Raw genomic sequence first — 248,421 nt, forward strand, 5'->3', positions numbered from 1 at the left:
CGCTTGGTGTTTAACCCTTTATTTGTTGATTGCCTACACCTGTGTTTGTGTTCCTTCTGCTTGTTACCACTCACATCCATCTCTTGTTGAACCTCATGTTTGGGGCTTTCACACCACACAACAGGAACTGGGACCTTTATGCCAAATAAGTATGGGAGATGCAAAATGCTCATAGGTTAAACTTCTCACATTATTTAATATGAAACTACACCACCATGCCAAAGCAATGGGGAATAAATAAGACATTTTGTTAGTTATTTGTTAGTTATTTGGGTCGTGATCAAAATGGGACACAGCCTTTATGTAGATTTTACTTATACAGCCCACAACATGTTCATAATTTATTATTAAACATTCACCAGCAGATCAATCTATCATTTTTCATGGAATAAAAAAAATGGAACATTATTGTCACATTCTGCATTCCTGCCCTCTCGTTCTTTCCCCACCTATTACTAATTTGTCTTACTTCTCATTTCAGCCCTCGTGTGACTCACTCCAGCTGCCTCTCATCTGCTCCCTCATCAGTGGTGTATAAAGTATCTCCCAGGCTTGTGCTCCCCAGTCTAGTCATTGATGTTGCTCCGTGCGTCCGTCCGTCGGTCGGTCGGTCGGTCGCTCGGTCGCTCGCTCGCTGTCTTAGCTTGCGTGCTCTTTGTTTAATTGCTGGTACTGGTGATATTAGACAAAAGTATATTAGTTAGTGGTTGAATTTCCCAATGCAGAAATATGGAGATGCAAGCAAAAAAAATGTTAATTGGTGCATTAAATGTAAATGGGATAATAACCCCACCTGCTCAATTTTTGCTCCACTACATCTCTTTCTGCACTTTTGTGTAACTTCCAAGTTAGCACCCGGGCTTGTGGTCATCCAATCAGCAAAGCTGTCACTGTAAGGTAGTTTGTGTCTGAATGAAAAGTACCTAGGGTGAATCTCAATAACAAGAACATGAACATCGTACTTGTGGTCTTGGCAAGATCGGTCTTGCTAACTTGCCTTCCAAGAACAAACTTGGGGTGCAATGAGTCATGGGATTGGTCTTGTTCGGCGAGGATGCAATCGATATCTTTGGGGCAGAGCAAGAACAACATCTAGGGATTTTTACTGTCCTCTGTACATGGGTGCTTAGTATTGGAACTGATTCTTCGGCGATGGAAGATGACATAAAATGGGTACACGAGAACACAAGTGCTGCATATTGCGATTCACCCCTAGTCTAAAACAAGATTCTGTAATTGCTTCTGAGGAACTACAGTTGGGCCAAGTTTCTGCTGTGTGAACACGACAAAAGTCTCTGTTCTGGAAAAAGTTTTGGTTACCTTATGTATGTATTTAAGTGCCTGCCAGTCCATCGCAGGGCACACTGACACACCATTCACTCACACATCCACGCTTACAGGCAATTTAGTAACTCCAATTAGCCTCAGCATGTTTTTTTGGACTGTGGGGGGAAACCAGAGTGCTTGGAGAAAGCCCAATGATGACACAGGGAGAACATGCAAACTCAACACACACGGAGCCATGGCAGAAACTCGAACCCTGATCCCAGAGACCACTGCGCCACCATGCCACCCCATTATTTCTTGTTTTGTTTTACTTAAATAGATACCTTTGTTTGTGAATCACAACATGGATTGTCTTTCCCTGCATCATGCCCCGCCATAACATCCATTCAAATCATGCAAAATAAGTGACTAGAAAAGAAGTTCCATGAACTCTCTTTATTTTTCAGGAAGATTTTAAATGTGTATTTAAGTGTTTCAAAATCGAAGACCATAAGTTCCCTATTTTCTGTAGTATTGCCAATAACTTCCTTTTTTAAACAGTGAGGCTTATTCTTTCAAATAAATTTGTAGAGCACCTTATTCAAATCCTTAATCACATATGCATGGCTAATGCTATTGAATCCTACTATTTTAAAGTGTAATTAAATACATGTTAATTTCGAATTGGTGTCTATTGAATATATTAATTTACTGAAGCTTTAAACAAATCAGTGTGTATGTGAGGGTGGGAGAGCAGGGGGAGGGTGACAATATTACAGATGAAATCACTGGGTAGTTAAACGGGCAGATCGAATACAAATAAAAGACTCATATCATTCATATTTCACACATAGTACTCATAATATCCATTAGGACAGTTGTGTTCCTGCTTTGTTAACTTGTTTGATTATGACCGCAATCAGCCGCTTGGTGGCAGTATTGTTCCAAATTTGCCGCGGTAAGTAAGGAAGTGATGGAAGAGCGAGAAGTTTTAGCGTCGGATCGTTGTCAATAAACTGAATCTGGATATTTCAGGATGAGAGGAGGTACGTAAATCCCGTTTCGCAGCAAGTGAATTTCAAGATAACGACTGGTAGATACTGAGAGGTGCCGGTACTCTGTAAAAACAAAGAGCTGCGGTACTGTAACTGTGTCCCGGTGAGCCCCGGCCCACTTCAAAGCACTGGTGCAGAATGTTGTTCCAAACTGCATCATAATCGCATAGCTATCTTTCAGAACACCCGTGAAATATTCTCGTTGATAAAATGCCTAAAGTATGCAAGCAAATGTTCACAAATCGATTACAAGTTATAGTGCTTTAGTACGACGTCCGTGCTTTGCGGCGAGGTACGTACAGTGAGTTGTTTACTCTGATGTTTGCGTGTTATATAGTCACGGCCATGTCATAGTTACTATCTAATGCAATGTAGTTGTCTCGTAGTGACAGTAGATTATATTTTATTTAACGCAAACGTTTCAGTGCTTTTCCTTAATCAGAAACGCTGTCAAACCGGTTGAAATGCCCACACCCAGATCCACTATGCTTTTTATAGTTTGCTTTGGTCGCGGAAAGAGTTTTGTAAGGGCTTTGTGGTAATTGTAGTTTTGATAATAGCACCGCTGTCTGACCTGCAGAAACCTTCCAGAAGCAGCTGCTGAGGGACTCCTGGTTTCTCAGAGTAGATCGCAGAATGGACTCCAGGCTCTTGGATAAACTCATCCAGGAGCTCAACCAGAGCTCCCCTCAGATACTCACATACGCAGAAGCGCATAAAGTAAGTCCACTCCTATCCTTCCGAAATACACTTAAACCTTATATTTTTCCCACTGCCTGTGGACCTCATACTAACTAAGTTTAAATTATTTCATTTCTCATATTTGGCAAGCAAGCTGGACAGATTGTTGTAAGAGCCTCCATTTGTATGCCTGTGTGTGTGTGCTCCAGTCATGTTAGTTGTCTGCGGAGGTGTGTAAGCCCCACCTCCCCAGGCCAGTCCTCTGTCACTCTGCTTACTCCAGTTACAGAACCTGGATGTGCCCACCTGTTTGCGAATGGCTGAGCTCCTGACACACCTGCAAGGGAAGGGGGAGGAGGCCTGTCACCAGCTGTACCGGCTGCTCCATCTGCACGCGGAGGACATGTATTTCAGCCTGCCCACACGGACCGCTCACCCTGGTCAGAACAACACTCAAAGCTTGAGCTATTCTAAGTTGTTTTTAATTGTTTTTTGAGAAAATACTCCTAAAATTTAATGATGATATGACTCATTCTGTTCCCACTGTAGGAAACACAGAGCAAGCTAATAAATCCCCCCAGGAGCGATTTGTACTTAACAACAGGGGTAAGTGAAACCTTCCGACGGCTGATAAATTGGGATTTCCTAAAGGAATTTTATCCCATACATTCCTACCCATACTCAGACTTGCCTACACAGTCATACAAATCTATGGTGACTAACCCCCTTCTGTCACCCCACAGGTCCTTTGTTTTTCTTCAGCTGCTTTGGCCTTGCAGTAGGGGGCGCTCTACTGTATTACTACAGTGGTAAGTTTTATCAGTGCAGGATTCATCAATCACCAGTATGTGTCTGAAATGGGCTTTTTAGGTGAATTACACTTATTGCTCATGTAATTAATCAGCTGACACTTTTTACCCTGAAGGACAGGCATCTCTCTGTCTTTTCAGATGGTGCCCTGTGGGATGGTGCCAGGGCGGTGTTGGCATATACAGCTCTGGGCTTGAGCAGACCAACTACCTCGCTGTTGCTGTTATATGCAGAAAAATTGGGCAAAAATCGTTAGGTTAAGCAAGGGGTCCATCCGTCCATCTTCTGGCTGCTTCTTCGAGTCAGGGAGGCCTGGAGCCTATCCCAGGCAGTACAAGGCTGGGGAAGACGCTGGCTGGATGGATGGATGGATGGATGCCTGCCCTCACAAGTGAGGCAGTGGTGGGAAATATTTCTTATAAATGTATTTAAATATTCAGTTATGTTTCAGTTTATTGTTACATTTATTCATATGCCAAAGAGCTTTAAATTATACTGTATTAAGCTTGTTTTTGTTTGCTCGTGTATAAAGTCAGAATTCATTGTAACAGCCTTTAAGAATGAACGGTGCTGATTTCTGCTTTTAATGACAGGGGACATGGATGTATTATATAAATATGTATATATACATTTTTAATCGGCCATTTTTTATCTTTCTGGAATATTGGTTATTATACATCTGGGATTTATTACCTGTGTTTTTAACAGCTGAAGTCATGTTCCACTGTAATAAAGGTAGGTGGTTATGAGAAAGATCTCGGTGTGTATGTTGATGCTTCCATGTCCCACTCTCGCCAGTGTGGGGAAGCAATAAAAAAGGCCAATAGGATGTTGGGTTACATCTCTAGGTGTGTGGAGTTTAAGTCAAGGGAGGTGATGCTAAGATTATATAATTCCTTGGTAAGACCCCACCTAGAATATTGTGTGCAGGTTTGGTCACCATACCTTAAGAAGGACATTGCTGTTTCCTGGTCTTAGAGGAATGTCTTATGAGGAGAGGTTAACTGAGCTGAATCTGTTTAGCCTTGAGCAAAGGAGACTAAGGGGGGACATGATCCAGGTATATAAGATTCTAACAGGTCTGGATGCTGTTCAGCCAAATGGCTACTTCAAAATTAGTTTAAATACTAGAACTCGTGGCCATAAGTGGAAATTAGTGGGAGAACATTTTAAAATGAATTTAAGAAAACACTTCTTTACACAGCGTGTAGTTGTATGGAATAGTTGTCCCGTTATTGTAGCACAAGCTAAAACCCTGGGTTCCTTTAAATCAGAGCTAGATAAGATTTTAACAACTCTGAGCTATTAGTTAAGTTCTCCCCAAACGAGCTTGATGAGCCGAATGGCCTCCTCTCGTTTGTAAATTTATTGTGTTCTTATGTTTTAGAGAATTACTCATTTTAGAGAATGCCTGAGAGAGTGCCTGACAGGGACACTATGTGAATTGCATTCCAATAACTCAAGGAATTAATTACTTCAGTAATATACGGTGCAGGCTTCAAGGGTGAGGATTAGGCACCTAAAAATACACCCATGTGCTGCTATACCAGTCCTCAGACCTGATTCTGGAAGAACTGTTTTCATTAGCATGTACCTTTTTGAGCATAATTATAATTTATTTATTTGGAAGATGCTGTTGTCCAAACCAGCATACAAGTGAGGCAAATGGGTCTGCTATTTATTTTTGATTCGTTTTCGTATCAGAGATCTCTCTGACAAGCGCTTCTACGCCATTATTGTAAAAACGTTTTGTTAAAGGTTTAACCTTGTGTTCTTAATCCTTTAATTCGCCAAGATTCATTTTATCATGTGCCACTCCTCACACTACCACAATCATAACAGCTCATTATATCTGAAAAACTAACTGTCAAAAACATTTGCTTTAAATTCAGAACAAACAGTTTAAATATATATGTGGCCTTCAAGGATTCAGCCATGCATCTTGGTTCAGCACTTTAAGAATAATACAGTCATATAGAAAATATACACTGAAAAGTTCTTAGTCTCCATTATAAATGAATAAATGTAGGTGTAGACAGATTATATATTTTAATGGACTTAAACTTTGATATTAAGCTCCCTTCTCGCTGTGTAGTTCTGGGCCAGCTCACAGGGAGCCCTTTGGTCAGTAAATGCCTGAGTTGGCCAAGCAGTTAACAGACCAATAACAGATTTCATCATATCTTTACATAATACTTTCAACGAGGAAGTGGGTAGTTCTTTCATGTCCACTCTGCAAGAACATGCAAGTAAAGCTTCAACCAATGTTCATTTTTCCTTTCTAAGTACCTAGTAATTATCATTGCTGCAAGTTCAAATATTTATTGTCCCTCCTTCGACCAATCACTTACCCTGAGAAAGGTCACATGGCCTTCTGGGGCCTTTTCCAGACATCACAGCAAAACACAGGGGTACACTCTGGATAGGATGCCAGTCCATCATATGGCATGTACAATGTATGCACAACCATACACTATGTGTCATTGCATCATGAGAGGAAACCCAGGAGTAACCAGAAGAAACAAATGTAAATGTACACTCTACATACAGGGGCAAAGGGAGGATTTGAACCCTGGATCACTGCCCACTGAGCTACCATGCCACCAAATGCAGTTATCAGTGTCTGTGACTTTCATATACATACATAGTTTGCTTTTTATGCTAATACTAATATGTAGACCTGTTATATTCATTCTGGGTTTATATCTAAATATGGAGTCTAAATGGCATGACACAAATCTTGTATAAACTTTATAAGATAGAGTACATTATATGCCATTTGAATAGGATGGTAAAGATAACACAAAACCTTTTAAATATTGTAAACATGTAGGCCTAAATAGTTTGACTCAATTTTACAAATAAATCATGTAAATAGCATGTAATTCTCATGTAATGCATTTCAAAATGCAAATTATATCGATGTATTGATGCAAAGTGATATACATAGTGATTTAGCGACTGAACATACATTAGTTAGTTTCCATTAAAAGGAATTATTCTCATACAAAGCTTCAACAAGAGGTAATAACAAATGGTTTTCAAGTATTTCATGGTGTCCCCATCCATCCATCCATCCATCCATCCATCCATTTTCTATACACTTGTCCTATGCAGGGTTACTGTGATTCTGGGCCTACTAGGTATCTAATGTTTATGATTCCTACTGTAGAAGAACCTGAGTAGACATTGCTTCACAGACATTATATAAAATATTTGAAACTATCAAAGTAACTGTGATGTCTTGATATGCAAATCTGATCTTGCAAACAATGAAAAATACCACTGACAATTTTTTCCCAAGAGTAGAAAAAGCAAGAAAAACAATCAGTGTGGCAGTCTATAAAATGTGTGACATTGTTGTTTATGATGAGTCATTCCATCCTCTGCTGAAATCAGATTCTGTTCTCCATTAGTTCTTGGAAAAGGGCAGAACAAGAAGGACCTGAAGAGAGAGAGAGAGAGAGAGAGAGAGAGAGAGATCAGTGCTATTGCTGAGAATCTCATATATAGACCTAAGTCATACAACTAACCATGCATTAAATTGTAAAAGAAGAAAGTATATTTGCATGGTAATGATGAGGGATCAAGGGTTTCCTTATTTGGTTTGATTTAGTTCTTCTGTATAAAACCATGAGATTTTCCTCACTAACTATGTCTCACTGCAGAAAATTCATGGGCCACAACGATAAGGGAAACCCACCTTGCTGAATTAGGGAGTCATGGAAGCACACATCTGCTAAATGGTCAGACAGCTCAACCCACGTCTGACCGTCCTGTGGGCTTCTGGACACCGAATGCGGTGATGAAGATGTTCACCACCACAATGAGGAAGATCAGCGCTGTGGTGAGGTTCTCCAGAACATTCAGTTTGTGGTGCTTATGCTCGTCATTAAGGTCCCACTTCACTGCAGAGGGTGTAGAAATCAGTTTAGGTTTTGAGAACCCTGCCACAGGGCTGGACAGGGATTTAAAATCGGCCCCATGGTAAATTTTGCCGGGTGGGGGGGTCTCTACAAAAGAATTTGCCAAGGAGGGAGGTCAATCTCTTATGATGAATTTTGCCTAATATGCCAGGTGGCCAGTGCAGCCCTAGACTGCCATCTAATCCTATGTGACAAAATGGGTCGAGTCCCTGTGAGCCATTCAGATTCTGAGTTAAGTGCTGATTTATAGGATATTACATGTGTGGGTGATGTAGGAAAAATAATGGATGTGGTATATGTTTATACCCACATTCTGTGTGACATTTTGAAGCTTTATCCAATGCATGTATCATATTCAGGCTGCTGAGATTCTTCCAGCAATGGATAATGACTCAACAGATCTGCAGGCTGTCACAGTCTTGACATTATCCATATGCGGGCAGTGTTTGTGGTAACACAGATTGAAAAAAAAGTTTAATCATCAGCTGCACTCAAAAATGCCTCTAGCATCTGCATTTAAAACAAGCTGTAATTTGGCAGGCTGGGAGGACACCATGAGTCAGATTTACAAAATGACATTGATTTGACAGAACAAGTCCCTGAATTGCTTAAATACATTAATAGGTTTTCACAACTTTCTTCAATGTGGCTCGGCTGTAGAGGAACCCTGGTATCCCATCTTTTACCACAGTGGCATGGTGGTGACAAGCAGTGGTTAACCGTTAGTTGACCATATTGAGGTGAATGTGGAGTTGAGTAATAGAGGCTGTGATATGTTCGTGTACTACACTGTACTGTCAAGAGCATTTTAGCAAACAAATACTGCTCACCAATGAAGATGAGGAGGATGCCCACCAGGATCTGAAGGGCGAGGGAGATGCTGATAAGCCCGATTAGTGCATAGTAAAAGGTAAAATCAGACCCCTCCTCCATGACAGTCTTCAGCTGTGATGCATTGGCCATCAGCAAGGCTACATCCAGCATGCTCTCTGCCGCGCTCTTCTTGTTAGCGTAGTGGTTCATGTTGAGGGGGCCGGCCTGCTGCTGTGGACGTCTGTGAGCCTCGTCACGAAGAGTCTAAAAGTCAAAGTCCTTTATTTGTCATGTACATGATGAACTGATTATGCCATACACTGAAATACTTATTTCTTGGCTTGTGTAAATATCACTTGAATATAGACACACAAACAATTTAAATTTAAATTAGAAAAACCCCAATAGGCAATGAATGTATAGCAGGACATGTGGACACCTGGTGGACAGTGGGAATCAGAGACATAATAATTTGAAAGTTTAAGAAGCAAACAGCTAGGGTATCTAATGCCATAGCACAGGGGTGTCAAATTCATTTCAGTCAGCAGACAATGGTGGACCCAGTACAACCTTATCATTTATGTAAGGAGTAGGATAGCAAGTTACACTCAAAATCTACAATCTTGTTGATCACGTTACCTACAAAAGATGATGGGATTTTGATGAATGTCCTGAGCTTTTCAGTTTTTCTGTCTGAGTCACAAAACCTTTATGATACAGCATGGTTTATGGACAAACGTTATAAGTGGCTTTGATCTATTAACTGTGTGGGGTGTTGTGTGGTTCTACAGATTCCAGTGGTATTTTCATCGTTGGGCCCTTGAACAAGGCCCTTACTAACCCTGACTGTTTCAGGGACTTGCTGACCCTCATCCCCCAATTGTACATCACTTTGGATAGAAGCACCTACTACATAAATATAAGACAAATAGTTTAATCTTAAGCAGAGCCTTCATTCCAGTCAGTCTTCACGGTCTGTGTGGTGAATTTCCCATGGGGCCATGGGTAACTAGAGTGTAATCTACACTTTCATTGAAATTCTCAGATACTGTATGAACCCCTTGCTTCCTCAAATGGGCTCATTTTTCTTTACTCAGCAACTCTCCCATACCCTGTGTAAGTGTCATGTCCTGTTTTCAAGCCTGAAACATCCAGGGTGGTGCAGAAGATTCATTTTCAATTAGTATACTGTAACAGTTAAGCAACTCAGGATTTCTTCCAGAATTGCATTGCTCAGGTTTCACCAAAATACCCATTATGTCTTGGATTTCAAAATTGCTGGCCAGTACAAAGACAAAAATGCAGGCTCCTTGTGTAATCTAGGAAACACTCAACAGCCACCCAAATCGGCCATGAATCCCCCTGTGTCTCTGTTTGAAAATAAGAAAAATAAGAGAGTCTTACACACACACGGCAGTAACAGGTGAATCGTGTGAATTCCCCTTCCAGCCACTACTAGCAAAACCAAAATACAAAATTCAGCATGGCTTCCACAATCAAAGCCTGAGTGCATGGCCAAAAGAGTGATATCCTGAAAGTGCAAACTTCAGTCTCGCGACAATGTACTTTTTTAAGACAGTTTAAGACAGTTTAGTTTCCCGCAACGCAGGTTCGTACCATGTTGGAAGGGGCTGCCACCTTTTCTCTGAGATTAATAATTGCAGGGTTATACCACTTGGGGAGGAGGAGTCTTTTCATTGATTTACTGCATGCATGTGCACTGTCAGAACAAAGGGTACAGCCCTGGTACAGTTTTGTTCTCCAAGGAACAAACAACATTAATGTACCTCTAATGGCACAAAAAGTCCATTTTAGTACCTTAAATTAGACTAAAAGGTACATTTACCTAAAGTTAGGCTACAACCCTTGAGGGTACAGCCCCAGTGACAAGTATTGTACCCTCAAAAGTACAAATTGGTACTTTTCTCTGAAAGTGTGCATTTCTTTATGAAAATTTGAAAGGGTCTTGAGGGGTGCCACGGTGGTACAGTAGTTAGCACTGCTGCCTCATATCTCTAGGATCAGGGCTTGCATGTTCTCTGTATGATGTTGAGGGATTTCCTCCAGTTTACCCCTATGGTCAGAAAACATGCTGCGGTGAATATGGTTTGGTTTGAATGGTGTGTGAGTGTGCCCTGCGATGGGTTGGTGCCCCTTCTTGGGTTGTTTCCTGCCTTGCACCCGTGGCTTCCGGGAAAGGCTCCGGACCCCCACGACTATCACTATGCATCAAACATATTGCAAACATTCTGTTTATATGAGAAACAAGAGCATGAGCATAATACAACGATCATGTAATAGAATAAACCAAGAGGGATATCTCAGAAATAACAACACGAACATTTTTAAACGGCACAATTGCACAAACAATTGAGACCTGTTTGAAGGACAAACAAAAAATCCAGCGGCAGAAACACGGCATACACAACTGAGACCGGTGGCCTGTACTACGAAGCGGGGTTACTGGCTTATCGGGGTAACTTGTTGGATTTAAGGTAGTCTGGGCAAAATGTAAGTGAGCGAATATGAAGTCCATTTAAACTGTGGTACCTTAAATCCGACAAGTTACCCCGATAAGCCAGTAACCCCGCTTCGTAGTACAGGCCACTGTTTAATTAAAATCTTTAAACTTGCGTGCCAACTTCACGGAAATGCTTCTCAGCCAATCAGAGTGCGATAAATGACCAGCAAGTGCTTCTTAGCCAATCACAGCGCGATGACCTACCTTTCATTTCCATTATACGTTCTCTCACGCATACATGTTTCTGTCTTACATAGATATTTTTTCTTCACGCGTACATATATTTTCTTCTTAGATACGTATATTATTTATAATTATAAATATTTATAATATGCCTCGTTGCGCTCTGATGCACTTCTGGTTATTGAATAGTTTGAAGGTTCTTGCTTTGTTAGAACATGCTGTGTAGTTCTTACCCTAGTACTGCTTACATGCACTTGGACCTGGGCATTCATTTCTGTACTTACGTATAGTTGAGACATTGACTGGACCTTTGTTTGTAATGTGCTGTTTGCCTAATTTGTACGCCGCTTTGGACAAAAAGCATCTAAATATGACAAATATGTAAAAGTGGAAGTATAATGGAATCAGGCAATGAAAATAAGTGAAACTTCTTGTTCGTTAGCCACATACATGTCCTTGAAAGGCTATAATCACTGATGCTTTTCGAATAGAGCTTCTGGAAACTAAAGACTTAAATCTATATTGTCACACGTACGTACTGCCCTAAAAGTCAAATGCCCACAGTTGTTGTTAATTGTTGTAAACAGACGTCTATTTTGATGGTAGTATTTCAAAATAAAAATAATATTGGCTTAAAAACAAAGATGTCCCTGTTAGCTTTTGCACAGAAGCGATACGGTACAATATGTTGGGGTTGTATTAAAATCTATAGCCCACAATAATATATTTTTTCCGATTTCTTACCTCTAGTTCTCCATTCATTTCCATAACCTCCATGGTGATGTATATCAGACAAAGTGAAAATTCACTATAATTTCACACCTAATGTACCTGCTATAAGCAGTGTAGTTTTAACATAGCGCAAGAAATAGTAAATGAATAACCACTTCAACAATTTAACGCTTTCAAGGTTAGCAAAGTCCGGAAATCCCCACCCCCGACCTCCACCCCTAAGTCGAGGGAGAAGTATGTTTCCGCACATACTGTATCTGTGCGGTAATTTAACTGTCCCGATGTACTGTCAAGCCGCTATTTTCACCACAATATCATCTCCAGATTAAATTTGTTGTTGTTTAATCACTCGCAATAAAGATAAGTCCATTGCTACAATATAAACTCTAAACCTTAGAATGGGTTATAGGCTACTGTAAGTCCGGTGTTTAACTGGTACTTACCGTCAAGACAAAAATAATTTTTAAAATGTTACTACTGCTGCTACTGTTGCTACTAAAAATACAAAATTGGAAGGTGGCAAGTGAAGTCAACCGAGTACCTGAAGCTATTGATTGATCAGGTTATCGAATCAATAGATTTTTTTCTTTCTTAATGGCGTGGGCATATTTCAGGACCATAATGCCAAGATTCATTGGGTAATTATCATTGTCGAAGAACACATGAATTGGCCACCACAGAGTCTTGACCTTAACTCCATTGGAAGTCTTTGAGATGTGCTGAAGACTTTACAGCAGGGGTCACCAACATTTTTGAAATTGAGAGCTACTTCACGGGTACTGAGCCATAGGAAGGGCTACCAGTTTAAGTTTAGGTCCTAAACTTATCTAAACTTCATGTATAATAAATATGTTTTAAATGCTTTTTTTAGATATTGTCATTTTCAAATCTATATAAATGCAAAAGTGATTAAAGAAGAATAGCAACAGGATAAAATTAAATTTTAGACGCTGCTCATTGATATTGCATAAGCACATGGTAATAATACATTGACGAATGTGCACTAAAATCAAAGCTAAAGGCTGTCCAAACAAATATTAAAGTATGTGACTTTTTTTTGGCTTGGCAGTGCATGGATTTCACATAAAATTGTGATCTTATTTATTTTTACTTTAACCCGCAATAATATTCTCAGCTTTACTTTTTACATCAGGCTACTTTAGCTCCTGTTTCATGTTCGTATAATTTCTGCTTTAAATTAGAATTTATTTTAGTAATGGAAGATACTCTGAAATAGTATCAATAGTTAAAGCATCTTTTATAATCAGCTTCAGATGTATGACGCTTGGGTGGCATTATTATACTGTACTACACTATACTATATACTTTCTTCTTATTTTTTATTTATTTAGGGCACAGGGATACTTGAATGGGATACCAGTCCATTGCAGAGTACACACTTACATTTCAAGTTTTTGGGTTGTGCAATCAAATACACGGAGAACATGTAAACATTATTTATTTATGTATGTATGTATGTATGTCAGGGTTAAGCGCCCGTCCTCCCCTGGCCTTCATGTCTCTTCCCTGTTTTTTTTTTAATTTTTTTTAAATGTGTCCTGTCCAGCAGCTTTCGCAAGCAGAATAATGGTCTGAATGCACTGCTGTGTCAGGCATATTTGCTTTACCATGAGGGGCTCTATAAACTCTGTATAGGCCCTTCATGTTGGTAAATTTCTTTTTATTCGTATATTTGTTGTATTTTATTTAATACATGTAAAATATTCCAGTTGCCGTGCTGCTGGGAAGGGAGTGATAGATTAGGAAAATGAGTGAAGAAAAGGGGTAGGGAGAGACATTAAAGAGAAGGAAGGAAAGAGAGAGAGAGAGAGAGAGAGAGAGAGAAAAACACGAACAAAGGCAGAGACAACAGTGGGACAGAGAGGCTAAGAAAGACAGGAGTAACGTAAAAAGCACATAAGGCAAGAAAAGGAAAAAAAAAACGCATTTGAAATACAACCAAAAAAGCATAAATACAAAGACACAACCAGAAATAAAGAAAATAAGACATATAGATTACAGACATACAAAATTGTTGCATGTGCTTGGAAGGGAGCTTGGAGGTGTATTTGCATGTGTGTTCATCTGTTTGGGGGAGGTGTTTGAACATGTACAGTATGCGTGTGTTGGGTGCGTGTGAATTTCTCCATGGAATGCACTTGATAGCGAAGGTGGGGGGCCGCAACCACACCCCACAAGAACCAGAGGCCGGCGGAGACCCAAGGCGTCCGCAGCCCCCCAAGAGCACGGAAGAGCCAAGGCCCCACGTCCCAACAACAGCCGGGTCCCCACCCCAGCAGGAGGAGGAGGGAGGACCCAGGCGCAGCCCCCGCAGCCAAAAGGGCACGAGCCCCAGAGAATCAGAGGCAACAGGAAGCCGACCCCGCGAGGGTGACGGCTGCTCCCGCACGGGCCAGGGGCAGGGCCCACGGACCCCAGGCGGCCGGGAGACGACCGGCCCCCGGTAGAGAGCCCCACCCGCGCCGGAGAGGCCCGAGCCACCCCCAGGCCACCACCCGGGGAGGAGGGACAGCAACCATGCCAAGGAGGCAGCCGCGCCCAGGAAGGAGCAGCTAGCCCCGGACCCAGGCCCACACTGCCCACACAGACACCTCGCAGACACACCTCTCAGCCATACACATAGACCATACTCCCACTCACACAACATACACAGAGACAAAAAGACATAAGCCCATCCACTCCGGACCGCCCTCCGCCATGCGGGGGAACGGACGCCACCCCCCAGCGCCAGCCGCAACCCGAGGGCGCTGCCAGCCGGACAACTACCCGAGTGCCCCCCCACCATCGCGGACAGGGAGCAGGGGTGTAGGAAGACCCGCCCACTCTCCTCCCCCACGCACCTGTGTGAGAGGTGAAGTGTTGGATGCAAGTGTTAGTGATTGTGAGTGTATGTGGTGTAAGGCATGAGTATGACTGTTGAGAAACTTAAGATGGATTTTTTTTCCCTGTTTGACCAGCAGGTGTTGCTGGCCAACCCATCTTTTCACTACCTGTCTGATAACCCTTGTGTGTTACACCTGCTTCCTGGACTACAGCATAGCTTGATGAGTTAAGCATGTGGACCCTTTGTTCATGGGTTTGAGGCTCGCTAGACATCGACCACACCTGTATTCATTGTTTTTTGGTTTTCCGTTTCCTTTTCATTTATCATTTTCCTGTTGTAGGTTTTTCCCCCTTCTGCTGTGTCTAATTATGATTGCATATTGTTATAGTCTAAATTGTCCCAGTATTGTAAACCTTTAGTATTTTCCTACTGTTTATGCTTGCTATGTTTCCTAGTTTCTTTGCTTATTAGTCGTTGTGACTTTCACCTGTTGTTCGTTATCCTGTGCTTTCATTGATTGGTTAATTTGGGTATTGTTCCTAGCTGCCTATCTTGTTACCCTTGTGTGTATTTAAGTGCCTGCTCCTGTTCTGTTCTCCATTCAGCTATTGTTGAACTTCTTTTGTGTTGTTGCTCTATTTGGTGCTTCTAGTTCTGCTCTCTCTCCTCTCTCTGTTGCTCTTTTCCCTAGTTATTACTTTTTGATATTTTGTATTAGTTCCTGTTCCTCTCATTTGCTTTTCACCCCACAAGGTCATTATATTTTGTGGTTTACCCTTTGGTGTATTTTGTGTTTTGTTTCATATACCTCTTTGCCTTGGACCCTCATTTCCCACCTGCACCATGCCCCGCGTCTGTGACTATTATTATTATTACTGATGTTGTCTGGAATATTGTCTTATCTATATAAAAATTCTGCTCATCAGATGCTCAGCATTAACCTGTTTTTTTAATTTATTAATGTAGGGCTGAATATTTCCATATTTAGAGTTTTTCCTCAATTGCTTTGGCACATTTCATGAAACATATTTAACATTCTCAAGACTATAAGACCATTTCTCAAAACGGTTTATGCATATACTGTAGCACAACACTATGGTTTAGCTGCCAAAGTGTGTAAATGACCCAAAACAATTAACTGATGTTTCAAAATCAAACAGTTCCATCAATTAATTAGTCAGTGCCTCCAAACAAAAAGGTCACACAGCACTGTGTAACACAAAAACAGCAAAGTGGCAGTACAAGAACAACAAATTCATATACTGTGGGAACCAGAAACACAACGATGCTTTATCATTGCAATTTGTTGAATATATTTTAGAATAATTTTGAAAATAATTTTGGTTAACTGCTAACACAAATATCACATACATATGTAGTTTTGGGTGTAAAATTATTACAGTGGGAAACTACATAATCTATTTTGACCAACAAGACTAAAGCAACTGGAAATAGTGCCAGATGATGAGACTTGTACAAAATCATTTGTATATATGTATTGAAACGTTTGTGTGAAGCAATAAGAAGTGTTCTGCCATGCAGAAGTCACATTATGGTGTGGGAATTACACTTGTTGTTTTGCAAATGTTAATTGTCATTTGAGAATCGAGAAAAACTTTACGAAACCAACTCTTTGGCTGTGTATTGGGTTGTGTGACCCACACACACCGGTGAACGAACTGAATGGTGTCGCCCAGATAGACCCCTGTGCTGAAAGCGGTATGGTCAGAAAACGTGCAGTTTTATTGGATGAGAGTGGTTGCTAGGGGCGTGGGTCCTATGTAGAAAAAAAGATGTGCTGTACCAGTGCATTACTGTCTTTATGACAATGTGAAAGATCCCGGTGCAGATGGAGTCTGTAACTTGCAAAAGGGTATTGTTTTGTAATATCCATATTGTACTTCACGTTTGTGAACCTTAAAAATGTTGTTTTATATAAAAAAGAGCGTTGCAAATTGTTCAGTTCAGCTCCGGGACAGAAAGAAAGGATTGTGCATATGCGCAGGTTCATTTCGCTGCATGAATATTTATTTTAATCCGGACAGTTACTGTAAAATCGAGTACAATGATTTATGAAACTGCTGAATCACGACAGTTTCGGGCTTTTGTTAATTCGCCACGCTGGCATTGTGCTAGAACTATGGCTTTCTACCCTTCAATGTGCTAATAATATTATTTCGTGGTTAGGTGCATTATGAAGATCAAATAATATTAATTAAAAAAATTAATGAGGCTACTGTATTTTTTTTACAGCTTTATGCAATATTTAGAAAATCACATTAAAAATAGACGCATCGTCATTGTGTTTACGGTGTGCTAATGGTTTTGTAGCGATGATGGCAGACTGCGTCAGCACACGCCAGCACTGCAGCTACCCATTCGGCCTCTGGAAGAAGATCGTGCTGGCAAGAGTACATCAGCAATAAAAACGTTCTCAACTGGCACCAGATATGGAGTCAGGGGGCGTAACCAGTATAGATCCCAAGCTGGAATATACATCTTCATCTGTTTCCAGTTCACACCTGGACGTGAACACTAATGATGTCTTAAACGGGAGCATCAGTGATAGCAACGTCAACTACATCAGCAATGCAGCAACACCAAAAGGAGGAAGCGACCCCAGCGTGTACCTTTCTTCAAATTATCAAGGACTCCTCCGTCAAAGGTTTGTCAGGAAGAACCTGTGGCTGTCCGACTCTGACGACCAAACGTCTGAAGCCGCTGAATGTGACAATATCAACAAGCCCGTGAATGGGAACATTGACAGGACACGTGGGACGCGCCGGGAGACGTCGAGCACCGAGAGCCAAGGCGCTCACAAGCACAGTGCCACGGAGAGTGTGAGCGCTGACGAAGACAAGGAACGCAATGACACTGATCACAAAGTCCACGTTGCCGCCTCCGACCATGAGAGCAGCACTGGCAAAGCGGTCAGCGATGAGAACGAGGAGGAGGCGGAGATGAAAGCCGTCTCCACCTCACCAAGTGGCAGGTTTCTCAAGTTTGACATTGAGCTTGGGAGAGGATCCTTCAAGACCGTCTACAAGGGTCTGGACACGGACACCTGGGTTGAAGTTGCCTGGTGTGAACTGCAGGTATTCAGTGTTTATTCAGTGTGCATGACAACTATCAAACCAAATATAGGAAACTGAAGTTTTAAAGTGAAATGTACACAATGGAATTGAGTGTTCATTTAACATTGTCCTTGTTCAGCATTTGAGTCTGATTTTTAGGGAAAATGGAATTTATTCCTTGTTAGCAGATCTAGAGTGACAGTTGTGTTGTTGGTTTTAGTCTCATTTGACCCTCATAGGTTTAGGCAGAAAAATGATAATTATTTGTGTTTTTCTTATGGGCTGTAACTTTTCTTTTTATTTTTTTTTATTACACAGTTACATGGCTCAGCTAAGGCTTGTTGAAAACTTGACAAGTGGCATGTCACCATTTTACTACACAAAGGATAAATCCTCTGAAAATCTCCTAAAACATTTTACGCACTTTACAATTTAGGTAGGCGTACAATTCAGGTACACTTTCTGTTTTTTCTGTGAAAGAAGTGAATTAAAACAGACTGAGATTAGTGCGTAGTTTCAGTGATTTTCCTCTTTCAAGTTTAGAGCCTTGTGACTCCTACACTCCTGTGAATAACAACACATTTGTTCTTCATTTGGGAGCAGGTAAAGAGTACCTTCTTTCCAAATAAGTGGAAAATGTTTTACCCATGCCACACATGCCTTTTTTGAGGCTCAAAATGTTTTTAAAAACCTGTTCAATTTTGGGGTGCTTATCTCATGAAGGTCAGAGTTTTATATACATGCAATGACTTGTTACTCCAAGCCCTTCACTGGTTTTTAATAACCAAAATAAAATGCAGTTCCTAGAGAAAGGAAACTTAGATTTACTGTATGCAAAAGTTGAATTTTGAAAATGTGCTCTTTCTGAGAGCTGAGCCATGTACTTGTAATAGTAAAAATGTTAGAGACAGTAAGAAAACACTGAATTATGTTTTTTGTGCTACCCTGGTGAAGAAAATGTGCAAATGTGCTTACACTGTCCTGCTCTCCTATGGATGCATAAGATATATAGATACATTTTTGTGAAACAACTGAACAACGTAATTCTCCTTCAGGGGTATCACATTACTTCAGTGCCAGTTGTCTCTCTCTCTCTCTGGCTTATTAAAGTAATGATTTTCTCCTCTAAACCGAGGATTTAGCCTATAGTTTCATCCGTAGATTGTGTAACTGTGCAGTTGAGAATATCCAGGTCAGTGTGTTCAGGATGTGCAGATGGATTATCAGAGAATACCCCATGATATGGGCTGAGAATGAAAAAAAAGTCATTAATTGAGGATTATCTTTATTGGATAGGGAAACTAAACTTTAACTAGTGAGGTGAAGCAGTAATTGAATGAATAAATATCTGTTTCACTGAGATAAATAAATAAAGGCAGTATCATAAAGGCAGGGTTTATCACTGTGGTTCATTTGTATTCTCCTTGCTCTGTAACTCTGAGGCTGATCTAGGTCTGAAGCAGTGACGTCAAGGACTTAAGGACATCAGTACTAGTACCTCATACTGTGGATATTGTGAAAGTGGGAGACCTTTAACACAGCTGGCTATGAGAGATGATCTTGCCCTGTTTGTTTCCTGCTAGGAATACACAGCAACAAAGTAACCCACTGTGCTTCATCAGATTATATCATTATCTCTGTTTTCTAGACCTCTTGTGGGCTGAGATCTGTTCACAGTTGCTGTGTATGTAGGCATGTTTTATCTCAGTATTCTCCGTAAATACATCATTGCTAAGAATGGTAGAGTGGTTATTCCCATGGACACAAGTCTGTGGAAACCCCAGCTTTAACATTGTAAAATTGGGTCATTTTAGATAAGGCAATGTTCGATAACATCAAAGGAAAAATGTCGTGTTATCATGTGGATTTACACAATGCAGGTGTGATGTTCCATGTATTGAAACTTGACTGCAGCTGAGTAATTCTGATGGTAGCTTTCTCATGCTTGATGTCCTGCTCGCTCGCACTTATAGAAATATTGCTGACAAAGAAGTAATAGTGCTATGTCCCACCCTTGTGAAACTAAGGGGCTGCAGCTCTTTTGCAAGTGACACTTCTAATTTGAGGTCCTGCCTCAGTCTTTTTACCACAGAGAGGGAAGTGTCCCAGTAGCAAGCTTTCATTCCTATTGCAGTTGAATATCTTTTATATATAGCTAAAGACACAACAACTGAAATAATGGAGATGGCATTGTACGATTAAGCATTTTCTGTAGTGGCAAACAAGGGATTTCGTTGGCACAGCTACCACTTGTGAAACGTTTCAAAGTATTGGCCTGTGAATGTTTGTAATTCATTATATCTGGCCCACTGTTCTTTCATTTTCTACACAATCAAAAATAATGTAATGTAATCTGTGTTGAATGAGATCACATAATGATATAATTCGAGATTCAAAAACGATTAATCGTGTAGCTATAAAGGCAAAGTACTTTGGTTCCTGAAATCTGTTTCAGTTACTAAACCTAAATCTTTAGTTTCAGTGCTGCTGAATTACTGCACCTGATTCCTTAATTACCAAAGATCCGAATTTATCTATGGGAGACCAAAGCAGAAATACAATTCTGAAAAATACAAAAGATTGAGAATGAGTCCATGAAATTGCAATCGAAATATGAAGAATCTGACATGTCCACCCTGTCCCAGGATCGCAAGCTGTCCCGGGCAGAGCGGCAGCGTTTCAAGGAGGAAGCTGAGATGCTGAAGGGCCTCCAGCACCCCAACATTGTGCGCTTCTATGACTTCTGGGAGTCTGCAGTCAAGGGCAAGGGGTGCATTGTGCTGGTGACTGAGCTGATGACATCTGGAACGCTGAAAACGTGAGCCGTTCTCTTCATCTTTTGTAGTGTAATGTCTCTGCAGCAGGGGCGTTGCTAGAGATTTTGGGCCCCATGAAAGCATATCATATTAGGCCCCCCAGTCCAAACCAATCCAGTTATTTTCCTAATTTTTTAGGGCCCCTGTCACTCAGGGGCCCTTGGAATCGTCCTAGCTTTCCTCCCCCTTACGGCGCCCCTGCTCTGCAGATCCAGGAAAGGTCTGCACACTGACAAGAGCACACACTGGACTGAAAGTTCTAATTACCATCAAGGCTGCCAAGTCATGGCATCTTTGATTTCTAGTTTGGTCACTTATTTTGAGGCAGCTGCATTTGTTTTGTAAAACAATCCTGTTACAGACTCTACAAGGATAATACTATGGTTCTGGTGTTGTCCTTAAGTGACCTTGTGTCCATATTGGTAATTACATCTCTGCTTCTATGACCTCAAAGGTACCTGCGCAGGTTTAAGCTCATGAAACCCAAGGTGTTACGCAGCTGGTGCAGACAGATTCTGAAGGGCCTGCATTTCCTACACACCCGGACCCCGCCCATCATCCACCGTGACCTCAAGTGTGATAACATCTTCATCACGGGCCCCACGGGCTCCGTCAAGATCGGAGACTTGGGTCTGGCGACACTCAAGAGAGCCTCATTTGCGACGAGTGTCATAGGCAAGCTGTTGGAATTATAATTTTATTTTCAATCCTGTTCTTTTTATGGCATTTATCACAGATCAAATTTTCTGGCAATATCAGGCCATATGTACTGTGGCTTGGACAATGGTTTGGAACTTTCTAGAAATCAATAAGCTGTAAAAATTGTCTATGAGATTCATTTAGAGATACTGAAAGTAATATCATATTTGAAATGACAGAAAGCACATTAATCATTTTAATTTCCAAGAGTTAAACCACTGTGTTGGTGGCATGTGGCTCTGGGTTGTGCGTCTGAATCAGAAGATTGCCAATTCAAATCCCCTGACTGGCAGAGTGATGTCACTGTTGGGCCCTTGAGCAGGGCCTTTATACTCAGTTGGTCTAGGGACTTGCTGCTCTCTCATCCTTACTTATAAATTGCTTTGGACAAAAGTATTGACTTATTATTTATGAATAATTGTTGGAAGCAGTTTCTTGAAGGGGGGGCCCTGCTTTTATCATGCACTTCCCAGGAACCCCGGAGTTCATGGCCCCAGAAATGTATGAAGAGCACTATGACGAGGCTGTAGATGTCTACGCCTTCGGCATGTGCATGCTGGAGATGGCCACCTCGGAGTACCCTTATGCTGAGTGCCAGAATGCAGCGCAGATATACCGCAAGGTCACCAGTGTGAGTAGAGCTGTGCTTGTGCCTTACAAGAACTAGGCATCAGTGTGTGATTTATCTACATTAGCCTGCATGCCCCTAGTCGCATCTGCGTTTCACTTGCATCTGTAGGTCAGCGTGGATCTCTGATTACATGAAAGTATTTTCAGTTTTTTAGGGACATTGGTTTTTTCATCAAACAGCCTGCTCCTACAGACTGAATCCATACAGCCAAGAGACAGGGTCAGGCGGTTCACCTGCTGTGTGACTAAGCAGTAGAACAGCTAAAACACCTGATCTAAGCAGTTTCAAATGCAATGTAATGTTTAGTCCCAGATGTGGTGGTTTCAGAATCTCAGAAACAGCCACCCTTTTGAGATTTTCACGCAGCACACTGTTTAGAGCTCATAGAGAATTGTACAATGAACAAAAAGCATCAAGTCAGAGTAAGTTCTTTGGAGAAAAACACCTTGTTAGAGAGGTCAGGGGAGAATAACCAGGCTTGTTGAAGTTAATACCAAGGCTTTGAAATGCAAGAATAACAACTTAGTTCAACAGTAGTGTGCATAAAGGCCTCTCCTAACACATAAATTATTAACACCTGAATTGGTTTGGGAGACAAAAAGGGGACTTTTACTATTACGCAGGTGGCCACTGAGTGTATACAGCATATATGTGATTGTTATATTGATTAGTTCACTGAATAAGACATTTGTTTAAGGACAGAAGGATAGTTTTTGGTCTCATTTTGTCTGACTTACAGTGGTGTTTTCTAATATATTAATGGATTATTAATTTAGGTCTGTTTCCTTTCTTAGACTTAGAATAGTAATTGCAATGAAGTTGCTGCCAGTCCTGACCTGATATCGAAGATCAGAATCTGGGCCAATCGAGGAATTTTTTAACTTCTTGGTATTGGCTACCTCAGCTCAATTTGAAGGCTGATCCCTTTGATTTTTTGCGTATGCCTAATTTATGTCAGTCGCACAGATTGTAAGGTTCTGTCACATGCTGCAGGAAGCACATGGCCTGATATGACTAACTATCGAGATGACTGTCATGTACAAATTCTATAAATTGGAAACTCCGATTGGCCCAAAAGCTACCTGCAGTGTTTGGAATGCTAACCCTTTGAGAGGAGGTAGCAACAGAGTGTCATTTAAAACAACAAATCTAATTAAGCACTTCCCGAAACATCATAAGGAATAATACTTATAAGGTTTTCTTATGAATGCTCTGATGCCTACTGCACATGCATGTATATTTAAATATTTATTAAATGATCGGATCAGGTTTCAGAATCGGAAGATATATTTGAATGCATCGGATTGGATCTAGCTACCAAAAAAGTGGATAAAGACATCCGTGGTTGCTACTCTGATTCTGTTTTTCGAAGCCACTGTCATCTCACTTCATACTAATGAGCAGTTGAAGACATTCTAAAGCCTGTGTTTTATTATTATTATTATTATTATTATTATTATTCCATTATTATTACACATTCGTACCACATATAAGGTGGCTGGACACCCCACCAATTGCTTTCCTATCATTTTTGTGATGTTTGTGCATTTGTGATGTTCCTCCAGGGGGTCAAGCCTGCCAGTTATGACAAGGTCACTGACCCTGAGATCAAGGAGATAATCGGGGAATGTATCTGCCATCACAAGGACAAGAGGTCAGGAGTTATTATAAAGTTTATTTCCATATGAAGCCCTTTTTAAAAAACATCTTAATGAAACTGCTGGTTTTTCTTTTAATGCAGGTCTTTGTTGTAATGATTAAATCTTTAATGGCCACTGTAGGTTCTCCATCAAGGACCTTCTGAGCCATGCCTTCTTTGCGGAAGACACAGGGCTGAGGGTAGAGCTGGCCGAGGAGGACGACGGCAAGAAGTCGTCCATTGCTTTGAAGCTTTGGATTGAGGATCCGAGAAAGCTGAAGGGCAAGTATAGGGAGAGTGGAGCCATTGAGTTCACGTTCGACCTGGAGAAGGAAGTCCCAGAGGGTGTAGCCCAAGAGATGGTGAGTTTGTTACAGCAGCATTGATGCTCTGTGTCTTTCATCTTCAAAAACATTCCACTGGTCTTATGATAATGGGGCATGGGTTTAAGAGGTCTACAAAGTATCACAAAAAAAAGTATTCATTAAGTCATAAATAAAAACAATGGTAATAATAACTAGAAATGGAAAAATTATATCTAGAACTAATCACATGCATCTAGATATACCGGTCACTAATCAAAGGAAGTCTTTCTCCAGCAAAGGGTTCTCAAAGGGCTCTCATTATAATGAAATATGTTTCTCATTACAACGATACATAAATTACCTCATTATAACAAGATATGAGATGTGAAATTATCTGGTTAAAATGAGAAAGGCTTGCATTGCAATGTAATGCTGATTTATCTGATTAAAATGAGAATCAGATGACCTAATGGGTATGTTATGTCATGTTGATTCATCATGTTGATTCGTTTACATGATTTGATCAAGCTTTACTCTATGCAGAGGATGAGACTGCGGTCAAGCCATCCGCACAGTTTGCCTGTAGGGCTGCAACAACTAATCGATTAAAATCGACTATTAAAGTAGTTGCCAACTAATTTAATAATCGATTAGTTGGGTCTATGTTATTATACACATAAAGTACAGTGGCTACCCCCTAATTTGGGAGCAGTAAGCTAACCAAAGCCGCGGTGGCAGTATGGCTGACCACCATAAAAGAAAAAGGAGACGGGACCCAATGGCGTGCCTTGAGTAGCTTACTGTACGTGAAGAATTCTGGAAGAACTCGAAAAAAACGTTTGAAAAATGGCGGGGGTGGGCACAGCAGAGTCTTGTTTTAATTCTGCCAGAAACGGTAGTATTTGACGGTAATTAGCTGACATTAGGTCAGAGAGACACTGATATATTATGTGATGTTGTGGAATTTTTGGATTATTTTATGCAATTATTCAGATTATATAATTAACGCAATCCTTCGTTCAGTGGTATATTGGAGGGTAAATGCACATAAACGCCGTTTACGCACCTTTTAAATTTACAAAACAGCGTTTACTCACCTTCTGCTTCATTTCTTCATGATAGAAATTTATATTAATATCAAATGTTGTTATACTCAGGACCAGTTTTTGAAGGTCTCGATCTTGTCTTTGAATCAGCCGTATTTGTACTGGTTCTTGTCATGGATTCGGGATTTTATTTCGAGACCAGCCGAGACCACAACTTTGAGAATATTCCTATTAATGAGCCGTTTACTGTCGGATTGCATAACTACTCACTTCAAGTGCAACCAATGACGTTACTACCGACCGCGTTACCCGCCCCGCCCCTTCACACACGCACATACACTCACCTAAAGGATCATTAGGAACACCTGTTCAATTTCTCATTAATGCAATTATCTAATCAACAAATCACATGGCAGTTGCTTCAATGCATTTAGGGGTGTGGTCCTGGTCAAGACAATCTCCTGAACTCCAAACTGAATGTCAGAATGGGAAAGAAAGGTGATTTAAGCAATTTTGAGCGTGGCATGGTTGTTGGTGCCAGACGGGCCGGTCTGAGTATTTCACAATCTGCTCAGTTACTGGGATTTTCACGCACAACCATTTCTAGGGTTTACAAAGAATGGTGTGCAAAGGGAAAAACATCCAGTATGCGGCAGTCCTGTGGGCGAAAATGCCTTGTTGATGCTAGAGGTCAGAGGAGAATGGGCCGACTGATTCAAGCTGATAGAAGAGCAACTTTGACTGAAATAACCACTCGTTACAACCGAGGTACAGTATGCAGCAAAGCATTTGTGAAGCCACAACACGCACACCCTTGAGGCGGATGGGCTACAACAGCAGAAGACCCCACCGGGTACCACTCATCTCCACTACAAATAGGAAAAAGAGGCTACAATTTGCACGAGCTCATCAAAATTGGACAGTTGAAGACTGGAAAAATGTTGCCTGGTCTGATGAGTCTCGATTTCTGTTGAGACATTCAAATGGTAGAGTCAGAATTTGGCGTAAACAGAATGAGAACATGGATCCATCATGCCTTGTTACCACTGTGCAGGCTGGTGGTGGTGGTGTAATGGTGTGGGGGATGTTTTCTTGGCACACTTTAGGCCCCTTAGTGCCAATTGGGCATCGTTTAAATGCCACGGCCTACCTGAGCATTGTTTCTGACCATGTCCATCCCTTTATGACCACCATGTACCCATCCTCTGATGACTACTTCCAGCAGGATAATGCACCATGTCACAAAGCTTGAATCATTTCAAATTAGTTTCTTGAACATGACAATGAGTTCATTGTACTAAAATGGCCCCCACAGTCACCAGATCTCAACCCAATAGAGCATCTTTGGGATGTGGTGGAACGGGAGCTTCGTGCCCTGGATGTGCATCCCACAAATCTCCATCAACTGCAAGATGCTATCCTATCAATATGGGCCAACATTTCTAAAGAATGCTTTCAGCACCTTGTTGAATCAATGCCACGTAGAATTAAGGCAGTTCTGAAGGCAAAAGGGGGTCAAACACCGTATTAGTATGGTGTTCCTAATAATCCTTTAGGTGAGTGTATGTGCACATGAACACATGTGAAGTCGTGGTTGTCTGGGAAAGATGTCAACACAATCGGCTATTATCAAATGTGGCTACATATACTACAAAGTGTTTACTCCAATCGTCTTATTTGCGCCGTTCAGTCACTAAAGTCTATGGGGTTTCATGAGAGCGCAAGGCGGCGCATTTTTAGCGTAAAATGCAGAAAAGGCTTTTTCTCCGCAATAAATGTTTACTTTGTTTGTCTGTAATAAATGCAGACACACTCGCTCGCGTGCTTTCTCTCCGTTACATACGTGTTATGTGTATCAACATTAAATAACATTAGAGAATTATGTAATAATATTTTATAAAAAAAAGATTGTGTTTTTCATGACATTGATTCAGCTGCTACAAAATTATTTTTTTATACTCATAATGTAGCATACATTTATTGATTTATGTGAGTTGCTGGAAACAACCTTTGTACAAAGACAAAGTCTGGATTATTAAAACCCCCACCCATTAATAATCGATTAATTGGAAAAATAATCGACAGATTAATCTATTATCAAAATAATCGTTAGTCGCAGCCATGTTTGCCTGTGTGCAAATACTTTTACAGTAGTAAATTTATTTGCTCAGATCTTTATAATAAGGAATAATGTGTCTCCCATTCAAACCTGAGTATAATCTTCTATGTCCAAGAAGTAGCCACACAAAATTTCACCCAGTTGTAACCTGAAGTTTAGGGGTTAGGCTAAGGAACAGCTTCTTCTGTTCATTTGTTTGCACCAACTATTCATTTTGCACATTGTGTATTTCCAGTTTGCATTTACGATATGGCATCTTATCATACTGCTTAATGTGTATTTTACAGATAATTTAGTATGATTTATTTTATTTCTGTATGTATGTTTAATTTGACCTCGTTAGATGTTAACTGCGTTTCACTGGCTCTACACCTGTACTCAGCACACTGACAATAAATTATGTAATCTAATCTAATCTAATCATGGTCATTCTAATCTATGTACCACTGAGCCTCCATGAAGCGTTTTTCTCATTATAATGAGACGCTTATCTCATTATCTCATTACATCATAATGAGATGCTTATCTCATTATAACAAGAAACTGGGCAATTTTTATTTTTTATATTGTGTGGAAAAGTATGCTGTTGGTCTCTGTTGTTCAGAGCGTACCCTGTTTGTTCTGTAAAATGATGTGTCTTGATCCAGCCAGCCTGCAGTTGTCCAGTCATAATCTGTTCTTGGTTTAATAGCAGTGTATGTTCGTCTGCTTCTGTCTGTGTTTTTGCGGCAATTTGTCAGAGTACTAAATGAGAACAGAAAGATCAAAGTGTCCTTTAATGCAAACCACCAGATTTCCTACATATTCATCCAGTTTCTTCTCAACCACTGTTTGGGCCTGATGTAAGTTTTTTCATTTTGTTGTACTTTCCGCTGCATTGCTTAGCAAAGGTGTTTTCTTGGCAGGTGGAGTCTGGCCTCTTCCAAGAGAGTGACGTCAAGGCTGTGGGTAAGTCGATCCGCGACCGGGTGTCTCTAATCCGGTGGAGGCGGGAGCGTGCAATGTCTGCAGAAGAGGGGGATAAGCAGAAGGATGGAGGCAGTATGCCCTGCCGCAAGGTCCCTTGGGAGACAAGCCCCCCTACTGTGCCTGACCCCCAAGAACCAACGGCTGATCAACCAGCTGGCATACCCTACATTACTTGTGAGTACAACGTTACCATACACACATACATATTTATATATGGTTTTTATTTGGGATGTCTTTTATTAAATGTCTCTTGTTGAGGTGGGACAGGTGTGTCTGTCTAACTGTTTTGTATGTTGCACATTACATCTCACTTCCTCTCTTCCTGTTTCCCCAGCCCCCTCAGACAGTGCCATGGACGAATGCCTTGGCTTTACTGTGCAGACAGACGTGAATGCCGGACAGCACAGCTTCAACGTGATACAGCCAGACCCCAATACCTGTCAACACGTTTTCAACACAGTGCAGCCAGATGCCAGCGTTGTGCTACAGAGCATCAACACAATACAACCAGATGCCAGTGCTGGTCAGCACAGCTTCAGTACAGTACAGCCAGATGCCAACGCTAGTCAACATGTCTACAACACAATACAACCAGGTGCCAAACCTGTTCAACATGTCTTCGACACAATACAACCAGATGCAAGCGCTAGTCAAAATGGCTTCAACAACATGCAGCCAGATGCCATCGCCAGTCAACATGGCATCAGCATGATTCAGCCAGATACCAACACTGGTCAACACAGTTTTAACATGATGCAACCAGATGCCAACTCTGGTCAGTACAGTTTCACTTTCATGCAGCCGGATGCCCGTTCTGCTCAGAACGTACCCTGTCTGTCCCAACAGGAGACTCTTTTTCCTTCTGTCTCATCAGTCTGTATCCCTTTAGCCTCTGAGCTCCGGCAGCAGCTCCCAACCCGGATGCAACAAAATCTCTATCAGCCGCTGTCAACCCAGCTTTTCCAGGAATCCTACCACACACTCCCAGCTCAGATACCCCAGGGGACCTTCCAGACACTGCAGACAGCCCAGCTACATCACGTTCAATATCAGGCTACATACCAGACACTCCAGGGGTCCCAGCAATCTCCCTCAACTCAGCTTTGCCAGGGTCCATATCAGCACCCTCCCAGTATAGTGAACCAAGGGCCCTACCAGTCACCTTCGTCCCAGTTGGGGCCCTATCAGCAGAATCCTGTTGTGAGTTGTGATACTTTCTACTTTCTGTATTATGCCACTCTTTGTCTCGTATTTTTTGACCATTTGACAGATAGTTAGGCAGTAGAACCCTCAAAAACCCCCAGTAAGTTTAGAAACTCTTTAGAAAGTGCATTTATTGAGAATTTACCTGTAGACTACAAGTGTAAGCAGTGAACCGACTGAAAACCTAGAAACCCCTAAATTGCTACTGCACTTCTTTAGTCTCTTATTGTTTTGGCATTTCTTGGGGGGTAAGGGATCTGTGGCCATGTCATGGTTAGCAGAGTGTTCAACTGTTGGGCCCTAATTGCTATGGAGAATAACAGTAATGTAAAAATGCTTTTTATTTTTAAGAAATCACCCCTTTTGCATTCCAGCCCGGCACAATGTTGACTCCAGAACTGGCTACATCAGTGCTCTCCACAGAGGATCCCAGCCAGGTCTATCAACAGACCCGAGTGTCTGTCCCACCTGCAGCACCCACGGTGCACCATGCCCTGCCACCAAACCTGCAGGTGAGGTGTAGCTGCAGTGTTGCGCCTAGGTTTACAGCTTTGGGGGGGGGGAGGGGGGAGAAGAACATTTCTAGAGCCTCTTGAAATGGGAAGTCAGAAACGTCTGGCCCATTTATTGAGATCTGAATGCAGGCTGCAAGATGGTGCATGTCCGCTGGGGGGAGTGTGCTCACCCGTGTGTGCGCGCACGTATCTGTGGGGCGGAACTCCGCCGTGCGCGATACAGAGAGCAGAGGAGAATTGTAAACGTGCGACCGTGTAGACACAAACATGCTGTTTTGTAAATAAGATAAGTAACATAAGGCTATTTAGTTTGTTTAATAATTCAGTTCAATTCAATAAAATTTTATTTATATAGCGCTTTTAACAACAGTCATTGTCACAAAGCACTTTACATTTAACTGTCTAGAACCACACCAAGCAAGCCTGAGGTGACAGTGGCAAGGAAAAACTTCCTCTAGCAGGAAGAAACCTTGAGAGGAACCTAGACTCGGAAGGGGACCCCATCCTCCTCTGGGCGACTGGGGAGCATGAAACTGCATTTACATTAACATTAATTTCAGTCCATATCATTTTAAAAGTCCCAGTTGGTTTCATGTAATTATCTCCAAGGAGTCCAGGTGAGGGTTCAAGCGGTGTAGTGTTGGCTCGGGATCAGCTCGGAAAAGAGAAGATGGAGAAGAGTTATTGCCCTACACCTAACCTAACCTCCGGCAGTACTAAAGTAACTATAGCAGCCTGGCTAAAACAGAAGATGGAGAAGAGTTATTGCCCTACACCTAACCTAACCTCCAGCAGCTCTAAAGTAACTATGGCAGCCTGGCTAAAAGAGAAGATGGAGAAGAGTTATTGCCCTACACCTAACCTAACCTCCGGCAGTACTAAAGTAACTATGGCAGCCTGGCTAAAAGAGAGACCTGGAAGGAAGCACAGACATGAGGGTTTCCAGGGATTTTGGCGTCAAGCCAAACTACCATCAACAGCTTAAGTCAGCGGCGAGAGTGGTGGGGTGACAGCACCCTTTAATCTCAAATGACCATGCACCTCCAGATTTCCCATTCACCTTAGAAAAAGGGCTTTTACTATCCAAAAGACTGACTAAAGAGGTACGTCTTAAGCCTTGACTTAAAAGCGGAGATTGTGTCTGAGTTCCGAACACAAGTAGGAAGTTTATTCCATAACTGTGGTGCTTTATGAGCAAATGCTCTTCCCCCGAAAGTAACGTTCTTTATTCTCAATATGAATAGAAGACCTGCATCTTGCGATTGAAGCGTACGATTCGGAATGTAGTTGAAATGAGGACGATAAAAGGACCTGTTCTATAGGAAATGTAACCTTAAATGACTTCTGTAGTGATCTGGCGCTATATCGAAAATAAAATTAAATAAAATTAACTTGAGAAATGTTGATATAAAGGAAGTAAAAGCCTAATATTTCTTCTTCTTTGGCTGGATGGATGTATGGCATTTCTCCACAGTCATTTAGAGAAGCATTCAGGTTCTAAAATATAGCAGATAAAATTATTGCAGAAATTCAGGTATGTTTCGAAATCGAAAATGTTCAGTAACACAAGCCATCATTCTGATGTTAGTGGCTTGGATGCAATCAAACCATAGGAAGTGTATATGGATTTTGTTTTGTCACTCTTTTATTACTTGTAATTAAATTATTTGTGATTGGCTCAAGTGGATAATTATGAACTACAATACTACCCCCACTTTTAAACTTTGAACTCTCTTTAGTCCATGATATCATCATTCCTCAGTCTGTCTGTCTGATTTTGGTTGGTCAAGACCTTGATACCCCAGTGTCCGAAGGACAGCCTCTTCACTTCACAGGTTCCACTTGCGATTTCTGACCTTGCTAAGTGTATCACATTCATAATGTCACATCTAAGCAATTTTAGTTACTGGTCAAGCAGTGTGGAAGCCTGTTTCACTGAGTATTGGAAGTGGATCTGGATGGGGTGTAATCCGTTGCAGGTTGCACAAACACACAAGGTCATAGTTGATTTGAATAAAGTGCATTTGTGTTGTTGGAGGAAACCAGAACATATAACCCTGCACATTTGTCTCACACTGAACTGGGGCTGGATGCAAATCCCTATGGGTGTAAGGTGACAAGCCTATCTGCTGAGTCACCGTGCTCACTTCTGATTGTCCATCCATCTTCCAACCACTGATCCAGACAGGGTCACTGCAGGGCTTGGAGCTTATCCCAGGCAGCACAGGGACATGATGCCACTTAGCCTCTCTGTGGACCGTGCGTGGAAACTGGAGTAACCAGAGGAACTGTACATGACATGGGGGAAAGTACACACACACACACACACACCTGTACTCATATCTTTGTGGGAACTCTGCATTCACTTCTATGGTAAAAGTCCTAATCCCATCAATGACAACCTTAACCCCTACCCAGCCCTAAACTTGACCATAAGTACCGAAACGAAATACAAGACTTTTGGCATTTTTAGTTTTTTATATTGCTGTCACAGATGTTAATAAAAAGGAGTTTCACCTTGTGGGGACATAAAAAAATGTTCCCCCATGGTCAAAATGACATTATCACATGGCTACACAATGAAATTTATACATGATGCACAATCCCTCCCCCCCCATGCACAGTGTGGATTCAGACCCCCAGTGTTTGAGATGTAAAGCTGTACTGCTACCTGCTGTGCCACCATCAATCTCTGAGGTTGTTGATGAAGAAGATGCATGATGAACAAGATGACTTAGGAAGATTGGCATATGGCTTCTGAAGAACTGGTCCCATAGGCCTGTGCGTGTCTTATTCCAGAGTAAAGTGGGCTGCTGTTAAGACTCAGCTGGACAGTATCTGGAGTCTGAGGAGATTCTTCAGACCAATGTGTGTGGCTTACTTGTAATTTTCCCATTCTTGAATTTCCAGATTCCTCCATCATGCCTTGTTCCAGCAGAGGGCATTCTTGCTGGAGGTGAACAGTTCCCTGGTCCTCCTACTTCTCTGCATCACAGTGTCCCCAGCAGTATGGCCCCACCCGCCCCCATAGTCTCTAAGGACTTCCACATGGTGGAATCGGTCATGCAGCTTTCAGCATCCATACCTGTCCAGTCAACCCCACCCTTCATGCCCACACAGCAGCTATCTGCTGCTCCACAGCAGATCCCAAACACAGCAGGTCTCACCATGGGCTCCACCAGTATGCCAGCCTGTCCTCAGATACTTAACACAACAGCCCCCACTCAGCCTGAGCATGTCGTTTTTATTCCAGAGCCTTCTGAGCAGGTGAGCTCTTCCCCGCTGTCTCTAACAACATTAAGATGATGAGTGATGAATTGGCGAGGAATAGTTGAATGAAATATTAATTATGAAAGGCAGAGATAAACTGACAAATGGATAATGGACACATAATGATGAATGGAAGACCACTAATGATATTCAATGTTCACAATGAACAGTGATGCAAATGTAGCCCTTATAATCGGGTTTGCATTTTCAGATCTTAGCTGGATCACAACCTCCCGATCCAGACCCCAGCTTGTGGCCTGAAGTTCTATCTCCAGCTGGACCAAAGCTGAACCTGAACCTAGCCAGTGCAATACAGTGCAGCACCACTGCAATGAATGCCAACCAGGCACTGGATTTGCAGAATAACAACAGTCTGCCAGCAGCTCCCCCAGCTGAGGTAGCATCACAGCCCAGTGTGGAGGTAATATTCACGTGTTCAACAATACTGTGCAAAGTCAAGGTCAGAGTAAATGCTTTAAACCATTTACCTGACTAGTAACTGTATCAGGGTTTCTGCAGGTTTTCTAAGAGTAAATTTAAGACTTTTTTTAAGACCTTTTTAAGACCAAATAAAGAAAATTTAAGGAAAAAAAAAATATCGTAGGGAAATTCATACGAATATATTATAATCATAAGAATTATATTATATTATAATCATAAGAATCATAAGAATATACGTATTCTTCGGCCTTCCAATCGCACTACATGTCTAAATAGCGCGCTTTAGAAGAAAGGGTTCATCTGCGCATGCTTGTCAAGTTCTTCTTCGGGTTACTGACAGATGAAGCAGCATATAACGCCATCTACCGTTCAATGAATATTGAGCGATCTAAGCCATGTAGCACAGAAATTACGCTTTCGCTTCTCTTTAAAATCAAAACACATGAGGAAACAATCCCTCACAAAAATTTATGCCATGATCATATGAATTTAAGACTTGCTGGTCTGATTTAAGACCTTTTCAAGGCCTTAATTCACGGAAAAGTGATTTAAGACTTTTTAAGACTTTTTTAAGACCCGCGGAAACCCTGTGTATATTTGCTCAGAAAAAAACAAACTTTAACAGAATATATTCATATGAATATAATACAATAAAGAAGAACAATAATTTATTCTGTTCTTCCAAAAGTTACCAATATCTTGTTGGATGGATAGAAAAACACTGCTTCAGTTCCCAAGCCTCTTCTCAGGGCCACCACAGCCATTCCATGAACTAGATAAATTTTACTACATTTTACGTCATTTAAATATGCTTGTTTGTCTGCACAGTACTGTATGTGTAGACACCAGCGGTCACCCTTTACACACCTTGACCCTCACATAATCCCACTCCCACCCTCTCACAACCCTAACTAAGCCCACCGTCATCCTCTCACAATCCTTATATAAGCCCACCCCCAACCTCTCACTCGCAGCCTTACATAAGCCAACCTGTAGTGTTTTAGGGAAAGACACTAGACCTGCTAGAAACCAAAGTCACATTTTCTTTTCAAAACTCCCTCTACGTTATCAGGCACTCAGGCACTGTCTCTTTAAGGCACGAAAGCATGACGCGTTATCATCAGGGTCAGTGACCTTGTCATAGCTGGCATGTACATAATATTTACTCCCCCTCTCCAACTAAACAAAATCAAACATGACAAATCCAACAAACTGGAGTCGCCCAGTGGTTTGAGATGCCCTACACTGTATCAACTAATCAACTAATATTAACACAATTTTAATATGGGTGAGCACAATAATAATGATCATGCCCAGAGCATTAAAGGAACTACACAGGGTACTTAGTGCAAAGTCAGCATATCAGAAACCAGTCACAAAATCCCTCAGATAACCTTCAATGAGTCTTCATTGTGGACTCAACTGAATGTGTGGCTGGGTTTTGAGGGGGCTAATTTTGGGTTAAAATCATTGTGCGTCTGGTTCCATTGGCTCCATAGGGAAGTCCCAATCATCTGCTGATGAAGGGGAACCAGCGTGAACATGTATGCTAGGCAATGTTGGCATTCCCACCTTACGGAGGTGGCTAACATGCCATCAAGTTCCATCAGAAAGCCAGAGAAGTCCCCATCAAGCAAAGAGCATGTCTAAAAATGCCGTGACACACCCTGTGGAGACCACCTCAGGCCACTTGGGGTGGAGATCAAACACAACAAGGAGGACCTGCTGGTAGTGTGGGATTCGATGTAGTTCCCCACAGTTGTCTAGTTGGAGTTGCTCCCAGGATTAGGCCAATCCAGAGGCTGCAGAGGGGGTGCTGCATGTGGACCCATTTTCCTACTCACAAGGCAGCCCACTAGATTGCACAATCCCTCATTAGATTTTTGTCCCTGTCAATCCCAGGCCCCCAGACTAGGTCCTTACAATGCTGATCTGACCTTCATGCACCAAGCTGAGAACACATGCCTGAAGGCTTCTTAGCACTGGTGTGACAGCTCCACGCAATGGTAACTTCAACATAGGAGTTCATTCCTGACCCTGTGGTAAAGGGTCAACTCTGCAGAGACTTTAACAAGCCACCCTGCGTGGATGTATATGTGAAGCTGGGAAAAGGGCTGAGTCCTGTTCTGAGGTTAGCCAGAATTTATCAATGGAGACAGCTGCCTTCAGTGGTTTGTGCAACATCTGGATGAGGTCTGGCTGCTGAGAGACAGAATGAGGCTCTGCAGGATACTGGGTGGAGCAGAGCAGTAGATCTGACACGATGTTATCATCACCCAGGGTGAAACAAAAGGTGAAATGCTGAGCTGCTTGCACCCTGTACCAGTTGTTGCAAGCAAAGCCGTCAGTGCATTGTGGTCATTGTGCAGCATGAATGCTCTCCCATAGAGTTACATGTACCATTGCTCACAGGCCCAGACGTAAGCCAGAGCTTCCTGCTTACCCACAGAATATTTTTGTTTGGTGGGATTCAGAGCACAGGAGTCAAAGGCAATGGGTCATTCCACTCCATCCTGCAGCTGTGACAGTGCAGCCCCAGCTGCCATAGCTGAGGCATCACGAGTGACAGAGGTGGGGCATGAGAGGGAGAAATGTGCCAGGGTAGGAGGCAATGTGAGTTGGGAGTCTAAGAGCAGGCGGACGTCCAAGTCCAACGTGCATATTTCTGCAGTAGTTGATGCAGCAGAACTGTGGTAGTGGAGTGGTGAGGCAAAAATGCAGGTAGCAGGCTGTCATGCCAAGGAAAGAGGCAAACTGGGCTGCGTTTGTGGGTTCAGGAATACGCTGAACGGCGTCAGTAATAGGCAGAGGTGGGGTGAAGCCCTTAGCCTTGACGTGGAATCCCTCAAACTCAATGGCCGACAGTTAAAATGGCAGATCCAGTAATATCCAGTAGGGAGAATCCATAGGTGGTGAAATGATCGAGGCCTAGTATGTTGGCACCATGGTGTGAGTTGTGTGTGGAAGTTGGGTGCCCATAAGTGGGGTCCATTTATGCACTTCTGCTGATCTCCTTTTGCACAAACAACTTCCTCAACCTTCATGGTCTCATGCCACACATAATTTGTCTTTAAAATATCCCACTTCAAATCACACAATGTTGCCAAATTAACTGCTTATTTATTCATATAAATGTCTTCATTACATAAATGCCTTTCCATTACATTACTTGAACACATTCCACACAGCTGATGCAGCTGGATTACATCTTTAAAACACTCATTGCATCCTTAATACTATTTTACAGCATTAAAATATCTCTTTTTCAGTTCCTTCTTTCTACAGGCTGCTTTCCTGCTTTCCTATTGTCACATTAGGTCATCCTGACCCAAATGGCAGGATATTAGATGTATATTTACATTTTCTACACCACTTGTCACGATCATGTTTTCTTTACATTACAACATAAAACACTGGCTAAAATTCATTCCTCTTCCAGACAGGCCATCAGGGCAAGATCTCAACCTCTTTTCTTTTTGATTGCTGACACCGAAAGTCGACACCGAAAGTGGAACTAGTTTAGATTGACAGCCAGATGGAGCCTACCATATCAGTTTTGGAACTGCCAAAGCCACATGAAGCAGGAGTGGCCTTAGAAAGTGGCACGAAGGGAAGAAACTGCTGTATGGTAGCTAGATCCAACAGGGACACTGCAGCCCTAGTATCCACGAGGAGGGAAAGCATATATTGTCCCACACAACAGTGCAGCGTGGCATCACCCTCTCACAATCCTCACATAAGCCCACTCTCACCCTCTCACAATCCTCACATAAGCTCACTCTCACCCTCTCACAATCCTCACATAAGCCCACTCTCACCCTCTCACAATCCTCACATAAGCCCACTCTCACCCTCTCACAATCCTCACATAAGCCCACTCTCACCCTCTCACAATCCTCACATAAGCCCACTCTCACCCTCTCACAATCCTCACATAAGCTCACTCTCACCCTCTCACAATCCTCACATAAGCTCACTCTCACCCTCTCACAATCCTCACATAAGCCCACTCTCACCCTCTCGCCTCCTCACATAAGCCCACTCTCACCCTCTCGCCTCCTCACATAAGCCCACTCTCACCCTCTCACAATCCTCACATAAGCTCACTCTCACCCTCTCACAATCCTCACATAAGCCCACTCTCACCCTCTCGCGTCCTCACATAAGCCCACTCTCACCCTCTCGCGTCCTCACAGAGGCCCACTCTCACCCTCTCGCGTCCTCACAGAGGCCCACTCTCACCCTCTCACAATCCTCACTTAAGCCCACTCTCACCCTCTCGCGTCCTCACATAAGCCCACTCTCTCCCTCTCACAATCCTCACATAAGCCCACTCTCACCCTCTCACAATCCTCACATAAGCCCACTCTCACCCTCTCACAATCCTCACATAAGCCCACTCTCACCCTCTCGCGTCCTCACATAAGCCCACTCTCTCCCTCTCACAATCCTCACATAAGCCCACTCTCACCCTCTCACAATCCTCACATAAGCCCACTCTCACCCTCTCGCGTCCTCACATAAGCCCACTCTCTCCCTCTCACAATCCTCACATAAGCCCACTCTCACCCTCTCGCCTCCTCACATAAGCCCACTCTCACCCTCTCGCCTCCTCACATAAGCTCACTCTCACCCTCTCACAATCCTCAAATAAGCCCACTCTCACCCTCTCGCGTCCTCACATAAGCCCACTCTCTCCCTCTCACAATCCTCACATAAGCCCACTCTCACCCTCTCGCGTCCTCACATAAGCCCACTCTCTCCCTCTCACAATCCTCACATAAGCCCACTCTCACCCTCTCACAATCCTCACATAAGCCCACTCTCACCCTCTCGCGTCCTCACATAAGCCCACTCTCTCCCTCTCACAATCCTCACATAAGCCCACTCTCACCCTCTCGCCTCCTCACATAAGCCCACTCTCACCCTCTCGCCTCCTCACATAAGCCCACTCTCTCCCTCTCACAATCCTCACATAAGCCCACTCTCACCCTCTCACAATCCTCAAATAAGCCCACTCTCCTTCTCACCAAAAGGAAAGATAAAGCATTGCCACATGTGAGCAGGGCCATTAGAGGATATATACAGTATGATACCAAGGCTCATTCTTTTACTGTACATAAATAATGTGTATTGATTTAAGCTTCTTGTTTCTCTATGCTTTCAGGAGGCTTTACCAGAAAAAATGATGCCATTTCATCATTACGGCTATGACAGGTGTGTAATGTTTATTGTGGAGGTATGTTGAATCAAATTAGTTATTAATGTAAAAGTGGGGTAGCATGACTAGCATTGCATACTGGCTTTATTTTGCTAAATGTCTGTAAGAAATGGGTGACATTTTCCCTTCTTTAGTTGTAATTAATTATGACCGTCCTTGTAGGCAAGTCCATTTTGTTCCCCCTGCCTGTTTAATTTCTATGGATCTCTGTTTTCTCTCACATTAATTTGCATCACAGTTGTAAACCTGAATCCATGAGGAACCCTTGTGTTCAGGCCAGGGTCCTTCAATAAATTTAAAGTCAGAACGTAAAGATAATTTATGATGCTGTTGTAAAATGGCTCTGTAATGAAAGCCAGCCAGGGTTGTTTAAGCCGCTCCCTCACCCCAAACAGCCTGAATTCGGATGCTGCCTCAGGGAAGGAGCTGAGTGACAGCTGTGAGGGCTCCATGGGCAGCGGCAAGGCGGAGGGGAAGTCCAGGAAGCACCACCGGCGGTCAACGCGAGCACGATCGCGACAGGAACGCACCAGCAAGCCCAAACTAAGCATGCTCAATGTGGGTGCTAATCTGGCGTTCCACAGCACCCTTCCTGCAAATCACAGACAACTGCCAGCCATGAATGTCATCCAGTTATATTATTTAACTATAGCTATGTTACCTGCTTGACTGAGCAGGGAATACATGTCAGGTACTGCTGTATGCACAGTGATTGGTTTAAAAAAAATGAAGCTATTTAGAAGCTATTTTAAGAGCTCAGTCTATTTTTGTTGTTTTTGAGATGAGACTGCCAGTAACCTAAAGTCAGGCTTTCTCGTCATATGTGTACTACATTATTGGGAACCCAAACTCACTTAGTCCTCATGTAATCCAACAAAAAAAATAAAAATCCAAAACCCACTAAGTCCACAGGAATGTTCTCAAAACCATATTCTGTGGACTGAGTGAGCTTTGGAAACTTGCTCCTCATTTACTTAATTGGATTCCCTTCAGCAGTTCACAGTGAGTTTCAGTGGATTCATGTTTCTGAAGAGTCCTTAGTGTGTGTATGTCTGTGTGTATGAGAATGTGTGTGCATGACAATGATTGCCCTGTGATGGACTGGCATCTGTCCAGCGTGTTTTTGGAAAAAACAAAACGTATGGGAATTAATGTAACATCATCAAAATATTAAATGAATACTTACAACTTTTTGAGTACTAACCCTACAGATGCTCCATTACTTTTAACTTACTTCTCAAAGAGAGCATTTAACCTCCCATAGAGTTTTCATTGAGAAGGAGGTCATCAAACTGTCCTGTTTTATTGATAACTCATTGTTTGTGTGAGTACTCTGCTTACTAGCTCCTGTTGTTGCCACTGCAAGAGATACTCCATAAATAATATATTAGTCCAATTTTAGTTTTTTCCATAAATAATTTATTAGCACAAATAAAGAAGTTGCATATCATATATCAGATTTCTTTTTTTTAAAACACTTTGCCATATAGGCCACCCAACAGCGATATCCTGGACACACTCCTGTGGTCAACATACATGAGTGTGTCTTAGAACTGAAATTCTTTGATTTCTCTGATGATCTCCGCCCTGAACAAATTATGTTTACTCTCCAGGTCTGTAATACTGGGGATAAGATGGTGGAGTGTCGTCTAGAGACTCACAATCATAAGATGGTCACCTTCAAGTTTGACCTCGATGGAGATGCACCTGAGGAGATCACCACCTACATGGTAGGTTGTGATCAGCAATCGAACGCTAAGCCCATGTACTCCTGAGTACTGCGCTGTATCACTGCTTTGTGAATAGTATTGGTCTTTAGTTTTTACAATTTATCGGGGCTACAAAGTTTAAATATATACTATATTGCCAAAAGTATTGGGACATTTGCCTTTACACACATGAACTTTAATGACATTCCATTCTTAACAAATACTGTAGGCTTTAATATTGAGTTGGCCCACCCTTTGCAGCTACTGTATAACAGCTTCAGCTCTTCTGGGAAGGCTGTCCACAAGGTTTAGGAGTGTTTATGGGAATTTTTGACCATTCTTCCAGGAGAGCATTTGTGAGGTCAGGCACTGATGTTGGACGAGAATGCCTGGCTCACAGTCTGCACTCTAATTCATCCCAAAGGTGTTCTATCAGGTTGAGGTTAGCGCTCCGTGCAGGCCAGTCAAGTTCCTCCACACCAGACTCGCTCATCCATGTCGTTATGGGCCTTTCTTTGTGAACTGGTGCGCAGTCATGCTAGAACAGGAAGGGGCCATCTCCCAATATGAAATTGTCCAAAATGGCTTTGAATGCTGCAGCATTAAGAGTTCCCTTCACTGGAACTAAGGGACCAAGCCCAACCCCTGAAAAACAACCCCACACCATAATCTCCCCTCCACCAAACTTTACACATGGCACAATTTAGTCAGGCAAGTACCGCCAAACCCAGACTCGTCCACTGGATTGCCAGACATACAAGCATGATTTGTCACTCCAGAGAACACATCTCCACTGCTCTAGAGTCCAGTGGCAGCATTACACATACATTACATATACAAGCTAATATATTATATTTAAAAATGGTCTTTTGTCCTAGGTGGAGCACGACTTCATCCTGCAGCTGGAGAAGGAGATTTTCATTGAGCAACTAAAAGATATTGTGGATAAGGCAGAGGACCTCCTGAGTGAGGACACTGAGGGAGAGAGAAGCTCAGGACCAGGCAGCAGCCCCCAACCAGACCGTACACTTGTTCTCCCCGGAGAAGAGGTGCTTGCAGCAGATGCCACCATGTGGCATTCATTCTCCTGAAGATACACCCATTCACACAGGATGTGCTCATGTGTTCTCCCAGGTCATCCAAGCAGTTCTTTCTGTTTGGATGCAAACTATTTGCTCTTAAGACAAACCCACACTGCCTGAGAACATCCATCTGTATTTAACTGCTTCAAAGCTTTCATCTTCATCCTGTAGTTCAGACACTTACATCTCTGATTCTACGTTTCAGACTGCGATAATGACCCCCTCTGACAGCAAGCAGCCCGTCTATCAGCAGAACGGTAAAGTTGTGAGCCTCGCTCCTTGCTTAAGCGAAAGCCTTCAAAGGGACAAGAGGTTCTCCAGGTTGTAAGAGAAGTTCACCGGACTGGGAATGTATCTACACCTTGTAGTGCTCCACACGGGTAAGAGGTGGTTCATCATCTGCCCTGTGGATGAAAGCCCTACACCCAACAAGGAAGAGTTGGCTTCACCTGCTGCTTCAACTCCCCCTCCTGCTGCTATGAAAGGTAACCAGCATGGTATGGGTAAGCTCTCTTTCATATAACACACACGGGTAGATTTACTTTTCAACAAATTTATAAATACCGTTCTATAATCAGTTATGAACTGATGTGCATGGACATTAACCTGCACTTTTTAAAGAACATTACTGGTACACTCAGATGAATTTATGTACATTTGTATTTTCACACATGCACTCACACCATATTTAGTGTTACATGTGGAGTTTGTCTAGATTCCACTTGTTACATCTAGATTCCACACGTTATGTCTAGAGTCCAGTTTGTTTGTTTGCCTGTGTACTTGCCATTACCTCCAGAGGCAGTAAACAAAGACACATCTGAGCCACTGGCCAGTGCTGCCTCCCCACCTTTTGTGGCTGAGGAGATTACCCCAGCAGAGCGAGCTGGACCTAGCGTCACCGTGGAAGTGCAAGGAGGCACAGGAGAACATCGCGGCCTGCTCAGTCCCCAGTTACTAGACGAGCCCTCGGGTGTCCTCGTCAGAAGCATGTCTCCCATCCACACAGCCCAGCAGGCAGTGGAAATCGTTCGTGCTGCCACCGTTACAGACGGGGTCCCCTGTTGCCCCCTAGTTGCATCCCTGTCCCTGGAGGCAAACTCTATTCAGGGGGTGCCGCTGCAGGCACTGTCCGCTGTGGATGCAGTGACCACTGTGGAGCCTCCGCCTAGTGGACAGGGAGGCTCCGTGCAACAGCCCGTGGTGCTTCAACAGCCCAGTGCCACATCTCTGCCGCTCTCCCTGCCCCAGAGCCCTGCCCCGTCTCAGGCGGCTTGTCTCGGTGAATCTGATGGGGAGGGACCCCCCAGGGTGGGCTTTGTTGACAACACTATAAAAACCCTGGATGAGAAGCTGCGCAACCTGCTGTACCAGGAGTACACACCACTGCTGCCTGACACGCCTGAGTCCGCCAGTGAATCTGTCACCTCGACGCCCGGCCGCGAGAGGACAGGTGGCCTGCCCCGAAGAGGAGAACAGCTGGTGGGTACCATGTTCTCCATGAAGAGTTTTATAGCAGTGTCCCGTTGTCTCATTGGCACGTGCCTCCATACCCTGTGATCTGGCTGCTTTGGTGCTCTGCTTTTTCTACAGCTCTCTCATTTTGCTTTTTCTCATCTCAGCCTCAGATTCCTGAGCGGATGGACAGCCTCACAACTCTCAGTGACTCAGCTGTAACCGGTATGGAGAACCTTTCAATTTCTCATGACCCACCTGTGAAAAACTGTGAAAAATGGCTCTTATTCTGGTACATCTCAGTAGACACAGCATACATATGGTTTTTGCACCAGTCCACTTCTGCTGCTAGACACAATCTTGTTAGCATGATAACTCAAAAAATATTTGATGGATCATTTATAAACTTGCACATGCATTGTATGGGTGAAGAACTGGAATTAGTCAACTTTTGAGACAGATCTCAGTACTGCATAGTGATTGGAAAGAAAAATGCAGTTTTGCTCTTTACTGAGATAACTCAAAACAGTATTTGAAGGATCTTTTTCAAATTTTGTAGATACATTATATGGGTAAAGATCTGCAAGTTATCAAATTTCGATGCTGCAGGGTTGAACTTTGGTTAACACAAGGTTGGTTGAAAATCTGGAACTGATCAAATTTTTAGAGAAATTGTACAAAGAAAAGGGCAGCCTCAGACACATCCCATTAGCATGATACTTTCAAAAGTATTTGATCTTTTTCAAATGTAGCAGACACATTAAACAACACCTCAGAAGACATTTCACCTTTTGAACAGTGATAACTCTTTTGGTCTAGAATTTTATTTTATTACCACTTCACAAAAAATATATGGATGAGATCTATACCTATTTTCAATTTGAGATGGATTCCCCAAAATTGAAACAGCACAGCAAATTGAACACAGTAACTCTAAAAGTATTCCATGGATTTTTTTTAAATTTCCAAATATGCCTGTCACTATTATTACATAATCGTCTGATCGCAATTATTTGAATTGATCCCTATTATATTTTGCATAATCTTTAGAATCGTCTCCATTTATCTGTGTAAACATAGCTGGATGTGACAGAACCGTCAGATGTCTATCACTATTTCCAAATCTTTTTCTACCATGTAATGTTTGGCTGGTGCTTGTTTAATGACATCATCTCATTGCGTTTCTGACCCGATTCATACAACCTGCCCTATTTGTACCTTGCATGTCTGTGCATGCACAGCATTACACTTCGAGGTAAATTTTACGCCGGTGCCTGATTTGTACCACTTACTGTAGTTTCTAAACATTTTCATGACCCAGCCTGATCCCATTGGCGTTTGTGTTCTCTGTCTGTTTAATAAAAGTTCTGTATAGCGCCTGCGTGTGTGTCTTAGTCTTAGTGCGTGTTTATGGGTCTCGTTATGGTGGGATGATTTCCCTGTAAATTGGAGGATCTCTTTGTAGGAGTGGATGTAGATTAACATCATAGCCAGGATGAAGCAATTGCAGGTTAAGTATGGAGTAGGATCACTCCTGGCATTCACAGGATTCAATCCAGTGACCTTCCGATTGCTGGCACAGATCCCTAGCCTCAGAGCCACCACTCCACCCTGGTAATTGATGATAGTGTTGACCAAAAAACTGGAAATAGACAACTGGACTGAACACTTAAAATTAGGGATGGGCCGATCCACATTTTTTCAGTTCCGATCCGATTCCGATACACAACTGCCGATTCCGATACAGATTCCAATACAAGTGCATTTTTTACTTTGTTATACTTTATATATTATTTTTTTAAGCTAGTAAATACAGATGGAAAAATGTATGACAAAAAATATTTAGTAGTCATTTGTACTTCTTGTTTTAAACGTTTTTGAGGCATTTGCAGTTCAGTATGAATATCTTCAAAGCAAGTATACACAAGTGGCAAATGGTTAAAATTTTAACACAATTTTTCACCCATTGGTGTCAGCTCAGTTACACTTTGTTGCGATGGCAGCCCCTTGAAGGGTTAATCATGTAAGAATACAACTGATAATTTTATAACTGCATGGCCTCTAACCCAATGAAGAGAATAGACAGGGGAACTGAGACTGGGATGAGGTGATCTTGCCCGTAAATGGGAGAAAGCAGGAACTTACAGCAAGAGAACAGGTCAAGATGACCCTGTTCTAGACAGCAAGAGAACAGGAACCCATCATATTGCTGACACTCATATTTTACCCTTGTTTGGGAACATGCACACATACTAACTAGAGCAAAGTTAAAGTATGATGTAGTCACGTAGATGGAAAAGTACAGACGAGGGGGGCCACACCCCAAAAGGCCTATAAAGACCTAGAGCCGACCCCTAGAGTTCGAGCATCTTCTTGTACATGCTGAATGTATGTCGGATGTTTGCTCCCAGCTTGCATGCAAACTGTTAGAAATAAACTGGTGACTTGCAACCACTCCTCGACTGTGCAGTGAATCTCTTCTCATCAACGGACCCGGCGGAGTTCTGACTCCAACACCCTCTTGTACGGTGGCCGAGAGAGCTCAACACGCTGCAACTTCAAGAAAACACATGCAAACATAAAAAAACACAACAAATTAAGAAAACGTCTCCATCAGTTTGACAACACAGGCGCTGCAAATACGGAAACGCGCTGCAAACACACGAACGCGCAGCAAACACAAAAAACGCGCTGCAAACACAAAAAACGCGGTGCAAACACAAAAAAACGTGCTGCAAGCACAAAAAAAGCGCTGCAAATAGCAGGCACCACAACGGAAATGTTTCAGGGGGACCTCAAAAAGTGACGAACCCATCTGGGAGCTGATTATTTGTTCAGTGGCTTTTGGTCAGAGCAGAGGTGTTGTGCGTGAACTAAAAGGTGTTTTTTTTTAACAACCTGGGGGGTATTCCAGAAAGCAGGTTATGTGACATACCCGGGTAAGTTTAAGGGTAAGTTAGTGATAACCTCAACTTTCGGTTCCAAAAACGGAGGTTAACTTTCTGGGTATGTACGTAACCATAGCAGCTTACTCTCTGAAGATAACCTGCTACTGAGCAGGTTATGTTCCAGGGTCAGTTTGTTGCAGAAGGTCACTGAGCATGGCGTGCCCTTTTGATGACGGTCCTGTGGACGTGGAGGCATAAATTATACGAGGTTTTTTTCGCCGGGAGAGAGTTATAAGACCACGTATTGATATCTTTTCATTTCCTAATGATTATTTGAAAAAGCGTTATCAGTTTTCAAAAGAATCGTTCATTTACTTAACATCTCTTGAAACCGCACATTGCAAATGTCACAAACCCAAACCGCGGGTCTGCGCTTAGCACAGAAAACATTCTGTACACAGCGCTTCGGTTTTTTGCGTCAGGGCATTTTTTGTGCAATATGGGCGACGCAGAGCATGTAGGAAAGGCAACTGTGTGTAGAGCCGTTCGCACAGTATGTCTGGTACTTAACGCTTCTTACACACGTTTGTACAGTTCCCTGTCCATAAAGCTCTGCGTGTTATTAAAGAGGAATTCCACAGAGTGGTAGGTTTGTCCTTTGTAGTAAAATCTATGATGCATATTTAATATGTAGTCATACTATTTATATCTATAGCCTACATGTATTCATCCTGCACACACACACACTTGATACTTCCATATATGACTTTCTATTTCAGGGTTTCCAAATGTAATTTGTAATACATGTATAGTGACAATAAAAGGCATTCATTCATTCATTCATTCATAATTGGGTGCATTGATGGCACCTACATTCCTATTAAAGGTCCTTCAATAAATGAGGGAGACTATGTTGATAGATAGATAGATAGATAGATAGATAGATAGATAGATAGATAGATAGATAGATGCCTTTATTGTCACGATACAAGTACAGCGAGATAGCGTAGGAAATCTATTCATAGTATCAATGTGCAGGTAACTTGATTTTGTATCCTTAATTTTTTGCCTTGTTAAAATCATCAAACTCATTACTTTTTTCCACTAACTATAGGTAATCATTACAGGACAGTACAATGCTGGTTACCACTGGTTGCCCTCAGATGGGGTGAGGGGAGGTGGTGGTGGGCCCCCGCCAGTTAGACGGGCTTCAGCCTTTTTTCCATTAGCTACATGACAGAAGGAATATACTAAATCGTGTTTAATAAATAGTTAAGTGATCGTGTAATCAATTACCTTTTTGCAGAATGTTTTTGTGTTTCATTTTGACTTGGCTCAAAGTTCTTCTGGCTCCAGAAGGAATACACCTTATTAAATAAGAAACCATATATTCCTAGTCGATACACATTGTTATTTTAACCTAAAGAAATGAATGGCAGGAAAAGTAAATGCTTTCATAGTGATTTAACAGTCAAAAGGATACGGAAGGGTTACGTGTTTAATTATTTTTCATTATAATAAAGGGGGAGGCGATGTCAAATTTGCAATTTAATACACACGCATTTACTCTGTCCGTTATTTTTTGCCAAGCCAACTCTTTCTTTAGCCGATGCAGCCGTATTGCTTTTTTTCATTATTATTGGCTTAAATTCGTCATATGCGTGCATTAAAACTTCCAACTCCGCCTCTGTGAAGTATGCCGCTCTCTTTTTTTCACTTTGATTTTCCATTCTGACTCGTGAAATCGGCGATCAATTGAAAACGTCTTTATTTATGCACGGTGCACGCGCCTTAACTTTGGGTAACCAATAGGAGGTTGATTGAACTTACTCTTCTCAGGTGTTTTGGAACCGACATACTCATGGTATGCGGGTTTGGCGTATATCAACCCAGAGGTTAAGATTTACCAAATGGTAAGTTAACCAAGCTTTCTGGAATACCCCCCTGATCATACGATTCATTGGTCTTTTGGATATTATTAGACTAATCTGACGAATCACACACTTAACTGTGGAACGTTATTAATTTAATTGCCAATAAATATCTAAATAAATATATGCAAATAAATGACAAAATTCTGCAGTGCTTCATTAATGGTTAAAATCAGGTCAAAATTCATTATAGATTGATGGAAAAAAATGTATTTTACAATTTATTCAGACCCCTTAATAATAATGAACAACGGAATACAAATAAAGCATGCTAAAATCGGTAACATTGTTGTTTTATTTTTTTCCAGATCAAAATGTATTGTCCGTTCTGTGGCTTTCAGCGGCCAACTTTGCACAAATTTTGTAGCTCATGTGGGCGAAATGTTAGTTTTGTCGTGGAGAATGCCCCTAAACCTGCAGGTGAGGACCAGGGGGGTATTCCAGAAAGCAGGTTATGTGACATACCCGGGTAAGTTTAAGGGTAAGTTAGTGAATAACCTCAACTTTCGGTTCCAAAAACGGAGGTTAACTTTCTGGGTATGTACGTAACCATAGCAGCTTACTCCCTGAAGATAACCTGCTACTGAGCAGGTTATGTTCCAGGGTAAGTTTGTTGCAGAAGGTTACTGAGCATGGCGTGCCCTTTTGATGACGATCCTGTGAACGTGGAGGCATAAATTATACAAGGTTTTTTTCGCCGGGAGACAGTTATAAGACCGCGTATTGATGTCTTGTCATTTCCTAATGATTATTTGAAAAAGCGTTATCAGTTTTCAAAAGAATCGTTCATTTACTTAACATCTCTTGAAACCGTATATTGCAAATGTCACAAACCCAAACCGCGGGTCTGCGCTTAGCACAGAAAACATCCTGTGCATAGCACTTCGGTTTTTGGCGTCAGGGCATTTTTTGTACAATATGGGCGACGCAGAGCATATAGGAAAGGCAACTGTGCGTAGAGCCGTTCGCACAGTATGTCTGGTACTTAACGCTTCTTACACACGTTTGTACAGTTCCCTGTCCATAGAGCTCTGCGTGTTATTAAAGAGGAATTCCACAGAGTGGTAGGTTTGTCCTTTGTAGTAAAATCTATGATGCATATTTAATATATAGTCATACTATTTATATCTATAGCCTACATGTATTCATCCTGCACACACACACACTTGATACTTCCATATATGACTTTCTATTTCAGGGTTTCCAAATGTAATTTGGAATACATGTAATACATGTATAGTGACAATAAAAGGCATATTCATTCATTCATTCATTCATAATTGGGTGCATTGATGGCACCTACATTCCTATTAAAGCTCCTTCAATAAATGAGGGAGACTATGTTGATAGATAGATAGATAGATAGATAGATGTCTTTATTGTCACTATACAAGTACAGCGAGATAGCGGAGGAAATCTATTCATAGTATCAATGTGCAGGTAACTTGATTTTGTATCCTTAATTTTTTGCCTTGTTAAGTGTTTAATTATTTTGCATTATAATAAAAGGGGAGGCGATGTCAAATTTGCAATTTAATACACACGCATTTACTCTGTCCGTTATTTTTTGCCAAGCCAACTCTTTCTTTAGCCGATGCAGCCGTATTGCTTTTTTTCATTATTATTGGCTTGAATTCCTCATATGCGTGCATTAAAACTTCCAACTCCGCCTCTGTGAAGTATGCCGCTCTCTTTTTTTCACTTTGATTTTCCATTCTGACTCGTGAAATCGGCGATCAATTGAAAACGTCTTTATGTATGCACGGTGCACGCGCATTAACTCTGGGTAAGCAATAGGAGGTTGATTGAACTTACTCTTCTCAGGTGTTTTGGAACCGACATACTCATGGTATGCGGGTTTGGGGTATATCAACCCAGAGGTTAAGATTTACCAAATGGTAAGTTAACCAAGCTTTCTGGAATACCCCCCAGGTGTCATGCCAGGCTGTGGTAATATGAACAAATAATCAGCTCCCAGATGGGTTCGTCACTTTTTGAGGTCCCCCTGAAACATTTCCGTTGTGGTGCCTGCTATTTGCAGCGCTTTTTTGTGCTTGCAGCACGTTTTTTGTATTTGCACCGCGTTTTTTGTGTTTGCAGCACGTTTTTTGTGTTTGCTGCGCGTTCGTGTGTTTACAGCACGTTTTTTGTGTTTGCTGCGCGTTCGTGTGTTTACAGCGCGTTTCCGTATTTGCAGCGCCTGTGTTGTCAAACTGATGGAGACGTTTTCTTAATTTGTTGTGTTTTTTTATGTTTGCATGTGTTTTCTTGAAGTTGCAGCGCGTTGAGCTCTCTCGGCCACCGTACTCTTGTATCACAAGCTGCAGCGAGTTCGCGAAACAGTCCAATTTACTTTTTTAAGTTGCTTTTTTTGTCTCGCAAAGTTGCGTGCGCTTTGTTAAGTGGGATTGTCCATTAAACGCTATTCCCACCTCTTAAAACTTTATTTTACAAAGATTGCAGTGCTGTGCTACTGGTTTCTGTTAAAAGCGTAAAATACTCCCAGATCGTAACGTATTATCTTACGCTCCTCGTACTGCGAAGGGTATGCGCGTGACATCACAGCAGGCGGAAGTCACTGTACTCAAACCCACTGAGTAGCAAAAAAGACTGAGGGGCAGCGTTAGTGATTGATTTGAATGCCGCAAAAAAACACATGTTAAATGGGAAAGAGTTGTCGTGCGATTGATTGTACAAACAGATTTAACACGAAATTTTTAGAGATTGCCAAAAACTAAATGAGTAAGTATAGGACATGGATTGGTCACGCATGGCCGATACCCGATCTGTCAAATAAGTCTGGCAGGGGTCTGATCATGCTTCACAAAGCTGGATTTCTTGCTTAGCTGGATAACTTGTCAGATGTAAGGTACCCTATAGTTTAAATGAATTTTATCTTCGTTCACTTATATTTATGCAAGACTACCTTAATTCCAATAAATTATTTGGCTTAGTTTGCTGTAAATATAGACAATATGATTACCCGTAAAATGGCAGGATGAGCAGATAGGGCAGTGCAGATGTGTGAAGTAAAATCTGGCAGGTGGTATGGATCAGGGAGAGACAACATTAATTGTTAATCTTGAGGCATTCAACTTATTTGTTAATGTCATATCAGGCCTCTACAATTTTTGTTTACAAAGCTTAAAAGGCAAATGCATTTTTTATTTATATGTTCCAAATATTCAATATTTAGTTCTTTATAAGGTGTAAATGTCATATTCAACTATGATTAGGCTAACTCTATAGGCTGGTAGTGTTATAAAATGAAAAGAAAAAAAATAATGAAATCGTTAATCGTAATTATTTGTCTGATAATTAACTAAAATGTCATGATTGTGACAGTCCAGCCAAATAATTGGGAGTCGCAAGAAGATTTTCTGAATATGCTTTAAAGAGTTGATAATTTTTCAGACCCCCCCCACATTCCTGAATAGGACAAGCGGTTTCAGAAGATGGATGGATGGATGGATGGAGTTGATCTTTTTTTTCCTCCAGTCCATCAAAATTTATTGGTATCAGTCCATTAGCCTATGGGTGAAATTTATCACTCCCCCCTGCTTGCCAGACCTTGTCAGTAGTAGTCTGTTAGTCAGTTGGCAAAGTTTATCTGCCCCCCTAACTCGGAACGTCTTATCAGTAATAGTCGGCAAAATTTATGGTGTAAATTTAGGCTAACCAGGGTGTAGGGTAGGCTTGGGAGTTATTGTCGTAATATTTTAGATAAATACTGCAGTATTTTTGTTTAGTAATTTTATTGTTGGGACGCTCCATGCCAAGATTTCAAAATACTGGAATACTGCTGCGTTTGAAAATACTGTACACCACAGTATAACGTATGGACCATATGACGATATGAAAAATTAGATACCACCCAAGCCTAGTGTATGGAGCTAGAGATAGAGGTTGGGGGTGGTGTGGGGTGAGTACAGAATAGATGGGGAGGGGGGCTATGGGGCCATCTGGGGAATACATTGTTGTGGTTCTGACAGAATCTAGTTATTATTACTACTCTCAGCTGGCCATTTTGTTGTGATTGGCACCAATGATACTCTGGAACTGACGGGAAGTGTTCTGTTTTCAGCTCCTGAGTGGGGCCAGGCAAAGCGTTACATAGTCCCGCACTCTGCATCCTGTTCAGGGTCAAAAAGTCGCTTCAAGGTATGCTCTTCGAAAACAGGGAAGCTTGCCACAATACAAGGACAATTGCAGTAAACTACTTACCTCCTCCTGCTGTCACGCATGCTTATCAACACTCTCACATACTCAGGGTGGGAGTCTCTTTTTCAGGAAAAATGCTGGCCTTGTGCCTGGAGGTAGCCACCGCCCTCACTGTTAACTATGGGATTAAAGTTTCTCTACGACATTGGGATTGGGAACTGTTTGTAAACTTTTGATTTTTCTGTTCACCACTTAGGAGAGTGTTACTAAAGGGCATAAAGATTAGCGAAATAATACTCTGCCTGTGTTTCCCCCAAAGCTGTTTCCTGCTACGCCAGAAATCAGACAGCATCTGGAGCAGAATCCCAGGAGTTGGAGCCCCTATTCTGCCACAGCACCTCCTGTTGTTCAGGGCAGGGAAGAGAGCTCTGAAGCGAATCCAGAAAAGGGGGTAGTGCCTGTCACGAGCATCGGCAGATTCTCCGTGGTCAGCACTCAAGATGAGGTCACCCTGAGGGTACGCTGCAACAGGTATTCTGCCCCACCAGACTTCTACCTGGACCCGCCCCCACCTCCAAGACGGAGCCCCTCCCCTGTGGCCGCAGTGAGACCAAATTCTCACCAACGTTCTTCTGATTCTGGGGAAGACAGCAGCCCCATCAAACATCTGCCCGCCCCGCAGTTCCAGCGTCCCCCCAGTGAGCGCAGGGGCAGTGACCTGGTGAAGAAAGCTGTGGCGTTTCTGAAGAGGTCAGGGCGTAGCAGCAGTGTCCACAGCTCCGATTCACCTGCCCACGGCAGCACTGGCCACGCCCACATCGTCCACGCTGCTACTTTCCATTCCTGCTCCTATGTCAGCAGTGACAATGACTCGGAGTTTGAAGACCTTGACATCAGGAAAGAGCTACAGAGACTTAGGGAGAAGTAAGATAATTGTGTGTGTGTGAGACTGTCTCATCACTCACTGTAAAGTACTGTTAAATTTATTGCTAAATAATAGTAGAATCATACTTTTATTGTGACATAAGAGATTTATATCATAAGAAAAAGGTTATTCAGTTAAGGTTATGGAATAATGAGTTCAGATTTCATAATTCTAATAAGATCCAGCTTTTTTCTTAGCCTTTAAATATGAATGGCAAATATTGTTTAATGAAATTCAATGGGCAATTTTTAAGGCATTTTTATTCATAAGCTTATTTGATCATAAAATACCAGAAATGGTTTTTGTCAGCTGTTATGAACCTACTTAGTGGTTTCTTGGCACCATTTACCAACATTTCCCAAAATAATTCCAGATTTAAGGTGTCGCCTGCTGCATGGCGGCACTTGGGTCCCAATCTGAGGCGACCCATCCGGGGTAGGCACATAGAACAGCTTGTCTCTCCGGCAAGATGACCATCTTCCTCTGCTGTCAGGGGAGCTTCGTAAACTCCACATTCCGGTGGCGTCACTCTTTGAGGTCGCTCTGATGAACGCCATACTCAGGGAGTAGCTGTTGCAGCTCCTCCCAATGGTGTCTGATGTCACTCCTTTCAACGAGCATATTATGAGACTCAGGCTAAGGCACTCCTTGGATGTCTTGTCTGTTGTATCAGTGTATGCTCCGACCGCGATGAGTGATGTCTTGTTGAGCGAGATACTTTACTTGCAGCTTCACTTGGTGGTTGATGAGTGCCCACAAGGTGACACTCCTCTGGTCATGAGTGACTTCAATGTGACCACAGGCACTGACTATGGCTATGAGGATTGTGTCGGTCCCCATGAGTCTGAAGAACGGGGTGAGAGTGGCTCCATGTTCCTCGACTTTGCAAAAGGTCAGGGGCTGCGGGTTGCTGGATCCTGGCTCTGATGCCCTGATCCGCATTGTTGGACTTGATACTCTAATACTGGTAGTGTGGCGAAGGAGATCGATCAGATCCTTGTAGCCAGATGCTGGAGGCTCCTGCAGAACTGCAGGGTCTACAGAAGTGCCCGGTTTCTGAATTCTGACCACAGACTTGTTGTTGCTACTCTGAAGATTCAGCTTAGATCCAGTAGGAGTCTAGGAGAATGAGGCTGGACTTGGCCAGAATCCAAGATCAAGCTGTTTCTGATGAGTTTGCATGCAGTTTGTGTGAGGAACTTGCAGACTTAGGTGCGACTGCCGACTCTAATGTGATGTGGGAGTCCTTCCGTGATAAGACCCTGAAGGTTGCCAAGGGTTGTGTTAGTGTTGCTGGTGTTTCTAGAAGGAGGTGTTTCATCTCACAGGGCACTCTGGATATTATCAAGAGGAGTTGCAATGCATGACTTGGTGGCAACTCCAATCTTTCCCGGAAATTGAGGAGGACAGCTGAGAGGGCTCTGAGGGCAGGTAGGGAGGTGTTTGTTAGATGAATCTGTGAGCAGGTGACAAATCATCTGTGGTCTAGTGACCCATGTCCTGCTTACAGAGGAATTGAAGCATTATGTACATCTGAATCTGTTCCTCAGAGATTTGCAATCAGGGCTGATGATGAAACGGTCCTTACGGTTGACGCTGCAGTTGTGACCCGCTGGGCCAGCTTCTTTGAGCAGTTGTTTAAAGCTGATCCTCCGTCTAGGACTTTGGACATCTCTGGGTCCATGGTTCTCAAGGCTTATCCTCCAGTCAGCTGTGAACCACTCAATCTCACTGAGATTGCAAGGGTGGTGAATCAGCTGGGGGTGGGGAAGGCCACAGGGATCTGTGGTATCCGGGGTGAACTTCTCCAGGTTGGTGGTAAGGCTGTCCTCCTGGCATCACAGACAATCTTTGCTTCCATTTGGGAGTCAGGCGTCATCCCAGTTGACTGGAAGACGGGACATGTAGTACCTATCTGGAAAGGGAAGGGTTATCGCCTGGATTGTGGCAACTAGAGGGGGATAACACTGCTCTCAGTGCCAGATAACGTCCTTGCTAGGGTCATCCTTAACAGGATCCGTGATGACTTGCTCACCTATCAGTGGCTAGAGCAGTCTGGTTTTACACCTAAGAAGTCTACCACTGACCGCATCCTTGCACTGAGGGTTCTCATTGAACGCAAGTGGGAATATTGACAGAGGTTCTTTGCAGCCTTTGTTGATATTCGTAAAGCGTTTGACTCAGTTGATCGAGTTGCCCTGTGGGACATCCTGAGACTTTGCGGGATCTCCCCGAAGGTTCTGGACATCATGGGCAGCCTGTATACTGGTACAGTGAGTGCTTTGCAACAGGGTTGGGGCCATTCTGGAATGCATTCGTCAATTCCAATCCAAATCAGAAAATGGAACTGGAGTTGGAATTTAAATCTCCCTGAAATTCGAATTCAATTCCAATTCTGTTCTAAATAGTTTTTTTTTCCAATCCCAACTCCAGTTCCATTTCCTGATTTGGACTGGAATTGATGAATGCATTCTGGAATGGCCCCAACCCTGCTGTGCAAAATGGAAGGAGAACCTCCGTGTTCTTCCCAGTTCTGATTCCGGGATTTGCCAGGGGTGTGTTCTTACTCCTACTCTGTTCAATGCTTGCATGGACTGAGTGTTGGGCAGGGTTGTGGGGTCCAGCGGTTATGGGGCATTTTTTGGTGAGGAAAGTTTTACTGATCTTGACTTTGCCGACCATACTGTGATCGTCGTGGAGTCAATGGAGGCTCTGATCGGGGCTCTTGAGGGATTGAGCGAGGAGTCTGAGTGTCTGGGATTGCGAGTGTCTTGGATAAAAACCAAGATCCAGGTTAATGACTTCTTAGCCACAGCCATCAGTAGTGTGTCTGTCTGTGGGGAAGGTGTCGAACTCATTGAGAGATTCACTTATCTTGGCAGCAGCATTCATGTCTCTTGTGACTCTTCTTATGAAGTCAACAGACGGATTGGGGGAGAATGGGGGGTCATGAGTTCACTAGAAAGGGATGTGTGGCAATCCCGATATCTTTGCAAGAAGATGAAGGTCCAAGTCTTGAGTCCTGGTGCTCCCTGTCTTGCTGTATGGCTGTGAGACATAGACGCTATTCACTGAGCTGAGACGAAGACTGGACTCCTTCGGTACTGTGTCTCTTTGGAGAATCCTTGGGTACCGCGGGTTTGACTTTGTGTCGAATGAGCAGCTGCTACAGAGGTCCCGAATGAGCCACATTACCTTCATTGTGAGGGAGTGTCAGTTACGGCACTACAACCCTACAACCATGTGGCACGTTTCCTTGAGGGCGACCCGGCTCACAGTTTCCTCATTGCTGAGGACCCGAGGTGCTGGACCAAGCCGAGGGGACGACCATGTAACACCTGCCTGCGGCAGATGGATGGTCATTTCCAGAGGGTGGGACTGGACCGTGTGTCTGCCTGGTGGGTCGCCATCCAGGATCCTGAGGAGTTTCGCTATTAGTGGGTGCGGCAATGCGCTGCATCAGCGCATGCTCTTCAACCTGACCTGACCTGATTTATGTCGAAAGATGTGTTTGTGACAGGAAGTATCATTGTCACACATTGTCGAAAGACAGAGCTGTTTACTTGTCTTTTCTGATGAAATTATTATTACATTGTTCCTCTTTTTCAGACACATGAAAGAAATTACAGAGCTCCAGGCCCATCAGAGACAGGAAATTGAGACGTTGTACAAGAAGCTGGGTAAATCCGTGCCTCCCAGCTTGGGATTCTTACCAACAGCACCACCTGCTGGCCGCAGGCGGCGAGCCAGCAAACACAGGCTCAGAGCTGGGAAACTCCTCAATCCACTGGTTCAGCAGCTGAAAGGCGTGACCAGTAAAACCAGTGAGTCAGAGCATATTACCAGGAGGGGACAGCACAGCGTGTTGCTGATTGTAGACAAAAAAACACAATCTGTCAAATAACTAGTAGATGAAAAAAAACAATGATCCTTATACAGTCATTGACTTATGTGCTATCGAGTAGTGTCCCACCATAAACATCTCCCTTAACAGCTTTCATTTATTGAGAGTTGTCTGAAGCAGACTCAGTGAACGTTAGCTGACATATTTTACCAAGTGTGCCCCATGCAGCAAGAACTAAAACCGAAGTTGCTGGATTTATTTTTTTGTCTTCCAGAGGATTTAGGGAGCTGGAATTGTTCTACGTCTTATACCTATCTTGAAAGTCCATTTCATTTTCCCATATTTAAAATTTTTCATTTCTTTTTGCCATGTAGGATTTAAAAATAACTAAAGTTACTTTTCCTTGTAACTGAAACACTTCAATTTTTAGGCTTCCTTCTGTTGCTGTTTATACTTTTTAAAAGCTCTGATCATCACAGTCATGGCTACTCCAATGTCCCCTGTACCTGAAAGGTGAGCCCGCCACGACCTCGCTGACGGCTTCTGGATCCGCCGATGGCGCGTTCCGATCCAATGCTGGCCTGCTGCCCACCTCAACCTCAGTGCCAGTCCAGACTCAGCAGCCCTGCTCTCTCAGGGCCTCGCTCTCCACAGATAACATCTACTGTTCAGGCTTGCAGAAAGCAGGGAGGATGGCACACGGTCAGGCAGCCCATGGTAACCAGCTCTCCGACACATGCAACAGCACACAAATGCTTATTGGTACTGTAGCATATATATATATATATGCTACAGTATATGATTTTCCCCTTTTATTAGTTTGCTTGCATCCATCCATCTTCCAACATGCCAGTGTTTCATAAAATGCTATCAAGTTGATCACACATTAGGGTACCCCTAGTTCTGGTCTGTTCTCATTTGGGGTCCCTGCTTTAGGAATGGCCAGAAACTCCTAATGTAATAAAAGGTTTCTGTAGTTGATGATTGCTATGACCCTACACCTTATCCCAGGGACCACATGAGATATAAGGTGAAAGTCACATCTATATGAAGACATTTGGGGACTCCTTTAACTGCTTCTTTGTCTTCCTCCACAGGCTGGACCACGCAGCCTCACACACCAGAGAGATCCAGCTCCAAGTCCGGCAGCAAACCGCGAGCTCGATTCCTCAGTGGGCCCGTGTCCTTGTCCATCTGTTTGTATCCCTCTGCATGTTCCTCCACATCAGCACGTCCTCTGCCTCTCACCCTCCCTTTGGCCGACCGACCACCCCGAGCAGCTCTGTAGGGCTTCCCTCCGGTGCTGCGGCGGCCTTGGTGGATCTTGAGATGCGCTCTAGCTGCCACGGGCTCAAATGAGGCATGTGCAAGGAAGCCCAGATCTCCTGGTTCTCCACACGCTAAAAAACGGAGAGTGGTCGGGAAGTCAGACTTTTCCCTAACGAGCGGTGCCTTGTACACGTCTTCCCGTGTGCGACACGTATGTTCCATCATAGAGCTAGGTGGCGTGGTGTGGCGGTCTACTTAATTTACCTTCTTGGCACCCTGTGGTAGCAGCAGTCTCAAACATAACTGTAGATGCAACCAGAGACACTGAAGCAGATGACAGTGGAGTCACAAATCCTATAGCCTCCTGAGACCCGAGGAAAAAAGTGTCCTTCAGTTTTAGGTTATTTGTCTTTGGAGGAAATAAGACATCTTACAATTTAGATTTTTTCAAATTTATTTTTAATTTCACAGCATGTCCTATTTAGTGTACAACAGGAATAAATACTGTATGTTTCCTTACATGAGTGAAAAGATGCAAAAACAAAATGTCCACTACAATGGACATAAATGAATGGGTGGGGTCTCACACCTAGTCATAGCAATAGGTTTAGTTGTGGGCACAGTAGCAGATAGTGTCCGGGACCCACGGTGCCATAAAGCCATAGTAAGTAATGGTGCCATTTTAGCTGCAAGCCTCATTGCAGCTGCAGGGTCAGTTGTACATGCACACATAGTTGGATGTGCTCTTACGCCCTTGCATGTACCATCTTGGTCAGTGTGGTTTCTGTTTCATGCCTATAATCATGTTATCCTGTCAGCTTCTGAACAGCCTACCTGTAAATATTTAACTGCTGCACCTACTAATCAAAGCCTCAAATTTACACCTGTACCCCTAGCTCTAAGATGCCTGCTCTGCTTACCACGTCAGTGTTGGTTACCAACATGTGTCATTTAAAAAGGCATAATTAAGCTTTTGTTTTTTGTAGATCACCTGCCTGCTGTGCATGGTTCCCCGAGTACAGTGTAGTGTTGAGAGCATCTTTTAATCTCTGTTGGTATTTTTTTAAAAGCATTGTTCCAGCAGCCACTGGTGACCTGACTTAACCTTGTTTGTCTTCTAGGGTCCACCTTGAAAAGACTGTGTGTAGGCAAAGACCGCAGTAATAGTAACTATCTCTTTTAACTGTTACTAGTCTGTGCTTTGTTCTCATGAACTGACTGTTCTTGTTTCCTGAGTTGATTTGCTTCAGATTTTGGTAGGAAATCTTCATTTTTCCTAATAATAGGCATGACATGTTATTGACACAATTTGGCTGTTTTCCAGTTAGATTTTTCAATAAGTATGTAAATGATGTTGTTAGGTAATTAATCACAGAATGAAGTTGTTTATAGGAAAAAAAATGTTCACTGTTGAGGTAGCTTCCGTCAGAATTTGTGCTATGATTACATCTCTTTTGATCCCTCGGGAGCAGTGTAGTAATGCAGTGTAGTAATGCAGTGTAGTAATAAAGGAAAAAAAAAAAAAAAGTAATGCAGTGCAATTTCCGGAAAGGGGAGTGACCTCAGGACCTTCTGTTTGCCAGAGTCATCACAGAGTGGCGGGGTGGCCCCAGCGATGGTAAAGCAACCCCCAGATTCAACCCCCCCTCCATGCCAGCCAGGGCTGCCTCTGGCCCAAGCTAACAACAGCAACAACAAGAAAGGCACCTTTACAGAGGAGCTGCACAGGCTGGTGGATGATTGGGTGCGGGAGACTCTGGCAGCGAAGGAGGCCAAACCCCTTCTTGGTCTAACTAGTCCGCAGAGCCAGAGGCACAAGGGGGAGAGCAGAGCACCACCCTCTGACACCAGTGAGGTGAGCTTCTGGCTGGGGGCTAAAATGAAGATCTGAATGAATGGTAGTTTGAGTGGGCTCACAAACACGTTACCCAGTCGAGTGTAGAGACAACGGCAATATGAGTGCTTACACTTACCATCCTTTTGACTTCTGCTATTAGAAATCATTCGGCTTTTTTAAAGAGATTCCTTTAAAAATGCGGCCTTTCTAATGAAATCACTTTTAGTATTTTTGAGTTATTTATAAGCATGATAAGTTGGTCATTGTAGGCGCCATAGTTTTTAAGGACAATGAGCAGACCGCTCAGGGGGACGCAATGCAATACGACACGGCAGCGTGCGTCAGTGAATGGGTGACGCTCGGGAGGGTAACAGCTGGCTGTTTGGTCAATGAGAAGGAAATGAGAAAGAAGCTCCAGCAGAAGGGGAAACTGGGGATAAGGCACACAGGGGAACATAATTGGAGTACAACCAAACACTGGAAATTGTATTATCTTCAAAACTTTCTTGTTTGCGATACTGTGACCACAAGTAGAGTGTGCAAATGAGAATAAAGCAGTTTAATTCTTACTTTTTGTTCACTCTCTAGGAGGACTTTGGCAGTGTTCCCGGTGTAGGGAATGTTCAGCCACTCTTCTCCCACACTGTGCCCCCTACACTGGCATCCATGGGGTCCGGTTATGCCATACGTCCAACCGGTCCATTCGGAGAAGAAACAGCATGGCCTGGGATAGTTCCGGTTAAAATGCCAGGAGCTACTAGTGCCCTGGCCTTTCCTTCCATGACGAGTTCCAAGTCCCAGGCCTTTCCGCTGCCTTTGCACAACCGAGTAGAGACATTCAGCACCAGTGCAAACACCAGCTAGTCCTACTCTTTCTTTAAAGTGTTGCTATAATTAACTAGCCCTACTATTCTGAGCCACTGCACTATCCATCTTGTTTTATAAGTGATAGCTAATTATTATTATTATAATTATACATTAAATTATATTATATATAATTATTATTGAGTCTGCTATTTCTCCTCTATCGCCAAGTGTGGCTAATGCTAAGACTTGTTAGTTACACTCTTCCTTCGCCAAATGTAGCTAATGCTTATGTCAGCTGATTCAATTCCTCTTTGGCCAAGTTTTCACAACACTAGTCATAGGTGTATGCACTTTTCTCTGTTCCAGTATGGCTGAGAGACAATACTATCTTTTCTTAGCCCTGGTTCACTCTGTTACTAGCGATAGCTATCATCTTTTTTCACCTTCTCTCATGGCTAATGCAAGGACCAGCTGGTTTCCCAAGTCCTGTATGTTGTATTCTAGGTTCATCTTTTCATTATTTGTGGTGTTGGAGTGCAGCAAATGCTAGGACTACCTGTCCTCACTTTTGTCTTGTCCATTGCGGCTGATCGTTTGACCATAGGACTACCTCATTCACATATTTCCTTGAAAGTGCTGGGGAAAGATGGCTTGTGTGTGTTTAGAGTTGGGGATGAATAGTCCATGTTGTCAATGGCCAAAGGTTTTAAGTATATTTTCCTTTATTGAGTCAGTTATAGAAGGTATGAAGTGGCACTGCATCAGAAAAATTGCTTCAAATAAATATAATCGGAGATGGAAAGTGAATTTTCGCATCCTCTGTCTGAGTGTGGTAGGAGGCAGCCAGTAGTTAAAGCAGAAGGTTTGCATTAGATGAGGTTTTTCCACATGGCCATTAAGCTGCTGGTCCCTTTACTCAATGTAAACTTCAAACAGTCACTGTGATTTTTTCTTTTTTCATAGATATTTACTATTATCATTCATTTAGGAGACTGTGAGCTATTGATAGCTCTTACAGAAGTAGTATTCATCAAAAAAACTTAAACTTGTACTTGAGGTGACAAAGAGTATAAGTGCCTTCAACGATGCTTTTCAAATAATTCAGCAAAGGAGCATGTTGTTTGTAAGGTTTAACTCTTCCTGTGTACGTATACTTCTCATCAGTATAAATCTGCTTTGTGTCACAACACAACCAAATTGGAACAATATAAAGAGAAGCTACCTGTGGAGGATTTTTGGCTTATTTCTAGTGACACACATGCTGTTTAATAACTATTTGAAGACACCGTCTCTTGGGATGACATTGACGCAGATTACACTCAGTGGCAGTTTCTAGAATGGGCCCCATTCTGTAAATTCTATCATACGTGCATTTACCAGACCACTCTGTTTTGTCCAGTAAGTCATATTGTAATAAGTTATGCAATAATTTTATGAGTGATATATAATAATTACTGTAATTTTTTGGGGAGAGCATGAGGGTTCAGCAGGTAGCATTGTGATAGTCCCAGAATTGTAGATTTGATTCTCCACTCGTCTCTTGGTGTGTGGGGATTGCATGGTGCATATGCCGGTTTCTTCCAGATACTATGGTTTTTATCTACTGTGCAATGACCTGCCGTTCAGCTGAGCTGGTGTCTAAAGAATTCCTTGTTGTGCAATTGCCCTGCAGTGGATTGGTGCTGAATTTAATGTGCTTCATGAGACCCTGTTTGGATAAGCAGCTGTTGAGAAGGATATGTAAAATGTCAAGTAACCGAGTGCCACTGTCATTTATGTGATGGCTCAGGCATATTTTAGGTATTTATGTGGACTGTATGAGAGAGTAGGTATCACTCACAGCTGCTGATCTTGCAATATAGCCAAAGGTTGTGGACGAGAGTAACCCAATTGCCACAACAAAATAGATATACACAAGTACAGTGCTGTAATGGAAGAACCGCTCATACAATGAAGCATTGTAGATTTAAGGCAAGTGTAATGTATGAATATTATAGGCGTAAAGCATGTGTAGTGTGTGTGTAGCATACTTTAGGGTTAGAGCAGGTATGGTGTCTGCCATATCAGTCTTGAGCTATTATAGTATCCCCTATTCACTCTGTGACAGGATATATGATCACTTTATCCTCCTAACTGCACAGTTTATTTACCGAGTTTTTGTACCTTGATTTTGGCAAATTTCAGAAAAAAAATCTTGATACAGTGGAGAACCCAGCATGTTTTCTTCTAGTTTCTTCTACATGAATAAACGGAAAAAAGAACAAAAAAACCCATGGAAAACTCTGCACTAAATTTATATATTACTACTTTTTTTTAATAATAATTTTATTTTTTTGCAAGTTAAGGCAAAATTGTACAATACGAAAAACATTTGAAAATAACTTATTTTACTTTGTTATGGATATAATTTGCACATATTTTAGGAACCCTACTCAACTAAGTCTGTTTTTTTCAGAACCTCTATAAACATAGCAGTGTCATCGATAAATGTTTTTTTTTATTATTCATTCACCAAATGTCTATGTCATGCCTTTGAGTAGAATTAAACTTTTATAAAAATATTGCGCAGATTCTGCTCTCTACTGAAGTATTACTCCTGTTTCTCTTGCATATTTCTGCGCTGTGACCAAATACAAGAACCGTCACAGAGGCTTGCACTTTGTAGGATTGCTTCTACCTGCTGTATAATCCTTGCTTTTGGTCACAAACATGGAACCTGTTTAATGAGTTAAATAAACCTATTCAATTTCTGAATGTTTTTGCTGCCTTTATTGGGGTGGGACTAAATGTGTTTATTTTACTGACATAGTCTTCTTAAATGCATGGTTGCTTGATGGGTAGGACTTTTGCCTCATGACTAGTGGGGTTGGGGGTTCAAATTCCACCCAAACCCCCCAGGGAACCCCCTGTGCCAGGACTCCATCAAATCAGGCAAACCCCCTCAGCCCATGTCTCAGGATCCCTGGTGATTCCTGTTATCGGGCACATACCTCCCAGCGGTTGTGTAATTACCAGTGATGATGCTGTCTATTTTAGTTCCTCTGGCTCACCACTCGGACGCAAGATCTTCATAAGACTAATTCATACTTAACTTGCACTTTATTAGTTTATTAGCAAAGAGTGAGCCGACATAAATTTTAAATCATTAGGGAAAGCAGTGACACTAAAGGCACGGATCCAACTGGTGTACAAAACACACAGAACTTGTGTAACGTGGAATTTAAGAAAACAGAACTCCAGGGCTCAGAAGTCAAAAACATTCAAAGAGGCCAGCGTCAAACTCACGTCACATGAGGATGAATGGTTTACAGCCACATGTTCAGCCCATTTAGCCATGCAGCAGCCCAGGGAAGGAGGGAAACTATGAGCATAATAACTGGGGGCAAATCAAGGAAAATACAGGGAACTGAACGCGATGACCTGCAACACCTGCTGGCCAAACAGGGAAATGATGGACAGAATGAGACAAGACCAGGACCGATCCTGACACATACAGCGTAGCTAATTCGTGTTTCTAAATTTCCTATAGTGTGTGTCCTGCAATGGATTAACATCCTTGTCTAACATATTTACCAATGTGGTACTAGTCAGTTTTCTCCATTTTCCATCCTGATTGTGGCTTCTTCTGTAGTACAGATATTATTCAGAAGGACAATTAGGGTCCTTAAGATGTTCTAGCACACCAATTTTCCAGAGAATATTCCAATTTTCCAAGAAAATAAAAGGCTTTCCTGGAATCAGTACAACAGATGTTGAAGCTCATTTGTTATTTCTTGCTTTTTTCATTTGACCATCATGAATCAGCAATGATGTATTTTGTTTCCTTGCCTTTCCTGAATCTGCATGTAATTAGTTAATTCCTTTCCAATGTAGGGGTTTAGTTTTTATTGAATGATCTTTAGCATAATGTTATTGATATGTGATATCAAAGACATTTTATTATAATTTTTACTTTGTGTGGTACTGTCAGATACCCCTTTTTGGTTTTAGAATATGCAATGATCTCTAATCTGTAGTAGTTTTTTTTCTGTAAAATCTTGCCAAAACTTTGATCTTTTTTTTCTGTTGCATGTAATTTTTCTTACTTCTATGGAATTCTACAGAAATATTTTCTTCTTGTTCAGTTTAACACAGCAGCTGGAATTGCTTGCCAAATCAGTTCTGGATAGGAAGCATTTGCCTTCACAGGTTCTAATCATTTGGGATAACGTGAATTGAGAGCCACCATTGCAGTGGCCAAGCCACATATCAGCAAAATGAATAAAAAGGCTTGACTAGCCCCTTGCTGTGGAACATGTTTTGTGAACAAGGGAGAGCTGGCCCAAAGTTAAATTTAGTTGGTTCAGATGGGAAACCTTATTTCTGGTGTTGAATTGGGGAGAGATGTGTAATGAAGTCCGGAGGGGTACTGTATGTGTTATGGTGTGGGGTATGTTCTCTGCAGCAGGCGTCTGGCCTCTCGTACGGCTACATGGCAAGGTGAATGCTAATGTGTCTCAGAACCTCCTTTAACATGTGGCTCCTTCCCAGCAAACATGACCCAATAAGTCAGCCATTTTTATGCAAGACAATGCCCCTTACCACACTGCAAAACGGGTGAAGTAATTCATCAAAGCTGAGAACATCAAGCTGAAGAAATAGCAAGCCCAGAGTCCTGATCAGAACCCTATCAAAAATCTCTACAAGGTAACTGGGAACAAAGTTATGATAAACAAACCCAAATACAATTACTGAATTGTGGAATAATAAGTGGAACAAAATCAATTCAGAGTAGAAATTGGTTTTATCTTGCAGCCACTGATGTGCCAAAGTCATTGAAAGCTCTTCCTATTACAGTTTTTTCTGATGGCTTAAACCCTAACTGTGATTCTTATAGCACAATTTCTAAAACTATTAATACTTACTGTATAGCAAAACCACTCACTGAGTTTGCAAAACTAAAAGCACAAACACTGCTTTGCACTCAGTTTGCAATTTTGTAACACACACTTTGCAAAACTGTAGGCACAATTCACTGCACAACACTCTTTTTGCAGAACTTTAAACACAACTCACTACTTACACTCAATTACCAAATTTCCAACACACTCCTAGCAAAATTATACACATGTATGGCTATCATTAACACTATTTTGCCAACTGTCTGGCACACTTTCACATGTGAAAACTGTTTTAGATAATTAGTTCACTTTGCAATCAGCCTAAGCACTATAAATAAGCCACAGGTAAGCTGTCTATGTGGAGTACAATGGAAGGAGCAGTAAGAGTGAGAAGAGTGAGAATCAGAGGAGGCCGAGGCGGCCGAGGGAGAGGATGTGGAGGTGAAGAAGCGAGAGGGTTAGAGGAAGTTAGAGGAAGAGGACAAGGAGGAGCAAGAAGAGGACGAGGAGGGGAAAGAGGAAGGGTAAGAAGAGTAAGAAATAGAATAACTGATGACATCAGAGCTACAATAGTGGACCATGTCATCAACCATGGGATGACCTTGAGGGAAGCTGGCCAACGGGTTCAGCCTAATTTGAGCCGCTACACTGTGGCAAGCATCATTAGGACATTTCGAAATGAGAATCGGTAAGTACTTTGTAGTACTGCCATACTCTAATGAGCAACACAACAGTACCATACATGCAAAAATACTGAAAATGTTACTTTACAGAATTGCTAGACGTCCAGATGTTGGGGGCAGAGGAAGAATGTTCACTCCCGAGCAAGAGACCCATATAGTGAACATGGTGATTGCCAATAATGCAATAAGACTGCGCAAAATACAGCAGCGCATTATTGATAATGACACCATCTTTCAAAATATACAGTCGTGTACTTGCGCGCCACAGAATAAGAATGAAGGAAATTTACAGAGTTCCTTTCGAGAGAAACACAGAACGTGTAAAGCAACTGCGATATGACTATGTGCAGGGAAGCTATAGTGTCATTAGTTCTGAATTTGGAAGTGCATACTGTAGTGCTGTGCATGGGCCTGATGTGTTGCATTTGTTTTGTCTTGTCCAGAGAGTGATGGAACTAGAAGCAGATGCCATGGGACATGAGCTACTTTTTGTAGATGAGGCCGGTTTTAACCTCAGTAAAACCAAGAGACATGGCAGGAACATTATTGGACACCGTGCCATCATCAATGTCTCAGGACAACGTGGTGGTAACATAACCATGTGTGCAGCTATAAGCCAAAATGGTGTTGTTCACCATCATGCAACCATAGGCCCATACAACACTGCACACCTTATTGCATTCCTGGACACCTTACATGACATGCTCACTGTTCAGAGACCAGAGCATACCCGATATGTCATCATATGGGACAATGTTAGTTTCCATAGGGCTGCTTTGGTCCGCAACTGGTTTACAGACCACCCATCCTTCATGGCACTCAACCTCCCTCCATACTCTCCATTCTTAAATCCCATCGAGGAGTTCTTCTCTGCCTGGCGCTGGAAAGTGTACGACCGTCATCCTCATCAACAGGTAGCCCTTTTACAGGCAATGGAGGAGGCATGTGGAGATATCATGTCAGGCCTGGATACAGCATTCAAGGAGATATTATCCCCGGTGCCTTGGACTGGAGGATATCGCATGCGATGTGGACGAAATTTTGTGGCCGGACCCAGAAAGACGACATGATGTAGGCTGATTGTCTTTTTTTTTCCTTTTTTTTTGTGAAATTGCTATTTTGTGTTCTGACTTTGTCTTGGTTTTGATGAGTGTGAATAAACACCAATACTTGAAGTTTGGATCCTTGTATGTTTACATGACACTATGACAAAAGTATGACCTCAAATTGACATCTGTACACAGAGAAAGCAAAAGCCAGATGTGTTTTGTATTCATACCATCAGTGTGCAGTTGGCGCATTGTGTGCTTAGTAGATGATGGCTTGTGTGTACTGTTTGATACGAAAACACCATTTTTACGAAGGTGTGAAGAGTTAATCTAGCTGTGTTCGCTTTTGCAAGAGAACTACAATGTTTTGATAATTGGGTGAAAGGTTTTCTTATTTGTGTGTAGAGTTTTGCAAAAATAGCCAATAGTTACAGAAAATGTGCTTAAGCAATCAGAAAAAACTGCAATTTCTGAAAGTGTCAGGATCTGTCCCTGCTATGTATGTTTCCCTGTTTGGCCAGCTGGTGTTGCTGACCATCCCATTCTGGGGTTCCCCTAGTCTTGCATGCTTCACAGGTCCTAGTGTATTCCCACCTGGCTGCCATGGATGTGGCTGTGTGGGCTGAGCCAATGGCTGAGAAACAAGCACCCCTACTGGCATAGGTTTGAGAGTTTTATGTTACTTTGGTTAATTGTTCTTGTATTTCAGTTCCATCTTTGTTTTGTCTTTGGTTCTAGTTTACCCTGCCTGTGTCTAGTTGTTATTTTCTCTTTTCCTATGATCCCATTATCTCTCAGTGTATGGCTCAGTGGTGTTGTTAATTGCCCCCACCTGTTTTTTGTTTCTCTAGTCTTCAGTGTTCAGTTTGAGGGTAATCAGGCTAATTTTGTTTAGTGTGGATTTTGTCCCAAATACAATTAATTCCATCTTATCACTGTTAAGTTTTAGAAAAGTTTGAGTCATCCATAGTTTGATCTCAGAAAGACAAGATTTGATATGTGCTAGTGGCAGGTTGCTTATAGATCTGGGTGTCATCGGCATAGAGGTGGAAATTTAGGTTAAACTGGCGAATGATCTGGCCTAGAGGGTGAATCGAGAAGAGCAGTGGTCCCGGGACAGCGCCCTGGGGGGTACAATGTGTGATAGCTGTTGTGTCTGATTTATGACCTGATGGAGTAATGAAATGTTTTCTGTCAGTGAGATACAAAGTAAAGCAGTTGAGCACTGCACCACAAACTCTTAGGATGTGGATTCAAAATAGAGTGTGTATGAGAAATGCCTTAATGGTACAGATTCAACAAGATGCTTGAAACATTCTTCAGAGACTTTGGTGTGTGTTTGGCATGATCGTATTATTCAGTTGATGCAGATTTGTCGGCAACACATTCATGATGTGAATCTCTTATTCCACCACATCCCATAGGTGTTCATTTGCATTAAAATCTGGTGACTGTGAAGATCATTTGAGTACAATGAACTTATTGTCATAACATAGTGTTATCCTGCTGAAAGTAACCTTTAGAAACTGGGTACTGTGGTCATAAAGGGATAGACACAGTCAGCAACAATTCTCTGGTAGTACTAAGAAAATATGCCACACCCATTACACCACCAGCCTAAATTGTTGATACAAGGCAGGATGGATCCATGCTTTCATGTTGGTAATGTGAAATTCTGATGTCTACCATCTGAATGTTTTAGCAGAAATCTAGATTCGTCTGACCAGCCAAAAGTTTTCAAATCTTCCATTGTCCAATTTTGGTAAGCCTATGTTCACTGTAACCTCAGTTTCCTTTTCTTAGCTGACAGAAGTGGCACCTGATGGTTTTCTGCTGCTTTAGCCCATCTGCTTCAAGGTTCAACAGGTTGTTCATTCAGAGATGTTATTCTGCATACCTTGGTTTTAATGAGTGTTTGAGTTACTGTTGAACCAAGCTTGAACCAGTCTGGTCATTCTTCTTTGACCTCTGCCATCAACAAGGCATTTTCACTCAATTAACTATCATTCACTGGATGTTATTTCTTTTTCAGCCCATTCTCTGTAAACTCCTGGACAACTAGAGATGTTTGTGTGAGAGGATCGCATAAGATCAGCCATTTCTGTTTCTGAAATACTCATACTATGCCATGTTCAGTCACTTAAATCACCTTTCTTCCCCTTTATGGAGTTTGATGTGAACATCAGCTGAAGCTCCTGACGTGTATCCGAATGATTTTGGACATTGTGCTGCTGACATATGATTGGCTGATTAATTTGCTTCAACAAGCATTTGAACAGGTGTACCTAAAAAAGTGGGCAATGAGTGTACAGTACCAGTCAAAGTTTTGTACAGGCCAAGTTGCCTACAAAGGAGAGCGATAGATGGCTGCATTACAGGACTTGGCCACCTGACCTAACCAGAGTAGAAATGGTTTTGGTGGAGTCTGACCAGAGTGAAAGAAAAGCGACCAATGAGAGCTCAGTATATGTGGGAACCCCTTGAGAACAACAGGAAAAGCATCCCAGGAAGCCAACTCATGAAACTGGCGTAGAGGAGAAAATAAGGCCAACCAGTTCCGGGAACAATTAGGGTTAAGGGCCTTGCTCAAGGGCCCAATGGCATGATCACTCTATTGACTGAGGGATTTGAACCAGCAACCATTTGAGTTCCAACACCCCCCTCCAACAAATTGATGATTAATACTTTTTGGCCAGTGCATAATTCCATGTTATTCTGTAGTTTTATGTCTTTATAATTATGTTACAACGTAGTGTAATTGCAAATAACTAGTTCAAAAAATGTATCGGTGGATGTGTCCAAACTTTTGAATGTTACTGTATACAGTATATTAGTCATATGGTCAGGACTGGTCCCTGTGCTGCCCCCTCATTATGTCTGTTCCACTGTCAGTTCCCCTGTTCCACTATCTACCATGTGGATTAATGGGCTAAGTGGGTTGCTTTTGTCGAAGCTGCCCTTTTCTCATGGGTTCGAGGCCAGCCTCACCATTTTAGGTCCTTTTTTTAGTTATTTTTTTCCTATCATTTTTGGTTCTTGCTTTATTCCTGTTATGTATTGGTGTATTTTTGCATGGCTACTTGCTTTGTACCTTTATTCCTGCTTGTGCCCCAGTTTTGTAAATCTTGTTATTCAGGTTTCTCCTAGTGTTTGAAGCCTTAAGTATTTAATAGGCCTCACCTGAATCTTGTTCCTAACCTTAGTGTTTGGTTAATTGTTTTGGTCTGCACCTGTCCCTCATGTAGCCCTAGTTATCTATGTATTTAAGTGCTTGCCCTCATTCTGTTCCTTAGTCATTAGTTTCCCCCCTTGTGTTGCTCCTTTTGTTCCTCTGTTGCTCCTTTTGTTCCTCTGTTGCTCCTTTTGTTCCTCTGTTGCTCCTTTTGTTCCTCTGTTGCTCCTTTTGTTCCTCTGTTGCTCTGTTTTAGTTCAGTGTTTTAGACCTCTCGTCACTTTTCTTGTCTGGTCTTCTAATTAAATCCCTTCTGCCTGACCTGGCAGTGTTTGAATGAGAGCCCTGGCCCTTGGATTCGGTTCTGGCCCGAGACCTAGAGTTCTGCAGGCCTAGATATAGTGGTATGGGTTCCCAGAACCCCTGGTATGGTTCCTGATGCACATTTAACTGCTCTATGTATTCAGAAGATGACATTCCCTTGGTCCGCAAAAGGGAAAGCTGCAGTTTCTGGCCCACTAGAGAAGCCTTTCTGTCAATGTCTGATGTTCCAGGTGACTGGTGGAGCGCTGGTATCTTTTTTTTTTTTTTTTGGCCAGCACATTTCACTGGCAATTCTTGTGTTCTTAGCTCCAAGTGTGTTTCCCTGTTCCTCTGGCGGCTGCATGGCGTAATTAGCTAAGACTCTCCTCTTGTCATGGGTTTGAGGGCAGCCTTACCATGTTTGTGGTTCTTGACTTATTCCTGTTATGTTTCAGTGCCTACCTCCCTGCTTTAGTTCATGACTTCTACTTGCTTACCTGCCTTTGTTTTAGATCTCTTATGTTGTTTGGTTTTCTAATGTATAACTGCTTCTGCCTTAGAGCCACTTCGTGAATCATGTCTTCGTCTTTCACCATGCTGGTCTATAAAACATATTAAATTGATATCAATCAGTCATTCTGAATCATTTGAAGATGTACTGTTTGGTTGGTTGCTTGGCTGATTTGGATTATGTAAATATGAATATCTGGTCATTCAACTTCCAGTAAGAGAACTGGTCAACTGGGAAAAGGGAATGTGAGGACTTTGATACGTTCAATAAAAGTACAATGATTAACTGGCTCCTGTGTGTTTTTGAGTGTCACAATGCCAATGGGTTGCTGCTCTCCTGGCTTTAAAAAGGGGCCATCTCCATCTGCTCTCCAGTTCTTCTTGGAAATGGTGCCACTGGTTGTTCTCAGCTTTTTATTGGCCTCTGTTTCTTCTGCTGTTATCAAGAGGGACATTCAGAAGGTAAGATCCTCACCAGGATACAGAGTTTTTATTGAATAGATAAAAACACCAAATAAACAAAAGTAGTTAATTGGCAGTTTATCTGTCTCAAACTTTAAATTATATCCTTAACAAATGAACAAACAAATGTCAGAGTATCTCTTCAAAGTTTTGTGGACTTTACAGCACAGGATTCATTGAGCTTGCTTTTTTGAGTCAGAAGTCTTCTCTCTTAAACACTTGGATTAAAAACCATCTCTACAGCTGATTCAAAGACTGAGTTTTCTGGTGGTCCTTTAAAACATGTTTTTGAGCTAGAAAAAGTTTTGCAGCAGCATGTGATATTGTAATTAAACATACAAACAGAAGTCTTGGGGTCAATTCTGCTTAATGTCCAACAGACTATTTGCTTCACATTTCTGTAGCAATACAGCAGGGATCGATGGTAACCTAGTGCTCCAGTGTGTTGCACAACTGGGAGTCAAAGTCCTTTACTAAGGCCTCCAATATTTTGATCTGGTGGTCAGCCTCTCAAAACCTGTGAACATAAAAACCACGCATGCGTGTATGCTTGAGAGCAGAAAACTCATCCTCTCTATGCCCTTGTGTCTGCGCAACACTTGCTTGCTCAGCAATAAATTAGTCTCAAAACCCGAACTGTGTATGTACAGATTTAGCCACTTGAATTTTCCCCTGTTTCCATGATGGGGCCTTGGCTGGTCCTTCACAGGCCCCTGCTGAGTCCTGGGTGGGACCTTGACTGTAATGAGATCCCCCACGATGATCTAATGAACAAGGAGGCTGGCATGATCCACCCCTTAACTCTCTGTGTGTAAAGTACTTGCAATGATTTATCCATCCACCAGAGAGAGCAGTGATTATGAAAGCTGAAGTGACTTACCTGAAATCAGGTATTTTAACACCACTGCAAAAAATGAAAATCTAAGCAAGTATCATTTTCTTGTAGACAAAATTCTAATTTCATTAATAAACTGAGTACACTGCAATAAATGGCCTGTGAAATTTAAGAAATTGTTTCTGTTGAGGCAAAGATGGCTTAAAAATGTTTTTAGTCAGTTTATTGACGAAATTAGAATTTTATTTTACTTCCCCCTTTGCAGATGAGGTGGATAATAAGACTGATATTATCGAGCAATGAGGGGCAGTGTGGTATATGAAAATTAAACAGATTTGAAGCCCATTGAGCTTGTTTGGCACATGATGAAAGACTTCATCCGCAAGGAGGCCAAGCCAGGTACAAAGCAGCAGCGTGTCCAAGCAATAGTTATTTTGGGAGAGGAGAGTGATCCAAGATGTGTGTAACAGACTAATTACAGGCCTAAACAAAGTAATAAGGTTGATTGTGGAGAATAAAGGTGGACAGAATGGAAAATGAAAAAAAAACATATGGTTATGTACTGTGCTTTACAGTTTCTGAATAGCTAAAACACATTTCCTAAAATCTCATCTCTGTCTCAAAACACTAAACACAAACTCTAAAATTCAAGCTACACTCACAAAACCTTCGACTTGTCTTGCAAAACCAAACATTTGACCCAAAACTATTTTAACTTTACTCAAAATCAAGCACTACTGTCAAAAACCACACAAAACCAGCCAATGTGCAAACACAACTTAACGATTACACACTACAGTACATGAATAAATACAACACTGTGGGATAGCGGGAGAATATTTATTTATTCATTTATCCTTGTACTCACATTTAAACAAAAAAGGACTGCAGCAAAAAAAGTTTTACAAAAAAAAAAATAAAAATTATATATTTTTACCGCATATTCAGAAAAATTATTCTGCCTCAGCATCACGCCTCTGTGCTGGGTCAGGCCACAGGACTTCATCCACGTCACATGCTATGTTCTCCCTTGCAAGGCAACGGGGAAAGAATCCTTTAGCATGCCTAATCCAGCCCTGGCAAGATTCCACTCCAATGTCACCACATGCTCCATTCATTGCTTGAAGCAGATTTTCCTGTGTGTAAGGGTTTCGGTCATATACTTTCCATCTCCATGCCGAAAAAAACTCCTCAATAGGGTTTACAGTTTTTTTCAATTGCTTAAGCACAATTTTGAAAACGGGGCCCGGTTTTTCATAACATTTCACACAATTATTAAAACACTTCACACAATTAGCACAACACCTCAGGCCTAACCATTGAGTCAAGCTCAAAGATTCTCTGTACACAGTGAAAACAAACTACATTTAGTTCTGTAAATGACACAGTATGATGTATACATGTGCTGCTTCCCAGACAATACAGGATACATTCTAGTACTGAGTTTACTGTAAAAGTTCACTTACTTGCACATATTGACATCGTTGCTCTTTCACTCTCACAGTTTCTGTCACGCCCCACTCCGTCCGATCCTAACGTGTGCCACGCCCCCTCGTTAACCTCATGTGGAATCGCAGTGGTTTACAGCTGTTTCTGATTGTTGTCATTAGTTCATTGTATTTAGTCCACGTCTGTGTTAGTATCCCCAGTCCGGTCATTCTGTTACGATCGCGTAAGCGCCCGGAGCGTAGACAAACAGGCAGGAATCCAGGGATCAGGAACACGGGTTTTAATTAACGACAGCAGAAAGCACGCAACGATACAACATCAATGACCCGATAAACTTGTTTCATCCTTATCCTGTTGCGTTGCAGGACACGGTCAATTGTTGACAGACTCACACTAATTATTCCCTCAAAATGTATGTTGTCTTCTATAATCCGTTGCTGTATTTCACGCAGTCGAATTGCATTATTTTGACGGACCATATCCACAATAAGTGTCTCCTGGTGTTGTGAGAACATGCGTGTTCTTCCACCCTCATGTGGCTGTCTTCCAATTCTAAAAAAAAAAAAACATTTAGTTAGAAGCGCGCACACACACACACACACACATACATTTTATTCAGTAAATGTTTTCAAACACAGTAACAGAGGAAAATATTTTTCCATGCCACTGAGAACCTGCTTAGGTTTGGTTGTACACGTTGCCCTGCCTCCCTCAAAGTCATGCCATGCACCAGAACATGATCTATGACAGTTGTTCAAATGTCATTTGAAATTACAGATCTTCTTCTTGGTCTTCGTCCTTGCCCACCATCTCTGATACGGACTTGGACTCCTCTTCCTCTTCTATTGTGTTGCTCCATTGTTGGATCCACTCATGCCTTTTGCATTTGACTAGGCTTATATACTGTTTACTAATTGAGTTCACTGATTGGACACATGTGTTTTCAATTTTGAGTGGTATTGTGTAAATGATGAAAACAGTGTGTTAGTTGTGTTCAGGGGCGCCGCTAGAGATTTTGGGCCCCATGAAAGCATATCATATTAGGCCCCCCAGTCCAAACCAATCCAGTTATTTTCCTAATTTTTTAGGGCCCCTGTCACTCAGGGGCCCTTGGAATCGTCCTAGCTTTCCTCCCCCTTACGGCGCCCCTGGTTGTGTTTAACTTCTGTAGTCTGTGTGCACCATTCTGGGTACAAGTGCACCACACTGCTAAATGTGTTTTGTGTTTGAGAATGTGTTTAGAGTTTTTGTAAATGGGAGGTTCAGATTTGCAAATTGTGTCCTAACCAGGTGAATAGTGTATAAGATTTTGACAACTGTGGGATTGATTTGATGAAAGAGTTTTGGTAGTTGACAGTTTAGTTTTTACAATGGGATTTAGTGTTTTAGCAATTCAGAAAAACTGTAATACACCTGATTAAAATATCAGTTTACAGCCTCCTCGGGTCACATGGTTCAGTGTGAATTTGCTACCAAATTTATGGCAAAATTGCTTAAATTATTCAGTGGTAATTTATTTGGCTAAAAATACCACGTTGTAGTAGTGTCTGTATTTTTAAGCGCTGCATTTGTAAACGGTGCTCGAACAAAAGTGCTTTTTCGCATAATTTTGTCTCCATCATGTTGAATTGAAATAAAATAACTAATGTCTGTCCGTAATTAGCTATATTTTTTACCCTTAATTCCCTCACCCCAACTCTTTGTCCCTAAAATTCAAGGTGTGAATTGGACATTACATATAGCGGTAGCTTTTGCAATGTTTGGCTAATTTGCCCAATTTAGTGTCACAAACTCTGGGTTTCTGTTATGAACTCGGAGCAGGAAAGGAAAGTGGCAATCCACTTGCGGCTCCACAAAAAAACGGGGTTTATTACAGGAACTGAATACAATAAAATCCCGTTATAACGGACTAAGAGAGACCTGGCAAAACAGTCCGTTATATCCAGAGTTGCTGTATGGCCAGAACACAACTACAGGACACCATTTACTCATGCTACACCCCAGCAGACACACTTGTGGTATAGATTATTATATTGTACATGTAGTAATCCAACTTTACCTGACCAGATGCGTGACTATTAATAATCCCGACTACGTACGTATCTGCGCTGGATATCACCAGCACGCCATGCGCTTTGTAGGCGGAGCTGAATGTCCGTTATAACCAAACAAAACTACAGCTAAAAGCGGCCCTGGGGACCAAATTGTTTGTCCGTTATAAGCGAAATTCCGTACGCTATAGCCGATGCTTTTCCTGCATGTTCATAAAGGCGCACGGCCGGGAACAGCGGACCTCGTCCGTTACAGACGATATTCCGTTATAAGCGACTCCACTATAACGTAATTTTACTGTACCCTGAAAACACTGCAAAAAATGACCACAAGTGGTCAAAACTGAATAGGAGAAGGATGTAACTAACAGAACAAAAAAAAAATGATCTACTGAGATAAAATTAATAACAGCCAAAAGGCAGGGAAGCATGCATAGCGAAACAGAATAACCAACATCACAGTTAATGACTCCACAGGAAACAGAGCAGGATCAGGTACTTTAATACAGAGGGCTAACAAGTAGTGTTGTAGTCAAGACCACCTAAACCGAAACCAAGACATTGCCGAGACTGGAGGGTATCAAGACCAAGACACTGCCGAGACTTGAGGGTACCAAGACCAAGACACACTAAGGCAAGACCAAGACCAAGACTGGTCGAGACCAAGACTAAGACCGAAAACAGACTAGGGCTAGAATCGACATCACATTACTCAGATCAACTGTAGAGAAAAAAGGCATTGCTGTAAAGTGTCATTACTCGTTAAATCAAATTCATGTTATCTCTTCAATTATATTGTCCATATGATTGGAACGGACACAGGTAATGATTCCAAGAGTATGAGAAGATGCAGGTGTGGATGGCAGAAGGTGACCACTTTCAGAGGCTTAAGGATTCACCAGGGAAAAAAGAGGTGTGAAAGGAGTGACTGGCAGCAACGTTGCACTGCAAAAGCAGATCAGACAAGGGGAGCCCAAAGCCAGGGTGCTAACCACAGTGCTGAGAGTTCCCATGTTGCTGAAGAAAGGCAAGTAGAGGATACAGGAGGTTCCCTGGAGGAGATTGCTCCCTCTGAGTGTGGTATAGGTAGAGATAACCACAGGATATCCACCATCTCCAGAATGGCAAGCCCCAACAACTAGGAGTCAGTTCAAAGAAAGAAGAGAAAGCCTGGACGGAGGCAACTGATCAAGTGGCCAAAAGCGAATGAGGCAGCAGTACAGCTAGATAAGGATCTCAGCTGCATTCTACATCATTCACTACATGGCTGTGTTGAGACCAAGCTGAATCGGATTGGAGACATTCTGTACGAGGAGTGCAGGGGCAGGTTTGAAGTAATGGAAGGAAAGCAGAAGGTGCCAGCTGCCAGAAAGCAGGAGTGCCTGGCTTTCCAGGCTGTGTGGAACACTCTGCAGTTATTTGGGAGCAGATCCAAAGAGCAAAACGGGAGAAAGGCGACCTGCATGTTGTGTGGTTAGACCTTGCTAACGCATATGGTTCTGTCCCCCACCAGCTTATCAAGTACGCGTTGGATTTCTTCCACATTCCAGACCATACCAAAATGCTGGTATGGAAGTATTTTCAAGATTTTAAGATGTGTTGTTCCCATCAGGACTTCATCACAGACTGGCAACAGCTGGAGGTGGGTATTGTGATGGGATGCTCGATCTCTCCCATCTTGTTTGTTGCAGCCTTCGAGGTTATCCTGATTGGGGCAGGGAAGGTGGTTGGGGGAGTGAAGCTGACCTCAGGCCAGAGGCTATCACCAGTGAGAGGCTATATGGATGACATCACAACCACTCTCCAGACAGCAGCGTGTACAACCAGACTACTTGAAAGGATCGACGAGCTTTTGGGGTGGGCAAGGATGAAGGTCAAACCAGCCAAATCGCGCAGTCTGTCCATCAGGAAAGGGGTCAGAAGTGATAAGATCATCTTTGTCACGGGTGGTGGCAAATTATCCTGTTCGGAGTCTGGGCCGTACTTATACAGCTGATCTCTCTGACAGGAGGATGGGGGAAACAGTGAGAAAGCAGCTTAGGGATGGCCTAGCTAGGATCAACCAGAGTCAGCTCCCCGGGAAGTACAAAGTATGGAGCTATCAAGCTGTGTTGTACCCAAGGGTCATGTGGCCGCTGAAGTTGAGCGAAGTCCCCTTGTCAGTGGTAGACAAGATGGACAAACTAGCAAACTCATTCATCAGGAAATGGTTGGGACTGCCAAGATGCTTGTCGGAGGTAGGCCTCTTTGGCAGGAACATACTGCAACTGCCACTGAAATCCATCTGTCTTGGATACAAACAGGAAAAGGCTCGGATGGTGTTGGAGTTGAGGGAGTCTACTGACCAGCAGGTGAGAGCAGCTGACTCCCAAGTATGAACAGGGAGGAAGTGGAAAGCCCAAGAAGAGGTTGATACAACAATCAGCAGACTGAAGCATCAAGAGGTGGTGGGAAGAGTTCAGGAGGGCCAAGCAGGCCTTGGAAGGAGCGACCCCCCTCTATTTTGGTCAAAGGCCTCCAAAGAAGAACGGAAAGCCATGGTGGTAGCAGAAGTGACAAGGACCGAGCTGGAGCGTGTTAAAATTAAAGCGTTGTCTCAGATACGGCAGGGAGGCTGGACAAGATGGGAGGGCGTCACAGACAGATCCTTGTCATGGTCTGATCTGTGGAAGATCCCCCAAGCTAGACTGAGCTTCTTGGTCAGAGCCACCTATGACACCCTACCTTGTCCCAGAAACTGCACCAGTGGTTTGGTGCTGAGGAGATCTGCCCACTTTGCAGTGCCAGCAATGTGAGCCTCCAACACATCCTATCAGACTTCCTGCTCCTCAGAGAGATAAGATTCTGTTCAGAAGGGCTGGAGAAGCGATCAACCCCCCTCGCCAGAAAGTAACATCAAGTATTCTCTCTCCTAGCAGTGCGTGGACCATGAGGGTAGACCTGGGGAGGCAGCTCCAATTCCCCAGGGAGATTGTAGAGATGTCGCTCCGGCCAGACCTAGTCATGTGGTCAGAACCACGTAAGACCATTCTGTTAGTGAAGCTTACAGTCCCATGGGAGGAGGGTATAGAGGCTGCTAATGAACGGAAGCATTCCAAGTACATGGACCTGGTGGAGAGTTGTAAGGAGGCTGGCTGGAAAGCTATCCTGTGCCCCGTCGAAGTGGGATGTAGGGGCTTCGTTGGATCCTCAACAATGCGCCTCCTCAGAGACATGGGATGCACAGGAGTGGGGTGTCAGAGAGCCATCAAAGAGTTGGCAGAAGAAGCAGAGAAGGGCAGTTTTTGGCTGTGGTTGAGGAGAAAGGATACGGATTGGGGGTCAAATAATACCTAGGTCATCAGTAGGGGGTGGCTGGGGAAATCCCAGTCATCGCTCCGCCACCATGAGATGTACTGGGGTTAAAGGAACGAAACATCAATGACTGGTGGTCCCCAGCTGATGACCCGTCTATGCCCAGAGAGGTGGATAGAGGATAGAGGAGGACATATGGAAAGGCACTGGTGGAGGTGCGACAAGCAGCAATGCTCTGCAGGTAAACCACCATCCTGTAACTGCATTATGTCCATATGTCTGTCATTTAAAATCTACCAGATTTGTCATAGTTACGTGGCCTGATGGAAAATAATATTCTCAGCAATCCTCTCCTATAACCATTTTATCAGACCTCATCAAGGGAAAGAGATGGGATGTACCAGAAAGATGTTCATATTAAGTCTCTTACAGTATACCAGGGAGAGAGGCCTCGGGTAAGCTATGAATACGGCTACAGTATATAATGATCCTCTGCTTTGAATTGAAGAAGCCTCCAGATTGACTTGCATCTCCAAGACTGTGCTTTCTAATGAATGTAAAATACCTAATTTAATTGAATTATAACTATGCTATTAGTGCTGGGCGATAAAACGATCTCGATTTTTTATCGATAAAAAATAAGGACGATCACGATGATACACACAGACTATAAAACTCGATCAACCAAATTTGCTCCGTTTTAGTGAATGCGCTGAGACAGACAACTCGATGGCCTATCGAGCAGAGGTTTACTGAACACCAGCACAACAGCCAATCACCGACGACATTGTAATTTTGCCCATCCTCCCTAAAAGAAGCAATGGGTGCGTTCGACTGCAGCTGACGGAACGTGGAGCGCGATCTGCCGGCGGCTGCAGGGGTGGAGTATAAACTGACTGTAGCCAAGTCGGACAATTTCTACTCCTCGTAGTCTGTGAGACCTGACTGCAATGGCAGCACTGCCAGAAGGGTGTAGATAAATCTATACAAATATCACCTGCATGTCTTCTTCACAGATTGGACGATCTGTATGTCTTTCTGATAGGTATGTCTTTCTGATTGTTATGTCTTTCTGATAGGTATGTTTTTCTGATGGGTATGTCTGTCTGATAGGTATGTTTTTCTGATGGGTATGTCTGATGGATATGTCTGATCGGTATGTCTTTCTGATGGGCATGTCTCATGGGTATGTCTTTCTGATGGGTATGTCTTTCTGATCAGTATGTCTGATGGGTATGTCTTTCTGATACATATGTCTTTCTGATTGGTATGTCTTTCTGATGGGCATGTCTCATGGGTATGTCTTTCTGATGGGTATGTCTTTCTGATCAGTATGTCTGATGGGTATGTCTTTCTGATGGATATGTCTTTCTGATCGGTATGTCTTTCTGATTGGTATGGCTTTCTGATGGGCATGTCTCATGGGTATGTCTTTCTGATAGGTATGTCTTTCTGATGTGTATGTCTGTCTGATGGGTATGACTGATCGGTATGTCTTTCTGATGTGTATGTCTGTCTGATGGGTATGTCTGATGGTATATCTGATGGGCATGTCTCATGGGTATGTCTTTCTGATGGGTATGTCTTTCTGATCAGTATGTCTGATGGGTATGTCTGTCTGTCTCATTGTTATGTCTTCATTGGTATATCTTTCTGATGGGTATGTCTTTCTGATACATATGTCTTTCTGATACATATGTCTTTCTGATAAGTATGTCTGATTGATTGGTATGTCTGATCGGTATGTCTTTCTGATCGGTATGTCTCATGGGTATGTCTTTCTGATCAGCATGTCTCATGGGTATGTCTTTCTGATAGTTATGTCTGATGGGTATGTCTTTCTGATGGGTATGTCTTTCTGATCGGCGTGTCTCATGGGTATGTCTTTCTGATAGTTATGTCTCATGGGTATGTCTTTCTGATCAGCATGTCTCATGGGTATGTCTTTCTGATAGTTATGTCTCATGGGTATGTCTTTCTGATGGGTATGTCTTTCTGATCGGCGTATCTCATGGGTATGTCTTTCTGATAGTTATGTCTGACGGGTATGTCATGGGTCTTTCTGATCGGCGTGTCTCATGGGTATGTCTTTCTGATAGTTATGTCTCATGGGTATGTCTTTCTGATCAGCATGTCTCATGGGTATGTCTTTCTGATAGTTATGTCTCATGGGTATGTCTTTCTGATCAGCATGTCTCATGGGTATGTCTTTCTGATAGTTATGTCTCATGGGTATGTCTTTCTGATCAGCATGTCTCATGGGTATGTCTTTCTGATAGTTATGTCTCATGGGTATGTCTTTCTGATGGGTATGTCTTTCTGATCGGCGTATCTCATGGGTATGTCTTTCTGATAGTTATGTCTGACGGGTATGTCTTTCTGATGGGTATGTCTTTCTGATGGGTATGTCTTTCTGATAGGTATGTCTTTCTGATTGGTCTGTCTGATGGGTATGTCTGTCTGATGGATATGTCTGATCAGTATGTCTTTCTGATTGGTATGTCTTTCTGATGTGTATGTCTGTCTGATGGGTATGTCTGATTGATATGTCTGATCGGTATGTCTCATTGGTATGTCTTTCTGATGGGTATGTCTGATCGGTATGTCTTTCTGATTGGTATGGCTGATTGGTATGTCTTTCTGATGGGCATGTCTCATGGGTATGTCTTTCTGATGGGTATGTCTGTCTGATGGGTATGTCTTTCTGATCGGCATGTCTCATTGGTATGTCTTTCTGATGGGTATGTCTGATGGGTATGTCTTTCTGATTGTTATGTCTGATAGGTATGTCTTTCTGATGGTTATGTCTTTCTGATTGGTATGTCTGATTGATATGTCTGATCGGTATGTCTTTCTGATGGGCATGTCTCATGGGTATGTCTTTCTGATTGGCATGTCTCATTGGTGTGTCTTTCTGATGGGTATGTCTGATAGGTATGTCTTTCTGATGGGTATGTCTGACGATTAAACAAATAAAGCAGCACAACATTACAGTAACTAACAATAAATAAACCACTAACTTACGTGTACTGTTAGAGCATTTATGTAATTTATTTAAACTTTATTTTACTAGTAAATGAACTGAAACCAGTTCTCACTGCTTTATGTGCTTTTCGGGGGAAATAGCAGATAACGCATTGGAACTTCCTGGGATACAAATGTCATGCGTGTGACTAAAATCTTCAGCTAATAAGGGCAAAGTTGTGGCGTCACGGAGGCGGTTCCAGTTTGTGCTGCACGGTCTGTCTCAAGTCGTCTTGCTTTCGCAAGGATTTTGTACCATGTGACATGGTGACGCGTGGTGACGTTTTGGAATATTTCTTTGCCGACTTCGCTATCATGCGATGTGTATGAAGTGTGTGGACTGTGAAGCACTGTGTCTATTGAGAAAATGTATACAATGTAACGTTTTTAAAGTAGATGCATCTGACTGGTTGCATTTGAATTGAGGCGCGTAATGAATAATGATACTGTTCTGTGAGGATGTGCTGTTTTCTCTTTTTTTCCCCATCCCATCGAGACTGCTATGTCCGAGACTAAGACAAGACTGACACCACAAAAAATTGGTCTCAAGACCGGTCTCGAGACCAAGACCGGTCTCGAGAAATACAGCACTACTAACAAGATAACGCAGGACAGATGAGAACAATCAACAAGGACCGACACAAGAAAATAGGCAACTGGTGAAACTAATAATTAAATCAAGGAACTCAGAATCTAGGAAACAGAATCCAACACTAGGGAAATAATAAAGACAGGTAAAACAGAACCAATGGCATGAAGCGAAAAACCAAAACAGAATGCAAACCACAAAACTCAGGAATTAGAAAAACTAATACAAAGTAAACACTAGGGAACAAAATCTATACTAAATACAAAAAAAAAGAAACAGCTAGTCTTGAACACAGGACTGACAGGTTACTATAGTCACACACTCAGCCCTTAGCACCATACAGCAATCCTGAAAGCTGGGGAAACACACTAAGGACTTTGGCTCAGGGAGAACAGGATGGCCAGCGATACCTGCTGACCAAAAGGGGAAGAGACACGAAAGGTTGGGGCAGACAAGTGACATTTAGCTTGTTTTATGGATAAAGAATGACAGTGGATTTTGATCACTGGACACTTTTGAGATGTGGGTGCCCTCTATACAAGTAAATAAATCAGAAGGCATATTTTGTCTGGCAGCCTTTATGAAACATTATACAACATTATTATTTGTACATTATTTCAATTGGAAAATGGTTCAGATTTTTTTGAAAGTTTAACATTTCTATGTTAATTTCACAAGTGAGTTTTTCTCCCTTACGAACTAAGGAATTAAGTTTTAGCTTCCGGCTTATAAAAAAGATAAAACGTTAAATTTGTTTAGAAACTGTTCTAGTGTTTGGGGAAGATGTATTCTATAAATGTCTGCACTGTGACGGTTATTTGTGGCTTAACTTTTACATATAGCCTATATATGCTGAGTCACTAAAAATCAAAGGTACGTAACGGTGTTTTCTGAAAGTCCCATTTGCACAAGCATTAAGCAAGTGTTTTATTTACAAGAAAACAAAATACAAATATATACATAAATGCACTACAAGGGTTTAGTTCTTTTAACAGGTATTGTATATAGCTTAACCATTGAAAACATTCCATAGCGTTGAATACAAATTAACAACAAGTAGGTAACATGTTGTTGACGTATTCTGCACGTATTCTATGCATTAAAATTCACGTGTTTTTGACCTGTTTCACTTTCCATATGCTTTTAGCATGTCAAGAGTGACATGCATAAAAAGATGTGTCAATTCAGGTGCTTAAGACATTAAGTGCGTAAGTTGAGGCATTTACAGTATGACCCTCTTGGTATTCCATATTTTTGCATTCCATAGATTTCTGCTTGTAAACGGATATGTGTGCGTGGTTTTTTATGTTCAGGTTTTGAGATGCCATAGCCCATGCTCACATGGAATCAAGGGCAGAAGAAATGATAATTCAGGGGTAGCTGTGACCATGATAAGCCATTAGGTGTCCTCAGTGTCACCTTCTAGGATGTTCTGCAAATCAACTGAAATATTCTGTACTGATTTAAACAGAAGCAGAATATCAACATCAGTAGAAGTTGTTTTGTTTTCTGCAACAGATAAGAGAATGCGTTGTTGGGAATATGCCTGTTTGTATTCAGAAAACACTAGGACCAGTTGCAGGGAATTGATTTTTTCGGCCTAACAGTGCTGACTTAACATGTTTTTTCTCTTCTATTGCAGGATAATGGCGTTGACATCTACAGCTTCCACATTAAGTCTATGGTCCAAAGCCGCTATGCCATGACTGTCATCACCAGCAGAGTGGCTAACCTGGCCAATGAGTCTCAAGAGCTGAACTTCCATGTGGAAATACCCAAAAATGCCTTCATCAGCAAGTTTAGCATGTGAGTCTTTTGAATGTATGGAATGGAAGTTTAGAAGGCATAGCACTTGCGTGTGAATTGAAAATATCTTAAGATAAGGCTAAAGCAGATTGCAGATCCGACCTTTTAATCCTCATATTTTATTATTTACAAGTATCTTTTGCTATTTAAAAAAAACTCCTTATTCCATTTTTCAAATTAATCTTTCCGTTGCTTCACAGAACTTTTATTCCTGCTGGGTGGGGATGTGGCATGTGTAGACAGGCTATGTTTCTAACTCTTATAATTGTGTGTGGTTCAGGACCATTGATGGGAAAATCTACGATGGGGTTGTGAAAGAGAAGGCAGAGGCTCAGCAGCAATATGACCAGGCTGTCCAGCGTGGCCAAAGTGCTGGACTTGTCAGGTTAGGAGGACATCTGCTTCAGGTCACATGCTCACATTCAGTGTAAAAGATATCACATTACACAATGAACTGGCATGGCTTATTGTATTGCCTAGATGAGGAGTACGTACAGTTTTGGAACTGGTCTGCTGTGGTTGTACTCAAAAAGTATTTGACAGAATTTTTCAAACTTTACAGAGAAATTGTATGAATGACTAGTTGGAACGTTTTAAATTTTGAGACAGATCTCAGATACTAGATCGATACTTGAAAAGTATTCAGCAGATCTCTTTTCGCATGAAACAACAGGTGCAGATCTGGCAAATATGATTACATTAAGACAAATAAATGTGCCAGGGTGCTGGATAAATAGCCTGACCCTGAATTCAGGCCCCAGCTTCACCCTGAACTGTGCATATAAGTGTGCTTTGTATTTCTGAAAAGGAGAGCGATTAACCAGGTTGAACAATTCAGAACAAGAGTTCAGCCAACAGGGAAGATTCACTTGTTCACTAGTATTCCTTGTTGGTTTGTGGACAAGAAATTGGTATACTACAAATGAAAGAGCTAAGACTTAAAAATACTTGAATTTGTTACTCAGGAGGAGCCACAGATTTTTATTAACATTATTATTTTATGTACTTGTTGTACTAAATTTAGTTTGCCAAACTGAACCGGCAGCAGCCCTGTACTGGCTTCTACAGGGCTTACTTTGACATGCTGTTCAGTGCTGTTTTGTTTTCAGGTTTCTACTATTATGCCATTGATTAACTTCCTACAAAAATATAAATATTATTCATACAACCGCGATAACACACATCATGACTTGTACTAAACAGTTATACCTCGATGAGACCCAACAATCCAGCAACAGATGGAAACGCTGGGTGCAAGATGGAGTAACAAACACCCATCCAGAAGCAGCCAGGGGCAAACAATCCAGGGGCAACCTTATTACGTTATGGTCCCATGGCAATCAGATAACGACATCAGGTCCCAAGTGACAAAAAAGAATCAATCCGCCAGACAAGCTATCAGTAAAAACAGCCACCCAATGCGTAACAATAGATCAGAAATACAAAAAGCAAAAGCAAAGCACAAAGAGCACAAAGAAAAAGGAATGTCTTTGGAGGAGCAGAGACAGGTTATTTGGGGCTTGAGCATTTAGATCTATGTAAGTAAGAACACATACTTTAAAAAGAATCCTGTAAGCTACATACCGGAAGCCCGTGCAATGTAGATAAAATGTTATGTGTGTACGTTTGCTACATCGAGTTACTGTACTATCCTGGCTGCTGTATTCTATATTGCTTGTAGGCGCATAAGGGATGATTCATTTAGGCCTGTAAACAAGGCATTACAGTAATCTAAATGTGAGGAAATGAAAGCATGGATAATCATTTCTAATTCAGCTTTTGAGACAAGGGAGATTTGGTACATGGTAGATGCAGAAATGGGACAATGATTTAACATGCAAACCAAGACTGAGGGATTGATAAAAAATGATCCCTAGATTATGAATACTGGACTGAGCTTTTATAGAAATAGAACCAATAAAAGAAATGATTGAATGCTGTGCGTGAGGAGGGGCAATTATCAAAACCCCAGTCTTGTCCAAATTTAAATATAGGTACAGTAATTGTTGGAAAGCCAGTTATTAATCTGAGTGAGGCAATCAACCAAGATAGCAAACTTGTATATTTGTTGAGGTTTGAAAGACATGTAAAGTTGAATGTCATCTGCATAAAAATGAAAGAAGATACAGTCAAACAAAGAAATAATTTAAGCCAGGGGACGAATATAAAACAAAAACAGTACTGGACTGAGAACTAAGCCTTGAAGAACACCATGTTAATTTGGATGAAGTAAATTTCTTCATTCTAACAGAAAAACTCCTGTTCTTTAGATAGGATATGAACCACCCAAAGGCCATGTCTGAGATACCCTCAGTAAACCTTAGTCTGTTGTGCAAGATGATGATCAACCGTGTCAACAGCAGCGCTAAATCAATCGGCACCAATACAGAACATTCCCAGTTGACAAATGCATTTAAAAGATCATTCTGGTCTTTTAAAAGAACTATTTCAGTTGAATGCATCTTCTGGAAGCCTGGTTGACAGAGATCTAAAAGCTCTAATTTGTGCAAGTGATTGCATAACTGCTGTTCAGCAACATTTTCTAGTACTTTGCTGATGAATGGTAATCTGAATATTACATATAACATTGGTGCATATGTTACAGTTCTTACTATTATGTCATGGAAAATGTTGGTCATAGTGCAATGGCAAATAAATAAAATATACATTTTTAGGCATATAAAGAATATAAATGACAATTTAAGACATGTACAATATGACATACACAAAGAAATACAATTAACCACCTACTTGATGTGGAAAGAGTCCTCAGGTTGGCCTGTGTAATAAATAAACAGGTGTAATTTCAGAGTTATGTGTTACGACTAAGACTCAGAGTATCTGAGTAAAAGTGTATTTATTGGCTTTCACATTGTCACTTGATCCATCCAATAATTCAGTAAATTGGATGGGAGGTGTGAGAGGAGCAATGATTAGATGGGTGGAGGGGGCGATGGGGCTGCCCAGTGAAATATACTTCAGGCCAAGCACAATGATGTGCAAGATGAGCAGGTATGAAATTCGATGGATGGATGTATTGCTCAATGGCAAAACTGTAGCTCTCCTTATGTTTCATGAAATCCTGGTCAAACATAATTGCACCAACTGCTAGTTTGTTGAGAGAAGGCCATTCTGTGTGTGAGGCTATTTCTGTGTTATAGGATTTCATAGTAAAATATTAACACTTTTTTCTGTGTTTATTTTAGTGCGGTTGGACGTACACTTGAGGAGTTCAAAACCTCAGTGACGGTAGCAGCACACAGTAAGGTGACCTTTGAACTCACCTACGAGGAGCTCCTGAAACGTCGTCTGGGGCAATACGAGCTCCTGATCAAAGCTAAGCCCACACAGGCGGTCAAGGATTTCAAGGTACATAGAAGGAATGATGATATTCTGCCTATACCTCTATGGTATAGTGTTATCATGAACCTCTTGGTCTGCGACACAGTAACTATGGTTTTGACCCATATCCCCTGTGTGGCAGATTGAAGTGCAGATACGTGAGCGGCAAGGGATTCGTTTCCTGGACACCCGTGGAAAACTTGTCTCCAATGAGCTAGCCAAGGTCACTAGGATCTCACAGTCAGACGACGAGGTAATGTTCAAATAGCTCATAGGAAGGCTTGCAACATTTCTAAATATTCTGCACTTTCAGTGGCCAATAACATGTCTTATGCCTTCACCATTTTTTTCCAGAAAACTAGTAAGCAACTACACCCCCCATACAACACCTACTATAAGTACTAGGACTAAGAACTATAAAGAAGAGGTAGCCAGGTGTAAGACCTCAGTCAGATTTCATTGATTGAAATGTATGAAATTACTGCATCCAAGGTAGGAAAATAGATTTAAAGGCAATTAGTTACATTCACAAATAGCTGAGCCTACCTCAGTGCCTTTACAGTACAGCAAAAATACACTCCCCCTGCTACTGAAATCCATCATATAGACCATAAGCAGGAAATGGCCAAATTGGTGTCGGAACTTTGGGAGTTGACAATTCAATCAGTGTAGAACACTAACGGACAGGTTCATATGGATTGTAAGTGAAAATCAGAGGAAGTTGTCACCCAGGCCATTTCTAAACCTCAGCATGTTTTTTGGACTGTGGGGGTTAAAAGAAGAACCCATTGGAATCCCCATGACAACATAGGGAGAGCATGCAAATGCATGCAAATTCCACACACATTGAAGCCTGTGGCCTGTACTACGAAGCAGGGTTACTGGCTTATCGGGGTAACTTCTCGGATTTAAGGTAGTCTGGGCAAAATGTAAGTGAACGAATACAAAGTCCATTTAAACTGTGGTACCTTAAATCCAACAAGTTACCCCAATATGCCAGTAACCCCACTTCGAGGTACAGGCCACTGGTCACAGAAGTGTGAGGCAACAGTGCTAACCACAGCACCACCGTGCCACCCCAAAGCAGCAATATATAATAGAAAATTTATTTAAAAATATTTTTTTTTAATGAAAACCAGTAATGATAACAATAAAAAATGCAGTTCCACTCTGGGTCCTGCATGAGAGCAGCAGCAGTATATATGAAATGTATATTATTGCACAGCAGTGACCAAAAATTATTTAAACAGTCTTAAATGGCTTATTTGTGCTCGGTGTAATGATGGCCATTGGAAAGAGACTGTTCCTCAGTCTGTTAGTTAGATGTTTGTAGCTCTGGGGAGGTAGAGGGAGCGGGCAATATCTTCCAGTGAGGGCTGAAAGTCCCTCACTGGAAAGCAGCCTGTGATTTTTTTGAGCTGTGTTTATTACTCTCTGACCAGCCTTCCTGTCTCCTGCTGTGCATCCCGCATACCACACTGTGATGCACTGTGCCAGAATGTACTCGTTGATAAAAAGCCACCTGTTGTTTTTGCTCCAAGTTTTTCCTGAGCACACTCAGATAATGCAACCTCTGCCGTGCTTTTCTGACTGTTGCTGTGGTGTTCTCAGACCAAAAGAGGTTATCTGAGATGTAGGTTTCCAGGAATTTGATCTTTGACAACATCTTGAAATAGGTAATAGATTTTTTTTCACAAAGACTGAGAGGAAGATCATTCTAATTTTTAGCGGCTACTACACTAAATGCTCTGCCACCCATAGTTGATAACCTGCGCTTAGGTACTGTATAGTGAGTAGGGTAGCATCAGATGATCTTAGCATGCAGGCTGGAGTGTAAGGAAGGTGTAGACCCTTTCCATGTGGTCTCCATTAATGTAGAGTGGAAGTGGTTCTGGTTCTGAAGTCCAGAATGAGTTCCTTGGTTTTTCTGGTGTTAATTGTTAGGCTGTTCACTGCAGACCACTTTGTCAGTATCTGGACCTCATTTCTGTAAGCTGAATCATCTCCTTCTGATATGAGCCCTATTACAGCAATTTGTGCACAATTTGTGAGAAAGTCTTTGTGAACCCTAGACCTGTCAGCTTGATTACAAGTATGTCTGGGATTATTGTATTAAATGCTGCACTGTAGTCTATGAAGAGCATCCTTTCATAGTTGCCTCTTTGGTCTGTGTGGTTATAGCGGTATGTAGAGTGGTGATAATAGCATCTTCTTTGGACTAGTTTGATTTATATGCAAACTGATGTGGGTCAAAGTTGGATGGGAGACTGGATTTAATGTGCTGTGAGACCATCCATTCATCCATCCTCTACTGCTTTTCCGGGTCGGGTCGCGGGGGCAGCAGTCTAAGCAGGGAAACGCAGACTTCCCTCTCCCCGGCCACTTCGTCCAGCTCCTCTGGGGGAATCCCGAGGATTTCCCAGGCCAGGTGAGAGACACAGTATCTCCAGCATGTCCTGCGTCTTCCCTGCGGCCTCCTCCCAGTGGGACATGCCTGAAACACCTCACCAAGGAGGCATCCAGGAGGCATCCTGACCAGATGCCCGAGCCACCTTATCTGGCTCCTCTCAATGCGGAGAAGCAGCGGCTCTACTCAAGTCCCTCCCGAATGACCGAGCTTTTCACCTTATCTCTAAGGGAGAGCCCAGCCACCCTGCAGAGGAAACCCATTTTAGCCGCTTGTATCCACGACCTCGTTTTTTCGGTCACTACTTATAGCTCGTGACCATAGGTGCAGGTAGGAACGTAGATCGACTGGTAAATCGAGAGCTTTGCCTTTTGGCTCAGCTCCTTCTTCACCATGACAGACCAATGCAGCGCCTGCATCACTCCTAATGCCGCACCAATCCACCTGTTGATCTCCCGTTCCATCCTTCCCTCACTCATGAACAAGACCCCGAGATACTTAAACTTCTCCACTTGGGGAACGACTCCCTCCCCGACCCGGAGAGAGCACTTCACCCTTTTCTGGCTGAGGACCATGGTCTCGGATTTGGAGGGGCTGACTTTCATCCCAGCCGCTTCACACTCAGCTGCGAACTGCTCCAGTGAGAGCTGAAGGTCATGGTCCGATGAAGCCAACAGAAGCACACCATCTGGAAAAAGCAGAGACCCAATCCTGAGGTCACCAGACTGGATACCCTCAATACCCTGGCTGCGCCTAGAAATTCTGTCCATAAAAGTTATGAACAGAATCGGTGACAAAAGGCAGTCCAACCCTCACTGGAAACAAGTAAACGAATTACTGCCGACAATACGATCCAAGCTCTGACACCGGTTGTACAGGGACTGAACAGCCCTTAAAAGGAAGCCCGGCACCCTATACTCTCGGAGCACTCCCCACAGGACTCACTGAGGGACACAGTCAAATGTCTTCTCCAAGTCCACAAAACACATGTAGACTGGTTGGGCAAACTCCCACGCACCCTCCAGGACCCTGCCGAGAGTATAGAGCTGGCCCACTGTTCCATGGCCAGGGCGAAAACCACACTGCTCCTCTTGTATCCGAGGTTCAACAATCCGATGGATGCTCCTCCCCAGGACCCCTGAATAGACCTTACCAGGGAGGCTGAGGAGTGTGATCCCCCTATAGTTGGAACACACCCTCCAGTCCGCCTTCTTGAAGAGGGGGACCACCACCCCGGTCAGCCAATCCAGAGGCACTGCCCCTGATATCCATGTGATGCTGCAGATGCGTGTCAAATAAGGACAGCCCTGCAACATCCAGAGCCTTGAGGAACTCCGGGTTGATCTCATCCACCCTCAGGGCCTGGCCACTGAGGAGCTTTTTATCCCTCTGAGGTTGAGTGCATCGTCAACGATGCAGTGTATTTTTTGTGTCTATTTCTGTTTATATCTCGCTGAAATATTTATGTAGAATCATGAAAAAAACGCTGACTAAATCCGTAATCTGTCTTCTTTTCAAAACATCCATTGTCGGAAGTATTAAAGTCTCCCCGAGGAGACTGGTTCCAGAGCCCAAGCCATGTTCGGAGTTGAGCCCGACTATATCTAGTCGGAACCTCACAACTTTGCGCACCAGCTCAGGCTCCTTCCCTGCCAGAGAGGTGACATTCCATGTCCCTAGAGCTAGCTTCTGCAGCCGAGGATCGGACCGCCAAGGTCCCTGCCTTTGGCTACTGTCCAACTGACACTGCACCCGACCCCTATGGCCCCTCCTACAGGTGGTGAGCCCATTGGAGGGGGGACCCACGTGCCTTCTTAGGGCTGTGCCCGGCCAGGCCCCATGGGTGCAGGCCTGTGACCTGTGTTCGGGTGAGGGAAAACGTGAATCCATGTTGTTTCTAATCATAAGGGGTCTAATGAGCCGCACTTTGTATGGTTCCTCACCCAGTACCTTGGGTGACCCCGGGCAACTTAGCTCCTGGATCACTGGAACATGCAAACCCCTCCACCATGATAACATGTCAGCACCAGGAGAGGTGCTGTGAGACCAATCTCTCAAAGCACTTCATTACCACTGTTGTGAGTCATACAGGTCTGTAGTCATTTAGGTTCTTGGTGGCTGTGTTTTTAGGGTCAGGGATAAAGGTTGATGATTTCTGATGGGGTGGAATGGTGGCTGATGTGAGAGAGAGATTAAAAATCTTCATGAAGATGCCAGCAAGCTGGTGAGCACATGTTTTGAGTGTTTTCCCAGATACTTCATCCAGGCCAGAGGCCTTCCTTGGCTTCACCGGTTTAAGCACACATTTTACCTCATGCTCCTGCAGAGTGAGTGTGTGGGTGCTGAGAGCTGGCAGGGTCAGTGTGGTCATGTTAGGCCTCCTTACCTTAAACTTGGGAAAGAAATAATTCAGTTCCTCTGCCAGCGTGACGTTGGAGCTGACAGTGCTTTGTGGTTTGTGATCTGCCGTGGTCTTCTATTTTCCTCCTGTTGGCTTCTTTTGCTTCTTTGATTCCTCTCCTCAGTTTGGCTCTGGCAGCGGTGTATAGTCACCTGACCTGAAAGTAGTGTTGCGGTTTTTTGAGGAATGTACTTCTTTTGCCTTCCAGGGTTTCTGATTTGGAAACTCCCAGATCCTGTTTATGGTAGCGACATTATCAGCACAGTTCTTGATGCAGAATTCAAATGGAGGCACACATCAAACATTTTATCATCTCTCTTAGTACATAGCTTAAGAGCACCCTAAAATGGATGGATGGATAACAGTAGGGCATTTCATTTTTTTATATCACCCAGTAATCAGTTAACAAAACCACAGTGGATAATTGGCATTTACAATAATTTATAATGGCCTAAGATTATTCAGATACCTGTTACAATGCATGACATTTCACATTTTTGTTGTCAATTTCATTTTTACATCTGGATTCCACAGTTCTGTCTACATTTTCCACACTGTGAAAATCATAGGGTTCTACATGTCTATATTATACGATTAAAACTGGTACAAGAAACATTGCAACCTGAATGCATATGCACATACAATAAATACTGCAACAATGCAAATAGTTATGAAATTTCCATGCAGTGAGAAACAGCATTTTTTGCAGTGGCTGCCATATTGTAAGAGGAGAATGTTGTCTTGAGCGATGTGTCTTGTGTGTATGCTGTCCACCGAAAATCATTCTTAGTTTTAAAATTTAGTGTAAGTGTAATCCTGGTAACAATCCCCATTAAATATATCAATTATCTGATTTTTCCTGTAACTGTAACAAAATGCAGTTTTTTTTTTGTATTCTGAATACACAACTTAGTTCCATGTATTCCGTTACTTCCCAAGCATGTGGATATCGTGTAGCCCCATTAAGATAAGACTTTTTTCAGTAAGCTACCTTTGCTGAGAATTTATGCTAGCTTGATACCGTGTATTGTTGTAGCTCAGTTCGATTAATGAAGTTAGTGGAGGGATGTAAGATTAAAATCTGAAAATATGGATTTATTATAAAGGTGTGAATGCTGTAGGTGTGACAAGAAGCAGTGCTCCGCAGGTTATATGTCTAGCTGTATACCTAACCTGTACTGTACATGCCTTCTGCCCTTCCCAGGCCACAGTGCAGTTTGCTCCCACAAAGCAGCAGCAAGAACAGTGCCCAGGCTGTGAAACAAATGGACTTGATGGTGACCTGCTCATTGTCTATGATGTCAATAGACCCAAATCAAAGGGTGATTTTCAGGTAGGGGGGATTGACTGTATATATAGGGTAAGGTTGCTAAGTAGGGCAATGAGTGGGAATAACTACTGCTGACCTTTTGTCTCAAGGGTTATAATAAATTTATAAGCTTAATAGACCACTTATGGAGATGACTAATGAGGGTACATGACTGTTTAGCTACAAGCATAGCTAGCATACCTTGTTAATTTAGGCTCAATAAAATGAAACACCAAAAAGTCTTTGATATGTACACGCAAGAAATGTTTGATTATTGGGAGCAACTTTTATCACCCTGTTCATGAAAGCACTGAGGACCGTAGATCTCTGTGATATGAGAATATTCAATGCACAGCTCAAATGTTGATCCCTCAGCTGGAATCTAAGATGTAATTTGTTGATGTTGGTGAAGCTGAATGTTTGGCAATATAATGGATTTTCCAAATAATACATGGATCTTTCTGGGAAGACTGGTAGTTGCAAAAGTGTTTGGAAACCATTACTGTACTGTTTTTTGTCTGAAAATGTGCACACTGAATGCAGCCAGGCAACTTGTCTGTGTCTCTTAAATCAAGAGACTCTAAGTATCCAGCGATGATATTGGTATAGGGCAAACTCCCAGTGGATATTATGGGATTTTTAGGGAAGACTTATATGTGTGGTGAAAGAACAGCATTTTATAGTGGGATGAGTCATTAGGCAGCACAGGAATAAATAGAGGCGGTTATTCAGTTTTAGGGTGCGTTACACATACAGTAAGAGTGAAGAAGAGACAATCTAACTAAAGTAAACACATAAATAGTGATACAGAATGATAAACAAAAAATACATATGTTTCTCTCTTAAAGTGTTCTTTTGTGTACTCCCCTACCCCACCCCTACTGGTTGATATCATCTTAGGTGCTCAAGGGATATTTTGTGCATTACTTTGCCCCAACGGATCTCCCCCGCATCCCTAAAAATGTGGTGTTTATCATCGACCAGAGTGGCTCTATGCATGGCATCAAAATTAAACAGGTACAGGTACCTTTTAATTGGTTTCCTTTTTGGTATATTGCTTGGACTAGAATTCTCTTGATTTGTCATATAATCTGCTCCTTCAGACTCGTGAGGCTCTGCTGAAGATCCTAGGAGATATCTCAGAGGAAGACCACTTTGGCCTTATCAGCTTTGATGATGCCATCTATAAATGGAAACCCAACCTGGTCCCAGCCACACCTGGAAACCTGGAGGCTGCACGGGCATTTGTGAGAAAGATAGTTGATCGGGGAGGTAAGAATTGTAGATCTAGTCAAAGGTCCACATATCCTACCACTAAAATAGTTTATGGAGTATTTGACCTTATAGTTTGTATTAGATACATTTTACGTATATACCTCTTTTCAGAATTGCAAAGACTCTTACATAGAATAAAGTAAACAACAAAGTGTTATGATGCGCTGAGAACATGACAGGAAGGGACACACTGTCCAGAAGTTAGGGTAAAACTCAGGATGTAATAGAGGTAGAAGACAATCAGGAGCAGGAACAGACATCAACGATCCAAAAACGTTAATGACCGGACTGGGGAAAACATACCTAACGCAGACTTAAAAACATTGGACTAATCAACAACAAAGAGAAACAGCTGGTAAACACGGGATTCTACACGGGGATTCTACACGAGGTTAACGAGGGGGCGTGGCACATCTTTCTCATTTGGTTGCATCAGCATAGGATTTTATCACACCCTTTTTTGGTGTGGTGGGGTATTAATTGATTAACTTGCATGCTGATGAATAGCTGTTCTAATCTGCATACCCTAGTTTTTCTGTTGATGAAAGATTGACTTGATACAGTTACTGTATTTCCAAAATATTTTAAATTGATCATTAACTTTCATAACCTAACTCTCATCATCACTGGTATCTATCTAGGGAACATTCTTTGGTTCTCCCTCTCCACCAGCCTGCTCATCTTTCTTCTCATTTTTTTTTAAATAATCAGCTCTAGACCACTTCCTTCTTGAACATGTTAACACAATAGCTAAACACATTTTATCATCAGTGCATGTTTACCTATGTACTCCCATGTCCAGGTAGGGAGAAATCAAAAAGAAAAAGACAAATTGAGCCAGGGAAGATTTTTTTTTTTCATAATTTGTTAAAGCAGTACTTGTGCCAGAACAAAACATCCTAATGATTATCATACATTGTCATAGATGTGACCGCATGAAATTTTAACTGCACACAGTCTCAATAAATGCAACCATTTTGGTACTTATTACTTATTAAAACCTATTACTTTTATGTCACTGAAAATGTTGGTCATAGTGCAAAAGAAAAATGAAGAGAATATACATATTTAAACATATAAAAATCTAAATAAAATAAATAATGTTTTTAAGTACTGGAGGGGTCATGGGAGTTTGCCCAACCAGTCTATATGTGTTTTGTGGACTTGGAAAAGTCATACAGCCATGACCCTCAGGGGGGTCCTGTGGGGGGTACTTCAGGAGTACAAGGTATGAGGTCTGTTGTTGAGGGCCATCATGTCTCCATATAAATGGGTACTTGTGACCTGCAGCATGCACTGGGGCGGTTTGTGGCTGAGTGTGAAGTGGCCGTATGAGGAGCAGCACCTCCAGTTCTGCAGGTGTTGCAAGTTGAAGATCCCCTGGACAGGGGCCCCTGCCAGATGCTCCCAGCTCACCCTCACTATGTGTTTGGGTCTACCAGGTCTAGCCAGCATTATCCCCCGACATCTAATCAAACTCACCACTAGGTGGTGGTCAGTTAACAGGACAGCTCCTCTCTTCACCTGAGTGTCTCAAACATGTGGCTGCAAATCTTACGATTACAAAATATAATTAAAAAATCAATCATTGAACTGCGGCCAAGGTGCTCTGGTGCCAGGTGAACTTATGAACACCCTTATGTTCAAGCATGGTGTTCATTATGGACAAACTGTGGTTAGCATAAAAGTCCAATAAGAGCACACCGCTTTGGTTCAGACTGAGCAGGCTGTTCCTCCCAAATACACTGTTCCTGGTTTCACTGTTATTACCCACGTGAGCATTAAAATACAACAATGGAGTCCCTGGAGGGGGTACCTTCCAGCACCCCAAACAAGGTCACCAAGAAGACCAAATACTTTGAACTAGTGTTCGGTGCATAAGCACAGACAACACTGAGAGCCCGTTCCCCAACGCAAAGTCAAAGGGAGGCGAAGGTGATTTCTTAATTTAACTAATCATTATCTCTCTGTCTGGCTGGATCAGGCCATAAGATTTCATCCACATCACAGGCTTTGTTTTCATTTGCAAGGCACCGTTGGAAGAATCGTTGCACAGCAGCTGCTTCGATAATATCACAGGCCTGCTCCATGGCCTGAATGAGGGACATATGGTCGTAGGGTCGAAGGTCGTATCCCTTCCACCGACATGCAGAAAAAAAACTCCTCTATTGGATTAAGAAAGTGGGAGTATGGTGGAAGGTATAGGACTGCAAATTGAGGGTATATATATTCATGTTGAATTTCTTCAGCATCCATTTGCAAGACTCTCTGAAACACAGTGAAAGACAATAGGACGCTGTTCAATTTAGGTCTATTGCACAGTAATTTTACATGTAAAAAGTTATGTGTGCAGTGCACAATGCCACACCATAGTAAGGTGAACAATACATACCTCCACATACTCATTACGCAGATGTTTTATGGCGTTAAATTAGTGCCAAAACTCGCGCGCATAAAAACCACGCGCGCGTATGTGCTCACGAGCAGAAAACCCATCCTCTATACGCGCTCGCGTTTGCACAGCACTCGCTCGCTCGCTCGATCGGCGTTACATTAGTGCCAAAAGTCGAACCACGCGCGCGTGTGCGCTTGCGAGCTGAAGACCCATCCTCTCTACGCGCTCGCGTTCGCTGGACCCTATCTATGCGCTCGCGTCTGCACAGCACTCGCTCGCTCGACAGGATGAATTTTGACACTTTGGAGGCGGGGACAGTGGCTAATATCATTAATATCATCAAGCGAGCGAGTGCTGTGCAGACGCGAGCGCGTAGATAGGGTCCAGCGAACGCGAGCGCGTAAAGAGAATGGATCTTCAGCTCGCAAGCGCACACGCGCGCGTGGTTCGACTTTTGGCACTAATGTAACGCCGATCGAGCGAGCAAGCGAGTGCTGTGCAAACGCGAGCGCGTAGAGAGGATGGTTTTCTGCTCGCGAGCGCATACGCGCGCGTGGTTTTTATGCGCGCGAGTTTTGGCACTAATTTAACGCCATAATGTTTCACTCTCTCTGAATTTCTGTCAAATGGTACTTGATACAGTTGCTTCATGTGTACCTGATTTTTTTTGAGGATTCGACCTAATGTTGCCAGAGAGACGCGATGGATGTTATTGAAAATATTATGATCATTGATGACATTGTCTTGGATTTCTCTTAGTCTGATACAGTTGTTGGCCAAAACCATGTTTACAATTGCTGCATCTTGCGGCTAAGTAAATATGGGGCACCTTCTGCCATGGTGTCCTCGACCCTCAGTCCTATGTAGACAAAAAATACATGCAGCCTACTGTCAAATGTCACAGGAAAAGATACTAAAAGTGATGACAAGTACAGTAAGCTGCAGTTTCATTGTACTGTGTGGTTAGTTTACCTGTTTTCTCGACGAAATGTTCGAATTACTGTCGCTACTGTATTTCTGCTAAGATTTGGCTGAACTCTTAGTCCAGCTTCCCTCATTGTGAGGCCATGGTTGATAACGTGGTCAATAAGTGTTGCACGGATTTTTTGAGTTAAAGTTTGTCCTCTTCTTCTTTGTTCAGGTGCTATCTCTTCTTCAGGTCCCTCTCTACCTCTTCCTCTACATAGGTCTCTACCTCCTTCTTCTCCTCTTTGAGCTCCTCCTCTCATTCTCACTCTTCTTCTTCTCCTTCCATTTTTGTTGAAGACAGGTGAACTCACCTGCTGCCTTTTATAGTGCACCTGAGTGCTGTGTTTTCAATTAAGCACATGTGTGTTTCCACACCTGGTTAATGTGATTATCCAATACATTCATGAGTGTGATCATTGGCAAGCCAGGGCTTTTTTTGACAAGGAAATAACCTCACAATCCTTATCTGTGTCTAAGGTGTGAAAATGCGTGTAGAGTTTTGCAAATTACAGAATCAGAATCAGCTTTATTCGCCAAGTGTGCTGGGGCTGCTTGAGACTCCCCAGTACACAGGCAATAAATGACACTATACAAACAATAAGTTACAATATACAAGAAATAAATTTTGAAAAAAACATGGGTAACCTACTTTACAAAGTATAAGGTGCAGGTGTGATGGATCTGCAATGATTTTCTCTGCCTGTTTCCTAGTCCTTGAGTAGTACAAAATGTGTTTGCTCCAAACCACACTGTGAGTGATGAGCAAAGGACAGACTCAACAACTGCAGTGTAGAAGTGGCTCAACAGCTCCCATGGCAGACCGTACTTCCTTAGTTGCCACAGGAAGTACATCCTTTGCTGGGCCTTTTTGAGCACGGAGTTGATGTTGGGCTCCCACTTCAAGTCTTGGGAAATGGTTGTTCCCAGAAACTTGAAGGTCTCCACCGTTGCCACAGGGCTGTTGGATATAGTGAGAGGAAGAAGTGCCTGATGGTGCCTCCTGAAGTCCACTGTCATCTCCACAGTCTTGAGCGTGTTAAGCTCCAGGTTGTTCTGACTGCACCAGAACACCAGCCAGTCAACCTCCCGCAGATACGCAGACTCGTCATCATCTTGGATAAGTCCGGTGACTGTAGTGTCATCTGCAAACTTCAGGAATTTGACCGCTGGGTCATTGGAGGTGCAGTCATTTGTGTAGAGAGAGAAGAGCAGTGATGAGAGAACACAGCCCTGGGGAGCACCAATACTGACTCTCTGTGTACCAGAAGACACGTCCCCCAGCCTCACATGCTGCTTCTTGTCTGTTAGGAAGCTGGTGATCCACTTGCAGATGGCAGGGGAAACGTGGAGTTGTGAAACTTGGGAGGAAAGGATTTCGGAAATGATTGTATTAAAAGCCGAGCTGAAGTCCACAAACAGGATCCGTGAATAAGCCCCTGGGTAGTCCAGGTGTTTCAGGATCAAGTGCAGGCCCATGTTGATTGAGTCATCCACTGACCTGTTTGTCCGGTAGGCGAACTGCAGGGGATCGAGCAGGTGGTCAGTGGTGTTCTTCAGGTGGGCTAGCACCAGTTGTTCAAACGACTTCATGACTACAGACATCAGGGCGACAGGCCTGTAGTCATTCAGTCCTGTGATGGAGGGTTTCTTGGGGACTGGGATGATGGTGGAGCTTTTGAAGCAGGAGCGGACCTCACACAGCTCTAGGGATCTGTTGAACAATTGCGTACAGACTGTAGCCAGTTGATCAGCACAGACTTTGAGACAGGAGGGGGAGACACTGTCTGGGGCCGATGTTTTCCTGGTTTTCTGTTTCCAGAAGACCAGAATCACATCCTTTTTGCATATCTTGAGTGTAGCCTGTGTATCCGAGGGGGGAGGGGGGACTGCCAGAGGTGTGATGGAGGCTCTTGTTGCTGGGCTGGAGTGTGGTGTGAGTTTGTTTCTCTCAAACCTAGAAGTCGTTCAGGTCATCAGCCAGGTCTTCCTTTGCCTCAGCAGGGGGGGATGGTCTCCTGTAGTCTCAGCAGGCCTCGCCATACTGCTGCAGGGTCATTGGCTGAAAATCTGTTCTTCAGCTTTTCTGTATAGCTTCTTTTAGCCACTTTGACCTCCTTAGTAAGTAGGTTTCTGGTCTGCTTTATCACTGTGTGTAATGTTTTGCAAAAAGTGTAAAGCAAATCTGCAGAGGTGTTTTGCTCCTTGGGTGGGGATTGTTGCTAATTGTGTGATAATTTTTATTTTAGTGTGTAAACAATCATAAATAACTGTAAACATTACCACCAATATTTGTGTGGCAAGTGGGAATGGGATACTGCCGGAATGCTACCAAACAATGGTACTAATGGCCACAATTCAGCTCGACTACGGCAAGATGTGGCGAGTGGGAATGGGATACTGCCGGATGGTACCAAACAACGGTACTAATGGCCACAATTCAGTTCGACTACGCCACCCCAGGAATTACACCCAGAGAAAGTTCGGTCGCCCTACCCCGGGGCCAAGGCACACTGGTCTGTTTACCATAAGAGCGGAGAGACGTTGTTCCAAACACAAATTTTATTAAATCTAAAACCATAAAAAGATTAGTCAATCAGAACACCATAGGCCTAAAGCACAACCCAGATACCAGCAGCCACTTCTTGCCGGTCTAAGACTGGGCTCTGGAACCTAAGACAGCACAGAGGAACCCAAAGGATTCATGCAGTCACATGGGTGAAAAATAACTACAAACCACAAATGTAATCAACACACAAAACCCAAAAAAGGAAAAACTGCAAATAAACAACTAAAATACATGGCAACATGACCTACAACAAAACAATTCACATTAATGGACACAGTAAAAATGCATATTGCCCATCCAAAACATAAAACAAAATATACCCCACAAAAGTAAGACAGAGGGTCTGGTGGTTGAGTCATGGCAACTGGACTTCTCTCTGAAAGGTAGAAACGTTTCACTGTCCTGAACCAACGTTTCACTGCTCATCCAAGCAGCTTCATCAGTCGAACTGAAGAAGCTGCTGGGATGAGCAGTGAAAAGTTTCTACCTTTCAGAGAGCAGTCCAGTTGCCATGACTCAACCACCAGACAGTTTCTCCTGGATGTCTGAGAATCTTCACAGACACAAGACAGAGGGGTTCACAGGAAACCACATGCTCATCGAGTTGAGCCATGTGGCTGACAGGGAGCAGGGGAAAACACAAAGACTGACAACACAATACATCACAGGCAATGTTCTCTCTTGCTTGGCAACAGGGGAAGAATTCTTTGTTGTGGCCCATCCAAACCCTGACACTGAAATTTGACTCATTTATGACACTCTCTCATCCAGCCTGTGTTCTATGTTCTAGTCATTCATGGACTTCTTCCATGTTTAGAAACACGTGAACAGTTTTCAGTCATTGTATTTAAATGATTACTGCTGTGTGCCAGTTGTATTTAATTTTTGTGGCTTGTACTTTTATTTTGCATCAAAGTTCACCATGATGAAAATGTGTTTTGATGAATGAGAATGTTTTTGAGTTTTGCAAAAAGGGTGACAGATCTACAAATTATTTCTAGCTCTGTGGAAATTTTGAAATTTGAAATTTCATTTTGACAATTTTGTCAAATGAGTGATTGATTCAATAAATGAATTTTGGTAACTGACAGTCTCGTTTAAAGATTGTCTGGTGTCTTAGCAATTCAGAAAAACTATATTTAAAATCTTAATTTCCTCCTCAGCCACAGATATAAACAATGCAGTGCTGGAAGGAGTGAGGATGCTGAACAACCTGGCTGAGAGCCAAAATACCAAAGACAGCATCTCCATTCTCATTCTTCTCACAGACGGAGACCCCACTTCAGGTACATCAAATTATTTCATGTAGACCATTTTTTTGCATATGCATGCAGTTTTCTTAGGAAATTAAAGGTGGCTTCTAGGAGACTGACATTCATAATAATTTGTCATCTCTTCACTGACATACACGAGTACTGACTCACTGCTATGCAATTAGAGTGTGAAGGTTCCCTGTGTTACTGCACTGTCTCACAGCATATAGCAGTAGTCAGAAGGAACTCACAGTCGGGAGGCTGTCAGGGGAATATCTATCTTCTAATATTCATCTTTTGACCACTAATCCTTGTCAGGGTCACTAGGGGGATCTAGAGACTATCTTAGGCAGTACAAGACACAAGGCTGGCATACAGCCTGAAAGGTATGCCAGGAATTGTGTATTATTTTGATTATACAATTAGGCTAAATGCAACACCATAACCATTTAGTTGAGGCAAAGTTCATGTGTAGCTCGAACGCTGTAAGGGAAGATATATTTATGATTACATGTAAAGTCTTGTGAAATTCAGAGGTATGAAGCCAAAAACAAGTTTCTCTTCCCCATAGGTGTAACTAATCTAGACAGTATTCAGGCCAATGTTAAGGAAGCCATAGGGAAGAGGTACTCCCTTTACTGTCTGGGATTTGGCTTTGATGTAAATTATGAGTTTCTGGAGAAGATGGCACTGCAGAACCTTGGTGTGGCCCGAAGAATCTATCCCGACTCAGATGCCGATCTACAGTTGCAGGTATTATCTTTGGGAATACCTGACTACGTGGAGGAGTCCATGAGCACAGATGTCTGAGTATTGTCTTTCTTTGATTCTTAAGGGCTTTTATGAGGAAGTAGCTACACCTCTACTGTTGGATGTCCAACTGAGCTACACAGGTGTGTCCAACCTTACACAGTCCAACTTCAGTCAGTACTACAATGGCACAGAGATTGTAGTTGCTGGACAAATCTCCGACAACGACTTGGAAACCCTCACAGGAACAATCACGGCTCGTTCGGTGAGAACACTCCTATTTATACAATATTTATTCATCCTGAATATAATCTTCTAGAAATGTAGCAAAATGTCAACTTTTTCATACAATCTTCAATACAACATTTCCTCTACCAATCACAAATTTGTTTGATGCTAAGTATGTATACAAACTAATTAACATGATACAAAAATAATTAGCCCTACTTCAATGCAATAAAGTACATTTAGTGCTCATTGTAGATGTTTTTAGTGCAGTTGTAACCTGCAGGTTGTGCTTACAGAAAAACAATGAAGTAACATACCAAGACATGTCAGTTAAGGAGGACAACCTCTTGGACATCTACATCTTTGAGATGTATATCCAGAGGCTCTGGGCATATCTTACAGTAAAGCAACTACTAGAGAAGGAGTATGTATACTGTGTTTGAGTGCTTCTTCCTTCTTTTGTGTGATGTGTAGGTATGCTGTGTTTCAGTCCTTGTCCCTTTCTTTGTGTGATGTATAAATATACTGTGTTTGAGTACTTGTTCCTTTGTGTGATGTGTAAGTATGCTGTTTGAGTGCCAGTCCCTTTCTTTGTATGGTGTGTAAGTATGCTGTGCTTGAGTGCTTGTCCCTTTCTTTGTGTGATATTTATGTGCATGCACATTTCTCATTTCTCCTGTGCTTATGTGTCTGTTCCACAGGGTTTTGTTGGGACAGAGTGAGAAGCAGGCACTCAGAAAGCAGGCCCTCGATCTCTCTGTTAAGTATAGCTTTGTGACCCCACTGACCTCAATGGTAGTTACTAAGCCAGAGGGTGAAGACTCCCAGGTGCTCCACAAACCCAAGGAGGGAAAGCCTGAGCACAGAGGTAAGTTTGGCGCTGCAACACTATCCACTTAACCAGTCATTCCTCTTACAAGAAGGAAGTTTAATAAATAAATACATCCAGAGCATGAAAAGATAAGAATGATTATTGGTATACAGTATAATGCAAACTTTGGATTCTATAAAGGAAGTGACACCTGGACAAGAGTAGGGCTATCTGCAAGATTGTCTGTGGTAAAATATCGTTGTAATACCACTAATGTTCATGCACATCTTTCCTGACATCCTGACCACAAACCCGGAGCTCCGTATTCAAGGCAACAATCCTTGATACTATAAACAATAGCTTTTTACCGGAGGTGTAACAGTACACAAAATTAACTGTTTTGGGGTCACAGTCCCTTGTAATCTCAATACAGCAAGGAAATAGAATTATTAAAACTGAATAACAAACCTCTCCTGGAGCCGACACCTTATCGTGGTGGAGGGGTTTGGGTGTTCCAATGATCCCAGGAGCTAAGTTGCCCGGGGCTTTATGCCCCTGGTAGGGTCACCCAAGGCAAACAGGTCCTGGGTGAGGAACCAGACAAAGTGCGGCTCGTCAGACCCTTATGATGAATACAAACAGGGATTCACGATTTCCCTTGCCCGGACGCGGGTCACCGGGGCCCCCCCCTGGAGCCAGGCCTGGGGGTGGGGCTCGATGGCGAGCGCCTGGTGGCCAGGCCTACACCCATGGAGCCTGGTCGGGCACAGCCCGAACAAGGCATGTGGGTCCCCCCTCCAATGGGTTCACCACCTGTAGGAGGGGCCATAGGGGTCGGGTGCAGTGCAAGTTGGGCAGTGGCCGAAGGTGGGGACCTTGGCGGTCTGATCCTTCCCTGCAGAAGCTAGCTCTAGGGACATGGAATGTCACCTCTCTGGTGGTGAAGGAGCCTGAGCTGGTGCACGAGGCTGTGAGGTTCCGACTAGATGTAGTTGGGCTCACCTTGATGCACGGCTTGGGCTCTGGAACCAGTCTCCTTGAAGGGGGTTGGACCCTCTTCCACTTTGGAGTTGCTCACGGGGAGAGGCACCGAGCTGGGGTGGGCCTACTTATTGCCCCCTGGCTGGGTGCCTGTGCGTTGGGGTTTACCGCGGTGGATGAGAGGGTGGCCTCCCTTCGCCTTCGACTGGGGGGACGGGTTCTGACTGTTGTTTGTGCTTATGCACCAAATAGCAGTTCAGAATACCCACCCTTTTTGGAGTCCTTGGAAGGGGTGTTGGAGAGCACTCCTCCTTGGGACTCTCTTGTTCTGCTGGGGGACTTCAGTGCTCACGTGGGCAATGACAGTGAGACCTGGAGGGGCATGATTGGGAGGAACGACCCCCCCGATCTGAACCCGAGTGGTGTTTTGTTATTGGATTTCTGTGCTCATCACGGATTGTCCATAATGAACACCATGTTCAAGCATAAGGGTGTCCATATGTGCACATGGCACCAGGACACCCTAGGCCGCAGTTCGATGATCGACTTTGTGTCATCGGACTTGCGGCCGCATGTATTGGACACTCGGGTAAGGAGAGGGGCGGAGCTGTCAACCGATCACCACCTGGTGGTGGGTTGGCTCCGCTGGTGGGGGAGGAAGCCGGTCAGACCTGGCAGACCCAAGCGTATAGTGCGGGTCTGCTGGGAACATCTGGCAGAATCCCGTCAGAGGGAGTTTCAACTCCTACCTCTGGCAGAACTTCGACCATGTCCCGGGGGAGGCGGGGGACTATTGAGAATGACTTCCGGACGGCTTCCAGGAGATTCTCATCCACCATCCGGCGTCTCAGGGCGGGAAAGCGGTGCAGCATCAACACTGTTTATGGTGGGGATGGTGCGCTGCTGACCTCAACTCGGGACGTTGTGGGTCGGTGGAAGGAGTACTTCGAAGACCTCCTCAATCCCACCGACACGCCTTCCAATGAGGAAGCAGAGTCTGGGGACTTGGGGGTGGACTCACCTATCTCTGAGGCAGAGGTCGCTGAGGTGGTTAAAAAGCTCCTAGGTGGCCGGGCCCCCGGGGGTGGATGAGATCCGCCCGGAGTTCCTCAAGGCTCTGGATGTTGCAGGGCTGTCTTGGTTGACACGCATCTGCGACATCGCGTGGACATCGAAGGCGGTGCCCCTGGATTGACAGATTGGGGTGGTGGTCCCCATCTTCAAGAAGGGGGACCGGAGGGTGTGTTCCAACTATAGGGGGATCACACTCCTCAGCCTCCCTGGTAAGGTCTATTCAGGGGTGCTGGAGAGGAGGGTCCGTCGGATAGTCGAACCTCGGATTCAGGAAGAGCAGTGTGGTTTTTGCCCTGGCTGTGGAACAGTGGGCCAGCTCTATACTCTCGGCAGGGTCCTGGAGGGTGCGTGGGAGTTTGCCCAACCAGTCTACATGTGTTTTGTGGACTTGGAGAAGGCATTTGACCGCGTCCCTCGGGGAGTCCTGTGGGGAGTGCTCCGGGAGTATGGGGTGCCGGACTGCCTTATACGGGCTGTTCGGTCCCTGTACGACTGGTGTCAGAGCTTGGTCCGCATTGCCGGCAGTAAGTCGGACTTGTTCCCGGTGAGAGTTGGACTCCGCCAGGGCTGCCCTTTATCACCGATTCTGTTCATAACCTTTATGGACAGAATTTCTAGGCGCAGCCAGGGTGTTGAGGGTGTCTGGTTTGGTGACCTCAGGATTGGGTCTCTGCTTTTTGCAGATGATGTGGTTCTGTTGGCCTCATCAGACCGTGACCTTCGGTTCACACTGGAACAGTTCGCAGCCGAGCGTGAAGCGGCTGGAATGAAAATCAGCACCTCCAAATCCGAGACCATGGTCCTCAGCCGGAAAAGGGTGGAGTGCTCTCTCCGGGTCGGGGAGGAGGTCCTTCCCCAAGTGGAGGAGTTTAAGTATCTTGGGGTCTTGTTCACGAGTGAGGGAAGGATGGAGCGGGAGATCGACAGGCGGATTGGTGCGGCGTCAGCAGTGATGCGGGTGCTGCATCGGTGTGTCGTGGTGAAGAAAGAGCTGAGCCAAAAGGCAAAGCTCTCGATTTACCGATCGGTCTACGTTCCTATACCCTCACCTATGGTCACGAGTTGTGGGTAGTGACCGAAAGAATGAGATTGCGAGTACAAGCGGCCGAAATGAGTTTTCTCCGCAGGGTGGCTGGGGCTCTCCCTTAGAGATAGGGTGAGGAGCTCGGTCATTCGGGAGGGACTCAGAGTAGAGCCGCTGCTCCTCCGCATTGAGAGGAGCCAGATGAGGTGGCTCGGGCATCTGCTTAGGATGCCTCCTGGACGCCTCCCTGGTGAGGTGTTCCGGGCATGTCCCACTGGGAGGAGGCCCCGGGGAAGACCCAGGACACGCTGGAGGGACTATGTCTCTCGGCTGGCCTGGGAACGCCTCGGGATTCCCCCAGAGGAGCTGGAGGAAGTGGCTGGGGAGAGGGAAGTCTGGGTTTCCCTGCTGAGACTGCTGCCCCCGCGACACAACCTCGGTTAAGTGGAAGTACTGTAAATGGATGGATGGATGGATGAATAACAAAACCTAAGAAAGGATAATTTTTCACCCTAAAAAGAAATCATTTTAAAAATGTAAAGTTCAAAAAGAAGACTGCATCACAACAATTATAATGAACTAAATCCAGTGTTCTCTACTACTGTGCACGATTACATATTTGTAGCATTAATAAACACCACTAGAGACCAGTGTTAATTTTGACAGCAAATTTTTATTTAGTTTTAGTCATAGTCTTTTGACTAAAATGTAATTTAGTTTCAGTCATAATTTAGTCATCTTAATTATTTTAGTTGTAGTCTAGTTTTAGTTGACTAAATATCATAAGATTACAATCAACTAAAACTACAGTTGATTTATCGACTAAAATTAGAAGTGTAAAGTGTAATTTTTAAAGTTTCCTTTTGATGTCAGGAAGTCATTATGTTCACCAAGATGAAATGAAACCAATGTTAAGGGATGGTATTAAGGTTTGACTGTGCAGTACACAAAGACACGGATTTCACTCTTATTTGAAACACAAACTTATGCTTATTTACCCAGAAACTGAGTACTGTAAAATGAGTAGTGTTATTAGTGCAAAAGTAAAATCACTTCAAAGTGCATAGGCTATAATGCCACCAGGCCTGCTCTCTCTGAATATTAAAATAGAAATATTAAAATAAATACTTGTAGACATAGTTTATTGGTGATTTCATGTTTGTTGAAGATTCCGCTTTTTAACAACTGTATAAAGTAATGTTATTTGTTATATAAATCAACTCAGGTGAAACAAAAAATGTACGTTTTCAGGGTTGCCAAATCTCAAGAATCTGGCATGATACTGTACTCACGCTTTCAGACTCACGCAGGAAATCTTATGGCAAATCTATATTATACCATTATAAACCTAAAATTATCTACGTCCAAAGTGTATTTACACGGTTAAATACAGAAGCAGACTATTTACAAGGTAAGAACTGTTACATGTACTGTATGCAGACATCTCGAATTGAAAATCTCACTCCAGCCAACTGGCCGAAGTTGGCAACACCGCGTTTTATTTGAAATGAAAAGTAAAATGCACTGTTTTCGCCTGAAACGGCTCGTCATTCCTTTGCGTTAATTGTTACTCCGAAATATAAAACGAATATGGAAAAAACACGTCACGTTTTATATCTTTTCGAAATAATAAGACTGTCCATATCCTACTCTAACAGCGATTAAAGTGATAAGTTCGTATGTATTTATATTAAAACGATACTTTAATTTTATTACCGGTGTGGGATTATAGAAAACCAATTCTTAAATCCATGAACACTAAAATATATGACATAGACACGACTGTATTAGGGTTTTACGACTTAAGCACTTTATTTAAACATGCACAATTTTCACATTTTATTTATTTTCTCTTATTTTGAAAAGCAGCCCTACCTTTATTTAGTAGATGTTGATGCAACTAATAGGCTACTTAAATATAGGCCTATATCACACTAAATAGTTAGACATTATGATCTTCCAGACCTTTGCTTCAAGAAATTTTCTCTAACTGATCCCTGCCTTACGCGAACTTCATTAGTTCTGACTGGATCTCGTCTCTGGCAAACATTTTCATCTCGTTTTTATTCGTTTACGAAATTGTCAATACACTTTCGTCATAGTCTTAGGCGTCGCGAAATATTTTTTATTTAGTTATCGTCTTGTTTTTGTCTGAAAATAAAGGTCGTTGACCATGACTATGACGAAAATTTTTCGTCAACAAAATTAACGCTGATCTACTCCTGATTTTATTCTGAGACAAACTACCACAAAAATGAAACAGCAGTGCTGTGGGGCAGTAAAGCAAGGAAAGGGAGTCTGCAGAAGACACTTGGTCTTGTGTACCAAGTAAATCTAACAGTATTTGACAGATCTGTTTCAAACTTCACATACATGTTGTATGGGTGAAGGTCTGGATTTCATAAAATTTTGAGACAAATTTCACCAAAATCAAAACAGTATCGTGTATTGATAGCAAGGATTAGGGTTGTGTAGCAAGACCTGGTACCAATAGGGCACTGGTTCCTATACGATAGGTATGTACCAGATCATACTGCATCACTGATTTTGGTGCCTCAATTCGGTGCCACTCAAATGCCTGACCCTTCGATTGAAATATTTGCCCTCTGGTGCTTAGGCAAGAAAATTATCACTGCACCTCATGTGTCATCAATAGTTAAAATCAGGACCACACCAGCTGCGTGGTGTGTTTTTTTGGCCAGGCAGTGTATTAGACTGTATTTAGTGACCGTGATATATTATTTCTTGGGCCATGGACCTTGTATGACTTTGGAAAGATTCCTTGTCATGAGCATAAGCTGCCTGTACATACTTTGTGTGAACATAGCTTGATCATTGTATTTGTCATGATTGCTATGTAAGTTGGAGGAGTATTTGCGTGATCACGGTCAGGAGTGTTTGTAAATATATGCACATTTCTACTCACAGAGATAAATTGATGAATATCATTCTATATGTAAAAATGTGTCTACGTCCCATGATAAATTTCACCAAGCTAGGGGTGGGAGTTTGGCCACTATAAATCTCTCCGAAAAAAAAAAGGTGCAGAAAAGGAGTTTTTCTCTGTGAATTCCTGTTGTGTTAGCTATTTTGTTCTCGCCACAATCCAATTTTGTTCAGTTACATTAATTTTTTCCATAATAATTATATATCCATTGTCCACTTTGTATTTAATTATGACTCATTTCTCATGTGTAACTTAGCAAATCTCTCTCTCTCTCATTTGCAATGATTCACCTGCCCTCCCTCATGATTAAGGAACTCAAGGTGAGTCAGTTTATACATATATAACATAAACAGGTAGGAATACAGGAAGGATATATACATATTGTATACTTATATAATGTGAAAAATGAGGCATCTACTTGCTTTTGGCTCAAGTTTATCCTGTTATTGTTATAGTGCATTCATTCTTATGTGAAATTGTTTCAGTGAAAAATGTTTCTTGAATCGTGTTGGTCTGAATTGTGTTGATTAATTATTTATAACTACAGAGTAATGCCAGCCAAGTGAATCACAGCAGTAAATCAATGTGCTATTATGATCCATATTTCAAATTAAGTAATTTTGAAATACATGACTGATTCACCTGTCCTCCCACATGATTAAGGATCTCAAGGTGAGTCAGTATTTACTCAGAACATTCTATTCTCCCTTGAAGTTAAGTGAACAAAGTGCATAGCTGGGCGCTTTTTTCACTTAAGTGTATTCTTCCATCAGCTTAAGTCTGGGGTTTAAGTGCACTTAGGCGATTCACGCGCTTTGGGCAGAAAAACACCAAAATAGCATGTCGTAAGTAAATGACCCTCATGTGAATTCTGCCACTGACATAAATGAACTTTTCAGTATTTGCTGTGGAGACCTGTATAAAATCATGTGTAAAACAAACAACGCAATATTGCAAATGAAACTTTTTAACATGTATCATACATGTAGAAACCAATGTTGCTATTGAAAACACATGTGAATAATTAATATAATTAAGTATATAGAAATAATATATAGTGATATTTAAGCATAAACAACTACAGTATATTACCATTATTTATATATATATATATATATATATATATATATATATATATATATATATATATATATACACACACACACACACCAATACTATACTTGTACAGCACTTTGGTCAACGGAAGTTGTTTTAAAATTTATTGATTGATTGATTGATTAGGCAGGATTCAATTGACATCTGCCTTGTCAACAGGCCCAGTAAGTGAATCAATTAGGCTAAATGACTGGTTGATTTAAAAAATAATTCTTTCAGTTAAATTTACATCGCAGCCTACACTGTAGCATATAAGGTTGTTTGGACTATGCAGTTCACTGCATTATTATTTAATCAGCAATGCATTCTAAACTTTCAGTCCATGCTACTACTAATACTTACATTTAAACTGTATCTGTTGGTAAGGCATGTACTTACAAGCCTATTTGCTTGTTTACAGAATTGTTCAGAATGTAGAAGGAGAAAAATCAGAAGTATTTGGATTTGTTCTTAAACACAATATGGGTCATTCGCAAAAACTCATCGTAACATGAGTTTTCTCTATTTTTTAAAATTAGTTTGACAATGGACTCACATTATACAGTGGTACCTCACTTCTCGAACTCATTAGAACACGAATTTCTTAAAAGTCGAACCAATCAGTTCGAAAAAAAATTACCTAGAGCTCGATCTGAATCTCAGAAGTCAAACCGTGAACGCCGACCTAAGATAACTTGTACGCGCGGGGAACTGAGTCACATGGCACTTTACACATTGTTTGGATACATTTATTTTCTTACTTTACAAATTACTGTTTTGATAAATGTGCTTAGATGTGTTTAGTACAGTATATGCTCTTCTTGTTTTATCCGGTTCATTTTGTGTTTAAATGCTAAAAAAAAGAAAAAAAACATATTTAGGTGTAAGTTTTTGGGGCCAAGAACCAATTAATTGGTTTTCCATTATTTCTTATGGGGAAAATTCGATCAGATCTTAAACTTTTTAGGATTCGATCCGGAGTTCTGAATGGATTAAGTTCGAGTTTTGAGGTACCACTGTATTATTGTCCGAAATGTTGATTTTGTCTTTGGGGTAGTTAATCAGTTGCAGAGTAAAGTGATTGAAGAAATTAACGTACATCTAATTGTACTCATTGATTGTTTGCTGTGGGTTACTTACAGTAAAGTTGTAAGATTTAACCTTTTATCTAATTGTGTGTTATTTTGACTTACAACTACAAACGTTTTGCCTGTTTCGGGAAAATTACTATGAGGGATCACTAAATCAAAACTATAAATTACATAATTGTAATATATCCAGTTAGTTAAGGTAATTTCTGCACAAAATTCAAACACTGTTGTTCTTACATTTTACATTTTGTTTTTGTAGAATGATTCTCAGGTTTGAGAAAATTTCCAAATATAATCATAGTAAGCCACTGCCAGGCTTTAATTTTCAAAACTAAAGGGCTTATATAGTCTATCTTCCACATTTTGTTTGTTGCCAAAATCACTGAGGGTTTAACCGCCTTTTCTTGTTTGATTAATTAATTATGCCTCTTGCATGTCCGCACCTAATTTTTCAGGTTCAATAGAACAGCAGTCAACCAAGAAACAGTAGAAGAATAGTTGTTGTAGTAGTATTTATGGTGAACAACTGCATGAGGAGATGCTGAGGTACTCGCGGGCAAATATAGTGTGAACACAAGATTCCTCGCACATGGCCATGTGTGGCCTGAAAGCGCTTGAGGAAAAGTGAAGTACGAATTAGGCTTTAGCCTCCTGATGGGAGAAGAGACCCCAGAGCAAGTATCTAGCCTAAATGTGCGAAAACCCTATGCTAAATCAATGAGAGAATATGCTCAAGTGAAAAAAGTGCTTGGGAGAATTAACAGTGACTGTTTAACTTTTATTTAATGTTGAATTGACCCAAATTTCTTATGTTGTTGCCATGGCTCACCTGTTCATCACCTGTTCATCTTTATGAAGCCTTTCCTGCACTGATTGGTGAGTGAGTCCATAAAGGAATCAGTGTATCAACTTAGAAGATGTATTTTAATTTCATTCACTTCACTTGACAAACTTTCTGAGAAAATATTTTACATTTTATTTACTAAATCATGAGAACAATCACATTAGGTTTTATTATGCTTTCAAAAAATATAGCTTTTAAATGACTGATGTGACAAAGAGTGCTTTTCATAAAATAATGGCTGTTGGTGTATAATACTCCTTTACATATCACTCCTTTTCCTGTATAATCAGGACTGGAAATTAAGCTTGCTCATTAGCCAGTGGGCAAGTAATGTAGATGGAGGGTGAATACAAAACACTGCACACCACCCTGCTGGGTATTAAGAAATACATATAGGGCTATCAAAGTTAACGTGTTAGCATTGAAGTCATAATGCATTATAATTTTTCTTGTTGCATCAATGCATTTAATATTTTGAGACTCAAATAGGAAAATAATATGAGCAAAGATTTTTTAGAAAAGTTCTATAGTTGTAAATAACAAATGAAAATTCTCTCACCGTCTCATGGGGAAACTGATATAACTGTCATTTATTTATTTTTTTATTTTGGAACTTCTGTGTGAAATAAATAAATTCATTTCTGGACCAAATATTCACACTATAAAATCTTTTTTGATGGTGTTACATATGCAATTAATCACAATTTTTTAAAAATATGAATCGTTCAACAGCCCTGATTTTTAATTTTTCAGAGCAAATAATTAATAGAGACATGCTAGATCAAGACACTGAAAAATTCAATTTGATTTAATGCATCACCAAAATGTCCTAATGTTAAAAAAAACACAAGGATGTGAAAATCGGAGCATTTTTGGACAGCTGAATGACTGGTAGGGCTTGGCTACGTACTGAATGTGTTACAATGTGGTGCTCTGAATGAGTAATTTGTTTATGTAAATGAGTAAATGATATACTGAAAATAACTTTTTTTACAAGATAATTTATTAATGAAAGATGTGATGTCTTTTGGTTGTTCTTTATTGTGGGCTAGTAAAAATGTATCTCAGCTAGTATGTTCTTACTGAACTAGCCCAGTTGGTCTGTATCAGTAAAAATGAAACTCCACTCCTTTTTATAACATTTGTGATTTTCACTTTTAAATTTAATTGTTCCCTTTGTGTCACTAAGTTCTCATATTTAACTTAGCATGTCTTTCTGTTCTTTGCAATCATTCATCTCTACGTCATGATTAAGGAGCTGCAGGTATGTGGTCATTTAATAAATATAGGTTATTTATTTATAAATATAAATAATAATTTATTTATTATTTATTTCATTATTTATTTATAAATATAAGATCGGTTCCCTTTTTCCCATTACTACAGCATGTTCAAAAGAAGGGCGATTTATTTTATTTTAATCTTAATGAAAACATTGTGTATGCTTAACTTTATTGTGAATCCATTTTTGGCTGTGAGTGTTTCTCCATGAATTCTTGTTCTGTGTTAACTGTTCTGTTTTCACCATGGCCCATTTTTTGTTTATGTAACAGTCCATCATTATAACTGAGTGCTCAAGTGTCCATTTTGTTGACTCAGTTCTGAAGTTTCACTTAATTCTCTCTCTCTCTTGCTGCAATGAATCACCTACCCTACCTCATGATTAAGGACTACCAGGTGAGTGTGTTTATATGTTTTATACAGTATACAGTGGTACCTCAGAACTCGAATTTAATCCGTTCAGAACTTCGGATCGAATCCTAAAAAGTTCGAGCTGTGATCGAATTTTCCCCATAAGAAATAATGGAAAAAGGGCAGAATAATGTTAATCAGACAGATTTCTCATAAAGACTATACTGTATACTGCTGGAGATGAAGCAGGATCCATCCTCTCTTTAATATGTATATAATATTCCAAGAAAAGGGAAATAGACCCTTATCAGAGAACTTGTGGCTTTTTGGCTATGATTTGTTGTGATTTTTTCTATGAAATTCTTTCTGCATTTTCTGTAATGTTTAATTCAAGGGTGATTCCTCAGTTGTTCTGGATTAACTAGTATATTGAAAAATTTACTCATTATTTTAATGCAAAAACACTTCAGTTGAGTATATATTGATTCTTGTATGGTCTTGTGTAATGACATTGAATTATTTCTATGAATTATGTATTACAGTGTTGAGGATGTGGCCGATGTGCACAGTTTTGCTGGATGACACTGATGATGTGTAGCATGGAAGCAGAATTACCCAGTTTGGTAGGGAGTGTAGCAGCAGACTTCAAACTGTACCAGTGGGGCATCCCAACAGACAGACTCTGTAGACCAGCGATTCTCAACCTGTGGGATGCGACCCAAATTTGAAAAGGGTCACGAGGCAGAGTTGGAAATGTATGCATTTTAAAATCAGCAAGCTCCAATGCTGATCCACGATCAGATTTCCCAGCCCCAATACATGAATTAACCTACAGCCGTGGATAAAATAAAGAGACCACTCTATATTTTAAAACAAATCTGCATTCTTAATTCTGGTTTAATTGTGGTTTTGCTGGCAGAAGGCTATGCTGAGCAGCAGGTTGTTTCCAGGTTAAAAATTTCTAAGACAGCAGTACACAAGAATACAGTGAAGCAGGAGACACTGGGTACAACCAGAAACCAGCCAGATAAAGGGCAGAAGCAACTTTCTAATGGCAGAGATGACTGTTTACTTATCTGACCATTTCTCATGAATTGTAGGATGACATCAAGTGACCTTCAAAAGGAATGGGAAACATTAAGTACAGGTGTGAAGTGCACTGCTAGGACAGTGTGTATCAGGCTCCTAGAAGCAAGACTGAAGTCTCATAAAGCAAGGAAGAAGCCCGTCATTAATGAAAAACAGGAAAGAGCCAGGCTGCAGTTTAGAAAAAAAAATACATATTACTCACAGACATACACTCATAAATTGAGAAATGAGTACAACAAAAAATTGTTCTCTTAATTTTTTCCACAGCTATATATTAACGGGACATGGCTCTGCAACTTCTTAGTGTGCATTGCACTGTATGCTCGATCATAGCATTAATTTAGATCTATACTTGATATAGGGTCGCAACTGAGATGGCATGGTAAAAGTTGGGTCACTGCAAAAAGGTTGAGAACCACTGCTCTAGACAATCTGATTCTAAAATCACAAAATCGAGAGACTTTCCTTAGAAACATTCTGCCACCTTTTTATTCCATTGTTGTTCTCACTTAACTCTTTAGTGAAATTATTTCCATCATAAATGTTTTTGGCTTATATCCCCACAATGTTAAATTGTCCCAAAATCCTTGTTTTTCCATGGCTCACCTGTTCATCTTTATGAAGGACATCCTCTACATAATGGTGAGTTCTGACAAATATTGACAACAGTTATGATTAAAGATGATGTTCAGATCTCAGTTATTTTTTGAATGACAATCATTATGGTATGCGGAGGAATACATTATAGAATATTTTTAATTTAGAAAAAAATCCTGTTACTATTTTTTCTATAAACGCTTTGAAATGTTTAATTCAGCAAAATGCTATTCCGAGATTTAGAAAAATAACTTCAAGATCATAACTTTTCTGTTGTTTGTCATTTTCCCTGTAACTTCATTTAATTTCTCTCACCATCTTCATTTCCTTATGAATAATAATGTTCATCATGTACCTTTTTGTTACATTATAAAATTGACTTTCCTACACTGGTTTACTGATTTTTCCTGGTTTCTCTATTCCTTTAATTATGAATTCATGATTATTTTTTATTTTAATTATGTTATGATTGAAGACCAGCAAGTGAGTAATTCTTTTACGTGTATACAGTGTAGAGATCATGGCCTGCTATGTCTCATGCCTACACATGTTCTATAGTAGGGTGATTTGTCATTTTATTAATCCTAATTAAAACATTTTATCCCATTTTTGTTGTAACTTAGTAGTTCCTCTGTGCAAATATTTCTGTGAAAAATGTTTTTGGTTTTAATGCACAGTGACTTTAACTTCTTTAACATTGAATTGACCTAAACCCTTGGGTTGTTGCCATTGCTTGCCTGTTCATCTTTATGAAACCTTTCCTGCACTGATTGGGGAGTGAGTCTGTAAATGAATCAGTGTTTCAGCTTACAAGACGTACCATACTTTTTGGACTATAAGTCGCTACTTTTTTTCCGAAATTTTGGCCCTGCGACTTATAGAACGGTGTGACGTATATGTGGATGTTTCCGATTTTTTTGTACGCCGGCTACGTCATTTTAAGCAGTATACATTAGGCGTAACTCACCTAAAAGGGATAAAGGCAATCTTTACATAACTCTAGACATAATATTATTAAGACAAATAATTCCATAACTCACATACCTAACACGGAGTCCCTCTACGCGATGGCAAGCGTTCGCTAATTAAATGTAACTGGGATCGTATTAAATGTATTCTAATCCTTTATTTGAATAAAAAACTGCTATGATAACTATTATTATGGCCAGATTTAACTAACAATCAAATGTCGCATAAATTTTGCTGAATATTATAGGGCATTTACTAACTGAAATCTAAGCACCATATTTACCATAGATCTGAAACATAGATGTTCGATAATTGCTATTAACTCTTGTAGTGCCATACTACAGGTTTAAATCCTGTAATATGTAACGGCCGAAGTCTTGTGACCGCACTCTCCCATGACAAGTCCTGTGACTGAAAATAGTCGCATGATCTGTTTTAAATCATAACGTTCCCCTAGGCCTGCTATAAATAAAAGACGCTAACTGTTGATCACATAAAACACAAGAAATATCAGAAGGACAGTACAATTTACTTCATATAACTTGATCATCGATAAGAACAGATGTACATTCGTGCTTGTTGACGATTAATAAAGGTAAGACAATTATTGTTTAACTTTATACAGTGCTTTACATTAACAAAAAAGAACCGAAATTGAAATTGTGAAATTGATCACAAAAAGGCCTACGATGTGATCTACTTAGATTTCCAGAAGGCCTTTGATGTTGTCCCCCACAAACAGCTCTTGCTAAAGCTCAAAGCTGCAGGGATTTTAGGAACTGTGACAGCTTGGATCGAAAACTGGTTAACTGACAGGAAGCAGCGAGTGGTTATTAGAGGCACAATGTCACAGTGGGCCTGCGTTCATAGTGGGGTACCGCAGGGTTCAATTTTAGGACCACTATTGTTCCTATTTTACATTAATGATATTGACACCAAAACATACAGTAAACTGGTTCAATTTGCAGATGACACCAAGGTGGGTGGTGTAGCAGATACTGATCTAGCAGCAGAGAGGCTACAACGGGATCTGGATTTAATTAGCAACTGGGCTGATACTTGGCAGATGAAATTTAAGACAGATAAATGTAAGGTAATCCATGCAGGGAGCAGAAATATAAAGTACAGATATTTTATGGGTTCCACTGAAATAAAAGTAGCTGATTACGAGAAAGATCTCGGTGTGTATGTTGATGCTTCCATGTCCCACTCTCGCCAGTGTGGGGAAGCAATAAAAAAGGCCAATAGAATGTTGGGTTATATCTCTAGGTGTGTGGAATTGAAGTCAAGGGAGGTGATGTTACATTTATATAATTCCTTGGTAAGACCCCACCTAAAATATTGTGTGCAGGTTTGGTCACCATACTGTACCTTAAGAAGGACATTGCTGCCTTAGAAAAGGTGCAAAGGAGGGCTAGGAGAATGATTCCTGGTCTTAGAGGAATGTCTTATGAGCAGAGGTTAGCTGAGCTGAATCTGTTTAGCCTTGAGCAAAGGAGACTAAGGGGGGACATGATCCAGGTCTATAAGATTCGAACAGGTCTGGATGCTGTTCAGTCAAACGGCTATTTCAATATTAGTTTAAATACTAGAACTCGTGGCCATACAGTAAGTGGAAATTAGCAGGAGAACATTTTAAAACAAATGTGAGGAAGCACTTCTTTACACAGCGTGTTGTTAGAGTATGAAATAGTCTTCCTGCTGGTGTAGTGGAAGATAAAACCCTGGGTTCCTTTAAATCAGAGCTAGATAAGATTTTAACAACTCTGAGTTATTAGTTAAGTTCACCCCAAATGAGCTTGATGGGCCGAATGGCCCCCTCTCGTTTGTAAATTTCATATGTTCTTATGTTCTAATTTTACTTTTAAATGAACCAATAAGATCGATAGTTTTAAATTAATGAAAAAGAATCTATGACTTGCATCCACGTAATCATTTGAACAGTATATTTAATTATTTTGTGTATAATTATAAATTATAAAAAGTTTAGGTTAATTAAAGAAGGGCTTTCATTATTTATTTAGAGTGATGGCTCCCACTACAAGCCGTAAGAATTAACCCGCTCATTATATTTAAAAGGAAAACAATGCCAAATGAATCGTTTCCTTCAAGTGTCGTCATCCACAGTAACAAGAAAGGTTGGATGGGTGAGACAATGATGGAATTCTGGCTGCAATGATGTTTCTTGAAACGTCCTGACAGCTTTTTTAAATCTAAGAGGGCTATACTCATCATGGACAGCGTGAGATCGCACCTTACCGACAAGAAAAAGAAAGCCATAAAAGCCATGAACTGCAACCCCGCCATAATACCTGGAGGCCTGACGAGGAATTTGCAACCTTTGGATATTTCAGTCAATCGGAGCTTCAAAGCTGTACTCAAACGTCAGTGGGAGACCTGGATGACCGACGGGGAACATAGCTTCATGGATACTGGACGTATGCAACGTGCAACCTTTGCACAAGTGGCTGAGTGGATCAGCTTAGCATGGGATACCATAAGCATTAAAACAATAACATCTGGCTTCAGAAAGGCAAAAATAGCTGGTGCAGAAGGACAGGAAGAAGAAGAAGAAGAAGAAGACATTCAATACCAGGATATTCCGGCAGCAATATCTCAGCTATTTGAGAGTGATACTGAGAATGAGGACTTCGACGGCTTTACTGACACAGACAATTAAGACATTTAACATTGAAAATTCGAATTAGTAGATTTTTGATTTATTTAAACTGCCAAAGCCATTTTTATCAATAGTACTTTTCTGGATGAAAACCTATTAAAATATCGAACTTTTAGTTGTATATGTGTTCCTTTCTAGGCGCAACTTACACAAAGGAGCGACTTATATATGTTTTTTCCAAAATTTTTGGGGTTTTAGGTAGTTGCGACTTATAGCCCAAAAATACGGTATATTAATTTCATTCACTTCACTTGACAAACTTTCTGAGAACTAGAAAATATTTGTCAACATTTAATTTACTAAATCGTGAAATCAATCACATTAGGTTTTATTATGCTTTCAAAAAATGTAGCTTTTAAATGACTGATGTAACAAAGAGTCATTTTCGTAAAACCATGACTGTTGGTGTATAATATATTCTCCTTTACATACCCATGACATTTCCCAATCACTCCTTTTTCTGTATAATCACGACTGGAAATTCAAAAATGTGCAGGGCTCTAGCCCTCCAGGACTCGAGTTTGACACCCCTGCTGTCACATCTCCAGTTTACGGAGTGGGGAAGCAGGCAGAGGAGTCCAGGGAGTTGGGTGAACGTAGGGTTTATTCAGGGTAAACCCTCCATTCAGGAGCATGGAACAACAGGCACAAACGACATCAATGACCGGACTGGGCAATCACTCACAGAAACTCACTTAAATACACGACAGCAATTAACATATCTACAAACAGCTGATAACATGGGGATTCCACATGAGGTAAATGAGGGGGCATAGCACACAGGAGGATCGGAACAATCGGGGCATGACTCCTGCTCTAAGATTACACTGAAAGCACGGCTTCCCCCATAAAATTGTCAAAAGAAATATTAGTCAGTTTATCTTTGTAAATTGATTTGCAATTAAGTGTTCACGGGGGTTGCTTTCAAAAATATATGCGTTAACTTTTCCTTTGAAACCAGTGGCCTGTACTACGAAGCGGGTTTACTGGCTTATCGGGGTAACTTAGCGAGTAACTTGATGACGTGTGGTGTAACTTCGTGATTAATCCATACTAGGAAAGGTGGGTAGATTTTACTCGAGTCATGCTGCTATGGCAATTTACGCTAAGTATATCCCATTGCACATTATACGGATACATTCGAGCATTCAAAAATTAATTAAAATTCATATGTAAAGCAATCTGGGAAACAAAGGGGTGTGCAACAGTCGCCATGAGCCCAAAATGACCCACCATGTCATTATAGCAGAAAGGACCTATTGTATTAGCTATTAACACGATTTGGCACAAATCACAAAATGGTTTAAAGTGAAAAAATAAAACTGGCCAACAAATTTTAGGAAATTTTTTGTTTATTCCATAATTTTGGATGAAACCAATAGATTTTAACGTGCTGAACACAAATATGTATTTGAAATTTTTGAATCAGGTAGGGTTTTAATGAAAACTGCAATTATGCATTTAACATTATAACGTCTTCAGTGGCATTGGCCTATGCTACTATATTGCAATGTAAGCAACACAAGAGAAGATTAGAAATGTTTTGATGCAGATTTTCCTTTGTAGTCACTGTCCGGGGCTTCACATACTGTATCAGTGTCCAACAATAGTCCCCCAGCATAGACGGACTCCACTTTCCCAGGTAACGTTTCTCCATGTTTGCAATTTCTTGGTGAAACCTTTCTCCATGTTCGTCACTGACTGCACCGAGGTCGGCTGGGAAGAAATCCAAGTTGCAGTTCATTGATTTGTATGCCTGTAGCAGACTTTAAACCTGTTTGATGTAGTTTGGTGCCTTGTAGTTACCCAGAAAGTTAGAAATGACATTCTTGAAGGCGATCCATGCGACACGTCCAACACCCTGCAGCAGGCCATCAAAATGACTGTCCCTCATCACTTCACGGATCTGTGGACCAATAAAGACGCCTTCTTTCATCTTGGCATCACTGATACATGGAAACATCTGTCGCAAGTGCGCAAAAGCTTTGCCTTGCTTATTCATTGCCTTAACAAAGTTTTTCATTAGCCCAAGTTTGATGTGCAAAGGTGGAAGAAATATTTTCTTCAGATCAACCAGTGGCTCATGCGCAACGTTCTTCAGCCCGGGAACCAATGTCTTTAAGACATGCTTGGGTGGGCCTGAACGTGCCCAAGTACATATGATGAGACAGATTTCCATGAAGAATTTGATCTAAATGAGTCTCTAGTATAAATTACATCAGTTATTTTTTAAAAAATACAATAGTTCTGACCTACTACTACCAGGCATGTAAACTGGAATACCCATTACTATGCAAATCACTCCGATTCTAACATTTCTTCCCTACTACTAGAAAATTAGCTGTTTCTCAAAAACCTTGCCCACTGGGAAGATTTCAGTTATTTCTGTGATCAGCATCACAAAATCTATCTGGCGCACAAAAAATTTTGAAGGAAAGAAAAACCATGTCGACCAGTGTAATCGGTGTGCATCGTTGTCTGTGTACTGGACATCACAATTCTGTCATTAAAAATGCCCCACCTTCCATTAAAAGTTGCAACCAACCTGCCAATTTAGTACACTGGTGCTGGCTAAGTTATGTATCCATTGGTACAGTGTGTGTCATGTACCGTTCAGTACATAATTTTTAGTTCTGTGTGCACAATGAAGTGAATAAATACATTTTTTGACACAGGCGAAACCTAAAGGCACATGTAGATGGTCAACCCATTACATCATGCTAATTGTGGCTGTGAGTTGGTTATGGCTAATGTTGGTTACAGTCAGTCATACTCAGCAGTTTCGGAACAAAAGAGTAGTTGATAAGATGAAAGCTGTGGTCGACCAGTCTATTTTGCTTAGGAAGGTTCCAAACTGAGTGAGCTAACAAATAAGTGCCTAAGTTGCATGATTGAATTCTCTAGAACAGTTTTCTTCACTGAATTGTAGATGAGTGCCATGCTTAAGGTGTAGAGGGGGTTGGGGGCCACAATTTACTTTTGATAGGCTGGCTAGCCAGAAGTAATCTTAATGCTGCTCCACTTGATTGTTAGTGAACTATGTAGCTGTACATTATTGGGGAAGTTGTATTATATGGAAGCAAATCTGTGTCATCAGAATTTGAATTTTATATGCCACTGAAATTCTAACATTGAATATTTATGCATTGGAAATATGCGTTGGAAATTCGATGGTCCGAATTCACATGCAAAAATATGAGGTTAAAAATACAAAGACAACATTTCAAAGTTGCTCCAATTCGATGGTCCAAATTCACATGCAAAAATACGAAATTAAAAAATACAAAGACAACATTTCAATGTTGCTCCAATTCGAACGGTCCGAATTCACGTGCAAAAATACAAGGTTAAAAATACAAAGACAACATTTCAATGCTGCTCAAATTCGACGGTCCGAATTCACATGCAAAAATACGAAATTAAAAAATACAAAGACAACATTTCAATGTTGCTCCAATTCGAACGGTCCGGATTCACGTGCAAAAATACAAGGTTAAAAATACAAAGACAACATTTCAATGCTGCTCAAATTCGACGGTCCGAATTCACATGCAAAAATACGAGGTTAAAAATACGAGTTATACATCTGGGATTCATTAATTTGTTTATTTTTTTAAGTTCAGTGATTTTTAGTACACTAATTTGGTAGTTAGCTTGTAACTGAGTTGTGTGGGTGTGTTCAGCCTGCCTTATTTTGTCAGTGCAATTATTTCTTTAATAAATGTCAGTCTCTACACTTACAGTAACTTTAATTTAATGTTGAATTTGCCAAATTCCACATGTTCATGATGTAGCTTTACGCTGTAACACTATACATTTCACTTTTGTTCAGTGATTTTAACTTGGCATGTTTTTCTCTTGTTTGCAATGATTCAACTCTCCTCCATCATGAATCAGTACAAGCAGGTAAGAGACTTTTTTACATACATACTGTATATACAGATCATGTACATATATAGCTAACGGTGCAGTACAAAACATGTACATTTAAAATACTCAAATTACTACTTATGTTTACTCTTTACAGTATGTGCTATCGGTTTATTCAGTGAAATGTTAATGTTATTTTTACTAAAGTGCTTGACCCCTAAGTTGGTTGCAACTGGTATCAAGGTTCTTTGCCAAGTGACTTTTAGTAGAATAGTTTGATAGGTAGCTTGCTAACTAAGCCGTGTGTGTACATTTAATCTTACTTAATTCTTTAGTGCAATTATTTCTTTGGTACTTCTACACTCACGGTAACTCTTTAAATTTAATTTAATGTTGTATTTTCCCAAAATCCTTGTGTGTTTCCATGGGTCACCTGTTTATCTTCATGAAGGGCATCCTGGATATCATGGTGAGTCCTGATGTATATCAGTAGTTGTGATAAATGAATGTGATCAGATCTCAATCACTTTTATTGACAGTTATTCAGAAAGGGAAAAAGTACATTTTTTAAATATAATGAATTTTCCCAAAATCCAAATGTTCATGATGTAGCTTTACACTGTAACACTATAAATTTCACTTTTGTTCAGTGATTTTTAACTTGACATGTTTTTCTCTTGTTTGCAATGATTCAACTCTCCTCCATCATGAATTAGGACCGGCAGGTAAGAGATTCTTTTACTGTACATACATATATACAGATCATGTACATATATAGCTAATGCTGCAGCACAAGACATGTCGATAGGCCTTTGCAAATAATTAAGACTCTACTGACCAGCCTGACTGTGTCACAATATTTTCAAACATGTACATTTAAAATACTCAAGTTACTATTTACAGTATGTTTACTCTTTATATTCTTTTGATTTATTCAGAGAAATGTTAATGCTATTTTTACTAAAGTGCTTGACCCCTAAGCTGGTTGCAACTGGTATCAAGGTTCTTTGCCAAGTGATTTTTAGTAATTTGATAAGTAGCTTGCTAACTTAGCCGTGTGTGTATGTTCTATCTGACTTAATCCTTCAGTGCAATTATTTCTTTGTTAAATATTGTTGACTTCTAAACTCACAGTGACTGTAAAAAAAAATTTTATGTTGCATTTTCCCAAAATCCTTATGTGTTTATCTTCATGAAGGGCATCCTGGATTTACTGGTGAGTCCTGATGTTTATCAGTAGCCACTAAATGGAAGCACATGCACGGTATGGTAAAGACATTACATTACAGCACTTACTGCAAACCAGTACAATAATTACTATGTACAATATAAATACATGAAAACACATATTAGTTTACTGGTTACTTCACAGCTAAGGGTGCAGCACAAGGCATGTCGGTAGGCCTATGCAAATAACTAAGACTATACTGACTAGCCTGACTATTTAGACAGTAAAAATACATTTAGACAATGATAGTAACAGTAATTATTATTATATAATGAAATACATTTAAAAATAGATTTCTTATTAATTATTTTAATATCATGAATAATAAACCATTAATACATTTAATCATAATAAGATTGTCGTGCCGAGCGGGGACGGAATGGAGACAAAGGCGCAGACGTCAGGGTATCGGGGAATACGGGGTTTAATTACAGGTAAGGGAGGCAAAATGCAGACGGACAATACAATGACCGGTGTTCTGACGAGTTATGCTACCTACCGAGATATACTATCGAGCCATTTTGCGCATGTGCATTTCCACCTTTTTGGGGTTAGGGTTAGGTTTTAGGGGTTTGGGTTAGGGTTAGGATAAGGGTTTTAGGGGTTTATGGGGGGTTAGGGTAAGGGTTAGGGCTAGGGATATCGATTAGCACTACGATAGTCTACCTCGACAGAGTAGCTCAACTCGACAGAACAACGGACTGGGGAAACAAACTGAAACGCGGACTAAATACCTAGAACTAATGACAACCAGAAACAGCTGATCACATGGGGATTCCACACGAGGTTAATGAGGGGGCGTGGCACACAGAAGGAGTGGACGATCGGGGAAGGACACATGGTTTTTTTTTAACTTTACACATTGTTTGGATACATTTATTTTTTTTACTTTACTGGTTTGATAATGTGCTTAGATGTGTTTAGTATATGCTCTTCTTGTTTTATGCTGTTCATTTTGTGTTTAAATGCTTTAAAAAAAAAAAACATATATAGGTGTCATTTTTTGGGGCCGGGAACCAATTAATTGGTTTTCCATTATTTCTTATGGGGAAAATTCGATCGAAACACAAACTTTTTAGGATTAGAACCCGAGTTCTGAACGGATTAAGTTTGAGTTCTGAGGTACCACTGTACATTTAAAATGCTCAAGTTACTAATTATGTGTTTCTGGTTTATTCAATGAAATATTAATGCTATTTTGACGTAAGTGCTTGACTCCTAAGTTGGTTGCAACTGGTATCTGGATTCTTTGCCAAGTGATTTTTAGTAGAGTAGTTTGGTAGTTAGCTTGCTACCTGAGTTGTATGCGTGTGTTTATGCTGAGTTAGAAGCTTTGAAACACCACAGTTACTGCAGCTAATGTTGTTGACTTCATTTTAAATAAGTGTTCTGATGAAGGAGAGCAGAATTTATATATAAGGACCAAACCTACTAAAATAATGAAAATATTTTACAGCATTTTACTTACAAAACACAGAAACAATCACATTAGGTTTTATTATACTTTCAGAAAATGTAGCTTTTAAATGAATGGTGTGGCCAAGTACTCCTTTTAGTAAGACCTTTATAGTCCTTTTTCATTCTGCTTCTGATCACAGACACAGGGGCTTTGCCCACTGAAACATACACTGCCCCACTTCATTCAGAAAGTGCTGTGCTTTCTGTTGGTTGCAACTGACCATTGCGTATTGGGTTTCATCATTATTTTAAATGTACTGTAGCTGTTAAATGAATGATGTGGCAAATTTCTCTTTTTGGTAAAATCAGGCTTATTTGTGTAATGTACATAACCATGATTTTTCCAGTCACACCTTTCTTTAATAACATTAGAGATTTTCGTTCTGACCCTGATTGTTCTTTTTAATGTCATTAAGTTCTGATTTTTAACTTGCATGTGTTTCTCTTAATTTTTCCCTCTCCCATGATTAAGGAAGAAAAGGTGAGTGACTGGTTTACCTGGATATACAGATCACATCCCACTGTGTCTCATTGCTACAGCGAGTTGAATAAAAGGCCCTCAACATTTTTTCACTGTGACTCCATATTAATGGAATTAAATCACTTTATTATGCAAGAAGTCTTCCAATGAAGGAGAGCAGAATTTATATATAAGGAGCAAACCTACCAAAATAATGAAATAAAAAGACATTTATAGGTCATACTGCCAACTGTCCACACTGTGATCCCACCTTTTTAAAAATCACCATCCACCACTGACGACTCTGTAAAGATATCAGCGAATCGGCTTACAAGATATATTTTAATCTCAGTCACTTGGTGATTGAGTCTTTTTGAGAACAGGAAAAGTACATTGGAACATATTTTCCAATTTTTTCTTCACTAAAACAAAAACAATCACATTAGGTTTTATTATACTTTCAGAAAATGTATCTCTTAAATGAATGATGTGGCAAATTTCTCCTTTTGGTAAAATCAGGGTTGTTTCTGTAATGTACATAACCATGATTTTTCCAGTCACACCGTTTCTTTAATAACATTAGAGATTTTCGTTCTGACCCTCTTTGTTCTTCTTACTGTCACTAAGTTCTGATTTTTAACTTGCTATGTGTTTCTCTTCTTTTTCCCTCTGCCATGATTAAGTAGTAGTAGGTGAGTAACTGGTTTACCTGGATATACAGATCACATCCCACTGTGTCTCATTGCTACAGCGAGTTGAGTAAAAGGCATTCAAAAATTTTTCACTTTGACTCCAGCTTAATGGAATTAAATCACATAATATTACTTTACACATTTTTTTTTTTGCTTTCCTGAACTCTCATTTTGTATGTTTACCAATATTCTCCTTTCTCTTGCCTCCAGTATAACTCTGGACTCTCTTACATGCATATACTGTATACAGATCATGTTCTGCTGCATCTTTTCGCTGCATCTTATTAAAGTTAATCATATGCTTAACTTTTAGACAATTGAAATAATATTTTACTGTGATTCCTTAATTTATTTAAATGGATTAATTATGCCCCTCTCAATATTCCTCATATTTCTTTACCGTCCTTTTCCATTCTGCTTCTGATCACAGACACAGGGGCTTAGCCCACTGAACCATGCACTGCCCCACTTTATTCAGAAAAGTGCTGTGCTTTCTGTTGGTTGCATTTGACCACTGAGCATTGGATTTGATCATTTGTTTATTTTCTAAGTTTAGTAATTTTTAATAGACTAGTTTCATAGGTATCTTGCTAGCTAAGCTGTATGTGTATGTTCAGTCTGACTTAATTTTTCGTTGCAGTTATTTCGTTGATAAATGTTGTTAATTTCTACACTCACAATCCTTTTCTGTTTCTATGGATCATCTGTTAATCTCCATGAAGGGTATTCTGCATTTATTGGTGAGTCCTGATATATATCAGATGCCACTAAATGGAAGCACATGCACGGCATGGTAAAGACATTACATTATAGCACTTACTGCAAACCATTATAATAATTACTATTTACAATGTAAATACATGAAAACACATATTAGTTTACTGGTTACTTCACAATTAACAGTGCAGCACAAGGCATGTCGGTAGGCCTATGCAAATAACTAAGACTCTACTGACCGGCCTGAATGTGTCACCAATGTTTTCAAATATGTACATTTAAAATGCTCAAGTTACTATTTATGTGCATCTGGCTTATTCAATGAAATGTTAATGCTGTTTTGACTTAAGTGCTTGACTCCTAAGTTGGTTGCAACTGGTATCTGGATTCTTTGCTAAGTGATTTTTAGTAGAATAGTTTGGTAGTTAGTGTGTGTGTGTTTAAGCTGAGTTAGAAGCTTTGAAACACCACAGTTACTGCAGCTAATGATGTTGACTTCATTCTAAAGAAGTCTTCTAATGAAGGAGAGCAGAATTTATATATAAGGAGCAAACCTACTAAAGTAATGAAATAAAAAGACATTTATAGGTCATACTGCCAACTGTCCACACTGTGCTCCCACCTTTTTAAAAATCACCATCCACCACTGACGAGTCTGTAAAGATATCGGCGGATCGGCTTACAAGATGTATTTTAATCTCAGTCCCTTGGTGATTGAGTCTTTTTGAGAACAGGAAAAGTACATTGGAAAATATTTTACAATATTTTCTTCACTAAAACACAAAAACAATCACATTAGGTTTTATTATACTTTCAGAAAATGTAGCTTTTAAATGAATGATGTGGCAAATTTCTCCTTTTGGTAAAATCAGGGTTGTTTCTGTAATGTACATAACCATTATTTTTCCAGTCACACCTTTTCTTTAATAACATTAGAGATTTTCATTCTGACCCTCTTTGTTCTTCTTACTGTCACTAAGTTCTGATTTTTAACTTGCCATGTGTTTCTCTTCTTTTTCCCTCTGCCATGATTAAGGAGGAGGTGAGTAACTGGTCTACCTGCATATCCAGATTGCATCCCACTGTGTCTCATTGCTACAGCGAGTTAAGTAAAGGGCATTCAAAATTTTTTCACTTTGACTCCATCTTAATGGAATTAAATCACTTTATTATGCCCATTTCAAAAATGTTCAAAATATTACTTTACATAATTTTTCTGTTTTGGTTTCCTGAACTAACATTTAGTATGTTTACCAATATTCTCCCTTCTCTTGCCTTCAGTATAACTCTGGACTCTCTTACATGCATATACTGTATACAAATCATGTTCTGCTGCATCTTATCGCTGCAGCATGTTCAGTAGAAGGCTGAGTTCCCATTCATTCTGTTTTAACTGTAACAATGGGGCAGTTGTGGCCTAATGGTTAGGAAAGTGCAGTTGTAATTGAAAGATTGCTGGTGTGAATCCCTGACCTGTAATCCCTGTAACTTGAAGGACTTCCTTATCGGGCTGGATGTAGATTTACAGCATGCCCAGGACAAAGCAATTGCAGGCTAAGGGGCTTGTTCATGGGCTCAACAGAGTAGCACCACTCCTGGCATTCAAGGGACTCAAACCAGCAACCTTTCAAGTGCTGGGACAGATTCCTATCCTCAGAGCCACCAATTCACCCTATACTATAGCACTACCTTTTTGTGCCCATTCTAGCCACCGCATAAGGAATACCTGTAGGTGTTCCTGATTTTAGATGTGCACCGTTTTCCTGGATGACACTGATGATGTGTATAATGGAAGCAAAATTATCCAGTTTGGCAGAGAGTTTATCAATGGGCACACAGCTCTACCAATATGGCGTCCAAGCAGACAGACTGTGTAGACAAAATCTGATACTGAAATCACAAAAGTGAGAGATTTTCCTCAGAAAATTTCTGCTTCCATTTTATTGCATTGTTGATCTGACTTAATTCTTGAGTGCAATAATTTCTGGGATAAATGTTGTTAGCTTATACACTGACAGTGACTGTTTAAATTTCATTTAATGTTCTATTTTCCCAAAATCCTTGCATGTTTCCATGGGTCACCTGTTTGTCTTCATGAAGGGATTCCTGGAATTTATGGTGAGTCCTGATATCATTAGTCATGATAAATGAATGTGATCAGATCTCAATCACTTTTATTGACAGTTATTCAGAAAGGGAAAAAGTACATTTTGAAATACTGAATTTGGATTCCAAAATCCAAATGTTCATGATGTAGCTTTACACTGTAACACTATAAAGGGGGCAGTGTGTGGCTCATTGGGCTCAGCCTGTGCTCTTGTAATCACAATGTCACCAGTACAAACCCAGCTGCCTGGGTGCTGCCCTTCACAGACAACTTACTTACAAAGAGCAAGTTGAAGGAGGCATAAAAAGACAATTTCCATACAGGGATTAATAAAGTGATGATGATGATGATGATTATTATAAATTTCACTTTTGTTCAGTGATTTTTAACTTGACATGATTTTCTCTTGTTTGCAATGGTTCAACTCTCCTCCATCATGAATTAGGACAAGCAGGTAAGAGACTCTTTTACATACATATATACAGATCATGTACATATATAGCTAATGCTGCAGCACAAGACATGTCGATAGGCCTTTGCAAATAACTAAGTCTATACTGACTAGCCTGACTGTGTCACAATATTTTCAAACATGTACATTTAAAATACTCAAGTTACTATTTATGTTTACTCTTTATATGCTTTTGATTTATTCAGTGAAATGTTAATGCTATTTTTACTAAAGTGCTTGACCCCTAAACTGGTTGCAACTGGTACCAAGGTTCTTTGCCAAGTGATTTTTAGTAATTTGATAAGTAGCTTGCTAACTTAGCCGTGTGTGTATTTTCAATCTGACTTAAACCTTCAGTGCAATTATTTCTTTGTTAAATATTGTTGACTTCTAAACTCACAGTGACAGTAAAAAAAATAGATGAATAAATGTGATCAGATCTCAATGGCTTTTATTGACAGTCATTTGTGATGGAAAAAGTACATTATGAAATTTTTTGAAACGTTTGAAAAAATTTTAATGTTGCATTGTCCCAAAATCCTTATGTGTTTATCTTCATGAAGGGCATCCTGGATTTACTGGTGAGTCCTGATGTTTATCAGTAGCCACTAAATGGAAGCACATGCACGGTATGGTAAAGACATTACATTATAGCACTTACTGCAAACCATTACAATAATTACTATTTACAAACACACATTAGTTTACTGGTTACTTCACAGCTAAGGGTGCAGCACAAGGCATGTCGGTAGGCCTATGCAAATAACTAAGTCTATACTGACTAGCCTGACTGTTCACAATATTTTCAAACATGTATAGTGGTACCTCAGTACTCGAACGCATCAGAACTCGAATTTCTTAGAAGTCGAACCAACCAGTTCGGAAAAAAGTGACCTAGAACTCGATCTGAATCTCAGAAGTCGAACCGTGAAACGCCAACCTAAGATAACTTGTACGCGCGGGGAAATGAGTCACGTGGCACGTCTCTCAGCGGAAACAAAGGGTAACGCTTCAATCTCAGCCTCACATTTGCTGTGATAGCATTATGCATGTTTACACTAGCTGAAAACATATTTAGACAGTAAAAATACATTTAGACAATGATAGTAACAGTAATTATTATTATATAATGAAATACATTTAAAAATAGATTTCTTCTTAATTATTTTAATATCATGAATAATAAACCATTAATACATTTAATCATAATAAGATTGTCGTGCCGACTAAACGCGGACTAAATACCTAGAACTAATGACAACAATCCAGAAACAGCTGATCACATGGGGATTCCACACGAGGTTAATGAGGGGGCGTGGCACACAGAAGGAGTGGACGATCGGGGAAGGACACATAGTTTTTTTTTAACTTTACACATTGTTTGGATACATTTATTTTTTTACTTTACAAATTACTGTTTTGATAAATGTGCTTAGATGTGTTTAGTATATGCTCTTCTTGTTTTATGCTGTTCATTTTGTGTTTAAATGCTTAAAAAAAAAACATATTTTACATACATATATACAGATCACGTACATACTGTATATAGCTAATGCTGCAGCACAATACATGTCGATAGGCCTTTGCAAATAATTAAGACTCTACTTTTGTTCAGTGATTTTTAACTTGACATGATTTTCTCTTGTTTGCAATGATTCAACTCTCCTCCATCATGAATTAGGACAAATAGGTAAGAGACTCTTTTACTGTACATACATATATACAGATCATGTACATATATAGCTTATGCTGCAGCACAAGACATGTCGATAGGCCTTTGCAAATAATTAAGACTCTACTGACCAGCCTGACTGTCACAATATTTTCAAACATGTACATTTAAAATACTCAAGTTACTATTTATGTTTACTCTTTATATGCTTTTGATTTATTCAGTGAAATGTTAATGCTATTTTTACTAAAGTGCTTGACCCGTAAGCTGGTTGCAACTGGTATCAAGGTTCTTTGCCAAGTGATTTTTAGTAATTTGATAAGTAGCTTGCTAACTTAGCCGTGTGTGTATGTTCTATCTGACTTAATCCTTCAGTGCAATTATTTCTTTGTTAAATATTGTTGACTTCTAAACTCACAGTGACTGTAAAAAAAATAGATGAATAAATGTGATCAGATCTCAATGGCTTTTATTGACAGTCATTTGTGATGGAAAAAGTACATTATGAAATTTTTTGAAACGTTTGAATTTAAAAATAGTTATATATCTATTTAAATCCCATTGAAATGCTTTTGATTTATTCTAACATGTTTTATTTTCTCCATTGATCCCATCCTGATTTCCTTCAGCATAACTCTACCTCTTTTTACATTTCTGCATTTCTTGGCTGTGATTTGTTTTCTGTGAATTCCTGTTGTGTAATTGGTTCTGTATTCAGCACAACTCATTTTCCGCTCAATTACATAAGTCACTGCTTCATTGTTCCCCTTTTTGATCACTGTGACTCTTTATTGACTTACTGTGACTGAGTTCTTAGTTGTAACTTGCAAATCTCTCTTTCCCTTGTTTGAATTGACTTCCCTCTGCTCCCTCATTATTAAGCACGACGTGAGTCCAATTTTATTGCATTTTATTGTATTATATTTCTGATTTATTAATGCTTCACTGAAATTATTTCTGTACTTAATTTTTTTTATTATTATATTCACAGTGATTGTTTAACTTTTAATTAACATTGAATTGTCCCAAAATCCTTGTTTTTACATGGCTCACCTGTTCATCTTTATGAAGTGCGTCCTTATGGTGAGTTATAACATTTGGTGAGTTCTAATATTCTTAGTTATGAAACTTTGGTGAGTTCTAACATTCATAGTTATGATTAAAGATGATGTTCAGATCTCAGTTATTTTTTGTTTGACAATCATTATGGTATGGGGAGAAATACATTATAAAGTGTGTTTTTCCATGGCTCACCTGTTCACCATTATGAATGACATCAAGGAGATATTGCGGAGTCCTGATGGGTATTTTACATGAGTAAAAATACATTTAGACAATGATAGACAGTAACAGTAATTATTATTATATAATAAAATACATTTTAAAAATATTTCTTATTTATTATTTTTATATTAATAATAAACCATTAATACAAGAGATAATACAAAATAATAATATTGTCCTGCCGAGCGGGGACGGAATGGAGACAAAGGCGCAGACATCAGGGTATTGGGGAATACGGGGTTTAATTACAGGTAAGGCAGGCAAAACACAGACGGACAATACAATGACTTACACTTTGTTAATCTTGTTGTCAGATCCAGTAAAAATTAGTTAGTGGGTAGTGAATGTACAGTCCCACTGTTAATTAAAAATGTCCGTGGCACTTCCCTGTCAGTCAAAAACTTATTAGCCAATGGGGACGCGTCCATGAAAAAACCCGCCCACGTGAGAAGTTTGTGTCAGAATTATAAACAAAAAGTCAGGGAGTGCAAGCGAGAAAGCTGGCAGCATAAACGAAGGAAAACATTATCAAAAGACCAATCATGTGTTTGCAAGTTATAAATTTTACTTTTGAGATGACATTTCTTTTGCTTCAGTTATTTTTCTTCTCGAAGCCTTGTATTTGCTTGATGTCAAAAACGTTTCGCTTCATAATATTGGCACAAATCTGATTCCATAGTATTCTTCCTCACCAGTATGGTCACACCCACTACATTTTCACCTGAAAAAGAAGGCGCATCCATGCAAGAAGTCTAATTAATTCATTAAGCAAAAAATGGGTGTTAAACCCTTAATGATATTGGCATCAAGATAATGTGGAACATGGACTGTTTATTGTATACCCTGAACCTAATTGAAATCCTCAGAAGCTGCTTTATTTTAAAAATGAAAGCATGGCAGTAGCCTACTATGCTTATATTTGGTAATTCTGAGTATGTGAATCCTAAGACAAGCACTAAGTGTTACAGTGAAATACAGTGTTTGAACTTTATACATCGCAATTGACAACACTTAATAGGTATATTCAAATGGTGTCATTTATAGCCCTGACTTAATTATTCTCAGCCATTTTCCACAAATAGACATGAAATTATATCTGTGAATAATGTATAAATCTGAGGGGGTCAGGGTGGGCAGAGATTGTGAGTAAACACTTTTAAAAAGATATTACTTGTTTTACATTTCTTCAATAGATGAAGCTGAAGACTCACAATTTCACAGTGTCATATTACCAATACATCGTAAGTACAAATACTCGCACACAAGCACAAGGTCTTAATATTCAGTCCTATTTGATAATGCCTAAAAGTGCCATATTAATTTCCATATTAAAATTCACATTGCCTTTCCAAAATGAAGGGTGTGGGGGGCAATGACAAAAAAAAAATAATCTCACTCCGAAGTTCTAACACTTTAGTAATCAAACCACATAAAATTTCAGAATGTCTCGCTCACCTATGTGTAGCCAACCCCTGTGTCAATAAGTTTTTCAAAAATCTTGGCTAGAAATGTTTATAATGTGATTTTTTTACAATTTCTCAGCATGTCTGAAATAGGTTTTTGAAAAGTATATGTTTAAAGTTGATTTTAACAAATAATAGAATAATAACATTCTAAGTGGTCTCAGATTTTTTTTTACAATTTTACAACTGTTTTTTCAAAAGTGTATGTTTAAGTTGATTTAAAAAAAAAATAGAATAATGACATTCTAAGTGGTCTCAGATTATTGGTGCTGAGTCTGTGCTGAATAAAAGCATTTGTAGCACTTTGGGATAAATATTCTTTAGATAGGCAAAATATTTTAAAATGTCAAGACATATCAGACTACCTCAAAAGTGGCTGAGAGACCTCAGACCCCAGTGGGTTAATTGTAATGCTTTCTTCACCGATGATACCCTGCTTTCTATTTTTTTTTGGTCAAATTCTCCTCCTAATTATTAATTTCAGATTCTCTATGCTAAAAGGTCTTAAACATGTTACACTTTTAAAAAATACTTTTGTGTTGAATTCCAAAATTAGAGCCAATTTTCACTTTTAGACATTTCAAGTACTCATGATGCGTTCAGTATGCACACGTTTATTTTTCCTTTGTGTAGCTTCCATCCTTTTATTTATATATTTATTCCTGTTCTTTAATATTTTTAGCTACCAATGGAGGACCTCAACCAGGTGAGTAGCATCCTATACAGTACAAAGACTCATAAGCAACCAAACTAGAATGAATCAAAATGAAGCATCAACAAGTTACAGGTTAACCATAAACCCTTTCCTCAGTATGTGCACATGTTTCCCACATCATATCTTATAACTCATAAACTCAGAGGCACCATCTAAAGTAATATTACCCTTCTGATTAAAAACATTTTTTCAACTGTTTCGAACATAAATTAAATACAGGTGTAAAGAGTGCTATAATTATAGCAGTTACATTACTTACATTTTAATCAGTTTAAATGGCAAGCAATCATTGTGAATTATACACATGTATTCAAAGTGAAGGATGTGGTTGATCTACGGATCCTGCAGCCCACGGCGGGTCACAGCAATCAGCTCTGCTTTGATGTGCAAGTTTCTCAGAAGCAAAATTACAAGCTGCTAGACGATCAGACCACAGGTGAGTCAACTCCATATGACTGTAGCACAAGCAAGAATGTATAAATAATAATGAAGATAAATAGACTGGTGTTCTGGACACGTGTTTTTGGAGTTTGGAACAATAGAATTTGCTAAATTCTTGTGATATTAGAAAGTCGAAAAGCCAAATGGTTAGAGGTGTTATTTAGGATCTACCAAGGACATGAAGAAACCAAGAGATTACGCTTTTGTGAGCGCTCACTACCTTTCTAAGCTCATGTTAATATTTCACAACCCCCTTGAATCTTGAAACCCTGCTTTATATCCCCTAATAATCGCACTAACTGCAGGCGAGCTGAGACATTCACTTGTCAGGTGATGTGTGGTTCAATGAGTTGGGACACTGTGTCCAAGATAAGGACGTTCATGGGTTCAAATCAGATGGTCAGCAGGGTGATCTCATCCTTAATCTCAGTTGCTTGAGGGAGTGGCTAACCTTTCTTACTCAACTGAGCAACACTTGGATAAAAGCATCGATGCTAAAATAAACGTAAGCATGCCCTCACCACATCCCTCCATAAAAATCCTCTACACAAGAGCCATATGGCTACAGTTTAATTTAATTAGATAGATACTGATTATAAAAATAATTTATATTTTTATATAATATAATTATAATTTAATTTTTGAAAATATGGTCACATATGCTACCTTGTATCCCTCCAGCACAGACAGTTTTATTTACAAATTTAAAGAAAAAACAAAGTGTTGAGTGAAAATTATGCTAAACATTGATCACTGTAATGGCTGGTTTCACGTCCAATGTCCATTGACACATCAAAAGAAATATATCTATTGCCAATGTTTACAGCCATGCTTATATAAGGCATTTTTACTTTTGGTTACTAGCAGGCAGAGTGCAAATTACCCCTCCATAATTGGGTGTTACTGCCTTCATAATACTTCTGTGACCATTATGGTCCGCTACTGCGTTAATATGAATAGTCGCCACCAGGATCAATGTTAAGAGTGCAAGATGCACTATGGGTGTTTACTAACGTATGGAACACACGGTCATGGTCTGGACATGCAACAAAATGAGAATAAATACAGAAGATCTCATTATCCTTATCCCTATCCAAAAGAATTTGGGTTTGATAACTCCCAGGAATTATCCTAGAAGTAGTATACTAGTAAAAGTAATAAGCCTATACATTTACAAACAGCCTGGTCTGGTCCAGCAGTCTGGTGTTATTCCTGCCCTCTCAGTCCCCCCAGTTCCAACAGCTTTCAGAAATAAATATTTGCCTATTAGGCTAACATCTGCCTTCATGATACAGTAGATCTTAAAGTACAGCCTAATTTCTAACTCACCTCTTGGTCCTGCGCTCTGTCCTCATCCTGCCATCTTCCTGCTGCCTGCTGACTGTCCTGTACACTGTCCTGATCCTGCCATCTTCCTGCTCACTGTCCTCATCCTGCCATCTTCCTGCTCCTGTGCCTCTCTTGCTTTCTACTGACCACCACTTTCCTTCATACACATTAAGTTTGCAAAGCTGTACCTATACTTTTAGTGTAATGTTCTGTAGCTCTTAACACTAATATTTCCTACTTACTCTTCTTTTACCACCAAAAAAGTGTCTGATGTCTCTGATCTTTGTCTGTGAATAAAATTTAATCTATATTTAACAAAATAGTATCTGGGCTATCAGATGAAGCTTCTAAAAATGTCTATAAATATGAAATTGTGGAATGCAGAATCAAAACCACTAAAATTCAAATAATAGGGCTTATTATTTGCTAGCTAGTTTTTTTTTTATGTTGCCCCTATAGGTTTCACTTATAGTAATGTTTTTTCAGAGCATAACGTTAGACCTTTTTGTGTGTTAACATTAGCCTAATAACAAACTACACAGGCTAAGCGGCGAATAAATTTCAGAAAGGCACAATTTATTCGTGATAAAATGAGAATGAAAACATAGTAAGTTCATCTCTTTGGAAAATGACCATGATAGATTTTACCTCACCAAATAAGCCTGGTTTAAATAGAGAACTTAGCTTATCTTGCTAGTTCACGTAACTAACATTGACTGTACCAGTGTTCTGTCGAGTTGAGCTACTTTGTCGAGGTAAGCTTATGGTTAGGGCTATCAATTAGCACTACAGTAGCTTACCTTGACAAAGTAGCTCAACTATTGAGCCTTTCTGCGCATGTGCATTTCCACTCTCTTTGGATTAGTGGTTTTAGGGGTTATGGTTAGGTTTTAGGGGTTAGGGTTAGGGTTAAGGTAAGGGTTTTAGGGGTTTTTGGGGGGTTAGGGTAAGAGTTAGGGTTAGGGCTATCGATTAACACTAAGGTAGGATGTTTTGATAAAGTAGGACGTTTTGTCAGAACACCGGCCTGAGAAGGACAATGGTAAGTAATTCAACTTATAAAGACGTCAGCTTGCATTAGTAGATGAAACACTTAAACGAATAAATGAAGGTTGTAAAATAACACATTTTCAACAGGCTAGACTTCTGCTGGCTACTTACATTTACGAACACACGATAAACAGTACCATGACAGACAAACACAATGAACAGATCACTCAATGAGAATGAATGACACAACTGACTGGCTGCTTCTAGCGCCAAGGTGGTTAAAATGGTACGGTCCACATTAGGGGTGTCTGATATCGTTTTACATAACCTCACCTTGTAAGAAAATTTTATCTTTTTTTTTTTTTACAACAAAAGAAATGTTAAGGCCCTCCCCAAACTGCTATTTTTGTCTCTTTGGGGGGGTCTGGGTCTTGATCGGGGGGTACAGTACCCCCCGTAATTCGAACCATGCTAGCAGGGGTGATGTTGATAGTAAGTAAGTATTATTACTATCATTACATCAGTTACAACTATGAATTTTTTCCAGTCTCTGTCTCAACTCCCCCTTGAACCCCTCAAAGCCTTGTTCTTGAGTGGTCTTAAATCAGACTTAGTATTTGTGGTCTTGTCCCCATAATTACTCAGTTGTAACTGTTGGTCTTCTTCTGTGGTTTGTTCACTCACATATACAATGGCGTAGACCTCTTGGTTGTGGGCCAGGTGAACAGTGAAGCCAAGAAGGGCTTTCAGCAAATCAGCATTCGCTCCAAAGCCTGGGGCAGCGTCACTGTGGATACTACAAAAATTGTCCTCATCCAGGGACAGAAGAATGAAGATTTTTCTTGGACACCGTTCTCCTTCAGCAATGCATTGAACGGGTACTGCATCTCTCTTGGCATGAATGACATTTCAATACATATAACCTTAGAATAAAAACAGTTTCATATTAAGCACCATGTTTTTAAATATTGCAAATGTTTTATTCTGAGGATGAATATTTGAAGAACAGAACAAATCTATAATGATGGAGCAATTTTTGTAAATATGACAACATAAAAGGTATAGCTGAATGCTATAGAGAATAGTAAATAAAACTTTGAGAGACATATTACAGTTAGATCCATAAGTATTTGGACACTGATGCCATTTTTTGTCATTTTCTCTCTGTTTACCACTACAATGGATTTAAAATTAAGCAATCAAGATGTAATGGAAGTAATGATTTTCATTTTAAAATTAGGGGGTTTAACAAAGGTATAAAATTAAGCTTTCAGAAATTACAGCCCTTTTTCACAGAATCCTTCCATTTCCAGAGGCTCAAAAGTTACAGGACATAGTAATATAATATAAAATATATGCATTGTTTTAATACTTGGATGAAAACCCTTTGCAGTCAATGGCTCCCTGAAGTCAGGAACCCATGCACATCACCAAATGCTGGGTTTCCTCCCTAGTGATGCCTTGATAGGCCTTCACTGCTGTCCCCTTCAGTTGCTGCTTGTTTATTGGTCTTTCTGCCTTCAGTTTTGTTTTTAGTAACTGAAATGCATGATCTATTGGGTTGAGATCAGGTGATTAACTTGGTCATTGAAGAATATGCAATTTCTTTACCTTGAGAAACTTTTGGGATGCTTTTGCAGTATGTTTTGGGTCTTTATCCATTTGTACTGTGAAGTACCTTCCTATCAGTTTTTCAGAATTTGGCTGAATCTTGGCAGAATGTACAGCCCTATACACTTCAGGATTCATCATAGTACTTCTGTCAGCAGTCACATCATCAATAAACACCAGTTACCCTATTAAATGGGCATCTATACATGCCCATGCCATAACACTGCCTCCACCATGTCTAACACACGCATGGTATGCTTCCGATCATGAACTGTCCCTTTCTTTCACTATAATTTTCTCTTCCTATCAGTCTGGTACAAGTTGATCTTGGTTTCATCTTTACAAAGAACCTTATTCCAGAATTTGACAGGCTATTTATGGTGTTTTCTGGCAACGTCTAATCTGGCCTTCCTGTTGTTCTGTGTGAGCAGTGGTATTGTGCTGCTACAGCGGTTTGTCAAAGTACAGTATAGTACCATATGTAGTTACTTTTATTATGACTGAGGAACGTATCTCATTTGTTCATCCATTTTGTTTGTTTCCTAAATTATAGACATAATGTAAAAAGGATTGCCTGTACATATCCAACATATAAATCCCTAAATTACAGCTGAATAACAGTTGCGTCTCACTGTTATATCTGGGATCAAGAAAAATTTAGAGATTTTAAATGTTTTTAATTAGCTCCGTAATTTCTGTTTGTGCAACAGCGACACCAACAGTAGGTACATGGTAGTTGTCTTTCACCCTGTGCTTGTTTGTGTGTGTTACACGTGGCTGGGTGGGAGTGACACTGCCTCCTGCTGGTTAGGCTGTCACTGAACATGCAAGACGGGGTGCTAACGGTGGAGGTTGGGGAGACCAGAATGGACATCCTGCTCCACAGTGATGGGCAAAATAGCTTCCTATGGCCAGCTGTAAAAAAACGCCCCCCAGGTAGCACAGCAATGGGGATACTAGGTAAGAACGTGTGTATGTGTGTGTGGTATAATGCATATTGATAAGGTCAGGTAAGGCATTCTTTATACTTACAGTAGATATAGCCTTTAAAGTTATCTCTGTGGGTGTAAATAGTTACAATTTTACACTTTTTGTATCCATACAAGCTTAAATGTTTTTAGTCTCATTCACGTAACATTGTTATAGTCGATGTTATTAAAAGTGAGGCCCAGCTGCACAGGGACCTGGCCCCCCTGGTCATATGCCTGGCTCACTTGGTCACATGTTTGGCCCACCTCAGGAAACGTGGAATGTTAAACTTATCAAATGCAGTCGGCAGATTTATCTGCCTATACCCTGAACTTCAATCAGTAAAATTTAATATGACTGATGGCAACAGCAAGTATGTAAGTGTGATTTTTGGCGAGGGCTTCATGTGTATGTACTTATTCTACAGGACAGTTCCTTGTTTCGTATGAAGAGAAGCAGGTGATACCAACAGGTATACTGGAAATCCAAGACAAAGAGGTTCCTGCATCCAGGTAAACTGGATTGTTTTTGTCTCCACTGTATAATTTGTTTTAACGATATGGAACTATTAAGCATACTCTTACTGTGTCAAGAAAAAATAGTTATTTAATGACTTTTAAGCGTTTCTGGATTTGCTGGCAGGATTAGTCAGTGATTGATGTTTATGTGTTGTAGGGAGACGGCAGTGAACTATAATGACCCCAACAAACCGAGAGTGGACTGCTGGCTGGTGCCTTACCAGTCTGTTTTGGGGGTGAACCTCTCTGAGCTAACTGTGGTTCAGACATAGGTTCAGCATCCTGAGACTCCTTTCAGACAGTTCAAATTACATTAAGCTGTTTTCTTGGACAATACTTCTGTGTCATTATGATCAAGTCATTAAATAACATATAAACATTTTCTCAGTTACTGCCTTTTTTATCAGTTTTATTTATCATTCTGTTCTTTTACCTAACTGCTAAAACTCAAGTTTTATTTGTACACTGAGACAAATTATTTTTAGAATTCACTTATTACAATTAATGTACTGTACCATTGAAAAGTTTGGGGTCACTTGGATATTGCCCATGGAATGGGGGGACAAGCATGTTCTTTGTTTCTGGCCATTTTGCATCTTTAATCGAACCCTCAATTGCTGACACTCCAACTAATCGAAAGGCCAGTTTTATTGCTTCTTTAACTAGCGTAACAGGTTTCAGCTGTGCTAACAATTTTAAAAGGGATTTCTAATGATCAAATTTTCCTTTTAGAATGATAAACTTGGATTAGTAAACACAACGTGCCATCGGAGCACAAGACTGTTAATGTGCCTCTGTGTGTCAATGTTGATATTACATAAAAATTGTAATGACGGCATGGCATGGCGCAGGCAGGTGGCAGGCCACTGGTGGCTCACAAGAACTGAACACTGGGGAAGGCACAAAATAATGAACCACAAGGGGTCAAAAATAAATGGGGAAAACAAGAACTAACTACAAGAAACTGTAGGATAACACAAATGGGGAGCAGAGCGACATACTGTAGGGAGCAGAAGTGGCCAAGGGAACAGAGTACCAAAAACACAATAACTGACCATACACATTCTGACACAAACTAACACAATGGCCAACTAAGGAAATGAACAAAGGCAAGCACTTAAATTCAATGATAATAAGGACTAATAAAAGGCGGGTGAGAATTAAACAACCAATCAACAAGGGCACAGAGCAACCAGAGCAGGTGAAGAAACTAACAGTATTGAACACAGAACTAAGGATATTACAAGACCTGAAGCTAGGGAAACACAAGGACATACTACACTAGGAAAAAAATCAAGAAACAAACAGAACATAAGCAAGGCAGAGGCAGAGAACCATAAACCAGACAAATTACACACAGGGATACATAATATTAAACTAAGGATAAACCAATAAACAAAAAGAATGGGTGAGGCTGGCCTTAAACCCACAACTACCAGGTTACAGGCTCTGTACCACACACTCAGCCCATTGAGTTATGTGGCAGTCCAGGGGACTGGGGAAACACACAAGGATTATCAGACAAATAATGGCAAGACAGGATGGCCAGCAACATCTGCTGGTCAAACAGGGAAGAGACACGAAGGGCAGGATCAGACGGGTGCTGACCCTGACAAAAAATCAGCTGTTTCCAGCTACAATAGTCATTTACAACATAAACAATGTACATTTTATTTCTGATTAACCTGATGTTATTTTAATGGACAAAAATTGCTTTTCTTTTGGAAAAAAGGAAATTTCTAAGTGACCCCAAACTTTTGAACAGTAGTGTATATTTTGCATAGTGTCATGAATTACGGGGCACAGACCAGGGAAGCAGGAGAAGGAGACGACCTATCGGGGAATGAGGGATTTAATAGGCAATCAGAGAGGCATACAGGGCAAAACAAATAACGACTTCACTGGGGAAAGACTAATAGGGAAGCACTAAATACAGAAACTTAATCAGACAGGACTAGGAACAGCTGGTAACATGGGGATTCCACATGTGATTAACAAGGGGGGCGTGGGACACAGGAGGATCAAACAAGCAGGGTGTGACAGAACCGCCCCCCGCCCCCCCCCCCCCACCACAAAGGCGTGCAAATTGGGCGTGCCCAAGGGGAACGAAGGACCAGACCGGAGGGACAAAACCGGGGACTCCACAGGTCCTGGGAAGACAAAAACAAGAACATCAACGGAGCACAGGAAATAAGACAGGCACACAGAACATGCACAAGGAAGACAACTAAGACAACAAATGACAAACCACGGGGAACTTGGACAGACACAGGGGCACTAAGAAGGGAAACACAGGACACAGGAACACTAAAGAGGACAACACCAGGGGATAAACCAACAGGAGGCACAAAGGGACCAGAAGGGAACAAAAGCACAGAGGGATGGGGAGCAAACACAGGGGGGCACAAAACCAGGTGGCAAGGAAGCAGAGGGCTTGGGGCACCAGGGAGCCGGAGGGAACCCCAGCAGGTGAAAGGCGGAAGCCGCAGAGGCGATGGGTGACCGTGAGGCCAGAGCCATAGGGGATGCCGAAGGGGGGCAAGGAGGAAGATGGAGGGATAGATGGAGGGAGCGAGGAGGAATGTGTAGGGGACACCGAAGGAGGCGAGGAGGAAGGCAAAGGGGACAACAGAGGAGACAAAGAGGGAGCCGAAGCTGTGGCAAGCGAAGGTGTAGCCACAGCCGGCAAGGGTGTTGGCGACCAACAAGTCGGAGCAGGGGGCACTGCAGGCGACCGACGAGATGCTGGAGGTGGGACCGAAGGCGGCCAACAAGATGCCGCAGGGGGAACCGCAGGTGACTGTCGAGCTGGAGCCAGGGGGACCGCAGGCGACCACCAAGCAGGAGCCATGAGGACCATAGGCAACTGCCGAGCAGGAGCCAGAGGACCCACAGGCGACTGCCGAGCCAAAGCCAGTGGGGTCGAAGGCAAGCCGGGGGTGCAGGGCGGGTGGTCATTTAGCCAATCCAATCCAGTATCCAATAATCCAATGGCAAAACACATGTCAAAACCAAACAATAAAAGCAGTTATTGGTTCCTTAACCCTCTGGAGTCGGCGATCCTGCCGGCGGGATCGGACAGAAATTTTGCCAAAATGTTTAAATAACTCTGCGAGTTTTTGTCATATACATATTTAAGAAACACCATCAGATACCTTGGACGGTCTCCTTTTCAAATATGATTACTCTGATTACTGCTTTTCTTTGCTAAACACCTCTGGGAACTCCTTCAAGACTGTTGGAAAACCATTTCAGGTGACTACTTCTTGAAACTCATCGAGAGAATGCCAAGAGTGTGCAAAGCAGTAATCAGAGCAAAGGGTGGCTATTTTGAAGAAACTAGAATATAAAACATGTTTTCAGTTATTTCACCTTTTTTTGTTAAGTACATAACTCCACATGTGTTCATTCATAGTTTTGATGCCTTCAGTGAGAATCTACCAATGTAGAATCATGCAAGTTTTTTTGTTTTTTTTTTGCATGATTCTACATAATGATTTAAGCGAGATATAAACTGAAATACACGAGAAAGATATGCGGTCGATGATGCCCTCATCCCCAGAGCGTTAATAGTGAATTATTTTATTTCCGTTAACTCTTTTTCAATGGTCATGAAAATAAAGACAACACATTGAATGAGAAGGTGTGTCCAAACTTTTGGCCTGTACTGTATATAGGTAGAAACTAAATATATTTTTACAGTTTCGTGATAGGAATAGAAAGAATAAGAGTGACTGACTCGAAACAGCTCTGATCACTTGCCCACTTGCAAATCGCGCTATTCGCATGATAATAACATGATAATCTGACAGTTGGTATTGGGTAAAGAAATATGTGAATACGCCCATTGTGACTGAAATAAACAAGAGCACATGTCTGGGTAGTGTTTACACTGAGCGGCTATAATATGGCACCCGGATGCATCTCTGCCGCTGAAGCTTTGCGCCAGTGTTGCCACTTTCAGCAGCGAACCTCATACCTGTGTTCATGGCTCAGTGGGCCATAAACTGTAATCACAAGGTCTCCAGTTCAAACCCAGCCTATTTAGAACGTGAATAGCGACCTTCAGCTGAGAGTGGTACTACATGCCCCCAATGCAGGTAAAACAAAGAAAGGTGACATGGTTTGCTTTTTTCCCTATTTAACCTAATTTTAAAAACTGTAATACTTCCGACAATGGAAGTTTTGAAAAGAAGACAGATTACGGATTTTGTTTTTTTTTGTTTTTTTTTTGCATGATTCTACATAATGATTTAAGCGAGATATAAACTGAAATACACGAGAAAGATATGCGGTCGATGATGCCCTCATCCCCAGAGCGTTAATAGTGAATTATTTTATTTCCGTTAACTCTGCATAGGCACTACATCATATTTATCGCTTTCTATATTTATATGGTCACAGTTTTTCATTTTCCATTCCATCTACCAATAAACTGTGAAAGGGATTTTATTGTTGCTACTTTTCTTGCATTTCAAACTGCCTTTCCAAAGTGATGGGTGTGGGGTGCAGTGACATTCCAGACTGATGGGCCATTGACAGTGTGCAAACTACTACAGGTGTGGGGACACCTATCTCATCAATATTCATTGTATAGGCCACTGACTTTGAGAAAAAGAGTGTCACTCTAAAGTTCTAACACTTTAGTAATCAAACCACATAAAATTTCAGAATGTCATATTCACCTATGTGTAGCCAACTCCTGTGTCTATAAACTTCAGAGCTGAAAAGTCTTGGCTAGAAATGTTTATAATGTGATTTTTTTTTACAATTTCTCAGCATGTCTGAGATAGGTTTTTGAAAAGTATATGTTTAAAGTTGATTTTAACAAATAATAGAATAATAACATTCTAAGTGCTCTCAGATTATTGGTGCTGAGTTTGTGCTGAATAAAAGCACATGTAACACTTTGGGATAAATGTTTTTTAAATAGGTGAAATATTTTAAAATGTAAAGGCATGTCAGACTACCCCGAAAGTGGCTGAGAGGCCTCAGACTCCCAAGGGTTAAACTTTATTCATTCCTGAGGGGAAAATACTAACCACAGGAGTGACCAAGAGAAGAGCAAAGTAGTCTTGGAAAGCCATCTAAACTTTACTGGAAAAGTAAGGATGTCTTCAGACTTTGCACCACAAATACTATTGCCTCAAGACTGAAGGAACCCAAATGATAGTAGAACATAGGCTGAAACTCAAACTGTGGTCTATAAGAAATGAACAGAGGGGTAAATAAATCAAATACCAAAGCACAGAGCCTTTGCCGCCCTCTGCTGATCAGTCATGGAAGCAGCCTTTTCCAACCACTTATCAAGTGCCTATTCTAAAGCTTATCCTAGGCAATGGGAATACTGTGGATGGGATATTACTCCATTGCTACACACACACACACACACACACACACACACAAATATATATAAGGTGGAATTTCAAACCATCTAACTATTTGTGTTTTAAACTGTGGGAAGCAAATGCAGTACCTACTATTCAATTACAGGTTGTTACACCAAACTGAGCAGATGCATGTTGAAGTGTAGGTGTATTATTGATCAAGTGGAATGGGTATTAGTCACATTTCTATGGTTTCCTCATTTTGAGAGTCAGAATGTTCTGAGACAGAAGCATGTATGAAAGACTTGGCTAATTACATTTGACATAAGGACATAGCTATTTACACTTGACATAGGGACATGGCTTTGACATGAGGGGCAAACACCAGGCAAAAATTAACTAAACACAAATATACACTGGATTTGTCCATTAATACAGTTACCTCTTTTACTTAACATTAAATAACTTATAAAGGGCAATTAGTCAAGGAAAATATATCCCACTGACATACATCATATTTTCACCGGTGTCCATGTCTTGTTCAAGTTTTTCCAGGAGGTGAGCCTCACTGCCAAGACTCCCCCCCACCACTACATTCTGTTTCAAATTAGGTGGTAGTGGGCTTAGCCTCTGTGTCGGTGATCAGAAGGTTGCTGGTTCAAACTGGGCCTTGATCCATGTGTGGGTCCTTGAGAAAGGCATTTAACCTCTAGCTCCCTGGGTGCTACAGAAGGTGGTTGCCCCTCACTGCCAGCTTGATCTCACCTATAGAGAGCAAGATGGGGGAGGCAAAAGGGATCAATAAAGCTTTTATAAAAGATATATTTGCAAACAATAATAGTGAAGAAACAAAGATTGTTTAACTTTGTGTAATAACACAATAATACATAACATTGTATATAAGAAAGCAAATACTTTTTAAATAGAATTTAATTTCTATACCTTTACAGGTGCAAACTATAAAACATTTGTACAGGTGTTGTAACATTTGAATGTGATTAATCACGATTTAAATAAATAATCATTTGATGTCCTTATTAAGAGTTTTAACTCATTTGGAAATGTTGGTCTTCTTGCTGTTCAAGGGAATCTCCATATTTCCCACACAGGAAATAACTGCTAATACTGTATGTTTACCAGCATGACTGGTAATTATATATCTGGGGAGTGAAGTATTGTCAAAGGTCCTAAGAAGTCAATCTAAAATCTATCAGTCAATGCACGTTTCTTCCTCAGCACAAGTTTAAACTATCACTTTATCTATCTCCCCCCCCCCCCCAGACTGAATGATATAAAAATATATCATGTGTATATGTATGCTGGTCCTGTATATATAAATCTACATCTTGAAACTTTGAAAAGCCACTATACTGTAATATAAAGTAAATAACCCATTTTAATCATATGTTCAAAATGTCATATTGTGACAATCTACTGAATATATTTGTACAATAAAAATCCAAATTGTACATTTCTTCTATAATTTAGGAAATAAACAAAATAGACAAACAAAGCAAATATATAGCATTACGAATGGAACTAAGGCTGTTTTTCACTGACAAAGCACTTGTTCCTCATCTTGCGGGTGTGTTGTGGCTTCTGTCATTTATGGGCACACGCAGCATAGCATTTTTTTTATTCTGACAAGAGCAGTCAAAATCACAAGTGTGGAGCTGGTGAAAGTTAACAATATCCGAGTCAAATTGAATCTTTTTTAAAAAGTTATAAAAACTGAGACTCGATTCTGACTCACGTATACATTATATGACGTGGTCACCCACCTCTGCTGAACACCAGTGAAATTTATGTACTTTTTGACAGAATATTCACTGTAATGCACGATGTCAGTAGGCTACTAACAGAATGCTATAGGAAAATTGATATTTGCTGGTGCATCAAAATAATAAACAAACAAACAAACAGATAGATAATGGATGAGAATATGCATTTTACCTTTTAGACAAACCTTTAGAATCGCATGCCTCGCAGGTGCAGGAAACCACAATATCAGCGTTTGTAAGCACATAATGTGAGCTGCAGTGTAAAAAAGTGTGATTTTCATACGTAGTAAACAGCTAAAAATTAGATTGCTAAAACTAAGCTCGTTTACAGTAAATGATTCAGATAGGCCTACGTGCGACCTTTTTTGATCTGTTATTTGCTTTCATGTGGAGTCAGCCGACTTTCCGAAAGGAGGAGTTTAAAAAGTGTTGTTTTTTGAGCGACCTAGTTTGTCCCACAGACTGCTGGTCTTCTGAGAAATGAACTAACGCTCTTTAAAGATAGCACTCGTGTTATGAAGCTCAACTGTGCTGGTTATTATGACAAATCGATTTTCATACATATATTTAATGGAATACCTTTGTAATCGCACATAGTAACATTGGAGCATGGAGAATTATTTACTCCTGAACAATAAGAAGGGGGAAGTCATCGACATCCATTTTGAGAAGAATGATATGCTGAGCTCAAAATGCTCCTGATCCGTCATTTGGAAGTGTATTTCTTAAAACTAAATGTTGGTTTAATCCCTCCTTGTGGTGACGCCATCCCGAGGCATACATGAGCAGCGTTTTTGGACCCGCGTGCGCAATGCTCTTACTACTTTGTGCATTGGCTTCAAATGCAGCAATGGGGCAGTACGACAAGGTAAGATCCGTCAGAAAGAAAAGCCCAAAGGAAATGTGTGTTGCGGTTCCGAGCTTATCTCATGGACCATTACATCCACACAGGAACCCTTAGCAGAAAGGCCCTGGTAACCTTTTTCTTGTTCAAAAAGAGTAAGCAAAGAATAATCATTGATTAATCGAAAATTATTTTACCACTTAGGTGATGATAATTTGCTTTGCCAAAAAAGTAAAACACCAGGCACGGGACGCAAAGAGGCGTCAAAAAATAGCGTAAATATGCACACAGAAAAGTATGCTGACTGTAGACATCAAATGTCAGCATGAAACAAGCGGAATCCTGGACGTTTCAGGCATTTTTGTGTCCCTATATTCAGTTTATATAATTCTGTTTTATGAACAAACCTCTTATTCTTATTTTATATTTGTTGTTGCTTTTTTATATAATCATCTTATTATTTATTCTAATTTAACTACTTTGTTCTTTTATGCCATTTTCTTACACTCATTTACTCCCTAATTGTTTACCTTGTTTAGTTGCTTGTCTTTTTTACATATTATTATTCTTAGTTTAAAGCATTTTCATAGCATTTTATGTATGTAAGGTACTATATAAATAACGATTATTATTAGTAGTAGTATTGTTATTATTATAACTGGGACCCAAAAAAGAGGACAAGTCTGGGAAATAGAGAACACGTGGTCGCCCTTATTAACCATAATTATTTTAAGGGACTAAACAAAAGATGTTTAGAAACCGTACTGCTACAGTTTGGTTTAACACAGATGAGTTTAAAATAAACTGACATTCATTAGATAACTCAGATAATGTTATTTATTTGAAAAAAGGCCTATTTAAAAAGCAAAGGGTAGACATCAGCTCCTTCAATCTTAATTTGTTTATCCAATCAAAGAGCAGTTTTAGCAAGTAATACATTTCTTATTTAGGGTACACAATGTTTACTGAAGCCATTCAGAAAATGGTTATAGTTTAACTGAGGAGACACCTCCTTACATTTTCTGCTTAAAAGTACATGGTCTTTTTTTCTTTTCTATGCAGATGTCATCGAGGTCAGGTAAGCTGTGTAACCAGGTCACTCTCCCATTTCCTCCAAAGAGACAGATTTGTCAAACTGCAGGTGCACAGTCCCGGTGATGTTTTCCAGTCAACTCCATATAGATATATTTTAAATGATGTCATATGCAACTTAACAGTGGTGTTTTCAACGAATTATCATGGAATTCCTCCTGATTATCATGGAATTCATGCACAAGGGACTTTCTGAGAATGACACTGAGGACAGGTGCCCTCTGTTTTAAAGGTGGAACCAGACCCAACTTCACTGTGTCCATAGACCCACCCACTCTCTCTTTGGCAGTCTACGTGAACGTGACAACTGAGGTTAATGTTCGGGTGAGATTGTGCTACGGGCAGCGTGAGGAAATCTGCTCCGAACACGAACCTCGAGTCCAAGAACTGGTACTTCTGTGGTCTCTTTGCAGCACTCTGAATCTTCATCATAATATCTCTGACAATGTTATGTTCTCATCCTTCCATACACTTGAAGTACCTTCCACTGTACAGCTATCAGTGTAAATCCTTTCAGTGTAAAGCTATTGTGTAGAGCAGCTAAAATACCTGGTCTTGGTGCATGTCACAGGTGACTAAAGAGTCTCCAAGTATCAACCTGAGCTTCCCCATCCTGCTGCCCTGTCTCTGTGTGCAGGTAATGACTGTGTGGTAATCCTAAATCTATGTACCTTCACGTTCTGGAACATGCAAAATATAGTATGCAGGGTTTTGGTTGCATGTATAGTGCCTGTCTTGCCATGGAAAAATGTGTAGTTTTTATATGGTGCTCTGTGTTGCTGTAGGTGTACTATGCAGCCCATGATGCTGTTCGTACCACTGTGTGTCCCTTTAAGACCCTCGCATTAGATGGTGAGTCAACCCTTATATGTGTCTATATTGGCTTTACCAGAGGTACTGTTAAAACTGTCATCTCTGTACTCAAATCAATTCGAAGTTTATTTATCAGTTGCAGGCACAGCCTGGTCATACTCTGTACTACAGTAGCTACTACAGTAGCATAATTGTTGCTCTGCTTTACTTCTTCAGGGAAAGATGTGTGGCGCACCAGTTACCTGACTGAATTTGAAAAGAGCTTGAAGTGGCAATCTCGATGTCCCCACAAACCTGCTGCTGCCCTCTGCTGGCGAAACCAGAAAATACCTACCGACTGCCTGGCCATTGCTAACTCCACCCTGCTTGCTGATTCAGTGAGTGAGATAACGTCTAACCCTCTTGTGAACCTGTACTAGTTAGATTGTTGAAATATGAATGGATGTGTCACGTTCGTGGACGAGCGGTGCAGGTAGGCAGGTGATCGGAGCCAGGTAGTCAGGGAAACGGGGTTTATTTAGGGAGGGACGAACAGGCACGGACATCAACGGACACTACAATGACAAGTCTGGGGAAGACTGACTCAGACGAGGACTAAATACAAAAGACAAGCTAGACTTAATAGGACACAGGCGATCACAATCAGGGCTGAACACGAGGTAACGAGGTGGGCGTGGCATACATTAGGATCGAACGGAGCAGGGTGTGACAGAACCCCCCCCCAAAGGTGCGCACACCGGGCGCGCCAGAGGAGAGGCGACGGACGAGACGAACCGGGAAAACAGGACCTGGAAAACAAAGCAGAACGTCAACCAAAAACAGGGAACAGAACGGAGACGCAGAACAAGAACAGGGACGAGAAGGACAAGACGACACAGAACAGGGAAGGCAGACAAGGAAGGGAGACACAGAAGGGGAGAAAGGCGGAACAAAAGGGCCAGGAGTGAACGAAGGAGACAGGGACGAGGAGCAGAGACAGGCGGGACAAATGGAAAGGGAGGAGGAACAAGGGGAGCACGAGGGAGCCCAGGCGGGCGATGGGCAGCGGCCGGAGGGGCCGCAGGGGAGAGGGAGGAGGGAGCAGGAGGGGACCACCCAGGGGCCAAGGGAACGGGACGAGGGAGTGACGGAGGGGACACGGAGGGAGCAGGAGGGGACCACCCAGGGGCCAAGGGAACGGGACGAGGGAGTGACGGAGGGGACACGGAGGGAGCAGGAGGGAACACCAGTGAAGGCAGGCAGGAGGGGGAAGCCGTGGCAGGCGGAGGCGCAGCAGGAGCCGGCGAAGGCGCCGTCCGACGCTCAGCCGGAGCAGGGGGGCCCGGAGGCGGCCGACATGGACCCGGAGGCGGGACCGAGGACCGGCACCGAGGATCCAGGAGGGGACCCGGAGGGGACCGCCGACCCTGAGCCGGAGGACCCGCAGGCAGCCACCGAGCCACCGCCAGGTGCAGAACGGGCAAGCCAGGGGGCAGGGCGGGCGGGACGCGGGCCCTACGCCTATGTCCCCTTCCCTTGCTGGATACTGAGAGGCGGGGTCCTGGGGGGCATCGGCCTTGCCGGGGTAAGGGCGAGGGAGTGAGAGCCTCCCTGGGGGCAACAGGCGTGGCCGTAGGCGGGGCAGCCAAGGCCGCGGGCAGGACGGGAGAGGCGGCCTCGGACGGGGCCGCGGGCGCGTGGCCAGCAGGGGGCGCCTCGGCGGGCGTCGCCGGCACGCGGTCAGCAGGGGGCGCCTCGGCGGGCGCCGCCATCACGCGGCCAGCAGGGGGCGCCGCGGCGGGCGCCACCATCACGCGGCCAGCAGGGGGCGCCGCAGCGGCAGGCCAGACAGGCAGTGCAGACGCCGGCAGGACAGGCGAGACGGGCAATTCAGACGGGTCAGGAGCCGGTGAAACCGGCAGTTCAGGCTAGTGGCCAGCAGGGGGCGCCGCGGGCAAAGCGGCGTCGTTCTCTGGCGGTGCGGCTGCAGGTGAGCAGGGCTGACCTGGCAGGACAGGCGAGCAGGAGCAGGGCTGGCCGGGCAGGACAGGAGCGGCGGCCTCAGGCGGGGCCGCGGGCAGGACAGGAGCGGCGGCCTCAGGCGGGGCCGCGGGTGTGTGGCCAGCAGGGGGCGCCTTGGTGGGGGCCGCGGGTGTGTGGCCAGCAGGGGGCGCCTTGGTGGGCGCCGCCGACACGTGGCCAGCAGGGGGCGCCTCGGTGGGCGCCGCCGACACGTGGCCAGCAGGGGGCGCCTCGGTGGGCGCCGCCGACACGTGGCCAGCAGGGGGCGCCTCGGGTTTGCAGCCAGCAGGGGGCGTGGCCGCAGGCAGAGCAGTGTCCTCAGCTGCAGGTAGAGGCGCAGCCAGGACCTCGGGTGGGGTTGCAGTGGGCACCGCCAATTCCTGGCCAGCAGGGGGCGCCTTGGCGGACACCGCCAATTCCTGGCCAGCAGGGGGCGCCTTGGCGGGCACCGCCATCACGCGGCCAGCAGGGGGCGCCTTGGCGGGCATCTCGGGCGGTGCCGCGGGCAGTGCGGCGGCGGCAGCAGCAGGCGGTGCCGCGGGCAGTGCGGCGGCGGCAGCAGCAGGTCCGGAGCCGGCATGTCCGGAGCTGTCCCTTTAAGGGCTCTGGGGATCCGCGGAATGCCGTCTCTCACGGCGCGTATTCCCCCTTGACCCAGACGCTCCGGCCGATAGAAATAAGCCTCCAAAGGAGGCGGCTTCTCCGGGTGGAGGCTCACCAGGCGGGCAGCGGCGGTGTCGTCCCAGGCAGGGAGAAGAGAGCAGGCGCCTAGGAAGAGCGTCGGGGCGGCTTCTTCCCCTTTTCCCCTTCGCCTCTTCTTTCGCCGTGCGGGACCGGTAGGAGGGGGCGGAGTTACCGCCGTGCAGGCGAGAGGCTGGAGCCGCTTCTCTCTTACCCGGCGGACGAGCTGCTGCAGGAGGGAGCGTACTTCCGCCATGTTACGCTCCTCTGTTCGAGGGTTTACTCCCTGGAGGAGCTCCTCGCTCCGTTCGACCAGAGCGTAGCAGCCGGGATCCTCTTGGATCTCCGGCAGCTCTCGCCAAAACGCGACCTGCTGCGTTGCGTTGTTCGGGAGACTTGTCATTCTGTCACGTTCGTGGACGAGCGGTGCAGGTAGGCAGGCGATCGGAGCCAGGTAGGCAGGGAAACGGGGTTTATTTAGGGAGGGACGAACAGGCACGGACATCAACGGACACTACAATGACAAGTCTGGGGAAGACTGACTCAGACGAGGACTAAATACAAAAGACAAGCTAGACTTAATAGGACACAGGCGATCACAATCAGGGCTGAACACGAGGTAACGAGGTGGGCGTGGCACACATTAGGATCGTATGGAGCAGGGTGTGACAGGATGAATGGAGGTATGGTTAGAATTTGAAGGGAAATTCATGTTTATTATCAAACATATATATCTCCCACTCCAGCTATACATGGAATAAGATCAATTAGACCATAAATACTATTTATTCACTATTGAAACTGATTCTTAATTTTAGGTATAATCATGGTATGTTAAGCCTCCTTAAATGTGTTTGCATTAACGGTTGGATACATTTTGATAACATTTTATGTAATATATGAATACAATACATCGAGTGCAGAATTATTAGGCAAGTATGTATTTTACTTGCATCTTCTCCTCACACCAGTATTTTCTGTCCAGCTGACTTTCCAGTTAAGAATGGACAGTTTAAAAATACAGCATGCTCACCATTTTATCTGGGTACTTTCTGTTTGAAGCAAAACAGGAAACTGTGGATACTTCCCTCTGCAGAATTATTAGGCTAAATATTATTTCTATTAGAATCCCCCCCCCCAAAAAAGGACCTTATAGAGTGCATAAAAAAGAAAATAATAAAGTGCCTGTTAGAGGGATACAAAATAATTTGAAATTGCCAGACACATGGACATGATCTCCATACAATGAAGCGTTTTCTGGCCAACAGCCAAAGATGATGAAAAAAGCATGTAGAGAGAATATGACACATATAAGCTATGCAGGGTTTGTATTTATGCATACTACATTGTGGGGACCAACACAATGTGGTAAAACCTGTTACTTTTTAGCTTGTGGGTACATTGTTCAGGTCCCCATAATATAAAGCCCAGTTTTATAGAAATCTGTGACTGCAATCAAAAAATTAATAATGTCAGCACTCTTGTATTTTGTTTGGTTATTTATGGTTAAGGTTGTCAGGGTTATGATTATGGATTTGCACATAGGAATGAATGGAGAGTCCCCACACTGATAGAAATATACAAACTGTGTGTTTGCGTCTACCCTGTGATGGACTGGAATCCCATCCAAGGTATACCCGAATCTTACGCCCTATGCTGCCTGAGATGCACCCGGACCTGTGACATTGCAAGTAATTTTGTCCTCCATATCCAAACTGGGCGGTTAATACATTCCCTGCCCGATAGCATTCTTCAAATCTCAACTCTCTGCTGTTACTTGACACAGCAAGGTCTCCACATGTAAATAAACACTAATAAGAATTTGCTTGTCTTTCATTCACAGAACACCAACAATCCTGTGATAATGGTAAGTTGGTGCTTATGGCCTGTATCCACTGTCGTAACTCAAGAAATACAGTTTTGAAAAGTCTCTGGTGCTTTCTCCCTCTTTCAGAACTATAACATTTCTCATGTGGACAAACACCCCAACATATGTGTCAAGGTGAGTGTATCTTTGTTCAATGGTGTCTATTTGTCACATTCCACCCATTTAAAAATCAACATTCGCAGTATAACCCCGTCTCTCTCAAGCAGTATCTTGACATGGCATTTACCTGCTTCTAGATATGGTACTTCTCCCATCCATACGTCACGACACGGCACGTTTCGGTGGAGCATTGACATAAACATACGCGTTTAAAAACTGGTGGTGACATTTTTAGACCTCGTCAACACGGTACAAATGTATGTGTTAAAAAGGTCTTTCAGTATTATGATATACTTAGGCTAATACTTCTCCATCGAAGGGCAAAGGGTTCAGTCTGTAATGCATTATTATTCATTGCTGTATCGTGTCTCTTGTGTTTTATTTTTAGTACCATTATTTTGCCTTTAAATTTTTAACCACTGATATTCAAAATTTGTAAAAAGAGGTTTGTTGTTTTGTCTGATATGCTGAATATTATGTCTAAATTCGAACGAGCAAAGTAAAAGGTAACAGTCTGTGTACATTTATCATTATGTTGTAAAAGTTTATTCTAAAAGAGAAAGTAATTTATTATGCATACCATCAAAATTGCCCTGACGTGACATAAGCGCAATTTGTCGGGTCTCCACAAAGATCAATCAAAAAACTAAAAATGCTAAAAGTCTAGTATTTTGTTTGGTTACTTATGGTTAAAGTTAGGGCTGGGTAGGGGTTAAGGTCGTCAAATTGTGATAAGAGTTTTCCATATGCAAATTATGGAGAGTCATTTCAGAAAGATATAATCACAAACGTGTGTGTGCGTGTGTGTGTGTGTGTTGTCAATGTCATACATTTAGTGTGGTCTTGTGGACAATACTAAAAGAAATATTTTATATTTATACAACAGTTAGTTCCGACTCTGATAACCACACTTGGACATTTCACATCAACCGTATCATTCCACCACACAGGTGTATCTAAAAATCGTAACATACTCTATGTCTCATCTTCACCAACACGGAGTCGGTGCTGGGCCAGTTCTCATTTGGTGCCTTTTGAGAACTGGCCCGCATTTCCACTGGTTTCAAAAATGAATATAGGCGGAAGTGAGAGTAATGTAATGGTTCATATGTATTTCTTTGGATTTATTTTGATCTTTTTCGAATTTTAAGCTTTTATAAGCTGCCGAACCGAAAAAAAAAATGTTCCGACATGTTGCGATCTGTCTCTACTGCCTATATCAACTTTTGTCTTACTTTACACATTATTCGGATACATTTATTTTCTTACTTTACAAATTACTGTTTTGATAAATGTGCTTAGATGTTTTTAGTACAGTATATGCTCATTTTGTTTTATCCGGTTCATTTTGTGTTTAAATGCTAAAAAAAACATATTTAAGTGTAATTTTTTGGGGCCGGGAATCAATTAATTGGTTTTCCATTATTTCTTATGGGGAAAATTTGATCAGAACTCAAACTTTTTAGGATTTAATTCGGAGTTCTGAACGGATTAAATTCGAGTTCTGAGGTACCACTATATATAAAATAAACACTTTCACAAAAAGTATAAAGTCACTTCCAGCTTATAATTCCACTCCTGTGCTAACAGTTGCAACACACACCCAAGGGCCGTCCTTCATACAGTATATGTTTACATGCATAGTCCACTGTGGCATTATTTGTTTATGGCATTATTATTATTATTATTATGTCTGATTCTTAAACTTTACACATAGTATAACGTGTTGGGTATACTTCAAGTTAACATTATTTTGTGCTTATTTTTCTGACGCGTATATCGAGCTTATGTCACATTAGGGTAATTAGTCTTTTAGCACTAACTTTTACAGCTTAGTAATTATTGTTTCTTGTTATTGCAAATGTGCGGAATAAAGTAATGACTTTCTATCTGGTGATAGCTATAAAACATAATTGGTGATAGCTAGAAAATAATAATTGTCCAACTCACATTGTTAGACCAGGTGGAAAATGAACTATGCAACTTTTTTGATAGTGTGTGTCTGAGCAAGAGAGAAAAGCAACATGCATATCTGTAAAATTCTATGCAATGGAAGGTAAATCCATATCCAATGGATGACTGCAAGATTGTAACCACTGGTTCCTCTACACAAAGTACATGTTTGTAATAGCGTCATGCGATGATGATCACATAACAACTGTGAACACTTTTCCCGAATGGATTGAACAAAAAAAACATTGAAATTTAGCTTAAAGTCCTTGAGAAGTCATGAAAACGTCATGGAAATTCATTGTTCGAAAAGTGTACGAACCCTGAAGCTGAGAATTTGAGTTGCTTTGATTTTGACTTAAATTTGATTTTAATTAGCAGGTCATAAATTCCCTCTTTCTCTGTTTACCCTCCCCCATCTCTTTGCAGCTGTCTCTAAACAGCAGTTCCCATGCATACTGCATCTTTAAGGAAGGTAAACACCCAAATAAATGCAAAGTTGTATCATAATGCTGGGCTTTGCCCAAGATTGCCAGATAAAGTTGTGAAGACCAAATGAAGCCTCATGAAGCACTTGCGGTATTTTCAGACTAGACTATATGGATGCTCTGGGACATGCTTTGAGATTTTTGACATCTTTCTGAGCCCTTTTTTTTGAAAGAGCATTATCTTAATTGGGTGAGCAAATACAGCAAATGGTTCATGAAGCTTCATTAAGTTAAAGTGTAAACTTGTTTTAAAATATATGCATGCTGTTTTGTTTTAGTAACAATGACAAGAAAACTATGTTCTTGGTTTCGTTACACTATGTGCACTACAATAATAGGGGTAAAGGAAACCCCTTAAGCCTATGAGGATGGAAGAACATAATATAAGGCTTTATATGCTGAAGCTGTTAATTTAACAATATTTCATATTAGTTGACTGGGGACAGTAAAGGATCTCTGCAATCATATCGAATGACTTAGTCATATGTAAAGGTGGTGTAACACCATAATTTCAAAGACACTAGTAGCAACTACTGTAGATATTTTTAGGCATTTAAACTAGATTGTGTGAGTTTGAGAGAGTGGTCGTTGTGAGCTTGCGGAAAGGCTCGTAAATGTCAGGCACGCTCCCACTGTGCTTCTCACACATTTACACAGGTGTTCACTATCAGCAATCTTGGTTTCCGTCTTACGAGGCTGAATTAGAGTGTAAAAGTAGCAAAACAACCACAAATGAGCCCTGGAGATCCGGTGGATGTGACACACTTACCCTTCGTAGACATGCATTGCACGTTTCAAGCCCATAATTCATTATTTGGGAGCGTACATGCAAAAACCTGTGACATAGATGCAAAACAGAAGAAACCTGTGACATGGCCTTCCTTTGTGACAAGGCGCTAGCCGCAACTCTTTCATTCCCATAAACGTGACGGAAATTACTTTTGTCAGTGTTGTACATCTTTAAGAGCACAAACTGAAACACCAGTCGAGACACTTTCACACAGCACTACAGGTTTAGGTTTAATAGGAAGTGACAAATTTGAGAGCAAAAACTGTACATACATCATATAGATACCTGTCCACTTAAACTGCATCTCTTCTAACTTATGTTACTTTTGGGCTCTTCAGCAAAGCCCTTAACCTCAAAAACTGCTCCAGTGGTGCCAGATGAAAAGCTGACCTTGGGCTCCGACCCTAAGCTTCTGTATTACCTGTGCATAATTTATATGTGTTTCTCATAGGAGTGCCACAGGGGACATGTGAAGATTGAGTTTTGTTATACTTGTCATCTGTAGGATTAAGGCATTATCTTTATTATTTTATTGTGGGAGGAAACTAGGATACGCGTAGGAAGCAAAGAAGTCCATTATTTGTTGTCTTTGAGATATGACTGTCAATGTCAGGCTTCCTCATCATGTTACAGTTTTGGGAACCAAAACTCATTCAGTCCTCATGTAATATGTCAGGCTAGGACCGGGGAAGCAGTAGCAGGGAGACGGACAATTGGGGAATGCAGGATTTATTAGAAATCAATTTATCACAGGACACTGGAAACATGCAACGTCAGTGACAGGACTAGGGAAACATACTCGAACGCGGACTGAAATCCACCGGACTAATTAACAGCAACAAGAAACAGCTGGTAAACACAGGGATTCCACACGGGGTAGATGAGGGGCGTGGCACACGGGAGGATCGGACAAGCGGGGCATGACATAATCTAACTGAGAATTTGGTTAAATTTGGCTTTACTCACTAAGTTCACACCAATTATACTTAAGAACTGGACTGAATGAGTTTTGGAAATTTGCATTTCAATTGGAGTTTAGGGCCCAACTATGAAATCACTTTGCTGACTACAAGATTTGAACTGATGACCTTGAGTTCAACCAATCACCTTCACGGGCACACAAGTCCTAACATCTAGAGTAGGGGTTACCAAGCTTTATGTGTCCACGGGCTGGTTTATGTCATACAGAAATTTCATGGACTGGTAAAATAACCGGGGAAGGGGGTCAGGGGGCTAGCAGATCAATAGCTGAGTTTAAGTTTTACATTTATTTCAGGTGTGAGTAGAACTCTTCAATGTGAGGGGTAGTAAAAAATGGAAAATATGTAGTTTGGTTAGTAATAACCAACCCCTCTGCAAAACCCCCAGGGCTCCACGGCCCGGTGGAATACTGCCCACAGTCCAGTACAGGTTCACAGACCAGGGTTTGAGACCCTCTAGTGTACAGTGCAAAGACCCACTAAACCACAGCAATAAAGACAGAGCTTAGGTGATTCAGACTCAGTTGGTTGTATCTCTTGTTTCTTGAATCCTCCTTGAAACATGCCATTGACGATGGACAGATCAATGTAAATTTTGACAGGGATTCTCTTTTTTTGTTTATTTGTTGATTCTTCTTGAGAAAATACAGTGCAGCTGGTATTTCTGTATATAGTGTAGTAATGTAAACTTAACATGGGGGATAAGCCATTCTGTTGACAAATGACATGCTGCTGCCATTATTTTTGGTGAGTTTTGTGGTTGTTTTCTACTAAATTTCCACCAGAACCTGTGTTAGGAAAATCCCCTTATCTTTCAAAACTGAGACAACGATTTTTTTGTGAGATGACAAACTACCAGAGAGCACATCCGCTCCACAAAAGGTCTGTAACCCAAAATCTATGTTTGATGTGTCCTTTACCCTTCCATCCCCCTTAGATCTTACTAAATGGCACGCAGAAGTGGTCCCTGCCTCCCAACACCTGCAAGTATACATCAGAAGTCCCGTTCCAGCATCATTTTCTGCTCAGCTTTGTGTTATACAGGGGCAGGAGTGTGTTACCTGGGGTGCAGTCCACTCTGTCAGCAAGGTGAATGAGGTGAAATACAGAAAAGTGTGTGTGTGAGGGCTTGTATATTAGTCTTCGGGAAACTGATGCAATACTCAGAGAGAGTAACTCTTGACCAACTGGTTTTGTGGTGAAGCGAGCAATATACCGCATTAAAAATACTTACTCCTTTTCAGGTATTAAGACAGGCATTTTTTAGTTAAAATACATTTATTTATTTAGCAGACATATAAGGAAAGCAGCAAACAACTGTCAAGAAACCATACGTTGGCTTTCCCTGAACACGTCTTACAGTATTTTCAGGCCCCTATCTGGGTGTCCAGGCAGTTTTTTAAAAATCGGCAGTTTGTCCAAGTTTAGCGCTGCAACCTATGTGGTCCAGTGTTGTAGGTTTGCAGTGGAGTGCAAAGTGAAGGAAAAGGTGCCAATTTCCAGTATTCAGCAGCCTCTCAGTATCATAACACAGCATTTGCAAGTGCACATGTTTAAAAATTAAATGACATTCACATTCCTACATGTCATGTTGCTTACGAGTGATGTCAACTTCCAGAAACCAACTTCTGGTGAACAATGCACAACTTTAGCTTAGCCTGTTGTAACTTTTGTTGGAAAAGACTTACATACACATTTATTGTGTCAATTGTTGAGTGTATTGTAAAACGACAATTAACTGTAAGGTTTCCATATGTCTGGGTTTCCCCAGATGCGAATTTTCGTTTTACAGGGGGACCTCATTAATATTCATGAGAGAAGTGCTACCTGATTGACTGGTGAATGTGAAAACTCATTAATATTCTGATCCCTGGACACATCCACTATTTCATCACACCATATATGGTAACCCTACAACTAGGCATACATGCAGCTAGGCTAAGCTTCCAGTCAGTGACCAGGTACAAGTGCAAGTTAGCACTGCAGCAGCACATTTGTACAGTATATTACAAAACACTGTAAGAAACTAATAGAAAAGGTATTCAAGTTAAAACACAACAACGACTAGGTTCCTACTAAACAAGTGCAAAATTTAAGGGAATCCAGCATTGCCTAGAGACCTGGACCAACTGGTGGCTGATAACAGAGGTCATTGTTCCAAGGAGCTACTTTTGTTGGTGGGGGTTGTGAATTGCTAACCGTGTATGTTAGTGCCTATATGTAACAGTGTACGTATAAAATAGTGTGCATGAATTTTTACATACTATAGGTGAACCCCTGGTAGATCTAATATATAATTTTATGTCCTGTAGGACGGTACCCATAACAAAGAATTACATCTCCCATTCATCCATCTCCAGCCTGAGCTGTGTGTGCAGGTGATATAGTGATCTTCTCTATATCAATTTGTCATTCATATTACTTAATTAGGTGATCATTCAAGTTGCTTAGTTATTTTTATCATTACATATTAGTATTATGGCCAAATGAAGCTTCATGAATCAGTTGCTATATTTTGTGCCCCCACTAGATGGCAATCTCTGTTCAAAAAAGGGCTCAAATCATGCCCCAAATCAAACCAATGTCCTGTGTAGTGGTGTCATAAACATACCACAAAGTGCATGAAGCTTCATTTGGCCATCACTGCGTATCTAGCTGGAGTCTGTTTTTATTTGGAGGTCTCTCGTTTAAAAGAAGTTGAAAATCCTTGCTCTAGTCTAATCACACAGTTGTAAATACTCAGGTTGGTGTGTGAATTACAGTGTCAGTATATTGGCAATAGGGCAGATTTGGTGCATCTTGTTTGATGTCTTATAGGTCTGGCAGACAGACCCATTACTTTACAGCTGGAGACTCTTCTGTCCTTTCTGTGAGTGTCCCAGTACCATATTTTCATTCACTTGGCAATGCTCACTTGTCACTTTAAGCCAGATGCACTGATGCCTGTCCCCTGTGTCTCCCATTTCTTCTCAGCTTCACACGAGAGGTGGGGCCTTGTTGCTGTGGCAACAGCCATAGTCGTAACCTCTGGGGCTATTTTGACATACCTGAGTTACCATGCCGCCCGAAGAAGACTCTCAGGTACAGGAAACTGGGAGTATTGGGGTGTGTGGGGATATGTTGGCATGGAAGAATTGGTTACTTACCCCTCTCTCTCTCTTTCCAGCTTGGCAGCTAAGATACAGGCCTGTCCTACTGGTGTGCTCTTCGGAGCAGACAGATCAGCTGTCTGCTGTATGTGCTCTGGCCTCCATCCTGCAGGGGGACCTGTGCTCCAGCGTGCATATGGCACATTTGGCATCAAGAGGCGGGGGTGTTGCTGACCTGGGGCCCCTGCCTTGGCTGTATGGCCAGTGTGAGACCGTGTTGGCTGCTGGGGGTCGTGTTCTGGTTGTTTGGAGCCCAGAAGGCAACTCAGCCTACCAAGCCTGGTGTGGACCAACTGCAGAAGAAACGGGAGAGAGACAAATAGAGAATGACCAAAGGGGAAAAGAGAAGAGTGAAGGAGAAGGTCATCACATGGAGGGAAGTGACAGAAGCATGGAGCCTAGTGGAGTCACCACATCTGTCCTGAGGGCAGCGCTGGCTTATCTACGGGGCATGTTGCACGGCTACGGACAAAGTCATGGCTTTGCACTGGTTGGTTTTGAAGGCCTCTGCTGCAGCCAGGACATTCCGAAGGAGCTTAAGGAGCTTCCGCTATACCAGCTACCCTGTGATTTTAGGGCCCTGGTGCAGGAACTGCATTACTGTCAGGCAGACACTAGGTGGCGGTTTTGGCACAGACTTTTTTCCACCATGCAGGCATACAGGGTGGCAGATAAGCTGGCACACAAGTTACAGCTCCACATGCCAGCAGCACAGGCATGAAAGGGCAGGGGCAGCACTGTGTCTGGTCAGACAAGCCAGACCGGAAATAGCCAGGCCTGACTGAGCAAGAACATCACTTACTATCCACTTAGGGAAGCCTCCAAAGCCCAGAATCACAGATCTCATTGTTTTAATATAATAAGTCCCTTTGCTGTGGGTGGCATGAAAAGTTAGGGTATATCCTTATAGGTAACCTGTAAACTGGTAGAGCACGGTTTGAGAAATTCCACTGAAACGTGTTTATTATGTCAGTATTCGGGAGGGAAAAAAAGGCACTTTCATTCAGAAGAGGCCTTCAGTGGTGTTTTCTTTTGAACGTAAAAAAAAAAATGGAAAAGATTACATCATGCAGACAAACTAAATCTGTGGTTTGAAGAGAATATATGCAGATCCATTGTCAAAATTAGAGCACAGTTCATACCGCTGTCAGTGGACCTAATGTAATGTAAAAATTAGTGATGCTATTATGTATCAAATATTGTTAGAAAATTAATAGTAATAAACAATATTCATAGAAGGAAATGTATCAAATACATTTTGTCCGCTGTGTTTCCTGGATATTTGCATTTCAGGGTTTTTTCAAAATCAATAGCTTCAGGCTTAAGGTCAATACGTTTTTGTGTGAGTTGGAGTGGATATATAGCAAAGCATCCTTGAGTGTCAGAAAGGCACTATATAAATAAAACATTATTACTTCCTGTTTATCACAGTCACTGTTAACTTTGGTACATTTTTGTTGCATTACATTTAGCTCTGATGGTGTGTGTGCGTGTGTGTGTGTGTATTTGTCTCTATCTAAATAGCTCGAAGCGCACACCTGAAATTTTTAATGAACCTATGGCACCGGTGCCTCACAGTTTCCTCATGAGTTCTCCAGTTTCCCACACGGTCCAAAAAAAGTCCACAAACTATAGGCGTATGTGTGCATGCACTTGCCCTGCAATGAGATGGTGCAACGTCTTGGGTTGTTTCCTGCTTTGTGCCCAAGGTTTCGAGGACAGACTCCAGACCCCCGCGACACTGTGCAGGGTATTGAAAGTGGATGGATGGAACTACTACATGCCACTACATAGTTCAATTTTTATTCTGCAGTAGAAAGCAGAACAACTTCTGTTGTTGACAGATACACCTGAAACTAAATGGAACAAGGAATTAAGCAAGCAGACTATCATTACCAGACCAGACCCAAACCTGACCAGCAGCATTCCTTCATAACATTTGCTGTACAACTTGGTTAACTGAGGTATGCAATAGCTTCCAACTCTGTCATCTGGCTTCATTGTTGCTGACAAGGTGCTGCACAGCCTTCCACTTCATACCTGAATGACACCAATGAACCAACAGACAGTGATCATCAGTCTTCAACAATGACATTGTTCTGCAACCAACTGATCGCGATATTCACTTTTCACCAATGACGTCCTGCAATTGACACTGATCTTTTTTCACATCTGAGGTGTACAGCATACATTAATCATATTTACAGATACAGTGAATATACTCTAATAGGTACTATGACTATATAAGGAAGCACAGTGCCATGTATGAGGTGTGAGTTTTATTTTTATAATGTACCATATTTACATTTATAATGTTTTCCAGTGTATGTTATTACACTCAGCAAGAATACTGGAACTGCAGATGTAATACCAATTATACAAAAACCTTATTGGAAAATAAAAATATGAATAAATACATTGAGGTAAGTAAATAAGATGTATGTATTATTTACATAAGTTTTCTCAAATTGCAATAAATTGAATTAGTCCTTTAAGTTGTGCTCTTATGAATGCCATGTTAGACCATTCTGTCTAGTATGGTCTGTTCAAATTATGGCAAAAAAAAACAAAAAATAAGTTACCAAATAGGATATCTGTATAAAATGTAGTCTGTTATTTTGGCTTTGCTCAGCTATGCTTAAGACCAGGGCCGGATCTAGGGAAGTGCTGGACTGGGCTATGCCCCCCCTCCCCCTGATAATACAGACTTCTGATTTGTAGCCATAAAAATGCAAAGTACAGAGAGGTTTTCTTCCCTGCCAACCATTCTGCTAACATTTGATTGGTTGATCAGGTTAACAAAGATCATCACCTTTGTTAGGACAGCTGGCTTAGGCTACACACAAAGATATCAGAAAGATTAATGATGTGGCTTTCGGTTCAGATTTGTAGCCTACCTTTCTGATGCAGTTAAAAAAAAAATAAACACGGCAATATTTTTTTAACTCCTTATAGACTTGTAACAGAATCTTTAAACTTTGTCTTAAAAACATAAAATGTCCAAGAATTTTCGAATATGTCGTTTTTTAAATCAGTAAAACTGAATAAATGATTTTTTGGAATAATTTTCCAGATTTAATACTTTAAAATTTAATATACTCCCATCCATCTTCCAACCAGATTGGTGCCTATCCCAGGAGGGTCAGAGCACAAGGCACAGGACCACCCTGGGTGGGATGCCAGTCCGTCACAGGGCACCGGGAAACACCCTGGGTGGGATGCCAGTGCTTCACAGGGCACACACCCTGCACACGCAATCGCTCAGAATGCTTTTCCTGGACTCATTGTTTTCGGACTATGAGAGGAAACCAGACTATACCTGAACAAACTCCACACACCCAGAGCTGGCGGTAGGATTTCCACCCCCATGCCTGCAGGAGAAGCAATGAGCCACCAAAATCAATATAGTCTAGGACTTGACGGTAAATGCACCTTCAGTAACACAAAGAGCCTCATTCAGCGAAAATCTGGAATTAAATCTTTAGGATAGAAACACCTGTTGGTATAGTCTTGCAACTATTTTGAGAAAAAGGTACATGGTAGAACCAGCTGTGAACTTTGGACCTCATAGGACTCATTGGCTAAAAGTACAAATTAATGTTTCACTAGTGTTTTAGCAATGTTTCACCAAAGTGAAACTAATACAATGCATGGGAATTCATAATGCATTCATAGAACATTTATAAGCTGTATGTAAGTATACCTTAACATCATAAAATACCTTAACAGCTTTAATATACTTTGTTACAAACATTATATGATTATAGTATTTGTTATTATCATATAATGTTTGTTAGTTAAACAAATATTATCTTTCTCAGATATAAATTTACTTTGAATTTCTAAACAAAAGTAGGGCTGAGGGCTAATGTTATGGTCCTTAGTTGTTTTAAGAAAAATGGGTTTGCAAACCACCCAGAGTGAAAAAGGAGTTAATTTTTGGATTAAGATGTGACTGTTGTCAAGAGGACTCTCCTTGTTAATTAGATGCCAGTGCCTCAGTGTCGATGGCAAACAAAATATAGAGGCCCTATTCTCAAAGGTGATGTGACCCAGGGAAAAGTTACTGAACCGTAGCAAACAATGGTCTTCTCATGGCTTACAGATTTACAGGTTGCCTAGCAGAAAGCTAGAAAGTAGCCACCCTATGAGAGGTTATTGGCTTAAGTGAATACAGCTCAGCAATAATGGCATGGCAACAGATAAAAATGTAATATCCTTGTCATTTGTTATCCCTGTTATCTCTTACGGTAAATAAATATTTTGTATGTGCGAGGTGTGATTTGAGATCTGCATGTGTGTCCATACGGTGTGCATGTGAGATGTCAGGTGTTTGTGTGTGATGTTTTTCCAGAGGTGCCACTCAATCTGCAAAGCTGTTCTGCAGCAGCACTGAAACCTTGGAGGGCAGGGCTGGCCTCTCTGGGCGGATTACCTGGAAAACAAAGTCACATACCTGTCGAGATTATAGGTGAGTCAGAAGTTCGCTGCAGTTATCAGACAATAATTGGGCAGGTTAAGAGTAAGTACTACTGGAGTTTTAATGTTCTTGTCTGACGAGATCTTTGCTTAAGTCTGAATGGAATTTGATCACATAGAAAGTACCTCAAATGGATAGCTGGAGGTGAGTTAAGATTTGAGCTAAAGCTGTTTGGGACTGAATTTTGCATGGTATTCTCTGTTGGTAGGACATTTGTTCCTTTTCTTCACAGTATTTACTCAATCACTAGACTGGAACAGGTTTTTCCGAGAAGAAGAGACTGACCAGTGTCGAAAATGCTTTTGTAATATGACTGGTTAGTGAAACGAACTAGAACATGATAATCTATAAACCACATTATGAAGATAGAGCAATCTAAGGAAGGGGAAGCGCTTTCATACGCATGAAAAAATACTTTTCTTTTGTGTTTTAATAAAATACACATTAACAGAAATGCAAAATTGTATATTATCTAGATAGGTGTCTAGTAAGTAAATGGAAAACGAATACTGCCTATTGTTTGTGTTCCTATAGAAAGTATTTTAAGAATAAAATTTTAAATATGACATTTTAACTAGTAATGAATTATGCATTTCACCTACTTGTCCTAATTGTTAATCGGATTCTCGCCTTTTTAACTTTTTAACAATCTCTTCTGTACTTTGTAGTGGACAGAGAGTAGTTTAACTATCCTGTAATTTCTTTAGGTAATAAAAATAGTATACAAAATTATTTTACTCAGTATACACAATGTTGTGCAAATGTCTTAAGAAAGTGTGCAGTAGCAGGTCTAGACAAACATAATGAAAATCATTTGTTTTTAAACAAGATGACAAACCAAAACACACCTTGAGGTTACATAGTAAGTAATATCTTGTGAACAAGGAAAGAGGTGAAGTGCTGTGACAGGTGACCTGGCCCCCACAATCCCCTGACCTAATCCCTATATAGCTGGTTTGGGATGAGTTGGATCGAAGAGTAAGAGCAAGGTAGCCAACTAGTGCCCTGAACTTGGGGAAACTCCTTCGGGACTGTTGGAGAAGCATTCCAGGTGGCTGCATCTACAAGATAGTTTAAAGAACGCAAATAGTCTGCAATGCTGTCATTGAAGCAAAGGGGGCTATTTTGAAGAGTGTAAAATTTGAAAAAACTTTGAGATGTTGAGCACTTCTCTTTGTCATTGTGATGTTTGGTATGTATTACTTCATTGCCTTGAGGCGGTTTACTATAAGGTGAATAACATAGTTAAAATAGAGACAAACGCGGTAAAGGCAAGTGTGTCCAGACTTTTGACTGGTCCTGGCGAGTAGTAAATTTCTTGAGGTGTCCAACAACATTACCGATCATTAGAATTAATGGGGGCAGGGGGGGCAATCCCATAATTTTAGTGCCTGGCTGTGTGCCTGAGCTCTCTGATTAACAAGGTCTTAGTCCTAGGCAGTGTGACATGACATGTCCGGAGTTCTGTGTTTGATTTCTGGCCGTCGCTCAGTGTGACTTATCTGATCTGTCATTGTGTTTCCTCCAATGAATGTAAGATCATGCGAGTTTCCTCCAATGAATGTAAGATTGTTGCTATGGATGTCTTCTACCTAAGCCTGGTTAAAAAGAATTTCCTTTATTATGTTAAAGATTTATTAATTTTTTTTTTCTTTATTAATACCCCACTGTTGTGACAAGACCTTGAGTTTTTGTCTTGTTTGGTGTTTGTTCTCAAAACAAATTAAATTTAAACAATAACTTTCTGTGTTTTACTGCTGCTTTTTCAGTGGTAGGGCTAGCAGTCAGCTCTTTTGACAGTCATGTTTAAACTTGTTTACTGGCAAAAATGGTCAACTGATATAACCACAGTTTGGTCACATGGACCTTTTGTAAGTTCTCAAATACTTAGGCTGTTAATCATTTCTTGTTTCAGTTTCACTTGCATTCATGCATTCATTATTGTTTCAGTGACCAAGTTCTTTGTTATGACTGGGTTGGGTTTCTTACCTCTGGTTCCTATAGGGTAATTCTCAGCTGCTCACTGCATCCCATACTATGTTTATGTGCTACATGCTGCTATGAGTAGTACAGTGTGTGTGTGTCTGTGTGTGTGTGTGTGTGTGTGTGTGTGTGTGTGTTGTCCATGCCTTGCTAAGGTGATTGTAGGTGTGTACTGGTGTGACCGAGACTTCCAGACTTTAAGTACGTGACTGCATGTAGTAAACCACTGTGAGATTACCGTGCATGATCTCACTGTGCATCAGATCCTCTGTAAACTTTGTACATGTATACATTATTAATGCCTGCTATTTACGTTAAAGGGATTAGTGGTGCAGAGGTGATCTTTAGCCAAACTGTTACAGCATTCCTGAGGCAAGCAGGCTTGAATGTGCACTATCAGTGCCCATCAGTCTGGTTGGATCAACATTTGATCAATGCATCACATCTTGTCAGTCTGATTGCTATCCTGGGATTGTACTCCTATGTCAGCACTCTAAGCTGCAGTCAAAATGTTTGGGAATATTATTATTTAACATTACTAATGCATAGAAAACTAATTATAGATTTGATGGATATTGGGGCTAGTATAGTATGCTACAGTTGCAATGAATGAATTTTATAACTTATTTGAAGCTTGAGTAAAAAAACATTAAAAAACAGTAATATCCTCCTGAGACCCAAGAAAAAAAGTGTCCTTCAGTTTTAGGTTAATTGTGATTTTCTATGTCTTTGGAGGAAATTTATTTTTATTTTAAATTACCCAGCATGTCCTCTTTAGTGTAGAACAGGAATAAATATGTTTCCTTACATCAGTGAAAAGATATATGAAAAAACAAAATGTCCACTGCAATGGACATAAATGAATGGGTGGGGTCTCAGGAGGATATACCTTAGATTCCTTCTTCATCATGTGTGTCATATACCTGTGAAGGACAGCGTTCCAAAGGTCAGTACCTTATCTATACACAAGTATGCGAGTGTCATGCTCAATTCTATCCCTATAAACTGAAAGTAGATGTGAGATATGGAATTGTCGAAAAACCACTACAATGCCCAAGCCAGCTCACCTTCCACCATTAAACTTACAGGTACGCTTCTGCTTAATATTATTACAATTTGCACAAATATCACTGCAACCATTTTCTGGATGTCAATGAGATCTCAAAGAGTTACAAGAGTTTTACTGGGTCATACAAAATTCTCATGGTTTAATATGTGCTCTTTTTAAGTCAAACACAATGAATGTCCATTGTAAGGGCCTAATTGCATACTCCAATGCAAATGTCAGAAAGTGGTGTATGACTTAATGGGTCAGGACACAGTGATCTGCGATCAGGTCACCAATCAGTTAAGAAACCCAAGTTCAGCAGAGTACTGTCACCATTGGACTCGAATATGAACTCTGCTTTGCTTTGAGTAGATAAACAGTCACAAGATGAGTGTTTAGCTGGCTGGATGTGAAGTATGTACAATCATGGCATGCAAACACTGACCGCAGCATTTTCAGTTCCTATTACTCGATATACTTTTGTGCATACAAATACAGCCTTTAACAAATTATATAAAACACATAATCAAGAACATGAGATTGGAAAGGGTAAAAGGCCACCCTATGTATTTTGCTCATTTTTGTCACAAATGCGAAATACTAATTAACAAAGAAAATCTACCATTTCCAAAAGACATGTTCATGCTGATGCGGAGTTCTTAAAAATGGAATTACCCAAACGCCACTAATACCCCTATGGCTTCATTGCAACACGGTCAAATGACCACAGTCTGACAGCTTCCCAAAATCTTCCTGCCTGTCTGTCTGCTATAACTATGGCTCAGTTCTTCCATATTTATCCATCTGCTGTGAACAAACAATAACATATTTTCTGCATTTCTTCGGACTGGAACATGCATATATACCTTGAACAAAAATGTCAATATGTAATAGTGCTTTTGTGTGTGTGTGTGTGTGTGTGTGTGTGTGTGTGTTGTGTTGGGGGGGGGGGGGGGGGGGGTTAGTAATGAGAATTTTGCATGTCACTTTCTGCGTGTCCATTAGGTGACTCGTATTTCCGAAGAATGTTTCTTGCAAAATCCATCTTACAAAAAGTGGTTGATTGTTTTTGTCGGCCTGCTTGTGCGGAAATGTAATTTCACAAAAGAGGAACAGATATTATTTTGCATGTGCATGTTCACATTGTTTCACAGTACACAGTATCAAGTCATCTCTGTCATTGGAAGGGCTGCTGTAGTGGTTCATCTAATCTACACTTTTATTTTTTCAGAGAACTCCAAGAACAACTCGAAAACCAGGTTTCAAGGAGCTCCGTGCCACGTTTCAAGATTCTGAAATCAAGCCAAGTATTGCCTAACCCCATTGACTGGAAAAGGGAGCTGGCATACAGTCAGTCACTTCCGTGCAAGACTCGTAGGATGCCGTGGGAGTGGATGTGAGAGGGCGAAAAGTAACTTTGGCTCAGCGGTCTTGATTCATACAGGTGTGTACGGGGACTATCGAGGAACCGCGGGTGGCGCGGATCAGCTACAGGAGTAACCACGCCGCCGCTGGCGGTGTGATCAGCCAGGGCAGCGGTTCCCGTTGTCAGCTGCATCAGATATCCCGAAAGGGGAAGACCGAGTCACTTACCCGTGGGACGATGCCTCATCTATGGCTGCCCGTGGTCGCGGCACTGCTGTCCGCGAACTTTAGCTTCTCGGCCGTTCTTCTGGAGAAGATCGACTATAACCAGAACTCCCAGTTCATCTGTACCCAGGTAATAATAATAATAATAATAAGAAAAACTATAATTTACATTATATTTTACGTGATATTTGTGGAACAGATTCGCCAGACTTAAAAACGAGACATACCGACCTCTCTAGATATAAAATATGTAATTTTACCGCATATTGCAAACGCTCTGAAACCTTAATACGAAACGCAGTATTTCTGTAAATTAAAGGGTCTATTTTTTTTCCGAAGTCCGGATTTTAAGTGCTGGAAAATGGTCCATAATAAATTATTTGCCTGTAATGGAAAAAGGAATGGAAATGCGTCTGGGAAATGGACCATGGTTTACTTCTCCTTACTTATTGATGTCCCCCAGAGAAGTGGATACCCTATCCGTCAGCAAGTATACTGTTTCTATAGTAACAGGCTATCCTTCGGAGGTTTCGGGTTTGTAGAGACCGGTTCCCAACCTTCACAAGTGCATACATTATACAAAAACAGCTTTACTCCTTTGGGACCTGTATAACTGATTGAGGCTGCTATGGATCATTTGGCTAAGGCTGTTCATGTACTTCTGTTTCACTAGAAGTTTTGTTAGCGGTTTGTAAAAACTCAGCTCCTATAGTCCATTATGGTTAAAATTAGGCCTGCTCATGAGTGCTCAACAAACTCATAGGCAGCTCTCCCAGAGTTATTAACTTTTCCTGGAAATTGTGATTTTGGTTAACAGGCATGCCTTTGTGCACCTTAACCAAAAATGTACCTACCTTAAACAAGCCAAACAACCTACTGTTCCAGCCTACTCTGCCGCTGTAGGTTGAGACCAATCGCCTCAAGGACAGTTTATTTATTAGGATGGTGTTACTCCAGTATTCATATCTTGGTGTGTTGTAGTGGTGTTTTCTTGCTTAATATGTGTGCATTATTTTGTTTTTGTACATTCTTATAATCTTAATTTATAATACTTTAAGACTAAATAGAAATATATCTAAATGTTAGTGTCTGTTTCTGTTGTACTTTATACACTTAAATGTGATTCTGAAAGGTGTATAGTTTTGTAAGCAGTATTGTGTGTATGTGAGGGGGTGTGTATATATGTATTTCTCTCTAAAGATCTCTCTTTCATTTTTCAGGGCATATCAGACTGCAGGATCCGGGGTGAGCACTCTATTTTGAATGAAAATGAATGAAACTTTATTGATCCCCATAGGGAAATTCTCTTTCTGCCTATCCCATCTTGCTCTCCATGAGAGCAAGCGTGCCAGTGAAGGGCAGCCGCCCATAATGGTGCCCGGGGAGCTGGGGGTTAAGGGCCTTGCTCAAGGGCCCACAGACATTCTGAGGCCAGGCTTGAGCCAACAACCTTCTGATCACAGGCACAGAGGCTTAGTCTACTGAGCCACACGCTGCCCCCATTGCAAATGAGAATTGTGGATGATGTGCTGTGTATCTGGTGCTCAGTTTTATATGCAGATGTTGGCCTGTTATTTCTCTCCCTTTGTTTGCTGTGTGGATGACAGCCTGTCAGTGTAATACTCTATTCTGTCTAGATGAGTTCCTAAGGAGGCCAGTGTGGGGTCCAGTGAACGTTAGTAATATGGAGCTTAAGCCACTGCTGTGCTGCACAGAACAGAGGAACTGCAGACCATGTCTGGAGATAAAAATCCAGCTTATTGTAGCAGGTAATCTTCTGTGTGGCTGGTTGGCTGTGGAGACAGCCTTTGCTTTTGCATATCTTTATATTTCAGCATATGTACTATTCACAGATGAACATACATGTGTTTATGGGAACACTCCTATGCATGTTTTGCTGGTATTCTCCAAGGAACAATACTCGTAAATACCATAAATATGACTACACATGTACTGCAGCCGTTTACAGGGTGTTCTGTGGTTTGTGCATGAGACAGTGCGCAGTATAAGCCTGTAATATTAAAATTGTGTGACTCTTCTCCAGTGTTTAGTTTGAATTATATTAGTGTTTAAAAAACACTTCAGCATTCTCTTCCATAAATATGCAGGCTGTTTTTTTCCCTCTGGATGTCTCAGGTAAGATATATGAGGACCCGGAACAGTCTGCCGAGGATGAGGATGATGCTTACAAAAGCCTGGAGAGTGAAGAAGGTAGGACCTGTAGTCAGCTGTTCTGCTACGAGCTCTGATGTATGTCCCATTTGTTCTTACATTATACAAACCCATGTGTAGCTTTCTTCCTGTCTTGGCAGGCATCCTATATTTAAAACAATATATAATTTGCCTGTTTCTTACATTTTTTTTTTTTTATTGCAATAAAGGAAATGTCTTTCTTGTTAGGATCCCGCCGGTATCCATTTGTCTCCATCAGTTCGCATAAAGAGTTATGAAATCCCCGTGGACACGCTCTTTTGTCTCTAACGGCCATCCCCGTTTGGTGTCTGTGTCCCGCAGCAGCGGCCTCGCTAAGCTTATGCTACAACGCTCCACCTCTGCTTTCATTCTGCAAGAGACTGGAGTTCAATCTGCTCCCTGCTGTTTTGGAGGAGAATGATACGCCTGAAGTAAATGAATATAAACCTTTGCTACTTTTGTATGACATTTAACATGTACATGTACAGTACTGCACTACGATAGATACCGTATTCCATTGATACATACTTTACAAGTGTTACCAATTCACATGCCTTGCATGTCTCATTTATTTGGCTCAGTTTACATCTGAGCTGACCCTTCTGGATGTGCTGCCCTACCATTAGCATCCTGATCAGTCTACCTCATGCTGTTTATCTCCAACAGGTCTGGCTCTCCGTAGTGATCTCTGAGAAGGTGTATTTCGACAGCCAAGTAATGGTGCAGGTGTATCCCTCTACCTTACAGCGAATCATCACGTTCCCTTCCATACAAGACGGTAAACAAACACGTCCAAGGACATCTGCTGTGTTTCACCCCAAAGATAAAATTGCACTACTTCTGTCTTTAGATGGTTTTCCTGTGCTGTGACTATTTGAGCTGATTTGCACACAGCTTGCACACCTGAACGGCCCAGCTTCAATTAGAAAAAATATCAAACAAAATATCCAAGGCTCTGTACAAAAAATACAGAAGTTGCTAAATCATGTGCTAAACTGCTAAACAATTCACACAGACTTAAGGCTACTTTCGCTTTAAAAAATCTTCATGCACTTTATTTTCAGTCTTTAAACAAAAGCTTACATTTCAAAAAGGGTGTGTTGATATTTTGTATTTGCTTTACGCACTCATACACTTTACACACTACCTACATATGCAAAGCACATGCAACTACATGATCCTCACACATAGCCAGCAATGGAACATAGCTGACATGCACCAAGTCCGAGACATAGACACTCACTTGTCAGTTTTAGACTCCTATGTACCAGCTGTTCGATTTTCTATAATCCTCTCCTTTTTCTATCCCTCAGTCTGTTCTTCAGCCCTGCACAGAGATGTGGAAGGATGTGATGGTGAGTAGAAAATGCTCATAGTGTCATGTGTGGTGGTAGACCTTGGATTACTGGAATATATAGCTATTATCTAGCTTATTCTTGAATAATATTTCCCTGACTAATCTAGCTAATACCTTTTAGCTGTTTCTGTACTTTATATGTGCCTTTACTTCAACAGCTACTGTTTTCTTAGCGTCTTTAATACCCAATTCGTTAGCAGCTGCGACTGGTCGAATGCACTTGTGCTGTATTGGACTCGCACTGCAATCATATGCTGTGACTGACATGTTTTTTTTCCATCAGTTCCCACAATAAGGACTGAAATTGATTGGAAGAAGGCGGTGGTGACCCTGCAGCTGGATGATGATGGTGCGGAGCATATCCGCTCCGCAAAGCTGTACATGTTGTATGGAGACCAGGGTGAACGGCCATACAGGCAATGGGTGAGTTTCTGTGCTATAAATTAAGGATTCTCTAGTACCATAATGAGTCAGAGAGTCAGCTCATGTTTAATTTACATTTAAAGACTGATGTGGTGTAGTGTCTGAGGGTCTAATGGGCTGTTTAAGCTAGGATATCAGGGTATAGAGGCGTATAAAGGTGATTAGACACAACCACGAATCTGTGGAAGGGATACTTAATGTGGCACCTCCAATGTATTAATATGTCCATTTCAACTCCAGCAACAGAATCACACAGAGAAGATTACTATTCCCCTGATCTCAGTTGCCCCCTGCCTGTGCTTCAAGGTAAGACATCAGTTTTCTAAGTATTTCTTATAATAATAATAGTAATAATAATAATCATCGTCCTTATTATTATTATTATTATTATTATAATAACTGACAAGGGCTCTTATCACAAAGCTGGATTTCTTGCTTAGCCGGACAACATGTGGGATTAAATGTAGTCTGGGCTAAATGTAAGTAAACGAAGATAAAGTCCATTTATGCTGAGGTATCTTAAATCAGACAAGTTATCCAGCTAAGCTAGAAATCTGGCTTTGTGATATAGGAGGGATGGAGGGATGGATGTATAATAATAATGTTTAGCACAGACAGATGTTTTATTAAGATATTGACAGCTGTTCTGTCAGTTAATTTTATCAAGTGCTCGTCCTTAACGACTTGTGGCCTGCTAGCTGCCCTGTCCAGGTGGGCTTTGCCTTGTGCTGTAACGCCGTCTGCTCTTCTTCCTTTTGACAGGTATGGTGGACTGGCAGCATTCACCCACTGCGTGCAAAAAGCTGTCCCTTTGTGAACCAAACAGGTAAGTGACACCAGAGCTGTTCAGTTAGCATTACACTTCCCAGGCAATGCAAAAGGAAACCTGTCTGTATTTCTAAACCAAGTACATACAACAGACACCTATTTATATTTGGACATTACAACTGAATTGTAATGAATTTTGTAAAGATTTGTGTTCTGTGTGAACAGGATGGAAAGAAACTAACCATTGCACTCAGGTGTAAAGGCTGTACACACACCCCTCGTTTTATGTGTTTCATTTATCTGTATACTAATTTATAGTTTATATTTGTCTTGAATCATTTATTGGAATGACACACTTTACAAAACACAAAATACTAATGGCTACATATGTTCACGGTTACCCTAAGACCCTAACTACAGTTGATACATGGATGGATGGATCAATGGATAGATATTTGGGTTTATTTTTGTGTTTTGTATCAAGTAGTAATTTTTCTAATAAGAAATAAAGATAGATTTCCCACTTGTGAATTTTCAGCTTCCAGACTGGATTACTTTCATAATCTGCCATACCTACCATTAATCTGCATTCATTAATTCAAAAAAATTACTGCAGCATGCAGAGTAACCCCACGCTGTACTCAGAAGTAGTTCCTCGGGGGTACACTTTAGAACTTATTCTCCCAGTATACAGTATCCATTCAGCAGTATTTGCCATTTACTCTGGGGCACTTGACTGTTCTTTACAGGAATCTTTCTACTCTCCCACAGAGTTAATTAAAAACGTCTTGAACAATGTCACCGTGTCTGTGGACCCGGTTCCAACAAACAACAATGAAACTGCACTGTCCTGGACACTGAGCGCCCCCTGCAGGGTCGATGCTGAACTGTGGCTCTGTCAGATGCCTGAAGGAGGAATAGGCCACTGTGGAGAAGTGCAGGGCTCACGAAAGCGGCTGCATGTCGAGAAGCGAGTATGTGACCTCCAGTGGACTGGCAGCGTGTCTGCAGTTTATCTTTTAAATGCACATTTATGTTATTTTTAGTCACTTGACAACACATCAGAGTTGTCTTATATTCTTAAGTGATTTCACCTTGTTTACAGCATTCACTGTTTAAACTGTTTGAACTGCCTGCTCACCTTTTGGTTTTAATTGATTGGAATCTCTTACTCTACAGACCACTGGGAAGTTTAGTAATATCATACCCCATCCTTACCTATGTGTTCAGGTAAGACCATCCTCCATCTTTTTGCCCATCTCCTTCCTGTTGCTGTGCACTGTGGTGAATGGATTATTAGCTGAGTGGATTAGGAGCACATCTGTATACAAAGATATTAGCACAACCGTGGATGTGTGTGCCTGAGTAATGTGAGTAATGTATATGTGTGTGCCTGAGTAATGTGAGTAATGTATATGTGTGTGCCTGAGTAATGTGAGTAATGTATATGTGTGTGCCTGAGTAATGTGAGTAATGTATATGTGTGTGCCTGAGTAATGTGAGTAATGTATATGTGTGCGCATGCCTGTGTGTAAGACAGGAGTATTTTGGCCTGTCCTTGTGATTGTCACCCTCAGTGCCATGCAGAAACTTTTCCGGGGTGGGTGATCAACTGAGGGACCTGGTGAATCTTGCCAACCGGGAGTGGGTTTCTGTTGGTAAAATTCATAAAGGGGAACTGAGAAAAGTGGCACTTTCAATTGTTAATACACATCCCTGGTCAGCTGTGGTGTGGTGAAATTGACCGGGCCAAGTAGTACCTCCGTCATACTCTGGCACCTCCCGGGTCACTTGTCACATGTTTGCCTGTCTACTTTTGTCCAGGTAAAAGTCCTAGGGAAGGATGGAGTGCTGGACACCATTTGCCCCTTTGCCAGTGAGTGTCAGCCACAAACCAGCTGAACAAAGAAGCCAATAGCACAAACCACACTTGTCTTTCTAAGCTGTATATGATTAGCACAGCATTGGTGGCTAGTAGGATAGCCTCACAGCATTTATTATTCTGCGTAAACTTCCTGCTTAACTTTTTATAGTATTAATTTCTTTCAAGCTGTCTTGTGTAATTACTGTATAGCCTCAGGTCTATATTGTTGTGGTATATCTGTTGGTAACTGATGTTGTTTCGGAAAGTGCTTTATGGAAATTATTTAGTCGGACTGGCCAAACCATCTGCACACATTACTGAATCTGGGAGAAAAATAATGTATTTCTACCTCCCAGTACTGTGAGAAAATTGTTGACATGGAACTTTTCCATTTGGATGATTTAATGCAGTGTGTTACTTTTCTGCTTATCCAGAGTGACTTGATTTGATGAATTTGGTTTTCAAGATTAAAGAGCAACCTATTCACAGATGTGTTTGCCGTAGAGATCTGTATCACATCAGTCTGATCCGTGGCTTCTTGCCCCTCAGACTCCCGGAGACGCTGGACCCTGGCTGTGCTCCTCGCCGTTCTCGTGGTCTGCCTGGGCATGTTTGGACTCTACCTGCTTCAGGGCACCCTCAAACGTGTGTATCTCACACATACTCAAATGCATCTTAACACACGCCACACAGGCATTTCTCAAAGACACACTCTAGTGATGTAGTCAAGACTAAACCGAAACCAAGTCATTACCATGACCTGAGTGTATCAAGACCGAGACCAGACCAAGACCAAGGCAAGACGAGACTATGACAAGAATCAAGACCATGGCAGGGCTAGACCAAGTCAAGATCAGAAACAGACTAGTGTTTGAGTCTACAACACCCTATAAAAAGTGGAGAACACAGGCACCATCATGGTTAGGCAGTGTGGCCTAAAATTTGTCTTACAGTATAATCTGAACCATGGACATTTTTTCTTAAAATTTAAATATAAATGCTTCTCTTCAAATGTAACATTTTTTCAAATAAGACACACCTTATTGGTTACATTTCAATTTTGAAGCAGGATGTTTTACATTCAGTCACGGTATTGTGTTAACCCTTTAAACCCTATCCATTTTTGAGCATTTTTCTATCCCTTTGATTTTACACTTATTACATTGTATGTACATGAGTTAGCCCCAGATGCTTTATGATTTTGTTTTCAGGACATTCTGGGCAGCTCAGATATGTCATAATTTGATGTGTAAATGCTGGCATGGTCTTGATATCATCCTTCTTATGAGGGAAAATTACTTGTGCCTATTGAAATTTCTCAATTTTTACCAAGACCAGTCTGAAGTACTACAACACTAAGGGCGCTTTTCCACCGCACCAAGTACCGTACTTTTGGTACGGTACTTTTGGTGCTTTCACTTTTTCCATTGACTTCCAGTTGAGTACCAGTACCGAAAGTGCCAAGCCAGCTGGGGTATTTCAGTGGTACTTTGGGATGGGACTTGAAACACTTTCTTTGTCGATTGTTTATCCAAATAGCCTGCCTCTGAAACGCAATACAAATGTTGCCTTGAAAACAGCTGCAAACTCAAAAAACTACGATAAACATAGTAAAAACAAAAACTGCAATGTGGTCGGAAGAACAGATACAGCAATAAGATAAGGATGGTATGACAATAAATTAAAAAACCATTTTGTTAAATATACTGGGACAGCACGCTATTTTGTTTAATATACAATATAGCATTGTAGATATAGTGATGTGATGTTGTTGTAATAAATATTGGGGTATCTATAAAACAAAAAAATTAGTTAATAAATTTCTCACAACCTGTTCGAGTGATTTAAACAGCAAAGATGAAAATGATTATGATTGTTTTGGAGAACGCATGCAGCGCTCATGCAAAAGCAGCGAAGGTAAATTTTAACCTGATTTTTATACATATACTAGGTCAACTATAAAAGGAATAATAATTAAAATTTCAAAGCTTACTAAATTTTTTTCTATGACAGAGTAAAAATAGTTTAGTGAAACTTTAACCCTCTGCGCTATAATGTCCATATACAGAATTGAAAGTAAGAAAAAGACCAATCTTAATCTAGCTTATTAGTGATGTAAGAACTGCCTGTCTGTAACATACAATGTTGATATTAATATTGAACATAGTCCAGCCATATAATATACTATAGCCGTTTTTCGAATTCATTACAAAATGTGCATTGTGATGTCATTTGGCACTAGTACCAGTTTTTACACTAGTGGAAAACTAACCCCTTGAAGTACTGTAATTTTGCTACCATCTCGAAGTACCAAAAGTACAGTACCTAGTGCAGTGGAAAAGCGCCCTAACACATCTCATAAGCATATACTCCTACAGACCTCATGATCCACATGTACACTTTATATACTAGAATACTTCTCAGTGCTCAGCAAGACTATAACCCATTCCTTGCAGGCCTTGCTCTGTAGTTAAGGGAAGGTGACTTATTTCTGGTGTTTCTCACAGGTTGGGCTTGGAGGTGGTTCAAAGGCAGTGATGTGAGAGGTGAGGTCATGCATCTGAATCCCACTGCTCACATGCAGACATGCTTCACAGTTATTCATGACCCATTCTGCTGCCTCTTAGGTGCCCTTGATGGTGGGAAAGTGGTCTTACTCTGCCCCCCCGACCCAGATCCAACCCTCCCAGCGCTGATGTGCCGGCTGGGCTCGACCCTATCGGCGCTGGGTTTCTCCGTGTCTCTGGACTTGTGGTGCAGCGCTGAGCTAAGTGCACTTGGCCCCGTGCCCTGGCTGCACTCGCGGCTTGACTGGCTACAGCGCCACGGCAGTGGAAAAGTCGTCCTGGTGATCACCAGTGCCGCCTGGAGGCAAGCCCAAGAGTGGGCACGCAGTGGGCAAAAAGCAGGTTGTCCTGACTCAACAGCACCCCCATGTGGCCTTCCTGCACGTGCTGACGTCTTCAGCGCCTCCCTCAGCTGCATCCTGGCCGACTGTCTGCAGGGCCGGGCGGGCGAGCGCTTTGTCTTAGCGCACTTTGAATCCCTGCCCCCACTGCCCCTAGGTGCCAGTCACTGCTTACCCGAGCTGTTCCAGGGCATCCCACTTTACAGCCTGCCCTCTCAAAGCCTAGCCTTTCTCACTGAACTCATGGGGGATTGCGGGAAACAGAGCAGGAGGCGTCGAGCATGCCGGTTGAGGGCGGGCTCCCGTGCCCTGGCCCTGGGACTTGGTAGGCCGGGAGACCTCTGGGAGGAGATTCCATTGAATCCCTGCCGAATGCCCCACTGGGTATGAAAGACCGGAGGGAGGAACTTAAGGTGATATGGGTCTCCCATGGGGGTTAGGGAGATTCAGAGAACCTGGCACTGAAAAGCACTTTTTTTGCTCCTAGAATCCTCTTATATGTAGAATTTATGGAGTTTTTAAACATACCCTGGACAAAAATGAAGGAGAAAAACCCTTGATGTGATAAGACGTCATTCACATGGACATCCATTCATCTTCTTACACCTGCTTATCCCTAGCTAGTTCTGCGGAGGGAATGGGGCCTGGAGCCCGTCCCAAGTAGTATAGGACACATGCGGGGGTCCACCCTGGACAGGATGCCAGCTTTACACACTATGGGCAATTCAGAAATGCCAATTACCATAAGTGTTTGTCTTTGGACTGTGGGAAGAAATCTGATTACTGGAAGGCCACCTGCACAATGCGGAGGAACATGCAAACTCCCCCACAAACAGAGTCCTGCTACCTGCTGAGCCACTATGCCATCCAGGCTCAGGACAATGTTGCTGGTATTGCAGTGAATATGACAAGCTGGCCAGATAATTTAGTTAAGCTTTTAAGATCTGAAATGTGCTTTTTGGCATTTGTACTGTCAGGTGTATTTTGAAGGACAGATAGAAACTCGTTTTCTAATTTGCTTAGTGAATGTACATGTCACAGTGATGGTACACACTATTTATGAATAGATGGTTGAAGATTTGAATCTTAGTACATTTTAATCCATTACTTTACTATGCCTTCAATGTCAATTAAAACTGGTTGAGATAAAATTCTCACTAAATACACATCTGATGGTAACTAAACTACTATGTATAACACTGCTTGTCTTAAAGCTATCCTTATGATGAATTAAGCAAGTACAACTGTGTTGTCTGCATTGTCTGCAAAGACTTAAATAAATATATATTTTTTTAAATGTGCTAACATGCCAGATTCTTTTCAGACATTTACACTGTTTATGACAGAAAATACAAAAAAGTACAAAAGTTTCTAAGTCTCCCAATACACATTTAGATTTGCATCTTAAAGTAAAACAGGTCATTATTTAAAGAAGACATATAGACTTCTTCTATAATTGGTTTTCAGCCGGTTTTTCATAGTGAAGCTGTATAGGGGGGTCTTAGGATATGTGTTGTAAATTGACAAAACATTGTTGTTATTATTATTTGGTTTTTGCAATGTCAAAAGAATTTGGAAGCTCATCAGACAGCGATCTGATTATGAAACATATGATTCTTTACATAAATATTTTATGTGCGCAACTGGGTTGAACGTTGATATTTGACGGTGCGTCATGGGAGACAGAATTGAGAAACATTAAGGTGACGCATACAAATGTTGTGCAATTTCTTGCACCATTCAGATGGGGGTGTGGCAAGAGATTTTGACACAAGTGAGTCTTTCAATATGAGTATCAGTTAGTTTAAATGAAATGTTAATTACATGACAAAATGGAATTAAGATTACCAGGGTAAATGGATAGATGAATGGAACATTTTTTAGATCAAGACTGTCCATTCATCAGTTAACAACTTAGTTGCATCCACTGACAGCCTATTAAAACACAGACTACTGTACTTATCCTGTGTCTAACTAGTCTGTCCAATTAATTTAAAATTAAACTGTTATTTAATGTAAAACATTTATGTATCATAAACGACTTAATTTATTCAAGAATTTGCGAAATAAAGTTTACACACGCAGAAACACACACACTACTGATCGTGCCTACAGTTTAAATTTAAACGAACCGATTGTCTTTCATCGATTACTGGAGCACTTTATAATTCAAAACATAGTCGTTACAATGTCTGTTTTTTGATCGATTTTTTTAAAACGAATATCGTCAGCTGCACCAGCTGATGGTTATTATTGATTAGTGGATCCGGGAACTAGCTGTTTATAAATCTGGACACCGGGGAAGTGAAAGGATGGTCTGCTGCATGTTTGCAATTAGTTGGGGGGAGAAAAAAAAAAGTATATAGATCGCTACCACAGTAGCTGGCACTTTTAAAAACCTTTTCATCTTAAAAATGCCTCCGAGAAAGGCACCTGTAATTAACACAACCTCTTCGGAAGAAAGTATTTCTCCAGCTGCCGATGAAATTACCAACAAGAAGAAGACCAAGACGGCCGAAGTGGCTGAACCTGGTATAGGACCCAATCATCGGGAACGTTTTACTTTTTTTTTTTTTTTTTTGTTTCCCTCTAAATGCATATGCCCACCTGTTCTAATGTAGATGTCGGGAACCCCACAAACGCAGCAGCCGTGAGGAAGATGTCTGCCCATCCATCTACGCTGGAGATGATTAAAGAGGCGCTTAAGGCGCTGGATTCCCGTAAAGGATCATCCGTCCAAGCCATACGAGGCTACATACTGAAGAAATACCCCTCCGTGGACGCTGTCAGGTTTAAACACATGCTGCGCAAGGCCTTAATTAAAGGACTTGAAGGCGGAGCGCTGGTTAGACCCCCAAACTCCTCAGCGACTGGCGCACAGGGGAGGTTCCGGGTGAGTGGCTACGAACTATACATTCCCTCCGTTTTCTTTGGATTGCATCGCTTTATAGGTGTTTTTGCCATGTAGAGCAAATGTTCATACAGCCTGGGTAAGTATGTATTGCTACTGCTTTTGTATTTGACATTATCCTTTAATGCATGACTGCACAATACTTTTACACAGCCATGTTGTATAGTACCTCTTGTTAAACGCTTGTCTGCCCTTTCTTGCACTGTTCTTTGTACTTGTGCCCTGAATTGATTTTGTGAAAGAGGATAAGGTTTGACTCCATAGCTTCCTGCGAAAAACAAACCAAAAGACTCCCAAAAGTCAATGGAGAACTCTGATCCTAATACCAGAGAGACTCCAAAAACTGAGGCTCCTGTGAAGAAGGTGAAGGGAAAAGCAGAAGGTAATAATCCTGCTAATCCATGTGAGAACCTGCCTTGTATGACCTGTGTTTTTTTTTATTTTTATTTTTTATTATTTTTTTTAAAGCATCTGACAAGCCAAAGCCTGCAAAGAAACCGAAGCCCAAGCGCGCAAAGGTGGGTTGCTCCAAATGTGGCCATTCTTCCAGTGATCGCTAGTGCTAACGTTCTATTTCTACAGGATTCAGTATCTCCAGAGGACTCTGGCTCCAAGGTGGCTCCTGTTAAGAAACCTAAAACCAAGAAGCCTGCTGGGGGAAAAAAGCAGGAGGACAAGGTTCTGAAGCCAGTGCAGACCCAACCTAGTGAGGCTGGGGAGGACGGTGGTGCCCCTGCAGGCAAAAACTCTAAACGTGGAAAGATGAAGTAACTTTAGCATGTTGGGTTATTTGTGTTTTATTTTCTAACTTTGAATAAACTTCTAAATCTGATGTTTGTTCAGTTGTCCTGGTGTGTGCTAGTTTTGCTGCCTGAGATGAGTACTTGACTGCAGTCAAATACTGGATTGCTGTCTAGAAGCTTGAATATGTGGTTCTGTGCTTGCAGAATGGCATATGTTTACATGAAGGCCATAGATGGCAGCTCGCCTTAAAGGCTGGAGCTGCTGTATCCAGCAGAAACATTCCTACCTAGCTTTTTAGAGGGTAGATGTGGGCTATGAAAGCCAAGGGGACACTAAAGTTGACCAAACTAGTACTGACAGGTGTGGAGTCTTAAATTTCAGACTGTCCTCCATAAATAGGCTGTAGGTTGAGTGCTCATTGCAAACCTGGGGTGAATTCTACAAAGCATAACGTTCCATACCTAGCTTCCTACTGGAAAGTTCATAATTGGGGGAAATTTCTTGGTGGAATTCTATAAATGTGGTGCCATTGAGTATTGCTGATATCAACCAAGTGGTTGAGAACCCTGTTCATGCTGGCTTACATTTTTCAGAGTTGAACAGTCAAGCCACTTGGTCCTGGAGTAACTGGGGCCCAACATTTCAAACTGCTGACCTGATTGGTATCCTGAACTGCACCTGGAATCGCTAGCATAATGAACACAAGATTTGAGCGGCTTTTGGTGGAGTCCTTCACCTTGTGTATTCAGTATACACAAGGTGGAAATGCAGTACTTTCTCAATGTTCTGTCGATCTCTTGCATTCACACGGAGCAAATGTTTTTTCCCAAAGCAACATCCAAATGGGTGGTCAAGGGCCCAGTGATGAAAGTCACTTTTGCCTGTAGGATCTTAACCAGTGACCACATGCTTGGACGTGAGTTCTAACCTAAAAGGCCACACACTCTGCCACGTTTCACACAAAATGGGTAGTTCAGTTATCACTGAAACGTTTGTAGTTTCCAATAGTTAAAGCATAGGACACTTTTTTTTTCCCTGGAAATTTTCAATAGGTGCATCTATTTGCAAAGATTTGTATTATATTGTATCTGCAGCAGAGATTTAACAGCTGAATAAAGTAGCCTGCAAATCATTTTGTACCTGTGTAGTATAGCAATGTTATGTTTCTGCTATTTTATGGTTCCAAATGTCAGGTTCCCACAACAAATCCTTACTGTAGTAGAGAATAAGAGCGACAATACTGAATTTAGTCTGCCATTCCTTAATTCTTAGGACATGTATGTGGCATTTTAATAGAAGAAAAACATACATTTACTCATTTCAAGTAAAAACAACAGCAGGTTTATTCTTAAAAAAATAAAAGGGCTATCTGACAGGAAGCATAGAGTGAGCATTCTGCTCTTCAAGTAGGTTTCACGTGTCATTCCTGTCCTCCTGCTGTAACAGCGACCACCGCCTGGAATTCGCCCCATTGCCCCAGCAAAGCTGCTGGCTCCTTCTGCTAAGACGGGAGGGAAGAGAAAAAGAGGTGCAGGAAGATGGAGGGCAAAATAATAGAAGAGGGCAAAAAGGGAACAGGAAATATATGGCAAACGAGAACTTAAGGGTGGCGACATACAGAAGTGGGTGGAAAAAAGGAACCTTCCACATAATCAGTTTCAACACAATAATTATAATAAACAGTGTCACTAAACTAGTAATAAAAACCGTCCTCTCCTAAATGTAAACAAATCACTTCTTGAAAAATTAGTAGGATGTCACCAGATTCCACTGTCACCATCTTTCCCTTCTTAAATAACAGCCAGTCCTGGTCATCTCAGGCATCGCAAAGAGGGGCTTCATGCTTCTGAAGTAAAGTCCCAACCCCTCCAGAGCAGGGCTAGCAGGAGGAGGAGGCAGAGTGCGCAGCTGGAGTGACCGAAAGTCTGCAGGAGGGGCGGCAGGCAGTCGGCCACAGTTGTCATGGCAACCAGCAGCGCACCGACCAGCTTTCCCAGGAGTGTCCGTGCCGCAGCTCTGTCCGGGTCCTCCTGCTGAGCCACGTGCTGCTGCTGCTCCATCTTAAACACACGGGTCTGACAGGCCTCCAGCGCCTCCTGGAGGATGGGGAGAAAAATGGCCATGCCACCAATCCTCCAATAAAGCGCTATCAAAACCCCGCAGTGTATTAATGAATCATCGCTGTCCAATGAACGGCCGTGTCCACTTTTTACAATTGCAACATTTTACTATAGATGGAACATGCACATTCTCCTCCATCTACTGACAGCATTTCACATGTAATTGACCAATGAAAAAATATTTTTAAGTCATCAATTTAACTAGTAACTCCATCAAAACTGCCTGCCTGCCACCCTTTGTTTGGAACTAGCCAACTGGGGCTGTATGATTCTCAGTTAAATATGAATCGTGATTTTTTTTTCTCTCCAAATCAAGATTGTGATTTTCTTTCACAATCCTTGAGCAATATATTTCTTCATTATTGTATTCTTGTGCCGATATCCTCATGTCTCCCTAGCTTTTTGACCTTAGTACCTGTCCCCAACGTTCTCATTTCGTGTTTTGGCTACCTGTGTGCTCTTCATTTGGGTCCCCTGTTTTCAACCTGTCCCTTGACATATACAAGCATGACATCCACTCCCCCCACCCCATATTATTGAAAAATATATTGGTTATATGATCTGTATTGGTCAGAATTTCCAAATCAGTGCGCCAATAACAATATAATGTGACTGCAATGGGACTGTTAAATAAACTTTGCAGAATAGAAAGGCCACAGTCCTGGTTTTTAGCAAACAACTCATTTCCAAATGCTAGATATAAACATAAACCTTGTCTGCTCTTTATTATAACACCTGTTTTTCTGCCCCCTCTTCCTGTCACATCCTATGATTTATTGATGCTGCTCAGGGAAAAAAAGGAACACTTTCTTTGATGCAACAGATCTCCCCACTAATGCAAGCACAGCAGAATTGTTGTCATATAAGAATGCGATCACATGGGGACTGTGGAAGTGAAATCACAATAGTATGAAATAGAATAGGGGTAGGAATCAAGATGGAAACTGAAAAACCATTAATCATGCAGCCCTAGCATCATGCTGATAGCTGTCGCATGAAACCAGAAGATAGTCTGTGCTGCAGTTTGATTGAGTCAGATACCGCTGTCAAGGTAAAGTAACAACCTAATCCATGTATCATTCATTCTTTGAATTTATTGTTTCAAAATGAAAATGGAAAAAAAAAAACAGCATTCGGACATATATTATTATTATATAATTATATATAGATGTGTTCACACCTCTGGAACTCAGCCCGATTGCAGTTCCTCTGAGGAAGTTCTGAAATCTTTTTTCAGTACCTACTCCAGACTAGGTACTTGTCATTTGAACACAAACGACTGCGGAGGTCTTTAGTGATAGCTTGCTGATTGTTTGACCACAAGCAGCAGCGCCAACTTGGAATTTTGGTTTTGAAACAGAAAATTCAAAGAATGAACTATACATGGATTCCATCCTAAGCTTCTTGTTTGAAAATAGTATTTATGTTTGTGTTAATTAAGATTTGCATTCACGTTGGCAATTTGTATGGATTACATTATATTGCTCATTTTAACAACTTACTATTTTATCTAGCAATCAAAGTTAAGAGAAAACTCTGATTGTGTCCACACATTTAGACTAGCTGTCGTCAACCTTCGTGGAAGATAGTGAACAAGATGACAAAGCTCGCCATTGGAACCCATGATAAGAAAGCCACGCAAGTCCATGTTTGCTGACCACAATCCAAGTCTTTTTAAAACAGCAAACTATTCACTAACCACTGTGTAAAGGTCAGTTTGTATCTGGGGTGCTAAGGGTGTCTCATTACGTTGTTTTACATTTGTTTTGTGAAGTAGTTTCAGAGAAAGTGTGTTTTTACAAACTTCTGAAATACTTGATTTTGGTGATAATATAAATGTATAAGAAGTCAAAAAAGTAAAAATAATTAAAAGCTCAGGGGGAATAAAAGGATGAGAAGGTGGTTTACCATCCATTCATTTATGTTGATGATCAGTTAGTAGTAGATATTTCACATGCTTTGAATTATCAAACGCCTAACCTGGACATCACGGCCCTGTTCATAGGACTGATAGGCCACCTTCTCCTCCATGCTGGCCAGCTCTTGTTTCAGGATGAAAATCTCATTCTGGTGTAATTCCGACAGGTCGTTCAGTTGCTCCTCCAGATGTTCACACCTGCGGGTGGAGAAGGACCCGTGGACATCTTCAGATCTTCTGTGCACACTACACACCTACCGTACAACCACACGGCAGTCTCTACGTCTTACGTATCAGGGAACCCTGACATCTTCCTACCTTTTTCATATTTCCCCTAATGCTCCTACCAAAAGCACTCCTACCTGTATCACTTATGCTACCTGTAACGTTCCTCCTGTAGTGCCTGCATGATGAAGGTGTAGTCTCGATGGTAGTGGGCCTTCAGGTTCTCCAGGGACTCTACCAGCCGGCCCTGGGCATCCCGCACCTCCCGTACCTCGTGGAGCAGTGTTTCAAAGGCCAGGCCCGGAGCACTGATCTGTGCGTATGCCTTGGGGCCTGTAGTGCTGTCAGCTCCCCCCGCAGATCCAGATGTGGCACTGGAACAGTCGTCCTCGCTATCGTAGGAAGGGCCAGGCCGGGGGGATATGGCAGCGGCCCCCTCTTCGACCTTACTTTCCTCAGGGGCGTCCTTCAAAGTGGCGATGTTGTCGATGCTGCTGAACTTGTCTTGAATGAGCAAGGCGTTCTCCTTGGCCTTGGTCGTCGTGGTGACCTGGGAGCTGCTGCCACCTGCTGCCCTGGCACTTGCATCCCTGAGGCCCAGCGGAGGGTCATTGGGCTGGCGGGCTGTGCCACTTCGTTCCGCCTCGCACAGCCTGCGGTGGTAGCGCTCCAACTTGCTCTGCAGCTGCTGCAGGCCCTGCGCAGACCTCTGGTTCTTCTTCTCGAAGGCCTGCTTGATGCGCGCGGCCTGCTGCCGGTCAGCCGCCCCATGTGCCAGCTCCAGGTACTCGGCCACATTGGTGTCACGTGCGGCCTGCTCCACCTTGATCTGCTCAGTCAGCTTAAGGATCTTCTGTCGCAACTGGGCCACCACCCTCCGGGAGCGCCTAGGGTCGAGAGTGCCGCCATCAATGCTGTCATCTAGGTGTGGCAAGCCGTTAGCGCCACTGCCTGGGAGGCTGGGGAACGGGGCCAGGCCACTCGCATCGGGTCGCTCCAGCTGGGGGGAGAGGCAAAGAACCCGAAAAGTCCAACCCAGTATAAACCGCCAGTGCATATAACCTCTCAACATTCCACTCCCTAAACCACAAACCCAGTCCTACAAGCATAAAGAAAACCCGAATCTCACTTCTGAATTGCTGTGTGCGAATTTTGCACATTTTTCCGATTTCATAGGTTTCCTCTGGTTAACAGTGAGGCTAATTGGGTGTTGAATTGCCCATAGTCTGAGACTGGGTGTGGGTTTGTGTACGTGCCCTGTAATGGACTGGCATCCCATCCTGGCTGTACCCCAGCCTGGGGCCCTAAGCTGCCTGTATTAGGCTCCAGGCTCCACATAACCTTGACTTTGAGATGCATGGACTGATGGCTTATGATGGGTGAGAAACAGTTCTATATGTATTAGAACATGTATTATATGGAAACAGACCCTCTTCAACTTTGAAAACTGCACTTTTGAGAAGGCGCAAGTAATTTTATTAGGTGAGATTTATAAATGTGATGCCGTTTAGCCACTTTATTTACTCAATGCAAATTTAAAAATTGTGAATTTATTCTGCCTGCATATAAACTTATACATGCTTATTATATTCCTCTTGTATTATGTAATGCTATTGTACTTTCAAGGTAAAGCATATTTTTCGATAACGACCCTAAGAATGAAACTGTCAATCACTTAATATTTAACTGAATTACCTCAGACAGGACTAGTAACAGCTAAGGAAGTTGGGTAAGTAATTAACTCTCTAAATTGCCCACAAGCATGTGCATGTATGTGCCCTGTGACGGGCTGGCATCCCAGGCTTGTGCCATATGCTGCCGGGGATGGGCACCAGGCTCCTCATGAGCTTGTTCTGGGCAGCAGATGGTAGGAGGAATGAATTCCAGTATATTTTTTGGCATTATATTAAATTATATAAATCAATCATCAGTACTAGAACTAAGTTTGTACTTACCATTATAACTAAATGTGCAAGACATTTACCTTACGGCTGAAAAAATTCTTAAGTTGTTTTCCTCTTTAACTTATTAACATATTTGTCATTACATAATTGTACAAACTGACGTTACTGGTATATAACTCTGCACCAACAAATCTAATAATTCAATAGTCCAACACCATCCATCTCAAACTTAAGTACAAATTCCAGCAAAAATGTTAAACAAATTACTCTCTTAAAACAGGAGCTGTACCGCATCAGCACCAGATAAGTACTGGTGAGTATTGCACAACAGTTCAGCCAGAAGCAGCTGCTCTCCTGGTTGAAGTTTCTTCTAGAACATTCTGCCTGACTCTCTGGGACTCACCCGGTCTGCCTCGTCACTGGGGACCAGCAGTGTGTCAGTCAGGCTGGGGCTGCACGCACTGTCAGTCGAGGAGGAACGTGGCCGGGTGGACTGCACCGGTGCATCATGGGAACTGCTTTTGGTAGAGTCCTTCACCACTTTGCTGCGTCGACTCTGCAGGCTACTCCCTCGCCTCATTCTGCGACCTGAGCCTTCTGCGGCTCGCAGCTCAGCGCTGGGGAAGCCATGACACCACGGTGGTATCAGTTAAGGGGGGGTGGTGAGGGATGGCATGGAGATTTAAGGGAGATTTCAGAGTCTGGTGAGCCCGCAAAAACAAATGCTCCAGAGCTCTGTGCTTAGCTTAGCACAGACACCGCTAATCAGTCATTTACTCAGCTTACACTTCCAGCTTTTAATTAGCAAGGCTAGATTTCAGCTACATAGCATATTTAAAGTGAACCAGTCCTTTTTTGTTCAAATTTTATCTTAAATCTTAAATAAACAATAGACATGTACATGCATTAAATGTGTTGTAAACAAATGAGTAGCTCGCAAAGGCGAACAAATACTATAAGCTATACCTCCTTAGCTGAATGAGTAATGCTTGTTTAAGCATCTTCTTTGTTTATGAAAATATTCCCAATAATTATTTGTGTTATATTGCTTTTATTTGTGTTATGTGCTATACACTTTGAATAACAATGAGTATACCAGGACTGGTGAATCTTACATTTGATTTCCAGAATTCTGCTGCCAAAAGTTTACATAAAACTTAGTAAATCAGCAAACTAAATAATTGCCTTGTATGGCCATGGAACTAGCTGGCGTTTACAGCTTTTCATCCTGTCATTAAGTTTACTCAGTATCACAAATCATGAATACCCATTTAACCGTACATGATAAGATAATGAACAGGTCCATTCCACATGTGATAATGAACAGGCCAGGCCAAATGGAAGTAAGCCCATCTTTATTTATTCTTTTGATAGCTAAGTTAATACAGATTAATAGAAAAACAAGCAATGTGAGCCCACTGGAACTGCTCATCTAGTTTCATGAACTCGTCATTACTGCCCGTTAGCTGCTTCAGTAATCCACCATGCTACTGCGACCAATGTGCCATCTCTTCCTAACATAAACCATCAGAATAAATGAATAGTGATATTTTCATATCACTATCTTGGGCACAATGTGCAGTGGAGAGTTTACTGGGAGCCTCCTGATAAAAAAACAAACAAATATAAATAGCCTGCTTACCATCAGTGCCACCATATCAGACTTACAGATCAGGGTCATCTGCAAAGAAGAAAAACAATCAGGCAAACATGCTCTGTTGAGAGTCCATGCCGTACCCCAGAGAAGCCAGCCATTCCGACAGCATTCACCAGCAGGGTGAACGCGGCGTGAGATCAGCTTCTGACTGGCTACTCCACCAGGAAGGTGCAGAGCTCTGTGACTAATGGCTACTGCTGGCTGATCAGGGACCTCCCCCAGAAACACTGCTAGACTGCAGCGAGATATAGACTCCTTGAAAGAGCATTCCATACAGAATGCAGAGTTAAGTAAAGGTAAACAGCCAGTGGCGACATCACCAAATACGGTCACAGGTTACTTCCCGTCCCTGAAAAAACTGCAGGTCTTTAGGAAGATGATATTGGAAAAACTTCAAATATTGCAGCAAAGAAAATTATTGACAGTGTAAAAATGACCAATCTTCTCATTTTCCTGGTTATACTGCAGTATACTGAAATACCACTACACTATTGCTTTTGAAAATACCATCAAAACACCATAAACTGTGGTCTGCCATGTATGAGAAATCAGATACCGCCCAAGCCAAATCTCAATCCAGGGGACTATGGCTGTCCTAGTGATGTGGCAGTTACATGCGCATAACATACTATGTCGATATTAACATCACACATCACGTAGGTCTAATATGGCTACTCTGGAGGAGGTAGATCAGCCCAGGGAACAGAGAGCAGCATGAGACTAAGCTGCTAATTAAAAATAGTCCTTCTACAGCACCCTACATGCCAGTCATTATAGCACATTATGCAGTACAGTGCAACCCACACAACTTTTTAATCATCAAAATCTAAGAGTAGATGACAGGTGGTAAACAGGAAGGACAGAATCAGGTAGCAGCCCAACTGCTATCAGTGGCTTTCTGCCTTTGGGGAGCTACATTTAAGCAACCTGATACAGAAGTGCGTCACCGATACAAGCAAACGCCAATTACTACAGGCCCTCGGGGCAAGGAGGGTGGGTGTGTATGTCTTGGATTTGCATGCAGGTGTGAGTGCACCTGTCCAATTCCACATCTTTGTTGCCCTGAACAAAAGTTATAAAAGTTTGGTAAAATTAAGGAGGGTGGGATTTTTAAATAACATTCATAAACCAACCACAATTTGACAGGAAACTAAGATATAGCTGACTTAAGGTAAATGTTTTATTTTAATTTTTGCCAAGCTCATATGAGGTTTATGCATGAAATAATACATATATTATGTATAAGATATAATAAAAATATTTGAATTATTATTACATTAATATCTACCTTTTGTGAACCACGCACCTTAAAATCGACCATTAGTTGTGGCTTCCTTTGCTCTTTGGAGACATCAGAACGGTCTCTCCTGGAAAAAAATGTCTGCCACAGCCTTGGAGACATTAGACAAAACAAGAATCCTTAAAGTTGCATCCTTACCTATAGGGGTAGATAACAAGCTACAACTGAAACAATTATTTGCTTGCTGTTCCACACTATTCCAATCATATTCAGCATTTAATACATAAATTTCAAAATACTACTGAGGAAATGTGAAAATGTTATATATATGTAGGACTAAGCTGATATCTGGAAAAATATATAGATATACATGTATAAACTGTATGTATAAATATATATGTTTTATACTGTATGTATAAAAGCAATAATAGCCACGAATACTAAGAATGGCAGCAGTAAAAGAATGCCTACATATACACTTGGTGATATAGCATATACAAATGCATAACACGCAAGTAAGTTTATGTTTGCTATGGGTGCTCGGTTTTCAGTTGTATTTATACTACATAACTTCGAGATAGCTTTAATAAAAATATTCGGGTTTATCCACCTTGTATTAATAGAAGCCCTTATTATATAACTGCGCGGTATCTGATTGGTTAGTTAACTGAGAGGATTTTATAGGCTACCCAATGTATTTTTTCCCCCGAGGGGGGTTTTCCCATGTACGCGGAACCATCCAATAACGTGCTTGCTGCAAGTAAAATTGTTTTTTTCCACACATGTGCATGTCAATTGACAACGTTCATGCAATAGAAATAACTATTTGCGGCAGAGATACATATAACGGTAATGTGTGTGAGACAGATGAGGTCATCAGCACAAGTGCCAAGATGGATTGATACTTGGCCAGCAAATTGAAATGATACGACCAAAAACAGCTAGCTAATGATGCCCAAGGCCTCGAGGCGATCATTAATGTTACGGTGACGGGGTTACTCCGTCGTATTAATACTACATATGAATTTATCGTGCTAGGCAGAAAGGTTGCAGTCAAGCCCAGCTGATCTTTTAAATATAATTATCTGCGTGGATTAGTGATCCTGAAAACAGGTTAAGATAAAACAATAACGCACTGACAGTATTCTAGCAGCATAATCTTACACCAGCATACATAGCCTAAACGCTGACAAACGACTAATAAAAGCTGAATTTGTAAACAGTAAATAAATACTTGGTTATTTAAACTTACGCGAGCGCTGAAAGCATTAAGCCGATTGCAGTTCATTTCTTATGATGGAAACACTCCCACATCTACGTCAAACGCGCTACACAGGAAACTCTCTTTTCGAAGAAACCAATATGGCGGTAGGTGCACCCAGCCAACACAGAGTACCTTTAGATGTGAACTGAATTGGAATGGTAAATGGACTGCATTTATATAGCGCTTTTTACCAAAGCGCTTTACTATGTAGACCTCACATTCACCCATTCACACACCGGTGGCGGAGGCTGCCATGCAAGGTGCCAACCAGCTCACCAGGAGCAATTTGGGGTTCAGTGTCTTGCTCAAGGAGGGTGTCAGGAGGACCCGGGGCTTGAACCGGCCGAACGGTAGCACTACTTCCTGCACCACCATCGGAATGGACTTCTTACCAAGTATGATTGATTGGGTAGTGCTATTTAAAAGAAGGAACATATCCAATAAGTAATGGCTTTGAGATTAACTTCCAAGTTCTGATAACTTTTGTTTTAAAAAGTGTCCTGCCAGTTCTGTCCTGCAAGAACACTACGATTGATCTGTAACCCAAGTTGTCAGAAAAAAATGAACACTGGATATGGGAGAGTGGTAGGTCCTGGAGTAGTAATGGTATAGTATGGGAAATACAGCAAAAGTGTAGCTGGAGTAGGAGTACTTGTCAAAGGGCACACCAGGGTCATCTTTCCACCTGCAGAGCGCAGCCTCAAGGTGAGGCCTGAGTCCTAGGAGAAAACCAGTGTAGTTTAGGAAATTACATTTGTTCCACAAATCTAGTAGATACATCAGAACTATGGAAAGACTATTGCATGCATGCCATTTGCCATTCCCTGTGGGAACATCCTTATTTACATTCCCAAGCACACGTGAGCATTTAGAAATTCATTTTGAAACTTCATTGTGCCAGGACTAAATAATGACAATAGAATGTGGAACATTTCAGAAAACATTACATGGCTAAATTGCCAACTCATAGAAAATCTTCAGATCTGAACGAAAGACATTTCTCTTCCATGAACATTTCTCTACTGTCTCTTCCTGATTACAGTTTTTCTCTCTCCCCCTGTAAAGCAACCTTGGGTTTGTGAAAGGCACTATATAAATGTAACCTATTATGATTATGATTATTATTAGTAGTATTATAATTATTATTATTATTATTATTATTATTATAGAATTGTCAATTTCAGTAGCTGACTGATTTAAGGCTAGAGTCTATTGCATCTCCTGAAACATGTGCCTTGCATTTACTTCAGTAAGTTCTATGCTTACTTCCTTTCAGAATGTCTGGCACCTGTCAAGGTTAAGCATGACCATTTCAGCCTTGTCACCACACCAATGCCAGCTGACAGCCCCCCAAATCAACTTGTTAATGATCAAGTCACCATATTGAATAGCACAGCTTACCGTCAGCTCCACACAGAGTGTGGTAAAGGGAACTGTGATAAGCAGCTGTCCAGGGCCACGATCCATACTACAGCCACATTTCTCACAGACTACCAGCAGGGTTTCCCATGAGCCACTCACTGTAGCAAAAACCTAGAGGTTAATGCTGGGATCCGAGGAGTCACAACTTGGCTATGACCAATAAAGACTGTGACATGTGTTCAATGAAACCAATGTCATCCTGTTCACAGATGTCAAGCCCCCCAACACACGCACACACACACACCAGTAGAAGTCATGCTGCTTAAATGCATCCCTGTCACCAATGTAAGCAGATTTCCTATAAGACAAGGCTAAACTTTCAAGGCTCAGTTATGAACCAGTTTTGAGCACAGCTGCAGAAAGGTTAGACCTCCCCCCTTGTCCTCACCCACAATCATGAACTGCATTCTCCACCAAGTGCATCATTTACACTTCATGTAACTCCACACCTGTCTGGTCACATGGCAGCCATTATAGGGAGCCACCAGTGTTACGTCTCGTCGTGCCCGTCTGACAGAGAAGCCACAGTGGGAAGGCAGCTGTGACAGGGGTACTGGTGGGGCACCATCTACAGGACAGTCACCATACCACTATAAGCCACAAAATGATCAATAGTTGAAAATTCACCAGCTCAAGTCAGATACTCCTCTGTCCACCAGCAAGTGGGAAACCCTATTTCCCTTTAATTTCAGGGACATGCCATCATGTCCACACTGCACTGACTAAATGTAACTAAAGGTTACATTTATAAAGTGCCTTTCACAAACCCAACTGCTGCAGTCTCTCCTAAGCACCTGCGAGATACACTAATAGTCACAGGGTGTTATTCACTATCCCAGAGACTACTAGAAACCCTCAAAATAATACAGGGATTATTTTAGTGACATACAATAGTAAACCCCTACCCGTATGGTAACCACTACTAAACCAGACTCCCGTTAACGTCCTGGATAGTGTTAGTCGCATTCCAAACACTGGGTGGCACCAGAGAGCTGCGGCCCATTTGTAACCTGCCGAAGCCACTTCTTTCCACATTTTGGTCTCGGTCAACGCTTTTCCGAATGGCTCCTCCGAGACAAAAAGTAGGATCCACTCTGCTTGCACTAATCGTCCCCTGCTCAAGTACCAAATAGGTGCACGCAAATATTAAAGCGTAATTCAAAATAATTACAGGCACCATTATAAGCTTACAGTCTGGCTCATAGCACTGCAAAAACTCCCTAATGAAACATGAAGAGGAGCTTGAAAATGCATCTTCATAAGTACTGGTCTTATCCAGTTAAAATTAGCACCTGCATTTTCATGTGTTGCCTTCAGGCCCCTGCAGCAGAAGACTTGTTAAAAGTTGGCAGATTTTTTAATGAGATTAAAGCAGCCCGTAAACAAAATGTTGAACCAGGGAGGACTTTCACTAGGTGAGAGGAACAGAGCTCATGCAAATCAACCCTTTCAAGGGGCAGTTGGTTCTGTCCTGATGTTAGTTCAACTGAGGTTGTCCAAGAGGAGAGAAAAGCTCCAAAGTTTCTTTTATCTCCACTGAGAAATTCATGCCAAAGAGGTTGAAATTTCTCATAAATTAAATGCTATGGTATGCCAGGTTGAAATGTATAAGCGATTTCAGTCTGAAACCTCCTTGGTTCAAAGTCTGATAGTAGAGGTAAAATAGTTGAAGACAACATATGCTAAGCTAGTCCAAAACACACCAGAACTGGCAGAATCTAGTCAGCCAGCTTGTCCTTCTGTCTCAGACAGCAGTATTAACTCAGAAGTTGTAGCATTAAGAAAGAAGGTGAAGAGGCTGCAGCAGAAGGTACAGCGAATAGGGAAAAGTGATGAGAGTCTTAACAAGTGACCAGAAAGCATCCATCTCTGATTGTAAGGAGCACTGTATCAGTGCATGCTCCTCACCTCTGATTGTAAGGAGCACTGCATCAGTGCATGCTCCTCACCTCTGATTGTAAGGAGCACTGCATCAGTGCATGCTCCTTACCTCACCTCTGATTGTCTCCTCTCCAGCTCAACAAAACCATCTTAGAGGAGTGTTAGCAATTTTTTTTGCCAAAGGTATGGTGAACACCCAGAAGTGTGATTCAGAAGCTGATGTGGTCTTTGCAGAAAAGTAAAGATAAAGAAGTAACCAGCTCGGAGTCTCCGATCAAAGCTTGGTGAATTTTCAATGGATACAAGCTGTTACTGAAGGATTAGTTGCCCTGTACTCTATAGTAAGAGTGAAAGGCAATGGACACACATGTGATACTTTGTTGAATAGTGGGTCACAGGAGGCAATTATATTTGAGGGCTGATACCTGCAATATCTGCCAGAGGTACCTATTCTTCTGGTATCAAGATTGGCTCTGCGGGGCTACAGTGAGACCAGCTGCCCCTAACAGGATATTCGGTTGTGGACATGGAATTCCCTAAAGAATTGTTTCCTGTCAGTGAAGCTCTATTTACAGGAGTTCTGGTTTTGTTCTGCCCTGGTTCGTGAAGCCCAGACCAGACTCCAGTAATTCTAGGCACGAATGCCAGTCTTTTTAAAAGACTTACTGAATTATGCAAATGGAAAGGTGGTGGAGGTCTAGCTGGCTCACTGATCATAAATAATATACCAGCCACAGGTGAGGAGAGGTCACACTACTCACATGATAGCGGTGAAGCAGCGGGTCATGTGTAGTAGGTGGGTTCGGTGTGAGGTGGAGCTTCAGGTGCACAGTCAGGACATTTTGATTGTAGAGATCCCCCAACAAGGTGCTTTACAACAGCAACAGTGTGTGCAGCCTCTAGTTATTCCAGCAGCTGCTATTGATGTAAATGATTTTCCAATGCTGGTACAGAATGAGTACTTGAGAGATGTTGTGATACGAGTAGGCAGTGTGTTGTTTTGCTTATAGCCATAACATCATGCTCCAGCTAAGGTGTGCCCAGCAAAACTTGACCCGGAGCTCTTTGACTTTGGACATTCCAAAATACCTGAGCGCTAAATATACACTGTATTGCCAAAAGTACTGGGACACCTGCCTTTACACACACATGAACTTTAATGACATCCCATTCTTAATACATAGGATTTAATATAGAGTTGGCCCACCCTTTGCACCTATAACAGCTTCAACTGTTCTGTGAAGGCTATCCACAAGGTTTACGAGTGTGTTTATGGGAATTTTTGACCATTCTCCCAGGAGAGCATTTGTCAGGTCAGGCACTGGTGTTGGACAAGAAGGCCTGGCTCGTAGTCTCCACTCTAATTCATCCCAAAGGTGTTCTGTTGGGTTGAGGTCAGGGCTCTCTGCAGGCCAGTCAAGTTCTTCCACACCAGACTCGCTCATCCATGTCCTTATGGACCTTGCCTTATGCACTGGTTCATAGTCATGTTGGAACAGGAAGGGGCCATCCCCAAACTGTTCCCACAAGGTTGGGAGCATGAAATTGTCCAAAATGGCTTTGAATGCAGCAGCATTAAGAGTTCCTTTCACTGGGACTAAGGGGCCAAGCCCCACCCCTGAAAAACAACCCCACACCATAATCCCCCCTCCACCAAACTATACACTTGGCACAATGCAGTCAGGCAAGTACCATTCTCCCAGCAACCACCAAACCCAGACTCATCCATCAGATTGCTTTACACCACTGCATCCAACACTTTGCATTGTACTTGGTGATGTAAGGCCATGGAAACCCATTCCATGAAGTTCTCTACGCACTGTTCTTGAGCTAATTTGAAGGCAACACGAAGTTTGGAGATATAACTATTGACTCTGCAGACAGTTGGTGACTTCTGCACACTGTGCACCTCAGCATGCGTTGTCCCCGCTCTGTGATTTTACGTGGCCTACAACTTTGTTGCTGTTGTTCCCAATTGCTGCCACTTTGTTATAATTCCACTAGCCGTTGACTGTGGAATATTTAGTAGCGAGGAAATTTCACGAATGGACTTATTGCACAGGTGGCATCCTATCACGGTACCAGGCTTGAACTCGCTGAGCTCCTGAGAGCGACCCATTCTTTCGCAAACGTTTATAGTAGCAGTCTGCATGCCTCAGTGCTTGCTTTTATGCACCTGTGGAAATGAAAGTGATTGGAACACCAAAATTCAATGATTTGGAGGGGTGTCCCAGAACTTTTGGCAATATACTGTATATGAAGTTAACACTTTCACTCTGGCATTGCTTCCAGTACTTGATGCTGCTGAAAACTAATTAACCTACAAAATCTCATCAGATTTGTATGATGTTTAAGGGTCCCAACTTTGGTTTGAAAATGTGGTTGAAGCTTAAGCCTGTTCTTTCCAAAGTTTCACACAAATCAGGATACTGACGCCTGTTCTGTTCTAACTGCTGCTGTCACAATCGTCATCGCTTGAATTTTTTCCCTGTAGACGCCCGCTCTTCACTACTACTGCTTTCAGGTCTTGAGAAACTCATGTCCTGGTCAGCTCTTGCTGTGCTTGTTGAAGGTTCTTGTAACATACTTTGCCTGTAGGGCTCCCATCTTTCACACCTTTTTGTAGCACTGCTGTCATCTCTTCATCCACAAGTCCTGCTACCATCTTTCTGTCTGACTTGATCATGAAAGAAGTCTTGCTCAATGGCAGGAACCTTGATGGCACATCGACTCTCCTTTATTTAAACACTTGCAAGTACAAATGTCAAACAGTTCTCTAAATCTGTTTTTATTACGTTGAAATGGTTTAGAAATTCTTTTTACTAGTAGATACTTCTGTAAATCCTTGCCCTTTTCAATTAACTTTTCCAAGCTAACAAGAACACTGTGATATGGTATCAAAGAGATACCTCCTTCATTCCATATGGTTATCACGTTGTCTGCAAGCAGGTAAACTCTTTCATGCTGGCATTTTCCTCACCATGCTCAGATAATTTATATCTGTGCCATAGGTAGCATATGAAGACTTCATCCTTAGTTGGAAGCTGACAGCTGGGCAGCTGCTGAGGTTGATCAAATGCAGAGGGCTTCATACTAAGCTATGTTGCCATTTTTTAGAAGACAGCATAACTAAAAACCTCGATAGACATTCGAGGTAGAAACAGACTAAATTGGAAACACATGGTTGTGTGTAGGTGATGTGCGTCCACAACCAATGATAATAACTCTAACAAACCATAAAGGGCCAGCATGGTGCTGCAGTGGTTAGCGTTGTTACCTCACACCTCTGGGACCTAGGTTCTGAACTCCATGTGTTTCCCTATTACCATCGGTTCTGTGCTGTAGGACTATAATAAAGAGTGTGTTCTTCCTGGCAAGCAAGTCTCCTCATCCTTCACTGCTATCGTGATGCCACGGTCCGCTACAATGGTCTCACTGTAGCACCACTGGAGTGGCTGGAGCAGGTGCTGTACAAGATTATCTGGCAAGCCGGTTCCAGTTTAACGCACCTTGTGGCAGCTGAGAAGCAGCAGCACTCGAGAATACTGACTAGGCATGTGAAGCTCGTCTGCTGGTGCTGGGGGAGAGATGGGAGAGATGCTGGAGAGATGCCATTGCCCAGAAGCCCACACCAGAGCTGCCAGCAGATGAGCAGGTGACACAGGTGCGAAAAAGGCACCCTCTGCTCCATCCTGGCAAGTGTACCGGACTCGCACTGCACGCACTGAAGCCACTTCTGCCAGCTCGCCAGAACCTCATCGGGGATGACCAAGGAGGGCAGGCACCACAGCGGACTCACCGGGCGTCAGGGGCTCCCCACTTGTCAGCTGCAAGGAGCCATGGCACAACCCCACCTGCGAGCACGAGCAGGCAGAGGTTGTTCTACTTGAGAGGAGGTATGCCGCAGCTGGGAGGCCCAGTTAACCTGGGAACACCGTGAGCTTGACCAGCAGTGGGAGCGGGACCATTATGGGGCCATGAAACGGCACTGCTTGGCTGGGAACAGGCGTGTTGCAGTTTAGTAACCCAGCCGGCCCAGAAGCACCATGAACTGCTGGAGGTGGAGGCCCAGCACACAAAGGAAATCCGTGAGTGGTGCGAGGAGGAGGCCCTACTGAGAGGCTATCCGCCTGGAGCAGAAGCAGCTGTGCAGGAGGCCCCATGGCAGGACCCACCTGACACACAACATCAGGGCCCAATACAGCAGAGGAGGAAGAAGAGCCAGAAGGAAGCCGCACTGCAGCACAATTGCAGCAGCCTCTTGCACTGGCTGTCCCCCGGAGAAGGGGGCCTAGCTGTGAGAATCACTGTTTGTGGGGTTCCCCAGCCAGGGAGACCCCCTGGAGGGGTCATTAGGTCCCCTTAAGGTGCACAAGAGGAAGGGTTGGCGCCTTTACCTGCGAACATCTCGTCCCCTCCTTCATTGGAGGCACTGGCGGCTGCCACTGGACAGCTGGGACTTTCTTCAGAACTGAGGTAGGGACTGGTGGACGGTTGACCTTTGCAGGGGTGGGGGGGGGGGGGCAGTGTAGCACCAGTGGGGATCAGCATATCATAGCAAGCTTGCAGGCAATTGTAAATAGCCCCTGTCTGTGTCTTGTAAATAGCCTTTGTTAAATTGCTGGAGTTATATGGTTGTATTTCCTTGTTTCGGCATGTATGCTGCCCCCGTTTTATGTGAACCCCGTCTGATCCTCGCATGTCCATAGCCTTATATAAGTCTCCCATCGTGTGTGTACCTTACAGTTTGGCATCTGACCTCCATGTGTTTCCCTATTACCTTTGGTTCGGTGCTCATTGGGTGCTTGTTACAGTCCTGATAATCACTATGATAATGAGGCTGTTCATCCCGGCAAGCAAGTCCTTCACTGCTATTGCGATGCCATGGTCTGCCTGGCACTACAATACAATCCCAAGACAAAACAATTCTCGTATGGCTCAATGAGAAATATAGGTTATTGTAATGGGTCGACATAGAGAACTGAGACATGGAGAGGGATGGCTTTTTAACTGTGATTGAGCTTATCGTCAGTTAAAGCAAACACACCACAACATGCTACGGAACTACAGAAGCCCTGAAGGGCAAAACATGCCAGTAAATACAAAAGTACTACAAAATTAGCGGCACTGAAAACGGAAAGGGTGTGTGTCTACTGATCATCACATGCTTGTTTCTGATTGGACAGGGAGCCTGTCAGCACAACAGTCATAACTTATGGGGTTCCATTTGTGCCAAAATTATGCCTATATGCCTTCTGTCCATGTCGACTGAACAAACCAAACGTTCATTTTGTGTGTTTTCAACTTTGAACTTAACTTCTAGTCATGACAATATTATTTTGACAATAAGATTGTCTATGTTGATTGCGCACCTGAAAAAGCATTCCTGTAGGGGAGAGTGGGGTAAGATGAACTAGTGGGCAAGTTGACTCACCCCTTTAAGTAAGCAACTGTGCATATGTTTTTTTTCATGTGACTATAAATTCAGAAAGAACCCATAATTTCTATTTTACTGTGGTGGAAAGGAGCACATGTGAGTGTATTTTGTATATAGAAAACAGTTTTTGCTCAAAGTAAGTTATCTACAGCAAACTTACCCAAGTATAAGAAGAAATAGTATTATACATGTTGGTGATTTGTTAATGCATAAAACCATGTGAATCACTTTGCTAAAGATTAGCCTGAATTGCTTAGCAAGACCATTTTTTCCAAAATGGTGGCTAAGGGGCAAGTGAACCAAGGGTCCAATTTACACCACAATAAGTCAACAAAGGTCACTTATGGCACTGAAGTAAAAAATGATATTTCAATTGAGCATTACACAACTGGTTTGGTTTTCATATGCTGGCCATTATAGAAATGGTATCATGCCTAGAACCTACAAGAGGAAAACCAGCTGAGGCTCAACACCCCTTGAACTGATGGAGAATAGCTATTGATGTCAAAGGTGGAAAATCCATCAGGTCAGTGGCAAAAGACAGAAATATTGACAGGTCAACACTGCACAGGTACATAAAAATAGTTAGGTAAAGGAAGTAGGGTATAGTGAATCTGCAGAAGCAAAGAGGGTCAGAAGTCAGCAGCCCAGAACATAATCAAACCGAAAGTGTGTGAGGACAAGAATCCTGACAGAAACATATGAAAAGCAGACAATAGAAAGTGCCCATGAAGAGAGGAAAAATAAACAGAAAAGGAAAAAGGAAAGTACCATTAAAAAAAAAACAAGGAAAGCTAATCATACAGAATAATGATAGCATCTCCCTCTTTTGTTTCTTTTTTTTTTTTACTACTATAAGTCCAGCCTTTGGGGGGGTGGTGAGCTCTTTAACGTCTCTCTTGGGGATCAGGACCCCGAACAGGGCTCTTGGAACTAGTGTTGTAGTCAAGACTGCCTAAACCGAGACCAAGACATTGCCGAGACCGGAGGGTATCAAGACCAAGACACTGCCGAGACTTGAGGGTACCAAGACCAAGTCCAAGACCAAGACACACTAAGGCGAGACCAAGACCAAGACTGGTCAAGACCAAGACCAAGACCGAAAACAGACTAGGGCTAGAATCGACATCACATTACTCAGATCAACTGTAGAGAAAAAAGGCATTGCTGTAAAGTGTCATTACTCGTTAAATCAAATTCATGTTATCTTTTCAATTATCCATATGTCTCTCATTTAAAATCTCCCAGATTTGTCATAGTTACGAGGCCTGATGGAAAATAATATTCTCAGCAATCCTCTCCTATAACCATTTTATCAGACCTCGTCAAGGGAAAGAGATGGGATGTACCAGAAAGATGTTCATATTAAGTCTCTTATACCAGGGAGAGAGGCCTCGGGTAAGCTATGAATACGGCTATGTAATGATCCTCTGCTTTGAATTGAAGAGAATGAGCCTCCAGATTGACTTGCACCACCAAGACCATGCTTTCTAATGAATGTAAAATACCTAATTTAATTGAATTATAACTATGCTATTAGTGCTGGGCGATAAAACGATCTCACTTTTTTATCGATAAAAAATAAGGACGATCACGATGATACACACAGACTATAAAACTCGATCAACCAAATTTGCTCAGTTTTAGAGAATGCGCTGAGACAGACAACTCGATGGCCTATTGAGCAGAGGTTTACTGAACGCCAGCACAACAGCCAATCACCGACGACGTTGTAATTTTGCCCATCCTCCCTTAAAGAAGCAATGGGTGCGTTCGACTGCAGCTGACGCAACGTGGAGCGCAATCTGCCGGCGGCTGCAGGGGTGGAGTATAAACTGACTGCAGCCAAGTCGGACAACTTTTACTCCTTGTAGTCTGTGAGACCTGACTGCAATGGCAGCACTGCCAGAAGGGTGTAGATAAATCTATACAAATATCACCTGCATGCCTTCTTCACAGATTGAACGATCGGTATGTCTTTCTGATTGTTATGTCTTTCTGATAGGTATGTCTTTCTGATGGGTATGTCTGTCTGATAGGTATGTCTTTCTGATGGGTATGTCTCATGGGTATCTGATCGGTATGTCTTTCTGATAGGTATGTCTGATGGGTATGTCTTTGTGATGGGTATGTTTTTCTGATTGGTATGTCTGATTGGTCTGTTTTTCTGATGGGCATGTCTCATGGGTATGTCTTTCTGATGGGTATGTCTGATGGGTCTGTCTGATGGGTATGTCTTTCTAATCGGTATGTCTCATGGGTATGTGTTTCTGATGGGTATGTCTTTCTGATCTGTATGTCTGATGGGTATGTCTGTCTGATGGGTATGTCTGATTGTTATGTCTTCATTGGTATGTCTTTCTGATGGGCATGTCTCATGGGTATGTCTTTCTGATTGGTATGTCTTTCTGATCGGTATGTCTGATGGATATGTCTGATCGGTATGTCTTTCTGATGGGCATGTCTCATACTAGAGGCAGTACAATGTTCCATAATTGCCATTTCTGCTGCTATTTATTTTAAATTATGAAGGTTTCATTTGTACATAAATGAGTCCAGTTGGAGTCTTTCATACAGTTCCAGATATATACTGTTTAGGGACAGTTATTCAGTTTAGTCTGACTGCACAATTCCCAGTTGTTCTGCTTGAAATTAAGAACCTTTAGGTCTGAACCCATGTGTCTCATGGGTATGTCTTTGTGATGGGTATGTCTGATGGGTATGTCTTCATGGGTATGTCTTTCTGATGGGTATGTCTTCATTGGTATGTCTTTCTGATGGGCATGTCTCATGGGTATGTCTTTCTGATTGGTATGTCTTTCTGATCGGTATGTCTGATGGATATGTGTGATTGGTATGTCTTTCTGATGGGCATGTCTCATGGGTATGTCTTTCTGATAGGTATGTCTGATGGATATGTCTGATCGGTATGTCTTTCTGATGGGCATGTCTCATGGGTATCTGATCGGTATGTCTTTCTGATAGGTATGTCTCATGGGTATGTCTTTGTGATGGGTCTGTCTGATGGGTATGTCTTTCTGATCGGTATGTCTCATGGGTATGTCTGATTGTTATGTCTTCATTGGTATGTCTTTCTGATGGGCATGTCTCATGGGTATGTCTTTCTGATTGGTATGTCTTTCTGATTGGTATGTCTTTCTGATGGGTATGTCTTTCTGATCGGTATGTCTGATGGGTATGTCTTTCTGATAGGTATGTCTTTCTGATGGGCATGTCTCATCGGTTTGTCTTTCTGATATGTATGTCTTTCTGATCGGTATGTCTCATGGGTATGTCTTTCTGATGGGCATGTCTCATGGGTATGTCTGTCTGATGGGTATGTCTGATTGTTATGTCTTCATTGGTATGTCTTTCTGATGGGCATGTCTCATGGGTATGTCTTTCTGATCGGTATATCTGATGGGTATGTCTTTCTGATCGGTATGTCTGATGGGTATGTCTTTCTGATAGGTATGTTTTTCTGATTGGTATGTCTGATTGGTATGTTTTTCTGATGAATCCCGCTGGATCTGTTCATCCGACCATATGGCGATTAAAGCCTGTTTTTCCTTGTTTTTCCATCCTTCCATTTTACTTTTTTATATTTTTGTTTCTACTGCTTTTTATTTTGTTTCTCGCTGTTTGCTGTGTGTTTCAAAAGATGCCGGTTGTATTTTGTGGTTCAGCGGCAGGCTATTTGCATAACCAATCGACAGCAAATACTGTACTTTTGCAAGTCCCACCCCAAAGTACTGAAGTACCAAAGTAGTACCCCAGCTGGTTTGGCACTTTTGGTACTGGAACTTTCGGTACTGGTACTCGACCAGAAGTCAATGGAAAAGCGAAAGTACCATACCGAAAGTACTGTACTTTGTGCGGTGGAAAAGCGCCCTAGGTTGACGTCGGCTTTGGTGCATATGGGCCTGATAGTGTCAGCGTGTGCTGATCAGCTGGCAGCGGTGTCCACTAAACTTTAACTCCTCTTTGACTACTGCTGTGGTCCCAGCATGCCTCTAAATAGCTACAATTGTGCCTGTCCCTAAACAGTATATATCTGGAACTGTATGAAAGACTCCAACTGGACTCATTTATGTACAAATGAAACCTTCATAATTTAAAATAAATAGCAGCAGAAATGGCAATTATGGAACATTGTACTGCCTCTAGTATGAAAGAAAAACCTCAACATCACAACCTGGACGACCAGATCGAATAAGTTCTCTCGAATCCAAAGATATGTGATTAATCTCACTGGACGTGAGTTATCTCTCTCCAAAGTTATAAGCCTGACAAGGGGTGCAAAAATCTATGTGTTGTGCGTTTGTCAGGCTCTAAAGGTTAATATGTTGATTGCACCTTATTGTGACTAGTATTTCTTGTTCGCTCATCTTGGACATAAAAGTGCCCTATTATGCTGTTCCAGTTCTTCCCCTTTCCTTTAGTGTTAAACAGTTCAAAGCATTTCAGTTATGAATAGTGTTGATAGAGATGGAGTGCTTGGAACATTAATGCATGTAAATCTATTCTAGTGACTGCAAAATAAAATGAACAGTAAAAATGAGCATTTAAATCAGGGAATACCATCATTTTGTTCAATTCCATCTCAAAATTATCTAGCTCAGCATATTCAGCATCACTTAAATTGCATTTGGTTTTATGTTAAACCTTAGTTCCAAGTTCGTTAAACCAATTTACAGATATAGGTTGCTGCAGCCTGCATCAAAGCAGGATTTCTTGCTTAGCAAAAAATCCAGCATCAAGATACAGGGCCCTGGAAAGACTTCCAGGAAGTGGATTAGGATTTAAACCTCCAACAAGACCATCAGTTCAAAGCTATTGATTATGACTTTAGTTATTCAGTTTAGTCTGACTGCACAATTCCCAGTTGTTCTGCTTGAAATTAAGAACCTTTAGGTCTGAAGCAATTTGGACTTGGTACCAAGCTGGAAAATGGAAGCATGCTAATATAACACCCATATTCAAAAAAGGGGATAGAAGTAATCCAGCAAACTATAGGCCAATCAGTTTAACTAGCATTACTGGAAAAATAATGGAAGCTATAATTCAAGTGAAAATGGTAGATTACCTGGATGCAAATAACATTATAAAGGATAGCCAACATGGATTTAGGAGAGGTAGATCCTGCTTAACGAATCTACTTGAGTTCTTTGAGGAAGCTACAAGTGAAATTGATCACAAAAAGGCCTATGATGTGATTTACTTAGATTTCCAGAAGGCCTTTGATGTTGTCCCCCACAAACGGCTCTTGCTAAAGCTTAAAGCTGCAGGGATTTTAGGAACTGTGGCAGCTTGGATCGAAAACTGGCTAACTGACAGGAAGCAGCGAGTAGTTATTAGAGGCACAATGTCACAGTGGGCCTCCGCTCATAGTGGGGTACCGCAGGGTTCAATTTTAGGACCACTATTGTTCCTAATTTACATTAATGATATTGACACAAATACATACAGTAAACTGGTTAAATTTGCAGACGACACCAAGGTGGGCGGTGTAGCAGATACTGATCTAGCAGCAGAGAGGCTTCAACGGGATCTGGATTTAATTAGCGAATGGGCTGATACTTGGCAGATGAAGTTTAACACAGATAAATGTAAGGTAATCCATGCAGGGAGCAGAAATATAAAGTACAGATATTTTATGGGTTCCACTGAAATAAAGGTAGCTGATTACGAGAAAGATCTCGGTGTGTATGTTGATGCTTCCATGTCCCACTCTCACCAGTGTGGGGAAGGAATAAAAAAGGCCAACAGAATGTTGGGTTATATCTCTAGGTGTGTGGAGTTTAAGTCAAGGGAGGTGATGTTACACTTATATAATTCCTTGGTAAGACCCCACCTAGAATACTGTGTGCAGGTTTGGTCACCATACCTCAAGAAGGACATTGCTGCTTTAGAAAAGGTGCAACGAAGAGCTACGAGAATGATTCCTGGTCTTAGGAGAGGGTAGCAGAACTGAATCTGTTTAGCCTTGAGCAAAGGAGACTAAGGGGGGGGGATATGATTCAGGTCTATAAGATTCTAATGGGTCTGGATGCTGTTCAGCCAAATGACTTTCAATATTAGTTTAAATACTAGAACTCGTGGCCATAAGTGGAAATTAGCGGGAGAACATTTTAAAACAAATGTGAGGAAGCACTTCTTTACACAGCGTGTAGTTAGAGTATGGAATAGTCTTCCTGCTAGTGTAGTGGAAGCTAAAACCATGGGTTCCTTTAAATCAGAGCTAGATAAGATTTTAACAACTCTGAGCTATTAGTTAAGTTCTCCCCAAACAAGCTTGATGGGCCGAATGGCCTCCTCTCGTTTGTAAATTTCTTATGTTCTTTTGAAACTATATAGTTACATTCAAGATGAGGCATAGCCAACAAGTAACGGCTTGTGGTCAATGTGCAAGTTCAGCTTACTTGTACAAGTGATGCCAGTTTCTCCTTCAAGAACACTATGCACCATCTACCACAACTTCTAGTGGTCCCAAAAAGTGAATACTGGATTTGAGTGCTCTAAAGGAAAGTGAGTGTGCAACTTCAAATAATCCACTCAAGTTAAATATCACCAATTTTATTCAGCACCACACAATTTGACACAGCTGGAAAATGGCATATCAAATGGTAGCTGGGATGTACTCCCAGTTCAATTTCCCAGTTCATTTCCCCCAAACACTTACAGGTATTTAAAGAGTAACAATAGCAGTTGTATAGACCACATTCCATTTAAGGTTCACAGCTGCTCAGGCAGTTTGCACTTGTTGATTTCCTATAAATATTCAGAGGCAAATACAGATCCCCTCCATCAAACTGCACCATCCAATAGGAGTCTGTAGCAAGTTCAAAGCGACTACCTTCCTGACCTGCAGTCAGGCACACAAAGCAAGCTGTGGGGAAAAACCTAGCAGAAGAGATTGCAGTGCATGTACTGGGTAAACTGGGTGGTAGTGGGGTAGCTGGGTTTTTCCAAAGTAGTCTTACAAAAGGCACTTTGGAACATTGATTAGAGTGGACTAGCTGAGGGGATTTAGGGGAAGTGGCAGTAGGTTTTGTAGTAGCCAACTCCATTAGGACCATAGGATACCAGAAGTTGTTGGGGATTTAGTATAATGGTTGCTTGGGTCAGCTGGATGCATTACAGGGTGCTTAAGACCAGTAGGGTTAGGGATTACGGTACAGTTGGTAGTTGAGAGCAGCAGTAGGCTTAGGGATATTTGGACCCATCATGGGATACCAGAATTTAATGGGGTTTGGGTACAACTGGTATTTAGAGGCAGGGGTAGGCTTAGGGGTAGTTGGACCCATCATGGGATACCAGAATTTAATGGGGTTTGGGTACAACTGGTATTTAGAGGCAGGAGTAGGCTTAGGGGTAGTTGAACCCATCATGGGATACCAGAATTTAATGGGGTTTGGGTACAACTGGTATTTAGAGGCAGGAGTAGGCTTAGGGGTAGTTGGACCCATCATGGGATACCAGAATTTAATGGGGTTTGGGTACAACTGGTATTTAGAGGCAGGGGTAGGCTTAGGGGTAGTTGGACCCATCATGGGATACCAGAATTTAATGGGGTTTGGGTACAACTGGTATTTAGAGGCAGGAGTAGGCTTAGGGGTAGTTGAACCCATCATGGGATACCAGAATTTAATGGGGTTTGGGTACAACTGGTATTTAGAGGCAGGAGTAGGCTTAGGGGTAGTTGGACCCATCATGGGATACCAGAATTTAATGGGGTTTGGGTACAACTGGTATGTGGAGGCAGGAGTAGGCTTAGGGGTAGTTGGACCCATCATGGGATACCAGAATTGAAAGGGGTTTGGGTACAACTGGTATTTGGAGGCAGTAGTAGAAGGCTTTGGGGTAACTGGGTAGTAAGGGATGGGATAGGGAGCAAACAGGGGATACACAGGTGGACGTGCAGTGGGAGCAACAGTTGTAACTGGAGCTTTTAAGCCAAAAGGAAACCATGGGTAGAATGCAGGAATTTTAGGATATGGGACAGTGGTAGGTGCTGGAGTAGTAATGGTATAGTATGGGAAATACAGCAAAGGTGTAGCTGGAGTAGGGGTACTTGTCAAAGGGCACACCAGGGTCATCTCTTCACCCGCAGAGCGCAGCCTCAAGGAGGGGCCCGAGTCCTAGGAGAAAACCAGTGTAGTTTAGGCAATTACAGTACATTTGTTCTACATCTAGACACACAGGGTTTGACACTTCTGGCTCCATGTCAAGAAACCATGTGCAAGTGCTTCTCTTGCCTAATTGATCTAGTACATACATCAACTATGGGAGAAACTATTGCCTGCATCTCATTTGCCACTCCCTGTGGGAACATCCTTACATTCCCAAGCACAGGATTACACATGAGCATTTAGAAATTCATTTTGATGCTTCATTGTGCCAGGATTGGGTACTGAATAGAAGACTTCAGAAAACATTACATGGCCAGATTGCCAAAAAGCAGTAATGTACGAAACCATCAGTTTCAGTAGCCGACAACTGCAGGCTAGAAGCTACTGCATCTAATGAAATGCGTGCCTTGCGTTTACTGCAGCAAATTCTATGCTTACTACTTTCAGAAGGTCTGGCACCTTGTCTGTCCTGTCAAGGTTAAGCATGACCATTTCAGCCTTGTCACCACACTTGCCAGCTAACAGTGCCCCCCCCCCAGTAAACCCATTAATGATCAAGTCATCATAATGAATAGTACAGCTTACCATCAGCCCCACACAGGGTGTGGTAAAGGGAACAGTGATACGCAGCTGTCCAGGGCCTTGATCCACGTTGTAACCACATTTCCCACAGACTGCCAGCAGGGGTTCCCATGAGCCACTCACTGTAGCAACAACCCAGTAGTTAATGCTAGTGTGGGGATGCAAGGAGCCACAGCTTGCTTAACTGAGCATAAGAGACCCAGCCATGTGTTCAGTGAAACCAATGTCACACACACATGAAGCCATGCTGCAGAAATGCATCCCTGTCACCATCTTAAGCACACTTCCAATATGCATTAGCCAATACTTGGTCAAGTACCATTAATCCTCAACCAGTTTGAAAGGGGCCAGACACAGCTGACACAAAAATAAGGCTAAACTCAACTCAGTCATGAACCAGTTTTGAGCACACAAGATTAAGCCAACACCCTTGTTTTCATCCACAACCATGAACTGCATCAATTACACTTCATATGGGTTTCTGTACAGTTATAGATCTGAAATTACTGTATGAGTCATGAGATACATGGGATGATTATTCAATACACACATTGTATACACATTGCCCACCCACATGCAGCATATCACATTAGATGCTACTCCACATATCCTCAAAGTGGTTCTACTTCATGCAGAGTTGAACATGCTCCAGTGGATTTCACTCACCCTTTACACTAAGCTCTTCTGCTACAGCCCCCTCCAGCATAACCACCATACTGGAGGAGCCACAGGAGATCGTGGGGGGAGAGGAGGAACTCACAGGACAGGACATCATTACAGGAATCCCCCAGACGTGCAGCGGCAGGGTATAATAGCCACGCTGACGTCAAAAACAAAGAACAAGTATCATTAGAAAGCCATAGCTATGGGGAGGGGGGGGGGGGCATCATGGGACTACATGGCAATAACTCCACACCTGTCTGGTCACATGGCAGCCATTATAGGGAGCCACCAGTGTTACGTCTCGTCGTGCCCGTCTGACAGAGAAGCCACAGTGGGAAGGCAGCTGTGACAGGGGTACTGGTGGGGCACCATCTACAGGACAGTCACCATACCACTATAAGCCACAAAGCGATCAATAGTTGAAAATTCACCAGCGCAAATCAGACTCACCTCTGTCCACCAGCAAATGGGAAACCCTATTTCCCTTTAATTTCAAGGACATCCCATCATGTCTGCACTGCACTGACAGCCCCAACTGCTGCAGTCTCTCCTGCTGCAGTCTCTCCTGAGCACCTGCAAGACACACACTAGTAGTCACAGGATATTATGCACTATCCCAGAGACTACTAGAAATCCTCCAAATACAGCGACTATTTTAGCAACATACAATAATAAACTCCCTAATCATATAACCACTACCTTCGTAAAGAACCTGGTCCGACTGGTAGCCATGACCGTAAACCAGACTCCCGTTAGCTGCCTCGATAGTGTTGGTCGCATTCCCAGCACTGGGCGGCACCAGAGAGCTGCGGCCCATTTGTAACCTGCCGAAACCACTAATCTCCGCATTTTGGTCTCGGTTAACACTTTCCCGAATGGCTCCTCCGAGGCGAAAAGTAGGATCCACTCTGCTTGCAGTAATCATCCCATTGTTAAGTAAATAGCTGTACGTCAATATTAAAAAGTAATATAAGCCAATTACTGGCGCCATTACACGCTTACAATCTGATTCACAGGACGGCAAAAACCTCCTACCAAAACACGAAAAGGAGCTTCAAAACGCATCTTTATAAATACTGGTTTAGTCCAATTAAAATTGACGCATGCGTTAGGCACCATTTTCACGTGTATTTTACGAAATTCCGGTAAATAGACCTCCTTCTTAACAATCACATTAAAGTTTGATTTGGCGTGACCTTTTCTTCAAGAGGTGGTCGACATTCTGTTCTTTCCCGCCGAATACTTTCGCGAACGGCACGGTTTCTCATTCCAGTCCTTCATTCATTCAGCATTTTTACGCTCCCCTGGGATTAGTAAACTTTAATTTGATGTGATGAAAGTTTATCCTATTTATTTGGACACCTCTTTTCTGCTTCTCATTCGAAGCGTCACACACCGTGGACATGCAGTCGGATCTTTACAAATGTAAAAGAGTCTATTGTATGTTACTAAAATAGTCACTGTATTTCGAGGGTTTCTAGTAGTCTCTGGGATAGTGCATGAAATGTATGTATTGTCCTCCGTTTTATTCCCGGATTTTTGTGAAAATTCACATATAATTCATAATGTCGTAAATAAAACCTGACTTAGTTTTCTTCTATCGCTGTTCTTTTTTCTTTCATGGTTATGTTCATGCATCCAATGTGTCCATAAACGGGTAAGAACTGGTAAAGGCTACAGCAACGACTGGTCATGTTTATATTTTTGTTATATTAATAAAAAGAGATGAGCATACAAACGCCACTGCAAAGTCGTATTTACCAGTTGAAGTAGGGTGACCAGATAATCCAAGATGCGTAACACAATGTCTACAGGCAGCTGCAGTTTTAGCGATAGCTCATCGCTGTCATAATTTATCGGGAAACCAAAGCACTCCCACACACCCTACCTGTATGATGATGGAGTGTGGCTTTTCCCTTATCAAACTGGAAATAACTTGCAAAGCATTAATTCACTGTTAATTGGCTGCAACCATGCCTATGCAGAAAATGCTTTTACGTCTATTTTTATAGCAAAGTTAGCTGGGCTAAAAAACTTTAAAGCAGAGATCACAGTGAGTAAAATGAATAAATCATAACCATAATAACCGCAGCTTGGCTACATGCACCAAACTGTGGATGCTAAACAAGACAGGTTGGCTTTATTCATAGAACCATTGCATCCCTAGTCCATACAATAACTTAGACATGTAGTAATTAAAATGAGCTCCTTGTGTTGTTTGATTAATAGGAACTAATCTGAAATTCTAGCTAGTTGCACTCATCAATGACAGTTTACTTAGCTTAGTTGCAATCATGAAATTATAGCTAGCTGCTGAATCCTTCTATTGTGGGTATTTCATTAGAGCCAGTCAGGAGCCGCTTATGTAGAATTCCAGTCAGTCATTACTGTATCCACGTAGGTTTCAACCAAGGCTGGAAACTACACAGATGTGTGCCCCATGTTGAATTAAACTGGTTCTTATATACTTTTCATATCCCTTTTCCAGATACTCATCACATGGGACATCCCAAGCATCATCTTTCCTGGATCAGTTGCCTCCATTTTGTTTTCTTACAAGCTTCAGGTATTCCGCATCCCTATGTGTCTCCACCACTATTTCCAGTCTTTTGGGGTCCAATTACTTCTCCGTCCCTATATGATAGGGTGACCAATCACTTCTTTTATTGGTTGAAACTTCTGGAAAACATAACTGAGGCAATACTGTCCTTACATCGTTCTTTGTATAGTTACGGCAAGAAGCCTAGAACCGTCAAAGGACATTATGGTGGTAAGCAATGAGCTCAAAACCAAGGTGTTTCTGGAATAATATGTCTAGTCTTCAGTAACAAGCCTTGGTACTTTCAGTTGGCTACATGTTGTGCAGTGCTGATTATATTTTGGCCTTCAACATAATGAAGCTACAGAGCAACTTGGGACACATTGGCCTGCATTGTCTTACAGGTTTCAAGGTTCTTTTTCTACCATGAACCTTCTCTACAGATTACATTATCTTCTGCATCTTTTAGTGTTATTCTAAGGATTATATTCTCTAAGTGATCTATAATATTCCATATTTTCTATGTATTGCCACAGTTATTACAGTATTTTTATAACTTTCCAATTTATCAAATTGTTTTTTATCTATAATCATAACTTTAATAAAAAATATTTTATGAATGGAATCATGTCTCCTTTCTCATAGTATAATGCACCTAAGTGCCTTTTTGAGTTATCAATACTGGGTCAAAATAAAGGAGAACTTGACTGCACAGGGTTTGTTTGAAATTACTGAAGGCATACATGAACCACGTGATTTCTTGACAGAGAGATCAATTAGTGCCGCAACTCTCCAGCTCTGGTTCTGAGCTTTTGTTGCTACGTTGATTGCCTGACATTCAGTCTATGTTTGGTTTCTGGAATGGAAAGTGATCTGTTCACACTTTTAACTTGGAATGCTGCATTAAACCTGGGAGCTATACAACAAAGCAGAATTTCCAAGATTGGAAACTGTCCAATAGGAGTAGTGGTAAATGACATTTCTTTTGGATTTTCCTTACATTTTGTTTAAGTTTTCAAGGGGGTATTCCATAAAGCAGGTTTGGGATTTATCCTGGGGGGGGGGGTCTTCAAACGTGGATTAACAAATCATCCGGATTTAATTGTTGACAATTTGACTAGATCCCGGATTTCTTGGTTTATCGAAACTCTACAGCAACCAATCCGTAAGCTCAAACATGGGGGATGTTCCATCGACACAGCAAAAGTGAAATCCCGGTTTATTTTGATAAATCTGGCTTACAGATATGAGACTTTGGTTCCATCATTGTGGCTAACAGGAACAGCTTGACAATGTGACCAAGCATGAATTTACACATTTACTTCAATTACAAAGAACATGTTATTAAAAATAAAGCATGTTAAGAAAATCATATATTGTTGCTGTCACTTCAAAACCGAATAGGTGTGTGAGTGTTTCATTATTGTATGTATATATACAGTCATATGAAAAAGTTTGGGAACCCCTCAGCCTGCATAATAAGTTACTCTACTTCCAAAAAAGATAACTGGTAAGTCTTTCATTTCCTAGGAACATCTGAGTAATGGGGTGTTTTCCGAACAAAGATTTTTAGTGAAGCAGTATTTAACTGTATGAAATCAAATGTGAAAAACTGGCTGTGCAAAAATTTGGATACCTTTGTAATTTTGCTGATTTGAATGCATGTAATTGCTCAATACTGATTACTTGCAACACCAAATCAGCTCGTTAAGCCTTGAACTTCATAGAGAGGTGTGTCCAATCATGGGAAAAGGAATTTAAGGTGGCTAATTGCAAGTTGTGCTTCTCTTTCAGATTTAGATTCAGAATACTTTATTAATCCCTGAGGAAATTATGTGGTTACAGTTGCTTCAGGACAGTAAGAAAGTAAAACAAGTTAAAATACCAATATTAAATAATACAATATATAACAAATTACAAATAGCTCTACCTGCAAATAGCTCTACTATACTACCCAAATTACTAATATGGTGTAAATACAGTTGCTGCAGTGTACACCTGTGCTTAGATGCAGGAGTTGTACAGAGAGAGCCACAGGCAGGAATGATTTCCTGTGTCGTTCAGTGGAGCATTTGGGTAATCTTAGAACATGCTCCTGTGACTGTCCAGCACGTCATGGAGTGGGTGGGAGGTATTGTCCAGCATTGTCCTGAACTTGGACAACCTCTCCAACACCACCTTTATAGGGTCCAGCTCCATCCCCACAACATTACTGGCCTTGCGGATCAGTTTGTTGAGTCTGTTGGCATCCGCTACCCTCAGCGTGCTGCCCCAGCATGCAATAGCACTGGCCACAACAGACTCATAGAAAATCCTGAGCATTGTCCTACAGATGTTAAAAGACCTCAACCGCCTCAGAAAATAGACGGCTCTGGCCCATTTTACGCAGTGCAGTTGCGTTTTTAACACAGGTCGTTCTGTCAGGTAATCTACAATCCAAGACACTAGAGAGGCATGGTAAGCGAACTGAAGGGGGTCCAGATGTGGTCTGACCATAGGACAGAGCTGGTCAAGGATGAGTCTTTCCATGGTCTTCATGATGTGGGAAGTCAGTGCCACAGGTCTGTAGTCCGTGGGAGCCACTAGGACATTGCGCCTTTGGTACAGGAATGAGGCATGATGTTTTCCACTGTACTGGGACCCTCTGCAGCCTCAGGCTCATCATAAAGAGTTTATGAAACACTCCACAAAGCTGGGGTGGCACAGGCCTTGAGGACGCAGGGACTCACCCCGTCTGGTCCAGGAGTCTTCTCATTTGTCTCAAAACTTGGTCGTACGTGAAAGTGACAGGTGGGAGAGGGGTGTCAGGTCTTTCACAGGAGGCTATGATACAAGGAGGAGAGAGGGAGAGAGAGTGGCGTGGCTGTGGATTGCAGGCTGACTGCAGATAAGTGAGAAGGGGGATCGGCATTAACTGCAGTCAAATCTGTTTAACAAATTCAACTCGTTGGCTCTGTCCTCACCGCCCTCAGCCCCTCTGCTGTTGGATGGCCTGAATCCAGTGATGTATTTCATGCCTCTCCATACCTCTCTCATGCTGTTCTGCTGGAGTTTCCACTCCAGCTTTCTCCTATAGTTGTCCTTAGCGCCTCTCACCTTGCCCCTCAATAATCCCTAAACCATTCTCACCTCTGTATTGCCCTCTCTGAAGGCCCTCTTCTTGTCATTGAGGAGGGCTTTCATGTCTTTAGTTATTCATGGCTTATCAAAACAAAATCAAATTGGCTTTTATTGTCAATTCCCTATATATTCATAACATACAAGGGAATCGAAATGCTGTTCCTCTCTCATCTTTGTAATACAGTATAAAAATTTGCATATTGCATATAATGGACAATTAGTGCGGATCTGGGTGGATTTGGTGTGAGGCCGAGGCATGATACATGCAGATAAGAGGTGGACGACCCCCTTGTGACTCACAGGACAAAATGGGGTTTATTAACTGAACTAAAATGGAAAAAAGAAAAGAAAAAAAAAAGAAACACTTACAAAACAAAGGACCATGAGGGGTCAAAAGTTAATGGGGATAAACAAAGACCAATTACAAAATGGGGCAGGTAAGCATATCCAACATATCAAACTTCACAAACATTCAACAATCAACGAACCACTAGCGAACTAAACAGCGGCAGGAACTTAAATACAGAGGGTAAGAAGACTAATAAGGGGCAGGTGAGGTTAATCAACAAGGCTGGGAAAACAGGTCACAGGTGAAACTAATAATTAACTAAATTATTAGTTCATTATTAGAACTAAAATTAAGAGCTAACCAAGAAATAGGGAATTGTATGTGTCCTTGGTATTAGCATACAGTGGATCTAAAATTCTCTCCCCCCTGGTGGGACAGGCCACATATTGTGTGAAGGTTGGAAGTGTATTGTCCAAGGTAACATGGTTGAAGTCAGCTATGAAGGCACTCGGGTGCTGAGTCTGTATCCAGGCTCAAAACAGTATTACATGCAGCTGTGGGGTTAGCTGAGGGAGGAACATAAACAGCCACCAAGATCACCTGGGTAAATTCCCCAAGTCCAGCAGCACTCAGTTCAATGTCCGGGCAACAAATCTGTTCTTTGATTGATATATGAGTAGGGTTACACCACCGGTTGTTGTCAAGAACAGCAAGCCCCCCTCCTTTCTGCCTACCTCTCGCGGAGCTGTCCGTATCAGCCGGAAGAGTGTGGAAGCCTTTAACAGATGCATTATCATCGGGAATATCCTGGTTCAGCCATAATTCCGTGAAGCACAACAGGCTACACTCCTGATACACCCTCTGACTCCGGGTTAGTGCTGTTAGTTCGTCCATCTTATTAGCTAGTGATCGCACAATCCCCATTATAATAGATGAAAGACACAACTTATACCTCCTCTTCGCGGTGTGTAGCTGCTGCGCCGTGTTCCATTCCACAATGAAATTGACTCTCCTCTGAAGAGTGACAGCATGGGATCCTCAAAGCAACTCTCAAAAGAACGGAAAACAAAGATTGTTCAGTATCATGGTTTAGGGGAAGGCTACAAAAAGCTATCTCAGAGGTTTAAACTGTCAGTTTCAAGTGTAAGGACTGTAATCAGGAAATAGAAGGCCACAGGCACAGTTGCTGTTAAACCCAGATCTGGCAGGCCAAGAAAAATACAGGAGCAGCATATGTGGAGGATTGTGAGAATGGTTACAGACAACCCACAGATCACCTTCAAAGACCTGCAAGAACATCTTGTTGCAGATGGTGTATCTGTACATCGATCTACTTATTCAGCGCAATTTGCACAAAGAACATCTGTATGGCAGGGTGATGAGAAAGAAGCCCTTTCTGCACTCACGCCACAAACAGTCATTTGCTGTATGCAAAAGCTATTATGTTAATTATTAGCTATTAACATTATTTGGCACAAATCACAAAATGTTTTGAAGCGGAAAAATAATCGGTGTGCATCGATGTCTGGGTACTGGACATCACAATTCTGTCATTAAAAACGCCCACTTTACTTCCGTAAAGATATTAAAGCCAGAAAACTGAATATGGAATATGAGGCTAACTTAACTGCGGCGACAGGTTCCTAGTCGTTTTCTCACTACACATTTGCTTCTGCTTTGTCCTGTTGTAAATCATTTAATTGTTTGTTAAACAGTGGCTCACCTTCTATTAAGTGTCATATGAACAGACACCTTTTTATTATTAGCTGTAAAACATAGAAACACGCTATTAAGTGGAGGCTATATAGACACAACAAATCTTTCATAATGAGTAGAAATATAAATACATAGCCCTACCACTTGACATGATGTTTTATATTTCATCTTGACTTGCTGCCACGTACGCTTTACTATTGCATTTGAAATCGGATCAGTTATTGTTAACATTAGGTTCACATTATGAGTAACGTACATTACAGTAATGGAACTTCAGGGAGCATTACATTACTTAGCAGCATATACTGTAATAGGTAACTTCTGAATTGTGTCGCATGTATTAGCCTCTGTAATTAACAGTATTTCAATTCTTTTCAGAAAACACGTCTAATACTCGGTCGTGAGATATTTTAGACCACGTTTTATGATCGTGAAAATGTACGTATGCATTTTCTCTGTCGTCAATATGTTGCCAACAAGCCTGCCTGCTTTTGTTGGCTGCAGTGGTATTGGACTTTCTTTACAGTGTTGATTTAAACTCCTCATAACCCTGCATAATTAGCATGCAGTCTTCCTCCGTGAAACATATGGAGATCGCGCTATGAGTCAAACGGTGCCTTGCGTTGCCGAACGTGCTCCATACATGTGAACGCGCACAAACTCCAATGCAGTTAACACCGATTTAACAAATCAACTTCTTAACTGGCGTCGTAGTACTGATTAGCCCCGATGGAATCAACATGATTTTGTTAACCTCGCGTTCGCAAATTACCTCGGGGTTAAGTCTGATTTGGTTAAACCCCCTTCGTAGTACAGGCCACAGCTCCTCTGCTGGTGTGAAATCCTCAGGCGGTCTTCTTTTTGGTAGCTAAAGTGACACATATTCAAAGAGCAACTACTATTTAAATAAATCGAACATTCCTTTATAGACTACTTACGACTTTGTAAAATGTTTTTGTATTTTATTTTTACTTGTCAAGTCTGTTTTTGCCTGTTGAGATTGAAAACGAACATGAAAATAAGACAAGATAAAATAACTGTAACCTACTGCTCGACTTAGCCCCATAGCTCTCAAAAATATCTAATTAGGGGAAGCAGGAGCAGGGAGATAGAGAAATCGGAGAACAAGGGATTTATTGAAGAGTAAGATACTCAGGAACATAGAACTACCACAAAACATGACCAGACTGGTGATACATACTTAAACGCAGACTTAAATACATAGAACTAATGACAGCAACTTGAAACAGCTGATCGCACGGGAATTCCACACGAGGTAACGCGAGGATGGGCCGAACGGGGCATGACACAGTGTGTGCAAAAACGGGTGACTGGTATTATGGATGGACGGATGGATAGACAGACAGACTGACAGAGTACGAAATTTAGGAAATAATACGATAAGCAGGTACAGAAAATGGATGGATGGAAAAATATTTCATGTTATTGCAATCCAATTGGAACCAAAAGAACTTATAATTGTCAGCAAGTTAGAATGAAACAGGCCTTAAAAACATAATTCAAAATTGTGAGTTATTAATCCCAACATTTATCTGACTGTAGATTTTAGCTAATGATTAGTATTCACTGTGGATGGATGGATGTATGGATGGATGGAATGGGGGGCATTGGAGATGTTTGTCCCCCCCCCCCCCCGGGACTTTTAACATAATCAACACTGACTTTTACATGTAATCAATGGTCTCTTCCCAGTGAGCAATGGTATTACTGGTTTAATAGATCTTACTACCGCAATAGAGATCGACTCATGCTTTTATACATGGTTGATTATTTCTCAAATGTTGCATGATATCGCTGAATGCATTACATGAATTAAACCATGTATCAAAGGATGAAGAGGAGGAGCCAAATCAGACTAGGGGAGACACGTAGAAAAGAAAAAAAAAAAACTTAGGCAATACATAAAGTTTGTAAAGATGTAAGGGCAAATCCGCGGTGGGTGATGTTTCAAATGAAAAGCTGAAAACAGGTGTTCAAATAAAAAGGATGCATTTTCATCAAATTCAAAATAAACTTTACTGATCCCAAGGGAACGCTAGGCTACTGTATAAATCATGGACGGGCATGAGAAACGGTACCGTTAGCGAAAATATTCGCCGGAAATGGAAAGGATTTCTAGCTGGAGAAGAATTTCTGGTTCTACTGTATGTCGAATTGTCGACCGCCTCTTCAAGAAAGGGTTGTGCCAAATTAAACCTTAACGTGATTCTAAAGAAGGAGGTCTATTTACCGGAATTTCGTAAAATACACGTGAAAATGTAGCCTAACGCATCCACTATTTTTAATTGGACTAAACCAGTATTTATAAAGATGCGTTTTGAAGCTCCTTTTCGTGTTTTGGTAGGAGGTTTTTGCCGTCCTGTGAATCAGATTGTAAGCGTGTAATGGCGCCAGTAATTGGCTTATATTACTTTTTAATATTGACGTACAGTTATTTACTTAACAATGGGATGATTATTGCAAGCAGAGTGGATCCTACTTTTCGCCTCGGAGGAGCTATTCAGAAAAGCGTTGCTCGAGACCAAAATGCGGAGATTAGTGGTTTCGGCAGGTTACAAATGGGCCGCAGCTCTCTGGTGCCGCCCAGTGCTGGGAATGCGACCAACACTATCGAGGCAGCTAACGGGAGTCTGGTTTACGGTCATGGTTACCAGTCGGACCAGGTTCTTTACGAAGGTAGTGGTTATATGATTAGGGAGTCTATTATTGTATGTTGCTAAAATAGTCGCTGTATTTGGAGGATTTCCAGTAGTCTCTGGGATAGTGCATAATATCCTGTGACTACTAGTGTGTGTCTTGCAGGTGCTCAGGAGAGACTGCAGCAGGAGAGACTGCAGCAGTTGGGGCTGTCAGTGCAGTGCAGACATGATGGGATGTCCTTGAAATTAAAGGGAAATAGGGTTTCCCATTTGCTGGTGGACAGAGGTGAGTCTGATTTGAGCTGGTGAATTTTCAACTATTGATCGCTTTGTGGCTTATAGTGGTATGGTGACTGTCCTGTAGATGGTGCCCCACCAGTACCCCTGTCACAGCTGCCTTCCCACTGTGGCTTCTCTGTCAGACGGGCACGACGAGACGTAACACTGGTGGCTCCCTATAATGGCTGCCATGTGACCAGACAGGTGTGGAGTTATTGCCATGTAGTCCCATGATGCCCCCCCCCCTCCCCATAGCTATGGCTTTCTAATGATACTTGTTCTTTGTTTTTGACGTCAGCGTGGCTATTATACCCTGCCGCTGCACGTCTGGGGGATTCCTGTAATGATGTCCTGTCCTGTGAGTTCCTCCTCCTCCTCTCCCCCCACGATCTCCTGTGGCTCCTCCAGTATGGTGGTTATGCTGGAGGGGGCTGTAGCAGAAGAGCTTAGTGTAAAGGGTGAGTGAAATCCACTGGAGCATGTTCAACTCTGCATGAAGTAGAACCACTTTGAGGATATGTGGAGTAGCATCTAATGTGATATGCTGCATGTGGGTGGGCAATGTGTATACAATGTGTGTATTGAATAATCATCCCATGTATCTCATGACTCATGCAGTAATATCAGATCTATAACTGTACAGAAACCCATATGAAGTGTAATTGATGCAGTTCATGGTTGTGGATGAAAACAAGGGTGTTGACTTAATCTTGTGTGCTCAAAACTGGTTCATGACTGAGTTGAGTTTAGCCTTATTTTTGTGTCAGCTGTGTCTGGCCCCTTTCAAACTGGTTGAGGATTAATGGTACTTGACCAAGTATTGGCTAATGCATATTGGAAGTGTGCTTAAGATGGTGACAGGGATGCATTTCTGCAGCATGGCTTCATGTGTGTGTGACATTGGTTTCACTGAACACATGGCTGGGTCTCTTATGCTCAGTTAAGCAAGCTGTGGCTCCTTGCATCCCCACACTAGCATTAACTACTGGGTTGTTGCTACAGTGAGTGGCTCATGGGAACCCCTGCTGGCAGTCTGTGGGAAATGTGGTTACAATGTGGATCAAGGCCCTGGACAGCTGCGTATCACTGTTCCCTTTACCACACCCTGTGTGGGGCTGATGGTAAGCTGTACTATTCATTATGATGACTTGATCATTAATGGGTTTACTGGGTGGGGGGGGGGGGGGGGGGGCACTGTTAGCTGGCAGGTGTGGTGACAAGGCTGAAATGGTCATGCTTAACCTTGACAGGACAGACAAGGTGCCAGACCTTCTGAAAGTAGTAAGCATAGAATTTGCTGCAGTAAACGCAAGGCACGCATTTCATTAGATGCAGTAGCTTCTAGCCTGCAGTTGTCGGCTACTGAAACTGATGGTTTCGTACATTACTGCTTTTTGGCAATCTGGCCATGTAATGTTTTCTGAAGTCTTCTATTCAGTACCCAATCCTGGCACAATGAAGCATCAAAATGAATTTCTAAATGCTCATGTGTAATCCTGTGCTTGGGAATGTAAGGATGTTCCCACAGGGAGTGGCAAATGAGATGCAGGCAATAGTTTCTCCCATAGTTGATCTATGTACTAGATCAATTAGGCAAGAGAAGCACTTGCACATGGTTTCTTGACATGGAGCCAGAAGTGTCAAACCCTGTGTGTCTAGATGTAGAACAAATGTACTGTAATTGCCTAAACTACACTGGTTTTCTCCTAGGACTCGGGCCCCTCCTTGAGGCTGCGCTCTGCGGGTGAAGAGATGACCCTGGTGTGCCCTTTGACAAGTACCCCTACTCCAGCTACACCTTTGCTGTATTTCCCATACTATACCATTACTACTCCAGCACCTACCACTGTCCCATATCCTAAAATTCCTGCATTCTACCCATGGTTTCCTTTTAGCTTAAAAGCTCCAGTTACAACTGTTGCTCCCACTGCACGTCCACCTGTGTATCCCCTGTTTGCTCCCTATCCCATCCCTTACTACCCAGTTACCCCAAAGCCGCCTACTACTGCCTCCAAATACCAATTGTACCCAAAACCCTTTCAATTCTGGTATCCCATGATGGGTCCAACTACCCCTAAGCCTACTACTGCCTCCAAATACCAGTTGTACCAAAACCCCTTTCAATTCTGGTATCCCATGATGGGTCCAACTACCCCTAAGCCTACTCCTGCCTCCAAATACCAGTTGTACCCAAACCCCTTTCAATTCTGGTATCCCATGATGGGTCCAACTACCCCTAAGCCTACTCCTGCCTCCAAATACCAGTTGTACCCAAACCCCATTAAATTCTGGTATCCCATGATGGGTCCAACTACCCCTAAGCCTACCACAGCTACCTCCAAATACCAGTTGTACCAAAACCCCTTTCAATTCTGGTATCCCATGATGCGTCCAACTACCCCTCAACCTACCACAGCTACCTCCAAATACCAGTTGTACCCAAACCCTTATCCCTTCTGGTATCTTAAGAGCCCTGTAATTGATCCAGCTACCCCCAAACCCATTACTGCTGGCTGCAGTTAACAATTTTACCAAATCCCCTACTGAATTTTCTAGTATCCTATGGTCACAAGACCTACTGCCACTTCCCCTAAATCCCCTCAGCTAGTCCACTCTAATCAATGTTCCAAAGTGCCTTTTGTAAGACTGCTACCCCACTACCACCCACTGCAATCTCTGCTAGGCTTTTTCCCACAGCTTGCCTGAGCAGCTGTGAACCTTAAATGGAATGTGGTTTATATTCAACTGCTATTGTTACTCTGCTTTAAATACTTGTAAATATTTGGGGAAAATTAAGATTTGCATCAAATTGAATGGAGTACATCCCAGCTACCATTTCATATGAAATGCTTTCCAGCTGTCAAATTGTGTGTTGCTGAATAAAATTGGTGATATTTAACTTGAGTGGATTATTTGAAGTGGTACCATCACACTTTGTAGCACTCAAATCCAGCATTCACTTTTTGGGACAACTAGATGGTGCATAGGAGAAACTTGCATGACTTGTACAAGTAACCTAAACTTACAGGTTCTCAGCCATTAATTGTTGGATATGCTTCATCTTGAATAGAACTACATTGTTGATCAAACTTGGTAAAATCCAAATTTAATTGGTTTAGACCTAAAGGGTCTTCATTTCAAGCAGAACAATCTGTGACACTAGTAGTCACAGGATGTTATGCACTATCCTAGACTACTAGAAACCCTCCAAATACATAAAATAAGTAACTATTTTAGTAACATAATAGACTCCCTAACCGTATAGCAACCACAACCTGGTCCGACTGGTAATGACCGTAAGCCAGACTCCCGTTGGCTGCCTCAATTAGTCGCATTCCCAACACTGGGCAGCATCAGAGAAGTTTAGGACCACATGCCTTTAAAAGGCCAAATCTGTGCAAAGATGTGGATTCATTGTCATTTTTCTGTCAGGTAGTCACACTGTCATGACGTTCTGATGACAAAGGCAAAAAATCTCTCCCTTTTTGAATGTGGTCGGGTTGTTGAACTGCATAAGCAGGGTCTCCTAAACTTTTGATCAGCTGTAAAATAGCCTGTTTCAGTTTAAGTGTTTTCAATAAATTGCATGCTCAATGTTTTGTCTCCCATTTCTTCTTGTTGCATGTTGAAGCTCTACTTGGAACCTTACAGTAAGACCCAACCATACAAAATATGATTTTTTTTGCCATTTTTCAAGTGGTCTTAAACTTTTGATCGGGGCTGTATCTGTGGCTCCATTTGGCCCATTGTCTTACAGACAACTCCAAGTCCACGCTGTATTTGTTTCAGAGGGGAAGATGGCTTGGCTATGGCCACCTATGGATATTGTCGGGATTGTAAAGCGTATGCTCCGTTTTAGCGGATCACACTTCAGGTAGGAGGTAAGTTGAACAGAACAATTTACTTGAACTAAAATTGCATTTTTATTACCAAATCTCTGCTGGTGTTTAATAAGGTATCTTATCTAAAGCAGAGAATCTGGTATATCCTCCTGAGACCCAAGGAAAAAAGTGTCCTTCAATTTTAGGTTATTTGTCTTTGGAGGAAATAAGACATCTTACAATTTAGATTTTTTCAAATTTATTTTTATTTTTAATTTCACAGCATGTCCTCTTTAGTGTACAGCAGGAATAAATGTTTCCTAACATCAGTGAAAAGACAGATGCAAATATAGAATGTCCACTACAATGGACATAAATGAATGGGTGGGGTCTCAGGAAGATATGGCATATCATTCGTGAAGACACTGACTATCCCCTAAGAAAGGAATGTTCTTTCCAGTGAAAAGTTTGGGTAGTATTGTCTAGCTCACTGGTGCATTTGGTTTCATTGTTACCTTGTTGGGTGGCAGTGCAGTGATACAGAGTGCAGTGCCATGGCTTCACTCTGCCCTCATTCCCATATTTGTGGAGCTTGCAAGTTTTCCTTGTGTTTCTGCACAATTACTCCAGGCACCACAGTATCCTCCTGCAGTCCAAAGACATGCAGTTAGGTGAAATCAATGTGCCAGTGTTGCCTATAATGCCTGACTTTCTGTTTGTGCTGCTGTAGTCTGTACTTACTGTGAAAGGGTCCAGACTCTCTGGGATCCTATACAGGAATGGATGGGTGGTTATTGAAAAGAGAAAAATAGGTCACTTGACAGTTGTTCGCTGGAATGCTAATTTAAGTCAAAGATCAAAAATTAAAGGTCAGAGTACCTTGCCATGTTGCTTCCAGGACATGCTCTACACCCACCGTGACTCTGCTTAGGACAACCGGGTACAGAAATTTCATGATGGATAGCTGGATGGATGGATGGATGAATGGAAAAGGTAAGAGTTTAAATAAGAACTAAATAATCCCCACACAACTACATTGTGCTTACACTTAAAAAGTACAGTGAGCTGAGTTTGTGTCACGCCCAGCTCCGTTTGATCCTTGTGTGTGCCACGCCCCCTCATTACCTCGTGTCAATTCCTGGTTGTTATCACCTGTGTCCTGTTATTTCTGGCTAGTCTTGTGTATTTAGTCCGCGTCTGAGTATGTCTCGTCAGATCTGTCGTTGTAGTGTCATGTACTGTTGGTGTGGTTCGTGGATGTTCCTGCCTGTTCACCCTGATCGTCTGGAATAAACCCCTTTTACTCGTCCATCTGCCTGCTCTCGCCTGCTTCCACGGCTCGCTTGCCCCGCACCCTGACAGTTTGCAGTTAACAAGGTGACATGGATGACTGTTTCCGCTGATCAGTGTCCGCAACAGCAGAACATCCATTTAGTTGTGTCTTGTGTGCCCATCCTTTGCTACACTCCCTGTAATAGGAGAATAATAATCGCCTTCATGACATTACTATGCTTGGTGACCATAATATGTAGCTCTAGAGCAGGGGTCTCCAACTCCGGTCCTGGGGGGTATTCCAGAAAGCTTGGTTAACTTACCATTTGGTAAATCTTAACCTCTGGGTTGATATACCCCAAACCCGCATACCATGAGTATGTCGGTTCCAAAACGCCTGAGAAGAGTAAGTTCAATCAACCTCCTATTGCTTACCCAGAGTTAATGCGCGAGCACCGTGCATACATAAAGACGTTTTCAATTGATCGCCGATTTCATGAGTCAGAATGGAAAATCAAAGTGAAAAAAAAGAGAGCGGCATACTTCACAGAGGCGGAGTTGGAAGTTTTAATGCACGCATATGAGGAATTCAAGCCAATAATAATGAAAAAAAGCAATACGGCTGCATCGGCTAAAGAAAGAGTTGGCTTGGCAAAAAATAACGGACAGAGTAAATGCGTGTGTATTAAATTGCAAATTTGACATCGCCTCCCCTTTTATTATAATGCAAAATAATTAAACACATAACCCTTCCGCATCCTTTTTACTGTTAAATCACTATGAAAGCATTTACTTTTCCTGTCATTCATTTCTTTAGGTTAAAATAACAATGTGTCTCGACTAGGAATATATGGTTTCTTATTTAATAAGGTGTAATCCTTCTGGAGACAGAAGAACTTTGAGCCAAGTCAAAATGAAACACAAAAACATTCTGCAAAAAGGTAATTGATTACACGATCACTTAACTATTTATTAAACACGATTTAGTATATTCTTTCTGTCATGTAGCTAATAGAAAAAAGGCTGAAGCCCGTCTAACTGGCGGGAGCCCACCACCACCTCCCCTCACCCCATCTGAGGGCAACCAGTGGTAACCAGCATTGTACTGTCCTGTAATGATTACCTATAGTTAGTGGAAAAAAGTAATGAGTTTGATGATTTTAACAAGGCAAAAAATTAAGGATACAAAATCAAGTTACCTGCACATTGATACTATGAATAGATTTCCTCCGCTATCTCGCTGTACTTGTATAGTGACAATAAAGACATCTATCTATCTATCTATTAACATAGTCTTCCTCATTTATTGAAGGAGCTTTAATAGGAATGTAGGTGCCATCAATGCACCCAATTATGAATGAATGAATGAATGAATGCCTTTTATTGTCACTATACATGTATTACATGTAGGCCTATTCCAAATTACATTTGGAAACCCTGAAATAGAAAGTCATATAGGGAAGTATCAAGTGTGTGTGTGTGCAGGATGAATACATGTAGGCTATAGATATAAATAGTATGACTATATATTAAACATGCATCATAGATTTTACTACAGAGGACAAACCTACCACTCTGTGGAATTCCTCTTTAATAACACGCAGAGCTTTATGGACAGGGAACTGTATAAACGTGTGTAAGAAGCGTTAAGTACCAGACATACTGTGCGAACGGCTCTACACACGGTTGCCTTTCCTATATGCTCTGCGTCGCCCATATTGTACAAAAAATGCCCTGACGCAAAAAACCGAAGTGCTATGCACAGAATGTTTTCTGTGCTAAGCGCAGACCCGCGGTTTGGGTTTGTGACATTTGCAATATGCGGTTTCAAGAGATGTTAAGTAAATGACCGATTCTTTTGAAAACTGATAACGCTTTTTCAAATAATCATTAGGAAATGACAAGACATCAATACGCGGTCTTATAACTCTCTCCCGGCGAAAAAAACCTTGTATAATTTATGCCTCCACGTTCACAGGATCGTCATCAAAAGGGCACGCCATGCTCAGTAACCTTCTGCAACAAACTTACCCTGGAACATAACCTGCTCAGTAGCAGGTTATCTTCAGAGAGTAAGCTGCTATGGTTACGTACATACCCAGAAAGTTAACCTCCGTTTTTGGAACCGAAAGTTGAGGTTATCCACTAACTTACCCTTAAACTTACCCGGGTATGTCACATAACCTGCTTTCTGGAATACCCCCCTGGAGAGCTACTATCCAGTCAGTTTTCAATCATACCTGGCTTCTGATGAGTCACACCTGTTCTCAGGTAAATACCAGGAGCAGGTGTGACTCATCAGAAGCCAAGTAGGATAGAAAACCTACTGGATAGTAGCTCTCCAGGACCGGAGTTGGAGACCCCTGCTCTAGAGTCATCCAACACCCAAAGAACTTAATACAATAAAATACATCATTCAAACCAAAAACACAAGGGATAGCCATTTAGGCCTGGAGCCCACACAGGTATCGATGTCCTTTCATGTTTGGCATTCTAGCTTTCCTGTTTGCTAATCAAATGCTAAGGAAGCATTGGTTTGTTTGTAGCAAGGAAGCATTGTTTGGATGTTTGTAGCAGGGTTGCCTAATTCCGGTCCTGGAGGGTCAGAATCCAACATAGTTTCCACGTTTCCCTGCTCAAACTCATCTTAATCAACTAATTACCAGGTTTAGTAGTTGTTTCTGAGCAGGGAAATTTGCAAGCTGTTTTACAAAATGGCCCTCCAGGACCAGATTTGGGAAACCCTGGTTTATAGGAATATTTAAGATTTAATAAATTAATTCAGAAAGTCATTCTGTGATAGGGAACCACATTATAAATTTCCAAGGAATAATGAGACACATGCTTTGTAGCATGCTCTGGGTTGTCGCTGTTATGTTTGCCGTCTTGCTTTGTGTTGAGTAATACACTGAAGATCTGAGAGAGAGATTGTTCATTGAGATTGGTTAAATTAATGTAGATAAAAGGTAAGGAATGATGGAAAGTCTAGTTTTACTGGAGAATGATGTACACTGTGTGGACAAAAGTATTGGGTCACACCTCTTAATCATTGAATTCAGGTGTTTCATTCCGACCAATTGTCACAGTGTATAAAATGAAGCACCTAGCCATGCAGTCAGGTTTTCAAATATTTGTGAAATAATGGGTTGAAGATCATCATAGGATGATCATCATAGCATAGGATGCCACCTTTGCAAGTCAAGCTAACTGCAGAATTCTAAACCTCCTCTGGCATTAACCCCAACACAAAAACTGTGCGCCAGTAGCTTCACGCAATGGAATTTCATGGCCAAGCAACTGCATGCTAGCTTCACACGACCAAGTGCAATGTCAAGCGTCAGATGAAGTGGCGTACAGCACATTGCCACTGGACTCTGGAGTAGTGGAAATGTGTTCTGTGGAGTGAAGGATCACACTTCTTTGTCTGGCAGTCTGATGGATGAGTCTGTGTTTGGCAGATGTCAGGAGAACATTACCTGTCTGACTGCATTGTGCCAACTGTAAGGTTTGGTGAAGGAGGGACAATGGTATGGGGCTGTTTTTCAGCAGTTGGGCTACACCACTTCCAGTGAAGGGAACTCTTAATGCTTCAGCATACCACGACATTTTGAACAATTCTATGCTTCCAACTTGGTGGGAACAGTTTGGGGAAGGCCCTTTTCTCTTCCAACTTGAGTGTACCCCAGTGCACAAAGCAAGGTCCATAAAGACATGGTTGGGTGAATTTGGTGTGGAAGACCTTGACTGGCCCGCACAGAGCCTTGACCTCAGACAGCTTTGGGATGAACTAGAGTATAGATTGTAAGCTTGGCCTTCAAGTCCAGCATCAGTCCCTGACCTCTCAAATGCTCTTCTGGATGAATGGGCAAAAATTCCACACTCCAAAATCTTGTGGAAAGCCTTCCCAGAAGAGTGGCAACTCCTTATTGATGCCTATGGATTTAGAATGGGATGTCATAATAGTTCCTGTAGGTGTATTGGCCAGATGTCCCAATACATTTGTCCATATAGTGTATCTTTGCAGTCTTTGGGAAATACTGTTTGAATGAAAGTGGTGTCATTATGAAATTAAGTCTTCAGTCTGAGAGAGAGACTGGGAGAGTGTGAAGGGCTTGGATGCTGGGATCCGTAAAGATATACAGTGGGAGGCAGGCGGCTGGTCAGCAAATGATGGGTAAGATCTCTGAAATGTGAAGAAGAGACAACCTAACCCAGGATGACGGGCAATGACGTATGAGTTTGATCACAATTCCTACCGCCACAGGTTTTGTGTTGTCTTATTTCCTCCAAAGACAAATAACCTAAAATTGAAGGACACTAATTAGCCTAATTTAAGGAGAAAACGTACTTTAAATTTGGTGAATATGAAAATTCCCTTTCTGTGGCACCCTGATCAGTCTGATCAGTTGCGTCAGTGGCAGTGCCAGAAAAGGGAGGGGAATGCAGTGAGGGAGCAGGAGGAAATGTTTAAATAATCAGAATCTGAGTGTGAGGCTATTGAACTAACCATATGATGCATTTCTGATCAAATAACTGCTGTGGCTGTTTCCCTGTCACCAAATCAGTCTAGATGGTACAACGGGGGGTCTATACCCCACATGTCCTATGCGAAGAAATGAGAGGTACAGTGGAAGGATTTGGGACCATTAGTGTTGGATTGTGAAAACAGAACAGATTGGATAAGGGTGGAACAAGGCAGGTGTGTTACATCAGACCGGCAAGTGCACAGTTGGGAAGTTAGACAAGTTGAAAAAGTGACAAGAATGTCCACATCAGACGTGGAGAAAAGAGGGAAAAAGAAAACATGCTCTCCCTGGTTGAGTGACATACCCCATTGTCTGATGGCAAAGGGGAAGAATGATTTTTGAAGGGATGTGTCAGCAGTCCCTGGTTGTTTAACCCAAGAAAATTTTCTACCCACATTAGGGCTCAGTATTGTTTATCCAAGGAGGCTAAGGAGGGAATAAAAGATATACATGCAGATTTGGTCAATAGGGGGGCTATAAAATCATATAATACTCCATCAATTTTCCCATATTACAAGTGAAAAAGGCGTATGAGACATGGTGATTTGTGCAGGATTTGAGAGGGGTTAACACAGCACCTATCATGCCCAGTCCAGTGCCCATACTGTCCTCGATACCAGTAAAGGCTATGTGGTTCACTGTGATTGATCTGGCTAATGCATATTTCTCCATACCAGTGCAACCTTATTCTCAGTACTGATTTGCCTTTACCTTCCAAGGAAAGAGACAGACCTGGGCTGTGATGCTACAGGGCTACACAGAAGCACTCAATGTCTATAGTCAGGCAGTAACAAGAAACTTTGAGGGATTTTGTGTTCCTTTTCGCAGTGGCCTTGTCCAGTGTGTTGACCTCTTGTTGTTTTCTAACACTGGGGAGGGCTGTAAGGAGGATACCAGAGCTCTGTTACTCGTTTTGGCAGTCATTGGGCATTGTGCAAGCAATGAAAAGCTACAGCTGGTGTCCCAGAGTGTTAATTTCCTGGAACATGTTGTGACTAGCAAAGGAAGGTCATTAGGACCCGAAAGAGTAGCTTCATTACAGGCTATGCCAAAACCTGAAACAAAGAGACAGCTGTTGTCAGTGCTGGGGATGATTGGCTACTGTAGACCCCGGCTACAAGACTGTGTTAAGTGACCTCAACCCTTAGGGGTTATGACTAGGGGCTTAGGGTTGACTGATATGATATGGACCGAGTAGGAGGTGAAAGCATTGGCACTAATGACTGCACCTGCTTTTGGAATTCCAGATTATCAGAAACCCTTTGTGTAGTTTGTGGATGAGAAAAGGGGATTTATGACATCAGTTTTGATTCAACCACATGAAGGTTGCCATAGGCCCATGGCCTACTTCTCAAAGTGGCTGGATTCTGTGGCCAGTGCTCTGCTTCTGTGCCCTAGAGCTGTAGCTGTCATGGCTGGTGCTGATTTGGTACAGTTGCATCCTTTGATTCTCCGAGTCCCTCCTGTAGTCCATGCTATAGTGACTCATGCTTGATAACTTCATGGGGGTAATTGGTTATTTAAAAATAAGATATTCTGCTGATAACGTTATCTTGGGGGGTGATTTCAATGCATGCTTTGATGAAAGGTTAGACAGGTTCCCTTCAAACTTTACTGCTCATCAATATAAGACCTTTTTTTTTTTTTACATTTTTGCCAATCCCAAAATATCATGAACCCTTGGAAGACGCCAAACCCAAATGTTAGACTCAAGTAAATTGAGAACAGACTTCTGGGTTACTTCGGCTACTCTTAAATTATAAATTTTTTTTGGGAACTTGAAACCCTTATTGAGGAAATAAAACAGCCTCGGGACCTAGGCTCTTATGTAGCCAAATGGGAATTCTTTAAATACAGAGTCTGCAAGTTTGCAAAATTCTTTAGCAAACAGCTGATCAGGTCCAAGAATTTTCAGGAAAGTAAGTTGATACAACAGACCAATAACTGCTTCAATAAATTCGTTCTCACAGAGAATTATATATATATAAAAAAAAACTATTTTAAAACTGTAACCTCAACTTGATGAGATTTACATAAGGAAGGCAAAAGGTGCTTGCATCAGGTCTAAGGCTAAATGGATAGAAGAGGGAGACCGGTGTACTGCCTACTTCTGCAGGTTAAACTGCAGATAAAAGGAGTGGAATATACTGACATGTGAGTTAATCCAGGTTTTTAAAACTCCTCTGGGACTCCATATGAGAGATGTTATTTTATGCTCTTGTGGAAATTACTAAGACTTACATGCTCTCACCTACAATGAAAGAAGGAGTATCTCATGATCCGTCTCCATTAGCCCCGTCCTGTCCCTGTTTGGCCAACAGATGTCACTGTTGTCCATCCTATGCCTTCTCGTTTGCGTGTCTTGTAATTAGTTAATTGCCGTGTAAGTAACGAGAGTGACTGATGTTTACTTGTCATTTTTGATATGGTTTGTGTTCCCTTTATTATGTTGCCCTGACCTTCATCCCCTTGTTAGATTAGTCCTAGACCCTCCATATAGTTCCTCCTGGTCTCTTTTTTTAACCCCTCACAGTCTGTGATTTTTCATCTATGTTTTTGTTTATAAGAAATCCTCTCCAGTTCATCTAAAGGCTGCATGTGGATGGTCCCTCCATCCTGTCATGACAGAGTAATAATTCTATTACCCAAACTGGGCAAGGATCCTAGGTTACTAGAAATTTTACCTTTATAAGACAACTCATTGAAGATGATGAGTTTTTTTATATTTTTGGACTTCTGGAAGGCCTTTGATATGGTAGAGTATAATTATTTCTTTCTTTAGATTTATCTGTAGTGTCCAAAGGAGGGGAAAGGAGCAACAAACCCCAAAGGCAGCCTTTCGAACCCCTGAAAGAGAATTTAAGGCGATACAGCTACCTGAAAGTCCTCATGCGGACTTTTGGGGGAATTCAGACAACTACAGATTACAATGTCAGAACTGGGGAGCACAGGATGAGAAAGCACATATTTTACATGAGGGACAGGTATGGATAACTACCTAAGGTTAATCACACTTAATGGAAAACACTTGAGGTAATGAAAAAGATGGACTCAGAATGGCCAGCAGCACCCTATGAAGACGAGGCGCAGAGGGAGACCAGGGAACATGAGTAGGCACTGCAGGGAGGGGACTGAGCCAAGGATGTTGCTGGTCTGGTTGATGGTCCAGGTCTGAGCAGCAGCGATTGGAGTGCAGGAGGCCCGTTGGCCCTTCGGGGTTATGGGATGGGCCGGCCAGGGTCCTCTGGAGCTCCGGGCAGTATAGCCCAGATCCGTATCCCCAACAGAGTTCTTAACCCCGTTGTCTTTTGAGCCAAAGGAGATAAGATCTTGGCTGCCTCCTAAGGCTCAGCGGCCACCAGTGCGACACAGTCAGGGGGTCGGGCACAGGCGATGGCGGCCATGCAGCAGATCTTAAACAAGGCGGCTGTGGAGAGGGCTCTAGAAGTGACACCTGGATATATGACACCTACCAGGACAGCATAGGTGAACTCTTACCAGGCATCTGAGAAGGCAGGTACAGATGAGGCTGCAGTACCAGCGGGCCCTGGACGGGCCATCGGGAAACCAGGGTCCAGCTACATTGCTGGGGAACCTGTGCCAGGAGGGACAACAGCTCGTAGAGTGTGTGGAGAGTCAGCTGCCAGTACAGCAATGACCAGGAGCTCTGAGACCAGCGGGCAGGTCAGGGTTTGTGAGGCCAGCGGTCAATATTTCCGCTAGGAATGCGGAGGTGGACGCAGTCTGGGCCGCTGGCCAGGTGGGTGTGGATCCGAAGGCTGGAGGAGCTAACGAGGCAGCAGGGGATGGCAAGGAGATAGCAGGGGATGGCAAGGAGATAGCAGGGGATGCCAATGAGATAGCAGGGGATGCCAAGGAGATAGCAGGGGATGCCAATGAGATAGCAGGGGATGCCAAGGAGATAGCAGGGGATGCCAAGGAGATAGCAGGGGATGCCAATGAGATAGCAGGGGATGCCAAGGAGATAGCAGGGGATGCCAAGGAGATAGCAGGGGATGCCAAGGAGATAGCAGGGGATGCCAAGGAGATAGCAGGGGATGCCGGCGTAGCTGTAGGTGGAGAGGGAGCCAACAGCACAGCAGGCGAGACACAACATCCTGAGCTGGTACAGGTACAAATGGAGTTTCGGTAGCCTCTCCGGGACCTGGCACAGGTGACAGAGCTCCTCCTGGGCTCAGTGTTGCCGGCACGGCCTGTCCTGTGGGGGTAAGCTGTGGGACTGTTGCAATCTGAGCAGCAGCATGCTGCGGGAGGCTGGTGGATGGAGCAGCTTCTTGCTTCAGGAAAGAAAGTATGGGTGAAGTGGCAGGATCTGGCTGTGGGACAGCAGCAGACGACTCAGCAGGCTCTGACCCGAGAGTGGCCAGAAGCAAGCCAGATGCTGGCTGGCTCCGAAGCTCTACTGTCCTTCTCCGGCACTTGTGGCGAGACTCGGCATGCCTTGCTGCGGGATGGTCGTGGGCTGAGCAGCGTCTTGCTGCTGAGAACCATGAGGTTAAGCGACTTCTTGCTGCGGGGAATTGCTGGGCTGAGCGGAGACAGGCTGTGGGAAAATGGCCTCTTCTGAACCAGGCATGGACTCTGGTCCAACAGGTTTTGGAGGGCCATGACATTATCCCTGTTTGGCAGGATGTCTGTGTGTATTTATCCAGCTAGTGTTTGAACTCCTCGATGAAAATAAAAATGGTAGTCTTAAGGCCATTGATTTTGACTGTATTAATGGCACACTAAAGATGATTTGGCTGAAATTATCTATATCAAATAGCACCAGTTTTTGCTGTATTTCTAGAGAGCTTTTAAAAAAGGATATAAACTTTATCCTATGCTGTGACTATGCTAAGCCTAAAACTCCCAGGTAAATTTTCATAATTTCATCTATGGGTACTTTTATACTGTAAATTGTTTTTTAATCAAAACTTCTCCCCTCATACAATGCCCTTGTGGAATAACAGGTGTGTTTTGCATGAGAGGAAACTATTTTACGCTCTCATTCATTGTGGTAGAAATTAATTTGATACTGTTATTACAGCAATTTTGTACTTCTAATATTAGTGAAGAATACAATTGTTTATTTTATAATACTGGCATTTAAACCCCAAATACAATTCTATGTAATTTCGTCACATTACAAATAAACTCAGGAATTTCTAATAGAAAATATTTTAGTTAAATTTTCCAAATCCACCTTAAAATTGTATGCATCAGACATATTAAGTACCCTGTATACCTCCAAAATTGAAGGAAGTACATTTTAAACTGATTAATGGAATCAACTTATTCTTCCAACAAATTCTTTTGTGTAAAATTTAATCTCGATCAGAATGCTTGTATTTTTTGAATACTGATACTGAAACAGCAGACTGCATTTTCTTCTGCTGCTTTTGCTCAAAAACACTTTGAAATGACATGTATGGATGGTTAGAAACTAAGACAGAAGATTTGGTACCCTTTACCTGTAATGATGTGATTATTGGTTTAGATGTTCATGGGGACAGATGGGGATTGGGAAAGACACCATCCTTGTGTAGCACTCTGCTGTACTCCACATAGTATGCAGTTGTCAAGAACAGTAACACTGACATTTTGTGCTTGGTGTTCAATTAGGGGGTCTAACAGACTCAGTAAGGCAAGGGAATGGTAGTGAATTTTTAAGAAAAATTTCTGATTCAACTTACACTTTGCAATAAAAAACACCTAGATTATATTCACTAATAATAAAAAAAACATTTGTACAGTTTTTGCGCCCTACTTAATTGGTGCATGCACAGGATTAATTAGGATACTAAAGACACCAGTAATCTACAGCACATGCCTCTATTTGTGTTACCTCTGAGGGCCCAGGGCCCAGGGTCCAGCCGTATTGCTGGAGGATCTGGGCCAGGGTTGACTGCAACTTGTGGATCATATGGGGAGTCATTAGAGAAGCCACAGCTGGGAGCCCTGGGACTGGTGGAGATGCCCAAGAGACAGCAGTTGATGCAGCAATGGTGCCGGCGGTCCTGTTGGTGCTGATGGGCCAGCCAATGAGACACAGCATACTGGATAAGCACAAGTAATACTTTGACTGGCAATGTGGTCGGGTGTGAGTGGTGCGGCCTCTCCTGGGCCAGGCACAGCAGGCTGCTGGCCTGCATTGGCTCTGCAAAACTGCTCTCCTTCTCCTCCAGCGCTGAGTGAGAGTCGGCGGGTTAAGCGGCTTCTCTCTGCGGAGATGCAGCGGGGCTGAGCAGCTTCTCATTGCTGAGACGTGGCGGGCTGAGTGACAGAGCTGTGGGTAGCCGCTGACTGAGTGGTAGTAGGACGGTAGCAGGCGTTGCATTAATTGGTCCGGGACCCAGGAATGTGGGCTCCCCCTGGAGAAAGGAGTGAAGGAGTTCCCTCGTTTCTGAGATACTTTGCACGGTAGGATCACGTGTCAGGGTGAGGTAGTCTGCTAGCCAAAGTACACACAATCAAGGTACATAAAATGCACAGTTACAAATACATAACAATACCCTAAATGGACAAAAGTATTGGGACATACCTTTTAACTACTGAATTCAGGTGTTTCTTTCAAACTCATTACCGCACGTGTGAATTCAAGGATAGTATTGTCATAGGATACCACCTTTGCAATAAATCAGTTTCAGAAATTTCTAAGCATTTAGGAGTAACAGAAACTTGTATATTTACAGAGCGGGGTCACCAAGTGCTGAGGTGCATAGTGCATGTCGCCAATGCTAACTGCGGAGTTCCACACTTCCTCTGGCATTAACCCCAGCACAAAAGCTGTGTACTGGGAGCTTCATGGAATGGGCTTCTATGGCCGAGCATGAAAGCCTCATATCACCAAGTGCAATACCAAGTGCCGGATGGAGTGGTGTAAAGCACACTGCCACTGGGCTCCGGAGCAGCAGAATTCTGTGCTGTGGAGTGAAGGATCACACTTCTCTGTCTGGCAGTCTGATGGACAAGTGGATTTGGTGGATTCCAGGAGAACATTACCTGCCTGACTGCATTGTACCAAAAGTAAAGATTAGTGGAGGGGGGATAATGGTATGGGGTTGTTTCTCAGAGGTTGGGTTTGGCCACTTAGTACCAGTGAAGGGAACTCTTAATGCTTCAGCAAATTAAGATATGTTGGACAAATCTCTGCTACCAACATTGTGGGAACAGTATGGGGAAGATCCTTGTCTGTTCCAGCATGACTGTACCCCAGTGCACAAAGCAGGGTCCATAAAGACATGGTTGGGTGAGTTTGTTGTGGAAGAACGTGACTGGCCTGCACAAAGCCCTGACCTGAACGCCTTTGGGATGAGCTAGAATGGGGATTGTGAGCCAGGCCTTCATGGTCAACATCAGTGCCTGACCTCACAAATGCTCTTCTGGATGAATGGGCAAAATTCCCACAGACACACTCCAAAATCCTGTGGAATGCCTTCCCAGAAGAGTGGCAGCTGTTATAGCTACAAAGGGGGGGACCAACTCCATATTGATGTCTATGGATTTAGAATGGGATGTCATAAAAGTTCCTGTAGGTGTAATGGGCAGGTGTCCTAATACTCTATCTTTGCAAAATTGCAAAGACAATATGCATAGTGCTAAAAATATTGTTCAAGAAATAAATATAAATAGGTTAATGGCTCCTGTATGTGCAATTTTGGGGGGTGGCACATTGGGAGGAGGCTTTCTAGGGCCTGATTGGACAGACAGTGTAGTGCACGATACTCCTATAGCAGTGCCAACGTATGACAGCATACACTGTCTGCTTGATGTGTGTTGTCTTGTATGCAGGAAACTTACTCATTAATAGTGTCAGTTTGACTTATTAATACTTTAACTTTTCAGTTTACCGTTCACAATTCGCACTGAGCCCAATGCCCATATGCGTTTATGTGAAGTAACTATACCAAATTGACACGTATGACATAACACATTTAACAGAAAAGTTTCAAGTCCCTGCTCACTAACACTATTAGTGAACAGCTGCGAACAAGTACTTTACCCACCCATGTGACTCACAAATATGTCTCCTATAGGCAGGAATGTTGCCCAATAGTGCTTCTTAGCGTCCCGTGTTGGAATGACCTGGGCCCTCAGGTACACCGCCTTGCGTGAAATTGACACTAAAACATGGCGTATGGACCAAATTAGAAATGTGCGTACGCACAAAAAAAATCAGATGAATAAAACTGTGCATAAGCAAATTTCTTATCCAGAAAGGACTATTGGGTATGTGGGTTTTCGCTGCATCTCCCTAATTAGATTACTAATTTCCATGAATGCGAAGTGGAAGTCCTGCTCAGTGAAATGGAGACAAGGGAAAACTATTTGGTGGGTTAAGCAGTGGCAGAAGCAACAAAATAAAATCGGTGGAGCGGCACAGCGTAGCGGAGCCACTTAAAAGCTCAAAAAGTCACACAGTGCCAAAAATAAAAAATAAAAAATGGTCGGATATGTTCTCTTCTAATTCTTCCATTTGCGATGTATTCTAACAACACTAAAGCAGCTATGGTAGTTGGAATGGTTTGGCCATCCTGTGCACCATTTTATTATGCCAGATTGATTAAAATCAGGTGCCTTAAATTTCTAAATGGTATACAATTAATTTAGGTGAATAAAGTCTGTGTCATGGATACGAATATAAAAAAGAAAAAGAAAGAAAGGGAAACCACACAAAAACAGTATCACTTTGGTGCTGGGTGCCGCCTGTTTTCAAAACTGAGCAGATACGTGATTATGCGTGCGTGGCCTGAGGCTGCCGTGAAAATGTACGTAGGGTTACACCAAATTTGCTTTTTGTACATCTTGACGTGAGCATGGAAACGGGCGTGCGAAACATTTTTGTGCGTACACACCATTTATACGTGAGGCCCCTGGTGACTAAAGGTGCTCCAAGAGAGCACCCTGTAGAGGCGATAGGATAGAATAGAAACAGCAGATAGCCTTGTGGTTCTGGGAGACCCATGTGTAGGATTCTTTGATGTTCGTGTTCATGTATAGTTTTTTTTCTCCTCACAAACCTACTTTGCTAAATAAAGACTTGGTTGATTAATGGCCCTTCTGGTCTGTTGACCCCACTACTACAAGAGCAAAATTCTTGTCTATGATAACAGTTTTGATCAAGCTCTAACAACTACTCTCAGTCAAACACACAATTATCTCATTATCATACAACTGAACGTGATGGTGGATATTGCAGTATGTAGATCATGGCTGGATTATGGACTGGGCCAGTGGGGCCGGTGCCCCAGTGCTTCAGGCTGGAGAGAGCCTTGGGACACTAGTGGCCGCGAATTGCAATAGTGCAAGCTAAACACTATGACCCTCATACACCTGTGGAAATAAATAGGAGACCACTCAATATTTTTAATCAAATCTGTAATTTTAAATTTTGATTTTATCATGGATCTACTGGCAGAAGGCTACACTTTTGCAGCAGGTTGCATCCAGGTTTAAAATCAGTACACAAGAATAAGGTGAAGCAGGAGACACTGGGAAGGACCAGAAACCAGCCAGGTTAAGGATGGAAACAACATTCTAATGGCAGAGATGACCATTAACTTATCCGACAGTTTCTCATAGGAATCATAGGAAGACATCAATTGACCTTCAAAAGGAATGGGAAACATTAAGTACAGGTGTGAAGTGTACTGCTAGGACAGTTTGTATCAGGCTCCTAGAAGCAGGTCCCATAAAGCAAGGAAGAAACCCTTCATTAATGAAAAACAGGGAGGAATTATGCTGCATATTGCAAAAAACAATATATTATTCTCAGACACACACCCATAAATAGAGAAATGAGTGAAACAAAATTGTGCTGTGGTCTCTTACTTTTTTCCACAGCTGTATGTAACATGAGTCTAACACTAGGGTTGTAGTCAAGACCGCCTAAACCGAGACCAAGACATTGCCGAGACCGGAGGGTATCAAGACCAAGACACTGCCGAGACTTGAGGGTACCAAGACCAAGACCAAGTCCAAGACCAAGACACACTAAGGCGAGACCAAGATCAAGACTGGTCGAGACCAAGACCAAGACCAAGACCGAAAACAGACTAGGGCTAGAATCGACATCACATTACCCAGATCAACTGTAGAGAAAAAAGGTATTGTTGTAAAGTGTCATTACTAGTTAAATCAAATTCATGTTAACTTCTCAATTATATTGTCCATATGTCCATATGTCTCTCATTTAAAATCTCCCAGATTTGTCATAGTTACGAGACCTGATGGAAAATAATATTCTCAGCAATCCTCTCCTATAACCATTTTATCAGACCTCGTCAAGGGAAAGAGATGGGATGTACCAGAAAGATGTTCATATTAAGTCTCTTATACCAGGGACAGAGGCCTCGGGTAAGCTATGAATACAGCTATGTAATGATCCTTTGCTTTGAATTGAAGAGAATGGAGAGAATGAGCCTCCAGATTGACTTGCACCTCCAAGACCGTGCTTTGTAATCAATGTAAAATACCTAATTTATTTGGATTATAACTATGCTATAGACTTCGCGGACTTTTTCGGACATTTCTTTGCCGATGTATGATACGATGTGTATGATGTGTGTGGACTGTGAAGCACTGGCAGTGTCCGTGAAGAAAATGTATAAAATGTAACATTTTTGAAATGGATGCATCTGACTGGTTGCATTTGAATTGAGGCGCGTAATAAATAATGATACTGTTCTGTGAGGATGTGGTTTTCTCTTTTTTTCCCCATCCCATCGAGACCGCTATGTCCGAGACCAAGACAAGACCGAGACCAAATATAGTCAAGACCAAGACAAGACCGAGACCAAATAGAGTCAAGACCAAGACAAGACCGAGACCACAAAAAATTGGTCTCGAGACCAAGACCGGTCTCGAGAACTACAACACTATCTAACACCAGGGCCCTCTATGTAGAGAGCAAGAGTTGATCTCCAGGACCATTGAACATACAGCACAAATTTGACATCAGGGCCCCTGGACCCCTAAGTCTATACTAGGGATGGGCCGATCCACATTTTTTCAGTTCCAATCCGATTCCGATACGCAACTGCCGATACAGATTCAGAAGAGCTCTTTTTACTTTGTTATACTTTATATATTATTTTTTTAAGCTAGTAAATACAGGTGGAAAAAATGTATGACAAAAAATTTAATTAGGCTACTGCAAACATACATAACGTACTGTTCCTCCTCGTTTGTACGTCTTGTTTTAAGCGTTTTTGAGGCATTTGCAATTCAATATGAATATCTTCAAAGCTAGTATACACAAGTGGCGAATGCTTAAAATTTTAAAACAATTTTTCTCCCATTGGCGTCAGCTCAGTTACACTTTGTTGCGATGGCAGCCCCTCGTGTATCACAAGCTGCAGCGAGTTCGCAAGACAGTCCAGGTTAGCGACTCCCAAATCATCCATTGTTTTTTTTTGTCTCGCAGAGTTGCGTGCGCTTTGTTAAGTGGGATTGTCCATTAAACGCTATTCCCACCTCTCAGATCTTTATTTTACAAAGATTGCAAATCCCTGTACTACTGCATGGTTTCTGTTAAAAGCGTAAAATACTCCCAGATCGTCACGTTTTATCTAACGCTCCTCGTACTGCGAAGGGTATGCGCATGACGTCACGGCAGGCGGAAGTCACTGTACTCACACCCAAAAAAGACTGAGGGGTAGCGTTAGCATTCGATTTGAATGCCGCAAAAACACATGTAAAATGGGAAAGAACTGTCGTGCGATTGATTGTACAAATAGATTTAACACAAAATAGGATCTATCTTTCTAGAGATTGCCAAAAACTAAGTAACTAACTAGCTAAGTAAGTATAGGATGTGGATCGGTCACGCAATATCGGATCGGTGCATCTTTACTCTATACAGCACAATTTAACCACCAGTTACACTGTCTTAAACTGGTTTTTTGCATGTACAGTGCAAGCTGACCACCACGAGGCCGCCCAGGCCCCTCGTCATATATAGTGAGTGTTGCCCACCAGGGGACTCTGCATCTATACCAAGAGATGCCCACCAGAGCCCCCTGCTCCTTGATGCACATACTGCAAGCTTAAAAGAAGGGCCCTTAAGGGATTAAGTTGTGAGCTGAGCATCAAGGCACCATGATGTTAGCTATTTGACAAGTCAAAACATAGCAAGCTAGTCATGTTATAAACCCCTTGACTCCAGTGTATCTCTGAAATGTAATGTTAGTCCCTTCTTTACTCAGTTTATTTAGTAAAAATTTATAGTATATCATACATGTCAATGTACCATTAGCTAGATACAGTAGGTGGCTTTGTGGATCAGGTTATAATCCCAGCCAATTAGTTATTAATGGTAAAAAAAAAAAAAGATTCAACATTTCCATGCCGTGTTGTTGTAGTTTAGTTGTTAAGCTTTTAATCCAAAACATGCCTTCAGTAAATTTATCTTGTGTCACTTAGAAATGGCTAACAATGCTAGCTCAGTAACTTCTCAGATAAGGTTAACCAGGTCCAGACCTGAAAAGCCACAATAAAGCAAGCTAGCTCGAACATAAAACCTCAGCAGTGAAGCAGAACCCAGTACTGTACCTGTATGTGCCCATGCCCTCACCCATGACAGGGGGGACCTCCAAAACACAAGAGTCCAGGAGCCTCACATGAAGTGGGCAAGGCCCTGGTGTAAATAGGTAAATACTCTACAGGCTTTCGTGGACACTATCACACATTCTACAAAACAGGGCCTCCATGGGGTTAAGGGGAGGCCGTGGGAATTAACTCCTTCCTGGATAAAACCAGTTTAAGACAGTGATATCCAACTACAGTCTGATGTTTCTTTTTCAGTCCACCTTAAAAGTGTGAACAGGCAGTGGGTTGTGAAGAGAGCAGGGGGAGGCCCTCACTGACACATGCTGAGTTCTTTAAGGCAGTCTGGGACCCCGTTAAAGGCACAGAAATGCATTCTAATCTTCCATTTGATTTCAGTCTGCTATGTTGCATGTCGTTTGACTTATACCTTTTGGCAAAAGAATTCTTTGTTTTTGTATATATTCCGTTATTATTACTCATTTAATTTTTAATGTGTGAAGCACTTTGGTCAGAGGAAGCTGCAATAGAAAATGCAATAGAAAGTTTACATA

At 41.8% G+C, this 248,421-nt stretch overlaps 11 protein-coding genes across 27 annotated transcripts; 7 read left to right on the forward strand and 4 right to left on the reverse strand.

Annotated features, from left to right (window-relative positions):
• Positions 1-2,207: 2,207 nt before the first annotated feature.
• Positions 2,208-4,567, forward strand: LOC111835884 (caspase recruitment domain-containing protein 19-like). Of its 2 annotated transcripts, none has more exons than XM_023796631.2 (6): positions 2,208-2,312; positions 2,902-3,041; positions 3,286-3,442; positions 3,552-3,608; positions 3,746-3,811; positions 3,953-4,567. In XM_023796631.2, exons 1-6 carry the CDS (start codon positions 2,303-2,305, stop codon positions 4,066-4,068), a joined length of 546 nt encoding a protein of 181 aa, XP_023652399.1. In that variant the 5' UTR covers positions 2,208-2,302; the 3' UTR covers positions 4,069-4,567. The 2 variants fall into 2 exon arrangements, with proteins under 2 accessions (XP_023652399.1, XP_023652400.1); XM_023796632.2 differs by having other exon boundaries at positions 2,223-2,312; positions 2,882-3,041.
• A 1,275-nt stretch (positions 4,568-5,842) lies between these two features.
• LOC111835881 (ninjurin-1-like) lies at positions 5,843-12,177 on the reverse strand. The gene is made up of 4 exons (XM_023796626.2): positions 12,000-12,177; positions 8,569-8,815; positions 7,516-7,720; positions 5,843-7,257 (listed from the first exon to the last, which is right to left on the reverse strand). Exons 1-3 carry the CDS (start codon positions 12,030-12,032, stop codon positions 7,569-7,571), a joined length of 432 nt encoding a protein of 143 aa, XP_023652394.1. The 5' UTR covers positions 12,033-12,177; the 3' UTR covers positions 5,843-7,257; positions 7,516-7,568.
• A 4,436-nt stretch (positions 12,178-16,613) lies between these two features.
• Positions 16,614-63,442, forward strand: LOC111835930 (serine/threonine-protein kinase WNK2-like). 8 transcript variants are annotated; one of them, XM_023796744.2, is made up of 29 exons: positions 16,614-16,705; positions 17,164-17,927; positions 20,552-20,724; positions 21,177-21,397; positions 21,895-22,052; positions 23,618-23,706; positions 23,834-24,053; positions 28,067-28,304; positions 28,465-28,905; positions 29,005-29,330; positions 29,708-29,845; positions 32,759-33,115; positions 33,330-33,539; positions 38,727-38,776; positions 39,176-39,338; positions 40,394-40,510; positions 41,368-41,538; positions 41,777-41,828; positions 41,940-42,074; positions 42,371-43,053; positions 43,194-43,251; positions 51,930-52,006; positions 52,326-52,930; positions 56,541-56,755; positions 57,289-57,492; positions 57,873-57,971; positions 59,166-59,210; positions 59,628-59,899; positions 60,470-63,442. In XM_023796744.2, exons 2-29 carry the CDS (start codon positions 17,283-17,285, stop codon positions 60,743-60,745), a joined length of 6,438 nt encoding a protein of 2,145 aa, XP_023652512.2. In that variant the 5' UTR covers positions 16,614-16,705; positions 17,164-17,282; the 3' UTR covers positions 60,746-63,442. The 8 variants fall into 8 exon arrangements, with proteins under 8 accessions (XP_023652512.2, XP_023652513.2, XP_023652507.2 ...); XM_023796745.2 differs by having other exon boundaries at positions 29,020-29,330; XM_023796739.2 differs by having other exon boundaries at positions 28,465-29,330.
• Positions 63,443-71,620: 8,178 nt separating this feature from the next.
• LOC111835901 (inter-alpha-trypsin inhibitor heavy chain 4) lies at positions 71,621-142,886 on the forward strand. The gene is made up of 20 exons (XM_072715153.1): positions 71,621-71,747; positions 84,632-84,795; positions 85,076-85,180; positions 88,002-88,164; positions 88,280-88,390; positions 94,150-94,278; positions 95,155-95,271; positions 95,358-95,526; positions 102,623-102,745; positions 103,284-103,465; positions 103,548-103,727; positions 103,987-104,114; positions 104,392-104,558; positions 135,657-135,704; positions 136,609-136,632; positions 136,958-137,077; positions 140,102-140,279; positions 141,824-141,972; positions 142,409-142,493; positions 142,657-142,886. Exons 1-20 carry the CDS (start codon positions 71,673-71,675, stop codon positions 142,769-142,771), a joined length of 2,532 nt encoding a protein of 843 aa, XP_072571254.1. The 5' UTR covers positions 71,621-71,672; the 3' UTR covers positions 142,772-142,886.
• Positions 142,887-150,060: 7,174 nt separating this feature from the next.
• Positions 150,061-165,807, forward strand: LOC111835858 (interleukin-17 receptor E). 2 transcript variants are annotated; one of them, XM_023796574.2, is made up of 14 exons: positions 150,061-150,475; positions 151,514-151,529; positions 151,776-151,933; positions 152,115-152,180; positions 152,329-152,395; positions 152,573-152,733; positions 156,882-156,905; positions 156,993-157,040; positions 159,405-159,450; positions 162,171-162,331; positions 163,546-163,611; positions 164,051-164,102; positions 164,207-164,314; positions 164,400-165,807. In XM_023796574.2, the coding sequence occupies exons 1-14, from the start codon at positions 150,389-150,391 to the stop codon at positions 165,101-165,103; spliced, it is 1,764 nt and encodes a 587-aa protein (XP_023652342.1). In that variant the 5' UTR covers positions 150,061-150,388; the 3' UTR covers positions 165,104-165,807. The 2 variants fall into 2 exon arrangements, with proteins under 2 accessions (XP_023652342.1, XP_023652343.1); XM_023796575.2 differs by having other exon boundaries at positions 162,171-162,322.
• A 2,743-nt stretch (positions 165,808-168,550) lies between these two features.
• LOC111835942 (interleukin-17 receptor C-like) lies at positions 168,551-184,297 on the forward strand. Of its 3 annotated transcripts, XM_023796761.2 has the most exons (18): positions 168,551-168,632; positions 168,737-168,853; positions 173,125-173,613; positions 174,704-174,728; positions 175,121-175,252; positions 175,620-175,694; positions 175,998-176,107; positions 176,343-176,454; positions 176,990-177,031; positions 177,317-177,456; positions 177,697-177,762; positions 178,219-178,282; positions 178,996-179,198; positions 179,404-179,454; positions 180,049-180,100; positions 180,638-180,733; positions 182,596-182,634; positions 182,716-184,297. In XM_023796761.2, exons 3-18 carry the CDS (start codon positions 173,497-173,499, stop codon positions 183,384-183,386), a joined length of 1,995 nt encoding a protein of 664 aa, XP_023652529.2. In that variant the 5' UTR covers positions 168,551-168,632; positions 168,737-168,853; positions 173,125-173,496; the 3' UTR covers positions 183,387-184,297. The 3 variants fall into 3 exon arrangements, with proteins under 3 accessions (XP_023652529.2, XP_023652528.2, XP_023652530.2); XM_023796760.2 differs by lacking the exons at positions 168,551-168,632; positions 168,737-168,853 and adding an exon at positions 168,864-169,006; XM_023796762.2 differs by lacking the exons at positions 168,551-168,632; positions 168,737-168,853 and adding an exon at positions 172,660-172,780.
• Positions 184,298-185,285: 988 nt separating this feature from the next.
• Positions 185,286-186,739, forward strand: h1m (linker histone H1M). The gene is made up of 5 exons (XM_023796748.2): positions 185,286-185,528; positions 185,618-185,889; positions 186,172-186,289; positions 186,376-186,425; positions 186,490-186,739. Exons 1-5 carry the CDS (start codon positions 185,411-185,413, stop codon positions 186,676-186,678), a joined length of 747 nt encoding a protein of 248 aa, XP_023652516.1. The 5' UTR covers positions 185,286-185,410; the 3' UTR covers positions 186,679-186,739.
• A 1,230-nt stretch (positions 186,740-187,969) lies between these two features.
• Positions 187,970-197,044, reverse strand: LOC111835936 (transmembrane and coiled-coil domains protein 1-like). Of its 2 annotated transcripts, none has more exons than XM_023796754.2 (7): positions 196,968-197,044; positions 195,782-195,866; positions 194,461-194,499; positions 193,222-193,435; positions 191,070-191,914; positions 190,752-190,887; positions 187,970-188,747 (listed from the first exon to the last, which is right to left on the reverse strand). In XM_023796754.2, the coding sequence occupies exons 4-7, from the start codon at positions 193,396-193,398 to the stop codon at positions 188,490-188,492; spliced, it is 1,416 nt and encodes a 471-aa protein (XP_023652522.1). In that variant the 5' UTR covers positions 193,399-193,435; positions 194,461-194,499; positions 195,782-195,866; positions 196,968-197,044; the 3' UTR covers positions 187,970-188,489. The 2 variants fall into 2 exon arrangements, with proteins under 2 accessions (XP_023652522.1, XP_023652523.1); XM_023796755.2 differs by having other exon boundaries at positions 195,764-195,866.
• Positions 197,045-212,279: 15,235 nt separating this feature from the next.
• LOC111835900 (uncharacterized) lies at positions 212,280-216,319 on the reverse strand. Its single transcript, XM_023796668.2, has 6 exons — positions 215,796-216,319; positions 215,547-215,669; positions 215,350-215,468; positions 215,100-215,253; positions 214,437-214,555; positions 212,280-213,860 (listed from the first exon to the last, which is right to left on the reverse strand). Exons 1-6 carry the CDS (start codon positions 216,085-216,087, stop codon positions 212,883-212,885), a joined length of 1,785 nt encoding a protein of 594 aa, XP_023652436.2. The 5' UTR covers positions 216,088-216,319; the 3' UTR covers positions 212,280-212,882.
• Positions 216,320-218,357: 2,038 nt separating this feature from the next.
• Positions 218,358-224,378, reverse strand: LOC111835896 (uncharacterized). Of its 5 annotated transcripts, none has more exons than XM_023796661.2 (5): positions 223,962-224,378; positions 223,533-223,628; positions 221,779-222,093; positions 220,365-220,458; positions 218,358-220,231 (listed from the first exon to the last, which is right to left on the reverse strand). In XM_023796661.2, exons 3-5 carry the CDS (start codon positions 221,966-221,968, stop codon positions 219,718-219,720), a joined length of 798 nt encoding a protein of 265 aa, XP_023652429.2. In that variant the 5' UTR covers positions 221,969-222,093; positions 223,533-223,628; positions 223,962-224,378; the 3' UTR covers positions 218,358-219,717. The 5 variants fall into 5 exon arrangements, with proteins under 5 accessions (XP_023652429.2, XP_072571784.1, XP_023652430.2 ...); XM_072715683.1 differs by having other exon boundaries at positions 221,779-222,726; XM_023796662.2 differs by having other exon boundaries at positions 221,997-222,093; positions 223,533-224,378.
• A 535-nt stretch (positions 224,379-224,913) lies between these two features.
• On the forward strand, positions 224,914-228,598 carry LOC111835889 (uncharacterized). The gene is made up of 6 exons (XM_072715685.1): positions 224,914-225,457; positions 225,584-225,706; positions 225,785-225,903; positions 225,998-226,157; positions 226,702-226,820; positions 227,410-228,598. Exons 1-6 carry the CDS (start codon positions 225,166-225,168, stop codon positions 228,220-228,222), a joined length of 1,626 nt encoding a protein of 541 aa, XP_072571786.1. The 5' UTR covers positions 224,914-225,165; the 3' UTR covers positions 228,223-228,598.
• The last annotated feature ends 19,823 nt before the right edge of the window (positions 228,599-248,421 follow it).

This window comes from Paramormyrops kingsleyae, chromosome 8 (assembly GCF_048594095.1).
Source record: "Paramormyrops kingsleyae isolate MSU_618 chromosome 8, PKINGS_0.4, whole genome shotgun sequence".
NCBI lineage: Eukaryota > Metazoa > Chordata > Actinopteri > Osteoglossiformes > Mormyridae > Paramormyrops > Paramormyrops kingsleyae.

What these genes read in the sequence shown, in the direction of transcription:
- LOC111835901 (XM_072715153.1), top strand. Translation starts at nt 71,673, where the DNA reads ATGGTGCCACTGGTTGTTCTCAGCTTTTTATTGGCCTCTGTTTCTTCT. An exon ending in TTCATCAGCAAGTTTAGCAT is followed by an intron (nt 84,796 to 85,075) that starts GTGAGTCTTTTG and finishes TGTGTGGTTCAG; the next exon opens with GACCATTGATGGGAAAATCT. An exon ending in TCTCACAGTCAGACGACGAG is followed by an intron (nt 88,391 to 94,149) that starts GTAATGTTCAAA and finishes TGCCCTTCCCAG; the next exon opens with GCCACAGTGCAGTTTGCTCC.
- LOC111835930 (XM_023796739.2), top strand. Translation starts at nt 17,283, where the DNA reads ATGGAGTCAGGGGGCGTAACCAGTATAGATCCCAAGCTGGAATATACA. An exon ending in AGGGTGTAGCCCAAGAGATG is followed by an intron (nt 24,054 to 28,066) that starts GTGAGTTTGTTA and finishes TTTTCTTGGCAG; the next exon opens with GTGGAGTCTGGCCTCTTCCA. An exon ending in CCCTGCCACCAAACCTGCAG is followed by an intron (nt 29,846 to 32,758) that starts GTGAGGTGTAGC and finishes TTGAATTTCCAG; the next exon opens with ATTCCTCCATCATGCCTTGT.
- LOC111835900 (XM_023796668.2), bottom strand. Translation starts at nt 216,087, where the DNA reads ATGGCGCCAGTAATTGGCTTATATTACTTTTTAATATTGACGTACAGC. An exon ending in GGACCAGGTTCTTTACGAAG is followed by an intron (nt 215,670 to 215,795) that starts GTAGTGGTTATA and finishes TGTGTCTTGCAG; the next exon opens with GTGCTCAGGAGAGACTGCAG. An exon ending in AGAAGAGCTTAGTGTAAAGG is followed by an intron (nt 214,556 to 215,099) that starts GTGAGTGAAATC and finishes TTGTTGCTACAG; the next exon opens with TGAGTGGCTCATGGGAACCC.
- LOC111835884 (XM_023796631.2), top strand. An exon ending in ATTTGTACTTAACAACAGGG is followed by an intron (nt 3,609 to 3,745) that starts GTAAGTGAAACC and finishes GTCACCCCACAG; the next exon opens with GTCCTTTGTTTTTCTTCAGC. An exon ending in TCTACTGTATTACTACAGTG is followed by an intron (nt 3,812 to 3,952) that starts GTAAGTTTTATC and finishes CTGTCTTTTCAG; the next exon opens with ATGGTGCCCTGTGGGATGGT.
- LOC111835896 (XM_023796661.2), bottom strand. Translation starts at nt 221,968, where the DNA reads ATGGGGATTGTGCGATCACTAGCTAATAAGATGGACGAACTAACAGCA. An exon ending in TACGGACAGCTCCGCGAGAG is followed by an intron (nt 220,459 to 221,778) that starts GTAGGCAGAAAG and finishes CTTGTATCATAG; the next exon opens with CCTCCTGTGAAAGACCTGAC. An exon ending in AGACTCCTGGACCAGACGGG is followed by an intron (nt 220,232 to 220,364) that starts GTGAGTCCCTGC and finishes CCTGTACCAAAG; the next exon opens with GCGCAATGTCCTAGTGGCTC.
- LOC111835936 (XM_023796754.2), bottom strand. Translation starts at nt 193,398, where the DNA reads ATGAGGCGAGGGAGTAGCCTGCAGAGTCGACGCAGCAAAGTGGTGAAG. An exon ending in CCAGTGACGAGGCAGACCGG is followed by an intron (nt 191,915 to 193,221) that starts GTGAGTCCCAGA and finishes CTCTCCCCCCAG; the next exon opens with CTGGAGCGACCCGATGCGAG. An exon ending in AACAGGGCCGTGATGTCCAG is followed by an intron (nt 188,748 to 190,751) that starts GTTAGGCGTTTG and finishes CCCATCCTCCAG; the next exon opens with GAGGCGCTGGAGGCCTGTCA.
- LOC111835889 (XM_072715685.1), top strand. Translation starts at nt 225,166, where the DNA reads ATGGCGCCAGTAATTGGCTTATATTACTTTTTAATATTGACGTACAGT. An exon ending in CCATTTGCTGGTGGACAGAG is followed by an intron (nt 225,707 to 225,784) that starts GTGAGTCTGATT and finishes ACTGTCCTGTAG; the next exon opens with ATGGTGCCCCACCAGTACCC. An exon ending in CACCCTGTGTGGGGCTGATG is followed by an intron (nt 226,821 to 227,409) that starts GTAAGCTGTACT and finishes GTTTTCTCCTAG; the next exon opens with GACTCGGGCCCCTCCTTGAG.
- LOC111835942 (XM_023796761.2), top strand. Translation starts at nt 173,497, where the DNA reads ATGCCTCATCTATGGCTGCCCGTGGTCGCGGCACTGCTGTCCGCGAAC. An exon ending in AGGAGAATGATACGCCTGAA is followed by an intron (nt 176,108 to 176,342) that starts GTAAATGAATAT and finishes TATCTCCAACAG; the next exon opens with GTCTGGCTCTCCGTAGTGAT. An exon ending in GGCTGCATGTCGAGAAGCGA is followed by an intron (nt 179,199 to 179,403) that starts GTATGTGACCTC and finishes CTTACTCTACAG; the next exon opens with ACCACTGGGAAGTTTAGTAA.
- h1m (XM_023796748.2), top strand. Translation starts at nt 185,411, where the DNA reads ATGCCTCCGAGAAAGGCACCTGTAATTAACACAACCTCTTCGGAAGAA. An exon ending in GCGCACAGGGGAGGTTCCGG is followed by an intron (nt 185,890 to 186,171) that starts GTGAGTGGCTAC and finishes TTGACTCCATAG; the next exon opens with CTTCCTGCGAAAAACAAACC. An exon ending in CGAAGCCCAAGCGCGCAAAG is followed by an intron (nt 186,426 to 186,489) that starts GTGGGTTGCTCC and finishes CTATTTCTACAG; the next exon opens with GATTCAGTATCTCCAGAGGA.
- LOC111835858 (XM_023796574.2), top strand. Translation starts at nt 150,389, where the DNA reads ATGAGCAGCGTTTTTGGACCCGCGTGCGCAATGCTCTTACTACTTTGT. An exon ending in TGCCCTGTCTCTGTGTGCAG is followed by an intron (nt 152,181 to 152,328) that starts GTAATGACTGTG and finishes GTGTTGCTGTAG; the next exon opens with GTGTACTATGCAGCCCATGA. An exon ending in ACCCCAACATATGTGTCAAG is followed by an intron (nt 157,041 to 159,404) that starts GTGAGTGTATCT and finishes ATCTCTTTGCAG; the next exon opens with CTGTCTCTAAACAGCAGTTC.
- LOC111835881 (XM_023796626.2), bottom strand. Translation starts at nt 12,032, where the DNA reads ATGGAGGTTATGGAAATGAATGGAGAACTAGAG. An exon ending in AAATGAATGGAGAACTAGAG is followed by an intron (nt 8,816 to 11,999) that starts GTAAGAAATCGG and finishes TTTGACTTTTAG; the next exon opens with ACTCTTCGTGACGAGGCTCA. An exon ending in CATCCTCCTCATCTTCATTG is followed by an intron (nt 7,721 to 8,568) that starts GTGAGCAGTATT and finishes CACCCTCTGCAG; the next exon opens with TGAAGTGGGACCTTAATGAC.